This window comes from Hemitrygon akajei, chromosome 32 (assembly GCF_048418815.1).
Source record: "Hemitrygon akajei chromosome 32, sHemAka1.3, whole genome shotgun sequence".
NCBI lineage: Eukaryota > Metazoa > Chordata > Chondrichthyes > Myliobatiformes > Dasyatidae > Hemitrygon > Hemitrygon akajei.
The window spans coordinates 12,222,040-12,510,397 of record NC_133155.1 but is presented as its reverse complement, the minus strand read 5'-3'; the positions used below and the strand labels follow the sequence as shown (position 1 = coordinate 12,510,397).

Here is a 288,358-nt window from a genome sequence, read left to right as displayed (position 1 = left end):
CGATTTAATCCTAGCCCAGTGACCAATTAACCTACCAACTGGTAGGCCTTTGGACTGTGGGAGGAAACCGGAGCACCCGGAGGAAACCCACGCGGTCACGGGGAGATCGTACTAACTCCTTACAGGGGGCTTCGGGGACTGAACCCAGGTTGTCTGTACCGCAAATCATTGTGCTAACCACTACGCTATCATGCTGCCTCTTTGAGCTTGTGCAGGGGAGAGAGAGAATGGGAAATCAGTCTGAAGTTATCGCCATATTGAGTAGCGTTACCACTGAATCAAACAGTATCAGATATTCGTTGAAGTACAACAACCCATAAGATTCAGTCTGATAAAATAAAGCCAGCAATGCTCAGTATGCCCACATGGGGTAATGTTTATTATACCAGTTCACAGGTATGCTCATTTTTCGTGGAAGAAACTAGTCACCAATTCAGCTAGTTGGATCTGAGACGAAGATAATGAATAACTTTTCACGCAGCATTTCAGATAATAGTGGGGCTGAATGAATGCTACATCGACTAATTGTATAGGAACAGTAATGGAATGCGGCATGAGAAAGTCTTTCGTAACACCCTGAACTCTCTCATTCACGATCAAGCAAACTCAAGTTTGACCTTTTCCATACCCTATGTTCTCCACCGTCAATCTGTCATTCCCCCATATATCTTGTTGCGTAAATCATTCCAAGGGTTAACACGCCTCAAGCAGTTGATTTGCTTGAGTGCTGAAACCATCGGTTTTTGCATTTTGCTGTACTTTAGAGGTTTCCAGCTCTTCTGCAGGTGTGTGGCGGGATCTGTGTATCTGACAACTCTTGATTATCTTTCACATTAACTCAAATCCTGCCTCAGGCACATTACAGCACTGGAATTTTTTTTTTGCTCTTTAAAAACATACATGAAATGAAACATTTTAAGCTATTCATGCATTAACCTTTGGAGTTTCTAGGAGGATTTATATCCCAGAGGGCTTTGTGGCAAACTTCACTCAGGAGAAAAATGATCGAAGTTCTGGCTCAGAGTGTTTCTGGGGATGCAGTTAATCCATTTATCCTTGAAAATATAGATCTAGATGCTGAGATGTGTTTTATTGTGATAGCTTTTATATAGCTTTAAGAATTTTCATTGCATACCAGAATCAGAATCAGGTTTGTTATCACAGCATGTACCGTGAAATTTGATCACGTAGCAACAGCAGTACAATGCAATACATGATATAGACAATATGTGAATTTCAGTTAGGTGTGTAGATATGTATATTCAGTAGGCAGCTGTCGATCCCAGGGGATTGTGGGTTTGTGCCTCTGGTGATCTGTGTTCTCTCCAAAGCGCAAGCCTGGGTAGGAAGATTTGAAGAACTGGCTGTTGCCCGTGCAGCGGGCTCCCCCCTCTCCACGTCACTGATGTAGTTCAAGGGAAGGGCAAGCACCGATACAGTTTGGCACCAGTGTCGTCACAAAGGTTGCCAGAGTGAAGTTGTAAACAACATCAAACTGCCTTGGGGACCCCGGCTCCAGATTTCTTTCTCGGGGTTTACTCCCGAAGCCTTTCCCACGGGTGGCTATGGCCACAAGGCAGTGAAAGGTTTAAAATCAGAGTTTGCCTTCTCCATATGTATATTAAATAGTTAAATTAAATAGGTAGTGCAAAAACAGAAATTTAAAAAAAATACTGAGGTAGTGTTCATGGGTTCAATGTCCGTTCAGAAATCAGATGGCAGAGGGGAAGAAGCTGTCCCTGAATCGCTGAGTGTGTGCCTTCAGGCTCCTGTACCTCCTACCTGATGGTAACAGTGAGAAAAGGGCATGTCCTGGGTGATGGGTGTCCTTAATAATGGGCACCACATTTCTGAGATATCACTCACTGAAGATGTCTTGGATGCTGCGGAGGCTAGTACTCATGAAGGAGCAGACTAATTTTACAAATCTCTGCAGTTTACTTTGATCCTGTGCAATAGCACCCCCATACCAGATGGTGATGCAGCTAATCAGAATGCTCTCCACGATACATCTGTAGAAATGCTCAAGTATTTTAGGTGTCATACTAAATCTCCTCAAACACCTAATGAAATATAGCTGCTGCCTTGCCTTCTTCATATCTGCATCGATTATGTTGGGACCGAGATATTGACACCCAGAAACTTGAAGTTGCTCACTCTTTCCGCTGCTGATCCCTCTGTGAGGATTGGTTTGTGTTCCCTCGTCTTGCCCTTTCCAAAGATCACAATCAGCTCTTTGATATTACTGACATTGAGTGCAAGATTGCTGCTGCAACACCACTCCACTGGCTGGTATATCTCCCTCCTGCACGCCCTCTCGCCACCACCTGAGATTCTGCCAACAATGGTCGTATCATCAGCAAATTTATAGATGGCATTTGAGCTGTGCCTAGCCCCACAGTCATGGGTGTAGGGAGAGTTCAGCAGTGGTCTAAGCCCATATGAGGAAAATTGATGGCAATGCTGGTGCAGAATACAAAGAATCTGGTCATTTGCAGCATTAAAACCACACGAAAGGAAAGAATATTGATAGAAGTATTGATCCGTATTTGATACAGCAATAGCTTTCATATATATAACACCTTTAATTAAAAAAACACCAGCAGGCCTATTTCACTAGCATTACCAAATAGAAGTTGAAGGTGAACCACTTAATCTTATATTAGATGTATGCTTAGAAGATTGGTCATCAAAGTATTAATAAAAAGAGAGAGGTTGTGAAACAGTTAAGTTCACGGAGAAAACTCCAGAGTATAAAGAATTGTTAGTAGGTGGCAGGGCCCTCATCAGAGGAGCAATTAAATCTGGAGATGATAAAGAGGCTAGAATATTAAAAATAAATTGGAATCCGGGGCTCTATACTGGGGGTGAGGTTTTAATGGGGGGGCACAAATGGCATTACTTTAATGTGTGTAAATGTTGGAAATCCAGTCAGGAATCGTTCTGTCTTGAAGTGCCAAATCCATGAATGAGAGTTTTAGAGGCCTGTGAGCTGACGCTTTGCAGAGGCAGAGACTGGAAATTAAAAACACAACCTGCGGATGACGAGAACCCAAATTTTAAAACGCTGCTCCGCCAGTTTCTGCGGAAAGAGAAACAGATTAATGGCTCTTCATCAGAACAAGGAAGGTGGGAAGGTCGATCAGAAGTCCAGAAGTTGAAACCCGATGGCTGAAGCCTGGAGACGGGAGGCCCAGAGGACTGCCCAAGTGGGGTGGGTGGGAGGGAGGAGAGGGGTTTGTTCTGCTGTTGTTGTTTTGTTGCTTCTTGTGCTCTGTGTTGTTCTGCTGAACATTATGGACATGCTATATTGGCGCCGGAATGTGTGGTGGCACTTGTAGGCTGTCCTCAACACGAGACCTCAAGGCCATAATACATAGGAATGGAATTAGGCCACTGGGACCATTGAGTCTACTCTGCCCCTCCAGCATGGCTGATTTATTATTCCTCTAAATTCCATTCTCCCTTACTAATCAAGAACCTATCAACCTCCACTTTAAATAAACCCAATGACTTGGCCTCCACAGCCATCTGAGGCAATGAATTCCATAGATTCGCCACCCTCTGGCTAAAGAAATTCCTTCTCTCTATTCTGAAATTGTTTTGATTGGTCCTAGACTCCCCCACTGTAGGGAACATCCTCTCCACATCGACTCTAAGTAGGCCTTTCAATCTTCGATAGGTTTCAATGAGATCCTTCCCCCCCCCCCATTCTTCTAAACTCCAGTGAGTACAGGCCCAGAGCCATCAAACACTCCTCATAAATTAACCCTTTCATTCGCAGAATCATTCTCATGAACCTCCTCTGGACCCTCTCTATTGCCAGCACACCTTTTCTTAGAAAAGGGGTCCAAACTTGCTCACAATAGTCCAAGTGTAGTCTGATCAATGCCTGATAAAGCCTCAGCAATACATCCTTGTTTTTATATTCTAGTCCCCTCGATATGAATGCTAACATTGCATTTGTCTTCCTTACTACGGACTAAACCTGAAAGTTAACATTTCAGGAACCCTGCACGAGGACTCCCAAGTCCCCTTGCAGCTCTGGTTTCTGAATGTTCTCCCCGTTTAGAAAATGGGGAATCCATTAAGTTGTGTTGGTTGTTAATGTTTCAATATACATGTGATAAATAAGTGAATCTGAACCTGAGAGTTTTAAGTTGTGGGAAAGGTGGTGGAAAAATGGAAGACAGACCAAGGTTACCATAGCGATCCATTGCAGTGGTCAACTGGCCAATGGGATCATTGATGCTGTTAGGGAGTGAATGAGTAATAGCTAAGAAATGAAGGCCATTAGACGGTGAGAATGCAATCTAGAAAACAAAGCAGGGCTGCAGGGCATGTCCAGTGGTCGGCCTGCACCAAAAAGAGAGGAAAAAATGGCTTCATGTCCCAAATGGGTGACCGACAAAAGAAATGATCCTACAGAGAAAATGATTAGAAATTCAGTCTGCACCCAGATAAGGTGCTGTTCCTCAGACTTATTTTGGGCCTTATTATAAAAGTCCAAGAGGCTGCAGACAGATAGGTGAGGGTGGGATGGGGAATTAAACAGAAGAGGAAGTGAGAAGCCAGCAATCTGGTTTAAGTAAGGATGTGGGAGCTTGAGATTGGGCCCAAGGAGATAATGCACTCTAACAATAAACCTCAAAACTTACATCAGACTGTTTCTGAAACTGGCGGGCCCTGCTGAGGGATCTTAGCTCAAAATGTCAACGTACTCTTTTCCATAGATGTTGCCCGGCCTGTTGAGTTCCTTCAGCATTTTCTGTGTGTCGTTTGGATCTGCAGATTTTCTCTTGTAGGTAATCATCCCTGTCAGTTCATTGTGAACATTAAGGTGAACATTTCTACCATTCTACTTGAAGGCAACAATTCTACTTTTAAAACTAAATTGCATTTTATCCTATAAACTGCAGGCAACAGTATGTTCTTCAGCCAAGTGCCTTTTTACCTATCTGAGCTCCGGTGGATATTGAAAATTCCATGGCCTACAAACCGAAGCAGATGTTTTACCAATCAGTTGCAATTCTTTTGTGAACATATATAAGGTCAGCAAAATAGTTTAGAAAATTGTTTCATAGAATAAAGTGGACATGATTTGACCTTTTGCACAATGATTTTGCCGGCTCAACTATGCACACTCTCTGTTGGCTATGGCTGTGTTGTAACACTTCAGCAGAAGTGACAGCTGGGAATTGGGTGTGGGCTGCTGAAACATACTTACGCGAGGCAAATCCTGTAGCTTTGCTTATGGTTGTTGATCCGCAGAGGTGCAGCAAAACTGGGCGTGAACAAGCCCCTCGCAGACCCCACCTAAAATTTTATCCATCAATGTTAGTGCCAGAAAATGTATCCTCCTTAGCAACTAATTGTACTGGGCACTGCTGAACAACAAATTGCAAGTTCATGTGCAGAACACTCACACTCACGACACACCGCAGAAAATTCCTAATACATCTAAATAACGTTGATACTAAAAACTACGTGATCCAGTCTGTCGATATGACAGAAGGTAGTTCAGCAGAGAAAGGAGTTAGTTCTTTTGGTCCATGCAGTTTGGCTGTGGACAGGGCATGGGCCATTAGACAGTTGAATAAATTCAAAGATCTAAGTACATTTATGTATGTATACATTACATAGCTTTGAGATTAATATATATATATATATATAGGCATCCGTTGGTCTCGTGAGACCATGGATTTGTGCCTTGGAAGGTTTCCAGGGCGCAGGCCTGGGCAGGGTTGTATGGGAGACCGGCAGTTGCCCAAGCTGCAAGTCTTCCCCTCTCCACACCACCGATGTTGTCCAAGGGAAGGGCACTAGGACCCAAGCAGCTTGGCACCGGTGCCATTGCAGAGCAATGTGTTGTTAAGTGCCTTGCTCAAGGACACAACACGCTGCCTCAGCTGATGCTCGAACTAGTGACCTTCAGATCACTAGACTGATGCCTTATCCACTAGGCCACGCGCCAACACAGCCTTGAGATTAATTTCCTTATAAGTAGCCACAAATCAAAGAAACCCAAAAGAACCCCTTTAAAAAAAAAGACCGCCAAGCACCTAATGTGCAGAGGGAAAAGAAACAAATCGTGCAAACAATAAAAGTAAGTAAATAACACTCAGAACGAAAGTGAGACTATGTACGCGAAGGGCCGGAGCAGCCGGAACAGGCCACAACCTCAGCCTCAGTTCAGCACAGAGCCGAGTAAATGTGAAGGACCCTCAGACACAGAGTCTGGAGCAGCCCGAGCAGGTCACAAAGCTGCAATTCAGCTGAATTCCTCCAATCGAATGCTGTTTAAGGTATGAAGCTAAACTAAATGAGGTATCAATTAATTGCAAGTTCAGACATTTTCTGCCATGCATTAGCCATAAAGTCCACTAACTGACCAGTGTCATCTATTAAATTTAGAACAACATCTAGTTGTAATTTTTACCTTTCTCGGCTAGTGATTTTAATTTCAGGTAATACTCCTATGATAGGAGTTCATTGGAAGTGGAATATTATGCAAGTCTGTTAATGCAGAGGTGGTGGGACAGACCTCGAGGTTAGTCAGGTTTGCAGGCAGATCAAAATGCTGGAGGAACTCAGTACGTTGTCAAGGTTGGTTTTTGTCAAGATTCTCGATCTGGACTGAAAAATTCGTCAGGCTGAGAGAAATAGTAGTGCGATCACTCCAGTTGAATGCAATGTTCTCCTGTGGGGATGTTTATTGGGGCGTCTTCAGGTGGCTGCAGAGGTTCACATACTCTGGTGCAGGGTGGACTTCCACTCCTCCTAATCCAGCCCCCTTCGCTGTTTGCTGAGCACTATGAGACGTAATCCGAGATGTTAGTGCGGAGAATGGAGAATGCTTGTGCGTGACTTTGTTTAATGTGGGGAAGCTGATGCACAGGTACCGCGTGGTCCTTGACAGATCGGGGTCAGGTCTAGTGGCATGGAGTGTAGGACAACTGGGGACCCTTCACTGCCTTTGTGACATGTCATCACCTTCTGCCAACTCCACCATTGGGGTCTTCGCTGGATCGCTCTTTGCCTGGAACCTCTGCCTTGACCTTACCACCAAGGTTGACCCTATCAGGAGCTGAGTGCCGGACAGCTAATCTCCAGACGACATCTCTCTCTGGGGATCTCAGGAACTCAGAATCATCTTCACCACGACAAGGTGATGATTCTCGGAGAAGATCCAGAATTATAAGGATGTGTGATATAGTCTTGATTAGCAATATGGTCACCAATTAGAGTTTTATGCATCCTGGATGTAGAGATTTTATTTAAAAATGGTATCATCAGGGACGTGCTCCCTTCTCGATGCTGCCACCAGAAAGAAGGTACAAGAGCCTCAGGGCTCACATCACCAGGTTCAGGAATTGTTACTACCCCTCAACCATCAGGCTCTTGGGAACCAAAAGGGAAAAGCACCAAAAGGGAAAACTTCACTCAACTGCACTTGCCCCATCTCTGAAATGCTCCCACAAACAATGGATTCACTTTCAAGGATTCTTCATCTCATGTTCTCGATATTAATTGCTTATTTTTTATTATTATTATTATTATTTTTTGTTCTGTATTCATGCAGCTTGTTGTCTGTTGCACATTGCCTAAATTGGTGCAGTCTTTCAATGATTCTGTTATGGTTATTATTCTATAGATTAATTGCATATGCCCACAAGGAAATCTATCTCAGGGTTGTATACAGTGACAGATGTACTTTGATGATAAAATTTACTTAGAGCTTTGAACTTATTTTGGTGTCCTCATTGCCCATTTAAGAACAGGTCTGATGAGTGCATGGCTGCGCATGAAGAAGGTAATGCAGTTATTAGGTGAGAAGCTGAGAGACCAGAAGCAGTGTTGAGACAGTGTTTTTTCCCAGACGTCCTTCAATAACCCTCCCATAAGACAGGAACAATCCCTTGCTCGTGAGAGAGTTGCACTTGTTCTGGATGGCTAATCATAGCTATTCTCTCACACCAAATAATCTATTTTGAGAGGAAAAAAAATTAACAAAATTCTTAAAAATAGGTTGAGGTACTTACAGGAATAACAAACAATCCATTGAGCTGACAACAAATGAAGGAAAATTCACAGCAAAATCCTTTAAGCCTTTCTGACAGGGCACTTCTAATAGTGTTGAAATAAAGGTTGACTTAGCAGCGCAACGATCCTCGCAAAAGACTGCAAACAAAATAAAGATGATGAAGTGACACATAGACTATGGGAACTGTTGAATGAGAAATCTCTATGATGACAGAGATGGCAAGGAGCTTTCTCTAATTAGAACAGCTGGCCGGAAAAAAAATGCATACATTGCAATTCGTAATTCCAGGGCAGGATTCCAGGTAATCCCAGACAATTTTATGATCGATGACATGCTTTTATTCTGCAATAAATGGAATGCAGAAATGCACAGTGCTCTGCAAGATCCCACAAACAACCGGGCGATGTGACCAACTGGCATGACTTAACGTTGCATATGGCGACCCGGAGTAACAGAAGCAAAATGCTGGAGGATCTCAGCAGATGAGGCAGCACCTATGGAGAGGAGTAAACAGTTGACGCTGCGGGCCGGGTGCCTTCATCAGGACTGGAAAGGAAGGGTGAGGAGGTGGGGGGGGGGGGAAGGGGTACACGCTGGAAGATGATAGGAGGAAGATTGGCGGGTGGGGGAGGAGGAGGAATTGAGGAGCTGGGAGGTGATCAGTGGAAAAGGTAAGGGTTGAAGAAGAAGGAATCTAATAGGAGAGAAGATTATACTTCCAGCCACCTTAACAAGGATAGAGTTCCTCTTATCCATTGAAGGATAGGGAGACCTGACCAGTTACCATCCCATTAGTCTAGTTCAAAGTGAAGGACGAAGTAATCGATAGTACCATCAAGCAGCATTTGCTTAACAACAATCTGGTCACTGACGCTTAGTTTGGGGTTTTACCAAAGTTGCTCAGTTCCCGACCTCATTACAGCTTTGGTCCAAACATGGACAAAACAGCTCCTTGGCGCTTTGGCAGCTTTTAATTGAGTATGGCGACAAAGCTAAACGGGAGTCAATGGGAATCAGGGGAAATCCCTCAAAGGTTGAAATCATACCAAGCACAAAGGAAGGTGGTTGTGATGGCTTGGGGGTCAATTATCTCAGCCATGGGACATCTCAGCTGGGGTCCCTCACAGTGGTGTCCTAGGCCCTTCCATCTTCAAGCTGCTTCATCAACAACCCTCTTCAAGCACAAGGTCAGTAAAATGACGTTGGCTGGTGACTGGATGGTATTTAGCACCTTTTGCAATTCCTCAGATCGTGGAACTGTCCATATTCAAACACAGCAAGGCCTCACTAATATCCAGGCTTAGTCTCAGAAGATCATTTGTGACACACAAGCACCAGACTCGGACATCTACAAGAGAAAATAAAGATTCAGGTTTTTGCTTGCGTTGCACGTACGTTGAAACCTGCAGTGTGATGCATCGTTTGTGTTAACAACAAACACACCGAGGGAATGTGCTAGGGGTAGCCCGCGAGTGTTGCCACACATTCTAGCGCCAACATAGCATCCCATAATATTCATCAGAACAACACAGAGCACAACAAGCAGCAAAACAAGCTCCTTTCCTTCTTCCCACACACGGACAGTCCTTCAAAACCAGAACAATCTTCTGGGCCTGCAGTCTCCAGGTTTCAGCTATTTATACTTTGACTTCTGGACTTCTGATTGACCTTTGGGCTTTGATCTTTGATATCGAACCGGGGACTAGCTGATGACAGGACCTCGGAACTCCAGGCATGCTGTCTGACTGACTTCTAGGCCTCCTTGAGCCTCCTGCTTCCACAGGCAACCAATTCCAGAACCCATTAACCTTAGACAGCCCAATATCTATGGATGTCTTTCATCTCCTGTCCACATCGTTGACCTTCGAGCATGGAGTGGAGGCTTAAATCCAGATGTCGTTCATCTCCATGTCCACATCGCAGGCTTGTGAGTGTGGAGCAGAGCTGTGATGGTCACATCGCTGGACTTTGGGTGGAAACAGAGCTGTGAAGGTTATATCTCTGAACTTTGAGCGTGGAACAGAGGTACGATGCCTACAATGCTGGACTTTGAGTGCAGAGTCAAGGCGTGGGCCCTGGGTGTCCTGCAACTATCACCATTCAATGGTATTTCCATCACTGAGTTGACTTAGCAGCAAAAACATTGCAGGAGTTGCCAGTCAGTGTTGAACCCAATGTATTACTGCCTTAGGGACTCCAGCTCCAGATATTTCCCTCGGGAGTTAATCACAAAGCCTTGCCCTTGGGTGGGTATAGCCACAAGGCAATGGAGGTTTGAGATCAGAGTTTTCCTTCTCTTAGGCGAGCTGCCAACAAAAGAATAACAAATTTCTTGACATATGCAGGTGGAAGCAGAGCTATGAAGGTCACATCTCTGGACTTTGAGCGTGGAGCAGAGCTGTGATGCCCAAAATGCTGGACTTTGAGTGCAGAGTCAAGGCGTGGATCCTGGGTGTCCTGCAACTATCACCACTCAGTGGCATTTCCATCACTGAATCGACTACGGTCAATATCCGGGGTATTGCCATTGACCAGAACTGAACCGGCGTAACCATAAACACAATGTAGTTACAATGGCAGATCCAAACTAGGAAACTTGTGGTAAGAATCTCACTTAAGCAAAGAACACTGGGTACCAGGGGTGGTAATGGAGGCAAACATAATGGAGGTTATTAAGAGGCTTTCAGATAGGCACATGAAAATATAGAGAATGGAGGGATATGGACATTATGGAGGCAGAGGTCAATATAGTGGGCTGAATGTTGCTTAATATTCCTTAAGGCTGTTATAGCCAGGGGTGGTAATGGGGACAAGCTCCCTCTACCTATTGAATGCTCCCAATGGCGTGTGCCTCAAATAGCCTCTGATAACTAAGTTTCAGCTCATGATCTTCATATGTGGCTTAGCTTCCAAGCCTGGGCAGAACTGTTTCTACTGACAGGAGAAGGGGGCAAAGGCAGGTTACTGGCACCTTAAAACCACTCGCTTCGAGCAGATGGGGCTTGTCAGCCATGGTTGGCAGCCGACCCAAAACCCTGATCTCAAACCTCCACTGCCTTGTGGCTATACCCACTCAAGGGCAAGGCTTTGGGATTAACCCCCGAGGGAGTAGTCTGGAGCTGGAATCTCTAAGGCAGTACTACATTGGGTTCAACATTGCTCCTGCAATGTTCCTGCTGCTAAGCTGTATCAGTCTCTGCTGTTCCTTAGTTTCATCGGATGCGTGGAGAGTGGGAGCCTGCTGCGCGGCTAACAGCTTGCTCTCCATGTTGTACTGCCCTGGCTTTGGTTAGCTAGACAGCTGGGATGCAACATGTATGTTCGACCCTGACCAGTGGAGGCCTCATCTGGGTGAAAAGCCTGTTCCTCTGCTGGGCTTTTCCTCCTGTATGTATAAGACAAACTGATTTGAACAAGCAAGCCTGTGTTGTTGTTGTGAACAGACAATCTGTATTTCAGTGGAGTTGATTCAGAGATAGATATTGTTCAGTACATTAGGGACATCTCGCCTACTTTGCAAAATAAATTACCTCTTCAGCTGCAAACACGAGAAAATCTGCTGGCAATCCAAGCAACACACACAAAACGCTGGAGGATCTCAGCAGGCCAGGCAGCATCTATGGAGAAGAGTAAACAGTCAATGTTTCGGGCTGAGACCCTTTGGCGTCCTGCTGAAGGGTCTCGGGCTGAAACGTCGACTGTTTATTCATTTCCATAGATGCTGCCTGGCCTGATGAATCCCTCCAGCATTTTGTGTATGCTATTTCCCCACCTGTACTGTACTGACAAGATGTTATTCTTAAATCTCTGTAGTGGGATTTGAACGCAGAATCTTCTGTCTCTGGGGGCAACTCTGCTACAAACTAGACAGCACCTGTTTCTCTGTGCATCACTTTTAAGTTTCAGCAGATTACCTTTGTCCAATATTATGAGCTTTGAAGTTAAATATTAAACTCTGACTAATTAAAACTCTGTCTATATCTGCCCCAAACCACAACAGCAATGAAAGCAAAGCATCATGACATCAGTGGGGTGTGAGAGGAGGGAGGAGAAGATGAGAGTGGGTGACCTAATAAGGCATAAGAGACTGATTCATATGAATTACTTTGGAATAATTTGCAGTTGCATGTTCATAGCACAGTAAAACACCACCACAACCTCTATATGATACCAGCATGGTATCACACTTCCCTGTCGTCCCACTGTATCGTTGGTATGAGAGGGAATGGTCAGTCACTCATGCCTCGAATTTTCCCAGTATGTGGAAACGGCTGTGAATCTCACTGAGAGAATGATTCACATCTTGCAAGCAGGAGCACGTGGGGTATAATGGGTTTCAAGAGGATGATAAAATATTAAGGGAGGGATGGTGACATGTATAAAACTTATTCTTCTAAAATAGGGAACTTGGACAAGAGCCAACCAAAACATTCAATGCAACAGAAAAGAAGTGTATAAGTGTATCTTTAGAGAGAGCGCAATGGAGATTTACCAGTTTGCTGCCTGGACAGGAGGGCCTGTCTTATGAAGGTAGGTTGAGTGAGGTAGTCTTTGCTCTTTGGAGTGAAGGAGGATGAGAGGTGACTTAACAGATTGGTACAAGATTAGAAGAGGCATAGATAATGTGGACAGAAATTTTTTCCCCCCTGTGTGGAAATGGCTAATACAAGGGGTTATCGTTTTATGGTGATCACTGTTTGGTATCAAACACAAGGAAATCTGCAGATGCTGGAAATTCAAGCAACATACACAAAATGCTGGTGGAACACAGCAGGCCAGGCAGTGTTAATTCCACGTCCCATTCCCATTCTGATATGCCTATCCATGGCCTCCTCTACTGTCAAGATGAATCCACACTCAGGTTGGAGGAACAATACCTTATATACCGGCTGGGTAGCCTCCAACCCGATGGCATGAACATTGACTTCTCAAACTTCCGTTAATGCCCCTCCTCCCCTTCTTACCCCATCCCTGACATATTTAGTTGTTTGTTTTTTTCTCTCTCTCTCTCTGCCCATCACTCTAACTGTTCTCCATCTCCCTCTGGTGCTCCCCTCCCCTTTTCTTTCTCCCTAGGCCTCCCGTCCCATGATCCTTTCCCTTCTCCAGCTCTGTATCCCTTTTGCCAATCACCTTTCCAGCTCTTAGCTTCATCCCATCCCCCTCCGGTCTTCTCCTATCATTTCGCATTTCCCCCTCCCCCTCCTACTTCAAATCTCTTACTATCTCTCCTTTCAGTTGGTCCTGTTGAAGGGTTTCGGCCTGAAACGTTGACAGTGCTTCTCCTATAGATGCTGCCTGGCCTGCTGTGTTCCACCAGCATTTTGTGTGTGTTGCACTGTTTGGTATGGTGGGTTGAGGATGAAGGTGCTACAGCATAGGATCAAAATAAACAGCAAAGAGTTGTAAAATTAGTCAACTCTATCATGGGCACTAGCCTCTACAGCATCCTGGACATCTTCAAAGAACTGTTCCTCAAAAGAGGTCCACCATTAAGGACTCACATCACCCTGGACTTGCCTTCTCCTCATGGCTGTGATCAGGTAGGAGGTTCAGGAGCCTGAAGGCACAAACTCAATGAATCAGGAGCAGCTACTTCCCCTCTGCCACTTGATTTCTGAATGGACATTGAACCCATGAACACTACCTCGCAAGTTTTTAAAATTTCTATTTTTGGACTAATTATTTAATTTAAATATTTTATATATATTTATTGTAATTCACAGATTTTTTCTATTATTATTATTTATTGTTATTTATTTATATTTGTATTTGCACAGTTTGTTGTTCATCCTGTTATTAGTTACTGTTCTATAGATTTGCTAAGTATGCCCGCAGGAAAATGAATCTCAGGATTTTATGTGGTGACATATACGTACTTTGATATTAAATTTTACTTTGAACTTTATTGCATTGTACTGCTGCCACAAAGGCAACAAATTTCAGGACACATGCTAGTGATATTAAACCTGATTCAGATTCTGATTCTGATTGGAGGAAAGTGTAAGGGGATTTCAGAGGTATGCTCCTTACACAGAGAGTGGTGGGTCGTGGAACGCCCTGCCAAGGGTGGCAGTTGGTTGGCATCCGTCTGTCTCGAAGGGCAATGGGTGATGATCATCATCGCAAGCCTGGGTGGAAGGTATGGAGATCCTGAGATGCCCAGTTGTCAAGATCCCCATCTCGGCCTCACCAGCGTAGTCCAGTGGAAAGCTTATGAAGTAATACGTTTGGCACCAGCTTGGCTGCCGGAAGGATGTTCGATGACGTCCAGCCGCCTTAGGGGCTCACTCCAGATTTGCTGGCTGGGTTCACTCCCGTAGCATTTGTCCCTCCCGAGGCTGCCCACAAAGCAGTGGGGGTATTTACCCATAGCTGGGGATCTGGTTCATGAACACTAGGACCTGCATGCCACGTGTTCAGAAGCCAGACCTCCTCCCCGCCCTCTGTAGTTCAGCCTGAGTCCGAAAGGAGTTTATTTTCCGTGTATCGCCAGCAAGGAGGCACTACACGAAGCCTGCTGTTGGAGAGGCCGTGTACTGGCAGGGGGAGACTTACACATTCAGCTCTCCTTTTTGCAAGACTGTTAGCCAGTGGTGGAAACTGAAAACGAGAACGACAAGCACTACCCACTATCCTGGAAACATCACAACAACCATTTTGACACAAGGGGGTGGTAGTAGATGCAGATATATTAAGGGCATTTAAGACATTCTTAGACAAGCACATGGTTGATAGAAAAATAGAATTTTATGAAGGAGGGAAGGGTTACATTGATCTTAGCGTAGAATAAAACATTGTGGGACAAAGAGCCTGTACTGTGATGTGCTAGGCTCTATGTTTTATTAAGTAAATCCAGTCATGAAAAAGTGTTTTGTAAATGCAAACACGAGGAAATCTGCAGATGCTGGAAATTCAAACAACACTGGGACAAACGGGGAATTTTTCAGGAGATATAGAAAGCAGTGTCATTTGATTTGGACTTGGAAACAAGGAGCCCACAAGAAAGTAAAATTAATTATACACCAAAGTTAAAATGAAATTGAGGACAAGTTTACTGAATGTAACTAAACATCAAACAAAATGAAAATGAGATTCTCATGCTCCAACAGGTAATAATTATGAGGTCATTTTGAAATGCACTTTGATACCTATTTCTTTCCAAACTCCTGCTGTGTTAATAATACTGTGGGAAATGGAATTGCCACATCACTGATAAATCTGAAAAAAAAATACTCCTTATCCTAATAGTTAACAGTATGATGATTCAATTGATTCTTCATGGTTAGTGCATGAAAACTCACGGTCACATCAGTTTTTGAAATAGGATCTTTGTGATTTATGGATATATTTCTTTTGGAGCAGTGGCACCCCTTAGCACCACGTACAGACCGATAACTTACCGATGCACATTGATCTGTTGTCTGTACATGCGCATTACTCTCTTTCTCTCTCTCTCTCTCTCGTTGCAAAGTGAACACACCAGTTTAAAAATCTCATCCCCCACGTGCGTGCTTTTACTTTAATTTATATATATATTGGTAGAGACACAAAAGATTTAGTGAAGGTTTATTAGCATAATAGTCTCCTTGGAAGTATATGTGCTTACATTAATCAAACATGAGAAACAGCAGAACGATTATGTCGGCACACAAGTTCAGTTTGCATGGAGCTGTGCTAGAAGCAAGATACCGGTGACAGAGTCAGTTCCATGTGACTTTCATTCTCCCACATCGACACTGAGAGGATTGGAGGATTCAGAATCAGAAGCAATTTCTATGTCAAGAAATTTGTTATTCTTTTGTTAAGTTGGTGTCTTTATCTCAATTAGTATAACTGTAAATAAGTATAACTTTTTATTTTTTTAAATTTAGAGATATGGAACCGCAATGGCCAATAGCTACCAATTTAACCGTGACTAATCACGGGAAAGTATATGATGAACAATTAACCTACTAACCAATGCATCTCTGGACCATGGGAGGAAACCAGAGCAAGCCGAGAAAATCACAGAGTCATGGAGAGAGCGTGCAAACTCCTTACAGATGGCGCCAGAATGGAACTCCGAAACTCTGACACCTCGAGCCGTAATCACGTTGCGCTAACAGTGCTCTGTAATATCAAGCAACAACAGATGCCAGAAATAATGTTGCTTTCCTGCAAGGAAAGACCTTTATGTTCTCTAAATTTTCTGGAAGGAGCTGTGTGTACTGAACATGGCTCTTCCCTAACTAAATGTCAAAACGGAACAGCATCTCCTCTGCATTTCAGAGTTTATGGATTTGCTTCGTGTTGACTTTTATAAGCCTGTCTGCTCAGTGCTTGAACAAATTAAATTTGACATTTATATGGCCACATAGTTTACTAATTGAGAGCAGTTTTTTTTATCATTATTGCAGATTATCACGGATGATTGAATATTTTTCATTCCTGTTAATGGAACAACATTCTTAGGAAGCACAGGTCTCATAATTTCCTTGTCAGGTCTAAAATAACAGGAACTCATAACACTTTCTATAAGCAACAAAAATATAATCCATTATGCCTAGATTGGAAAATAAAAGCCTATATTAATGAAGTCTTCTTCAAATAATAAACATTATTGAAGTAACTAAATAATCTGGGTCCAAAGTGAATCACTGTGCAACGCATTCTAGACCCGGAGCGATTTGCCACAGCAGAGTCCGGGTCCTAATGTGAGGCACAATCCGCTATTTGGACAATATCAGAGCTGGCCCCGATAGACTGGAAAGGCAAGGTGTCGAGTGCCGGGCGAGGTTCGATCTGAGGGCTGAGCCGATTTGGAGAGGTCGAGAACAGCTTCTTCAGCAGCAAGATCTAGGCCCAAAGCGAATGGCAGGGCGGCATGTTCTAGGCCCGGAGCGATTCACCGTGGAGGAGCCCAGGTCCTAACATGAGGTACGATCTGCTCTTCGGACAATTTAAGCGCTGGCCCAGATAGTCTGGGGCCTCCTCTCTGCAACACTAAGGCTGTGAGACCGTCCCGGACTACTGTGCTTCGTGTCTGCGAACTTTGTGGTGATTTGCCCCACTGATTTGATTAACTGAATAACGAGACTTGGGCCCTACTCCAAGCTGCTCCGGGAATTTGGATCTAAGGAGTCAGTTTGGTTCGGAATGCTGCTACTGTTGCTTGCTTTTATTGTTTTCATGATCCGTGTTTTTTTCTCTTTCTCTGTGCAGGTTGAGGGTTGGTCTTCATTTTTTTAAAAATTGTTTCTTTCGGGTTTCTTGCTTTGTGGCTGCCTGTAGGCAAACAAATCTCAAGGTTGTATAACTTATAGATGTGTTGGCATGTGGCCAAGTGGTTAAGGCGTTGGCCTAGAGATCTGAAGGTCACTGGTTCGAGCCTCAGCTGAGGCAGCGTGTTTGTGTCCTTGAGCCAGGCACTTAACAACACGTTGCTCTGCGACGACACCGGTGCCAAGCTGCTTGGGTCCTAGTGCCCTTCTCTGGGACAACATCGGTGGCATGGAGAGGGGACGGCTTGCAGCTTGCAGCTGGTCTCCTATACAACCCTGCCCGGGGTTCCAAGGCGCAAATCCATGGTCTCACGAGACTAACAGATGCCTAAACCAAGTCAAGTCAGGTCTATTGTCATATGCACAAATACGCTGAGGTACGGATATAATGAAAACCTTGCGTGCTGTAGCATCAGAGTTCCATTGGTTTAAACTAGATACAGAATATAAGTTATAGTTAAATTATACAGACCAGTGAAGAGAGTATAAAAAAAAGAGGCAGTGCAAAGCAAGACATTATTACCAAAATAAAAACACCATAAGTTGATGGTACTGTAGTCTGTATTGCTCTGTTGCGGAGGCAAGATTAGGTGGTAACTTGGAGATTTGATGGCAGAATGGAGGAAGTTTTAACTATACACTTGCTGTTGTCCCAGTTGCTGGCACAGTTATTTATTCCACAATGCCAAGGATTGCAATTACGTGAAAGTTCTGATGAGCTGCCTTCTGATCTGAAGAGGTAACCCCACTTCTCTCTCCACTGATGCTGCCTGACCTGCCGGCTTTTTCTACTTTAATTTCAGAATTCCAGCTTCTGCTAATATTTCCTTTTTGTTCACTCTATTGTTTTGTTGACAACGAGTTGATGGGAAAAAGTGATAAATATGGTGGTTGTCCATCGCGTCTGACACTGACGGGGAGCCTGTGGGAGAGCTTTTAAAATGGAAACGCTGTTGCACTGGGGCAGTTTCACTCTCTCGACATCAGAAGTCCGGATCCAGTTGTACGAACACAACCTGGGGTCTTCCTTGTTTGCAGTGGATGACCGTGACTTCTCCTGTGCCCTGTCATGCCCTTGGCTCACCACGGAGCGTTGCAGGACCACCTTCCCGGCCGAGGATCTCACTGTAGATCTCATCCGCCCAGTCCGCCGGAGCTGACTTCTCGTGTTAGGACAGGCGTGCCTCCATCTCACTGGGGTATGAGGCCGCCGGCAACTCTCACCTGGTTTAGCCCGCTTGCCGAAACAGTGTACCAGGGTGTGGCCACTGTCGCATGCAAAGAGCTACTTGGAGCCTGTTACAACCTTGGCTCTCGGGAACAAGATAAAATCCTATGACGTTACAGGAGAGATACTGGCATGGATAGAGGAATGGCTGACAGGCAGGAGGCAGCGAATGGTAATAAAAGGGCCCCTTACTGGTTGACTGCCTGTAGTGGTATTTCTCAGGGGTCAGTATTGGGACTGATGCTTTTCACATTGTTTGTCAATGATTTGGATAACGGAATTGATGGCTTTGTGGCAAAGTTTGCGGATTATACGAAGATAGTTGGAGGGGTAGGTAGTGCTGAGGAAGCAATGCAATTGCAACAGGACTTAGACAAATAGGAAGAATGGGCAAAAAAGTGGCAGATGGAATACAATGCCAGGAAATGTGTGATAATACATTTTGGCAAAAGGAACTGGAGCATGGACTATTAACTAAATGGGAGAAAATTCAAACATCAGAGGTGCAGAGGGACTTACGAGTCTTCGTGCCAGATTCCCAGAAGGTAAATTTACAGATTGAGTCTGTGGTAAAGAAGGCAAATGCAATGTTGCTATTTTATTTCAAGGGGGATAGGATATAAAAGCAAGAAGATAATGCTGAGCCTTTATAAGACACTACTGAGGACGCTCTTGGAGTATTGTCAACGGTTTTGGACTCTATATCTCAGAAAGGATGTGTTATCATTGGAGAAAGTCGAGAGGAGATTCACGAGGATGACTCTGGGAATGAAGGGGTTAATATATGAGGAACATTTGGTAGCTTTGGGCATGTATTCACTGGAATATAGAAGAATGTGGGGGATCTCATTGAAACCCTCTGAATGTTGAAAGGACTAGAGAGGGTGGATGCGGAAAGGATACTTCCAATGGTGGGGGGGGGGGGGTATCCAGGACCAGAGGGCACAGCCTCGAAATTGAGGGGCAACCTTATAGAACAAAGGTAAGAAAGGTTTTTTTTTAACCAGAGAGTAGTAAATCTGTAGGATGCTCTGCCACAAACTGCGGTGGAGTCCAAGTCCATGTGTATATTTAAGGCAGAATTTGATTGTTCTTGATTGGTCAGGGCATCAAAGTATATGGTGAAAGGCAGGTGTATGGGGTTGAGTGGAATCCGGGATCAGCCATGATGGAATGGTGGGGCAGACTCGATGGACTGAATGGCCGAATTCTTCTCCTATGCCTAATGGACTTATGGAAGTAACATGAAGGAGACAGGTCACAACAGGAATGACAAACAAAGGGTATTTATTAAATTAACGTTAGGGGAAAGGGGGAGAAGGTGACGTGTGGTGTGGTAGTGCTGGCTGCAGAGTAGGAGAGAGAGAGAGTGGGAGTGGGAGCGGCCGGAGGTGCCGGCAATGGAAGGGTCATTGCAGGTGTCCCGGGGAACTGCAACACAGGTTAAAGGGAAACACAGGTCAGGGGATGTACAGGAGATAAGAGAGCCACCGGTGAGAGCTGAGTGTCCGGTGGGGCAAAGGTGAGTCAGCTGTCCTGGAATGGACACGACAAGCCCCTTCCCCGGAGGTTCTGCCCCTCCCTGGACACCCCACCCCCCTCAGTGATAAAACAATACATTACACAGAAATGCCAAAGAATTGTATATTAATGCTACCAGAAACTAAAACAAAGTAATTATAAACAGCTATGCAAAAATCTAAGATATCTGAATAGTTCAAAAGAAAATTTTAATACAATTTTTGAAAATCTCACTGTGTTTACATCACACAGATAGTTTTCCACTAACTTTAACCTCCTTAGCCTGCAATTCTCATATCTCTGCATTCTTCCATTTTTGGTCTCCAGTACAACCCTGATTTTCTTAGCCTTATTTATATTAATGTCTGTGTTACACATTATCAACGAGTGTTTCCCTTATTGAGTAAGCCAATTCATCAACTTTCTGGCGCGGTAGAGGAAGGAGGAGAAAAGAACCCTGGAGACAGGGGTTGCTGGGCAGGCAATCCTAGGCATAGTACTCGACCAAAAAGCAAGGGAAGGGAGGGAGAGAGGGCCCACATTAAAATACGATCAAAGGGGCACATGAGGGGAAACTTCTTCACTCAGAGTGTAGAACGAGCTGCCAGTGTACGTGGTGCATGCAAACTCGATTTCAACGTTGAAGAGAAGTTTGGATAGGTACATAGAGGGCAAGGGTCTTAGTGTAGGTCGATGGGAGTAGGCAGTTTAAATGGCTCAGCATGGACTAGATGGACCAAAGGGCCTGTTTCTGTGCTGTACCTTTCCATGATTCTATGACTCGATGACCTTTGGGAGTCCGTGAGAGAGAAAGAAAGAGAGAGGAGGAGGACAGGCAGAAATGGAGAGATTGAGTAAAGTTGAGGGAGAGAGAGAGAGAGGAGGGCAAATATTTGAGAGGGGGGGGCGAACAGTTGTGAGTGTGTGTGAGAGAGAGGGCAAACACTTGTGAAAGAGGGAGAAAGGGGCAAATAGAGAGAGAGAGAGAAACAGAGAGAGAGATAGATAGAGAGAGAGATAGGGAGAGAGAGAGAGAGAAAAGGACAAACTCTTGAATGAGAGAGAGAGACAGACAGACAGGCAGACAGATAGACAGTCAGAATAGAGCCAGGGAGAAACAGACTGTGAGACAGAGAGACAAAATCAGCAAATAGGAAGAGACCCTTCGGTCCATCGTTTTCATGCTGACCATCAAACGGATTAACTCTATTACTGCCACTTATCAGTATCTGGTCCACAGCTTTCAATACCTTATCATTTGAAGGCACAGAAGAGAAAGTATTGTTTATGTTGATCATCCATTACGTGACTGATTACATCTCGCAAGCTATTAATCAAATTATTTGCATTGCAGGCTCACTTTCCAGGCATTACTTTTATGTACAAAATTTGCTGTATTTCAGATAAATTCCATACTGAGGTAATGACAACTATACTGTTGCAAGATCTGGCAAAAAATCTAACCAATACTGTACGATGCTGGGGAATGATAGATGCTTTGCAAAGGTTTTAGGTTTCCTTGTCTCTATCTTTACTCTGGCTGGCTGCAATTCATTTTTATCTGTAGCCAAGACAAATTTCCACTTCCCGTGCAAATACATATCTGCTTCTTTCGAGCTTTAGCTTGCTTTTGTGTAGTCACCTGAACCCCTTTTAAAATTCACAATCTATTCTTTAGCGGTATCTTGTCCATTGTAGCTTGAAAAAAAATCGTTAATCATGGTTGCTGCAGCTACAGGATACTAGGATATCTTCAAAATGTTACTGTGCAGGTTTTAATCAAACTACAGTCCATAAAGCTACACTCAGGTCTCAGAAGATTTGATAGTGCAGTTATAGAGATGCTCCTGCTCTCAGAACATTAGGCTGCTGAGCTAACCTGAATATATAATGTTTGCCGTAATTTGCCATGATAAAGGGGCAGAATGACTGAAACATGGGGTTTCCAGAACAAGGGGTCACAGTTTAAGGATAAAGGGGAAGCTTTTTAGGACCGAGATGAGGAAAAACTTCTTCACACAGAGAGTGGTGAATCTGTGGAATTCTCTGCCACAGGAAAGAGTTGAGGCCGGTTCATTGGCTATACTTACGAGGAAGTTAGATATGGCCCTTGTGGCTAAAGGGATCGGGGGTATGGAGAGAAAGCAGGTACAGGGTTCTGAGTTGGATGATCAGCCATGATCATACTGAATGGCAGTGCAGGTTCAAAGGGCCGAATGGCCTACTCCTGCACCTATTTTCTATGTTTCTATGTTTCTATGTTTCTATTTGAGATTATAGTTCTTATCTATATTGATTGTCAAATATTGCAGACTCCACGTGCACGTCAATATAAACGCATCTGGTGTGGATAAAGCTTTGGCTCTCTCTACTGCTGCATACAAATCAACTCGAGTAAGTTAGTCGTAAATTGCCTGTTTCGGTTCTGACTTGTATTTAGTGACAGACAGAATAATCCTGTGTACATTATGCACCACTAGATCTGTGTAGCTCAGTGATTCATTAGAAAGTCACCATTTTAGATATCAAACTTTACTGTAATTTGGTTTTGGGGCAGGTTGAGACTGGCAGTATATTACTTTTACACTTGATACAGATGTGAACATTACGCGCTGTATTAGTCGGAAACGTAGCCATGACTGTCTCCATTTCTCACCGATCTCGCCGATTAAAGCACCGAGGGAGATTGAGATCACCGAGACGAGTCCGGAAAGCAGGCGAGCGTTCAGCACCGACTACCGACTCTCACTCACTGCTCCTGGAGGAAGGCTCCCTGTGTTCGAATAGTCTCTCTCTCCCTTGATGCTGTCGGAGGATGGTGCCGGAGTTCTGGGGCAAAGTTTAATCAGCGGTGTTTGTAGAATGGATTCTGGAAATAATTCTGAAAATATGCAGCTTGGGAGGTCATTCTCTGATCTTGGCCTCGGTACTTATGATGTGTTTCTGGTCACTCCTTCTTTTGTTCCTCTTTTTGGGTGATTTTGAATCGGGGCAGCCCGCAGATAACGAACACTGAGCTGAGCTGAAATATGCATGGACTATTTTGATTTTGTGTTTTCTATTTAGTGTTTCTTGCTCATTTTTTTGTTGTTATTTGCACATTTTTTTGCACGCAGGCAAGGGGGTTGGTTTTTCTTTGCTTTGTGGCTGTTTGTGAGGAAGTCGGATCTCACGGTTGTATACTGCGTACGTACTTAGAAAATAAATGTACTTTGAATCTTTGAGCATTTTTTCCTGCGTATTTTTCCAATAGCATATCTAAATTTGATTTTGAAGGATCGACACTGAAGCCCACTTTACAACCCAGCTTCAAATTTTTTGAGCTAACCTTTGCCCTTCACTGTCAGTGGAGTAGCATAGTTACTGAGCATTTTGGCGCACTAGATCTTTCATCTTATTTAAAGTCTCCAGCATCTTACCTGACCACATTTCCAACTCCTCTACACTGTTCATAAGTAGTATATGGTTGAACTTATTTCAATACACATCTTTGTGGATAGTTATATTGATACACTGGGAATTTAACATATTTTCTCTTGAAATTAGGAAGATTAAAATATCTTACATAGGCTCATGGATGATAGAACGTTGGAAGGCTGGAAGGCTACAATATGTAGGAGGGAAGGGATGTTAGAGAAGATTAAAAGTCTGTGGACCAGAGGGCCTGTAATGTTCTAGGACTTGAGAACTGACTGCTACAGATGGCTTAAATCAAGGGTTCCCAACCTCTTTTATGCCATGGACCCCTATCATTAACCAAGGGGTCAGTTGGGAACCCCTGGCTTAAATATTATACCAGCCCAATACTTCTTTGTTCACAAAGATTATAAAACTCTGTTGAACTCCTGCCTGTTTCTTCTTGGTGTGAAGACCTTCTTCTCTGAAGAAAGATCAAGTTTAACTGTCATTCAACCATGCATGAATACCCGTGAATATAGCAAAGTGAAACTTTGGGGCTAAGGTTCAAAACACAGTACCACAGTCATACACAGCACAAGACACGTATAGCATATATAAGATAGACAGCACATTTCGGATACCAGTAAAATTCAGTTGCACAAAAAAATATATAGTCCAAGGCCCTGAGTCCATGAGAGATGAGGCAGTCTGTAGAAAATCACAATATGGCTTCTTCTGAGCGAACACTGGAGGGCAGCACCAGTTCCAGTTTGGACACTATGCCACACCACCCTGGCACCCCAGTGGAGTGCACAGACTCTTCCTCCTGGGCAGCAGTAAACAAGCGACACCATGCCTGTCAATTATACTTGACTCATTACTTGACTCAGGCAATCAAAGTTCAAAGTAAATTCATTATCAAAGAACATACATGTCACCACATACAATGCTGAGATTCATTTTCTTCCTAGCATACTCAATAAATCTATAACAAAATGATAACCGTAATAGAATCAATGTAAAGTAAAGCTGTACCAACTTGAGAATTCAACCAGTGTGTAAAAGCCAACAAACTGTGGAAGTACAAAAAGAAAGAAAAATAATAAATAAATAAGCAATAAATATCAAAAACATGAGATGAAGGGTCCTTGAAAGTGAGTCAATGGGTTGTGGGAACATTTCAATGATGGGGCAAGTAAAGGGTAAGTGAAGTGAAGTTTTGTTCAAAAGCCCGACGGTTGAGGGGTAATAACTTTTCCTAGAGCTGGTGGTATGAGTGCTGAGGCTATGGCACCTTCTTCCTGGTGGCAGCTGGTAGAAGAGAGCAAGGAGTCAAAACACCATTCTGTTTTAAATTGAAGTATGTGTGTTGGATGGCTTCCAATACATCACCAGTTCACAATTCACAGAACAACAATTCACACCAGTGCATTCTTTAGATTCAGCTTTGGTTCACCCTCGCCTTCATAATTGCTCCACAGTGCCATCAGTTCTGTGCTTAATATTGGCAAAATTCCTTAGCCCTCATTGCGGCCAGCTTCACCGATCTTGCAATCTTGCATGCAAATGCATATGTGGGATTCGGCCTTCAGTTGTTGACCCAGTCACAAACAAACCTTTCATTCTATCAAGACTCTGCCCATCTAGATGGCATAGTTGTGCTGCAAGATGAACTGTCATATGAGAACAGTCTTATGTGACTTTAAGTACCAAGTTTCAATTTGTACTTCTCCATACAGTATTTTCGACAGCACTGCATGACCGAACAAAGCATTTTCACTTCCCGTGATTTGCTAACTCAGTGAATATTTTAGAGCTCATTTCAGCTATAAGGATATATTCTCACCACGACCATCAATTTTTACTACATTTTTCTTTGAAACAGAAAGGAGCTATTTGCATGCATTCTGTGAATTGAAAGGCGGACAGTCCTAGTCACATGCACCAGCTCTTCCAACATAGTCAACTTGAACTCGGCAGCCATTTTGCTCAATTTAATTGGGCAATTTGTACCTTTCCCATTCTAATTGTGATGCCTTTTCCGCTCAAATATGATTTTGCACTATGTGCCTATTGTTCCTATGTTATATACCTTAATACTATTGTTCCTTGTGATGCGGCACTCACTGTGGAATTACCCTGATTTCTTCACTGAGGTGTTGTTAAAACAGAAGGTTACCTGACTGTCCATCCTCAGACTGGCTGACGGGCTCAGAGACATTGATTTTGTGTTCATTGTGTTTCTTTGTCACCGAGTTGTAATGTCTCACACATAACTTGCATTCCAACTGAAATAGAGCTTATAATGAACACGCAGGGGAAATAAAACAGAGAAAAATAAATAAAAGAGTTTATTTATTTACTGAGGCCTTTCCAGCCCTTCGAGGCATGCTGCCCAGTAATCCCTGATTTAATCCTAACCTAATCACAGGATAATTTACAATGACCAATTAACCTACTGACCGGTACATCTTTGGACTGTGGGAGGAAACCAGAGCACCTGGAGGAAACCCATGCAGTCACTGGGAGAACGTACAAACTCCTTACAGGCAGCGCTGGGTATTGAACCTGGGTTTCCTGTACTGTAAAGTGTTGTGCTCACCACTACAATGCCGTGCCGCTATACAGAAGAACAGAAACAGAGAGCTGCTAAAATATCTACAACTCGTTTACTTAGCTCTCCACTCATACTGCTTAAGTGCATGCATCATACAAATATTTCAAGCACTCTAACACTACAAAGAGAGAAAAAGACACACAGAAATATACAGAAGCAGACAGACAGTTTCCCTTTAGAACCCCTGAATTCATCTCTTTCTTTCTCTCTCTCATTCCATCTACCTGTGTCTCTCTCCTCCTTTCCTTTGCCTCTCATTTTCTCGTCCTCCTTCTCTGTCCCTGTACGTGTCTCTCTTTCTTTCTGTCAGTTTCTATTTCTGTTCCTCACCCTCACAGGGACTCCTGCTTTCCAGTGGGGCACATGACATTTGTTTCCGAATGGATTTGAACGCAGGAATGAGGATAGTTCACGACAAACAGGTGGAGCTCTGACCACGCCCGGAACATTGTGTACAATTTCAGTCTGTGGTTTTGAAAGCAGAGATGTATCTCCCTGGCTTCAGATATGGCAGGTCTGGCACATGAGGTAAAATTGGAAAAACTAGGCCTCTGTTCTCTCAACTTAGATGAAAACCTGGTGACCTCATTGAAACATATAATCTACGTGGAGGTAAATTGTATTATATCTTACGTTAGATGCAGGGAGGATGTTTCCCTGGCTGAGGAGTCTAGGATTGAAGGTCGCAATCTCAAATTAAGGGGCAGGATAAAAAGGACCGAGATGAGGAGAAAATTCTTCACTTCGGTGTTGGTGAATCTTTGGGATTTCTTACGCTAGAAGATCCCGACTCTCTGTCAGTGACTGCATTCATGACAGAGATTAATAGGTTTATAGCTATTTGAGGAATCAAGAGACAGAGATAGGTTATACTTAGTCAATTGCAGATAGTATGGCTGCATCACTGTCTGAAGCTACTACAAATAAGCTGCAGAGAACTGCAAACTTAGCCAGCTCCATCATGGGCACTAGCCTCCATAGAATCCAGCATGTCTTCAAGCAGTGATGCCTCAAAAAGGTGTCGTCCATCATTAAGAACCCCACTTAAGAACACCAGGACAATATTGCCCAACATTTTATATGCTAAAGATCAAATGACTATTCTATATTTATAATGTATCTACAATGCTTCCTTTGAACTACATCTAACTTTCACACCCATACTCCAGACATCCAAAAGGAATGTTAATCAACATAGCCTATTTGTTCAATTTACTGCTGTTTTCACAGCTCTAGGAACCCATTGTCCAGAGCAGAATTTTAAATTTATTCTACAGTCCATATTCAGATCTGAAGATTGGTGGCTGGAGTTAATGTTTTGCTATACACCTTAAACCCAGAATATGCTCTAACACTCCTTATTGTCAGCAAGGGGAATTAAGCCCAGGTCACTGGTCCTGAAATAGCTAATGATGCCGTCCCATCTTCTTAGTCCACAGCTGAGGAAAGGCTGAGAAGTAGCTCTGGAGCACAGCAGTTGTGTGAGCAAACAGCACTTGGGAATGTTCAGTTTATTCTGTGATTACTTGTTAACGAGGAGACGCTTTCTTCTGACAGGTACTCGAAGATGGGCAAGTGGCGTTAGGGAGGTGCTGTGCATTCATCATGTTCCACAGTGGGTATTCTGTCTGGGCATTTTGTAATCCTTCTACATTATCCAGTATGTGTGAAATGCAGCAGGCAATTGGTGTATAGAAAGACTGCACAAATAGAATTATATTACTGAGCAGATAATCTGGATTTATTTTAAATAATGATGGAATATGATACACAATTCAACATTGTTAAGATCCACGGGTTTCTGTTTACTAACAATACTACCATTCTCAACCAACTCATTTTTAAATATTATTAACCACTTAATTTCAAACGCGTTGAACTGTTGCCATAGACTCGTACTGCCTGTGGCAAGAGTTTCATAGCTGATCTCGGGTGCCTAAAATGTTGCTGAAATCCAGTTAGTGATTGAATTTAAAAGCAGACAACGGTCTGGTTAAATGAAGAGCACATTTTTGGTTATCAGCCGGAGGCTCTTATCAGGGTAAGTGACAGAATAACTACCTGTTGTATGATCCATCAATCTTGCATTTTCCTTCAAGGCTTTTAACTTTTTTTTTGGCATCGCCCTCAAAACCCAAACTTGTATTTAATATAACTGTGAACACAAACGTCTCTCCCTATTAACAATAATCCCTGACAAGTGAGATTTCTATAGTGGTTTGGTTGCCAGAAATTTGTAACAAAATAGCACAATTTTTAGAAATATCTTCTGGATTTTATGGAAGCTAATTATATAGTGAAGAGAATATGTAATCCTGCGTTTATATAGTTTATTAACTATGTATTTTTCAGCCAATATTTTTAATGCAAATAGCCCCATTGAATCATGGAACACAGAATGAGGCCATTCAGGCAGTTTTGTTGATGTTAGCTATTTGAAATCGCCTGTCTTTTCCCCCTATCATTAAAGTTCAAAGTTCAAAGTAAATTTTTATTATCAAAGTACATGCAGGTCACCATATACACTGAGATTCATTTTCTTGTGGACATACTCAATAAATCTATAGAATAATTGGGTGGCACAGCAGCGCAGTGGTTAGCACAGTGCTTTACAGTACAGGCGGCCCAGGTTCAATTCCCGTTTTGCCTGCAAAGAGTTTGTACGTTCTCCCTGTGACCGCGTGAATTTCCTCCAGGTCTCCTCCCACAGTCCAAAGACGTACCGGTTAATCGGTCATTATAAATTGCCCTGTGGCTAGGCTAGGATTAAATCAGGGGATTGCTGGGCATGGTTCAAAGGGTCAGAAAAGCCTGTTCCATGTTGTATCTCAGTACAATAAATAAATAAATAAAATAATAACCAAAGCAAAATCCACGGAAGACCGCCAAACCAGGGCATTCAGCCAGACGGTAGAAGATAATAAAATCTGAAAATGCAAAAAAGAAGTCATAATAAGTAAATAAGCAATAAATGTCAAGAAAATGAGAACATTAATACATATTTTCAAGTTATTAATTATCTGCCTCCACCTAGGTTCCAGGTGATAACAATTTGATGCATTGAAGCAGATTTCCTCACTTTTTCTTTGGAACTTTTAACAAAAGCATGAATAATTATTTGAAATAATAGTCATAGGAAAGTACAGCACAGAAACTGGCTCTTTGGTCCATCTAGTCCATGCCAACCCAGTTAAACTGCCTGCTCCCACCGACTTACACTGGACCCATAGCCCTCAATACCCCTACCATCCACTTACTGTACTTATCCAAACTTCTCTTAAATGTTGAAGTCGAGCTTGCATGCACCACCTGAGCTGCCAGTTCGTTCCACACTCCCACGACCCTCTAAGTGAAGAGGTTTCCCCTCATGTTCTCTTTAACTTTTCACCTCTCACCCTTAACCCATGACCCCTGGTTGTAGTCCCATCTAACCTCAATGGAAAAAGCCTGCCTGCATTTAGCCTATCTATATTCCTCATAATTTTACATACCTCAATGTATTCTCCTCTCAGTCTTCTATGTTCCCCAAGGAATAAAATCCTATCCTAAACAATCTTTCCATATAATTCAGGTCCTCCAGACCCAGCAACAGCCCAGAAACATTTTCTTTTTGGGCCCTCTGCTATGACTGGGTGAACACCTGCTGTAGGTTGAGGGCAAAGGACAGCATTGTCTGCAGCCATCCATTCTGCAAATTGCATTGGACACTCAGATGAAGCTGGCATCACCATGGCAACAAGCAGTTCCCATGCAGGGTGAAGTCTGAGAGTGATGGCAGACTGCAGCACCATGAGTTCACCTTGACGCGGCCTCCAGCTTCAAAGCTTGAAGACACCTCAAAACATCACCATTACTCAAAATTAGTGAGCTGCAGAGAGAGGCAGGCAACACCAAGCAGCAGCCACCACAGCTGGCCACAGGACCTACTGATCTCAACGGGGTCAGAGCCAGAAATTTGGGCCTTCCTCCCTCTTGCATGATCAACTCACATATCAACCTAGGAGTTGCCGGGTAATTGAGGGCTGACGTCATAGCAGATACTTATGTTATAAAACATAACCTGTGAAAGGGTAAGATGAGGGAACGCACACAGTTTCGTGTAGAGGGATCAGAAGTGGAGGGAGTGAGCAATTTCAAGTTCCTGAGTGTTAATATCTCTGAGGACCTAACCTGATCCCAACATATCGATGCAGCTATAAAAAAGAGCAAGGCAGTGGCTATATTTCATTAGGAGTATGAAGAGATTTAGTGTGGCACCTAAAACACTGGCAAATTTCCACAGATGTACAGTGGAGAGCATTCTAACTGGCTACATCACCCCCCGGTATGCAGGAGATTGGGGGGGAGGGGGGGGGTGGTGCGGGACTACCGCGCGGGATCGAAGTCAGCTGCAGAGAGTTATAAAATTAGTCAGCTCCATCAGGGGCATGAGCCTCCATAGTATCCAAGACATCTTCAAGGAGTGGTGCCTCAAGACCACTGTGTCCACTATTAAGGACCCCTATCACCCAGGACATGACCTCTTCTCATTGCTACCATCAGGAAGGAGGTACAAAAGCCTGAAGGCACACACTCAGCGATTCAGGAACAGCTTCTTCCCCTCTGCCATCCAGTTTCAAAATGGACATTGAACCCATGAACACTACCTCACTACTTTTTTATTTCTATTTTTGCACTACTTATTTAATTTATCAATGTAATATATATACATTTACTGCAATTTGCAGTTTTTTCCTATATTATCACGTATTGCATTGTACGGTTGCCGCAAAGTTACCAAATTTCATTACCTATGCAGGTTATATGAAACCCGATTCTGATTCTGAAAATAGAAATAACATAAGGATGGAAATGTCTCACCGGTACTGCCTTTGCCAATAACCTCAAAAAAAAATCAATTTCTCAGCAAAGTGAGAATTCTTTTGCCATGAGTGAACTCTGCTGGTTCAGAATTTACATAATAACAGGGAAATGGAAGTGGGCACAACCATTTTCAGTAACTATTGTTGGTTTTGCAAGAGTTCCGATGTAATGATTGTAATTATATGTTTTTTTAAAAAGGGTAGGTGACTCCCAATAATGGTATGCATCAATCTAATCTGCAGGGCAGAGAGCTGCCACCATTATGGAGCATTGTTCATACTATCTGTAGATCTAAGGTTCTTACCTAACATGAGTGAAGAGTGTCGTCCATTTGAAAAGTCTTAAATCTTCTAATCCGCCCCCTTGCTATCTTTATCTGCAATAAATCCATGTTTACATTGGAAGCTGGTGTTGAAGTTTCACCTGCATTCCGATCCCGAGCGATATTTTACACCAACTGCAAGTTCAAGTTTGTTGAGAGTTATTGACAGAAACCACTTGAGCTCAAGACAAGGATTGGTTGTTTATTCTACAAATAAACACTGATTATTTGTCACCTCCAGGTGCCAGTCTGGCATGTTTCCTAGATTATTGAAAATAACTCAAAGGGTTACACCAAAACACGGTTAATTCATGTTTTTATTCTTAGATTTTATAAGCCTTCCAGTGAATGTGCGGGTTTTTAAAGGAGCTTTGGAAATGGGCCTGGTGAGTTTATGGGGAATGTTGGAAAATGGGGCCCTTATGCGTTAGGTGCACTGGGAATGAAGCCCCGTTGAGCTTACTGAGGGGGTAGGAAATAAAGCCTCAGTAACACAGGAGTTTCTGCAGATGCTGGCAATCCAGAGTAACACGCACAAAATGCTGGAGGAACTCAGCAGTCCCCGATGAAGAGTCTCAGCCTGAAATGGTGACCCCCTTGTTGCTCTCCATGGATACTGCCTGACCGCATGAGTTTATCAGGAACACAGTGAAAAGGGGCTTCAGAGAGTTTACAGGGAGTGTGGGAAATAAGGCCCCAGTGAGTTTATCTGGATCACAGTGAAAGGAGCTTTAGAAAGTTTCCAGGGAATGCAGAAAACAGGTCCCTAGTGAGTTTATAGGGAGGGTAAATTTAAAAGACTGAGAAATATCCCCATATACTGAACCATCATGATTTTTGAGCAATGGGATAATGGATTCTAAGACCTTTATTTGATATTAGATTACTCAACATAAACTCAGTGTCCACTTTATTAAATACACGTGTATAGCTGCTTGTTAATAGGAATATTTAATCAGCCAATCATGCGGCAGGAACACAATGCACTAAAGCTTGCAGACATGGTCAAGAAGTGCAGTTGTTCAGACCAAACATCAGAATGGGGAAGGATTGTCATCTAGGTGACCTTGATCGTGGAATGATTGTTGGTGCCAGACGTGGGGTGGGGCGGGGGGGGGGGAGCGGTTGAGCGTATAGAAACTGCTGATCTCCTGGGATTTTCGCACACAAAAACATTTGGAATTTATGGAGAATGGTGCAAAACCAGGAAGAAACACCCAAGTGAGTGGCAGTTCTGTAGGTGAAAGTACCTTGTTAATGAGGAGGATGATTCAGCTGACGAGAAAGCAACAGTAACTCAAGCAAGCAAGCATTACACCAGTGGCCTGCAAATGAGCTTCTCTGAATACACAACCCATCAAACCTTGAAGTGGATAGGCTACAGCAGCACAAACACACACTCAGTGACCACTTGATTAGATACAGGAGGTTCCTAATAAAGTGGCTGCTGAGTGTAGGTGAATTGCTGAACTTGGTGAGATCGAACAGAGGCTTTGGCAGAAGAAACGGATGCATTGAGGGTCAATTGTAAACTTTTGCCAGCTAATTTAACCATAACCAGTTAATAACCATATAACCATATAACAATCACAGCACGGAAACAGGTCATTCCGGCCCTCCTAGTCCGTGCCGAACTCTTAATCTCACCTAGTCCCACCTACCCGCACTCAGCCCATAACCCTCCACTCCTTTCCTGTCCATATACCTATCCAATTTTACCTTAAATGACACAACTGAACTGGCCTCTACTACTTCTACAGGAAGCTCATTCCACACAGCTATCACTCTCTGAGTAAAGAAATACCCCCTCATGTTTCCCTTAAACTTTTGCCCCCTAACTCTCAAATCATGTCCTCTCGTTTGAATCTCCCCTACTCTCAATGGAAACAGCCTATTCACGTCAACTCTATCTATCCCTCTCAAAATTTTAAATACCTCGATCAAATCCCCCCTCAACCTTCTACGCTCCAATGAATAGAGACCTAACTTGTTCAACCTTTCTCTGTAACTTAAGTGCTGAAACCCAGGTAACATCCTAGTAAATCGTCTCTGCACTCTCTTTAATTTATTGATATCTTTCCTATAATTCAGTGACCAGAACTGTACACAATATTCCAAATTTGGCCTTACCAATGCCTTGTACAATTTTAACATTACATCCCAACTTCTGTACTCAATGCTCTGATTTATAAAAGCCAGCGTTCCAAAAGCCTTCTTCACCACCCTATCTACATGAGACTCCACCTTCAGGGAACTATGCACTGTTATTCCTAGATCTCTCTGTTCCACTGCATTCCTCAATGCCCTACCATTTACCCTGTATGTTCTATTTGGATTATTCCTGCCAAAATGTAGAACCTCACACTTCTCAGCATTAAACTCCATCTGCCAACGTTCAGCCCATTCTTCTAACTGGCATAAATCTCCCTGCAAGCTTTGAAAACCCACCTCATTATCCACAACACCTCCTACCTTAATATCATCAGCATACTTACTAATCCAATTTACCACCCCATCATCCAGATCATTTATGTATATTACAAACAACATTGGGCCCAAAACAGATCCCTGAGGCACCCCGCTAGTCACCGGCCTCCATCCCGATAAACAATTATCCACCACTACTCTCTGGCATCTCCCAACTAGCCACTGTTGAATCCATTTTATTACTCCAGCATTAATACCTAATGACTGAACCTTCTTAACTAACCTTCTATGTGGAACTTTGTCAAAGGCCTTGCTGAAGTCCATATAGACTACATCCACTGCCTTATCCTCATTAACATTCCTCGTAACGTCTTCAAAAAATTCAATAAGGTTTGTCAAACATGATCTTCCACGCACAAATCCATGCTGGCTACTCCTAATCAGATCCTGTCTATCCAGATAATTATAAATACTATCTCTAAGAATATTTTCCATTAATTTACCCACCACTGATGTCAAACTGACAGGTCTATAATTGCCAGGCTTACTTCTAGAACCCTTTTTAAACAATGGAACCACATGAGCAATATGCCAATCCTCCGGCACAATCCCCGTTTCTAATGACATCTGAAAGATCTCCGTCAGAGCTCCTGCTATCTCTACACAAACTTCCCTCAAGGTCCTGGGGAATATCCTGTTAGGATCCGGAGACTTATCCACTTTTAAATTTCTTAAAAGCGCCAGTACTTCCACCTCTTTAATTGTCATAGGTTCCTTAACTTCCTTACTTGTTTCCCACACCTTACACAATTCAATATCCTTCTCCTTAGTGAATACCGAAGAGAAGAAATCATTCAAAATCTCTCCCATCTCCCTCGGCTCCACACATAGCTGACCACCCTGATTCTCTAAGGGACCAATTTTATCCCTCACTATCCTCTTGCTTTTAATATAACTGTAGAAACCTTTCGGATTTACTTCCACCTTATTTGCCAAACCAAACTCGTATCTTCTTTTAGCTTTTCTAATCTCTTTCTTAAGATTCCTTTTACATTCTTTATATTCCTTGAGCAATTCCTTTACTCCATGCTGCCTATATCTATTGTAGACATCCCTCTTTTTCCGAACCAAGTTTCTAATATCCCTTGAAAACCATGGCGCTTTCAAACCTTTAACCTTTCCTTTCAACCTAACAGGAACATAAAGATTCTGTACCCTCATAATTTCACCCTTAAATGACCTCCATTTCTCTATTACATCCTTCCCATAAAACAACTTGACCCAATCCACTCTCTCTAAATCCCTGCGCATCTCCTCAAAGTTAGCCTTTCTCCAATCAAAAATCTCAACTCTAGGTCCAGTCCTGTCCTTCTCCATAATTATATTGAAGCTAATGCTATTGTGATCACTGGACCCGAAGTGCTCCCCAACACATACATCTGTCAGCTGACCTATCGCATTCCCTTACAGGAGATCCAACACTGCCCCATCTCTAGTCGGTACTTCTATGTATTGTTGCAAAAAACTATCCTGCACACATTTCACAAACTCTAAACCATCCAGCCCTTTTACAGAATGAGCTTCCCAATCTATGTGTGGAAAATTAAAATTTCCCACAATCACCACCTTGTGTTTACTACAAATATCTGCTATCTCCTTACACATTTGCCCTTCCAACTCACGCTCCATAATGGTAAACAAGTCTAACGTAAACGATTCAGCAGCATTGTGTATTCAAAGGGACTGGCCAAGAAATTCCAAGAATCAGCCTTCTTTGTAATCTGTGCAGACACCAAGCGTAGTGATTTACCAGTGCTCCTTGCCTCGCTAAATAAATTAAACATTAATCTGCTAATTTAGAATGGTGTACTGTCTACATAATGTCATAAAAATATAATGGCTAACTCTACTGTCTCTGACACTATACTTTGGGTTTGTATGCGAGGAAGCGATTTTTTAGTGGATGCAGATGTCTTGAACGTGCCCTTTGGACGCTCATTTTGAAATGAAAGAACGATGACTGGGAAAGGAATTACATCTTCCAGTTTTGTTGAATAAATGGGAGATGATGTTAAGGCTGGTACATATGTTAGCACCTGAGCTTTTATAACATGATGTGTGATAATTATTACCAAAGCAGCACACACACAAAATGCTGGAGGAACTCAGCAGGCCAGGCAGCATCTGTGGAAATGAATGAACTGTTGATGTTTTGGGCTGAGACCCTTCTTCAGGACTGAAATTGAAGGGGGAAGATGCCAGAATAAAAAGGTGGAGGGGGGGGGGGGGAGGAAAGGAGGCTCACTAGAAGGTGATAAGTGAAGCCAGGTGGGTAGGAAAGATAGGACTGGAAAGGAAGGGATCTGATAGGAGAAAGAGGAGGAGGGGGAATGTGATAAGCAGGTGAGAAGAGGAAGAGGACAAAGAGGAGAGGGCTGGGAAATTCTTTTACCAAAAGGAGAAATCGATATCTATGCTGTCAGGTTGGAGGTTTCCCACATGTTGATGTTGGTCCTCTTCCCTGAAGCTGGCCTCATCTTGGCACAGGCGGAGGCCATGGACCGACATGTCAGGACAGGAATGAGAATCAGAATTAAAATGCTTGGCACCAGGAAGTTCTGCTTTCAGTGGAATAAATTATTTTTACAACTGTGGTGCCCTCAGGATATCATTGTATCGGAGACTGTAAAAGAGGCGGTTGTTTTTAATCACAGGAGATTCTGCAGATTCTGGAAGTCCAAATCAACAACTACAAAGTGCTGGAGAAGCTCGGCAAGTCAGGCAGCATCTATGGAATGGAATGAAGAGTCAACACTTCAGAACCGATGAAGGGTCTCGGCCCAAAATGTCGACAGTTTATTCCATCCATAGATGCTGCCTGACGGGCTGAGGTCCACCAGTTTTTCATGTGTGTTCCTCTTAGTATTTGAATTTCCTTTTCTGTTTGCCTTATATTGCTCTCCAGATTATATCTGCACTTTTCAATCTTTATTTTTATGCATGATTCATAAATAACACATTTTTATTGCTTTATACTTCCTTATTTAAATATTGCCCAAACAACACACACAAAATGCTGGAGGAACTCAGCAGCCCAGGCAGCATCTATGGAAAAAAGTACAGTCGACGTTTTGGGCCTCTGTATGGATTATTTAATATGGCTCAGGACAGATTCACAGTTTCTTGACCTGGTTATCATGCATAAGATTGTTTGAACTCAGCACCACTTTCTTGCAGTAAGAACGTATCACTGACTTTCTTTAATATCTAAAAGACTATCAGCCTGTGTTTTGAATACCTTCAGTTGAGCAGAGACTTGCAAAAACTTGTTCCCCTGTAGCTGAAGGATATTGAAACAATAGCTTTTGGTTCTAGATACACCTGACTAGAAATACTATCTTTACATCTATCCTGACGTAAGACCTTTACATTTTTTAATGAGATCATCTCTCTTGCTATTTGGAAGTATAAGTAGATTTGGCATGTAATAAAAGACTCTGACAAAGTTCGACAGGGGTGTACAGTGCAAAGGAATGCAAAAAGCTACAGAGAGTAATGGACTCAATCAGGTTCATCATGGGCAGAGTTCTCCCTCCTATCAAGCACATCTAAAGAAGAGATGTTCCAGAAGGCAACAACATCAACAGTTGTTCCCCTCCATAGATGCTGCCTGACTTGCTGAGCTCCTCCAGCGTTTTGTACGTGTTACTCTATCATCGAGGACATTAATCCATCATTAGGGATCCTTCTCATCCAGGCCATACCTATTTATCAATGTTGCCATCAGGCAGGAGATACAGGAGCCTGGAAACCCACATCTGAAGGTTCAACAACATCTTTACACCACTGTCATCATGCTCTTGAACCAGTCTGAAGTACTCTAACAATGTACAAGACTACACTCACTCCCTCCCTCCCTCCTTGCTATTGTGTTGTTATATTTACTTTGTTGTGTTCATTTGTTATGTGCCATGCCGTGTGATGTATGGTCTTTCCATGACCATACATCTTTGGCAAATTTTTCTACAGAAGTGGTTTGCCATTGCCTTACAATGGTTTACAAGGATGTTGCTGGGACTTGAGAATCTGAATTACAGAGAAAGGTTGAATAGGTTAGGACTTTATTCCCTGGAGCGTAGCAGAATGAGGGGAGACTTGATAGAGGTATATAAAAATTATGATGGGTATAGATAGAGTGAATGCAAGCAGGCTTTTTCCACTGAGGCTAGGGGAGAAAAAACCCAGAGGACATGGGTTAAGGGTGAAGGGAGAAAAGTTTAAAGGAAACATTGGGGGGGGGGGGCTTCTTCACACAGAGAGTGGAGGGAGTGTGGAATGAGCTGCCAGATGAAGTGGTGAATGCGGGCTCACTTTTGACATTTAAGAAAAACTTGGACAGGTACATGGATGAGAGGGGTATGGAGGGATATGGGCTAGATGCAAGTCAGTGGGACTAGGCAGAAAAACACTCTTCAGAGTTTGTCTGCCTGGCGTCAGTGTCCAGGACTTGTGATGTGCACAAGCTGCTCATAAGACCATCCACCACCTGCTCCCATGGATTAATGTGACCCTGATCAGGTGGGGGAGGAGGGTGGGCTAAGCAGGTGCTACGCCTTGCCCAAGGGTGACCTGCAGGCCAGCAGAGGGAAGGAGTGTCTTACACCTCCTTTGGTAGAGATGCATCTCCACCCTGCCACCCCATATACGCTGAGTAAAATCTATGTTAATTTAAGTTTACATTGACTTATGTTTGTCAAGCTTGTAATGTATTCTGCTGCACAACCCCAAATGTTCATAGCATTTATGCTGTACTTAATCTCTTACAGAACAATTCTTTTTCTGTGTACCATCTATGATAGGGACCAGATCTGTTCTCAGTAGATAGATAGATACTTTATTCATCCCCATGGGGAAATTCAGGTAAGATCTCACTGCTGCTTATATAATTGGAGCAGGATGTCTTTACTCTTGTATTGAAACCTTTTTGCAATAAAGATCAACATATCATTTGCTTCCTGGTTACTTACTAGCTGAACCTTCATCGAATCATGCATAAGAACAGCCATGTTGTGACAACCTTCAATCTTCAAAGTCAAAATAAAGTTTATTATCACCATATAGTACTTTAATTTCCTTGCAGACGTTTACAGGAAAATAAAGAAATGCAATAGAATTTATGAAGTGGAATACTTATGCAGAGACTGACGATGTGCAAAAGAAGAGAAGTGGTGCAAGTAAAAAATGTGAGTTATAGCGTCCTTGAAATTGAGTCTGTATCTTGTGGAGTAAGTTTAGAGATGTGATGAGAGACATTATCCACACTGGTTCAGAGGGCTGACGGTTGTAGGGTAATGACTGTTCCTAAACCTGGTGGTAGGGCACCTGAGGCTCCCATACCCCCTGCCTGGTCGTAGTAGTGAGAATAGAGCACGGCCTGGATGGTGGATGCTTTTTAGCAGCAGCGTTCCGTGTAAGCGTGCTCAGTAATGGGGAGGGCTTTGTCTGTGATGTATCCACTATTCCTTGTTCCTTTCACTATTTAAAAATGATTCTCTTTTATATTTTGGCTTTATATTTTTGATAGATTATCAACGTATAATCAACGTCCATTGAATACTAACTGACTTATCCTTGTCCTTTCACTTAGCCTTACGTAACCCACTGTGGCCCCACTACATACTCCTCACAGCCTGCTTTGATATCCAGTTCTGTACCAACAGAAAATGTAGATATTTTATACAGATTTCCCCCGCTATCCGAAAGTAGAGCGCTCCTATGAAACCTTTCGTAAGCCAAAATGGTGTAAAGCGAAGAAGCAATTACCATTAATTTATATGGGAAAAATTTTTGAGCATTCCCAGACCCAAAAATTAACCTACTAAATCATACCAAATAACACATAAAACCTAAAATAACACTAACATATAGTAAAAGCAGGAATGATATGATAAATACACAGCCTGTATAAAGTAGAAATAATATATCTATAGTGTAGTTTCACTTAACAGAATCGGGAAGATTTAGCCAAAACTGATTTGTGGAAAAAAATTGGCACGTGCATGCATGCGCACACACCTGCCCACGCAAGGCTTCACGGTCATGGTTGTCTTTCTCGGGGTAAACACAAGTTTAAAGCGGGCGCCTTTTATCGTAAAAGCAAAAATCCTCTTTGGATTTCTTTCGGTTAGCGAAAACAGGTACTGATGTAAGTTTTTCGTAAAAGCAAAGTGGCGTAAAGTGAACTTTCCTAAAGTGGAGGGCGCCTGTACTTGCTTCCATCATTGAAACCATTGATAGAGATTATGAACAAGATGGCCCCAGCCCTGATCCCAGTATTATCCGCTACTCGCAATCTCCTGACAGGAAAATAACACATTTATTCCTACCCCCTGTTTTCTATCCATACACCCACACTCAATTCCCTACCAGCATATCAACCTAAATCTCCAGTGTTCCATATTGTTTAGTAATTCGTGGTATGATAGCTTATCAAAACCCTCATGAATGTTCAACCACACCAGATCTGCTGGTTCCTCCTTATCAGTTCAGTCAATTACAATATTTGAAATGCTAACAGATTTGTTAAAAGGAATTTCTCTTCCATCGCTCAAAGTTGACTGGCTGAAATATGAAATAATTAAGCATATACAGTAAACAGCAGATCAGGCAGCATCTGTGGAGAGAGAGGAGAGTTAACATTATAGCTTTAAAATAATCATTGACCTGTTTTCTGTCTGCCTACTGTCTTAACAGTGGGGTCACATTCACTGACAGTTAATCTCTGGAAACCTACAGACTGACCAGGGTGAAATCTGCACAGGCTTAGTCACACCGTTCCAAAGCTTACACAAAGATAGGGACTTCAGGTGGGGGAAACCAAAGGTCCATAAGCCAGTCCTCACAGGAAGATCAGAGGTGGAGAGGATCAGCAGCTTGGATGTCCTCTGTGTTATTGTTTCGGAGGACCTGTCCTGGGCCCAGGATGCAAGTGCAATTGTGAAGCAAGCACGGAAGTGGCTCTACTTCCTTAGGAGACGCTGAAGATTTGGCGTGACATCTAAAATTTTGACGAGCTCCTATAGATGTGTAGTGGAGAGTATATTGACTGGTTGCGTCACTGCCCGGTATGGAAACACCAATGCCCTTAAATGAAAAGTCTCAGAAAGTAGTGGGTATAGCCCATTCCATCATGAGTAAAGCCATCCTCACCACTGAGCACATCTACACGAAGCATTGTCGCAGGAATCCTACCACCATGATGCCCACCACCCTGGGCATGTTCTCTTCTCCCTGCTGCCATCTGGAAGAAGGTACAGGAGCCTCAGGACCCACACCACCAGATTCAGTGCAGTTATTAACCCTCAACCATCAGGCTCTGGAACCAAAGGGGATAACTTCACCCAACTTCACTTACCCCATCATTGAAATGTTCCCACAGCCTTTGGGCTCACTTTCAAGGACTCTTCATCTCATATTCTCAACACTTATTGGTTATCTATTCATAATTCTTAGTTATTCATTATTATTATTTCTTTCTTTTTGTATTTACCCAATTTGTCATCTTTTGCACGTTGGTTTGGTGTGTTTGGTGCTGTCTTTCATTGATTCTATTATGGTTATTAGTTCCATTCTGGATTGATTGAGTATGCCCAGAAGGAAATGAATCTTAGGGTTGTATATGGTGATGTATTTGTACTTTGATAATAAATTTGAACTTTGAACTTTGATGTTCTGGCACCATCTGTCAGCACAGCAAACAGTGAGTGCATCCTTCACATTAACCATAAAACCTAGGCATTATCTGGGCCATTAAGAAAAAGACAGAAAACAAGTCACAGAAAGTATAGGGCGAGATGAACATAGAATATAGAATAATTCATTGGCACACTCAATGGCCCCTTTATTAGACACACCTGCGCACCTGCCCAGTAATGCAAGTATCCAATCATCCAATCGAGTGACAACAACTCAGAGTATAAAAGCATGCAGACATGTTCAAGAGGTTCAGTTGCTGTTCAGAGGAAACATCAGAACGGGGGAGAAATATGATCTAAGTGACTTTGATCACGGAACGATTGTTGTTGCCGAATGAGGTGGTTTGAGTATCCCTGAAACTGCTGACCTCACACACAAGAGGGTCTGGAATGACGTGAACGGCGTGAAAAATAAAAGATCTCTACTGAGCGGCAAAAATGAGAGAGGTCGGACTGGTTCAAGCTGACAGGAAAGCATCGGTAACTCAGGTAACCACGCACCTCCAGTGTGTGCAGGAAAGCACATCGAATCTTGAAGTGGATGGGCTACAGCAGCAGAAGACCTTGAACAGACTTTCCATGGTTACCTTTTTAGATACCTAATAAAGTGTAGAACACAGAACCATATACAACCTGGTAGAGGCCCTTCGGCCCATGTTGCTGTGCCAACTTTTTAACCTCCTCTAAGATTAGTGTACTCTTCCCTCGTACGTAACCCACCGTTTTTCCTCCATCCTCCATCATGCACAAACAAAATCACGAATTGTGTAAATGGCAGCAACAAAGAAAGAGTAAGCGCACACAGACTATGAAACACAAAATTGAAAGAACCCATATTCAGTTCAGCTCGGTTTTCATTATCTGCAGGACGCCTTGATTCAAAGTCGCCCAAAATAGCCGCAGAGAAAGGTGCAACCAGAAACTGCAATCTAATCCGCAGACCACAGACCCAGAACTTCAATACTATCCTCCGACAGCATCGAGGGAAGGAGAGACGTTTCGATCTCAGGTCATGTTTGAGTTTGTCACTGCCTCACGTAAAGACCTCTTGTGTACTCTCCAGCAATATCCACCACTTTCCGTGCCAGTATAATAGAGCTGTGAAATGCTAGTCGGAGCTAACATGAACCAAAAAGAGATTATTGAAAATACCCGTGGATCAGACAGTGTCAGTGGAGAGAGAAAACCTGAAATAATCACATTGAAGAATAACACTGGACAGGAAATTATTTTTGAATGTGTTGCTTCCTCACATTGGGATTGTGATAGCCCATTTGAGGCTGAACACAAATATAATTTCAGACTACTTGTATCACGTAGGAATTTGGAGAAACAAGAAATTAACTTCTATTGAATATGTGTTTAATTGCATAATGGTGTTGACGCTTTGCAATAGTTCAACAGAACTAAAAATGTTTCGGAATGATTTTCATTCGTACACAGTGTCTGAGGCTTCTTGCTTAAACGTCCAACAATAATCAGCCAGTATTGATGGATTCCAGTTGCCGATACCGTTTCTCCACGACCACAATGTCCTGGTGAAACCTTTCACCGTGCTCAGCACTGACACCACCAAGATTTTCAGGGAAGAAATCTAAATGGAAATGCAGAAATGCCTTCCTTAATCTTGACATCACTTATTCTGAATTGAGTTATGAATTGAAATAACAAATATAAGCACATTTTTTAAAAAATGGTGTGTGTTAGGGAAATCCCATGGTGATTTTCATGACCAGTAACCCAAAATCCATTAAGATACACCCAAAGGTATTCAGAAAGCAACATCTTTGTTGTCCAGTGTAATCTTATAGCTGGATAGGCCAGATCTGATATAGACTGGAAAGTCATATCGGAACTGGCCTATCCAGCTGTAAAATTATTCTTCTGTTTGATTACCTCAGTTTTTCTGAAATTGTTAATCCCTGAACACTGCGAGGAATGGAGGTGAAAAATAAATTGCTATTCCATTAAGCATATACATATATGTCTCTGTTGGAACAAATTTGAAGGCCAAAGACAGAGAGGTCAGAGTAAAAGTAGGGTGAATAATTAAAGACACAAGCCATTGGAGGCTAAGAGTCAGTCTTTTGGACTGAATAGAAGAGTTCTGCAAAGCCAATTGGCTGTTGTTTTCTCCGGTGTAGAACAGACCATGACCTAAGTACTGAATACAGGATGCAGGATTGGAAGTGTAAATGCTTCACCTGGAAGAACATTCTGGAACTCTGAATGGTGGAAAGAGATTTGGCAAATAAAAGCAGGCTTTGCATCTCCTGTAGTTGTATGGGAAACTGTTGTGAGAAGGGAGTTTGAAATGGCCGACACCATCAGGGCTATGTTCTATCCACCCCTCCTTGACCTTTCCACCACTTAAAACTAATTCTAGATCTAATCACATTGAAGGATTGGTGATATAGAAGGGTAGTGGCAGTGAGATGCCAATACAACTTTAGGCATTGGAGTTCAGAATTCAATTCCAAAGTCAGCTGTAAAGAGGCCATACGTCATCCCCATGAATTTCCGGGGTTTTATTCAAGGGGGTCCTTTGGATTCCTCCCACAGCCTAAAGGTGAAACGGTTAGTAGGTTAATTGGTCATTGTAAATTGCCCTGTGATTAGGCTAGGGGTTAAATTGGGGGTTGCTGGGCGATGCGGTTCAAAGGCCTATTCTGCTCTCTATCTCTAAATAAAACTAAATTTTAAAAAAAGGATAGAATTTCAAAAGAGGATGAAGTGCATTTTGGAGAGGAATCTGCAGGTGATGGTATTCCTGTGAACCAAAGAGCCCTTTTCCTTCTTGAAAGCAGAGGTGTGTGTTGAGAAGATGTTCTAGGTGCAGATGTTACACGGTGCTGTTTGCTATACGTTAGTGGGGGAGAGAATGACTGTTTAGGATGGGGGCGGTGGGGTACCATTCAGACAAGCTGCTTTGCTCTGAGTGATGTGGAGTGTAGCTGACGCTGCGCTCAGGCAGGCAGGTGGAGAGTAATCCATTATACTCGTGGTGGAGAGGCTTTGACATAACGGAAAGTGAGTAACTTTGACCGGGTATTATATGGCTGATCAGTTTAGCTCCCGATCAATGGTGACTCCCAGGATGTCTGGTGATCGCAATGCCCTTAAACGTCAAGTGTAAGAGTTGAGAATCTGGCAGTCACGTTGGGCACTTTTGTGGTGAGACGTAACTCGCCACTTTTCAGCCTGTGCTTGGACATTGTCCAGGTCCCGCTGCATGCAAGCATGGGATGCTCCACGCCCCAAGGGAGTTGCCAGTTGGGATGAACATGGTGTCATAGCTGGGGTGGGGGGGGGGGGTGAAAATGGGGACAAGCTCCTACTACCTATTGAATGGTCCCAATAGCGTGCATCCCAAGTAGCCACTGACAAGCAAATCCAGTTCTGGGCCTTCACTTAGCTACTAAGCCTATTAGTATCATTTCTACGAACAGGAGAATTAGCAAAGGTGGGCTACTGATGCCTTAAGACCATTTGCTTCCAGTAGGTGGGGCTCACCAGCTGTGGTTAGCAGCTCACCTTGGAGACGGAAAACTCTGATCTCAAACCTCCATTGCCATGAGGCTATACCCACTCATGGGGAAGGCTTTAGGAGTAATCCCCAGGGGAAAATCCAGAGCTGGGGTCCCTAAGGTAGTCCTATGTTGAGTTCAAAGTTGACTGACAACTCCTGCGATGCTGCTGGTGCTGAACTGCAATGGCCTCTGCCGTTCCTTTGGGTTCATCAGATGCGTGGAGAGGGTAAGCACGCTGCATAGGTGCAACTACCCTGGCTTGCTTATCACGTAGCCAGCTAGGACACACCATCCACGGTCAACTCCAACCAACAGAAGGCATCTCTCCGAGTAATTATTAGCAAACAGCTCTTATAATGAGGTCGTTGATGAAGCACTTGAAGATAGATGGGCCTAGAACACTGCGCTGAGGCATTTCTACGGTGACACCCCAGGTTCTCCAACAAGAACATCATGTTCTTTTGTGTAGGATATGATTCCACATGTTGGAATATTTTCTCTTTAATGTTCATCAACTTCAACTTTAGCAACCCTTGATTGCATGTGATGGCAGTCAGATCTGGAATTCAACTCTTCAATGCATTAATTGTGTGATTCTGTCAAAACCTAAATTGAGCTTTCATTAATTGATGTTCATAAGTGTCCAGGTCCTTTTGTAGAGCAATATTTCCCAATCTATCACTAATTAAGTGATAATCTGCCCTACTGTTCTTTTCCCTGATGGCAGAACTGAATCTGCCAGGTACTTTCCAACTCATTCAACTTGGCCAACTTGCCTTGAAGCTTATTTCCTCCCAATATAACATGGCGAATGTTTACTTGTGCACACACATGTGAGAACAAATGTTTTCAACAGAGAATTACAGATTTATGGTCATGATAAAGCTCTTTAGGCGGCAAGTCCAAGTCAGTGTTAGCAAAACTAAAGCATTCCAGATCATATCAAATCTTTATAGAATTGTCTCTCATGCCAGTAAAATACAAGCAGCAATTAACTTGCAAGTTACTTCCCTTTAACTTTGCTGATGTTAGGGAGAACTTCCTGTTTCCAAAAGAGTGATCAACTACTGAATTGTATCTGGAAAACTTAACAAGTAATAAACCCCAGTTTCAAGTATAATCTATCACCTACCACCCCTCCCCACACCTCTTCCTCCCCTCCCTCCACCTTTTTACTCTGACCTCATCTTTTTCTCCAATCCTGATGAAGGGTCTCGGCCCAAAACGTCGACTGTTTACTCTTTTCCATAGATGCCGACATCCCACAGCATCATGTGGGTGTTGTCTGGAAGATTTAACTCCCATTTAGCAACACAGACATCAAACCAGCCTGTGTACCAATTGTTACAGCATACTAATTTCACAGTAAGTGACCCTATAGAGGTCCAGCTTTTAAGTTCTATCCATTATAATTATTTTTGTAGATTTGAAGTAGATTTGGAATAAAGCAACTCTGAAGGACATAACAATCTTGTTGATTGAAAAGGAAGACATAATGTGGAAAAATGCCAATTAGTTAGTTTAGCCACTGTAGTATATCAGTTAACACAACGCTGTTACAGCTCAGGGTGTCAGAGTTTGTAGTTTAATCCTGGCGTCCCCTGTATGTTCTCCGCGTGGAATTCATCTGTTTCCTCTGGGTGCTCCAGTTGCCTCCCACATACCAAAGATGGCCTGGTCAGTAGGTTAATGGGTCATTTAAATTGTTCCATGATCAGGCTAGGGTTAAATCGAGGGTTGCTGGCGATCTGGCTTGAAGGGATGGAAGGGTCTAATCTGCACTGTGTCTCCAAATAAGCAAATTTACAAAAGAGTCTGATCTATGACAGATATTAAAAGGAACCAGATTTATTTATTTATTGAAATACAGCTTGGAATAAGTCCTTTCGGCCCTTCAAGCTGTGCTGCCCAGCAATCCCCCCCCCCCCGTGCCATTTGTTGTTGTTGTTGAGTTGATCTTAGCCTAATTATGGGGAAAATTACATTAACCAATTAACCTACCAACTAGTATGTCTTTGGACTGTGGGAGGAAACCCACACAGTCATGGGGAGAACGTACAAACTCCTTACAGGCAGCAGCGGGAATTGAACCTGGGTCACGTGTACTGTAAAGCATCGTGCTAACCATGCCCACACCCCCCCCCCATTGATTACAGGGGATCCTAATCAGAGCTTTCAGACAAACTACTAGACCTACATTCAATGGAGAACCAGTGTGAAATTAAGAATGAAAGATTAGTCCTAATGACAGACATTACGAGTTAGGTCACCAGTTTCATTCTTAGAGTTGGCTTATTGCTGAAGTTCAGTTGGGCAAATCATTTGCTATTGAACTAGCTCTTGTGTTAATGCATAATTATATACTGACACAAAGTGTAGCATTTCACGAGTGAGATCTGTACCCAAGTAGTTCATCTTTCTCACTGTTTGTCAGCCATTGAGTTCCAATGATTAAAACAATAGAAAGATCCAGTGCCAACTAATTTGACATATTTCTCTAATTTAAAAAAAAAGAAATTGGATCGTGACCAGCCCTGGTAGAGAAAGGACTTAACAAAGGTGAAGGAATGAATAACATGGGTAATCTTTTGAGGTTTCATTGTAAAGACGCATCTCTACAAACCCGATTCTGTTCTTTTACCCTGTACGATTAGAACGTTGCAAGCTACATTGATATACACATTGCCACAAAGTGATCCTAGGGGATGTATTTAGCAGGCTGAGGTGAGGTCTTATGATAGTTAGATTACACAGAGAACAAATAAAGCACAATGCGACATCAGTCAATGAATACCTTTTTGTTGGCTGCATCGTGTCTAGTACGGTGACACTGTATGCTCTTGCCATGTCCTTTCAGTCAATGACAGGTAATTGGCAGAGGCAAAAGACCCAAAATGAGTGCATGGAACAACTTGAATGGTTCAGTTTCATTCCCCAGGCTTCATCTTTTATATTCACGTTCTCAAATCTCAGGGCAGAGACCAGTTTCTTGTCACTAGTTTGGCTTGGCATATTGCAATTACTGATGAATCAGGAGGATGACTGGAACAGCCCTTCCAAACTTTAGTACAGGCTCTGCACTCGGAGAATGTCACGTAATGGAAGTACTGACTGCCATCGAATGTTGAAAGGCCTCGATAGAGTGGATGCAGAGAGGATGTTTCCTATGCTGGGGGAGTCTAGGACCAGAGGACACAGCCTTAGAATAGGGGGCATCTATTTAGAATGGAGATAAGGGAGGAATTTCTTTAGCTAGAGGGTGGTGAATCTGTGGAATTCATTACCATGGACGGCTGTGGAGGCCAAGTCATGGGGTATGCCTGAGGCAGAGATTGATAGGTTCTTGATCAGCCAGGGCATGAAGGATTATGGGGGGATGGCAGGAGATTGGGACTGAGAGGGAAGTTGATCAGCCATGATGAAATGGCAGAGCAGACTTGAAAAGGCCTAATTCTGCTCCTATATCTTATGGTCTTATGGAACTTTAGATGAGCGTTTAAATTGAAGGAATGTCAGCGGAACGCACACAAAGTGCTGGAGGAACTCAACAGGCCAGACAGCATCTATGGAAAAGAGTACAGTCAATGATTTGGGCTGAGGCCCTTCATCAGGACTGGAGGAAAAGGATGAGGAGTCAGATTTAGGGAGGAAGAAAGGAAGAAACACAAGGTGATAGGTGAAATGGGGGGGGGGAGGGTGTAGCAAAGAGCAGGGAAGTTGATTGGTGAAAGAGATATAGGGCTGCAGAAGGGGGAATCTGATAGGAGAGGACAGAAGGCCACGGACAAAAGAAAAGAAGGAGAAGCACCAGTGGGAGGTGTTGGGGTGATGGGCAGGTAAGGAGATAAGGTGAGAGAGGGAAATGGTAGGGTTATTGTTCTCATATTTTCATAAGACATAGAAGAAGGCCACTGTGCACTGAGTGTATGCTAGCCCCTAAAGCAAGTCTGTTTCCCATGAATCTTTCCGTACCACCTATTCTCTCTATGTTTCTTATCAGTTTCCTGTCCAGATTCTGGCATCAACTTTATAACTGACATTCCCAAGCTATACTGTATATCTTTGCAAGGTGGAGGAACACCAGGGCTTTCAGGGAGACCCATGTAGCCACATGGAGAACATGCAACCCATGCAGATGAGATTTGGACCCTGGTCGCTGGTGATGTGAGGCAGCAACTCCAACAGCTGCACTGTTGTCTGTGATATAAGACCATAAAACATAGGAGCAGAAATAGGCCATTTGGCCCATCGAGTCTGCTCCACCATTCTATCATGGCTGACCCTTTTTTCCTCTCCTCAGCTCAACTCCCTGGCTTTCTCCCCGTAACCTTTGATACCGTGTCCAATCAAGAACCTATCAAGCTCTTCCTTAAGTACACCGAACGACCTAACCTCCACAGCTGTCTGTGGTAACACATTCCACAAATTCACCACCCTCTCGCTAAAGAAATTTCTCCGCATCTCTGTATTAAATGGACACCCCTCTGTCCTGAGGCTGTGTCCTCTTGTCCTAGACTACCCTATCATGGAAAACATCCTTTCCACATCTACTCTGTCTAGGCCTTTCAATATTCAAAATGTTTCTTCTAAATTCCGGTGAGTACAGACCCACGGCTATCAAATGTTCCTCGTATGATAATCCTCTTAGTCCTGGAATCATCTTCGAGAACCTCCACTGAACCCTTTCCAATACATCTTTTCTTAGATGTATAATACTCAAGGTGAGACCTCACAGTGCTTTATAAAGCCTCAGCATCACATCCCTGCTCTTATATTCTAAACCTCTTGAAATGAATGCTAACATTACATTTGCCTTCCTCACCACCGACTCAACCTGCAAGGTAATCTTTAGGGTGTTCTGCACAAGGACTCCCAAGTCGCTTTGCATCTCAGATTTTTGGATTTTCTTTCCACTTAGAAAATAGCCTGCACATTTATTTCTACTACCAAAGTGCATGACAGTGCATTTTTCAACATTGAATTTCATTTTCCACTTTCTTGCCCATTCTCCTAATCTGTCTAAGTCCTTCTGCATACTACTTGTTTCCTCAACACTATCCACCAAGCTTTTTATTCTCTGCAAACTTGGCAACAAAGACATCTCTATTCCATTACCTAAATCATTGACATATAGCATATAAAGAAGCGGTCCTAACACCGGCCCCTGCGGAACACCACTAGTCACAGGCAGCCAAACAGAAAAGGTCCTTTTACTTCCACGCTGCCTCCTACCAGTCAGCCAATGCTCTAACCTTGCTAGTAACTTTTCTGTAATATCATGAGCTCTTAATTTGGTAAGCAGCCCCATTCGTGGCACCTTGTCATGGGCCTACTGAACATCTAAATATATAACATCCACCGCATCTCTTTTGTCTCCTCAAAGAATTCCAACAGGTTTATCTGCCAAGATTTTCCCTTAAGGAAACCATGTTGACTTTGCCCTACCTTATCCTGTGTCACCAAGTACTCCATAACCTCATCTTTAACAATTGACTCCAACACCTTCCCAGTCGCTGAGGGCAGGCTAACTGGTCTATAATTTCCTTTCTGCTGCCTTCCTCCTTTCTTAAAGAGTGGAATGATACTTGCAATTTTCCAGTCCTCTGGCACCATGCCAGAGTCTAATGATTCTTGAAAGATCATTACTACTGCCTCCACAATCTCTAACACTACCTTTTTCAGAACCAAAGGGTGAAGGTGTCTGGTCCAGCACCTTCTCCCTTGAAATAGTAATGGCACTCACTTCTCTTCCTTCACACCCGTCAACACCTGGCACATTGCTAGTGTCTTTCACAGTGAAGACTGTTGCAAAATAATCACTTAGTTCATCTGCCATCTCCTTGTGCACCATCATTATTTCTCTGGCTTCATTTTCTAGTGATCCTAAATTCACGCTCATCGCACTTTTATTTTTTGCATACTTGAAAAATCTTTGATATTAATTGCTAGCTTACTTTCATATTTCATCTTTTCCCTCCTAATAATTCTTTTAGTTGTTCCTGTAGGCTTGTAAAGGCTTCCCAGTCCTCTGTCTTACCACTAATTTTTGTGTTGTTGAATGCCCTCTCTTTTGCTTTTACATTAGCTTTGGCTTCCTTTGCCAGCCATGGTTGTACTATTTTGCCATTTGAGTATTTCTTTAATTTTGGAATACATCTATCCTGCACCTTCCTCATTTTTTCCTAGAAACTCACTCCATTGCTGGTCTACTATAATCTCTGCCAGCATCTCCTTCCAATTTACTTTGGCCAACTCCCTTCTCATACCACTGTAATTTCCTTTACTCCACTCAAGTACTGCTACTTCAGGCTTTACTTTCTCCCTATCAAATTTCAAGCTGAAATCAATCATATTGTAAGTTATGATACTATACTGAAATTATTTGGATGAAACTGTAGGTAGGCTGATTCATTAGTTTGCAGACAATACAAATATTGTTGAGAGCGAGGGAAATTGTCAAAATTCATAGAGCATAGAAATCTATCAGCCAAGATTTTCCCTTAAGGAAACCATGTTGACTTTGTCCTATCTTATCCTGTGTCACCAAGTACTCCATAACCTCATCTTTAACAATTGACTCCACAATGTTGTGCCGACCATGTAACCTACTCTAGAAGCTGCCTAGAATTTCCCTACTGCATGGCCCTTTATTTTTCTAAGCTCCACGCACCTTCTTAATAGTCTCTTAAAAAACCCTATTGTATCCTCCTCCACCACCATTGCTGGCAGTGCATTCCATGCACCCACATTCTCTGTGTGAAAAATTTACCCCTGACATCCCCCCTTCCCCCCCCCGTACCTACTTCCAAGCACCTTAAACTATGCCCCCTCGTGTTTGCCATTTCAGCCCTGGGAACAAACCTCACTATCCACACGATCAATGCCTCTCATCATCTTATACACCTCTATTAGGTCACTTCTCGGCCTCTGTAGCTCTAAGGAGAAAAGGCCAAGTTCACTCAACCTATTCTCATAAGGCATGCTCCCCAATCCAGGCAACATCCTTGTAAATCTTCTCTGCACTCTCTCTATAGCGTCCACATCTTTCCTGTAGTGAGGATATACAGTAGACCTCTTTGAAATGTGGGTAGAAAAGATAGAGTTTATTCCATGCAAGTGTGAAGTCTTGCACTTCAACCTGACTCTGAATGTGACTAAAACAAAAGAGATGGTTGTTGACTTCAGGAGGGTACGGAGCGACCACTCTCCGCTGAACATCGACGGCTCCTCAGTAGAGATTATTGAGAGCACCAAATATCTTGGTGTTCACCTGGCGGAGAATTTCACCTGGTCCCTCAACACCAGCTCCATAGCAAAGAAAGCCCAGCAGCATCTCTACTTTCTGCAAAGGCTGAGGAAAGTCCAGAAACGGCAGAGACCTTAGGAACATGTATAGAGGAATCTTAGGATGCAAGTTCATCGCTCCCTGAGCAAGCAGATAAGGTGTTAAAGAAGATGCATGACGTGCATGCTTTTAATGGGTCGGGATGGGTTGAGGGGCCATTTGAGTATAAATGTCAAAGAGTCACATTGCAGTTGTGTAAAACCTCTCTGGTCAGGTCACATTTGGAGTGTTGTGTACACTTCCGGTCACCACATTACAAGGATAAAGGTGCAGTAGAGGTTCACTAGATGTTGCTTGGATTGGAGAGTATTGGAATAAAATTATGAGAGACTGATAGAGTAGATAGTCAGAAACATTTTTTTTCCCAGGGTGGAAATTTCAAAACCTGGAGAACGTAGATTTAAAGTGAGAGGAGGAAAGATTAAAGGGGGTTTGTGAGGCAAGGTGTTTTTTTTTACAACGAGAGTGGCATTGAAATAGCATTTGGACAGGTACATGAACAGGTGCTGGAGGAGAGTGGAGGACTACGGACCATGTGCATTTCAAGTTGGCATCATGATCAGCACAAAGATTGTGGGCTGAAGAGCTTATTCCTGAGCTGTACTCTCTGATTTTCTATGCTCTGTCTTCAAATCTCAGGATATTAGATGCCTCAGATATACAAACCAAGACCTTGCTGCTTGTTGGAAGACTCATGATCTCTATTCATCATCAGATCTTTAACAATCAATCTTACTTGGCTTAAAGGAAGTGGCACAGTTTGCTCCCCCCCAAAAAAAACAGAGAATATTCAAGAATTTTTAATGGAATAGAGTAGATTATGTTTCCAATTTGCTGTAAGGTTAAAGGATGGAAGGATAGATGTAAGATAATTGCCATATTACTAGATGAGAGATGAGGAGATTTTTTTTTGGAAGTCTATACTGTGCAAAAGTCTGAGGTACATATGTGCAGCTAGTGTCCCTAAGACTTTTGCACAGTACTGTATTTGTCAATGTGGGGCGGAATATGGGTTTGAAAATCTGCCAGGAGCGAAGGATGTTGGGAATGGTGAGGGATGGAGTGCCATAGGAGGGGTTTGGGACTGGAGGCAGAGAGGGAGTGCCTGGGGCGGGGGGTGGCACGGGTGCAGACACACCCAGCCTTGAGACACCAGGCAAGGTTATTTGATACCAAACAATTGGTTTATTGATCGTTAGAGAATGCCTCTCTGGCGCTTTCCACGCCCACCCGCCCCCTTCTCACTCTCAGCCCACAGTAGAGACCCATATCAGAACCAGGCTTATCATCACTCACATATGTATAAAAAATGTTTTTTTTTACAGTAGCAGTACAATGCAATAAATAAAATTACTACTTTACTGTGCAAGTGTCTTTGGCACCCTAACTAATTGTATGTGACTAAAACTATCACACAGTACTCTAAAGCTGTCAATGGAGGGGATTGCTTTTAAAGCCTTGGGGCAGTGGATATGAAAATTTTCATAACTATTTTGCCAATATCTCTCCCAGTGATTGATATTCTTTAAAATGAATATAACTATGTTTCAATGATGGCTGTAAATTACACTGAAATCCTCTGTGAATATTGATTACGTACCAACACGTACATCTCTAAAACAAGATTAATTCCTCTCCCGGAATCTCTGCATTTTTGTGGAGAAGTGCACAAAGGCACAAAGCATTTACGTGAACACCCAGCGTGGTGTGGCATCAAGAGTATTGTTGACTATGTCAGGAAATGCTAACAGAATTACCTTTTCTATTGTACATGGCGTTTGACATTTTCTATTCATCCCTGCATGGGCTCATATTCAGGTTATTGGACCACAGAGTCACATGGCATGCCTCCTTCTTGAGCAATGCAGCAGAATGGTACTCAGTCTGGAACATTTGTTTTGCATAAGGTCTTAAAGTGTGCCCACTGTCTTATCAAGTGAAGTCAAAGTACATCTATTACCAAAAAAAATTATAAATTATACAGCCTTGAGATTTGTTTGCTTACAGGCAGCCACAAAGCGAGAAACCCAAAAGAAACCAATTAAAAAATAATAATAATAGCTTACACCCGATGCACAGAGAAAATGGGGGAGGGGATGCACCATTTATGCAGACAAATAGAGCAACATAAACAAAATGCTGGAAGAACTCAGCAGGCCAGGCAGCATCTGTGGAAAAAGGTATAGTCGATGTTTCAGGCTGAAACCCTTCGGCAGGATTGGAGAAAACAGCTGAGGGGTAGATTTTAAAGGGAGGAGGATGGGAGAGAGAAACACAAGGTGATAGGTGAAACTTGAAGGGGGAGGGGTGAAGTAATGAGCTTGGGAAGTTGATTGGTGAGAGAGGGAAGAGGGGATGGGACATGGAGAAGGAGGGGGTGGGGTTGGAAGGCATTACTGGATGTTTGAGAGATTGATGTTCATGCCATCAGGTTGGAGGCTAACCAAATGGAATATAAGATGCTGTTCCTCCAGACTAAGTGTGGCCTCATCAGGTCATGAATGGACATATGGGTGGGAATGGGAAGTGGAATTAAAATTGGTGGCCACTGGGAGATCTCACTTGTTCTGATGGATCGACCGTAGATGCTCGGTGAAGCAGTCTCCCAATCTATGTTGGGTCTCACCGATGTACAGGAGGTCACACCAAGAGCACCGAACACAGATGAAGTGTTGTCTCACCTGGAAGGACTGTTTGGGACCCTGAATGGTAGTGAGGGAGGAGACATAAGGGCAGGTGAAGCACTTATTCCGCTTGCAAGGATAAGTGCCAGGAGGGAGTTCAGTGGGGAGGGTGGATAGACGAGGGAGTTGCATAGGGAGCGGTCCCTGAGGAAAGCAGAAAGTGGGGGGAGGGAAAGATGGGCTTGGTGGTGGGATCTGTTGGAGGTGGCAGATTTTCTTATATTTATGCAAAGAATAGAAGCGAGCAACAGCATTCTGAACCAAAATGAGTCCTTAGAACCTAATCCCGGAGCAGCCCAGAGTAGGCCCAAGCCTTGGTATCAGCCCATCAAATTAGCAGGCTCAGAGCACAGCAGCCAGGTGCAGTCTTCATAGCTTCAGCACCATGGAGACAGAAGGGTGAATGTCATGGGAGAGCAAACGAAATTGGCTCTCACCTCCGATCCCAATGCCCTGTCCTTCCAGTATATTGTTTAAATTGTCCAAACAGCATATGCTACCTCACACTAGGCCCTGGGCATCACTGCAACGAAAGGCTGCGGGCCTAGAATGTGCAGTCCAGTGACTTGCTCCAGGCCCAGATTTCACTGCCCAACCCAAGGCTGCTCTCAATTTCTCCAAAGTATTGATTTTCTTGGATGCACATTAACTGTGTTTCAAGAGTCTAAGGACATTAGAAGTTTGGATTATGTCACAAGTTCACCACAACACCGACATGGGACAAGGGCATCATTTCCCCATGCACATGCACCATGCACCTGAAATGGAGGAAAAAGCTGACAATAATTAGGGAAGGTGTTTCCACAAATTGTGATGGTGATGATTGGGAAATTAGAATAAGTGGCATTCTCAACACAATGGCAGTATTGATATTAGCGTCGTACAGGTTTTGTGATTTACAATTTGGCAAAAGTCCAATCTTTCAGAATCACAATAGAAAGCATCTAAATGCATAACTTTTGCAGTCGTAAAGTCTGTAGGCAATTCTGTTGAAGAGGGTGTGGAGATATATTTATGGATACACCTAAGAATATGCATAGTTGTAGAGTGAAAACAAATGAGGCCCAAATCTGATTTCCAAATAGTTACATTTTGTCCAAGTTCAAGTTCCTTTCATGAAATAACAGTGGAGACTGAGAGATGGTGGTGAATCCGGAAGCCTCCATTTTAAGTCCAACGTGGCCAGCGATAGAATTATTAACATCTTAATGCTACCTTGGTGACTGAGTAAGCAAGGTGAAAGGTCAAAGTATAGACCAACGGCAAAGTTTGCAAACTTAAATTACTGAGAATTTTGTGGATCATTTAAAATACATATTTTAACAAGCTGGAAAAGGTAGGAGGAAGATGGTCTGAAGGAAGTAAGCTATGTGTAATATCTGAATCCACACAGGAACCTTGACAATCTTCCTTTTCCATCTACCAGTATCACCACTAGTACTCCCAGATCCTCTTCCATCCTCATTGATATCTAAGTGCTTCCTATGGTATCACAGGAAGTAGATGACAACTTGTCTATTATTCTTCCCAATGCCTTATTGAAACTCTACTATTCGACCCCTGGTTTTGAATAAGCTGACTACTCAGCTAAACGGTACAAACTCAAATCATTGTTCCACAAACTTTTGGTCGCTGAATCCATTCCTTTTCTGGCCATGGCCCCAGGCTAAAGGAGGGTGACACATTGCCTTCATCGTATTGGCTCCAGGTTTCCTTTTTGGAACGTGTGTCATATTGTCAGCCTGCCAAATGAATTTAACCACGAGATCCACACACGTCCTACAGAAAAAAAGTCACATAACGTCTCCCAGAGTTGTCCAATGTGATCCACCCAATCTCTTTCAAAGCTTTAACCTTTGACATTTCGTAAGTTAGCTTTGCTTCAGTTGTAGCTTCACAGTGGATGAAGATTGACAAGACTGACCCTTCTAGTTACTTTTAATATCTGACATATTATGTATGAATGCTTGCTATCTACCTTCACATGATTCATCTTGAGCTGCTGAATCTTTGCTGGGTACAATTGTTCTGGCCGATGCAATGTGTAACAAATTTGTATTCTCTTTTTTGGAACCCATTAAAATGGATGGATTTTGCCAAGTGACATGGGAATAAAGTTAATTCATTAAAACTTTTAAATCTCTTTCACTCTTCATTATTAAAAGAGGAGCAGGAATTTGCAACATTAACATGAGAGATTCTTCAGATGCTGGAAATTCAAAGCAACACACACAGGGGCTTAGCAGGTCAGGCAGCAGCTATGCAGGGAATACACAGTTGATGTTTTATCTATCGATCTATTCTTATTTATTTATTCACTCCATTCTATTTACTTATTTATTGAGATAGGTTTTATTGAAATAGGTCCTTCCAGCCCTTCGAGCGACGCCATCCAGCAATTCCCCGCCCCCCCCATTTAATCCTAGCCCAATCATGGGACAATTTACAATGACCATTCAGCCTCCCAACCTTTACACCTTTGGTCTGTGGGAGGAAACCGGAGCACTCGGAGGAAACCCACGCGGTCACAGGGAGAGCGAACAAACTCCTTACAGGCAGCAGCGGGAATTGAGCCCAAGCCGCTGGTACTGTATAGCGTTGTTCTAACCACTACACTACCGCGCTGCCAACTATTTTGGATCAAGACCCTTCATCAGTTTATATTAGTTACCTTTTAAGACATCTCAATTCACATCTTAAGCACTTCTGAAGTCAGAGAGTCATACAGTATAAAAATAAGACAATGATGTCCTTGAAGACCATAATGTCCCCATGTTGTGAATAAATGTTATTAAAAAGTTGCCCGTTTTCTGCGTTCAACAGAGAATGAAGAAGGACATTCAGTTTGGCATCAGGTCCAAAAGATGACACCTATGGAAATGGAGCACTCATTCTGAAATACAATGATGTAATAACCTAGAAGATACAATCAAAAGTCTTCAACAACGCAAACACGAGGAAATCTGCAGATGCTGGAAATTCAAGCAACACAGCTTTTTGCCAACGTATTTTACTAAGCCGTGAATGAAACTCTTTATTTATTCTTTCACTCTTTGCATTATATTTTTCATGAACATATGAGGTCAAAATGATCAATTATATAAGAATTTACCATTTTGAGGGCTGAATTCCAGAATTAATTTCTGAAGCAAGTTTCATTTATAAAAGATTGAGATATCTGTAATGTCAATTCCTTTTGTTAGGGCATTGTACTTATCACTCCTCTGGGAATTTAGATGTAGTTATTCGTTTGGTTGGGTGGCAAGGAGGAGATACATCTCCACCAAAGGATGTGTAGGATGCTCCTTCCCTCCGCTAGCCTGCAATTCACCCTTGGGTAAGGTGTAGCACCTGCTTAGCCCCCGATCAAGATCACTTGAAGTCATGGGAGCAGGTGGTGGATGGTCGTATGAGCAGCTGGTGCACATCACAAGTCCTGGTTATGTGACCACTGATGCCCAACAGACAATCTCTGAAGAGTATTGGTAATGGCTGGGGTCACACAACTTGCAAAGACGCTGTCCAGAAGAAGACAATGGCAAACCACTTCTGCAAAATCTGCCAGGAACAATCATGGTCATAGATCAGGGTAGCCTACATCATATGAGACTTTGGCTCTTAATGATGATGATTTACTTGGTGGCAACGGTCATGGACATCCCAGTGAGAAATCACAAGGTCACATCCATATGCAAGGTCCCAGTATGAAACACTGACAATTTATTCATTTCCATAGATGATGCCTGGCCTGTCAAGTTCCTCTAGCATTTCGTGCGTGTTACTACATACTTCTTTCTTTGCAACTTTATAATTTTACATGGATTGCATCTCAGTGTTTTCAAAATGCTCAAACTGTGAATCTGATACAGCTGAAAGGCGTGTTGTGAAATCACCAGTGATTTCATGAAGTCATTGTTAATGAATGATACGTGATTGACCTAAAAATCCCCAACAAATCTACAATGCCATTGTGTGCAAAGTCAATACATTACTTTTGAAAGGATTTACTTGATATGTTAAGTAAGTGCACAATTGCTAACATGCTGACTGTAGGTAGCCGTGGTGACTGAGTAATGATTGTACAGAATGTGCAGTTCAATTCTTTTTGTTAAAGGGGATTTATTTTTGTTAGTTTTCTGTCTGGTTTAAGCATTGCTTCTTTCACTCATATGTTTGTACATCAGTGTATTTGTACTTCAGGATGTAATATTGAAAGAAATTATTATGGAATTGTCTAGAGGCTTTAAGCTATGTTTAACAAAGCTAGTTAAGGCTGTGACTAGGCCATTACTCTCTGACTTTAAGGACCACCTAGAGTTATCCATAATAGCACCAATAAAACCTAATCACAGGCACACAAATGGGACATTAAAATGCCCTCAGGTTTTGATGTGCTTAATAATATGCCTGTATTATCTAAGTCTGTTTAGCAGACTTCAATATTGAAACTAATGTACAAACGTAGCTCAAACTGTGCCCACTGCTGGAATCTTAACAAGAAATGGAATATCCTTAGAACAGGTAAGAATTAGTGACCTATCAGATAAGGTATAGCCTCTTTGTTATAGGAGTTTATTGTTACCAATTAACGGACTCTTATTTTTACATAGAAAGACCAACTTGCATGATATCTGTATTTTTGCACTGTCAATGTTGTACGTGCACACTCTGTGTCTGCTTTATTACTTACCCCCTGTACCTAATAAAATGGCCACTGCCTGGACGTTCATGATTTTCTGCTACTATAGCCTATCCACTTCAAGGTTCGAGGTGCTATACATGGACAGATGTTCATATGCACACCACTGTTATAACGCATGGTTATTCGAATTACTGATCAGCTTGAACCAGTCTAGCTATTCTTCTCTGACCTCTCTCATTAACAAGGCATTTTTGCCTACAGAATTATCGCTCACAGGATGTTTTTTTAAAAAAAATTTTGTACCATTCTCTGTAAACTCTAGAGACCATTGTGTGTGATAATACCAGCACCTTATCGGTTTCTGAGATACTCAAACCACCCCATCTGACACCAACAATCATTCCATGGTGAAAGTTATTTAGATCACATTTCTTCTCCACTCTGATATTTGGTTTGAACAACAAGTAAACCTCTTGACCATGTCTTCATGCTTTTATGCATTGAGTTGCTGCCACATGACTAGCTGATTAGATATTTGCATTAATAAGCAGGTGTACCTAATAAAGTGGCCACTGAGTGCATGTATAAATTTGTATAAATGGGTGCATTTGGGAACTTCAAGCAAATATTTCAGATGTAATGTACATCACCCATGATTTTGTGCAATCCTTCTATGTTGGAAAGGTATGAGTCCACTAGCTTTAGTAATGCAGTGTTTGCTATTCTTAATATCAAGTAGTCACCGTTCATAAACAACACTTGAAATTAAGTAAGTAATATTCATCAGTTATCTAAATATAAAGAAAAATAGTCATTTCTTGAACAATCGTCCTGCCTGTACGATCACTATTATGCACCAGCTGGAAATTTAGTTCTCATCTAATTTATTTATTTATTTCTCATTTGCAACTTATTTACTTCTCATCTAGTTATTTGTATCAATCTATGAAGTCATTTTCAGCTAACCTGTTGTTATGTACCTGAGTTTTAATGGGCTGTTTTCTGTTGCACATGACTGTATTGTCGAGCTCCGCTGAAAATAATGTTTCACGTTGCACCACTTAAAATCTGAAATCATATTTGTTTTCTTTTTGAGGACCAGCAAAATATTTGTCATTTTGTTTCAGTAATTGTTCCGCTTGAAATGAATTTTACAACTGAAGCTATCTGTTTGAGGTTAGCTATTTGCTATCAGAGACTCAGCATGACATCAAAAACTTTGACTAACTCCTATAGATGTGTAATGGAAACTGTATTGACTGGCTGCATTCCAGCCAGGCATGGGAACACTAATGCCCTTGAACGGAAAACTCTACAAACAGTAATGGATTCGGCCCAGTACATCATGGGTAAAGCCCTCCCAACCATTGATTACATCTACATGAAACGGTGTCATTTCACAGAGCAGCATTCATCATCAACAATTCCCTCCACCCAGGCCATGCTCTTATCTCGCTGCTGCCTTCAAGTAGAAGGTACAAATACCTCAGGACTCGCACCACCAGGTTCAAGAACAGCTTTTACCCCCAACCATGAGGCTCTTGAACAAAGAAGATAACTCATCTATTGAGATGTTCCCGCAACAAATGAGCTCGCTTTAAGCTCCCTGCTAGCAGAACAAGTGCTACACCTCCTCCCGCACTACTATTCAGGGCCCCACACAGTCCTTCCAGGTGAGGTGACACTCCACCTGTGAGTCTGTTGGGGTCATATACTGTGTCCAGTGCTCCCGGTGTGGCCTCCTGTATATCAGTGAGACCTGACGTAGATGGGAGACCGCTTTGCCGAGCACCTACGCGCTGTCCGCCAGAAGAAGCGGGATCTCCCAGTAGCCACCTGTTTTAATTCCACTTCCCATTTGAATTCTGGCATGAATAACAATGGTCTCCTTCACTGTTGTGACGAGGCCACACTTAAGTTGGAGGAACAACACCTTATATTCTGTCTGGGTAACCTCCATCCTGATGGTATGAACATTGATTTCTCGAACTTCCGGTAATGATCCTTGCCACTCTCCTTCACCGTTCCCCATCCCCTTTTCCCTCGCTCACCTTATCTCCTTGCCCGTCCATTGCCTCCCTCTGATGCTCACCGCTCCCTTTTCTTTCTTCCATGGCCTTCTGTCCTCTTCTATCAGACCCTCCCCCCCCCACTTCTCCAGCCCTGTATCTCTTTCACCAAGCAACTTCCCAGCTCTTTACTTCCTCCCTCCCTCCTCAAGTTTCACCTATCACCTCATGTTCTCTCTTCCCCTCCCCATACTTCTTAAATCTACCCCTCAGCATTTTTTTCTCCAGTCTTGCCGAAGGGTCTCGTCCCGAAACGTCGACTGTGCTCTTTTCCATAGATGCTGCCTGGCCTGCTGAGTTCCTCCAGCATTTTGTGCACGTTGCCTGGGTTTCCAGCATCTGCAGATTTTCTCTTGTTTGTGAGTGGATCACTTTGAGGATTCTTTATCTTGTTATTTCATCCTCTCAATATTTATTGCCGTTTATTTATATTTGCATTTGCACAGTTTGTTGTCTTCTATGCTCGACTTGAGCTTTTATTGGTCCTGTTATTGTTACTTTTCTATTGATTTGCTGAATATGCCCACAGGAAAAAGCATCTCAGGGTTGTATGTGGTGACATATATGCACTCTGATAATAATATTTACTTTGAACTTTGAAACTGTTGAAATACTAACTTAGTCAGCAGTATAGACAAGACAGTATTATTTATAGAACAGAATTATCTTTACTATTGATTTTTCCTTTCTTCTGTAAAAGCTTGCTTATTTCCATCAATTTTTAATATAGGTTGATCCAGTCTGAAACACCAACCATTCCCCAGTTGCTAGGCAGGCAAGATAACATTTTAGAGTCCTCTGTAAAAGCCTTTCTTACACAATCAAATGAGAGAATGCATGGGTAACCTGGGACCACTTAGTCTCATATCTTCCTTCTCCAGTTCTTCAACTGTTGGGAATGTTCTGGTTTATTTTTGTTCATTTGACAAAAAGTGAAAGTGAGGAAATATGTGAATTAGAAAGCCCTGTCCAATGATGAAAACTTGGGACATTATTAGCCTTTTCCAGAGATGGTGAAATGACTTTATTTAATGAGATGCATATCTTAAAGGAAGTATGCTGCGTTTAAGGAGTCTGTATTAGAGAAAAGCATATTTCTCTAAAAGAGAAATTTCATTAAAATATTTCATATTTCATATTTCATTAAAAGAGAAAGTTTCCAGGGCGCAAGCCTGGGCAAGGATTTTTTTATGGAAGACCAGCGGTTGCCCAAGATGCAAGTCTCCCCTCTCCATGCCACCGATGTTGTCCAAGGGAAGGGCATTAGATATGGCGTACTGTATATAAAACATACATACAGACAGGAAGAAGATATTAAATATGGAAAGCGAAAGGAGGTCCAGAAGTTCTTTTGGCCTTTTAGAATGTCACTAAGGGATTGTTGTGTGGCATGCTGGTGGTTTCAGTTCTGCATCCATTGTTACTGAGTGCAGAGGAGAGTAAAAGCAAATTTGAGACTGCGTTTCGACTTTGGTCATTTGGAGCCACAGAGAGACTACTGGTAGTTGAGAGCCAGACTGGTGAATTGGTGAGTGACTTGTGGGAAGCCCTCTTGAGGAGGTGCTGAGGTGAAGACAGAGCCCAGGTTGGGAACTGGGAAGTGGATACAGTGGTATGGGAGCTTCTCCGTATCTAAAGATTGGGTGCTAGGGAGAGGGGAGGGGTTCGCAGGTTTGGCTTCGAGATCATAGCTAGAGGGACTGTCCAGATATGGTGAGTGGATATGACTGTGAAGGATGGTGATAAGCCTATTTAGGAAGCTGAAGGATGGTTCAGAGATTGGGGCTGAGGGGTCTGGGTTGACAACAAAATGGTCATAGGGATGGATGGGTGTTGGCAGCCGAGACATCCGAGTGGATAAATCAAAATATTAAATGGGACCCGTGGGTCAGATTCCTTCCCCGGTGAGTCTTGTCTCATTAATAGAATGGGCCAACCAGATGTAATGGCACAGTGATATGCAGGCTGCAGGAAGTAGCCTTTGATCTTCAACATTGTCTGCAAACGCTATGAAGTTTCATCCCATCAAGTTGAACCTGGACGAGGGAACCTCTTGTCCTTAACTACATATCATCTTCCCTAATTCAGTGAGTTGGTGCTCCTTCGTGTTGAGCAACACCTGGAAGAAGCAATGAAATTAGAGAGATATACTCTGGACTTGGGATTTCAACCTCTACTGCCAGGACTGGTTTGGTCAGATCACCACAGACTAACTTCACCATGTCCTGAAGGACGTAGTTGTCAGACTAGGTTGGTGGCAGGAAATATATACATTATCTTAAGATATAAATGACTTGACATTGCCCTCCCCAATCTAACTGGGCAGATGCCTCTATCCATGTTGACATTGGTACAAGGGGTGATTGATAAGTTTGTGGCCTAAAGTAGAAGGAGTCAATTTTAGAAAACCTAGCACATTTATTTTTCCACATAGTCCCCTCCTACACTTACACACTTAGTCCAGCAGTCGTACAGCATACGGATCCCTTCTTTGTAGAAGTCGGAGTCTTGGACCTCCAGAAGTGGTCGACTGTGTGGAGTGATTGATAAGTACATGGCCTAAGGTAGAAGGAGATGAATTATTAACGTCAAATTTTCTGCATAATCACTCAAAGAGTTGAACTGCACGTGCATGTAACGAGAGCTGTGTAACTCATCTCCTTCTACCACAGGCTACGAACTTATCAATCACCCTCGTAGAAATGAGCAACGGATCATTGACAAGAAAATGTAGTGTGTCATTTACAAATAGACCCAAATATAGAAAACTAAGAGCAGATCTGGAAGCTCAGAGCTAGGTACTCATGACATACTGTGGGCCATCGGCAGCAGAGAAGTAGACAACCTGGACCTCATGCACTGACATATACCTCATTCTCACATTACATCCATACCAGGGAACCCAACCCAGAAACAACGAGAACTGAAGAGAGCATGCCACGAGCAGCACAAAGCATATGCAAAATGATGAGTAGCACGCTAGAGTACATGATTACAAGTTCAGCTTTATTGTCATCTGACTATACAACCAGATGAATCAATGTTCCACCGTATCATGGTGCACCCTCACAACATCTATCATGCACAGTGCATAAACCAAAATATTATACCATAAATAAGCTAATAAAATATAATTCTAAATGCAAGTAGTGAAGTACAACAGAGATAAACAATAAACAGCTCAGTGTCTTAGTGATGAGACCTTGGTGGTGGCAGGTATTCACAGCCCGAGGGAAGAAACTGTTACCCAGTCTGGCAGTCCTAGTCCTGATGCTTCTATTCCTCCTCCCTGATGGTAGTGAGTCAAAGAGGCTGACTATTTATGCTAAAATGCAAAAACAGCATTTAACATGCAGCCAAACAACCTCACAAACACTGGCTGAGATCAAAGCTATGTAGTGTTGCCGAGTCTGGTTGTGAATGGTGGTGGACAACTAAATGACCAAAAGGAGGAGGAGGCTGATTAGAACATCCCCGCTCTCAACAATGGCGGAGGACAGCACGTGAACACTAAAGAAATTTCTCAAGCATTTTCCAACGTGTTCACCCAAATGTGCTGAACCGATAATACATTTCAACTCCCAATGAGACCTCCAGAAATGCAGAAACTAGTCATTGGTCAATATGATTAACTAGGTACAGCAAAGGTCAAGAAACATCTCAGTTGGAGAGCTGAAGACTAACCTAAACTACCTGAAATAGTGCATCTCTAGAGAAACCATTCCAGTGGAGTTAACCATGTAGAAAAAGTACCGGATATATCCTGTTTGGAAAAAGCAGTTCAAATCCAATCCAGCTAATTACTGGTAGCCTCCAACCTGATGGTACAAGCATCAATTTCTCTAACTTCCAGTAATTACTCCTACTCCTTCCTTTACTGTTTTCCCATTCCCCATTCTGGTTTCCCTCTCATTCCTCTTCCTCCTCTGCCCATTAGCTCCCTCTGGTTCCCCTCCTCCTTCCCCTTCTTCTGTGATCCACTGTTCTCTCCTATTAGATTCTGTCTTTGTCAGCCCTTTACATCTTTTCCCCTTTCATGACCCCAACTTCTTACTTCATGCCCCCAGCACCTGTCCACCTTCCTTCTCATCTGGTTTCGCCTATCACCAGCCAGCGTGTTGTCACGGTCCCAATTGTTAATTCCCTAATTTTTCCTAATTTCCTTTGATTGTGCTATGGTTCTGACTGTTAATTTCCCATTTGCTCCTAATTCCCTTTGATGACGGCGCACCTGGTTTCCATCAGGACCTGCAGCATAAGAATCCCGGCGTTACAACCACTAGTTGCCAGATCATTGTTTTTGCCTGTGGGGTAGTTAACGTTTCCCGGCCACTTAGGACCGTATGTTCTAAGTTTTGCCCCTTTATCGAGAATTACCATTTTTCTAAGTTCAACTCCAGTTCAGAGGCTTACCTGTGAAACCAAGCCTCTCTGCGCCAAGATAAGTCTTCTAAAGTTTTACTTCAGTGTAACTCCGTCTCTCTGTACTAAGAAGAGTTTTGTCCGCCGTTTCTTTCTCTATGGTCCGAGTCAAGATAAATTCTGTCCGTCTCCTGCCTACCTGCTCTCCCTCCTGTTTGCCGTTCGCGTCTGCATCCAAACCAAATCTCCGTGCCTCTGTCCTGCACTTGGGTTCGCCTCATTCGCTCATTGCAACACATGTACTACTTCTCCTCCCCTTACCTTCTTATTCTGGCTTTTCCCTCCTTCCTTTACAGTCCTTAAGAAGTGTCTTGGCCAAAATGTTGACTGTTTATTCCTCTCTATAGATGCTGCCTGTTTGTTGAGTTCTTCGAACATTTCATGTGTGTTGCCCAAGATATCCAGCATCTATTAGATACATCAATGGTGATCTAACCATTGTGCAATCCACACTAAAACAACAGCAAAGTGATAGAGAATCTTGTTGATGCTGCTATTAAGCATCACTTACTCACTAATGACCAGCACACTGAGATTCCAATGGCATAAGTCTCAAATAGCCTCTGATAACCAAGTCCAGCTCCTAGCATTTACGTGTGTCTTAGCTACTAAGTCTAATGGAATGGAACTGCTTCCACTAACAGGAGAAGGGGCAAATACGGATATGGGGGCCTTTAAAACCAGTCACTTTGGGCAGATGGGGCTTGTCAGCCATGGTTGGCTGGTCACCTTGGAGAAAGAAAACTCTGATCTCAGACCTCCACCCCTCGTGGGGTAGGCTTTGCAAGTGAACCCCAAAGAAAAATCCGGAGCTGGAGTCCCTAAGGCAACCCTACGTTGCGTTCAACACTGACTGGCGACTCCTGCAACGCCGCTGGTGCCAAACTGTATCGGCTTCCGCCATTCCCCTGGATTCATCAGCTGCGTGGAGAGGGGGGGCTTGATGCATTGGCAACAGCTTGCTCTCCATATCTAACATGCGTATCACGTGGACAGCCACAATTTGGATTTCTGAGCAGATCAGTCAGCATTTTGCCAAGGGCATATTTCTCTAAAACTCATTCCAGCATTGAGTCAGACTTGACTAGAGTAGAGTTCCAGAGCTGCAGAAAAATAACTGCTCCAACATCAGGGCAGAATTTAACACTCAGTTAGATCAAGGCAAGAATCATGACGTTTTCAGACAGCTCACAAAACTTCTAGATACTATCAGTGCACTAGGGATGCAGAATCAAACAGGATACAAATACAGCACTCAGAGTGCTATATCTCAATGCACGGAGAATAAGAAATAAGGTGGATGATCTTGTTGCACTTTTACAGTTTGTCAGGTATGATGTTGTGGCCATCACTGAATCATGGCTGAAGGATGGTTGTAGTTGGGAGCAGAATGTCCAAGATTACACATTGCATAAGTGTCATGGTCCCTTTTGGCAATCGCCCACTTGGCTATTTACCTCAGGAATTGGGCCTCAATCACCTTGTTTAGTTTCCAATCATTTCCAGGTTCCACTAACTACACCCACCTGCTTTCCTTCAGCAAATGCAGTATAAAAACCCTGTGATCACGAGGAGCTGCTGGCTTGTTGGCTGACTCTGGTGTGAGTCATCTTGTTTCATGGCTCGTAGGACTGCCAGTTCTAAGTCTAGTATCGTTCCTGGATATGGATTCCACACTTGCTATGTCAAGAACACCTCCTGACTCTGCCTCCGTGCCCGTGTTCTGCGCTCAGGTTCGTCCACAGCCTTGCTTGTGTAACAAGAGGGATAGGAAGGTAGGCAGAGGGGGTGGTGTGGTTCTCCAGGTAAAGAATGACATCAAATCATTAGAAAGATGTGACATAGGATCAGAAGATGTTGAATTCTTGTGGGGAGGGATAAGAAACTGCCAGGGTAAAAGGACCCTGATGCCTTCCAACAGTGGCTGGGATATGGACTACAGATTACTACAGGACATAGAAAAGGCATGTTATGATAGTCATGGGAGATTTTAACATGGAGGTAGATTGGGAAAATCAGATTGGTAAAGGATCTCAAGAGAATGATGTTGTTGAATACCTATGAGGTGGCTTTTTAGAGCAGTTTGTCATTGAGCCTACTAGGGAATCAGCTATACTGGATTGGGTGTCATGTAATGAACCAGTGACGATTAGGGAGCTTAAAGTAAAGGAATCCTGAGGAGGCAGTGATCACAATATAATTAAATATTACTTGATAGGGAGAAAGTAAAGTCTGTATTTAAGTGGAGTAAAAAAATTAGTGGATTGAGGAGTTGGCCAAAGTAAATTGGAAGGAACACACACAACACCCTGGAGGAACTCAGCAGGTCGGGCAGCATCTGTGGAAACGAACAGTCAATGTTTTGGGCTGAGACCCTTGGCCCGAAATGTTGACTGTTTGTTTCCATGGATGCTGTCTGACCTGCTGAGTTCCTCCAGTGTGTTGCTTTGATCCCAGAACCTGCAGAGTATTTTGTGTTAAATTGGAAGGAGCTGCTGGCAGGGATGACAGCAGAGCAGCAATGGTGTGAGTTTCTGGGGAAAAATGAGGAAGGCGCAGGATAGATGTATTCCAAAAACAAATGAATATTCAAATAGCAAAATAGTACTATTGTGGCTGACAAGGGAAGTCAAAGCTAATATAAAATCAAAAGAGGGCATACAACAAAGCAAAAATTGGCAGGAAGATTTTAAAAACCTACAGAAAGCAACTAAAAGAATCATTAAGAGGGAAAAGATGAAATATGAAAGCAAGCTAGCAAACAATATCAAGATGGATAGAAAAAGCTTTTTCAAGTATATAAAAATAAAAAGATAGACAAGAGTGGATGTAGGACCACTAGAAAATGAGGCCAGAGAAATAATTTAAGGGGTACAAGGCGAGAGCAGATGAATGAAATGATATGTTGCATCAGTCATCACTGTGGAAGATGCTAGCAATGTGCTAGGTGTTGAGGGGTGTGAAGGAAGAGAAGTGGGTGCAGTTACTATTACAAAGGAGAAGGTGCTCAAAAAGCTGAAAGACGTAAGACACCCGGACCAGACACCTGCACCCAGGGGTTCTGAAGGATGTAGTGGTAGAGATTGTGGAGGAAGTAGTAATGATCTTTCAAGAATCATTGGACCCTGACATGGTAACAGAGAACTGTAAAGTTGGAAATGTCACTTCAGCAGAAAGGAAATTATAGACCATTTACCCTGACCTCAGTGGTTGGGAAGATGTTAGAGTCAATTGTTAAGGATGAGGTGATGGAGAACTTGGTGACACAGGACAAGATAGACAAAGTCAGCATGGTTTCCTTAAGAGAAAAACTTGCCTGATGAACCTGTTGGAATTCTTTGAGGAGATTACAAGTAGGATAGATAAAAGGGATGCAGTGGATATCGTATGTTTGGATTTTCAGAAGGCCTTTGACCAGGTGTCACACATGAGGCTGCTTACCAAGTTAAGGGGTCATGATATCACAGGAATGTTATTAACATGGTTAGAGCATTGGCTGATTTGTAGGAAGCAGCAGATAGGAATAAAATGATCCTTTTCTTGTTGGCTGCTGGTGACTTGTGGCATTCTGCAGGGGTTGTTGTTGGGACTGCTTCCTTTTTTTTGCTGCAAATCAATGATTTAGATGATGGAATAGATGGCTTTGTTGCTAAGTTTGCAGATGATAAAAAAAGATTGGTGGAGAGGCAGGTACTGTTGCAGGAACAGGTAGGCTGCAGAGGGATTTAGATTAGGAGACTGGGCAAGAAAGGGGAAAATGAAATTCAATGTTGGAAAATGCACAGTCATGCTGTTTGCTTGAATAAATAAATGTGCAGACTATTTTCTAAATGGGGAGAAAATCCAAAAATCTGAGATGCAAAGGGACTTGGGTGGGAATCTTGTGCAGAACACCCTAAAGGTTGAATCGGTGGAGAGGAAGGCAAATGCCATGCTAGCATTCATTTCAAGAGGTCTAGAATACAAGAGCAGGGATGTGATGCTGAGGCTTTATAAGGCACTGGTGAGACTTGCCTTGAGTATTGTGAACAGTTTTGGGCTCCTCATCTTAGAAATGATATACTGGCTTTGGAGAAGGTTCAGAGGAAGTTCACAAGGATGATTCTGGGAATGGAAGTGTTATCATATGAGGAACGTTTGATGGGTCTGTACCCACTGGAATTTAAAAAGATGGGTGGGGGGGGAGAGTCTCATTGAATCTTTTGAATATTGAAAGCCCTATACAGAGTGGATGTGGAAAGGATGTTTCCCATGATGGGGGAGTCTCAAGAGTGTACAGCCTCAGAACAGAGAGGCATCCAGATGCAGAGAAATTTCTTTAGCCAGAGGGTGGTGAATTTATGGAATTTGTTACCACAAGTGGCTGTGGGTGTATTTAAGGTGGAGATTGACAGGCTCTTGATTAGCCACAGCCTCAAAGATTATGGGGAGAAGGCTGGGGAATGGGGCTGAGGAGGTAGAAAAGAAGGATCAGCCATGATTGAATGGCAGAGTAGACTTGATGAGCCAAATGGTCTAATTCTGCTCCTATGTCTTGTGGTCTTATGGTACTTCTGAACTGCAATTGCTGTAGTCTGCAGCCTGTAATTTCCTTTTTAAGGATGTACTTTTGAATAGACTAAATGATTTGGCGCTTTTACACTCTCCAGAGGCATTCAGTGAACTAGTGTCTTGAGAGGGCAGGTATGGCTGGGCAGCCATCGCTGTGAGGTGGATTTGCACCAGGGACTGATAGTGGAAGACAAACCTGTAGTGGGCTCCATAACTTCACGACAAGATTAAAATCATCGAGGATGAGTGCAAAATACAATGTTCAGCATTGTGTGTCTGTGTTTAACCTGTTTCCCTTTCTTCTCGCGCTACCATCTGGCGGGAGGCACAGGAGTCTTGGGTCCCACGCCGCCAAGTCAGGAGTAGTTTCCCAGCAGCCATCAGGCTCCTGGACGGGATCCACTCGCCTCGGCGCTGAACAGGCTCCACAGCTCTGGGCTCGGTTTTGGGGACTCTCGGGTTCACATTCCATGCGTTTTTGTTTCCCTTTTTTCCACTATTTGGACTTGTTCGCTTTTGCAAATTGGATATGTGCTGGCCTTGTTCGTGTCTTATCGCGAATTCTATTGTGTTTCTTTGTTTTGTGAATGCCGGCAAAAAGATGAATCTGGGGCCGAATACTTTAAGAACAAACTTGAACTTTGAAGGTTCAATAAAAGGGCAAAGAGGGATGTGATTGGAGTCGTGCTTCGCACAAAGGATGATGGTTGTAGTTGGTTGAGGTTTATCACGCCATCAGTGCAGGAGTCTCTTCAGGCACTGTCCAAGGTCCAGCCATCTTCAGGTATTCCATCCATGAACTCTACAAAGCCAGAATTGAGTATGCCCCCTGAAGATTATTTTTTTCCATTAACATCTCTCCCTGTGTGCAGCAAGATCAAAACCACATTCAGCCATGGTCAGATCTGTGGTATTTTAACACTTTCGCCAGAATAGTGTCAGACAATGACCATGTCGAAGAAGAGAGAATCTAACATGCATAAAAAGCTGGAGGAACTCAGCAGGTCAAGCAGCATTTAAGGAGGGAAATGAGCCGTCAAAGTTTCAGGACTCTCCATAGATGCCGCCTGACCTGCTGAGTTTTGTGGGTGTTGTTGATCTCCAGCATGAGCAGAATCTCTTGTGACTCAAGAGAGAACCTAACCACAATTCCTTGACATTGCCATCAGTGTGTCTTCCAGCATCAACATCCTGATGATTATCCTTGAGATTATCGGCAGGACACGTCACATAAATACTGTGGTTACAATCACAGGCTGCACATCGTGCACTGAATGGCACACCAAGACCTTTCCACTAGCTAAACTTGACCAGTCATATGATTCCTGGGCATTGTGATACACTTCCTGAAACCCAAAACAATACACAGGGTAGGTGTGGTGAAAATTTAGATTCAGATTCATTTACTTATCACATGTCACAATCAAGGTTGTTTAATGTAATTTCCGGTACACAAGTGTAAAGGAGAAAAAAACAATTGTTACTCTGGCTCCAATGCAGCACAAAAAAAACACACACACAATTAATAAACACGAGGAAATCTGCAGATGCTGGAAATTCAAACAACAACACACAAAATGCTGGTGGAACACAGCAGGTCAGGCAGCATCTATAAGGAGAAGCACTGTCAACGTTTCAGGCCAAGACCCTTCGTCAGGTCAATTAATATAAATACATAAGACGGCTTATAGAAATAGATTGATTGCATGTCCATACAGTGACTCTAGGCCCAGGAATGTCTGTACATAAGGTGACTGACAGGAAATGATAAAGTTGTGGTGGTTATGGGTGTGGAGGGGTGGGTTAGTGGGTAGGGGTGTTGGGCAGCCTTACTGCTTGGGGAAAGTAACTGATTTTAAGTCTGGTGGTCCTGGTGTGGATGCTATGTTGCCTGCCCAATGGGAGTGGGACAAACCGTCCATGAGCTTGGGGGGGGGGGGGGGTAGGATCCTTCATGATGTTACTAGCCCTTTTCCCAGCACCCTCCTGTATATACAGCATGTCCCTGGTGCCGGTGATGGGGTGGGCAGTTTTGATAACCTGTTGTAGAGCCTTCCTGTCTCCCGCAGTGCGGGGTCAAACCAAACAGTGATGCTGCTTGTTAGGACGCTCCTCACTGCGCAGCTGTAGAATGATATGTATACGTATGGATGTGCACACACCAACCCTCTTCATCCTCATCAGCAAGCAGAGGCAATGGTGAGCTTTCCCGATTGTGCAGAATGTGGTTCGCTTGAGTCGTTCGCCCATGTTGCCAAGTTACTCGCAGACGATTCCTCACTATGCGAGGAGGTGTCGTCAGTGCTCTGTTGATTGTGGTGAATGCTCTTCAATCAGCTGATTGGACATCATTTTGGAAACTCAGTTGGGACTTGGGGAGGACATCTTGGCACTCCTTGGCTGTGCAGCAAACTTCCTGCATTGTGGTGTGGAATTTTACCCTCATCAGCACATAAATAGGATCGAGGTCCATGTGCTTGCTTACAGAATTATTTGCAGATAATGATACTTCTGGGAATTGCACTGTGACTTTCATAGATGCCCAGTTAAATTTGTGCTCCTCTCGATCTTCATGGGTAGAGACTAGGGAGAGTTGGTCATGGTGCTTTACACTGCTATCGGTAAATCCTCCTCTTTATCACACAACACCCCAAAGTGGAAATGTGTGGTAGAAAGTTCATTATCATCAGGTCCAAACCTGGAGCTCCCTGCCTATCAGCACCACAGGAGGACCTTCGCCAGAAAGTTGGCAGTGCTTTAAATGCGTGGCCAAACGTCTAATTTCTCCAGGCCATCTGGGTACAGACAATAATTGCAGGCCTGAGTTTTTCAGATTCTGAAAATGAACTGGCAAACAAGAGGCTTCCTTTGCATAAAGTTGCCGCCGTAAAATGAAACAATGGCTGCTCCTCAGAAAAGGGAGTGAGATATGTTCCCAGGTAATAATCCATAGGTGCTCTCAACAGTGACATCATTCCATGTACACCTGGAGCGGAATTGTCATTGTTGCAAAGGTGACTTGCATCAGAAGTGTCTCGTCAGAATCCTACAAACATGGGCATTCATCTGGAAGTAGATATAAATATGATCCACTACAAAAGCAAGCAATTTTCATACCAAGAGAGCACAGTTTTCTAGACTGTTACCTTAGACAGGTAATTCCAGAATGTCACATCCTATGGGTGTTATGGCTGGGGGTGGTAACGGGGATAAGCTCTCACTACCTATTAAATGCTCTCATTGGAGTTCACCTCAAATAGACTCTGACCACCAAGTCTAGCTCCTGGCCTTCACGTGTGTCTTAGCTACTAAGTCTGATGGAACCATTTCTACTGACAGGAGAAGGGGCAAATGTTACCTTACAACTAGTCGCTTCGGGCAGATGGGGCTCATCAGCCGTGGTTGGCAGCTCACCTAGGAGAAGGAAGACTCGGAGCTCAAACTTCCTCTGCCTTGCGGCTAAACCCACTCATGGGGGAGGGTTTGGGAGTGAACCCCGAGGGGGAAGAATCCGGAGCTGGGTCCCTAAGGCCAGTCCTACGTTGAGTTTAATGCCGACCGGTGACTCAAGCGATGCTGCAGGTGCCAAACTGTATTGGTCTCTGCTGTTCCTTCGGGGTCATCAGTGGACAGCAGGAGCTCACTCTCAGTATCGTATTGCCCAGGCTTGTGTATCTAGACAGCTAGGATGCAACATTCACGGTCAGCTGTGACCAACGGAGGCCTCAGAGAGATATCAGAAAAGAGCAGTATATACAACTGAATTTCTAGTCTATTTTAGACTGTGAATTCTAGACTATTATATTAGGAAAAGGTCACTATATATGTGTAACTGAACTTCTAGACTTTTTTTGTGATGATGTAAGGAATATTGGAGAAGTGTTGTTTGTGCATGTTAAACATCCTTGGTCTCTTCCTGATTTTGAAATGATTGATAAGACTAACAAAATGCAGGTAATTAGTAGATACGCAATGAATTCATCATGAAGTGATTTGATTGGAAAGCGGCGCATTCTGAGGTAAGCAGTGAGCATTCTGTGCAAGACGTCTGTAACAGTTGTAGTTGCCTCTAAAATGTTAACGAGCTTTGGGTAGAAGGTCCTTCGCAACCAGCTAATCGAAAATTGCAGTAATCTGCAGGGAATCTCCAGTTTCTGGAGGAAGAGGTAAAGTAACCCTTTCCCTGCTGAATCTAAATCAGAATGAAAGTCAAAAGCAATCTCAAATCGTTTGCAGAAATAAAAAATAATAGAACAATGACAGGATAATAAATAATAGGAATGCAGAGAAAAATCTCACAGGCTCTTCAGCTTGCTGTGGAGCATGTAGACAACCACATAATTCATGTCAGGCTGCTGCTTATCGATTTCAGCCCTGTGGTCAACACCTTGATCCCCTCAGTATGAAGGTTCAAAACCTGGGTCTCTGGACCTCTCTCTGCCAATCAATCTACACCTTCCTTATTGGGAGACCACAGTTTCGAATTTTATTTTTGAATGAAGAGCATTTTATAATAAAATTAGTACATTTAAAAGCTGTTTCCCTTGGCAAACTAATTGTGGAGCTTTCCAAGATGCAGGGCATTGAAAAACAGAAGTATAACCCTTGGGTTCTGTTGGCTCAATAAGTCTAGGGAAGACTATCTCTGACCCCGCCAAACAGGTGAGACTGAGATGCAAGTCTGCCGTGAACCCCCCCCCCCCCCGTTTGTGTTGATGCTGCATGATTTGTTACCATGTTACAAATAAGTACCGCAAACAATTAAATGACTTAGCTTTATAATTCTTAATTAAACTACAGGGCTAGTGGTGGGGGGGGGGGGGGGGGAAGCAAAAACAGAAAAGGGCCCATTTTAATGAAACAATCTAATGTGCACAAGTTGGAGCTCACGGTTCCCCCTTTGCCGATCCTCCTTCGATCTCACCACCTCTGTCGGATCGTGGCTCCGCTCCGAGTCAAGTCCTACAACCTCTTCCCTCCGGTATCTTCTCGCTTCACCTTCCACCGAACAAAAGAGCCAGATCACACTGGTGTCAGGCACACGGCGTGAAAACACTCTCCCATTGTTGGACATTCCAAAGCACCCATTATCTCTAACCATAACCCAAACACTGCTTCTACAGAAAGACCATTACACCAGCAGTGAAACCTTCCCAGGGTGTCACAGAAGCTTTCCAATTTACCCAATTAATTCCACATGAGCTCATTGGAAAATGCTTTCCACTTGCCAGATAAGTAATGGGCAACATTATTGGTTTCATTGCCTACAGCATTAGAAATCTCTGGTATCTTCATTATTGGTGTCACTCATTTTCCTACAAATCCTGGACCTGCCTCTTCAATGGTAAAGGAGAGAAATTCTTAGTGTTGATTGTGATTTGTCTTATGACTCAGCTTGTCAGCCAGCCAACCATAAAATAAAGCAATTAAGTTTCTGTGAGTAATAGGGATGATCAAATTCTCAACACAACATTGGGTAAGGCTATAAGTATCAGTAGTCATAATGTAATCACATTTGATGTTAATAAGTTTGCTGTATGAATCACTGTTCCCTCTAACATTTTTTACAGTTGCATGGTCCAGTCTTTGCTCTGAGTGGGAAATTTTTACACGGCCTGAAAACTGCATGGAAAGTTGCATGTTTTTTTTCTAATATGCATACTCTGAATATTAGAATGAAAATTGAATAATCACGTACTTTTTTATTTATTAATTGAGAGGTAGAATGAAAATCTTCCCCATTTCGTAAACTATTTATTTATTGATTGGATTGGCTGATTGAGATACAGCGCAGAATAGGCCCTTCTGGCCTTTTGAGCCATACTGACCTGCAAGCCCCTGATTTAATCCTAGCCCAATCGCGGGACAATTTACAATGACCAATTAACCGGTATATCTTTGGACAGTGGGAGAAAACCCACACAGTCACGGGGAGAACGTATGAACTCCTTATAGGCAGTGACAGGAATTGAACCCCTTTTGCCTTTACTGTAAAGTGTTGCATAACCACAACACTACCATTCTTATCTTTCTTACGTGGCGACAAAAGTTATGTGCCCGGAAGCATTTCAATTACTGCACGGCCGTGCACCGGCGCAGCTCAGGGAACAGTTGTGTGAATAGAACCAAAATATTAAAAATTCTCTTAAGTACTCAAGGACTGTTGTCAAGCTCAGCTTTACAGTTTTGAAATGTAAATAGGCAAATGAAGGAATTCTGAAGTTTGTTCAAGGAAATGGTTTTGAAATAAGAGAACCAATTATACACCATGTGAATAGCAGAGATGGTGCATGTGCTGGTTAACCATACAAACTATAAAGGGGGGAAAAGGGGAATTTAAAGGAATGATGGAAAATGGTAGAGTATCAGGATGCTCAATGTGTCGGATGTTCAAAAGTCAGCACTGAAAAGACAAAGTATTGAATAAGGCAAAATGAAAAGGATTGTCGATGGAAAGAAGGAAGTGTTAAGCCCAGATGAATGGACGACACAAATGCTGGGAGCAGATGTGTGACTCTTGCTGGTAACTCAGTTGATGTGGAAATGGTTTTGTAGATTTAAGCTTTGATACTATTCATAGTGCTACCATCATGCTAGCTAAACTGGTATAAAAATATAATGCAAACAAAATCTCAATGCCTGTATGAGGTAGATTCAATGATCCTTGGGAAGCTACAAAAGCTTTGGCACAAATCTCTTCGGAACGATTTGAGGCTTGGGAGATGCCTGGGAAGTGGGAAAGAGCAGAAATTAATCCTATTTGTCAGAAAGGTGACAGAACTGACCCAGGAAACAAGAAGCATGTCTTTTTGAAGCTCATTGTCAAAGTTAAAAGTTAAAATTGAGCATATTGTCACACTTACTTGCAGCTGTGTCATGGGCACATTCCATCATAAACAACACTTACAAGAAAAGCATAAACCAAGCTCAATTCCGGTAAAGTTACACACAACTTTATTAATGATGAGACTATTGAGGAACTGGGAAATAACTAAAAGACGTGTAAGAATTTGAATATATATTCACAAAACCAATCTGAAATCACTTTTCTTTGAGGATGTGACAAAGGTGTTTTGATCTTGAAGCACAAGATTTTACATTTAGAAGTTATAATTTGTTTTGCTTACAATGCATTATTACGCAGTTCATCTGGAAGGCTGGTACAAATACAAATGAAATGAGGAATTATTTGAAAGAAATACCACCTCAGTGCCAAGTAGTGTAATAGTTAGCGCAATGTTGTTAAAACGGAGTTTGGAGTTCAGTTTCAGTGTTATCTGAAAGGAGTCTGTACATCCTTCCCGTGGAAAATGTGGGCTTTCACCTGTTGCTCTGGTTTCCTCCCACAGTCCAAAAACATGCTGACTGGTAGGCTAATTGGTCATTGTAAAATGTCCCGTGATTAGGCTAGGGTTAAATCGGGGGTTGCTAGGCAGCGCAGCTCAAAGGGCCAGAAGGGCCTATTCTGCACTGTATCACAATAAATAAAAATTATTTAACTAAAGTCAATACTCATAATATTAGCTTACAGGTTCCATGCAGTGAAAATGATCAGCTTGGAGATTTCATCAATGTTGATCCCATGAAAGCCTCCAGGAGGAGCTTTTAAAATGTTCCTATATGATCTGGTTCTAAGATCCCAAAGGGCAACAGATAAATTTGTAAAGGGCACAGGATAAGCCGCAAAGATTTATACTGATCGCTTGCTACTAGTTTCTTAGAGAAATGCCAGTGGCCAAGTGATAAATGTAAAGAAATGGCTTGAAGACCCCTCTGGTCTGTTTGAAGAAGATCAGCAATTTCTCCTGGTGTCCTGGGAAACACTTATTCTGCAGCCAGCGTATACAGTGGATGAAGTGATAACTTATTTCATTGCTTTATGTAAGTCTTATTCTTGCACATCTGGGTGCCACCTTTCTAAATTCCAATCATTCAAAAACAGTTGGTTGACCATGAGTATCTTAGGCTGATATGAGATGTCCAATATAAAGTTTCTTCTTTCTGTATACACACATAGGTTCAAAATTTAGGAAATTTCATTTTCCAAGAATCTGGTAGGTAAAGGGTTAAGATATTGCACCTGTTATTGTACACCTGTCTGACTCACCTGCAGGCGTACCTGTATCTGGGGAACCCAATCAGAATCAGGCAGGAGAACCTACCTGTCAGCAAAATTCCTGCAGTGAACCTTAAGGGAAATAAATACAGATCTATCATTGATGTGGTTTGCTTTTACCTTGAAATATCACACAAAACCACCTGGATGTTTTTGACCTGAGAGAGAAAGAGCAGCTGTTGTAAAAAAATATATATCACTTGTGAAGGTTAGTGTGAAGAGGCAGACTATGTCCAAAGAGCTTGGGTAAGTGAATAGTCGCTATGGTTGTTATAACTTTATTTTAATCTATAACTCCTAACTTGGAATAGGCAAATCACGGACTAGATTAAACCATGTTGCTATGTTGTTGTGCTTACTGACCGGACCGATGTGGCTTCTGAGGCAGGTGGCCGTTTTTCTTTTATTTTTGCTGTGTGCCTTTGGTTATTCAGTGAGGCAGAATTGAACGTTAGTGGAGGTTTCCACTGTTCGTTTGCTCTCCGGGGGATCAGCGTCTTCCCTTGCCCGAGTTGTATAATTAATGCTTAAGTCTGGCCACGTGATGGCATCAGAGCATCCTGTAACCATGGTTTCAGCAATTGTTGAGTTTTATCTTGGCAATGATTAGTAATTAGAATTGAAACCTCAAAAAGGAAATATGATGGGCGAGTTAGTTAAGTTCTGACTTAATTTTTAATTGCACTATGTGATCCAGTGACAGATTCACTCACAAACCGAATTTGATAATCATATGCTTAAATTCACTTTGAAAATGGAAGAAGACTGTTTTTACTTACTGGCCACCTCTCCTTTTTCGCTCTCAATCCTGATGCATGGTTTGACTCATTTACTTACTCCCTGTTACGCCACTGGCAGTAATAAATGTCCTCCATCTCTGCTGGTGTTCACGGCTTCCTTTGTCATGTCAGTACCTCGGCTCTCGTGCAAGTCCCAGATGGAGACTCAGGACTAGCAATGCATTCAAATGTACAAGGATTCTTCATTGCTGTTTCTGAAACTCTTTTATTTCGCCAGTCAGAGTTACTAGTCCTGAGCTGAACCCTCAAACCTGGGGGACCGGTGGACCACTCCTAGTCTGGCCTCTGCCCTTTGACTTGTTTGGCGTGGGTGACCCTGCTAAAAGCCAAAGCATAAAGCCCTGACTCCAACCAGCGTAGCTCTCCGGGTCATTGAGGCACACAAGCCTCCACGCGCTACGACAAGGTTGTGGTCGTCTCGAAGACCTTTGACTCGAAATATTCCTGTTTCTGCCCCCCTCCCAAACACAGATGCTGTCTGACCCCTCAGTTCTGCAAGCAGACTGTGAATGCTCCTCGTTCCAGCATCTGCAGTCTCCAGCATCGCCATCATTTTGATTGTTCCCTTGTGGGTTCAGTAGCACTTATGAATGTCCATTCTTTACATTCATCGAACTAAGTATTTCCAGAATCAAGTCTCTTCTCCCTGGATCTTTAGTCAGGTTCACAGCCCTATAAGGACAACAGCCTGGGTACAATGCAGGGAAGTCGCCCCATTCTAATTACTACTTCAAATCTCAAGCTGCTATTCAGCGACTGCTGGACAAGATACGGATGGAATGGCTATAATATTGAGCAGCTGGCAAACATAACAAACATTTATCTCTCCTGCTGCTCAGCCAATACAAAACCTACATATAATTACAATGGATCCCATTGAGTCATAGTGTAATGTAGCACTGAAGTAGGCCCTTCGGTCCGACCTGTCTATGCTAGCCAGGATGCCTATGGAAGCTACTCCCATTTGCGAATTTAAACAGAGGCCTACGTGTTACGGAAATGTAATGTGATATGATGCAAGTAGTTTAGAAATGGTATTATTTATTGACACATACTCTAGGCAGGTCTGAAGTCTCCTCCCTAATCTGGATGATTTTGTTTTATTACCTAGTACCATGTAGACAAGTAAAAACTAGCAAGCTCAGCTGAGCCTAATAACTTAAAAAAAAATACACCCACTTAAATATATAGCACATATTGACGAACGGACAGAAGCCACTGAAGTGAAAGATGAACTGTCAAATTCCATAACCTTTCTAAATGTGATTCCTGATTTAAAATGGAGTAACCAACATCTGGTGAATGCTTATTAAAGATCAATTTAAGAATTCCAGAGCAATTATGAATCTGCTCTTTTTTTTTGTATTTCCACTGGTTTGGGGTTGGTATTTGGTGATGGGAAAATAGCAGGGACACAGACCAAAGCTGTCATTGAGACACCGTTGATCAAAGCAAGTGTCCGTTGCTGACAGTCTAGTGTGTCTTAAAGGCGTTTGTTTTAGTTGCCACTGAATGTTCGAACAGCAATGTTTTGCCAAAAGACACAAAACATTACTTTTAATGTATTAGACCTCCTCCATCATTCTGCCCGGGAGTGACACTAAAAAGAACGAAGGTATGTGCTAAATAACCAGAGTCCATCGGAGACGTTGCCTCTGGCTTCTTTATTGGAGAATATTGCGAGCAAGTATGCCCAATCATTTTGAAAGATGGGGTTTTGTGAACTTTGTCACTTTCTCTCATCACCAGTCTGCTTTTTCATACCAATGTGGAGATTTTAAAAAAAGTTTTAAAAAGTAATTAATGTATATTACAGGACATTGCAGCAATATGTATTTTTGACACCATATTGTTCGGTTTCCGTTTCTTCATCTCTTGCGTGAATTATGTTGACCTTTGTTATCAGTGTCCACCAAATCACAACTATCTTCAAACTTCAACAGGGAAGAATTCTGAATCTTAGCGCTGGTACGCTTTTTATTTATCAATTTGATTTGTGAGGAACTTAACCGAAGGTGTAGAATGTTTGACTTTGCAGTGAGGGAGGTGAATTTACGGCCAACAGCGCAATGCCAAGGTTCATTAGTAATGGCAAACGGTGAGAGGTACAAAATTCTGTTCATTCCACCCCTCGGTTGACATGAGCTTTAGCGGATTCCAGACAGGAACATTCTCATCTGGAGAGGCACGATAAAGGAATAGGTCACGCAATGCCTTAGGATTGATCCGCCGTTCACTAGCAGCAGAGCCGGCCTGATTCCCATGCTCGTAAACCTTGATCACCGCCCTCCTGTCCACTTCTCATGCTTGTTCAGATAAACGAGGACTATATAATGCATCGATATCATTAACGTGATCAGCCAAATGCCGAGTGCCTCCGCGATTCAAAGCGAAGAGTTAAAAGCTAACACACAGAGGGACAGAGTTGAATGCTCAATAAACAAAGAGTAAAAAGAGAACAGCAACTAACTTTAAATGTAGGATTTAGTTAAAGGGATTCAAACTGTGATTCTTTATCTATAATTTGGTCTATTGTCTTCCTCTGTAATGCTTTCTGAAGACAGCAGAGTTCTTTGAAAGAGCATTTAATATATTTTTTTACTTTAAGTATATATTCTGGATAGAGCGCTCTGAATTCCAGAAGTTTGCCTATTTATTTAAGTGCAACTTTGCATAAAAGCCAAAGCTATCTTTCCACTTCTTACTAATCTGTGCTGCCGAAGGTACAGGATTGTCAATTTTCTCTTGGGGGTTGTATTGTGCCCTCTGTGGCATGGTAATAATGGAAATGCTGATCACTTAATTGCCTCACTGTGAACAGAATATAACCATTCTGCTCTTTAAATTAGTCCCAGACTCATTATTGTAAGTGCAAAGGAGCAAGTAAAATTGTGTCTAATAATAAACTGGGGGATGTAGGGCAAATATTCTACAGGTGCAACTTACAGAGCAAAAAACATACGTCACTACTGTAATATTAGATATACAATGCTGAGAACATTTGTGATCCATTTCTCAGAAATGCGCCTTGTCACTAAGGAGAAACGATGGTGTATGATTCTCAGAAAAGGCATAATATTGTAGACTTTAAATTAGTTTGAGAATCAGTGTTAAGCTTATTCTGCTTAAGTACCAGTGCACTTCAAAACTGACTCTTAACTTTTTCTTTAAATGCCCAATATTTAACTGACGATTTCTTTGTCGTGCAAAGTGAATATTTTTGATGAAACTAGACGTCCACAAGGATAAAAGGGTAGGTGATGAGATTTTGGACATCCACCAATGATGTTATTAAGCAATTATGGAGTTATAGAGACATAGAACACTTCAGCACAGAGTCAGGCTCTTTGACCTATGCAGTCTGTGCACAACTGTTATTTTGCTTTATCCCATCAACCTGCTCCTGCAGAATAGCCCTCCATAACCATCCCATCCATGCACTTATCCAAACTTCTCTCAAATATTATAATCTTTTCCAAGGACTTAGGTAGGAGAAACCCAGAGAAGATTATGCTTGAACTTGGACTTTGTGGCTCAAACTAGCTGAGGGCACCATGGTAATGGAGTGGTTAGTGTGATGCGATTACAGCCAGGGCATTCTGGAGCTCAGAGTTCAATTCTGGCACTGTTCTGTAAAGAGTCTCTGTATGCCCTCCCCTTGGGTGCTTACATTTTCCCCGGGTGCTGTGGTTTGCTCCCACAGTCCAAAGACATTCTGGGCAGGTTAATTAGTCATTAGGTTAGGGTTAATTGGGGTTGTAGAGTGGCTGGGCGGTGTGGCTTGAAGGGATGGATGGGCCTAATTTGTGCTGTTTTGCTAAATAAATAAATACCTGTAGTTACAAACAGGATCCCACTGCCACGTGTGTACAAGTGGCTGGACATCGTCAGTCACATAATTACAGTACCACTTGATCCTTACGGTTTCCAGTAGTGTTTTTTTAACCTGTGACTCCTCCCAAATTTGACGATTAGGGCCTTTTATCTTGAGGAAGGAGATGTTTGCACCATTTCCAGATTAATCTGAACACCCACCTTGAGAACCTGCTGGTGGAAGTTTGATGGCACACTGGGACTGGAAGTCAACAGCTGAGCCTGCTCAGAGAACATTAAAGAATGTCACATGAAAGCTTTCATTAGCAATTTTCAGCTTTTGGAAGGACTCAGATTCTACAAAAATTCATCTGGTATATATCTATATTTTAAATTTTTATTGAATCAAGATTTTATTTTTACCGAGCCGCACTGCCTAGCCTAGCCTAATCACGGGACAATTTACAATGACAAGTTAACCTACCAATTAGTACATCTTTGGACTGTGGGAGGAAACTGGATCACCTGGAGGAAACCCACACAGTCACGGGGAGATCGTACAAACTCCTTGCAGGCAGCGGCGGGAATTGAACCCAGGTCGCTGGCACTGTAAATCGTTGTGCTAACCATGCTGCCCTGTTACTGGGAATAATGAAGATGGTGGGACATATTAATGCCAATGTAATGCTGGTGCCATCTTTTCTGGTCTCACAGATTCAGGATGAATAGTTAGTGAAACTTCACAATGAAGAAAAATGAGCAGACACTAGGAGGAACTTTTCCACATCACCTTACTCTATCTATGCTCTCTGCTAAGGCACTCTGCTTAGCCCAGGGAACTTTGAAGCCTAACAGATTCTGCCGCAGTGCTTGATGAAAGGACTTGACCCTATAACCGTGGACCCGCGTGATAATAAGATTGAATGGGAAATGAGGAACACCAACTAATGGCCAAAAGATTAATAAGCAAGGAGAAACTGAAGCATGAAATGAAGCCAGTCAGAAATACAAAAGTGAACAGTGAGAATTTATTTAGATACTTAAAAATGAATAGAATTGGTCTTACAAAAAAACATGAGACTGGGGAATTAAATTGGAAAAGAAGATAGCAGATTAATTAAACTGGTATTTCCCCCACCCAACCCTGTTTTAACTCAGGCTTTAAATATGAACTGGATTAGAAGGAAGAACTCAAGAAAATAACAATCACCAGCACAGTGATCCTGTGCAGGTTGTTCAAACGAATTTCTGGCTGAAAAGTCTTCTGGTATCACCCTAGGCTCTTAACACATGGAACTGGTGAGGTGGGTGATGCATTGTTTTTAATTTTCCAAAATCTTGATTTAGTACTGTCCCATAAGAATGGAAAATGTAACTTCCTTATTCAAAAGCCGAGAGAGACAGAAAGCAGGAAACTGCAGACTAGCTGCCTTGACGTCTGTCATAGGGAAAGTGTTATTAAAGATCTTTAATAAGAGCTGTGTACTCGGGGAAAAATACGGGTAAACAAATTCACCATGGTTTCATGAATGGGAAGATAGGTCTGAACAATTTACTGGAATTCTTTGAAGGGTTAACATAGACTGTCTGAAGGGAAGTTGTTAGTTGACCATTAGTTAGATTTCCAGAAGGAACTTGATAAGGTACTGCATCAAGTGTTATTTCTGGTATAAAAGCTCATGGTGTGCAGGATTACACATTGGTATAGACAAAATGTCTGGCTGATTAACAAGAAATCGAGAGTTAGCATAAATGTGCCTTTTTTTCTGGTTGGCAAGATATAATGAGTGATATGCCACAGGGATCGGTCCTGTGGCATCAAATTTATTAAATTTATTTGATTGATTTTACCGAAGGTAAAGTTCATAAGTTTACTGGTGGCATAAAGATAGGTGAGAATGTAAATTATGACAAGGATATAAGAAGGCTGCATTGTAATAAAGTTCAAAGTAAAATTTATTATCAGAGTACATACATGTCACCACATACAACCCTGAGATTTGTTTTCTTTTTTAACAACCATTCTTAGCAAATCCATAGAACAGTAACTGTAAACAGTAAGCATCAGGAACTATAAACTGTAAACAAACTGTATAAGTGCAGATATGAATAACGAGCAGGAAATAACGTAAGAGTCCTTAAATGAGTATAGCTACCCTCTTTTGTTCAAGAGCCTGATGGTTGAGAGGTAGTAACTGTTCTTGAACCTAGTGCTGTGAGTCCTGAGACCTTCCTCCTTCCACAGCAGTGAGAAAAGAGCAAGGCCTGGTTGGTGAGGATCTTTGATGATGGATGCTGCTTTTCTACAACAGCGTTTTGTGTAGATGTACTCAATGGTTGGGAGGATTTTACCCATGATGTACTGGGCTGAATCCACTACCTTTTGTAGGATTTTTCACTCCAAGGCATTGGTGTTTCCATACTAGGCTGTAAGGCAGCCGGTCAACACACTTTCCATGACACAGCTCTAGAAGTTCGTCGAGGTTTTCAATGACGTGCCGAATCTCCGCAGATGCCTGAGGAAGTAGAGACGCCGTTGTGCTTTCTTCGCAATAATATTTATATGATGGTTAAATGATTGAGCAAAGCTCTGGCAATCACACATGGGAATGATGTGGGAAGATGTGGAGCTATCTGCTTTGGCAGGTAACATAGACAATGTGCGAAAGTCTTGGGCACATGTAAAAAAAAAAGTTCTTTGAAATAAAGATGCTTTCAAAAATAATGAAATATAAAGTTTCTTAATATCAAAAAATACTATAGAGCAATTAACAGTAAAAAAAACTAAATTAATTCAATATTTGGTGTGATCACCCTTTGCCTTTAAAACTGTATCAATTCGCTTAAATACACTGTCTTGCAGTTTTATATATTTTTTAAAAAAATCAGCTGGTTGGTTGTTTCAAGCATCTTGGAGAACTTGCCGCAGTCCTTCTGCAGACCTTGGTTGTCTTGCTTGCTTCTCTCTCTCAGACAGAATCCCAGACAGCCTTGATGATGTTGAGATCAGGGCTCTGTGGAGGCCAGATCAACTGAAACAGCATATATAAAAGAAGTCCTGACGAAGGGTCTCGGCCCGAAACGTCGACAGTGTTTCTCCTTATAGATGCTGCTTGGCCTGCTGTGTTCCACCAGCATTTTGTGTGTGTTGTTCAAATTTCCAGCATCTGCAGATTTCCTCGTGTTTGCTCTTTAAAAAATAAAAAAAAAAAAAATAAAATAAATCTAGGGTGCTTAAGACTTTGGCACAGTACTGTAAGCAAGAAGCATCTGATCTAAATGATGAGATATTGTGGATGTTTAGGATGCAGAGGGATATCTGGGTGCCCAATTGCATGAATTGCATAAGGGAAGAGTGCAAATACAGCAAGTAATTAGGAAAGCTGACAGAATGTAATTGTCTATTGCTGGGGAATTGAACACAAAAGTAGGGAGATTATGTTTCACTTAGATGGCACATAAAGGAGAATACCTGAATAATTATGTACAGTATTAGACTCTCTACTGAGAAAAACATAAATGTGTAGGAAATGTTTCAGAGGAAATTCATTAGGTTAATACATGGATTGGGTAGCTTGTTTATGAGGAAAGGTGGGAGCTTGCTGGTGGACAGGAGAGTTGATTCAAACATATAAGATCTAGTGGGGTCTCAGCATGGTGGATGAGGACAGAATACATGTGAGGGCATGTGATGTGAAAATTCTACAACTAGAGATTGTTCGTTAAAAACAAGGGCTCAACTATTTAACATTGAAGTACGATAAAGCCTCTTCTCAGAAGGTCATGTCTTTTTTCAAACTCTTTTCCTCAAAAGGCTGTGGGAGCAAGGTCTTTGAATATTTCTGAGATCCTTGCTAAAGGGTGAGAGGTTACTGTAGGGCAACAGGAATGCAGGTTTGAAGTTACAATTGGATCAGCATTTATCTTATTCAATGATGAAGCAAGTTTGAAGGACTGACTGGGCTATTCCTTCTTATTTGTATGTTCATACATTAATATTGGACAGCAACTTCGGGGTATGGAAGTAGAAATGAAGAAGGAGGTTACTCTAATAAAGTGTCTTCAGCTCAAAATGTTCCAAAGAGCCTGAATGATGTTTGAAGTATAATGGCTGTTGTTAAAGTGAAGCAGAGGGAGAGTATGTCTTATACAGTAAAGGACAGACATAATTAATGTTATAGCTTACTGCCCATTATGCTGCTGGCATTTAGGGCAGCCATGAAGGTCCTCCGTCTCTGATGGTGTTCGTCGTGTCAGTAGCTTCCTCTTGGTCTTCACTACTGCCAGTCATACAAGTCCCGGGTGGAGTCTCAGGAATATCATCACACTGAGCTGTAGAAGGGTTTGCATTGCTGCTCCTTGTTTTGCTTTACCAGTCATTGTTGTTAGCCCTGAGCTGAACCCCTGAACCTGCACGGTCAGTGGACCAATGGCCTCTACCCATTGACCCGTTTGGCATGGGCGACCCTACCAAGAGTCAAAGCGTAAAGCCCTGACTCCAGCCAACATAGCTCTCTGGGTCACTGAGGCAGGCAAGCCTCCAAACCCCACAACAAGGTCATGGTCCTCTTGGAGGTAATGTTATAGCAGTAGGTTTTTATTTCCAAAACTGATATACTTCACACAAAGCTTTTCTTACTCCTTCCTTTCAGAAACTAATGAGCAGAAAAAGAACAGTATCATGTGAATATTGCTGCAGTATTTGCCCAGTTTAAAAATTGCGACAATGAAAATGGCATAAAAATGTCTTTCTTTTAAAGCAACTCCCTTGTGTTGTAATGCACTTAAACTTGATTGCGTGAGTTGAAGGGAGCAGATTAGGAAAGGCTTTCTATTGTCAATAAAACTCTTAGTTTCTGTTATGATATCGTAAGTCAAAGTGATCACAGATAACTTGTCACGTTGTCAGACCAAGCCCACCATTAGAATTAAACAAACTTAAAGTACTCTGCTGTCATTTGGTGGTTTCGACAGCAGAACACAGTGTTGCCAGAGGCAAATTTTTATGCGTGCAATTTTCTTCCTTATAAAATGGGTGTTGGGAAAGAGAAGACTCTGATTTGGAAAAAGTAACACTGCCCATATCTGCAAAGCAGGGCTCTCACTTCAGACATTAACTGCTGTAAAGTGAAGACCCTTTTACACAAAACATCACAAATAGGTTATCCTGAGTAACATGAATGAGAGGGCACCTGTTTGCTCCTGGTTTTTGAGCTCAGAGTTTACTTTGCCTTGAGGCAACTGTAAGTTCTGAGACAGATACAGATGTGTTAAAAACAATAATTAAAGATTATGATTGTACATTTGGAACATTATCAGTTATTACAATCACTGCTTTATTGCCAACCTTCTTGCTGGTTACAGCTGTTGTATTTTATAGTATTTTTGCCTGAAGATATTGCTCTGTATCAAGTCTATCCTTGGAAACATTCTTACTTCCTTGTTAATACAACAGTGTAGTAGAATCGCGTTACCAAGTGTTCTGCCAGCTTTCTTAATGAACGAGTCCACCAACACTCGGCTTTTGTTTTGCTGGGCATCGGGACAGGCTCACAATCTGATACACAGGTTGGGGGTGTGCGAGGAATTCATAATATCTGGTCCTTTACCTCTTTCAAAGCTGAACAATGAGGCTTCAAGAAAACAGACTTTCCACAACAAGTCAAGTTTGAGCAAGCTATATATGGTCCGGCAAATTAAAGGTGGCATTCACACATTATTACGGACTCTCAGTGAGAGCCACATTTGAAGTATAGCACTGTTAAAACAGAGAGACTGGATTCACATTCAAAGCTATTTGACTGTAGCAGATAAATTGGAGACTGACGATCCCTCCAACTGGGCTAACAAAAAGTACATGCAATAAATATGGCAAATGAAAGACCTGAATATAGCTGGTTGTGTTGAAGAAAGGAAAGCGTCTGGATCCACGAAATAATGAATAAGCAGCTGTCACTCTACCTGCCTGTAGAACAATATTTGGATCCAATATGCAATAATGACTTTCCATTATGAACTGTACTTAAAATTTACAATCATATATTGATAAGTCTTAATACATTTTCTACACAGAGCTCCTTTCCAAATTATAGTTGTGTAAGCGAATCAGAAAGGAAAGCAAACTTGTGTGACAATTTGGTACCAACTGTTCAGTGAAGCATCTATAATTTGTAGTTTAAATCTGAAAAATAAACAAGATTAGTGCATGTTTAGGGTCATAGAACACTACAGTACAGACACAGACCCTTCAAATCACCTAGGCAATGCTGAACTCTTATTCTGACTAGTCCAATTGACCTGCTCCTGGGTCACAAGCCATCACTACCCTCCGACCCATGTACTTATCCAAACATCTCTCAAATGTTAAAACCTTTTGCCATTCTTTCCAAGTTTCATATTTTTTTAAAAGAACACAAGTATTGAACGTTATGGGAATAAAGAGATTGCCGTGATTCTGGAAAAAAATGAGCTCTCTACTCTGGAGAAGAAGGACTTGATAAAGCTTGTCAAAAGTAAAGAAAGGATTTGAAACAATGGATGTGAAGAACCTGTTTCCACTTGTGAAACTGGACCATGGGGGTATAAATAAAAGGTTGCAGCCAACAGATTAAATAAACGGGAACACACACACACAGTGCTGGAGGAACTCAGCACGTCAGGCAATATCTATGGAGAGGAATGAGCAGTCAACATTTAGGGCTTAATCAGGAATCGGCTGGAAAAGATAACCATTTACTCCTCTCCATAGGCTCTGCCTGACCTGCTGAGTTCCTCAAGATTTCCAGCTTCTGCAGTATACTTATGTGTTCATGGTATAAAACATGGCATTTAAGAGGAATTTCTTGACTTAGTAAGAATGAGCAGACGAGTGGTAAGAATTTTTACTCCTCATGTATGTGAACGATGTAAGAAATAATGTCAATTCAATTCTAGTGGAGATCAATACATTTAAAGAAAACTTTGAAGTAAACACGAGACAGAAGGGAGTGGAGAAAGAGTGACACAGGATGGGATGTGGTAATTACAGAGGAATAGAACATAGAATTGAGCTGAACAGATAAATACTGTGTCTTGAATTTTGCACACTCTGAGTAGATGTTATTTTAGAATTGATTATATTTATTGCATTCAGCTAAGCATCACCTTAATATTTTTTACTTTACCATTATTAATTGGATGTTAGAGTTGATTCTGAAAGTATAGGAATTATATATTATTTAAATTATATGTATTTATAATATATAATATAATTATATTATATATTATATAATACAATAATATAGATAATTATATATTATAATATAATTATTATATATTATTTAAAAGTTACAAATTGAACATTGGCAATTGTTAATCCTGACGAAGGGTCTCGTCCCAAAACGTCAACAGCGCTTCTCTTTGTAGATGCTGCCTGGCCTGCTGTGTTCCACCAGCACTTTGTGTGTGTTGATTGACAATTTTTGTTTCTAAAGTACAATACAGCTAATGTTAAAAACCTGAAATAAAACCAGAAAGGGCAGGAAATATTCAACAGGTCTAGCAGCATGTGTGAAGAATGCAGAGCTAAGGTTTCACGTCATTGGCCTCTCATCGGTAAGTCTCGACTTCAGGGTCTGTCTCAGTGGTGGATGGTGAGAAGGTGTGAGTAAACAGAAAGGTGTTGTTTCTTCCTGGTGGGTGGGAAGGTGCAGTGAGAAGGAGAGTATAGGTTCTGGTGGGGATGAGTGAGTGAACCAGGGGGTAACAGATGGAACAGTCCTTTCAAAACATGAAAATGGAGGTGTTTGGTGGGATGATGAGAATGGTTGGTGGCACCTTGTAGGATGTGTCAAAAATTATGGAGGACAATCTGCTAATGTGGAAATGGTGATGTGGAGGATGAGGATAAAGGGAAACTGAGCTTAAAACCTGGGTTTTTGCAAGAAAAATTGCCTTTTACAAGCTGTAACTTTTTATCATGTGTAAGCTGATTGGAGGCGAGGACATGAAAGCATCAGCTGGAAGTGAAACCATTATGTTTGAAAGCTGGGTCAACTTTGGGGGAAGGGCATCTTTTACACGTTCCAGTTCTGACGAAAGTTTATCAGCTTTGGGTCTGATCTTCCAAAGTCACTCTCGTCGTTGTTGTGCAATGCATTAGGAAAAGCTAAAATATCTCAGATGTATCAGAGTGGAGGGCGGTGTAATCAGAGTAGATGTGATGAAGATGGGAGAATAGAGAATGCACTGGAGTCCTCAGGATGAGTCAGGTGACAGAGAGCCTTACTACATTTGTTAAATATTTGTGTCAGCTGATTGAAAGTTGCAAACATTTCCTCTGGGGTTGAGACATTTCACCTAAGTGACTCTCTAACTCTTCCCATTCATGGATATTAGTTCAGAATTCATTCTAGTAATGTCATAAATTTGCAAATATACCAGCAGGGGTGATGGTAGAGGCAGATACATTTGGGGCATTTAAAATTCTGTAGACAGGCACATGGATGAAAGCGAAATGGAGGGCTTTGTGAGGGGGAAGGGTTAGATTGATCATGGAGTAGGTTTAAAAAATCAGCAAAATATCATAGGCTGAAGGACTTGTACCATGTTGAACTGTTCTCTATTCATTTTATATATATATTCTCTCAACATTTGTATCACTAGAGCTCAGTCAAATATAAAGGAGGAAATGAGAAAGGTCAACATATCGGAACTTCTGTCTTCCAGTTTTTTTCTGTCGCACTCTGAGGCAAATTAAATGTTGAGCTACTGCTGGATATCTCAGACCTTTACGTTTCACGTTACAGATTCTTCTATTGTACAATATGAGCAGGCTGAACACCAAATAACAATCAGAAAACATTCTAAAAAGAAAGAATATTTTTATAGGGCAGCTTTCATAAACTAAGAATGTCCTTAATGTTTTTGAAACATAATAAAACATAGAATGCTGCAACACTGAAATGGCCATTCAACCTACAATGTCTGCGCCCATCGTGATGCCAATTGAAACTGCACATCTGCCTGTATCTCTCTATTCCCTGTATCTGTCTAAACGCCTCTTTAGCATTATTGTTGTCATCATATCACTAAACATTGCTGGAATATGGGTAGTTCACTGTAAGGTGGATTTTCCCCCGCAATTCACATGAGAATTCAAAGTTTCTTACACAACCCACAATATGTAAAGAGGTCTTTCAATAACTTTTCAAGATAGTTAGATACTCAGTGTTATTAGAGTAAAGCTCCTTCTAAAACGGTATTCCAGATCCTGATTTTATTGACACTGTTGTTAGTTTAGAGCAGAGTATCACATACAAGAATTAAAATCTATCATTTGAATTATCATCTCAATATTGATTACACTCTGCACATTTTAATTTATACCAATGATTAGTTTATCATAATATCCATATTTCACTGCATTGAATGAAATGTAATTTATTTTACGATGTTTTAAGACCACAGTCCACCCTTGACACTAAGTGTGATATCTCCATTTTTTTGAAATAACTTCAGAATTGCATGAATTTTGCCGACTTTGACGATTCACTTTCTCTTTGCTTAATACTACGGTTTTATAGTTGGTTTGCAATCTGCAGGTAAATGAAAAATGTAGCCTTAAGCAACATTGCTGAGAACAACAGTGAGGTTAACGTGTTTATTAGCAAACAAAGCGAATACCTATCAAAGGAAACTGGAAGTTTAAAAACTGTATTTGCTGAAATAAAGATGGGAGATGTTGTAAATAGTTCAGTACATTCTGTGAAGAAAAAGAACCAGAGTTAAGACTTAGTTTGAAGACTTTCTGTCGAAAATTGGCAAGTAAGGTATAAAGTGACTGCTTCTAGTTCTGACCAGGGTCTCAGACCAGAAGCACCCTGACCTGCAGAGTAAATATTCTCTGTTAAATTTAAACAACATCTTAAGAAATTGTTTTAATTGCAAAAGCTTCATCAGATTCTTCATGCTATGACAGAAATCATTACCAATAAAAATTATCATCAACACCAGGAATCTAAAGTCACAAGAGAAGAATACAAATGATTTCTCTGATAATAATTTGGCGATGAGCAAAATCATATTTTAAACATTATCGAAGAGAAGGACTAAACAAATGAAAGCAATCATTTATTGCCTCAAGAGATCTAAATATCTGAAGATACAAATTCAGAAGTTAAAAGTGACAAGTGTGGAATTATTTTTCACAAAAGGTAAATGGCTTCTGCTTTAATTTACGAGGTGATGTCTTTTAAAAATGAAGCAATTGTATAATAAATAGATGAGTTCAGGGCACAACTACATATCTCAGGAGAGAGAGGAGACTGAAGGATAAGATGAAAACACGGGGTTGGCTGGAAATCAATCAAAAAAGACAGGCTTGTAGAAGCTAAGAATCTTTTTTCTATTCCTCAAACTTTTTTCACATGCATAAAGTTAGACTTGCACTTTCTCATAGCCCATTTTATAAATAAATTAAAGCATTTTGCTTATAAATATTCTTTCAATAATTAGATTTTGATTGCATACTCACTCAAGCAATCAGAGTGTACATTGGAAGAAGAAAAACGCATACATCATATTTAACCAGTTAACATAAAATAGGTCAGACATTTCACTCAATGTTAGCAACAAGTTGTACTTGGTTATTACTTCAATTATTGAACCTGTGATGTTTTAGGAAATTAGCTGGCTATTACGGCACGTTGTAATTCAAGAGCTCTGTGAACTATATGATGAGTAACACCAACTTTGAGATAATTATTTGCCACGTTACATTACTTAATGGTCTGTAGAGGTTTCAGTGTCTGTGCCGGAGCTGTAGTGGTATCCACACCTGAACTTTGCAACAGGACGTCCTGGCTCCTTGCATGCTTTCCATCCGTGCTGGGATGTGCGTCGAGCTAGCAACTCGGCCTCGTAAAACATGCAAACGGTAAAGAAATGGCCCAATGCACTGAACAAGGCATGGGGAATAAAACTTTACCTTTTACGGTTTTCAGTAGTGCTTATTTTTAAATTCTGATACACCCAGGAGCAGCTTTTGCGGAATCTTTACATGGCCAGCATTTTCATGTATAGATACTCTTCTGTATCAGATCGGTTGTAGGAAACAATTACCATCGGAATGTGGTTTGGCACCAGAGGTTCATTAGAATCCAATAACATTGTCAGGACAGACAAAATAACTTTAGCTATGCAGTCAAAATAGCATTTGTCGGACAATCAGGATATTTAACTCACCCATCTTTTTTCCCTCGTGGGGATCGACTCTTAATATTTCCTGGGGTTAGTGAATGCACAATTCCCATTACCCATTGCTATGAGGAGGAAGTGGGTGTTCTGTTCAGATTTTTGGCTATGGGTCACACTCCGACATTATAAACAGTTGTGATTTTTTTTAAACTGTCAAACAATGAGTGGATATCAGGATGTAGAACAAAATTCCTGTTCCTGATGGACTTGGTAGACTACTAGGACCATAAATCCATAACCCATAGGAGCATAATTAGGCCATTCGGCCCATTGAGTCTACTCGACCAATCCATCATGGCTGATTTGTTATTCCTCAAAACCCACATTCTCCTGCTTTCTCCCCATAACCTTTGATGGCATTACTAATCAAGAACCTATCAAATTCAGTTTTAAGTATACCCAATGACTTGGCCTTCACAGCCATTCGTGGCACCATCCTCTGGCTAAAGAAATTTCTCATTTCTGTTCTAAAGGGACGTGTTTGTATTCTGAGGCCGGGATAAGAATAGAATGGTAATGTTCAAGCTAGAAGTACTATAAATATATTGTCAAAGTATGTATGTTACTCTATACGACCTTGGCATTTGTGTACCTGCAGGCATTTATAGGTGAAATGAAATAAAATAGAATTTACGAAAAACAGAACAAGACTGACAAACAGCCAATGTGCAAAGGAAGACAAACTGTGCTAATAAAAAAGTAATAACGAGAACATGAGTTGTAAAGAGCTTTTGAAAGTGAGTCAGTAGGTCGCGGTATTGTTTCAGAGTAGCGGAGAATGAAATTATCCACAGTGGTTCAGGAGCCTGATGGTTGTAGGGTGCCTGAACCTGGTGGGGTGGGACTTAAGGATTCTGTGCCCCTTGCTCAATGGAGATATTACAGATGATTGGATTTAATTAATTTCTGCACCTGCTAGTGAAGGACATAACATCACAATCTCTAGCTAATAATCGAACTGACTCGAAATCAAATCTCTGGATTAACATCACTGGCTCAGTGGCATTCTTCGAGCATGCTATGGAACGCCATGCTTTTCAGATCCTCCATGGTGAAGATGTAACATTTTACAGAGATGTATCCTTCAGACAGAGGAATCATTCGCCTCTTTGTACTCGCCTTACCTCACTCTTCTCTCGAAATCCCACTGGAATTAAATATCTGACCGGGAATACCAAGTCTAATGCGCTTTCACCGATATTCTTAAATCAAACCGTTCTCATATATGCAGTACTGTGCAAAAGTCTTGTGCAGGCATATATATGAGTCTCTATTGTGGACTGAGAGTGGGAAGGGGGCAGGGAGAGGGAAATTATATGTGGGGAAAGGGGAAGGGACCGGGAAGCACCAGAGGGCCATTCTGTAATGATCAGCAAGCCTATTGTTAGGAATCATATGAGCTTGCCTGGCGTCTCAGGGCTGGGTGTGTTAGCACCCGCACCACCACACCCCCCTTTCCCTGCCCACCTGTCCCACACCCTCCCTCACCATTCCAACATCCATTCCTCCCACCAGATTTACAAACTCGCTCTCCACTCCACAATGACAAACACAGTAGTCTGCAAGAGCCTTCGGCACCCTGGCTTTATATTTATGTGCCTAAGATTTTTGCACAGTACTGTATATCAGTTTGTAACTCAGAAAGGTACCATAGCAAAATAAGTTATGATATAACAAAGGACCACAGCATATATATAGGAAATTTGGTCAATATAATATCTAATTTATATACTGAATAATGTTACTGTCATTCCCAGGGAAAAATTATAATAGCAGCCCTGGAGACCTTAGCAGCTACATGGCAGGCTACCCAGCATCAAGTAGGATTTATACAGTATGTTCCCAATGCTTTAATGCATGACAGGAGTGGTGTGATTGCCTTTCAAGTTATAATTGATATGATCTGGAATTCAAATGGAGTGACAGAACACAAATACCCTTATGTTTACTGAATTAATAGTTCTTAATGTTTCTCTTCTTCCCCCAATGAAAAACTGAACAAATTTCTGCAAATAGAGCTAGAATTAAAAGACTAATAATTATTCTTGCGTAATGATACAATATGAGACAAGTACAAATAAAAACCTTTTTTGAAAAGTACATTCAGTCTTCTTTCTCACCTACCTGGCTTCATCTATCACCTCCTAGCTATCCTCCTTCCCTTACTCCAACTTCCCCCCCCCCCCACCCCACCTTTGTATTCTGCCGTCTTCCCCCTTCCTCCTCAGTCCTGAAGAAGGGTCTTGGCCAAAAACGCTCCTCTCCGTAGATGCTGCCTGACCTGTCGAGTTCCTCCAGCACTTCGTGGGTGTTGCTTTGGATTTTCAGCATCCGCAGACTTTCTCCTGTTTATTGTTCCTCATTCAACCACTTTCTTCCAAATGTGTGGATGGTTGTGAATGATCAATTGCATAGTTATCCTGATTTCTTTCTCCTTCCGAGGTGTCAAGGCGTTGACAAACAGCTTTAGGTATATTGCAGCCACCTTCTGAACTGGAGTGTGAATCAGGATCCTACATTCTATATATTTATATTTGTATCACATTCTATAAAAATTATTTGTATTCTTAACTCTTAATGTTTTCTTTCTCCTCAAAACTTCTTGTAATCACTTTCCATTAACAAACTTCACAGGCCGCATGATCAAACAAATTCATAGGATGTCTTGTAGTATTAAACAATCTCTGCAGGCATGGGATATATTTATCCACAGTAGACTGGCTGGTTATTAGCCAGGGCTATTGAAATGACTGTACGATCCGGTGCAACACACAGAGAATGTTGGCAGGACCAGCATCTGCCGATTTTCTCTTGTTTACGATCCAGTGCATTGATTTTCTTATTGTAGCAGACTGGATAATGTGATATTTGGATCATAAAGCATATTCAGTGATATCCCTTTACTGGTGTATGAGTTGCATTGGCTGCTCACAGCATAGTCTTCAGCTCTCAATGAGATCAATATCATTTCAAGGTCTTTTCTAGAATTTACACAGTAGTTTATGTAATAAATACACTCAAATACCAAATTTCCGTTCCAAGTTGTTACAAGTCAATTTACATATCTAGGTGTAACAATTACTAAAAACTTCAAGAATTTATTTAAAGAAAACTTAAACCCCTTATTGAATTATGTGAAAAAGACGCTTTCTAAATGGTCTCCTCTTTCTTTATCCCTAATTGGCCGAATTAATTTGATTAAAATGAAGATTCTTCCTAAATTTTTATATTTTCTTCAGGCCTTACCTATTTTTATTCCTAAGACCTACTTTGATTCTTTAGATTCAATTTTAACATCTTATATTTGGAATAATAAGCAAACTCGTTTAAGTAAAGTTTACCTACAAAGAAATAAAGAGATGGGTGGATTAGCCCTACCTTTAGGTTTTACAATTGGGCTGCCAATATAATGAATATTACTTTCTGGTCTTATTATATTTATCGTAAAGATTGCCCAACATGGGTCTCCTTCGAAGTTAATTCTGTAAAAAATTCCTCTATTGTCTCTCTTCTTGGATCATATTCTTCTTCTTCAGCAAATAAAATAACAGATAACATAATTGTTAAGCAAACTTTAAGGATTTGGTCTCAATTTAGGAAATGTTTTGGTTTAGTGAATTTTTCATTATCATCTCCCATTCTCCTTAATTATTTTTTTATCCCTTCCATGACTGACAAAGTCTTTAAGGATTGGGATGAACTAGGTATTAAGTGTTTTTGGGACCTGTTTATCTCAGGATCTCTTGCTTCATTTGACCAATTGTCAACTAAATTTGCACTCCCAAAAACACATTTTTAAAGATACCTTCAAATTAGAGATTTCTTACATTTCCAATTAACTACTTTTCCTATAGGTCCTGATAAAAATTTACTGGATGATCTTTTAAATTTAAAATCTTTTGTTAATGGTTCTATTATTGGTATCTATAACTTGTTGATTGAATCTAGACAAGACTTTTTAGATAAAATAAAAAAAGCTTGGGAGGATGACCTAAATTGTCAGATTTCTGATGATAGATGGAATAAAATTCTTAAACGGGTTAATAAATCATCTTTCTGTGCTTGTCATTGTCTTCTACAATTTAAAGTGGTTCATAGAGCTTACATTTCTAAACAGAAGCTGTCCAGTTTTTATCCGAATGTTTCTCCACTTTGTAATAAATGTAACTCTGCTGATGCCTCTTTAATTCATATGTTTTGGTTTTGCCCTAAAATTGAAAAGTTTTGGCGGGAAGTATTCCATACCTTCTCACAACTTTTTAGGGTCCAATTTGATCCAAATCCCCTTACTGCCTTGTTTGGTATTATTGCAGATGAAGATATAACTTTAAATTCTTCTAACCTACAGGTTTTAGTTTTTACCTCTCTTTTAGCAAGAAGAGCAATCTTGCTTAAATGGAAGGAGTCTACCCCTCCTACACATCTTCAATGGCTACATGATATTATGTCTTATTTAAATTTAGAAAAGATCCGCTGCTCAGTCTTAAATTCGAAACAATCTTCTTATGATATCTGGGGACCTTTCCTAAATTACTTTTCCAATTTATAAAGTTTAACAGTGCACAGACTTTTATGTATATTTTTATCTTCTCTTCTTAAGCGAATATGGTTTTTTTTCTAATTATCCATTATCATCGATCAGCTTTTTTCTTTGGTAGTTGGTAGGGGGTTGACTTTTTATATAAATTTTTTTTATGATGTATGACCTATTTTTAAATTTTTGATTACAGAGTGGTATACCTTTATGTGTTATGCTATAACATTTTGATCAATTTTATTACAATATTTGAATGTACACAAGTTATGTTGAGATGTATCTATGTGTTGCACTCTGTAAATCTTGTTTTTTTTTTCTTCTGACTAAAAATATTGTAAAAAGAAATAAATACACTCAGTACCTTTTGTACCTAATAAACTGGCCGCTGAGGGTATGTTCATGGTCTTCTACTGCTGTAGCCCATCCACTTCAAGGTTCGATGTGTTGTGCGTTCAGAGATGCTCTTCTGCACACCGCCATTGTAACCACTGCATGTTTATTTGAGTTACGGTCACTTTCCTGTCAGCTTGAACCAGTTTGGCCATTCTCCTCTGATCTCTCTCATTAACAAGACACTTTCATCCAGAGAACTGCTGCTCATGGATTTTTTTCTTCTGTAGACTACTGTGCACGAAAATCCCAGGAGGTCAGCAGTTTCTGAGATACTCAAACCACCCTGTGTGGCACCAAAGCCACTTAGATCACACATTTCTTCCCCATTCTGACATTTGGGCTGAACAACAGCTGAACCTCTTGACCACATTTGCATGGTTCTATGCAACGAATTGCTGCCATATGATTGGCTGATTGGATACAAGCCAGTGTACAGGTGCACCTAATTAAGTGGCTTCTGAATGCACAAACCACATGGGATACGGAAGGTCAGGCAGAATCTGTGGACAGGGAAGCAGAATTAATATTTGAGGACAAAGGGCCCTTTTCAGATTTCCAGCAAAAATGCAGATTTTGATTTTCACTTTGGCTTATGTTTTGCATGCACACATCAGAATTTTCATACTGCTCTTTTCAAGTACTCTGAGTTAGGAAAATGCAGCATTTCATGAGGTAGTCCACCAGGAATATTTTACTCAGAGAATGATGGATCTTACTATCATGAATAGTTGAGACAAATAACTGATACGTATTTCACGGTGAAACTAATTATACAGAAAGGTGAAACAGTAGAAAATTGTGTTAGTAGCTGGGAGAAAGGCTGAATGAAGAATAAACAGAGACTAAGATCTTTTAGATTGTATGTATAATTGTGCGCTTAACACTTTCTGTCACCCTTTGTAAAGGGATTCTCCAAGAACAGAAGCATATGGGTGTGCTGCCCACTATAACATATAACAGTTCAGGGATAGAAAGAGTTTGTAGTTTCGAACCGCCCATAGCAACAACATGTCTGGATTTGTCAGGTTTCGCTCATGACTAACGCTTTAGGAAATTGATGAGCCTTCCCTCCAAACAGTTCCAGAAGGTAAAAATTGTGCAATGGTTTCAGGACTAATTAGGCAATGTTGGCACTTCATTAAAATGTTAAATTCCTATGGGAGTACCCTGCCGAACATTTAAAGAGACATTGGATGTTCTCTGCTCCTGGAAAATAAGGAACACGTAGCTATAAGAACAAATAGCTATCAGAGGTGCAAAGTTAGACCGACTTTGTAAGTGAACGTGGGGACTGTGATGCCCAATTAGCCCAGGACTGGTGCTTTCAAATCAGGTAGCATGCAAACTTGTGGTCCCTGCTCAGATGTAACTACAGAAGGTGCCCAGTAGGAGGCAGAGCTGAGTGGCTACATGCCTCATTTTCAATCGCCAACAGTGACTGCATTTCTTAAAGGGGATGTATACTTTGGCTGTTACAGTTGCTGGAATTCACTTTGGTGGTCATTTTGATTTGAGGGAAATTGACCTGGACACAACACCGGGGGGAGGGGAACTCTCTATAGGATTTTCTGCTGTTTTATTGGAGATCTTGTTAGGAAACTGTTCCATGAACGTGAGATGATGAGGCTAAATTAACAAGGTCTGTAGGTAGAAGCATTTGATAGTCATGAAATGTCAATAGATCCGGGGATGTGAATACAATGTCATAAAATTTCCACTGACCTCACTCGGGTTGTGAAGTTCATTGAATGCATTTTCAGATGCCATATCTGACCATTTCATCACCATCCTCAGATATTGCCTAAATTTCATCATCCCCAGCATCTGATTATCAGCAGTCCCTTCATTGCCTCAGTCCCCAGAATTCAAATTTCAAAGTTCAAAGTAAATTTATTATAGAAGTACACACATGTCACCACATGCAACCTGGAGTTTCACTCTCTTGTGGACAATCACGGTAAATACAGGAATCACAATAGAATCAATGAAAGACTGCACAACAGGATGGGTGGCAACTAATCTGCAAATACAAAAAGAAAGAGAAATAAAGAAAAAAATAAATAATAATAACAATTAATAAATAAGCAATAAATATCAAGAGTATGAGATGGACTCCTAGAAGGTGAGTCCATAGGTTGTGGGAACAGTTCAGTGACGGGGTAAGTGAAATTAAGTGAAGTTATCCTTTCTGGGTCAAGAGCCTGAGGGTTGAGGGGAAATAACTCTTCCTGAACCTGGTGGTGTGAGTCGTAATGCTTCTGTACCTTCTTTCTGGTGGCAGCAGTGAGAAGAGAGCATAGCCTAGATGGTGGGGGACCTTAATGAAGGGTGCTGCTTTCCTGCGACAATGTTTCATGTAGATGTGCTCAATGGTGGGGAGGCCTTTACCTGTGAAGGACTGGGCTGTTTACTACTTTTTGTAGGCTTTCCATACAAGGACATTGGTGTTTCCATGCCAGACTGTGATGCAACCAGTCAAAACACTCTTCATCGCACATCAATAGTAATTTGTTAAAAATTTTAGATGGCACACCAAATCTTTGCAAACTTCTAAGAAAGTAGATAAGCTGCCGTGCTTCCTTTGCAATGGCATTTCATGCTGGACCCAAGAGTGATCCTCTGAAACGATAACACAGAAGAATTTATTAAGTTGTTGAGCCTCTCCACCTCGGATCCCCTGATGAGAGCTGGTTCATGGACCTCTGGTTTCCTCCTCCCGAAGTCAATAATCATCACCTTGGTCTTGCTGACATTGAGTGAGAGGTTGTTGCTGTGGCACCACAGTATTCAAGGTTTTCCCTCACTCAAAGCACAATAGCTTACTGTTATTGGTCAATTGACCATATTAGTCAGCCATCTTGGGTGAATGAGTCTTCTGATTAACTCACTGTCTGATTTTGTTGTGTCCATTTTTATAAGCAAATAGCAAGAAATATACAAATAAATAACTGATATTTCTTCGTTGCTACATTACCTATGTGCAGTAACAGTACTCAAGAGTAAAATGGCATTAATATTTGGTATTGCTACACTTTGGTGACTGTATATCAACAATGCCTCATTGTGGTGTGCTTTGGGATGAACTGAGGTTATGAAAGTTGCTTTACAACTGTCTTTTACTTATTTATACTACGTGGCATTATTATGTGAGGAGATGTATTCAAATAATGTATTTGAAGTGCATTGAAGATGAAAACTGGATGAATACCAAATTTCAGTGATATCATCATCATGTGTCATGTCATATGACATGGCGATCATGGTCCCATTGTTCTTGGAAAGTTTTCCTGCAGAAGTGGTTTGCCACTGCCTTCTTCTGGGCAGTGTCTTTACAAGTTGGGTGACACCAGCCATTACCAATACTCTTCTGGGATTGTCTGCCTGGCATCAGTGGTCGCATAACCAGGACTTGTGATATGTACCAGCTGATCATACGACCATCCACCACCTTCTCCCATGGCTTCATGTGACCCTGATCATGGGGCTAAACAGGTACTACACCTTGCTCAAGGGTGACCTGCAGGCTAGCAGAGGGAAGGAGCACCTTACACCTCCTTTTGTAGAGATGTATCTCCACCCCAACACCCGGTGGTAACAACTGACAATAAAATTCAGAGAAAAAAATGACCATAGGAAGTGAGGCTTGCGGACAGGAAGTTTGCATTCTTTGCAGAAGATTATTGATAATTATACAAAATTTTCAGGAAAGAACATTAATGGCTTATCAGTTGTAACTTTTTTCACAGACCTGCCAAACTCTTCAAAGGCTTCTGTAGTGTAAACAGAAAGTTAAAATTAATGTGCTCTCTCTTCACTGAGGCCAGTTTTGGGCTGATTTTCACTGTAGTACAAGCAGGTGCCAGGTTCTCCAATCTGCGCATCCAGGCAGCTGGCATCACTGGTTGAAAGAACAGAACCGTTTCATGGGAAAAACATAATTAACAAGTGCTTTGATTGTAGTCCTTCGTGGCCAAGATCACCAAATCCTTACTGAGTTTGATTCTGCATGAGATCCAGATGTTGATTCTATGGTGGTAGCTACTTCCAGATGTGGATCGCTCTATATGTGCAATATCCCCCATGATTTCTGCCTGCTTTTAACTGATTACTGGTAATATTGCTGCAATTTATAATGTCTTCATCCACCCATTATTTAGTGAAATAATGACAGGAAAAGCCCTCACCACCACTGAGCAAAGCAGCATTGATCATCAAGGACCCCACCACATCCAGGCCATGCTGTCTTCTCACTGCTGCCACTAGGAAGGAGGTACAGGAGTCCTAGGCCCCACCCCACCAGGTTCAGGAACAGTTATTACCCTTAAACATCAGGCTCCTGAACCAGCCTGGACAACCTCACTCACCTCAACACCGAACTGATTCCACGAACTATAGGCTCACTTTCAAGGATTCATGGCTTTCACTATTAACTATTTATTTACTGGATTTGCACAGCTTGTCTTCTTTTGCACATTGGTTGTTTGAAAGTCTTTATGTATAGTTTCTCATTGATTCTATTATACTTGTGAATGCCTGCAAGAAAGCAAAATTCAAAGTAATATATGATGACGTATTATGATGACCATCCAGAGACAGAGAAGCAGTTTCAGCGACAGGTTACTATCGATGCAATGCTCCTCAGACAGGATGAAGAGGTCAATACTCCCCAATGCCATTAGGCTTTACAATTCTACCGCCAGGACTTAAGAACTTTTTAAAAGATATTATTAATGCTTTTTGAGATAGTGATTTAGATGCATATCATATTTTTTACTGAGTTAAGTATTGTATGTAATTAGTTTTGCTACAACAAGTGTATGGGACATTGGAAAAAAAAAGTTGAATTTCCCCATGGGGATGAATAAAGTATCTATCTATCTATCTATCTATCTACTTTGGGAATGTATATGTAATTTGATAATAAGTTTAGTTTGTGTGGAAAATTCTGTAGAACATAAAAGAGAGGGTTCAACTGCTTAAAATATCCCAGCTCTGGAATCAGATCTCCTTCAACCAGTCACTATGTATTTAAATATCGTCCTACTAACATCATGGGTGGCTTGGTTTGCGTAATGGTTAGCACAATGCTTTACGGTACAGGTGACCGGGGTTCAATCCCCACTGCTGCCTGTAAGAAGTTTGTACGTTCTCCCTGTGACTGCGGGTGAGTCCTCCCACAGTCCCAAGAAGTATCGATTGGTGGGTTAATTGTTCGTTGTAAATAGTCCCGTGACTGGGCTAGAATTCAATAGGGGGATTCTGGGTGACATGGCTCAAGGGACCAGAATGACCCGTTTCCCAATAGATAAATACAAAAGTTTGTAAATGAAAATAACAATGTTAAAATATGATAAAAATTTTAAGCTTTCAATATCATAATACTGATACATTTACAAAAGTTGACTCCAAGATTTTCAACTCAGGGCCTTAGTTTCACCTCCCTGTATTGGCTAACAATAAGGTGGGGATGTGTGGCCACCTGTACTGAAGCAACTTTCTATCATGTCACTCAACAAGGATATAAGGAACCATTGACTGATTCTATGTGGCTGTTTATATTTGGCTTGCACACCAGGAATTTAGGTGCACACTCCCTCCAGTTTTCTGCTGACTGCAAAAGAAAAGAATAACAGATCACACGATTAATAAAATGCCACTCTACATTATTTAGTCCGTGAGTGTGCATAATATCTGAATGGATTCTCTGCAACAATCATTAGTGCCTTTCTGTAGGGCAACATGCAAGGCCATCTCGCAGAGATGGAAGCAGATAAGAATGCCAAAGTGAAGGCAGATGGAGATGGAAAGATGGGGAGGGTGTTTAGGAAATGAAGTCCAAAGCTTAGGATATTGTCGGAAGAAAGAATGATTAGTGCTAGCAGACGAAGAGGTGATACACAAGTTATCTGTAGATAGAAAACAGTGTTTAGGTGGGCCAGGTGGCCTACTCCTGCTCCTATTTCTTATATTCTAGAAACATAGAAAAGCTGCAGCACAATACAGGTCCTTCAGCCCACAATGCTGTGCCAAACATGTACTTACTTTATATATTACCTATGGTTACCCATAGCCCTCTATTTTTCTAAACTTCATGTACCTATCCAGGAGTCTCTTAAAAGACCCTATCACATCCGCCTCCACCACCAGAGCCGACAGCCCGTTCCACGCGCTCACCATTCCCTGTGTAAAAAGCTTATCCCTGACATCTCCTCTGAACCTTCTTCCAAGCACCTTAAAACTGTACCCTCTCATGTTAGCTATTTCAGCCCTGGGAAAAAGCCTCTGACTATCCACACGATCAACGTCTCAATTCTGATACTCAGGTTTTCTGTGTTTTGCCTATGGACTTGGACTACAGACTTCTTTTTCAGTCTTATGGTTTTTTATATTGTGTTTTTCACCCGATCTTTCTCATTTTTTTGTGTGCAGGGTTAGGGGATTTGGGGGCCAATGTGCCTGTTCCATTTTTGTCCATTTTTTTGTGTGGGATTTAGGGGTTGGTGGTGGTGCTGCCGTTCTTTTTCTTTCCTGGTTTCGTGGCTATCTGGAGAAGAAGACTTTCAGAGTTGTACACTTTGGTAATAAATGAGCCTTTGAACCTTTGCAGCAGAGATTGAAAAAGAATAGTATTCAGTCTTTTCCCCATGTGTCTAAAGGAGGTTCTGGATCACTGAAAGCTGGGAGGTATGGAGCGATTGTGTAGAAAAGGGCAAGTGGAGAGCCCATGTTTCCTGTAGCATTGAGGGAGGAGAAACAGAGGGCATATTGAGTCAGCAGTAGGGGAAAATATCCAGGAAGGCTGTCCACGCATATAACCTTGGAGTGTTGCAAATCGAGCAAGATGCCAGTTAGTAAATTAGCTAACTGTCTCCATTTCAGGACAGATTGAAATTGGTGGCAGGGGCTACAGAAATGGATCAGCTAAGGGCTGCCATCATTATTTTCAGAGTGGCACTGTCCTGCTCCCACTTGCTGATGTATGGTTAAGGAAGTATCAATGGTCGATGGCTGGTGGTCTGCTAATCTAACTGGTAAACAGTAGCTTCTAAAATGCATGGAAGGTAATGACATTGCCTTTAGGATCAGTGTTGGGAGTAACCAAGTATTATCTTTGTCTCGAGCAATGTATGGGCTGAAAGTTTTAACCCATATTGCTGTCCTTGTTTCTTTAAGTTTGATGGGGACCATTACACAAACACGGAACCTTTTCCATTCATTTTATTCTTGAGCTCCATCATGATGGTATGACCAGCTTTAGCAATCCTGAACTTGATCTCTGAGACATCTCTAGTAATGTTCTATTTTTGAGTTATTGAAATAATATGGCCTAACGTTAGAAGCATATCATCCTGGAGAATAGAAGAAGACTCTTTAGCCCATTGTGTCTGAGCTGACCATCAAACACCTGTTTACACTAATCCTAGCAGCCAACATTATCAAGGACCATAAAGATCATAGTCCCACCCTGGTCATTCCCCCTTTGCCACTCTCACGTTGGGCCAAAGATAAAAAATCTTAAAGCACATACCGCTGGACTCAAGATAACTCCAATCATGTTATTATCAAGCTCACAAAATTCAAAGCAAATTCATTATCAAAGTATATATATGTCACCATATACAAACCTGAGATTAATTTTCTTGGAGGTATTCACAATAAATCTATAGAATAATAACCATAACAGAATCAATGAAAGACCACCCAACTTGGGTTTTCAACCAGAGTGCAGAAGATAACAAACAGTTTAAATTTTAAAAAAGGAATAGTATTTATAAACAAATAAGCAATAAGCCAATGGCCAAATGGTTACGGCATTGGTCTAGTGATCTGAGGGTCACTAGTTCGAGTCTCAGTTATGTTGTGTCCTTGAGCAAGGCACTTAACCACACATTGCTCTGTGACGACACCGGTGCCAAGCTGTATCGGCCCTTGCCCTTTCCTTGGACAACATTGGTGGCATGGAGAGGGGAGACCCACTGCTTGGGCAACTGCTGGTCTTCCATACAACCTTGCCCAGGCCTGTACCCTGAAACTTAGCAAGGCGCAAATTCATGGTCTCTCGAGACTAACGAATGCCTATTAAGCAATAAATGTCGAGAACATGAGATGAAGTCTCCTTGAAAGTGAGTCCATAGGTTGTGGGAACATTTCAATGATGGGACAAGTGAAGTTGAGTGAAATTAGCCACTTTGGTTCAAGGGCCAACCTAATGGCAAGAGTCCTGAGGCTCCTGTACCTCCTGCCTGATGGTGGCAGCAGTGAGACGAGAGCATGGCCTGGGTGGTGGGGACCCTAGATGATGGATGCTGCTTTCGTGCGATAACGCTTTGTGTAGATGCGCTCAATGGTGGGGAGGGCTTTAGCCTGATGGACTCAGCTGTATCCATGACTTTTTGTCGGATTTCCCATTCAAGGGAATGGGTTTTTAATTTGCTGAAGGTGAATTGTTGACCTTCAAAGGACATAGTAGTGGTACTGTATGTGCACTCCACTTGTTGACCTGTGCAGCTCTTTATCTGTAGATGCTACACCATGTTTTGTATTCTGTTTTTTGTTTGCCACCTCAATACATCTATCTGCCTGGACGACATGCAAGCAAACTTTTTCATTCTATCGTTGTACATATGACAATAATGAATTAAAAAGCAATACACAAAATGCTGGAGGAACTCAGCAAGTTAGGCAGCATCAATAGAGGGGAATAAACAGTCAACATTTTGGTCCAGCTCTGGTGGTCAACCGTGTCCCTGGAACAGTGAGGCATCACCTGTACTAGTTGTACCAATTTGCTACTGCTGCAGCAAATTCACCTGCATCATTGTAGTTGTAAAAAGGAAGTGGCTGAAAACATTTAAAAATTTGGCCCAGTTTTCAAACCTCCCCCCCTTACTTTTCCGGGAGATGAACTTGCACAGTGAACCTACTTAATTAAACTCAGCTTTTGTTCTGATTTACCTGAATGCATCAGGATACTTTTTGTGACACAAACTTCTATACCATGAGAAGAAATTGCTTAAAATTTATTTCACCCTGTGAATTGAAAATATTCTACATATTACCATTTACTGTTTTGAATTTTGAATCATCCTGAAATTCACATGGTATTTATGCCAGTAATTCACAAATAAATTTGAAGAGTATTCAGTCAATAACACCTCTAAAGGCCACTTAAATCATCATGACACAAATATGTTCATTTTCTTGCTGTTGCGATTATTACAGAGGAGATAAGGCCTGGTTCTCTGATTCTGTGGAGATGAGAGAGGCTACAGATGCTGGAATTAGGAGACACACGCAACCTACTGGAGGAACTCAGTGGATTGAGCAGTGACTGCTAAGGGAAAGAATGTCCTTTTCTTGGGTTGTGATCTTGCATCAGGACGTCTGGAACAGATGCTGCTCAACCCGATGAGATCCTCCAGTAGGCTGTTTGCTTCTCTGATCCTGCGCGTGAGGGAATGTGTGCAAATGCACAGGCAGGTTGCGACGGTCTGCAACTACCTGAAATTTGCCTCCAAGGGGGCTACAACCTTGTCGTGAATTGGAGGCCTGCGTGCCTCAATGACCCAGAGAGCTAAGCAAAAAATAGGTCAAGGGGCTAGGTCTGGTCCTCTGGTCCTCCAGGTTCAGGGGTTCAGCTCAGGGCTAACAACCCTGACAGGTAAAACAAAACTGCTATGGAAACAGCAATGAAGAATCCTTCTACATCTGAGTGCGACGGTATTCCTGAGTCTCCACCTGGGACTTGCATGACTGACAGTAGTGAAAACTGAGAGAAAAGTACTGACGTGATATTTGAAGCCCTGAACACTGCCAGAGATGGAGGACTTTCATTGGTACCCTAAACACCAGCGGCGTAGCGGGCTGTCAAAAAGACCTGCGAGCCGCATGCATGTGAAAGCCACATCTGCAGGGTTATGTATTCTCTCTGGGAAGGCAAAAGTGTTATCTTCAGATTCAATAACCATGTGCCTTACTTCTTTGATTGATAGCTTATGTGAGGCTTGTTGGTGCTCTTGAATTACTGAGAAAGAAAAGTATCTATTCCTGTATGAAAATTGCCAAAATGTCACTTTTGCACATATTTCTCATATTTATACGTATATAGAATTGTCAATTTTAAATGCATATTTACTACCACTGAGCAGATCTACAGCAAAAAAGGTTGATCTGAATCTCAGTATTACCATTTTAAAAAGTGCAAATTACAATAAAATTCAGATTCTTGATTGTTAATACAACTCCCATTCGGTTCCAAGCTGGCAATTCAGCATAGTACTTGAAAACAATTCTCAACAGTGACCTTTCACACGCTGTACAAAACTAAAAAAAATGACTGTCCTCTCAGCTAGACAACACGTCAATAATACTTGGTTACACTTTTTGAATGTTCTGAAGAAGATGCATAGAAGGTATTGTTTAAAAGAAACTTGTATTGTTTTCACTTCATTGTCTGCCCAAATATATCGAGAGTATATTCCTGATGTGGAATGAGCTTCCTGTAGAAGTAGTAGAGGCCAGTTCAGTTGTATCATTTAAGGTAAAATTGGATAGGTATATGGACAGGAAAGGAGTGGAGGGTTATGGGCTGAGTGCAGGTACTTGGGACTAGGTGAGATTAAGAGTTCGGCACGGACTAAGAGGGCCGGAATGGCCTGTTTCCGTGCTGTGATTGTTATATGGTTATATGGAGTATTTCTTGATGTTATAAAGATGTTACAAATAGAACTTCAGGTGAACAGGCAAGGAGAACTATGATATATAACTTTAAGAGAAGACAAGGCAGATGTGCAAGCAAGATGAATAGCTGAAGATTACCTGTGTTCGATATATCTTGGTAATGATTCATTAAAAATAATGCAAAAATTAAAGTTCCTTTTTGGCATCTTGTTCCATTCTCAAAGAATTGGGACAGCACAATGCTTTACAGTACCAGCAACCCAGGTTTACTTCCCACCACTGCCTGTAAGGAATTTGTACGTTCTCCCTGTAACCACGTGGGTTTCCTCCAGGTGCTCCAGCTCCTCCCACAATCCAAAGACGTACCGGTTGATAGGTTAATTGGTCATTGTAAATTGTTCCATGATTAGGCTAGGGTTAAATCGGGGGATTGTTGGATAGCGCTGCTTGAAGCACATTACACCGGACAGTGAGTTAATTCTTTCAGCAATGGGAAATGGATTTAAACTAAGTTATTTTCTCTAATATAAACAGACAATGCCTGGGAAACCTCAGCAAACCAGGCAGCGTTTCTCGAAAGAGTAACAGAGTTAACATCTCAGAACTTCAGAACATAGAACATATTTCTGATTTCAAGCCTGGGATTTTTATTTCAGTTCAGAGGGCATGTGCTGTCACGAGAGGCGGGACAAACTTGGGTTGCTTTCTCTGGAGCGCCAGAGGCTGAGGGGAGATCTGATAGAGGTCTATACGATCATGAGATGCATAGATAGAGTAGACAGGGAGGACCTTTCTCACAGGGTAGAAATGCCTAACAGCAGAGGGCATGAATTGAAGGCGAGAGGGGGTAGGTTCAAAGGGGATGTGAGGAGTAATTTTTTACTCAGACATGGATGCCTGGAATGCTCTGCCCAGTATGGTGGTAGAGCCAACTACATCAGAGGCTTTTAAGAGACCTTTAGATAGGCACATGAATAAGGAGAAGATGGAGGGATATGGAAAGTGTCTAGGTAGGAGGGAATATTGGTTCTTTTACTTACTTTTTAACTAGTTCAGCAGAACATTGTGTGCGAAAGGGGCGGTTCCTGTGTTGTACTGCTCCATGATCTATGTTCCATGTTCTATGTATCTAGCATCTGCTGTTATTTTCTCTTAACTTTTACTCTCTGGCTATGAGACTTCCAAATGAATTCAAGAGTTTAATTGACTTCCTTTAGTACGTTCAATTGAAATTCAATCCTGAGGTACTTCTGAAGTTCTAATGAGGAAATGTTTGACAGTTCTTTCTGGTAGTATTTTTAATATTTATAAGTATGAACACTGCAATGATGGCTTATTGTTGAACTAAAGAAGCAAAGTTTGATCTGTCATTTATTGAAATTTATTCTGTTCCTTATTCTGGTGAAAGAGAATGGACACCCACTTTTCCTTAATGCCCGGAATGACCAATGAAAGGTTATTTGTTGAACATGAATGTGCACAATCTGCTCCCCAGGTCTTGGTCTCTGAAGTCCTTTGGCCGAAAAGGGAAAGGGTTTCCTTGCGTTTTGTTGCGGGAATATTGGCGTTAGAAATGGGGCACTCACAAGAGTAGTACAATATAAGCACCCTTTCATTTCTCTCGGAAAATCAAACTGAGAATTTGTAAAGAGCTACTAATTATTTAAAGACTTTTTTTTTCTCTGAAGTACATCATCTTGTAAAACCCATAGTTAAATCATTTTTATGAGATTTTGACTTTCCCCAAATTTAGACAGATGATAAATGACTTAACAAGGTCCGTAACCAACCTGAATTCAGTGGAGCTGATCATGTTACTTATTGGATAATATTAATCACTTTAAAAATGAAAATCAAAGTGTATTTTTTTCAACAGACTTAGAATCATCCTGTCCTACAACATAACATATACTTTTGTCAGGAATGTGTCACTTTGAAACCATCTTATTTCTGCGATGTCTATTCAAACTCATTACAATCTAAAGCAGTACACTGGTGTTAACACTGGATGGAACACAAAAATGCAACCTATATCTCTTTTGTGTAGCAAATTCATGTTTTGTTTTGAAAAAGTAGATTGCTAAATGAAACTGTCCATAGAAGGTTGAGAAAAACAAAGCTTTGGAGTGACGTAGAAAGCACGATGGTTAAAACATTGCCTGTGGTATGATAAGCTTTCAAACCATATTTCAAAAATAGACAAAAAAACAAGCAATACTAAGACTAATCAGATCATTATCACTGGAGCCATTAAGGACTTTCAAGCAGGTACTTACGAGTGCTTATGCTCAGATAGTACTTTTCTGTATGGGCAATGTTATTTTACAACATAACTCTGGTGTTCTGGTAATTATTCTTTTATTCAGATAACAATTAATTCACAGATATTTCTATTTTGTTTTAAGTGAACCTTTAAGAGTCAGATAGATTGCTCACTGATGTAATTCTGGTGTGAATAACAAGCTGAACTCTGCTCTAGCACCCAGTTCTATATTTGTCCCCCCAGACCAATGTCTTTGTGAAGGAACAAAATGCTTACCATAATGTGAAGACTTCAAAGGAATCATTTGGATTGCTTAGAATCCCAGCTGCACTGTTAGAGGCAGAAGCCAATCCACAATTCTATGTCACCTTCTTGCTCTCCATTTCTCTGATCTCATCTGAACTGACTATTGAGAAATTATATCAATGAGTGTACAGAATTCTCTGTGTGGTTAAAAACAAGTCTGTAACTGGGCCGATTAAGTCAGTGGCATCCTAAGTTGAAGGGCAATTAAATAGAAGTTCTTTTTATGCTTACCACTGTATTTTTTGCCAAGAATAACCATGGTTATGGAATGGAAGACCATGATTGCCCATGGTATATGATACGACACATAATGATAATGATGACCACCACAATTACCAACGGCCTTATTTTGGTTTTATGCAATGTGCTCCGATTATTTGGTTTTCATTAGAAATTCTGATGAATTTGTTTCAGGATGAGGCCTGTGATGGTTCTGCACAATGAGAGCGTTAACTTCCAATTGCATTCCGTCAGCAATGAGGACGAAGCCTGGAAAAACTACCTGGAAAACCCATTAACGGCAGCAACAAAAGCCATGATGAGCATTAATGGTGATGATGAAAGTGTGGCTGCTTTAAGTCTCCTCTATGACTATTATAAGGTATTTGTTTTGAATGAAAGGCGTGCTGTCAAAGGGACACACTAATGTGGTATAAACCAAGTGTTAAGAACAAAATCTCATTCCAAGCTTCCTCCTGTTCTCTGTACCTGCTCGATTTAAACATGACATCAGAATAACAGTTGTGAGAATTTCTTCCAGATTTTGATTCCCTCCCCTTTTCTGCGATTCTATACTTCCCTGTTTCTTTACTGCCTCATCACTCTCCTTTACTGGGTGGGTAGAGTTGTCCAAACTTGTTTTAGAGATGGCATGAAATTATTCCTGGAATTTTGGTGAGATGTACATATTCCTCTCTTCACTTGGACTTTCTGAAAGTTAAAATCAGTCTAATTTGACATCTATTTTTAAAGATTGTTTTTTATATTTTAGAAGACTTAAGCAATAAAAATTTAATAGGTAATGTGAATATTTAATCACCAAATTTACTGCATATATACAAAATCTAAAGAATCATTTTTGAGTTAGATTTACTAACATCAGATTAATGCTGTTTCCTGCAAATTTAACAACATAATATTTCTGCACGTAATAATCAAAAAAGAAAGTGAAATTTTCCTTTCGTTGCTGTACTTCACAAACAAACTCAGTGATCACCTTATTAGCTCCTTAGTAAAGTAGCACTGAGTGTATGTTCATGGCCTTCTGCCGCTGTAGCCCATCCACTTCTGGGTTTGACATGTCGTGCATTCAGAGATGCTCTTCTGCACACCACTGTTGTAATGTGCAGTTATTTGTCACCTTACTCTCAGCTTTACCCAGTCCGACCATTCTTCTCTGACTTCTCTCATTAACAAGCTATTTTCACTCTCAGAACTGCCATTTGTTTCTCGCGCCATTCCCTGCAAACTCTAGAGCCGGGTCCCCAAACTGGGGTCCACAGGCCCCTCAGTTAATGGTATTAGTCCATTGGTCCATGGCATAAAAAAGGTTGGGAACCCCTACTTGAGAGACTATTGTGTATAGAAATCCCAGGAGATCAGCTGTTTTTTGACATATGCAAACCACCCCATCTGGCACCAGCAAATCATTCCATGGTCAAAGTCATTTAGATCACATTTCTTCCCCATTCTGATGCTTGGTCTGAACAACAACTGAACCTCCTGACCATGTCTGCATGCTTTTATGCATTCAGGTGCTACCACAGTATTGTCTCATTAGATATTTCCATTAACTTTCAGATGTACAGGTGTAGGTAGTAAAGTGGTCACAGAGAGTACATATTACCTCCTTGTTTTTGGTCCGCAAGAATGTACGCCTTCTAAAAACTAAGCAAGGAACTGAGAAATTAATAGAAGAGATCATGTTGCTAACACAAAGGCATACCAGGAAATTATTTTCTCTTTAAATTGGAAAGGAGAAATGAGTGTATAGGGATTTGAAACAAAACTTTGATGTGTCTCTACTGGGGCGCACTGTCGCTAAGAAATTATGAACAGAGTTCTGATAAGTAAAAAGGAACCAATATTAATATTGCACTCTCTATATGCAAAGATCCACTTGGTCCAAAGTTCCTTGTGGTAAGGTAGAGTTTCGTGGGATCTGAACAGTGAATCAAATTGATACTTCACTGCGGCACTGGGAGACAGTGACACTTGAACAAGTTCAGCTTCTCAAACCAAAACTCTGCCACTTACTTGTGAATGTAAAATCTAGCAGATCTAATCATTCAACTTTGAAGAAGGGATGTTGATTCATCTCTGATTTGCTGTTGTTAGTTCTCTCCGCGCCTTGTGGTATAGCGGGCGACAACCTTGCTGTTTCTTTAGCATTTTGTCTGCTTTTATATGAGGTTGAGTCGCTAGCTCAATGATCAACCCAGCACGGATGGAAAGCGTGCAAGGGGCTGGCTGGATTCGAACCCAGGACCACTTGCCTCAAAGTCCAGTGCTGATGCCACTACACCACCAGCTGGCATTCATTTCTCGTACCTTGGGCCAATATTTATCCCCCATTTACATCATCTTCTTTCTGGGATTGTGCTGTGTATAGTTTAACATTACTGCAGTGAGTACATTTCAAAAGAATGTAATTGGACATAAACACTAAAGTATTTGATCTGGTTATAATAACTGAAGTGATTGTTACTGGTGGATGAACCTTCTTAAACATGTATTCAACAATTGCTACCATTAGTTCAACCAGTCTCAATAACATGTGGCTTTCTATGTTCACGTTGGTTAATCCATTGCTATTTCTCTTGAAGGTTCCAAAACAGGAAAGACTGATACTGCCCGGAAAAGTAAATCGTCCCTGTGAAGCAAATGCTGTAAGGAGGTATGAGAAATCTGATCCTGATGTATTCTTTTCCACATTATATTGTATTCATTTGAGGTAGAGATAAACAGTATTTGATTGAATTATTCTAAAGGCCGTCTGTGTTTCCTATTCCAAATGGCCTTTCTCTGAAATAATCAGAATCAGGTTTAATATCACCGGCATATGTCGTGAAATTTGTTGTCTTTGCGACAGCAGTACAATGCAATGCATAATAATAAAAAAAACTGTGAATTACCATGAGAATGCTATATAGATATAAGATAGCTTAACTAAAATTGTAGCGGAAAAAGAGAAAAAAAACAAGTAGTGAGGTAGTGTTCTTGGGTTCAATGTCCAATCAGAAATCCGATGGCAGAGGGGAAGAAGTTGTTCCTGAATCATTGAGTGTGTGCCTTCAGGCTTCTGTACCTCCTTCTTGATGGTAGCAATGAGAAGAGGTCATGTCTTGGGTGATGGGGGTCCTTAATGATGGATATCAACTTTTTTGAGGTATCGTTCCTTGAAGATGTCCTGGATACCATGGAGGCTGGTGCCCATGATGGAGCTGACAGAGTTCACAACCTTCTGCAGCTTCTTTTGCTCCTAAGCATTGGCTTCTCCCCCACCCCATACCAGATGGTTATGCGGCCAGTTGTAATGCATTCCACAGAGGAATTTGCTTCATTTTCAGCATAGGCAGAATGAATTCTTGGCCTGTGCCTGGTATCGGGCAAAAGCTCTCCACCAAAACTCCATACCACAGGAAGTGGCATGGGGTTTCAAATGGGGCAGAGGGTATCTAGTGGCTCCCTTGTTTTCATAGCAGTATATCCACATCTGGCTGGTGGGCCAATGGCTGTTCCAACAATGTACAGAACGTGGGGTCATCCCTTATCCCAATTGTGACCAAGTCGAATTTTGTGGAGCCAGGAGAGTTATTCCTATCTCAAACCCATTAAATGATAATTATTTCAATAGGCCCACCATTTTCTTCTCTCTTTCTGTCCTGAAAAGCTAGGCATCTCAAGGAAAGAAAACAGCCTAATATAACCGTCTGCTTCAGGGTCCTGACTTAACAAATTAAGGTGAAGAGAACACAGCTGATATGGTGCTCTCAGAAAGACATTTGGAAAAGTGATGCATATTAAGCTTTTTATCAAGATTAAGGCCTGTGGAATTAGAAGCAACCTGGCAGCATGGATGGAAAGTAGATTAGGTGGAAGGAAACAGAGCATAACGTATAGCGATTTGTCAAACCAGAGTGCAGAGTTCCTCCGATATCTGTAAGTCCGAAATAAAAACAGATAATGCTGCTGGTACTCCAGCGAGATTTTCAAGCTGAAATATTAATCTCATTTGAGTGCCTTTTTAACTGATTCCTCTTTTCCACAGGCATAACACTGGGACTGAATTTGATTTTGACCACATTACATTCCTGGAAAATTCAATTCCAACGATGAAACCTTTGCCTGAAGATACCATTATGTCCACGGAGTTTTCTGATCCAAGCAGAAGATCTCAACGATTCCATTCAGACTCGAGCTTTCCCGTCTCCAAGTCTCAGCCATTGATGGATAACTGCATCACAGATTTATATGACTGCAACCTCACTGAATCATTTGATAACATTTTAATGGCACAGCCACAGCAGAGGTGGACGGCGGAGAACATGCCAGATGAGGTTTGTAATCTTCTTTAAGCAATGCAAGTATCTCCAAGTCAAAGTCAAGTTTTTCACCATCTGCACAAGTGCAGTGAAAAACTTACTTTCAGCAGCGTCACAGGCATGCGGCATCAGAGACAGAAAATTCACAAGAAAAATGCAAGGAACACAAAATTATACAGGGACGAACATAATTAGAATAACCATGTCCCCATCTTATCGTGTTCTTGAGGGTAACATATGCCGGGCTTGCCAACTATGCCAACTATCGTGTTAGGGGTAACAGGAGGGGGAATTTCTTTACTCAGAGAGTGGAAGCTGCGTGGAACGGGCTTCCAGCAGAAGTGGTAGAGGCAGGTTCGATATTGTCATTTAAAGTAAAATTGGATAGGTGTATGGACAAGAAAGGAATGGAGGGTTATGGGCTGAGTGCAGATTGGTGGGACTAGGTGAGAATAAGCATTTGGCATGGACTAGAAGGGCCGAGATGGCCTGTTTCTGTGCTGTAATTGTTATATGGTTATACCCACATCTGTAAAACTTCAGTGTGATTGTGATATATCTGACTTACACTAGTTAAAGTATCTACAACGCTAATTGTTGTTATTGGATTCGTAGTAAAGGCATTTATACAAAGCAGGTTAGAACTTGCATTTCTTCTCTTGGCAGAGTCTTGATCTTAATTTGGTTGTCAGTCGTTGTTGGGGGTTGGATGAAATGTGGTTTTCCTTGCCTGCTGTTATGTCCCTCATGATGGTTAAAGGGTGAAAGGTGAAAGGTTTAAGGGGAACATGAGGGGGAACTTTTTCACTCAGAGGATGGTCCCTCATGATGGTTAAAGGGTGAAAAATGAAATGTTTAGGGGGAATATGAGGGGGAAATTTTTCCACTCAGTGTATGGTAAGAATGTGGAATGAGCTGCCAGTGGAAGTGGTGAATGCAGGTTTGACAACATTCGGATAGGTTCACAGATTGGAAGGGTATTGAAGGCTGTGGACCGGGTGCAGGTCGATGGGAGTAGGCAGGTTAATAGTTTGGCATGGACTAGATGCATTGAAAGCCCTGTTTCTGTGCTGTAGTGTTCTATAACTCTATGGCTGTCTGTAGAACACTTCTGTACAAGTCTCGAATTAGGTCAGCAGACTCTACTTTCTGTTAAGTGATAGTAAACATGAAGCAGAGACTTCGATATCCCTTTCTGGGAGTGGAAGAGGACACTGATAACGTTTGGGGCTCCTTGAGGCATTTCTTCAGAGTTAACACATAGCTAAATCCGTCAAGTGGAATTACAGCCAATGGTAATGAATTACACCCGGTATTAACAGAAACCGAAGGGAAAAAAAAGTTGTTTAATAATTGTCAAAAATGATTGATTCAAGAATGGGCAGGAAGTATGAAAGAATCTCCACTCCGGAGATACCTTAAGATGAAGGATTACTATACTATTCAGTTTTTGAGCAAGATAGAAAGAACTTCTAGTTCAAGTTCACTTTATTATGGGCATACAAACATAGAGTATAAATACCATGAAGTAACAGTTGAGGACAAATAGAAGTTCCCATATACTTAAGTTAACTTATACATGTACTTACTAGTATATGATGTGATGAATAACTTTAACATTACAAAGTTTAGTTTCCAAACAAAACAAAAATCACAATGTTTAGTGGTCCCAGCAGCTTCCACTGAGTATATACGTAATTTTCAACGTCTTGAAATGATCCATATTGTAATCTAAAATACCTCAGGGCCCTGACGAGCAAAGAAAAAACTCACCCTTGCTCCCAGCGCTGAGCACTGCCCCGCCGATTGGGATTGAAAGCTAGGTGGACAATTATGCAGAACAAAACTGATTTAACATTAAGCAATGTCACTCAAAGCTCCCTGTAAAGGGCAATAATGTTTGAGCATTCAAGTCCTTAAACTTAACTATAAAAATCCAAGCAGGAACCCTGAGGCAGTTCAAGGAGCCCACAGAGCAAAAAACAAGAAAAAAATTTGCTGGTTCTCACGGGCAGGCATTCCAAAATGATTTGCAAACGTCTTGCTTTTGGCTCTAAAAAGTTCACTTTGGTATTGGTGTTCTGTTCCACAGGTTCTGGGTAATATTCATATATTTCCATTGACAGTGTGTATTAGCCAAGTAATAGGTCTAATATGAATCTCTAGATACAAATCAGGTGATAGAATCTGAGTTAATTTCCTTTTCCTTGACCATTAGGGCTAGCGATGTGGCAGCTGTGGTTATATTTAATTGGTTGCTGTGAGACTGTTAAACTTAGAACATTATTGATCATTGAGTCCATGACCTTCCTTATCTGAATAGTTCAGTTTCCCTCTATTTTAGCTACCGGTAGTTTAATAATAAAGGACACTTGCAAATGTTTATGGTATGCTGAATATTTAAATAGGGAGGCAATTCTGTAGCTACGACACTATAAAATTGAACACATTTAAGAGAGACATATTTAAAACCACTGATTTTACTTATATTGACACTAAGATTCAGGATTTTTAAATGTCATTTCCAGTACACGAGTTTAAAGGAGAATTAAATAATTATTACTCCGGATCTGATGCAGCACAATAAAATGACGTTCAGATAAAGAACACAATAATTAGAAAAACACAATAAATATAAATACATATGTTAGGTTATATGCATGGATTGATTAAGGCTACAATAAAAAGATGCAGAAACACACAGCAGGCCAGGCAGCATCAGTGGAATAGTTCCTTTAGTAGTTTTTGATTTTGTTTCAGATTTCCGGCATCTGCAGTTCTTTGACAATCAGGGCTTTTTCAAAGGATATATTCACTTGACAAAGGATTTAAGAGAAAAATATATAGAAACTCAAGGAGAGGAAATCCTTCTTGTTAATCATATTAGGAAGACTATTGAACAGCATTTATGTCCCCATATCACAATGGACAAATGCAGGCTAGAATATGTATTTGAGGAATAACAAGATGGGTGTAATAAAAAGAAATTAAATAAAAGTAATTTAAATCTGAGGCCTCTGTTGGTCAGAGCCTTCTATGGCTGTTGTGTCCCAGCTGCGTAAATACGTTAACCCTGGGCAGTACGATATGGAGATTAAGCTATTGCCCATGTAGTAAGCTCCCACTCTTTGCCCAGCTGATGAACCAAATTTGGTACCAGCAGCGTCACAGGAGTTGCCAATCAGCGTTGAACTCAATATAGGACTTATTGCCCTGAGATCAGAATTTTCCTTCTCCTAGGTGAGCTGCCAACCATGGCTGACCAGCCCCATCTACCCGAAGCCACTGGCTTTAAGACGTCAGTAGCCTGCCTTTGCCCCTTCTCCTGTCAGTAGAAACAGTTGCGCCGGGCTTAGAGGCTAAGGGCATGTGAAGGCCAGGAGCTGGTCTTGGTTGTCAGAGGGAGCCTTTGGGAACATTTAATAGGTAGTGGGAGCTTATCCCCATTCCCACCCCTGGCTATTATAACTTTAAGTACCATAAGTAATTTAAATATCTCTTGCTTTTTTACATTGTAGGCCTTTTTTAATGATTTGATAAGACCACCTTGTGTTGAAGACAATGTTACGAACAATAAACCAAGGTAGGTGAACTTCACGCTATTCAAATGGGTTCAAATCTGGGTCCGGCTCTTTGCACGCTTTCCATCCGTGCTGGGTCGAGCATCGAGCTAGCAACTCAACCTCGTTAAAAAACAGGCAAAAACGCTATAGAAACGGCAAGGTTGCCACCTGATATGCCACAAGGTGCAAAGAGGAATAACAACTTAGAAATATGATTGTATAGTAGTGTCTACTTTGTAACTGTAGAACATTATTTTCCTGGACTGAAATGCAGTAACAGGCATTTCCAAGGTGTTTTATATAACTACAGAAATTCTCCCAGCTGTTTCTGGACATGAGTCACCTCCATGTCTCTAACATGATTTCTTTATCAGCCATGCATAAGGTGATACCATTCCCTGTGTAACTGTCCTTTAGTAGCATTGCAGGAGAATTTAGGCACAGCTCTCTGAGCTTACTCCCAGGATAGCCATGTTGTTTTTTGTTATAAAGCCTTGGATTGGGATTCTTGTCACATCGATTTCTTCCTTGCATTGTGCGTTTTCCCACCTCTCAATATGATCAACCAATCTCACTCTGGATCCCAGCAGTCCGGTGCCGATGTTTCAAACTCTTATTTTCTCTCAAGTTTCTGGGCAGGAAGCTGCAAAGCAGTTTGCTTATTATAATTAGTTGTAAAATTCAGTTACATTGACAGAAAGGACAATATATTTAAGAAGTTCTAGTTAAGTGAATAATTCATAAATCTTAACTAATAATACCGAGTATTATTGTTTTGTTTATTTGATCTGTCCTATGGAAAAGTATTTCCAAAATACTAATTTGCACTCAGGATATGGCTAGGATTTTTAATGATTTCCAAAAGTTTCTTTACAGAGTACATAAAACTGATATTTTATTAAATGTATCTTTTATTTATGGGCGCCATGGTAGCACAGCAGTATTACAGCTTGGGGCTTGGAGTTTGGAGTTCAGTTCCGATGTCTTCTGTAAGGAGTCTGTACGTCATCCCCGTGGGATGTGTGGGTTTCCTCTGGAGGATCCGGTCTGCTCCCACATCCATAGACGTACCGGTTGGTTAGGCTAATTGGTGTGCAGCGTGACTTGAAGATTCAGAAGGGCCTATTCCACGCTGTATCCCAATAAATAATTAAATAAATAAATAAACAGATTTTGTGACGTAAATTACAACAAGGTGATAATAAAAATATCATTGCGCAGCTGGAACATGGAAGAGCAACAAAATCTAAATAATTCACTTGGCGATTCTTCCATTGTTGAGTTCACAAAGGATTATTTACTTGCTGTCTGCCTAGATCGAAACTTTATTGGATTTAGAAAAGATGACAGCATTGAAAGAGCCAATTTGTTCCATCAATTTATTACACCGGTACCTGTGTTCAAATAATCAGAAAATCATAGCCTAATAAGTGAGATTGGCTATGGAAAGCCAAGCTGCCTTAAAGGCACAGTCAAATTGAAAAATGAACTCTTATTCATTTAAGAAAGTGGCATCAATGCTTTCACATTCACGCATTGTCATCTTTTAAGGGTCGACTTTGAGTACATGCTGGAGGCACCTAAATCTGTCAACCAGAAGCTTGGGGAAGAATCGCTGGGTTACCTCAACAAAGGACAGTTTTATCCCGTCACACTGAGAGCTGTGGAGAGTGACAAGTGCTTGCAATCACAACCAACCAAAGTTCGAGTAAGATATCTTGGATTCTTTGCATTGCTTTCCGTTTACACTGAAGTTGTGCATCTCCTACCTTTCTATCTCTACTCTTAGAAAAGTGCTTGTACCGGGAAGAATCATTTCAAAACCGTTCAGAATCAGAATCAGGTTCAGTATCAACAGCATGTCATGAAATTTATTGTCTTTGTGGCAACAGTACAATGCAATACATAATAATAGAAAAAATGTGAATTTTAGTAATTATATTATTTATATAAAATAGTTAAGTAAGTTGTGCAGAAACAGAAACAAAAAGTAGGGAGGTAATGCTCATGGGTTCAATGTCCATTCAGAGATTGGATGGCAGAGGGGACGAAGCTGTTCCTGAATCATTGTGCGTCCCTTCAGGCTTCTGTACCTCCTCCCTGACGGTAGCAATGAGAACAAGGCACAACTTGGGTGATGGGGGTCCTTAATGATGGGTGCCACCTTTTTGAAGCATCGCTCCTTGAAGCTGCCTTGGACACTACAGAGGCTGGTGCCCATGATGGAGCTGACTGAGTTTACAAATCTCTGCAGCTTATTTTGATCCTGTGCAGTAGCCCCCCCCACCCCCACCTCCCAGACCAGACGGTGATGCAGCCAGTTAGAATGCTCTCCACAGTACAACTGTAGAAATTTGCAAGTGTCTTTGGTGACATACTAAATCTTATAGACAATCGACAACAGGTGCAAGCGTAGGCCATTCAGGCCTTCGAGCCAGCACCGCCATTCAGTGTGGTCATGGCTGATCATCCACAATCAGTACCCCGTTCCTGCCTTCTCCCCATATCCCTTGACTCCGCTATCTTTAAGAGCTCTAACTTTTTCGTGAAAGCATCCAGAGAATTGGCCTCCACTGTCTTCTGAGGCAGAGCATTCCATAGATCCACAACTCTCTGGGTGAAGAAGTTTTCCTCAACTAAATGGCCTACCTGAATCTCCTCAATCTCTTAATGAAATATAGGTGTGGTCGTGCCTTCTTTGTAGCTGCATCGGTATATTGGGTCCAGGTTAGAAACACAAACACCTTGATTTCTCTATATGACCATTGTCAACACGAACACCAAATGTACTTTCCCACATTCACTGAGGTTGCATGAGGGAGATTATCACAGCTATTTTTCAGCCATTTTTTTTTGGAAGCAAGCATTGAAAAAGTTGTGTTGAAACTCGAGCTTCAATTATACCCTCTCTTACATGAGCCAAGAAATACAAAGCTGCTTTCATTCAACATGCTCGTCCAAAACAGTTTATTATGTTGGCAGTTGTTTTGGATTTGCTACATGTGCATATTTTTATACTTTCAGTGCCTTAGGCTGCCCTAGACTTCTGCTGCAAACACATACCTTCATTATCTGGCATTTGGCTGGGACTTTTACTGGAGCAGTAGTTATATTTTCTGTTCTTCAAGAAACAAAAACATCCAAATATGTAAATTCAAAGCAATGAGAAAATGTGGCCAAAGGATCATCAAAGCATTTAGAATCAGTAGAAAGAACAAATGACCCCTTTCGATTTGATTCATTCTTGAAGAAATTTCCAAAGACATTAACTAAGATGAAACCCCTGTGAACTTTGTACGTGGATTGGTTTTGGCAAGCACGTGAAACTGTTAAGTTTGAATTCTTTGTCCCACACATACAAGCTGCTGGAGGAACTGAGCAGGTCAGGCAACATCTATGGAAGTGAACAGTTAGGCCCTTCTTCAGGACTGGAAAGGAAGGGCGGGGGGGGTGGGGGATGCCAAATAAAAAGGTGGGGGGGGAGGGGAAGGAGGCTAGCTGGAAGGTGATAGATAAAGTCAGGGGGGTTGGAAAGATAAAGGACTGCAGAGGAAGGAATCTGATAGGAGAGGAGCATGGACCATAGGAGAAATGGAAGGAGGAGGGGACCCAGGGGGAAGTGATAGGCAGGCAAAAAGAAGTAAGAGGCACAACTGGGGAATAGAAGGAAAGGGGAGGGGGGGCTTTTTTTTTTACCAGAAGGAGAAGTCGATATTCATGCCTTCATGTTGGAGGCTACCCAGAGGGAATACAAGGTACAAGAGGAGGCCGTGGACCAATTTATTGGAAGGGGAATATTTGGCCACTAGGAAGTTCCACTGATGGCGGATGAAGTAGAGGTGCAGGACAACGTGGTCTCCTAGTTTATGACCGGTCTCAGCAATGTAGAGGAGGCCGCATTAGGAGCACTGGACACAATAGACAACCCCAGCAGTTTCACAGGTGAAGCAGTGTTTTTTGTGCAGTGTTCAACTGAACTAGACTGCACTCAATCATAAAAATAATCTCCATTAGTTTACCCAAAGCCAACAGCAAATGTTTAAGGGCAATCAACCTGCTCCTTTCTAGCATTCCAACTAATTTGCATCTGATGGAGAATTACAAAAATGATAGGTTTCCATGCTTATTAAGGTTTAAGGTGTTTTAAATGAACCATTTTCTCAGCATTGTTTCTGAACATCAACACCATTACAATTCAGTCCAGATGGTGGCATTGAAATTATTGGAGTGATTGCCTTTGATCTCAGTGTGGACTTCCTGTTACATTTGGTAAGGGGTAAATGAGGCAACATAAAGTTATGATGTAACTTATGTTAAATAGTACACATCTTTTACTCCGTTTTTTGTGTTCTTGTGCCATTCGAGGGTCTCTTTGATCTGGATGCGGCAATACTCTGAGAACAAGGTGGCACATGGATGATAGAAAAGTGGAGGTTATGTAGGTGGGAAGGGATAGTTTGAACTTAAAAGGTCAGCACAGTATGATGGGCCAAAGGGCCTGTACCTGGCAGTAATGTTCCATTTTCTAAGTTCCCAGGAAGTTCTGGACCACCCAAATATATTTTTCAACACTGTTAATATGTCAAAGGGGTGTTGGCTTATCTTTAAACTTAATAAACTTTTTTTTCTCTGTTATGGTGATGTGGTTCTCAACTAGTTCACATCAGGCATATGAATACAAAGTGTTGGGAAAATACAGCTATTGCAACAGTGCCTGAAGCAGCCAAATCCATGTGAAAATCTGAGGATGGAAATGTTCAGGTTATGTGGATCCCAAGCCCCCCTGCATCACTTTCCCACGTGAAATGAAACAACAGGCTGACTGATGTTCCAGCTGAGATAATGCGCGGAGCTCCAGGGAGAATACCTGAGTTTTCTTTTCTATCAGTACTTTATTCTTCCAACATCGTCACTTCCTTTCTGAAATGCATTCAAATAAATATTGGCAAGTATGTACTTGCAACGCAGTCATCGCCTCCGAACAAAATCTATACAGGGTTGTAATTCACTTGACAACCAAAATGAACATATTGACAATTTTCAGCTGAAGTTTTGCATTGACTAAGAAGCCGCCGAGAATTATCTCATAAATCGAGTGTTTCTTCTCACTTTTGAGAAAAAGTATATTGAAGGATCAATTTAATTTCTTCCTTCAACAGTTTACATCTCAAATTTCAATCATTTACAATTTTGTTTTATTACAATCAGTTCCATAAAGTCTTCCTGCAATTTTATTTGAACTGTAGGTATTAGGTAGTCTAAATTTGTGTTTGGCTACAGTTTAGGAGCCAAAAACTTCTGGTCAGATTTGTTTTAGTTTCTTTTTTTTTTGGAAGTTATTGAGATTCAGGACAGAATAGGCCGTTCCAGCCCTTTGAGCCACACCGCCCAACTCCTGATTTAATCCCAGCCTAATCACGGGGCAATTTACAATGATCAATCAACCTACCAACCAGTGCGTCTTTTGACTGTGGGAGGAAATTGAAGCAACCAGGGGGGATCCCACGTGGTCACGGAGAGAACATACAAACTCTATGCAGGCAACAGCAGGAATTGAACCCGGGTCGCTGGTACTGTAAAACATAGTACTCCCCATTATGCTACCATGCCGTCTCTCTGGTGAAATGGAACAGCAGTTCAAATTCACAATATTTAGCAAATAAAGGAATAAATCTTCCAGGCTCAGGGGTGGCGTAGTCTTACTGTGGCTTTCTCCACAGAGACAGGCACACTTCTGAAACCCTGAGGTCTGCATCAGTCAGGGTCGACCATGGATGTTGCTGTCCAAGCTGACTAGATGTGCAAACCAAGGCAACCTTGTTCAAATCAAGTCGGCTGCTGATTTTAAATTAATAACTCTTTGAAATTAATCAAAATCCAACTAAAATACAATAATGCTCTGGCCCAAATTTATTTTTTCATAACTAATTACCATCAGGTAGAATAACAGGGACAGTCTTTTCATAGGACACCAAATCAATATCCCCTTACTGAAAATATTTCCCTAATAATAACTTAGATCAGGGGTTCCCAACTTTTTTTATGTCAATGACCCCTACCATTATACGTGGACCCCAAGTTGGAAACCCCTGGCTTAGATTAATTTTGTAAATGAAACTTAGGCAAACAATTTAGTGCAGATTAATAAGTCTATAAGCATAAGATATGTTGTAAAGGTGGACACTGAGAAGGGAATTGGAAATTTAAAGATCTGCTCCAAATCACAATTACTACCCCAAAACCATCAAGCTCTTGAAAAAGAAGGGGTAACTAACTCACCTGCCCATCTATTGAGATGTTCCCCCAACCAATGATCTCACTTTAAGGACTCTTTGTTTCATGTTTTTGTTATTTATTGCTATTTATTTATATTTGTATTTGCACAGTTTGTTGTCTTCCGCTCTCTGGTTGATCTTTGATTGATCCCGTTACAGTTCCTATTCTATAGATTTGCTGAGTATACCCACAAGCTTCCAAACACCAGAGTTGTATGTAGTGATATATATGTGTACTTAGATCATAAATTTACTTTGAACTTTATGTAAAAACAATTATATTTTGATCATTTATTGTTTTTTTCTTTGTGTAGAGTATGGTAATGGCTGTATTTGACAATGGAAAGAGCCAAGAAGACCAACTGAAGTATTGGAAACACTGGCATTCCCGACAGCACACTGCAAAGCAACGAATCATTGATTTTGGTAAGAAAATTAATAATATATAGACCTGAGCTTACTTGAAAAAGGGGTTTTATTGATTTTCCTTTATTCTGTTTCATCTATTTGTGTCATAAGCTGTAGTTATTGCTGAGACAGCATGGGTACTCAGTTATATTAATTTTGATTATTATGGAAAATAAAATTCAATATCAAGATTTATCAATATTCATTGAATGCTCAACATTAAATGTGAACTCCAAGAATGATCAATTGATGAAGTGAACTACATGAAAAATAATATAAAATAGTTATTTCCAGACTCTTAAATTAAAAACATATTTGGGTTTTAAGTCCTGAAGAAAGTATCGCATGAGAACTGTGTATCGCTATACTGGTGCAGCAACATCATATATGACACAAGATAGTACTTAATTACTGTCCACAATGCCACTGGTGTTTAGAGCAGCAAGGCAGGCTCCTCATCTCCGTCTTTCCTTGGCTATCTCCTCTGTCTTCTCAACTGTGGTTCAGAGTCGTCTTTTCTGCACTGGGAAGAGAATGATGATGGTGGCCTGAGGTGTCTGCGTTGTCCAGACTCTGGCTAATTTAGATCCATTTGCTTTAACAGCAGATTACAAAGAAAGCAACAGCACCATCAGCTGTGTTGAAGAAGTGGCATTCAACGCTCTCTCATTCGTCTGGAACACCAGCAAGGAAGCAAAGGTAAGTGTGAAGTCAGCGTTCTTTTCAAGAGGACTAGAATATAAAAGTAAGGATGTAATGTTGAGACTTTATGGTGGGGCCTCACTTGGAGTATTGTGAGCATTTGGGCCCCTTATGTTTGAAAGAACGTGCTGAAACTGGAGGAGGTTCAAAGAAAGTTCATGAAAACTATGCCAGGATTAAACAGCTTGTCATGTGAAGATCATTTGATGGCTCTGGGCCTGTATTCGCTGGAATTCAGAAGAATGAGGGGTGACCTCATTGAAACCTATCAAATGGTGAAAGGCCTTGATAGAGTGGATGTGGAGAGGGTGTTTTCTACGGTGGGAGAGTCTAAAACCAGAGGACACAGCTTCAGAATAGAGGGGCATCCTGTTAGAATGAAGATGAGGAGGATTTTTTTTCAGCCAGAGAATGGTGAATCTGTGGACTTCTTTGCCACAGGCAGGTGTGGAGGCCAAGTCTTTATGTATATTTAAGGCAGAGGTTGATAGATTCTTGATTGGTCAGGGCATGAAGGGATATGAAGGGTGGGGAGAAGGCAGGAGATTGGGGCTGAGAGGAAAAATGGATCAGCCATGATGAAATGGTGGAGCAGACTCAATGGGCCAAATGGCCTAATTCTGCTCCTATATCTTATGGTCTTATAGAATAATATGGGATATTATAGGAAAGCTAAGTGTCAGATTCAACTTCAGTGAATTTTACAGATTGAGTAGAAAAATAATACAGTGTAAACAGAAATGATGAAAGCTGTTGCTATCTTTCTTTTAGTTGCTATCTAAATCTATCTGTTTATCTCTATATACCTGACAGTTTGTCTACAGATCAGTGTGATATATAAATGTGAGAACAGTTTACTGAACTTGCAAATATCTCATGTCCAATCACATCTCCTGTCCTTTAACAGAGGTGTTAAGGTGTTAATGAAGAAATTACATTTAATTTCTGTACATGGTTGCCTCAAGTTATAACTCCAGAAGAGAAGTCATCTGAAGTTTGGATATAAAAGCTGAATAATTCTTTGATGAACAGAAATCAAATATATTCTTAAAATAAATCTTACAAAATAATCTATCAATTCAGTACCAAAAGACACTTCAATAATTTGTTCAAATTGCTTTCCAGTAATCTTGTGCCTACTATTGTCAATTATGAGTTGAAAATAAAATCAAGAACTAATTTGAATCAAGGCTTCACTAAGGCTACAAAATACATATAGGCATCTTTCTTTATATCCAAATACTGATATTATATAGCTTTTTATGTTTTCTTATAGCACTGTGCAAAAGTCTTAGGCACGCATGTACAGCTAGGGTACCTAAGACTTCTGTACAATGCTGTAGTAATTTTATGTATTGCACAGTACAATACTGCTGCTGCAAAAACAAATAGATGTCATGACATTTGTGAGTGGTGGTAAACCTGATTCTGATATGGGTCTCTATTGCAGACTGAGAATGGGAAGGGAACAGGGAGAGGCAAATCATGGTTGGGAAAAGGGAAGGGAGTGGGAAGCACCAGGGAGACATTCTGTTATGATCAATTAACCAATTGTGTCACGGTGTACACTGGCCAAAGACTGAACCCAGGTATGAAGGAACAACAGACTCCCATGTAGAGATGGGGACACGAGTTTATACTTAGGAATTCAAACAGAATATCAGTGGCTGGACTGAGCGATGCCACGAGACGAATCATTCTCAAAACAAGGACCCCACAATAAGTGCCAGTTGGGAGTCCACTTTAAATAATCACAGTAGTGGAAAACCCATGCCAGTTAAAATAAATTTGAGAAGATTAAGCAGAAAACACAAGAGGTTAATAAGTCTAGTTAAGACAGCAATTAACAAATACAGGTGTGCTAGAAACCTAGGAGCCCACGCACTGCAGCTCACTTCACAGGCCCAAAGGGCTCATGACACAATTATTTGGATTCAAATGACCTTGCCTAGTCTCAGGGCTGGGTGTGTCTGCACCTGGCTCTCAATCTCTGCCATCTGTCCCTCAACCCTTCCAATTTATTCCCAACATCCTTTGCTCCTGCCAAATTTACTAACTTGATCGCCACTCCATATTGAAAAATATAGTACTGTGTAAAAGTCGAGACCTAGGCCCCCTAACTATATATATATCTTGCACAGTACTATAAATAATGGATTAAGAAGAGAAGCTGTTCAGGGAGACCAGTATCCTGGTGGGGAGGTTTGCTAAGGCTACTGGGGAGAGTTTAAACTAGAATTGTTGCGGGGTGGGAACCGAACTGAAGAGACTGGGGAAGAGGCGGTTGTCTCACAAATAGAGAAAGCTTGGAGACAGTGTGTGAGGGAGGATAGGCAGGTGACATGCTCAGATTGACGGTTTGAGATGTGCCTATTTTAATGCAAGGAGTATTGTGAATAAAGTGGATAAGCTTAGAGCGTGGATCAGTACTTGCAGCTATGATGTGGTGGCCATTACAGAGACTTGGATGGCTCAGAGATAAGAATGGTTACTTCAAGTGCCGGGATTTAGATGTTTCAGAAAGGACAGGGAGGGAGGCAAAAGAGGTGGGGGCATGGCACTGTTGATCAGAGATAGTGTCACGGCTGCAGAAAAGGTGGACGTTATGGAGGGATTGTCTACAGAGTGTCTGTGGGTGGAGGTTAGGAACAGAAAGGGGTCAATAACTCTACTGGGTGTTTTTTATAGGCCACCCAATAGTAACAGGGATATCGAGGAGCAGATAGGGAAACAGATCCTGGAAGGGTGTAATAATAGCAGATTTGTCATGGTGGGAGATTTCAAGTTCTCAAGTATCGATTGGCATCTCCCTAGAGCAAGGGGTTTAGATGGGATGGAAGTTTGTTAGGTGTGTTCAGGAAGGTTTCTTAACACAATATGTAGATAAGCCTACGAGAGGAGAGATTGTACTTGATTTAGTATTGGGAAATGAACATGGTCAGGTGTCATATCTCTCAGTGAGAGAGCATTTTGGAGATAGTGATCATAATTCTATCTCCTTTACAATAGCATTGCAGAGAGATAGGAACAGACAAGTTAGAAAAGTGTTTAATTGGAGTAAGGGGAATTATGAGGCTCTCAGGCAGGAACTTGGAAGCTTAAACTGGGAACAGATGTTCTCAGAGAAAGGCATGGAGGAAATGTGGCAAATGTTCAGGGAATATCTGTGTGGCGTTCTGCATAGGTATGTTCCAATGAGACAGGGAAGTTATGGTAGGGTGCAGGAACCGTGGTGTACAAAGGCTGTAGTAAATCTAGTCAAGAAGAAAAGAAAAGCTTACAAAAGGTTCAGAGAGCTAGGTAATATTAGAGATCTAAAAGATTATAAGGCTAACAGGAAAGAGTTTAAGAAGGAAATTAGGAAATCCAGAAGGAGCCATGAGAAGGCCTTGGCGGGCAAGATTAAGGAAAACCGCAAGGCATTCTACAGGTATGTGAAGAGCAGGAGGATAAGACATGAAAGAATAGGACCTATCAAGTGTGACAGTGGGGAAGTGTGTATGGAATCAGCGGAAATAGCAGAGGTACTTAATGAATACTTTACTTCAGTATTCACTATGGAAAAGGATCTTGGTGATTGTAGTGATGACTTGCAGTGGACTAAAAAGCTTGAGCATGTAGATATTAAGAAAAAGGATGTGCTGGAGCTTTTGGAAGGTATCAATTTGGATAAGTCACCGGGACCAGATGAGACTTACCCCAGGCTACTGTGAGAGGTGAGGGAGGAGATTGCTGAGCCTCTGGCGATGATTTTTGCATCACCAATGGCAATGGGAGAGGTTCCGGAGGACTGGAGGGTTGCGGATGTTGTTCCATTATTCAAGAAAGGGAGTAGAGATAGCCCAGACAGTTATAGACCAGTGAGTCTTACTTCAGTGGTTGGTAAGCTGATGGAGAAGATCCTGAGAGGCAGGACTTATGAACATTTGGAGAGGTATAATATGATTAGGAATAGTCAGCATGACTTTGTCAAAGGCAGGTTGTGCCTTACAAGCCTGATTGAATTTTTTGAGGATGTGACTAAACACATTGATGAAGGAAGAGCAGCAGATGTAGTGTATATGGATTTTAGTAAGGCATTTGATATGGTACCCCATGCAAGACCTGGGATCCAAGGGGACATTGCTTTGTGGATCCAGAACTGGCCTGTCCCCAGAAGGCAAGGAGTGGTTGTAGACGGGTCATATTTTGCATGGAGGTCGGTGACCAGTGGTGTGCCTCAGGAATCTGTTCTGGGACCCTTACTCTTCGTGATTTTTATAAATGACCTGGATGAGGAAGTGGAGGAATGGGTTAGTAAGTTTGCTGATGACACAAAGGTTGGGGGTGTTGTGGATAGTGTGGAGGGCTGTCAGAGGTTACAGCGGGACATCGATAGATGCAGAACTGGGCTGAGAAGTGGCAGATGGAGTTCAACCCAGGCAAGTATGAAGTCACTCATTTTGGTAGGTCAAATATGATGGCAGAATATAGTATTAATGGTAAGACTCTTGGCAGTGTGGAGGTTCAGAGGGATCTTGGGGTCTGAGTCCATAGGACACTTAAAGCAGCTGCACAGATTGACTCTGTGGTTAAGAAAGGCATATGGTGTATTGGCCTTCATCAACCGTGGAATTGAATTTAGGAGCTATACAAGACCCTGGTCAGACCCCACTTGGAGTACTGTGCTCAGTTCTGGTCACCTCAATACAGGAAGGATGTGGAAGCCATAGAAAGGGTACAGAGGAGATTTACAAGGATGTTGCCTGGATTGGGGAGCATGCCTTATGAGAACAGGTTGAGTGAACTCGGCCTTTTCTCCTTGGAGCGACGAGGATGAGAGGTGACCTGATAGAGGTGTATAAGATGATGAGAGGCATTGATCATGTCAGAGGCTTTTTCCCTGGGCTGAAATGGTTGCCACAAGAGGACACAGGTTTAAGGTGCTGGGGAGCAGGTACAGAGGAGATATCAGGTTTAAGTTTTTTACGCAGAGAGTGGTGAGTGCGTGGAATGGGCTCCCAGCAATGGTGGTGGAGGCGGATACAATACGGTCTTTTAACAGACTTTTGGATAGATACATGGAGCTTAGAAAAATAGAGGGCTATGGGTAACCCTAGTAATTTCTAAGGTAGGAACATGTTCGGCACAACTTTGTGGGCCAAAGGGCCTGTATTGCATTGTAGGTTTTCTATATTTCTATGTTTCTAAAACTCTATAAATTCATTAATATTTAACACAGCGATAGAAGTATTGAATGAAGATACATGTATGCTGACTTTGGGTGTGTGTATTGCTGGTAAGGTTAGAATTTATGACTAATACCAATGTGTCCTAACCAATTCAGTGGCTGTCTTGCTAATCCAATTCAAAAGGCAGTTAAGATAAGATTGTTCTATTTAGCTCAAGTAAGGATTGTTGGATACTGATGCTTTTGTGATCCAAAGGTTCTTCTGAAATTAAGAATGAGACATAAAACTTTAGGCACATGTAAAAACTTCTGTAAAGTGGAGATGCTTTCAAAAATAATGAAATGAAAAGTTTATGAATATCAAAAAAATTACTATAAAGAGCAGTTAACAGTAAAAAAAACCTAAATCAAATTAATATTTGGCGTGACTACCCTTTGCTTTTACACCTGCACCAATTCTCTTAAGTACAATGCTGTGCAGTTTTGGAAGGCAATCGTAAGACAATAAGACATAGGGGCAGAATTAGGCCATTCAGCCCATCGAGTCTGCGCCACCATTCCGTCATGTTTGATCCCGGATCCCACTCAACCCCATACACCTGCCTTCTCACCATATCCTTTGATGCCCTGACCAATCAGGAAATGCTCAACTTCTGCCTTAAATATATGTGGCAGAGTATTCCACACGATTTACTACTCTCTGGCTAAAAGAATTCCTCCTTACTTCTGTTCTAAAGGGAAACTGGCTGATAGGTTGTTCCAAGCATCTTGGAGAACTTGCCACAAACTTTGGCAGTCTTGCTTTTTTCTTTCTTTCCAGGTAATCTCAGACAGCCTTGAGGATGTTGTGATCAGGGCTCTGTGGAGGCCATAACATCTGAAACCATATAAATAATCTAGGGTGCCTAAGACTTTTGCACAGGGCTGTATATAGGTGATTATATAAAAATACAAAGAAGCATACTGTAAAAAAAAGTTAAACTGGAAGAAAGTTAACAATTTTACAGCCCAGTCCAACAGGATGTTGCCTAAACCCGGCTAAATGTGAAGAGTTGCAAATTGACACAAATTTGCACACATGGAGAGAAGATCTTGGAAAAATAAATCTGCTGATAAAAGTTGAGCAAGAACTCTCTCCTGGGAAAGTGCAGGAGCAATATCATGGGACTGAGAAGAGCTCTTACAGCCGTATCTAGGTTAATGCTACAACGAGGGCAGAAAGCAACCTGTTTTTGTAGATTTCCAGTCTTAGACATGTCTTTTGAGTTGGCCATATTTACATTATCCAGTAGAAATAACATCAGAGTGCAGTGAAGGAGCAGTGTCCCTGTTCGTGAACCTCTAACCTCTGGCACCATACAAGAGTGCATGTAGAGTTCTAGTACCTCTCCTGTACTAAACCATTCCTGACTGGGCACTGGCATCTTGAGTGTGGTACACTGGGAAGAGGTTGTGTAAGAACTCCCACTTTTGGTCACCCATGTGCAAAAATACTTCAATTTTATCTCCTGAATTCATCTGCACCTTTCTATCATGGCTGTGAAAGGCAATATTTATGGAGTTTACTAATCCAATACTTCTGGCAATATTTAACTCAATCTATCACCTGTTGTTTTTAGCATGTCTCTTGGAGGTAGCCTTCTATTGTACCTTCATTAAGTTAGAACCTTATTCTAAGGCAGGGGTTTCCAACCCATTTTTTAGGTCATGGACCAATACTATTATGCAAAGGGTCCGTGGATCTCAGTTTGGGAACTCCTGTTCTAAGGGAAAAATAATTTCATACACAGTTATTAGTTAGCTTAATGAGTTAGTATCCAGAGGTGTCACTTTGAATTCCATTTTGGCAAGGGGAGAAATTCTGTCTAGTAAGTGACCTCTCCTCCTGGTCTCCAGGAGAACTCTTCATTGCCAGATTGCACTGAGAGTTGATTTTCCTTCTATGCCTAACACAACGTCATTAAGAAAAAATGGCTTAAGTACGATAATTCAGACTGGAAAAGCCAGGAACCCCATGTCTGGCCCAGGATTTAAAGAACCAACAATTGTTCGCATGATCAGTGATAAAGCCAATGCCATTATTTAGTTGACAGATACAATAGATTATTTTACTGAGTTATAAAATTGAAGATTAAGCCAAGAGCAATAATAGTTTGTGGCACATTCCTTCTTCCCAACAAGTTTGTCCATTTGCAACAGTTGCCTTGCCTGCTTTGAATACGAAGCAGTCTTAAACTCATGTTTGTAACCACAATAATATTTTCTTTGGAGGCAAATGCTGAGGGCCACACCTATTTTATTGTTCAAATGTGGAGGTGGTAACCTGTGATTTATTGTCACATGGGACTCCAGGAGACGGGAATTTGCATGCCTCGGTCATAATACCAAACTGTGACCAAAAGGAATACAACTAATAAAAGTTAATTTCCTCATGAGGGGAAGTGATAATTTTAGAATAATAATTAGAGGTGATAAACTGGATTTAAGGCAAACGTAGACAGCTCACTAATATTAAAACAATAGTGTTTTACATTGGGGGTTTACAAGGACAAACGATTTGTGGTTACATTTCAGACAGGATTGGGCTGGTCTACTGACAGCCACTCAGCAATACTCAAGTCACAGTAACAGGCCACCCAAAGTCACTCCTGATGTGGTGGCCTAGAAATTCATCTAAAGAGAGTCATCAGTATGCATTATGCAAAACTTGGTGTATGAAAGTTGAATGATTTATAATCATTTGCATATTTTCACGTTAGCCAGTCATGTTAACAATGTATGAATCTGTGCTATTTGTTTTAATGGCTAGTGATCTTAAAGCAAAACTATTCAATTATAACCATTGTGGGAAGCTGCGGGATGGCTTGTTATGGAGAGGTTAGAAGAATTCACAGACAGGAATGTATGCACACTTCTCCGATGTTAATTTTGTGGTAGAGGTGGTCATTCAGAAAGAGGACTGTAAAAATCAGTGCCTCGCCAAACCTATATAATATATACTCTGAATAACAATTAGAAATGGGCTAATCTTACTAAGGTCTGCAGGAACAAGTGAGACAGTCAGGGTCATCTCCTGTATCCAGCGATCCCAGTGGAATGTCCTCTATATTGGTGAGACCCGACACCAACTGGACTTTCACTCTGTTCGCCACAGAAGTCCCAGCGGCTACCCACTTCATTTCGACCTCCCATTCCCATTCAAACACATCTCTCCATGGCCTCTCAGGTTGGAGGAGCAACAGCAACTTGGAAGGTCGCCAATGAAGCAATTGAAGATGGTTGGGTCTTGTGCACTTTGGGTAGCGAAGTCCTGGAATTGGATGATTGGTTTCCTTCAATCTACAAAATCCTCCTTAGTGCAAAATGCGACTCCAACCATTGGAGTTTGTGTTTTTAATCCTTGTTGCGTACTGACTTCATGTATTCTTTGAGGTCAAGCTCACTTCCCCTCTGAAAGTCAACTCTTTGTCAACTCAGTGATGAGGTTTGGAGCCATCAGAATCAGGTTTAATATCACCAGCATATGTAGTGAAATTTTTTAACTTTGCGGCAGCAGTATAATACATGATAATAGAAAAAAAATGGTGAATTACAGTAAGTATACTGTGTGTGTGTATGTATATATGTGTGTGTATATATATAATCTACTTAAATATCTATATCTATCTATCTATATATATATATATATATATATATATATATATATATATATAAAATGTGTGTGTGTGTGTGTTTGTGTGTGTGTGTTCATGGGTTTGACGTCCATTCAGAAATCTGATGGCAGAGGGGAAGAAGCTGTTCCTGAATCGCTGAGTGTGTGCCTTCAGGCTTCTGTACCCACTTCTTGATGGTAACAATGAGAAAAGGGCATGCCCTGGGTGCTGGGGTCCTTAACCCTTACATACTGTTCAAGTCAAATTTGACTTGTTTTGACATCTGACAGCAGTAAAAAAACACCCTAAGTGCCATTTTTTAGCCGAGATTTGATGACTTTTCCTGAAGTAACCCAAAATGCGCAAAAGTGAAATTATTTTAAAAATTTATACTTTTGTATAGGTGCTACAAATTTTTGTACATTAAGGGTGTTCTGGGTCAAATTTGACCTGTATCTATTGAAATGGATTTTAGATCTCTGAAACATTAATTAAGGATTAATGTACATTGAGGCTGTGGTTCTGTGGCTTAAAATTTGGTATAGACACTTGTTATGAGGGGATTCTTGGCTGGGTCAAAACTGACCCAGACCATACTGTGAAGGTATAGAATATGAACAGATTGCCTGGGCTGATGATGGTCACCAGCTTTCTAAGGCACCGCTCCTTGAAGATGTATTAGATACTATGGAGGCTAGTGCCCATGATTTGGTCCAAAATGGAGAAACTGTGAACAGGTCACTGTTGATTAAGAATTACTTGTTATCACCATTGATAATGATACGCGTCACTTCACTGCCAGTTGAGAAGTGTGATTAGGCCTGTTTTTTGTGGACATGACAAACAAAATGGCGGTGTTGTCAAATAGAAAAATAGAGGGCTGTGGGTAACCCTAGGTAATTTCTAAAGGAAGTACGTGTTCAGCACGGCATTGTGGACCGAAGGGGCTGTATTGTGCTGTAGGTTTTCTGTTTCTATGTACTCGAACAGCTGAGGTTAGTAACCTCAGCACATTACATCACATGACACAGCACATCACATGTACTGGTGGAAGCTTCATGGTAGGCAATTACAAGTCTCTAGCACTGTGAATATTTATTAGAATTAGGTGGTACACTGATTATCACAAGCCTGGCGAAGGTTCCATGCATATTAGTTGTATCTGAATACTTAATGAATTCATGAAAAAATTCTGGAGCATGACTTGCTTGAGTAGATGCTCCAGAGCAGGGGTTCCCAAACTTTTTAATGTCATGGACACCTACCATTAACCAAAGGGTCTTCGCACCCCAGGTTGGGAGCCCTCAGTTTTAGAGGAAAGTTAATGATTTGTCTGTAACTTGAGTTAATATCATTTCAGAGCAACTAAAAGGGAGTTCAAAACTAACATTCAAAAGTAGAGTTTTATGCAGGGAGAAGAGGTGTGGGCCAATTTGAATAATGCTTTCCGATGGTTGCTATGGATATAATATGTTGAATGGCTTCATTCTTCAACGATGTGCTATTGATCTGGTGACTTTTGTGTTATTTTCCTGCCAGATTAATATCATTTTATTTACAGTTGCTGCTGTTACTTAAACACCTGTTTAAGGTTAGATCATGAGTGATTCTTGTAAGGACTAGCTCTGAATGTGCCTGAGCATGGAAGATTAAAGTGTAAATAAATTGAGCTGAAAAAATAAGTTGAAGTGGCCTTTGGGGAGAAAAGGAATGCTACCCTAATATTAATAAATCAAAGAAAAACAAGCAGAATAGAGAATCAGTGGACATTGTGTACTTGGATTTTCAGAAGGCCTTTGACAAAGAGGTACACTTGAGGCTGCTTGGTAACTTAAGGGCCCATGGTATTACAGGAAAGATACTAGCATTGAGAGAGCATTGGCAGGAGGCAAAGAGTAAGAATAAAGGGGGCCTTTTCTGATTGGCAGCTGGTAACTAAAGATGTTCCACTGGGATCTGTACTGGGACCGCTTCTTTTCAAGTTGTATTTCAATTATTTTGATGGTGGAATTGATGCTTGTAGCTAGACTTGGGGACGATATGAAGCTAGGTGGAGGGGCAGGTGGTGTTGAGAAAGCAGGGAGGCTGTAGAAGGACTTGGACAGAGGAGAAAAATGGGCAAAGGGGTGGCAGATGGAATACCGTGTACGGTCATGCACTTTAAGAGAAGGAATAGAAGCGGAAACTATTTTCTAAACAGGGAAAAAAATTCAGAAATCTGAGGGGTGAAGGGACTTGAGAGTCCTCGTGCAGAGGTACCTAAAGGTTGACTTGCAGGTAGAGTTGGTGGTGAGAAAGGCAAATGCAGTGTTAGCATTCATTTCAAGAGGACTAGAGTACAAGAGCAAGGATGTAATGTTGAGGCATTGGTAAAGCCTCACTTGGAGTATTGTGAGCAGTTCTGGGCCTCTTAGAAAAATGTGCTCACCTTGAAGAGGGTTTAGAGGAAATATATGAGAATGATTCCAGGATGAGAAGCTTATCGTATGTGGAGCGGTTGATGGCTCTGGGCCTTTACTTAATGGAAGTTAGAAGAATGTGGGGGTATCTCATTGAAACCTATCGAAAGTTGAAAGGCCTAGAGAGAGTAGATGTGAAGAAGATACTTCCTGTGTGGGGGAGTTTAGAATAAGAGAGCACAACCTCAGAATAAATGGCCATCCATTTTGAATGGAGACGAGGATGAATTTTGTTAGCCAGAGGGTGGTGAATCTGTGGAACTCATTGCCACAGGTGGCTGTGGGGTCTAGTCATTGGGTGTATTTAAGGCAGAGGGTGATAAATTCTTGATAAATCATGGCGTGAAAGGGGAATGGCATTGAGAGGGAAATGGATCAGCCACGGAGTAAACTCAATGGTCTGAATGGCCTAATTCCGCTCCTATGTTTCACGGTTTGCCAGCCAGGCATTTGCACCGGACTTCGAGATGAGTGGTCCCGGGTTCCAATCTGGCTGGCTCATTGTACACTTCCGATCCCCGCTGGGTTGAGCATCGAGCTAGCAACTCAGACAGAAAAACAGACAAAAGCACTGACGAAGTGGCAAGGTTGCCACCCGATGTGCCACAAGGCGTGGAAAGGAGCAAAAATCAATGAATAAATAGTGAAAAAATGTATTGCTTCAGATTCTGGTTATTTTCAAACTACAGATAGTCATACTGGTGAGTTCCATGGCATTGTCAGATTACTAAATAAACATGATTTTATTTAATCAGTAATCTAAATCTATTGCTTTAATGAGTCCATTGTTCATGTGGTTTCCCCATAACCTGTGCAGAAAGGTTTGCAAAGTATGTTCCAATACTGCTTTAAAATTCAACACATACCAAATATGTGTAACATAAACACTGCTAGAGAGTTAGTTGAATGTTATTTTAAGAGGCGGGGATCAGACATCATCCCATTAAAAACACGAGGTATTTAACATTCCAGAAGGGTTTTTTCTTATATTGTACACCTTGAAAAGGTATCTGAACATTATAAACCTTTCTCCTTAAAGGCTGTGAGGCATGAAATTACAAACTTTATTCAAGTTAATTACAGTCAAGGAATTAATTTTTGAAAATGAGCAAATTAACCTAATAAAGTCTTACAAGAATAGTATGGAGTAGATTCAATTGACTTCATTGGAACCAAGACTGAGGAAGGTGAATACAATCAGCGAGTGACACTCCCACACACCTAGCATTTGCACCCATAGATTGATTTCTCCCCCAGTATTAGTGTTTTTCAGCTATTTTAGTTTTATGTGCAAAGCCCCATTTTTGTGAGTGTGCATCTATGTGTTTGGTTTATTTTAAAGATTAATTTATTAAATCAGCAAAACAAATTGTGCCCAGACCTCTGCAGTGCCCACTAGTCACTGACGGCCTCATTAGCATGGCAAGTCCACTGTATTTTATCCTCTCTCTGACACCCTTGTTCTTTCTGGAGTTAGCAATCTGGAATTACATCCTCAATATCTTCTTGGCAATACTAAGATTTCTTCCTGCCATGCAGGCAACCTTCAGTGCTCATGATATATTTATATCCATCGCTGTCAAACAGAACAAGGAAATAAATTAGAAAAAAAAAAATCCAGCTGTGACAGATGATTCAAAACTCTTCTGACAGCACAGACTATAGATGTACTTGAAACGAAACTCCTTCAGGGTCTGATTGTAATCATTGTGCAGCTGTCCCAAGTTGAAGGGAACCTGAGAAAGGCAAAGAAAAGAAATCCAATAAGATCACATCACTGGAACGGGATTAAGCTTGGAACTAAATATTCTATTTGGCTTTCTTTATTTGTGTGAAAAAAAAAACAATTTTCATATTTGCAGTGTAGGATTGACATGATAGTTTGTGATCTATCAAATGATTAGCTTGCATTTGTACACCAGTATCATAATGTCTTCTTCTGGGACCCTGAAAAGGAGCCAAATGTTAATCAGATTTGTGCTACAGGGCAGGAATTTCATCCTGAAAGGTATTTCTGTTATTTTCTTTTATTTGATTCAATTTATAGAAATTTAAAGCATTAACAATTCCTTAATGAGGACTGATTTACATTGAGACTATTCAGCAATATCACAATTTGGTATTGTAATATTTTCTATTATTAGGTAATAAAAGTGAATATTAAAAACCTGTTTTTTGTTCATTTTCCTGTGACTCAGTTGCGATGGTGCAAATTGCTGGCCAAGTTCACTATCCAGAGAGCTCAGAAATATCTTATTGAAATAGCACATTAGTGTAGTGGTTAGCACATGACTTTGTCGTTGCATGCAACCCGGCACTCAATTCCCACCACTGCTTGTAAGGAATGTGTATGTTCTCCCTGTGACGGCTTGGGTTTCCTCCAGGTGCTCCAGTTTCCTCCCACAATCCAAAGACGTATTAGTTGGTAGGTTAATTGGTCATTGTAAATTGTCCCGTGATTAGGCAGGGGTTAAATTGGGGTTTACTGGATGGCATGGCTTGAAGGGTGAAGGGCTTATTCCATATTATATCTCAATATGACTGGTCTCCAACACTCTCTCTTGGGCCATTTCAGTCCTCCTTCACATACCCACACTGATCTGGTCTGTCTCAGCTTCCTCCACTGCCTCGGTGAGGTTAAATACAAACCGGAAAAGCAGAACATCATTTGTGCAATACAGAATTCAGAACCGTTTACTAGTATTGTCATGAAATTTGTTGTTCTGTGGCAGCACACAATGCAAGACATAAAAATATATGTTATAACCCAAACATTGAACGTGAAAACAACACACTCAAGATGTTGGAGGAACTCAGCAGGTCAGGTAGCATCTATGGAAATGAATAAACAGTCAACTTTTCTGGCCAAGACCCTTCTTCAGGACTGGAAAGGAAGGGGGAAAATGCTAGAGTAAAAGGTGGGGGAAGAGGAAGGAGGATAGCTGGAAGGTGCTAAGTGAAGCTAGGTCATTAGGAAAGATAAAGGGTAGGCGAGGGAGGAATCTGATAGGAGAGGAGAGTGGACCATTGGAGAAAGGGAAGGAGGAGGGGACCCAGGGGGAGGTAATAGGCAGGTGAGAAGAGGAATAAGGCATAAGTGGGGAATAAAAAAGAGGGGAGGGAGGGAATTTTTTTCTCTACTGGAAGGAGAAATTGATATTCATGCCATTAGGTTGGAGGCTACTCATACAGAAAATGTTTTGCTTCTCCACACTGAGGGTGGCCACTTCCTGGCACAAAAGGTGGCCATGGACCAGCATGTCAGAACAGGAATGGGAATAGGAATTAAAATGTTTGGCCATAGGGATGTTCCGCTTTCGGTGGACAGAGCGGAGGTACCTGACGAAGCGGTCCCCAATTTAAATCATATTTATAATGAACCTTATACTTTTAAACATCAGATTAGCCTGTGTCTGCTTGTGAAATTATAATGTTGTTGATTGGTGTGTCATTTCTATTCAAAGCAACAGCAACCAGCAAACAAAACCTTCCATACTCGAACACTGAGAGAAAAAGATCCATTATAAGAAGGATCTTTTCTCATCAAGTACAAAACTTTGTTTGCGCTAGCTGGGCCCTGGGAATATTCTGACTCTCGGTTCTTTAACAGCTTGTTGTCGCATTCAATCTGGAATGTAGGATCAGACAGCGCAGAGATTTAATTTTGTTTTCTTTCCATTAGGTTCACATTGGAATTAACTGCCTGAGTACAGACTTCTCCACACAGAAGGGAGTCAAAGGTCTACCCTTGAATCTCCAGATAGACACATATGACTGTGAAAGCAAATCGGACAAGCCTATTCACCGGGCCGTCTGCCAGATTAAGATATTTGTGGACAAGGTAGAGTTTCAACTGCATTCTCATGTCTTAAAATCAGCCGTTTTTGATTATTGACTATTGAATACATTGTATATTTTTAAAATATAAATCAAAGTACAGAAACTTAGTGGGTAAATGATCTCACAAAGTAAAATCAGAACTAAACTGATATACAGTAATTGCTTGGTCTCACTCCCACTGAACCAAAACCCACAAGTGTGCACAGAGCTTTGATTATCACAGAATTGGATTTCTAAGGATCATGCAGAAAATGGAAATGACACATTGACACAGTGAAATGTCGTCTTTATCACATCTGAGGTTCAAGTTCACATTCTTTTAAAATTGGATCAGATTTTTTTTAGTGAAACGGAGCAGCTTACAATGTACTGCAGACACTGTGTGACAGTGATACTATGGATTCTGTGGGTTTGTTCGCTGAGCAAACAGCCCAAGCCATCCGACAGAGTCCTTCATCACTAGATTTGACCAAGAAGCATCGAGACCTCACTTGATTAAAAGTTGGTTAAATATTTTTGAGCATAGGAACTGGTCAACTAATTTCCAAACTTTTGACAAACTATCATGAGTTTTCTGTTTAGTTCTACTTAGAATTTATATTCTACAGATTATGTGTAAGGGGCTTATATCCAAAACAAAAAAAAAATGTTTAATGATGGGTATGTGTCTCATTAGTATATTGGGAGAACACGAGATCTCCCACCTCACCCTCCCCTTTTTAAAGCCCTTATTGATGCCATAGATAACATTTTTTCATTGTTGAAAAGAGGCACCAGAAATAAGTGCAAATAATGTGCCTACAGTGAAAACAGTCTTAGTGATAGGATAGGTGTTGCACAATTAAAATGCCAAAATTTCCAGAATTGTTTCCTGAGCAGCTCGGATGAGAGCAATTGCGGAATGCACCCTGACTTGAGTATTTACAGTTGAGTAACTGGATTGTGTCAATTCTTTGAGACTTTTTAATGCATCAGAAGTGATAAAAATGTTCAGGAGAAAATGGTGGAATAGAATCTGCAGGTGTCTCTCCGTTTCTGTTTGATTTATCTGTGGCAAGTCCAGAATTATAGCATGGACTTCGGTTTAGTATTCAAAGTAAATTTCCAGCTATTGAGCCTTTCAGGTCATGCAGAGAAGATAACCCTGTAGACAATTTATAAATGTGAAGCATTTGATTTATAAGAGATTGAAATATATCCATTCCCAATGGATATTAACCATAGGCAATTGATGCCCAGGGAGTGGCAATTTGGCATCTGCAGATTTTCTCATATTCTAATCCTGACACAAACAAGGGAAACTGTGCAGATGCTGGAAACGCAAGCAACACACACAAAATTCGCTGGAGGAACTCAGCAGGCCAGGCAGCATCTATAGAAGAATATACAGTCGACATTTTGGGCCGAGACCCTTCGGCAAGACTGGATAAAAAACGATGAGGAGTAGATTTAAAATGTGGGGGAGGGGAGAGAAAAACACAAGGTGATAGGCGAAATTGGGAGGGAGAGGGATGAAGTAAAGAGCTGGGAGGTTGATTGGTGAAAGAGATACAGGGCTGGAGAAGCGGAGTCTGATAGGAGCGAACAGAAGGCCATGGAAGAAAGAAAAGGGGGTAGGAGCAACAGAGGGAGGCAATGGGAGGGCAAGGAGATAAGGTGAGAGAGGAAAAAAGGGATGGGGATTGGCGAAGGAGAGTCATTACCGGAAGTTGAAGAAATCCATGTTCATGCCATCAGGTTGGAGGCTACCTAGGTGGAATATAAGGTGTTGTTCCTCCAACCTGAGTGTGGCTTCTTCACAACAGTAATCTTGATGGTTGGCTTTAACGAAGCTGATAAAAGTGAATATTAGGATGGATTGGACACACATGAAACAATTACAGCCAATGGTTAAAAAAAAAAGCTAACCTTTGTTACTCCCAGATTAACTAAAGGTCATAAACGCAAGAAAGTTTGCAGCTGTTGGAAAGCCAAAGCAATACACAACAAATGTTGGAGGAACTCAGCAGGTTGGGAAGCATCTATGGAAATGAGTTGACAGCTGATGTTTCAGGCTGAGACCCTTCTTCAGGACTAAGAAGGAAGGGACAGGATGCCAGAATGAAAAGGTGGGGGAAGGGAAGGAGGCTAGGGAAAGTCAGGTGGGTGGGAAAGGTCAAGGGTTGGAGAAGAAGGAACTCAATAGGAGAGGAGAGTGGACCATAGGAAAAAGGGAAGGTGGAGGGGATCTGGGGGAAGTAATAGGCAAATGAGAAGAGGTCAAAGTTCAGAGAGGGGGAATAGAGGAAGGCGGGTGGGAAATTTGTTTTCTGGAAGGAGAAGCTGATATTTATGGCATTAGGTTGGAGACTACCCAGATGGAATATAAGGTGTTGCTTCTCCACTCTGAACGTGGTCTCATCTTGGCACAAGAGGAGGTCATGGACCGACATGTCAGAATGGGAATAGAATTCGGATTCAAAAGGTTTGGCCGCCAGGAAGTGCCACTTCTGACGGAATTTGTGGAGGTGCTCAACATAAACTATGTCTGCAGCTATTGACAACACCTGCAATTTTTATGCTCCAAGGACAAAACAAAACATAAAAATGTCTGATTAGGTTAACATGCAGACAGTTCACCTGACCTGAGCATCGGTCCATGTTCAACCAGGGTATTATGCTGACTCAATTGCAAATTCATTTCAATTAAAAGCTTGTAGTATTTTACAACCCTGGGAGGAAAATACCGGTGGTTGACCACATTTACTGTAGAAAATTTCCACTGTTTGAATAATTACTGTAAGAGAAACCTTGAGTATTTATTAAGATCTCTGGTGTGAGCTGAGTTTTGTTTGTTCATTTTGAATAATGATAGGAAAGGAAAAGAGATAGGATCTCTTTTAAAAACCGAGCTGTAATTAATGAAAGACATGTAATAAACACCTGAGAGTTCGAGCAACACAAAATAACTGATGAAGCTGAAATGGAATGTGCCTATGAAAGGGAGTATGGGTGAGAAAGAACTCACTGCAGTTTAACTGATACCCAAATACGGCAAAGTGAAGTTTTGTTGATGTTGTGGTATGATATCTGATCCTATTCTCCACCCTTATATTTTTATAAGCCATGAAAATACATAGTTTCGTATCTAACAAATGTTGTGATGGCTTGTTTCCCAGCTAAACGTTCTGCACAGATGCAGAAGAAGGATGCAACTGGATTAAACAGCTTATAGCACCGCTTTACTTTTTTAGTCAGATTGAAGTCGTCAATAAGCAAATGTCTGAAATAAAGCATGTACAGGGATCAAGTGGGCTAACACAAAATCATCAAAAAGTTATCACTTAGAATTAGTAGGAAGAATTTGAGGTAGCAATGTGAACTCAACACACAAAATGCTGGAGGAATACAGCAGGCCAGGCAGCGTCTATGGAGATGAATAAACTGTTGACATTTTGGGCCGAGACCCTTCAACAGGACTGAGAAGAAAGGGGCAAAAGCCACTGGAATAAAAAGGTGGGGTGAGGTGAAGGAGGCAAGCTGGGAGGTGAAGCCAGTTGGGTGGAAAAGGTCAGGAGCTGGGGAAGAAGGAATCTGATAAGAGAGGAGAGTGGACCTTTGGAGAAAGGGAAGGAGGACAAGATCTAGGGGGAAGTGACAGGCTGATGAGAAGGAGTAAAAGGCCAGAGTAGGGAATAGAGGAAGGGAGAGTTATTTTAACCTGAAGGAAAAATCGATATTCAAGTGCACTCAGGTTGAAGTTCACCCAGATGGAATATAAGGTGTTACTTATGTTGGCACAAGAGGTGGCTTCAGACTGATATGTCTGAATGGAATTGGGGATCAGAATGAAAAGGTTTGGCCACCAGGAAGTTTTGCCAGTGGCGGATGGAACTTGATGAGCTGGTCCCCCAACTTACAATGGGGATGTCACCAGTGGCCATTCATTTTCATAGATGCTTCTTGACCTGTGGATCTCCTCCAGCATTTGGTGTGCATTTCTCTGGATTTCCAGCATCTGCAGACTTTTTTGTGCAAAGGACATTACGTAGTTTATAGCAGAGGTTCCGAACTTGTGGTCTACAGACCTCTTGCTTAATGGCATTGGTCCATGACATAGAAAAGGTTGGGAGCCCCCGATTTAAATGATTTGAAGGAACAGTGAAGTCTGGGGATGCACAAGTTCTTTGAAGATGGAATTAAAGTTGAGACTATTGATGTAAAGTGTATGGGATTTTTAACTTTGCTGGTAGTGGAACAGAGAGCGGAGGTAAATTATTTCTTTAACTTCTAAAACATGAGTTATCTGGGATAAAGTATAGTGTTCAGTTTTGGGCCCTTCACTTGAATGATGATAAAACATTGGAAGAAATTTTCCATGGATTTATTAGAATCCAACTCAGAATGAGGGTCCACGGAGGGAATCAAGAACCAGAGATTGTTCCTCTTAGAGCAGAAAGATTCAACTGGATCACAATTACAAAAGATTTTGATAGAACAGATACGAAAAGAGCCATTGTCATTGTTGTGTGCCGTCACTAAAAGAGTGTTTCCAGTGATAAACGAGACTGAATGATTTCAGCTCTGATGCCATGCTCTTTAGCCCGTATACAGCTAGGAGGAGGACAGCCAGATGATCAGATTCCCTGAAATATGGTCTAGAGATGGAACAGTAGGCATTCTTGATTGTAGTGTAACAATGCTTGAGTGGGTTGGTCCCCCAGGTGATTTGCTGATGATAATTGGGCAGAGACTTATACCCAGAGAATACCCAGAGCCTGGACTGACACCTTACTGCCCTATTGTCCTGTTTATTATTTATTGTAATGCCTGCACTGTTTTGTGCACTTTATGCAGTCCTGGGTAGGTCTGTAGTCTAGTGTAGTTTTTTTTTTCTGTGTTGTTTTTTACGTAGTTCAGTCTAGTTTTTCTACTGTGTCATGTAACACCATGGTCCTGAAAAAACATTGTCTCATTTTTACTATGTACTGTACCAGCAGTTATGGTCGAAATGACAATAAAAGTGACTTGACTTGACATCTACAAGCTAGCGTGAGTGATGTATCTGACAAGCATGTGAAAGCTATCAGGATAGTCTCTCGTGTACTACTGTGAATGCCTGCAAGAAAATGAATCTCAGGGTAGTGTGTGTGTGTGTGTGTGTGTGTGTGTGTGTGTACTTTAATAACTGATTTAGTTTGAACTTTGACCTTTGATAATCACTAGGTTAGATTATTAGCAAATGAACTATGGACAACAATTGGCTTTTTGTTTCACATGACACGTTATAGTGATCCAGATTGCACTCTCTGAGGGGTACTGGATGCAGATGTACTGTTAATGTTCAAAAGAAAACTGGCTAAATACTTGAAGGGAGAGAAATAACAAATCACAATGCTACAGGGACAGAACAAGAGATGGGGGAATCATTAAATGTTACCAAAGGTCTGGCACAGACAGGATAAGTCAATTGAACTACAATGATATACCAATCTATGATGTGTAATCAGTGGTAAATAACCTGCACCCTTAGAGCATAATAAAGTCAGAACTGATCTGTAATGAATATTTTGGAATTTTGTACAAGGAAAGAGTATGTCATTTTGTTGTACTCATTCATCTGGAATTCTCATTATGGATAATCATTCTAAACTGTTTTTGCATCCTTTGTGACAGGGCGCTGAGAGAAAAATGAGAGATGAAGAACGCAAACAATCTAAAAGAAAAAGCAAGTACCCAGACTCCACCACGGACGGTGAGCAAGATAATGATTGGGATTTGAGCGTTTGCTTTCAGCCTTCTCAGATCCATCAGGGTGCAGTGTCTGGCTAAGCAAATGTGTGGCTGTAATGCTGGGTTAACACGTGCAGCTCTGGAATCGGAAGGGACGAGGAGGGGGGTGGTGCATTTACAAAGTTACAATCTTATAGAGAAGGGTGTATCTTTTGACATGAGGGGTTTAGACAGGGTAAATGCAAGCAGGCCCCACTGGGGTTGGGTGGGACTACAACTAGAGGTCATGGATTAAGGATGAATGGTGAAAAGTTTAAGGGGAACAAGAGAGGAAACTTCTTCAGTCAGAGGGCTGTGACAGTGTGAAATGAGCTGCCAGCACAAGTGGTACATAAGAGTTTGATTTCAACATTTAAGAGAAGTTTGGACAGATTCATGGATGGTAGGGGTATGGTGGCCTATGGTCCCGGTACAAGTTGATGGGAATGGGCAGTTTAAATGGTTTGGCATAGACTTCGTGGACCAAATGGCTTGTTTCTGTGCTGTACTTTTCTATGCTTCTAGCATGGTTCTTCTCCAGGGTCATAAATGTGCGTCTGATATTGCAGGTATTGAAACAAAACCGAGTGAAGTGAAGCTTTAACTCCCACAAGCCAAAGCTAACATCTGGTGGACCTTTAATCAAGTCACTGCATAGCCATTTGGTGTTCAGCAGTTCACTACCCTCTCTCGTTTCAGATTTTACTTCTCTTCTTCACCACCCTTCTGCTGCACCCAAAATTTTTCACATTTTTGTTTCTTAGTGTTTATTTAGTTTGCAAGTGTACATTTGCTCTGGGGCTCTCCTTTGTCATTTCATCCCTCTCTTCATTATTTGCACATTCTTTTGTCCTTTATGTGTGTTTGTATTATCTCATTGATGACATTTAATTATTTTCAATTGCTTTGCGCTTACCAAAATTCAGTCGACTTAATTCATTAACCAGCCTTGGATAACTTGCTTTCCTTCTTCCAGCCTGCCAACTTTTTTTTGTCTTCCCATACAAAATTAACTCTAATGTTCTGCCTGATAAAGATTACACACCCAAAATATCACTACATCTCTTCTCTCAAAACAATGCCGAATGGACAGCCTTTACCTTCCAGTATCTTCTGTCCTGTTTAAATGGTTGGTGTCTCACTCAGTGCAAGCACAAAGACACTGCTATCTAAAGTAAAATTCACAGACACTTGGGATTCTTCAGAGGGTTGAATCGGCTTGGGAAAGGATGACATTATAAATTGAGTTAGCAAAAGAGGCTAGAATGGAAAGAACTTAAAAGAAAGTACTCACAAATATTCGCAGAGCGGTGGGGGAGAAGCTGAAAGAAGTTGAAGAGCCAACAGGGAGCCTTTAATCCAAGAATCGTCCTATGATGCTTGAATGAGTTTTTCACTTGCCATCCGGGCAAATTAGTGAACTGGCTGGAGTGCAGAGATCCAGTGATAGAAGAATGTTCGGGAATGGTCTTCAACAAACTTGGGCTGCGAGATCTGGGGAGATGGTACCTGACAAGAGATAAGGCCAGCAACTGTGCCTTGGAAGGAAAAAGTGGTTATATCCTCTGAGGCCATTTTTATTAGTTTTATAAATAGACTTTATTGAAGATAGAAAATATACACAGAGGAAGAAATAGCACAAAAAACTCTGCATTTGTGTTCAGTACATTCAATAGTGTAAAGTTTAAAGAGAAAACACAAACAATATTCGCACCATTGCCATTCACATGGTTCTTTGATGAAAACATTGTTCAAATGTTTTCTCCTACCCAACTATCCCTCTGTGGTAGCCTATACTGTGACCCTTCCCCACAGAGTCTTAGCTTTGGTTACAGTGAGGATCAGTACGTCCATCCACGCGTACTCCTGCAGCCTGGAGTCCGCCAGGCCGCAGTATTCTCCTTCTGGACTTCGGGCATAAGTTTTGGGCACACCAAGGTGCGTCTTTCACTGAGCTGATAACCATCCAACAATGCCTGACGTCTGTCTCAGTGTGCACCCCCGCAAAGTGCCCGTAGATCGGAGATTCCTCTGCTACGCGGCTGCTGGTGATAAATCAGGACGCAGACCCTCACATCTATCTCCGTCTCCACACTCTCTTAGCAATTCTTCAAAGAGTCGGGTGACCATTTCTTTCCACAGCCATCCCAGTGACAACGGACGTTGGTGGTGACATGTCGTCTGTAGAGGAAGGCTTTATCCAGGAGGGCGTCTCTCACTGCCAATGTGAGGTCGTGATGCTTCTTGGTCAGATATAGTGATGAAGAGTCTTGTAAGATGGCTTGGGCCGTTTGCTCAGAGAACAAATCACAGAATCCATAGTATCACTGTCACACAGTGTCTGCTGTACATTATACACTGATCACTATCTACTGGACCTGTGGGCGAAGCCTAATGGACTTGTGAATGAACTCTTCCACAAAGGACAGCTAGTGTGGCAATACAGGAGTGTTGCAAGGTAAAAGGGCTAGACCTTTCCTCTGTAATGCCAGGGACAGGTAGAACCTCAGTGTCCATGTACTTTGGGTCACACCAACTAGTGCAGCCAAACTTGAAGGTGGTCATCAGGATGAGGGCAGAATTGGGCACGTTTTCTCCCCATTCTCAGGGGACTTGTGAACCGTGACTCACTTCATGTCTAAATGCCATTGGGGGTTAGAGTTCAGCAGGTGCCAAGAGAGACTGCTGTTGCTAGAGAGAATGCCGAAGTCCCCGTTTTATGCTTGAGGAGCACTTCAACATCTCTGGCCCACAGCCAGTCCTGGATAAGGGAAGTCCATCTTTCTTTCATTGCCTGCTTACACCCCTTTGGAACTTACACAATGGCCCCAAACTTTAAATCGCAGGCAAAGCCTATTAATGAAGTGACCCGTCTCTCCATGGGAATGAGCTCAGGGAGTTGTCCTTTACAGAGTCATAAATTCCTCTCTATAAAAATTGAACCAGATCTTTGGGAGGTGTTTTGAAGTTGTGTGCCATGCAATTCAAAGATTAACAACAAGCCCTTTTCCTCCTCCTAGAGTGCTCCAGCAAACCTGTGCTACCTGTTACTGAGTGCTAAATCAAGTGCCTGTGTGGTTTGCTCATTCTGAATTCTTCACCTCTGCACTTCTTAAGATGATTAAACACTATTAACTGACCTTATCTCTGCTAGGTGGAATTTAAGCCAAGATGATTGCTCTTGGGATATGAACAGAATTTATTCTCGAGTGATAAACCATTGAGTGATTATATTCCTTCTCTTTTCCATTTCACAGCTGTGTCTAACAGAAGGATTCCACAGCCAGACCACAAAGCAAATGATATCACATATTTTAAAACCGTGACAGATGTAATTTCTTCTCCTGTATTATTCACCCCAGAAGTCCATTTCCTTTATTCACAGCGAACTGGATTGGTAAGTAAATGATAATGTGACCTATTGTTTAGATGTGACACCCATTGTAATTTTCCTTTCTTCCCACTTTTCCTTACTTTCGCTCTTTGCTTGTCTAACGTCCCATTGTTCTCATGAGGGAGCTGAAATAGTGGGGGCAAGTGAGCTAGTTCAGAATGGAATAGCCTCATTCTTCTCTCACTGAAGCTTTCTGGTCTGATACTGCACAGTTCTACAGCCCGTTACACCGCTGGCGTTTAGGGCAGCGATGACGGTCCTCCATCGCTGATGGTGTTCAGGGTTTCCTTCATCCTGTCAGTAGCTCCATTTAGAAGAATGAGGGCGGATCTCATTGTAACCTGTCGAATATTAAAAGGCCAAGATAGAGTGGATGTGGAGAAGATGGTTCCTGTGGTGGGGGAGTCTGGGTAGGACTAGAGGGCACAAGCTCAGAATGGAGGGACATCCATTTAGAACAGAAATGAGGAGGCATTTCTTCAGCCAGAGGGTGGTGAATATGTGGAATTCATTGCCACAGACACCAAGTCATTGGGAATATTTAAAGTGGAGGTTGATAAGTTCGTGATAAGTCAGGATGTCAAAGGTTATGGGGAGATGGGCTGAAAAGGATAATAAATCAGCCATAATTGAATTTCTGAGCAGACTCGATGAGCTGAATGGCCTAATTATGGTCTTGTAATCTAAAAGTCATTCCCTCTCTCTAGGCTCTATAGTAATCAAAGATTTAGAGTATAATCTCTTTATAAAAGATTAAAATATGTAGCTATATGCCAGAATGTCACAATGCACAGCATTGCTTCTAGTGAGGCATAAAAGACTGCAAATGCTGGAATTATGGAACAAAATGGCAGCTGCTGGAGGAACTCAGTGGATCAGGCAGCATCTGCTCAGTTCCACCAGCAGTTTGCTTTTAGTGAGCTCCATGGATGACAGGGTGGAGATACATCTCTACCAAAGGAATTTACAGCATGGAGAGGCATCTCTCCTTCCCTCCACTAGCCTGCAGGCCATCCTTGGGCAAGGTGTAGCACCAGCTTAGGCCCCCGATCAGGGTCATGTGAAGCCATGGGAGCAGGTGGTGGATGGTCGTATGAGCAGCTGGTGCATATCACAAGTCCTGGTTATGCGACCACTGACGCCAGGCAGACAATCTCTGAAGAGTATGGATAATGGCTGGGATCACCCATCTTTTAAAGACACAGCCCAGAAGAACACAATGGCAAATCACTTCTGTGGAATTTGCCAAGAGCAATCACGGTCATGGAAAGATCACAATCACCCACATCATATGAGATGGCACATAATGATGATGAGTGTGCTCCAATCTCAAACCCAGTTGTAATCACTGCAGTACTTCAACATCATTGCATCTCTAAAGCAGAAACCTAAGTTGCCATAACAGCGTATTACACAGGAATATTACCATTAGTATCCACAGATCTCTGTAGTTACAATTCAGATGACATAAACAAAATTTACCATGGCCGCATCCAGTATTCCCCGTTTGAAACCTATCACATTGATAGCTGAGTTTAAAAATCTTCTTTCAATTTTAGCCCCAATTTCTTTATTATTCATTAAGTTATATTAAAACCATGGGCTTGTTTGCTTTTAGGGGCATTCGATGGGTTGTGACGTCCCACATCCTGAGAGGTAAGAAATGAATTCTGTTACTCTACCACATTAGTTATTCTGTTGTTAGGTGGCTTGGGATATTTCACAATGCTTACAGTATTATGGGCATATATAATCTGATTTTCATCATAAGATCCTTTGCATATATTTTTTAGGAATCAAATCTTTTCACTTCAGTGTGCCCCTATACAGTAATTTAATAATCCAGGTCAACATGCAGGAGATTCTGGAAAATGCTTATGGATTTGTGCACAGACAACACCTACAGGGATTGTTGGAATTTAACATTACAGTGCCTCTTCAAGAGTAACAGTACATCAAATTGGCTTTAGAGGAGGGATTCCCAAAATGGGGAACCCCTCACTTAACGGTATTGGTCTATGGTTGGGAACCTCTGGTTTAAAGTCCATAGAAATATGCAGATGATGATGTGCAAAACATATGTATGCTGATGTTTGAGGTTTAGTCAGTAGTGCTTATTTGGACTTGCAGGCTCAACACCATGTTCATCATTTTCAAATTTAAATCATTGCCTAATTCTCTAAGTCAGGATCTTTTAATATTGATTCTGCTGTGCAGTTATACTGCCAACGTCCAACTCCCAATCCCATCCATCACCAGTTATTTAATGTCTGCTGCCATCCGTAACATTTAAAAACTTCTCTTCACTCTTACTTTATTGGCCATCATCTCCTGCTTCGCTACTGGCTTAGTATGTTTCTTTTAAAAATTCTGATGGAAGGTTATTATGGTGAAACATAAGCTCGTTTTTTTTGTCCACAAATATATATGTTTAGTAGAAAACATATGTATAAAAGATTACGTAAGAGAAATTCCTTTTATAGAGGAGACATTTACACTGGTGGTTTGTTTCAGTCTGAAGTAATAATTCAGTGCAAATCTAACAGTGTAAGCTGGGATTCAGGTAGACCTGATAGCAGTCCAGAGTGGGAATGGACAAGTTCTCCCATTAGAACCATAGAACATTACAGTGCAGAAACAGGCCTTTTGGCCCTTCTTGGTTGTGTTGAACCATTGTTTCTGCCTAGTCCCACTGACCTGCACCTGGCCCATATCCCTCCTTACCCCTCTCATCCATGTACCTGTCCAAGTTTTTCTTAAATGTTAAAAGTGAGCCCGCATTTACCACTTCATCTCATCTGCTATAACTCAGCATAGTCTGAAGTCCCAGCAGTGCCACATCTATAATTTTGAATTATTCTGAAAAGGAGAGCCTATGCCAACATTTATTACCAGCCATTAAATGCTTTTTGAGAAGACCATGAACCACTTTTTTCTTGACTCTGTGCAGTTTGTATAATGGAGCTGTTCTCTAAGGATTATAACCCTGCAATTTTGGAAGAAATTTTCAAGTAGTGATATATGTATATTGGCTGGGAGAGGGAAGATGGAGATATGTCTCTACCAAAGGAGGTGTAAGGTGCTCCTTCCCTCCTGCAGGTCACCTTTGGGCAAAGTGCAGCTCCTGCTCAGGGTCACAGGAAACCATGGGAGCAGGTGGTGGATGGTCCTATGAGCAGCTGGTGCACATCACAAGTCCTGGTTATGCGACCACTGACGACACCAGGAAGACAATCTCTGAAGAGTATAGCTAATGGCTGGGGTCACCTGTCTTTTAAATTTACTTTGAGCTTTATCACAAGTCCTGTTTGTGTGACCACTGATGCCAGGCAATCTCTAATGAGTTTTGGTCATGGCTGGGGTCACTGTCTAGAAGAAGGTGATGGCAAACCACTTCTGTGGAAAGAGTTGCCCTGAACCATCATGGAAAGACCATGATTGCCCACGTCATATGACACAGCATGTAATGATGATTAGAACATGATTTGTATGTCTTCCTGGAGGTGGTAACATCTTACCAACCTCTTACCTTTCTGTGGGGAGGACGTACTTTTGGAAGATATTGTTGAAGAGGAACAGATTGTCCAGAAGACACTGTTCCCACAACACATTTCCAGTATAGGGAGGGACTTTTATAACTGGTTGCAAGGTGTATAATTTAAATGTTTTGAAGAACAGATGCCCCCCCTAGGCATTTCTAGTTGAGCCTGATGACAAAGCCTAAACTACCTGCCAACTTTACCATTGAGCAAAGGGATTCAAGAGACAAGCTAGAATGGAACTATTAAAAAAAATAATGTGGGTATTCTATTAAGGAATCTCAATGTACATTAAGGCACGTTTAGGGTTTAAAACAAACATTTTTAGTTGTTTGAATTTATGATTCTATTTGTAAAGTAATCTTATTCATAATCCTATGCTTTAAACGCACAGGTTCCCGTTAAAAAGAGGAAGCAAGACACTGTACAATGGTGAAGTGGATTTGCCAATCAAACTTCCCAAGCTTTATGGACCAGAGAGAGGTACAATAACAGCAGACATTAAAACTCTGTATTTTTGTGACGGGTAGGGCATGGGACAGGAGGAAACCTTCTGCAGAGAATTGTATCTGGACCGTTTTAACTCCTGAACATCACTTGAATAGAGCAGCATTCTCTCCTGCGTGGATCACAACAAACATTGTGCTGGTGGTAAAAATAGGAGGGTGGGGTATGAAGGCATGGGATTTGAGAAGAAGTAGCAAGGGAGTGGCTAAGTATCCTCATTGACCTAAAGATATAGATCACCCAGAGATATCTCAGTAAAGATTGAAAATATTTACTTGGACTTTTCCTGAAGTGGACAATGTTCATCCCCAGTCATCAGATCATAGTTTGTGAATACTATCTGTCTGGGACTAGGATCATGATGCATCTGTTTTCATATGAAAGGGGGCAGGACCACATGTGTTTGAAGTCTTTTTTTTATTCATTGAGATACAGCATTGAATAGCCTTTTCTCACCCTTCAAGCTATGCCTAGCAACCCTAGCCTGATCGCAGAACAATTTACAATGACCAACTGGACTTGTGGGAAAAAACCCAATGCGGTCACAGGGAGAACGTACAAACTCCTTACAGGCAGTGGCAGGATTTGAACCTGGGTCACTAGTACTGTAAACCATTGTGCTAACCGCTACGCTACCATGCTGTTCCCTTTGTGTTCACCCTACTATTCAGACCTTCCTCGGTCATCAGGTTAGATAAATTGATTACCACATCTACCTCTAATCACCTGGAAAAATACAAGTTACTGATTAGTGGAAAGGTATCTGCTGATTGTATTTGATTCAGCCTTTTAATAATAAATAAATTTACTTATAGAAAATCTAAGTCCCCATCACAATCTGTTATAGGATCTGTTATATGACCCCTTTCATACACATGGATCTTATTGCTTGTGTTATTACCAATTAATCTTCATTAAAGAACAATTAATTTTTTTCTAAATATTTATCTTTTATGAAAATGAAGCTGAGACCATGTTAAGATATCTAAGCATTCTAAAATACGTGAAGTATATGGTTTTATGCAGACATCCACAAGAGTTTTTTTTTTACATATCCTTTCTGTAGGTTATTTACTATTGCATTTGACAATTGTTCAAAAATTTAAAATATAGGGAAATGTTTTTCAGCTTTTCAAGATTATAAGATAAAGAGACGGGTGGTTTATTTTAGTTTTAAACAACAAAATTACTTGCTCAATGTGATCACCTTTATTGGTCAAAGATCGGCAGTAGGTTCCCTCATGGTGGTACTGATATAAAAGTATTTGAAAGTGTTGAATGGGCCCGCTTTTGTTTTATCTCTGGAATGAAGTAAATGTATTGTTGTAATAACAGTGCAAGTCTTTACTGAATATCTGGCATCAGGGTTAATAGGACTTTACAAAGCAAGGACCTATTTCAGTTCAGAATTTCTTGTAAAATATAGAAAAGTGCCTTAAAATTTTATTGAGACCTTGTGTGTTATTAGCTCTTCTGTTCTGGGCATGGTTTCTAGAGCACCTGAATTGGTTAATTGTTTAATGAGAGCCATTATTGTTTGGAGTTCATTGTGTTTCACTTGAATGACTCACTCTTTCCAAAGTCTATTACATTCTGCTTAAGTTTGTTATGTCTACTTTGACTGACCCAGGGATTTTGTGTTCCTTGTATTATTTAAGTGGAGGCCTGATTAGCACTAATTGTGGGGTCCTAGTTTTGAGAAAGCTACATTTTGTGGGGTTGCTCAGCCCAGCCACTGATGTTGTTTTGGAATTATTATGAATAAACACTGGTCGCTGTCTCTACATCAGTCTTTCTTCTCTACTTGGGTTTCCGATATTGACAGCACACTTTGTGATGGAGTGAAAATGCAATTCAAAATGCAGACTCCTTGAATTTAAATTTTTGAACAACTCTATTGGATTTCCTAAAAATATGTGATTGATAATACAATGTGTTTTGTCTTACATTAATATTGATATTTTACTGGACATGACGTGCCCAGAAAATTTAAGGAATAATGAGCAAGTTTAAAAGATAATATAAATAAAAATGCTTCTCTGTTCCTTTCCCAGTGCTGTTATATGTACGTAGGGAGTGTGAAGAGGTTTTCGATGCCTTAATGTTGAAAACTCCTAATCTTAATGGATTGAAGAGTGCTGTAAGTATTAAATTATACTGCTCTCTTAAATGTAGATCTGGTAGTTTATTGTGATTGGACAAATTGGAACAAAAATCTCAGTGTAAGTTAGTAGATATTGAAAAATTTAACTGAAAGTGTTCATCAAAATGAAGAATGCGTGACTGTCTCAGCCTGACTTTGTAGAAACTCAGTGGAGAAGCCTGTTTTGCATCTCTTCCACTACCCCTTAAGGAAGTAAAAATCAAAGTGTCAAATGGGCTGTCAGATCATTATCACTTGTTTACATCAGTACACAAAGTGGATAACTTCAGCTGTTTGCTTTTAACTTGGTCCTGTGCCCAAAAGGGACCAATTGTTGAGAATGCAACACATGCAAAATCCAGGAGAAACTCAGTAGGTCAGGCAGTACCTGTGGAAATGAATAAACAGTTGAAGTTTCGGGCCGAGACCCTTCATCAGGACTAAAAAAGGTTGAGAATGTTTGCGAAGACGTGCTGCTCAACCACCATATCACTTTTAATGCTTTTTCGATGAACCTATATGTGAGATGTATCATTATTAAAGTACTACCACCTTTGGAATTGAGAAGTAACAATAAATCGCAGAACAGTGATTGTCATTTACTGCCATTAGAGAAGTAAGTGGCTTCAAGTACATTGAAACCAACTGTTGTGTTGTCTAGGTAGATACAGACTTCAACTAAATTATGCTTTTAAAATTCTGCTAAGTGTTTAAGAACTTTTTAAAGTGAGTGGAAAAACCATATCAATATGGAAATCACAGCCTGCATGATTCTGTGAGTGGTACAACTGTTTTTTCTTTCTGACTTAGAGAGGAGTAAATTATCTAGAACTGCAGCTCCTGATAGTTATCAAGTGATCTACTGGATATGTATGAGAGTGGGTGGAAGTGAGGATAAGATCTTGACTGATTTAGTGAAATATCAGAGGACTGATGTATAGTTACTGTAGAGGTAACGTCACTGGGCCGATGATTCAGAAAGGTGGATTAATGATCTGGAGACAAAAGCTCAACATTTTGCAATTTTAATGCAGTTATTTAATGCAGTGAACCTCAAAATAAATGGCATAACAATTATAACTATAAAACTACCCGATGCATGATTAAGAGTTCAGCTGATTCACTCAGATCAATCAAGGAAGTACATTTGCTTTCTTTACCTTGTCTTGAGCGCAGCCCAATTTGGATTCTATTCGGGACTTTTAGTTGTCTTGTGAAATAACATCACTGACTATTCAGTGCATAGGAAGTTAGGGTTGAGTAAGGAATGCAGGTCTTCCCCAAATTGCATTAATTCCCATTGTGGCTGGCAGCTGTGAAGCTCCCCCTGACAGGAATGTCAATAAAGCAGCAGCGGAAACACAGATGAAAATGTATATGGAAAAATACGATGCGGCATGTATGTTCAGAAAGAGGAATTAGATTTATTATGCAGTAATAAATATGATTTCTCCTTCTGAATCTGCAGTAACAAGTAATTGTACTATGCTGTTGAACCATATGAGATTTTTAGCACCTTTCTCTGACTGATATATTAAAGAGGACATTAAAATTTCAAATGAGAACATTAAAATTTTCACCATGTGCTTCACACCAATTAGCTAATGGTTTTCAGTCTTTCTTGCAATATGTTTAAAGCACAAATAGAAACTCTGATACTTTGATTATTCATTTTGCAAGTTTTATTCCTGGTGGTAATTTGCACTCCTGTAACAACTTTTTCACCGTGAACTTTATTTCTTAATATTGCCACTGGACTCCTTAACACCATCTTTGCTTTTTCAAAGTGGAGTAGATGCAGAGACTTAGAATATTTTTATGATGAAGATAGATAGATAATTGACAAGTAAGGGGTGAAAGTTTGATGCAGATAGTTAGAAATTTATTTATTTATTGAGATGTAGTGTGCAATAGGCCCTTCTGCTCCTTCAAGCTGTGCCACCAATCAGTCCCCCAGTTTAATCCTAGCCAAAACATAGATCAATTTACAATGAACAATTAACCTACCAACTGGTACATCTTTGGACTGTGGCAGGAAACCAGAGCACCCAGAGGAAACCCATGCGGTCACGGGGAGAATGTACAAACCCCTTACAGATCAGCGGTGGGAATTGAACCTGGGTTTCCTGTATTGTAAAGTGTTGTGCTAACCACTACACTACTGTGTCGCCCCAGAGTTGAGGTCAGAGTCAGATCTGCCAGGATCTTCTTAAATGTTGCAAACATCTCAAGGGATTGAGTGATCTACTCCTGCTCTCAATATGTACCTTGATTCATATAAAATTCACAGCAGAAAAAAGGCATGGAGAAACAAGGCTGAGACCTCTGATACTGAACTTCACAAATTTCGGATTCAAGAGTGTTTCTTGTTATACTTCAGTGTAAGAGCGTAATGAGAACGTAGTGATTGTTACTCCGGATCTGATGCAGCATAAAAAAAACCCACAATAAGCATAAAGAACACAATAAAAAAGAAACACTATATATAATAATGAAAAAGAAATCCTATAAAACACAACATAGAAGTAACTGTTTGAGTGTGGCTGTACATACATAAGTAAATGAGTCAAGTTTGAAAACCTTATAGGCTGAGATGTGCTATTAGGGAGTCTAAACTAGTGAATATCCAGTAAATCTATATGCTCACTACTGGTTAATATTGAGAGTGTTTTTGTATTCTTATATTTAAGAAAGATTGTTTTAAAATCCATTAGGACTGCAATGGTCAGTTAAGCTTTCAGTAGATTGTGTGAGATTCTTCTTTCTCATGGGTTCAGCTCTCCTTAAGACTTGCTAACATGAAGCCCTGAGAAGAGCTGACCCCCTGAAGCAATTTTACGTGAACCTTTTGACAATTGTATTTTGACATTCTCCACCTAGATCTCAGAAAAGTATGGGCTGGTTGAGGAGAGAATCTGCAAAATTTACAAGAAGTGCATGAAAGGGTGAGTAAATGGGCAGATTTTTATCTCTGGTGGGAGTGCTTTGTTCACACTGCCTCAATAGTGGCCACCTTCATTGGGTTGGTGAGTACACAAATCGGTGTCATGACTAGTACAAGAACAGTAGATATCATGCCAAATTCAACACTGAAATCAAAATAACATCAGGTATTCCTTATCTTAATGGAATAACTTCATCTCTTGACAGTAATAGAGTGATCTCGCTCCTCACTTGACAAGGGAACATGCATGATTTAAAATGATGCAGAACCTTATTATTTTTGAAAAGATATTCCTCTTTCAGTTGGCATTAATAAGTAAATCTGATATTGAAATCTATCAGTAGTTTGAGAAATTAATTTGGTGGTTTGCATTTTATTTTCGGTGAAGTATAACAGTGTCTGAAATCATGCATTTGTATGCCTTTGACACATATATGCATTTCAAGGTTCAAAATACAAAGTAAATTTTATTATCAAAGTACATATATGTCACCATATACAAACCTGAGATTGATTTTCTTGTAGGTATACTTATGAGCTCTGTAAAATAGTAACTATAACAGGATCAATGAAAGATCAACCAGATTGCAGAAGGCAACAAACTGTGCAAAAGTAAATATAAATAAACAGCAATAAATAATGAGATGAAGAGTCCTAGAAAGTGAGTCCATTGGCTGTGAGAATGTTTCAATGATGGAGCAAAGTGAAATTGAGTGTAGTTATCCCCTTTTGTTCAAGAGCCTGATGGTTGAGGGGTAGTAACTGTTCTTGAACCTGGTGGTGAGAGTCCTCAGGCTCCTGCACCTTCTCCTGACGGCAGCAGCGATAAAAGAAGATGAGCTGGGTGGAGGGGATTATTAATATGGTGGCTGAGCACTGAATGTGAGTATGCACCAGAACCAAATCTTCTTTCAATTCAGTTCCTGAACTTGGACCAATATTTAACAATTACAAACAGCTGATCCTAAAAAGAATAACCTACACAATTTTTATAACTCACTTCTTAGATCTGGGTAAGGCCAGCATATACTCCTTATTCCTAATCACATTTGAGAAGGCAGTGGTGAGCCACCATCTTGAACCCATGTAGTTGTTCTGCTGGGGGAATTCTCTATTGGGAGGGACTTCCATGATTTAGATCCAGAGACGGTGATACATTTTCGAGTTGGGATGGTGTGTGACTTGGAGAGAAATCCTCAGGGAGTTTGGGAATTGCGTCAGGGTAGCCTGAGCAAGTAAGAACAGAACATTTTGTGCAACTAGTCTGCACTGTGGTCACAGTGTATGTCTCTGGAGAGGATAATAATTGGTCTCACATAATAAATATTTTGCTGGTCGATGGCACACCGGACCTTGAGACAAATGATCCTGTCTTAAAATCTGAATGGCTCCTTGCAGGCTTTTCATCCGTGCTGGGTTGAGTGTCGAGCTAGCGACTCAGTGTTGTATAAAACAGGAAAACGCTAAGGAAAAGGCAAAAAAGAATGGCACCCAATGTGCCACAAAGCACAAAAAGGAACAACAACGAAAGATATGAAGAAACTAATCACAAACAACAGAAAATCTGCCGATGCTGGAAATCCAAGCAACACACTCAAAATGCTGGAGGAAATCAGCAGGCCAGGCAGCATCTACGGAAACGAATGGATGTTTCCGGCCGAGACCCTTCACCAAGACTGATCAGGAGCGCTGATGAAGGGTCTCGGCCTGAAATAGCAACTATTTACTTTTTGCCAGAGATGCTGTCTAGCCTCTTGAGTTCCTCCAGCATTTTGTGTGGGCTGAATAAATATGAAGAGTCACGTCAGGGGAGATAGACAGTCGATTTCCAGTGATTTAATGATTTAAATTGAGGAGGCAGAACTGCTTGATTAAATCCCTTACCTTATGAACTCAGCGCCATAGAAACAGCTGAAAGCAGAATTTAGAGCCAAAGTAATGAAGGCCTGGAAATCATAATTGAATATTTAGGAATATTTTGTATAATTAAAGGAAAGGATGGAAAAAAAGATGAGGGAATGAGATAAGAATATGATGAGAATTTTAATTCAATGGAACATAAACAACAACACAATGTATGAGTCAAAGGGCCTGTTATTGTTTATTTCTATAATTTCCAGTCAGACTTTTTTTTTAGAAGTTCACTTTTCATTATTTATTGTTGTACTCTAAGAATGCTGCTAAGCCAATTACATTCTTAACCTCCCTGCTCAAGAGAATCCAATTTACTTGATTTTATTCCTGGATTCCTCGAAGAGGTCCACAACCTTATCGGAGGGTTTGGAGGCTCGTGTGCTGCAATGACCCAGAGAGCTATGTTGGCTGGAGTCAAGGGCTTGTGCTTTGGCTTTTGGTAGGGTCACCCATGCCAAACAGGTCAAAGGGTAGAGGCCAGACTAAGAGTGGTCCACTGGTCCACCAGGTTCAGGGTTCAGCTCAAGGTTAACAACCCTTACTGCTCAAAAGAGAAATTGTGTCAGAAACAGCGATGAAGAATCCTTCATTGTATCAGAGCCAGAGGTCCTTCATTGCTGTCCTAAACGCCGACGGCGTAACAGGCAGTAAGTGAGTAAGTATTCCTTGATCATTATACAGTGCGCAAAGGAAGGGCCAAAGTCAAACTTCATTCAGAATCTGAATCAGAATCAGGTTTAATAGCACTAGTATATGTCATAAAAATTTATTAACTTTGCGGCAGCAGTACAATGCAATACCTAATAATAGAGGAAAAAGAACTGAATTACATTAAATGTGTGTGTGTATATGTATACAAAATAGTTAAATTAATTAAGTAGTGCACTGTAAAGATTCAGAGCAATCATTGCTTAGGAAATGGTTATGATTCCATGACTATGAAATGATTTTCATGTTGATTATTGGGGAAGTGTTGCATTTTGATTGCAATGCCAGAAGTTTGATTTCAAAGATTGTTTTTGAACTTGGAATTTACACTTTCATAAAAATATCCTCATTAATTTTTTACATTTGCATATTTTGATATGTTCTGCATTCACGTAATGCCAAAGATGAAGCATTCTAAACATTGAGGAATAGGTACACCAGGAAGTTAGAATTTAATTTAAATGTTCCTTAAGGTGTTTTATTCAATCCACAAAAACCTGAGTCAAAGTTTTAATTAAATATGATATATGGCTTTTATTATTTTAATATTAAAGCAATGCAAAACAAAAGGAATGGGAGCTGAATAAGAGGAAGTGAATGTTTTCAAATCATTAAAGACCTTGGAATGTTTGTTCGTGACTGGATTGGAATGTGACCATTGCTGATTTGAGTACTGATTTTTGCTCTTTCTTCAATGACTCATCCAAAGATCACAAAACAGGTGTTCCCAGTTCATTGGAATGAATTTTCTATTTAATTTTAGATACAATGAATATTGTAAGCCAGTCAGGTTATTGTAACTTTATTTTTCAAGCAGGCGAGCAATTGGTGTGGCAGCTTTTGCCACAGTGACAGGCGAGGTTGAATGCTAAGCCAGAGGGATTGCTCGCTCAAGGTATAATTCCACAGAAGTTCAGAACTGCCTATTGTTTGAGCTACCTTTTTGGAAGCAGCCTCCTTCCTGGCTCCCTCACTAAGTGGTGTTAACACTTGTCAGGCAGAAAGCTCTGACATCAGAAACTTTGCCATTTCTTTGCCCATTCTCCTAATCTGTCTAAGTCCTTCTATAGCCTCTCTGCTTCCCCAAAACTACCTGCCCTTCCACCTATCTTCATATCATCTGCAAACTTTACAGCAAAACTATGAATTCCACCATTAAAATCATTTACATATAATGTAAAAAGAGAGGGATTCATAGGGAGTTAGTGGTTGTTCAAAAATAATAATATTACTGCCCATTACACCACGCATAGTCAGGGCAGCAATGAAGATCCTCCACCTCTGGCAGTGTTCAGGGCTTCCTTCATCATGTTAGCAGCTTCCTCTCAGTTTTCACTACTGTCAGTCTCAGGAATACTGTCCACTCGGATGTCAAAGGATCCCTCATTGCTGCTTCCATAACAGTTTTGTTTGACCAGTCAGGGTTGTTAGCCCTGAGCCGAACCCCCGAACCTGGAGGACCGGTGGACCACTCTTAGTCTTGCCTCTACCCTTTGACCTGTTTAGCATGGATGACCCTGCCAAGAGCCAAAGCATAAAGCCCTGACTCCAGCCAACATGCACAAACGTGAGAAAATCTGCAGATACTGCAAATCCCCAAGCAACACACACAGAGTGCTGAAGGAGTTCAGTAGGCCCCACGAAGGGTCTCGGCCAAAATGTCAACTGCTTACTCTTTTCCATAAATGCTGCCTGGCCTGCTGAGTTCCTCCAGCACTTTGTGTGCTCGGCCAACATACCATAACTCTCCGAGTCATTGAGGTACACAAGCCTCTTAACTCAATGGCAAGGTTATGGTCCTCCTGGAAATGTTCAAAAAGAGAATCATGAAAATTTATGGCACAGGGAGAGGGCATTAGTGAATGAAAGTTACCTTTAAATTAATTCCACCTCCAATCTTCTGGTGCCTAGTCATTGTAATTATATATGATCTCTCTTATGGTAGATGGAGTTCTTACGGTGCAATTATTTTCTTACACTGGTAATTTGGACCACAATGAATTATCTCTATTTAACAATCATTTTTCTGTCTGCTTCTTACAGAATTTTGGTGAACATGGATGATAACATTGTGCAGCATTACTGTAACCATGCCGCATTTTTGGTGGAAGTGAAAGACATATATGGAAGCTATCAAATAACACTTAAAGAGGTTTAAGGAGACTCAACATTCCTAGAAGTACAGAATATAGAAAAGACCAGGAATTACTCTACCTCTGTCCCTCTGTCCATGAACATATACTATTGGCTGCTTTGGACCAAAGAATTTTGTGCCGCTCTTCTCTTCTGAACTAACAACAAAACAGGTTTGCTTAAGCCAAGCGTGAAGAGTTCAATGTTGCCTTAACTTTATTCTACACTTGTCTGGGTGATAGCTGAAGCAATTGTTTTTCTTCTACACCTACACCGCTCACGATGTTCCTTTCGGGATCTGAAAGTCATATATATTTTCACTCCATCTAACCAAACTCTGTGGACTGTTGGACTGTCTACCAGGCTGCCAACCTGTCATGTATATTTCAGTATGTCACAGCATGTGATATTTTGGAACTATTTGTTCATTTCTGTAATTTACTTGTTTTATAAAACCACAATTCAATATTTTCAGATTTCCAGCCGGTTTCTCAATATATAGTATTTACACAAATGGATTACTATTTATGGTGCTCATGAAGTATTTGGAAGAATTCATTGCTCATAAAGAAACATTATTTTCTTCTATGGAGGGAGGCCCTGCCTCCAATACTTAAAAAAGACATTTATTTCCCCTTTAAATATTACTGTGTAATTCCACTGAAACACACTTCCCTAAAACACATCAAGAGTCTGCCCCATCTTTCTTTAATGTTTCAGTGGAAGAAGTATTTGTGTGTATTCACTTTTAATGCTGCAGATGGTCCAAACTCATCCTGATGTGATCAAGAATTTCCATAGATTATCAGCATGTACAGAACTTAAGTCATGGTGTTTTGTAATCATATCATGATTTGAGACCTTTAAAGCGTTGTACTCTGCTTGCTTGTAAAATACTGTATCATAGGATAATTAACTCCACTACCAAAGTACTACTCGGGTTACTAGGTTTAAAATTTTTGTAGCCCTAATAACTGCCCAATTCAATGAAAGAAGATTTTGTTTATGCCCTTTCGAAGCAAGTACTTTCCTTGATTGGGCAAATGAAATTACGGTAATCAAGGAAGGAGTGTTTTTCTTTGCAAAAGCATTGTTTCCTATTAAATTCAATAGCATTTTTATTAAGTTTGCAAATTTGATGATCACTCGCCTGACTAATTATTTGCAGAAATGTGACATTTCCATGCCTGAAGATATGGTAATAAGAATGATTAGAGAATTCTGTCTTCATCTGACTGATTTACGAAATGTTGATTTCAAATTGTTTGCTAATACTTTTGAGAACACTTACTTGGGTATGAAGTCAAAGATGTGCAACATACTCAAAGAGTTTCCTAACATTATTAGAAGAAAACAAGAACATTTCTTGCAATGAATTGTCTTTTGTCATTACTATATTTGTGCATCTAATATGGTCAATTTTATTTTTCTTTAATTTCTTTAATATTGTACTCAGGATCTCCACGATGTGAAAGCATATATATTGTAAATACAAAGAGTTAGCTTCAAGTATAGACATTGTGGTGATGGACATTTCACATTTATGATATGTTTTTCAAACTGAAGATGAGATCTCACAATTGTGGGATATATTTTGGTTATTCCATTATAATGAGTTAGTATGTCTGGTGAAACACTCTGATATTGTAACTTTCTGGTTGTCATTATTGAGTTTAAATGTCAAGGAGTTACATAAGCTTCACTGCCAAATTCCTGTAAAAATTTCAATTGATGAAAATATAACTTTTTTTAAAAATAGATCTCCAAATTGCTCCAACTGTGTCCATGTGCCATTACCTATTTGCTGTCTTTTGAGTGTTCACAATGATTTTTTAAAAAATTTAATCATTCTGAACAAATTACATTGAAACTTAAAATGCATAACATTTCTATCAGTTGCAGACACTCTACAATTGAGGACTCCCTTCCCCTTAATACACTCCACCACTTCCTACTCCCTTTTAGTAGGCACCATTTTTCAATATACACCGGAGTATTGCACAAGCCTTTAAGGTGTTGCTGAGCAGAGAGATCTTGGGATCCAAGTTTACAGCTCCTTGAAAGTGGCTACACAGGTCGATAAGGTGGTTGAGAAGGCTTATGGAACGCTTGCTTTTATTAGTCGAGGCATTGAGTTCAAAAGTCAAGAGGTCATGTTGCAACTTTATAAAACTCTGGTTAGGCCACATCTGGAGTATTGTATACAGTTCTGGTTGCCCCAATAGAGGAAGGATGTTGAGGCTTTGGAGAGGGTGCAGAAGAGTTTTAACAGGATGCTGCCTGGATTAGAGAGCATGTGCTATCATGAGAGGGTGGATAAACTTGGGTTGTTTTCTCTGGAGCGCCAGAGGATGAGAGAAAATCTGGTAGAGGTTTACAAGATTATGAGAGGCGTAGATAGAATCTCTCTTGGGTTGAAGTGTCTAGTACCAGAGGGTATGCGTTGAAGGTGAGCGGGGGGGAGGTTGGTTCAAGGGGGATGTGAGGGGTATGTGTATTAAAGGCTTTTAGAAGAGATGTTTGGGTAGGCATTTAGGTGTAAGGAAGATGGAGGGATATGGACATGGTGTAGATAGGAGTGATTAGTGTTTAGGTGTTTTCACTTGCTTTTTAGCTGGTTTGGCATCACATTGTGGGCCGGATTGCCAGCTCCCGTGCTGTACTCTTCTATGTTCACACCCTTCCTGGGAACCATTAGATAGTACAGTTCATGATAAAGTCCGTGCGTTTCTTGCTAGAGATAAATTGATTCTAGCCTTGTAACAACAAAACAGAACGCACAGTGTAGAGGTCCACTGCCATACCTTTATTCTACATGTCTCATGTGGTAACGTATTAGATATTTGCCCATTACTCAGCATTGTCCTCACTAGTCATCACAGTGTCTGTTCCTTGTAAAGTGACCGATGGTACCCACTGTGTTGAGTCGTGAATTATAAAGATGGTGGAGTGGGGAAGCTGTCCGAAAATGTCAAAGATCTGTTAATCTTTCACTTCCATAAGCACTGCTTCAGCAGGGAACGCCATTCAGTGTCAACCAATTAATGGCAATGGCAGTCAAGTCCAGGAAGCATTGAGAGGTGTAAAGACCAAGCTCACCATGGAACGCCTTGTTAAACTCGTGCTGCTTATGGTTTCGTGAGTTAGCCTTTCTTTATGAGGTAAATTGCAAATGCTTGTTCATCTTTACCTTGTCCTTTTGAGTCAGATACTGTGACAATTGATTGTAGATCATGTAGGAAAATGGTGATTGAACATGCGACACATTTTATTAACTGGGAAACCTTGTCAAATGATAAAGATTTGTTTTATATTTGAATTTAAATGAAAAGTAAATAAAATAATTTTCTAGCTTGCTTTGTGCTTTCTTTTCTTTGTACCCTTGAATTTCGATCTGCAATGATTTTAGAACCCTCAGCGGGTTGATGCACCCAATATGCAGAGTGGTGGGTCAGCGTTGCTTATTTTGGTCATGTGACTTGCCCCATCAATTTTTTCCCATGCGCTTTAGTGAGGATAAAACAGATGCAACAAGGCTTACTTCCTTCCTGATGTGTGTCTGTTCCCCTTGGCTCTTTGATCCCAGTATCATCAGTGATTGAAATTATCCCAATTGGGTAGAGCAAATGTAACTCACCGTCAATTTTGCCGTTTCTAATTTCATTCTATTAGTAGAAGGAGCAAGCCTTTTCCTAAACCATAGCATAGTTTTATTATTTACTTATTGAGATGTAATGTGGAATAGCCACTTCTAGCCCTTCAAACCACGCCGCCCTGATTCAACCCTAGCCTAATGACTAACTAACTTAGCAACCGGTACATGTGGACTGTGGGAGGAAACCAGAGCACCTGGAGAAAACCCCCATGCATTCCACAAGGACGTACAGGCTCCTTACAGACAGTGACGGGAATTGAACCCAGGTCGCTGGTACTGTAAAGCATTGTGCTAACCACTACGTTACTGTGCCACCTCAAGTATTTTCAAGGTCGTAAATAGTCACGACACTATTCCCACCTCAAGTGAAGAGGCTCAATCAATCCCTTGAATATCAGTGACTGCAGTGTTGTACAAATATTGACTTTATGGAGGAAGTTTGTTATAATTGTCCCTCTTTTACTAGGAAAAGTTGCCATGATTTCAGTTGTATTCTATTTTCTCTGCTCTTGAGAAAACTGCTTCAGTTTAAGTAAATTGACTTTATAATGCCATAGATTATTTGCAATTAACTCAATTACATTCACACCCTTTCCCCAATGATCTGCAACTCACTGGCTGAAGCCAATTTCTCAATACACTTTCCGAGTTAAAATCTGGAAAATGCCTGAAAAGGCATAATATATTGTAACTGCGGTGGAGGAGAAGAGCTCGTTTTGTGTGCCAGTGAGACTTCATCTAATTTATGAGAATTGTCATTGAGTAGCTGACTGAAACAGGGAATAGCTTAGGTTGACAGATTGATTAGATCATGGGGTTTGATATTCAAAAATATCGGTCAGGTATAGTTAGTTGGGGGAGCTGTTGTTTAGGGGTGCTGATTAAGTAGATGATTGGGGAGAAGATTGGGTGGTTAGTCTGTACGCAGAAAACATGAGAGCAGAGTTGGGATCTGTGTGGAAAGGCTATTCGATGTGGAATTGAAGAGGAAGTTCCTCACTCTGAGATGCTATTCTTTGGAGTTCTCTGCATGAGAGAGCTGAGGATGTAGATTTATTCAAAGTTGAGATGAAGGTTCGCTCAGAAGGAGAGTTAAAAAGTTCAGGTAAGGGAGAGGCGCTTAGGCCATGACCTTACTGAATGGACAGCAAGCTTGAGAGGCTGTGATCTATTCTGATCTTATGTACTTTATTTCCCAGATCTTCTAGAGCATTCTAGTAAAAAGTGATAATGTAGTTACCTTGTGTCCAATCTGACCTGATCCTAGTCACAATTTTGCTTTCTTGCTGATTCTCTGTGAAGGGTTGTCTCTGCCATAATCCAAAATCTGTTTGACTTGGCCTCATATGTATGCATTGACTGAGTCTCCACAACCCTATGGTGCTAAGAATTCCAAATACTCATGGCCACATGAGAAAGTGAATTCCTCCTCATCTCTCTTTAAAGGAGCAACCACTTATACTGAAATTATGCCCCTAGTTCTGGACTCTCCTCTGAAGGAGAGTTCTTTTGAGTCCTTTATAATCTTGTGTCTCCATCTATTTCTTTGACTCCAGATTAGGGACCATGAAGGCCAGGGTCATGTAAACCCATGGCTAATTAGTTTGACTATGTGCCTTTCTGATAGTAGCATATCTACTATTTACCCTTAATCCCAATACCAAGCATATGGTCTACCTGATAGATGATCCTTGTCCTCTAAAATACTTCAGAATTGTGGAATACCTACAGGAGGTACCTTTAAGACTACTACTGCATCTGCAAAATCTTCTAACACATCCTCTTCCAGCGCAACACCCTGAATATCACTTAAATAAGGCCTATGTTCACCAGAGGTGACCACATTGAAACTTATTCTAATGGAACTCAGCAGGTTAGATGCAGTGAGAAGGGTATTCCCCATGGCTGAGAGGTCGCGAAGCATAACAACACTGAAGGTAAAAGAGTATCAGAAGGCTGAGAAATTGCTTCAAGGGTGTTCTTAAAAACTCATCGGAGAATGGTACCATTCTTGCTACTTCACGGCCTATAGCCAATCAAAATGGAGAAGGAACAGGTGAGAAAGCAGTGGAAACCTTGTGTCTCTTTGAGGGGACCACAAAAATTACAGTGCAATGAGGGAAATAATGTACTGTTCATCGATCTGGCATAGTCTATGGATTCATGGAGAAGGTGAAACCCATCCTCAAGCAGAAGGGACAGCTTAAAACAGGGGTTCCCAACCTGGGGTCCACTGACCCTTGCTTAATGGTATTGGACCACGTCATAAAAAAGGATTGGAAACACCTGGCCTAAATGAACACTGATGTTCTTACTCTCTTCTACCATGAAGGGAGATATTGGTTGGGTTGAGTTGTTCTCCGATCTTGGCAGTCCATTTGCAAGCAACTTGTCACCATAAGAGAAGACATCATTGGTGTGCTCTTCTTTTATGGTGTGTCCTCTGAATTCTTGGCTTTTATGCACTTATTAATCAGGGAAATATTTGTTTGAATTTGTTAATTGTTAATACTTTCATTAGTATATTTTTCAAAGAGGGCAGAAGTGATGTGAACAAAAATTGCAACATCATTCTAATATTTATTGATTTTAATATTATACATCTCTCTCTGGTATTGGTATAGCTTGTTTTATTTCTTAATTTATTATTGTGGTAATATTAGGAGGGAGGGGGAGTGTGGGTGGGGTTGTACTAAAATATATCTACAAAGGCCATAACCGAACTCATTTTTAGCAGATGTCAAACAGACTGCACATTTTCTTAATGTACTCTATATATAGACCTGCAAATGTAACACTGATTAGGGTTGGGATTGCTCCTGCCTCTACTGGAAGAATGCTCAAAGAACTTGAAAGCTCAGTGCTTCCCTTATGATTTAACAAAGCCAGACTTCTAAGGTTTAACAAAGATGTTAAAAGTAAAAGTTTAGAAGAAAATTGAGATACTATCAAACTTGACAAAATAACTGATTACTGCAGAACAACCAGGAAGGATGCTTTACAGTTCATAAGGTAACATATGCTTTACGTGATTCAACCATTCTGGATAACAATCCTAACCAGTCTCAGTCATTGCACTGTAAACACTTTAAACTGCTTTTTATAATGCTTTTAACATTGGAAGTACATGTTGATATTTATGTATTTATGCACATTTTATTCCAAATCCGCACTTCTAGTATTATTTGTATATAATTCTTTATTTTTTATAACTGTTGAATGTTGTTTTTCTTTCATTGCATGCCGTGCGAAGAGGTCACAGCAAATTCCTAATACATGTAAACGTATATGGTGAATAAAGTTAATCCTTGATACAGGTGAAGCAGCTTCCAACCCAAAAATCATAAATAATCTTCAACATTTGATTATGATCCGTTTTTTTTGTTCTACGAAGCTACGTAGTTTATCAAACACAGTGTGCAAGGTAAATTCACTGAACACAATTCCCATCTGGGCACAGGCTCCAGGCTTGTTCTTCCATCAACGTCTACGATGGCACCCACTTCCGATTAAGATTGTACAGGAATGACCGTTTTTCTTTTTGCTTTGGCAGATACGAGGCTGTGGGATGCAGAAGAGATAAGTAGTACATGAATACATGTTGTTTTAGTACTTATTTGTTAAAGTTGATTGACTCTTTCAAGGTTGGCAAGTATGAAATAATAGCTGCAATTAAAGATTTTCCCATGGTTTCGGGGAACTTGAGTCCTATCTAAGAGTGAAGAGTTTCGATCTCAGCCAAGAAAAACTTTTCTACTTACATTTTGAATGGACTCCAATAAATGACTAATCATTGCACCACTTTGCAGACCTCTATACTCCTCAGAAGTCCCTTGATACTTCAGAATACATCATTTCTTTAGCTGGACTCACTTCAGATAACCAACCTTTCAAGTTTCTGTCGGGTCTGACCAGCAGCTGCTGATTTTTTTTTCTGATGTTCACAGTTAGTTCTAAAGAGAGGTGACGAACCTTTCATGAATATTCATCTGGTTGTCGCACTCCCATCAGCGAGGAGGCTGCATAGGACCACCAGACTGAAAAACAGTTACTTTCCCCAAGCAGTAAAGCTGATCAACTACTCTACCCACTAACCCACCCCTCACACTCCTACTTCCTGTCAGAGTCACCCTCAGTTACAGACACTCCTGCGCCTATGGACATACAATCAGGCTATGTATATAAGCTATCTTATGTATGTATGTTTATTGCATTTTTTATTATGTGCTTTTATCTCTTTTTGTGCTGCATTGAATTTAGAGTAACAATTATTTCCTTCTTTACATTTCATTTTTCAATCTTTTTATTGATTTTCAAATAAAGAATATACAAATCAGAGGAGGAGTTTAGCAAACAGATAATATAAAAGACATATAAACAGCAATAATAAAAACAAAGTATATAATGTCAAAATCAAATAGGTAAAATGTTACACTGTTATATATACAATGGTCACAAAAAACTACAACTCCTCATAGCAATCATAAAAAAAAGATTGGAAATTTTATTTGATAAAGAAAAAGAAAATCCCACTAACTAAACTGAAATAAAAAAAAGAGAAAGAGAAAAAAAAGAAAAAGAAAGATTGGGCTGTCTAATTGAGGATAAAATTTAAAAAAAGAGAGAGAAAAAACATCCTTCCAGTCATCTCCGAACCTTCACGGATAAGGATTTTCCCCAAAAGAGAATATATATATATACACACACACACACACACACACACACACACACACACACACACACACACACACACACACACACACACACACACATATATATATAAATAAATATATAAATATATAAATAAATAAATAAATAAGAAAGAAAGAAAGAAAGAAAGAAAGAAAGATCATATGAAAATATTGAATAAAGGATCGCCAGACTTGTTCAAAATTAAAGGATGTATCAAATGTCTGGCTTCTAATTTTCTCCAAGCTTAGACATGACCTAATGGAGGAGAGCCAATAAAAAACAGTAGGTGGGTTAGATTCTTTCCAGCGTAGCAAAATAGCTCTCCTAGCCAGTAAAGCTGAAAAAGTTATCACATGTTGAGCGGAAACAGACACTGCTTGATTCCTCTGGAATAATCCCAAAAATTGCTGTAAGTGAATTAGGTTGAACATCCACATCTATAACTTTAGATAATATTTCAAACACATCCCTGCAAAAATTTTTTAAACTTACACACGACCAAAACATATGAGTTAGAGTAGCCACTTCTGCATTACATCTGTCACAAATAGGGCTTATATTAGGGAAAAATATGCGCCAATTTATCTTTGGACATATGGACCCTGTGTACTATCTTAAACTGAATTAAGATATGGCGTGCGCAGATAGATGAATTATTGATTAAATAATAAATTTTACTCCATTGATTGTCTGAAAGTGAATGTTGTTCTACTTCCCAGAGGTGTTGAACCCTATCATTAGGCGACATGCGACCATTCATTAACTGTTTATAAATGATAGCTATTAATCGTTTTTGAAAAGGTTTAAAACTGAAAAATAGCATAAGCCAAATTTAAAGAGCAGGCCGAGGGGCAATTCGGTAAAAAATCACGTAGAAAATTCCTAACCTGTAAATATCTGAAAAAATGTGTATTAGAGATATCATATTTATCCATTAACTGTGAAAAGGACATTAAACAGTCTTGCAAAAACAAATCTAAAAAAGTTTTTTATTCCCTTAATTTTCCATGTTAAAAGAGCCTTATCCAAAGTTGATGGTTTAAAAAAGAAATTAGAATAAATATTACTAGAAAGTAGAAAATCATTTAATTCAAAAAATCTACGAAACTGAAACCAAATTTTTAAAGTATGTTTAACAATAGAGTTGAGAGCTTGTCTACCTATTCTGGAGAGCAAAAACGGAAGGGGAGCTCCTAATAAAGAAGCTAACGAAAACCTCATTACTGAATTTTCCTCCAACTGTAACCATGAAGGGCGATCTTGGTCGTCTATATCATAAATCCAAAAAGTAATATAACAAATATTAATTGCCCAATAATAAAATCTAAAGTTTGGTAAAGCCAGTCCTCCATCTTTTTTTGATTTTTGCAATAAAAGTTTATTCACTCTAGAGCTTTTATTTTTCCAAACATAAGACAAAATCAGAGAATCTATTTTATCAAAAAATGTTTTTGGAACAAAAGAGGGAACTGCTTGAAATATATATAAAAATTTCAGTAGAATAACTATTCTTATAACATTTATCCGACCTATCAATGACATCGACATAGGTGACCATTTAGAAAGCGCCTGTTGAGTATATTCAACTAAAGGGGAGAAATTATACCTATATAGATCTTTAAAATTTTTAGTAATTTTGATACCAAAGTAAGTAAAATGGTTTTTGGCAATATTAAAAGGTATTTGATCATAATAATCAGAATAATTATGTATAGGAAAAATTCACTTTTATGTAAATTAAGTTTATATCCAGAAAAAATACCAAATTCCATAAATATAGATAACATAAAAGGAATAGATTTCCTAGGATTTGAAATGTAAACTAATAAATCATCCGCTTATAATGAAACCTTATGTAATTTATCCCCTCTCTTAATACCCTGCACAGAATTTGAATCCCTAAGAGCAATAGCAAGTGGTTCTAAAGCCAAATTAAATAATAAAGGACTAAGGGGACAACCCTGACGGGTACCTCCATATAATCTAAAATAAGGAGACTTTTGATTATTAGTTAGAACTGCAGCTATCTGCAGCAAGATAAATCAATTTAATCCAGGAAATAAATCCTGGACCAAAATTAAACCTCTTCAAAACCTGAAATAGATAAGGTCACTCCACCCTATCAAAGGCTTTCTCTGCATCCAAAGATACAATACATTCCGATTCTTTGGCTGAGGGGGAATAAATGATATTTAACAATCTTCGAAAGTTAAAATGTGAGTACTTATTTTTTATAAATCCTGTTTGATCATTTGAGATAACATTAGGCAAGATATTCTCAAGCCTATTTGCTAGAATCTTAGAGAGAATTTAAAAATCTACATTCAGAAAAGAAATAGGTCTATAGGATACACATTCCAGTGGGTCTTTTCCTTTTTTTGGAATCAATGAAATTAATGCCTCATAAAAAGTTTTAGGAAAGTTCCCAGAGGATGTAGAATCGATAAACATTTGATGAAGATGTGGTATAAGCATTTCATGAAAAGTCTTGTAAAATTCTACTGTATAACCATCAGGTCCCGGAGCTTTACCTGATTGCATAGAGGATATAGCCTTGGCTATCGCCTCTTGTTTAATAGGTGCATCTAACATATCAACATCTTGAATCGAAATTTGAGGTATGTTTAACCTTTGCAAAAATCTATTCATAATAATAGTGCTATCAGAGAATTCAGATTTATAAAGGTTAGAATAGAAGTCCATAAATATCTTATTAATTCCATAAGGATCTAAAGTTTCTGTTCTATCTGGTCGAAGAATTTTTTAAATCTGTCTTCTGACCATCCCAGCCTTTAACTGACCCACTAAAAGCTTAGCAGCTTTTACCCCATGTATATAAAATAAACCTTTAGATTTAAAAATTTGCTGTTCAATGGGAAAGGTCAGAAGCAAATCATACTGTGTCCTTCTTTACATTTGTGTACTGGAAATGACATTAAACAATTTTGAATCTTAACTTAGTTTTCTCTTTCTACTAGGCATCCGTTAGTCTCGTGAGACCATGGATTTGTGCCTTGGAAGGTTTCCAGGGCGCAGGCCTGGGCAGGGTTGCATGGGAGACTGGCAGTTGCCCATGCTGCAAGTCTCCCCTCTCCACGCCACCGATGTTGTCCAAGGGAAGGGCACTAGGACCCAAGCAGCTTGGCACCGGTGACGTTGCAGAGCAATATGTTGTTAAGTGCCTTGCTCAAGGACACAACACGATGCCTCAGCTAAGGATCGAACCAGTGACCTTCAGATCACTAGATCGATGCCTCATCCACTAGGACACGTGCCAACACTTTCTCTCTTTATAGATGTTTTATTTGCAGGGTATTTCCACCATTTTCTTGTACTTCAGATCTCCTGCAATTGCTATGTTCTCTATTTCATAGTTCCTGCTCTGTTCTTCTCCATGCTTCTATTCATCTCCTCATTACACATGGTCTGGGCAGATCCATTAGCAAGCAAGTCTCCATCACTTCTTCTCAGGCAGCTCAGCTTCGCTTGGCCACCATCCTATCACAGGCATTCCTTTTGTTCTGTCAACTCCACACATTTTCACATATTGAGTGCTTGATGACCTTTGTCGTGTTTGTGTGTGTGTGTGCGTACGTGCGTGCGTGCGCGCGCATGTACTTTTTTAATGGGTTCTATTGTGCTTCTTTCTTTCATGGCTACCTGAAAGATGACAAATCTCAGGGTTGTATGTAGTATATATACATTGATAATAAATGCACTTTGAACATTGTACACCCTTCTCTGTTAATTCCTCCACAGACACTGCCTGCCTAACTGAGTATTACCATCTTTTTTTTGTTTTTACTTCATATTTTGAACATCTGTAGATTTCTGCTTTTTGGCTATAATAACTGTTATGTAATGTTCACTAGGTTAATTATTATAATTCTGTGGAACATTACATAACAATTACTGTAAAAGGACTAGATTGGATAGAGTTTATCAAATGCGTTCCAAGAAAGTTTACTTAATCCGTGCATAGAAGTCCCAATAAGAGAGTTTGCGGTACTGGATCTGCTTTTAGGGAATGTGACAGGGCAGAAGACAGAAGTTTGTGTAGAGAAACATTTTGCATCTCGTGACCACAATGCCATTAGTTTTAAAGTAAATATGCAAAAAGATCCGTCTAGTCCATGCGTTGAGATTCTAGATTGGAGAAAGGCCAATTTTGATGGTATCAGAAAGGATCTGGCAAGTGTAAGAAATTCTCTAACCATAAACCAGGAAATTATAGGCTGCTGAGTCTGACATCCGTAGTGGGAAACTTATTACAAGGTATTCTAAGTGACCAGATATTTAAGGTAGACATGGATGGATTAAGGATAATCAGTATGGCTTCATGTGTGATAGGTTATGTCTTACCAATCTTATAGAGTATTTGGTGGAAGTTAGCAGGAAAGTTCACAAAGGCAATGCAGTGGATGTTGTCTACATGGACTTTAACAAGGCAGTTGACAAGGTCCAGCATGGGTGGTTGGTCAAACAGGTTCAGTCGCTTGGCATTCAAGATGACTTTGTGGGAGAAACCAGAGAATGGTAATAGATGGTTGCCTCTATCAGTGGACTCCTGTGATTAGTGTTATGCCACAGGGATTAGTGATGGGTCCATTGTTGTTTGTCATCTATATCAATGATCTGGATGACAATGTGGTTAACAGGATCAGCAAAGTTGTGGATGACACCAAGACTGGGGGGTGTAGTGGACAGCGAGGAAGGTTATCATGGCTTGCAGAGGGACCTGCATCAGCAAAAATGGGCTGAAAAATGGCAGATGGAATTTAATGCAGACAAGTGTGAGGTGGTGCACTTTGGTAGGACCAACCAGGGTAGGTCTTACGCAGTGAATGGTAGGGCACTCAGGAGTGCAGTAGAACAAAGGGATCTGGGAATACAAGCCCATAATTCATTGAAAGTGGTGTCATAGGCAGAAAGGTTAAAAAAAAGCTTTTGGCACATAGGCCTTGATAAATCAATTATTGAGTACAGAAGATGGGAAGTTATGTTGAAATTGTATAAGACATTGGTGAGGCCTAATTTGGAGTATTGTGTCCAGTTTTAGTCACCTATATACGGGAAAGATGTAAATAAGGTTAAAAGAGTACCGTACAGAGAAAATTTACAAGGATGTTGTCAGGCACAGTATGGAGGACCTGAGTTATAGAGAAAGACTGAACAGGTTAGGACTTTATTCCTTGGAACACAGAAAACTGAGGGGATAGTTGATAGAGGTATATAAAACTATGAGGAGTATAGACAGGGTAAATGTAAGCAGGCTATTTCCACTGAGTTTCGGTGGGAATACAATGGTGAAAAGCGGAAAATTTAAGGGGAACATGAGGGAAAACTTCTTCACTCAGGAGTCGTGGGAGTGTGGAATGAGATGCCAGCACAAGTGGAGCAAACGAACTTGATTTCAACACTTAAGAGAAGTTTTAGACAGGTACATGGAGGGGTATGGAGGGCTATGGTCTAGGTGCAGTTTGATAGGAGTAGGTATTCTAAATGGTTTTGGCATGGACTAGATGGGCCAAAGGGCCTGGTCTGCACAGTACTTTTCTATGACTCTGTGACTTCATCAATCTATGACTAGAGACCAAAGATTTGTCTCAGTGAAGCACTGGACATTTATTTGGACCCTGATTTTCTTTTGTGTAGAAAAAAAAGAATTTGCTAAAATAATTAACCTCATGACTTCAGTGTTCAGCATCTGCACTTCTCAGAATGAAAAGAAAAATGTTGCAATGCTAAAGTCATATCGACGAAAATCGGAATCGGCCTACAGTTGAGAAAGGAGACCAGTGGTTCTGGTTTAACAACATTACAAAATCCAGTAAAAGATTGGAGACATTAACTCCTCTGAACCATAACAGATCTTGAGGCTGATTTCCTCAATAACACTGCAAACTGCAAGAAACTAACTCGAAAAAATCCTCGATTTGGTGCTAAAATGCTCAAATGGCATTTGCTCTCTCTCCTCCTTTGCCATTTTATTCTTATCCTGTTTTTTTTTCACGGACAGTGCAGAAACACGTAGCTCTGCATCAGAGTTCAGAATTCACAGCTTCTTAATATGATCAGGCAGAGCGAACAGGTTCAATGGAAAATAGAGATTTCATTCTTATGAAGGGTTTCGGCCCGAAGCGTCGTTATCACCTCCTCCCATAGATGCTGTCTGGCCTGCTGAATTCTGCCAGCATTTCGTGTTTTTTATTTCATTTTTATTTTTGTTAAGGGTTCAGCACAGGGGTTCCCAACATTTTTTCATGCCATGGATCCTCATCATTAACTGAGGGGTTTGTGGACCCCAGGTGGGGAAACCCTGGGGTAGCAAGATAGATGTAGAGAAATCGGTAGATGTATTATTTTTAGACTTCAGACAAAATTCACCAAGCTGCACACATAAGATAAATTTAAAGGAGAACTGTGGTGATAGGATTGGGGAGATGATAACATAATGTAACAACTGGTTAACAGAAAAGTGAACAAACAGCAGCAATAAATGGATTGATTTTCAAGCTGGGTGCCATCGTTAGTGAGTGGAACAAATGCCAGACCATGGGCATTATCCACCTACAATTTGTCACATTGACCTTGTTGAGGTGACAATCTGTTATACTCTATATATGGACTTGTTCATAATCCAAAGCCAGGTGGAGAAAGAACTCTCAACTATTACGCTGTTTAATTTCTCAGTGCCAGTTCCATCAACAGAGCCAAAATTCCACTTTAAAATATTTGAATCAGCAGTTTTAGGGAGTAATTTTTAAATTTACTGGAGCAGAGAAGTTAAACGTCAAGGAGGAAGAGAAAGAAGAGACACAAGGATAAAGAACGTTTCAATCTGAGTAGAACAAGCACAAAAACACCACTGCTAGCTGCTCATCCATTGTTAGTAGTGAACTCACCTCCACTTTCCACCCCTTTGCCCTCACCACAATCTCCAAAACAGCTCCTAACCCAGCCTATTCTCAACAAGGAGCATAACCCAAAATCCTTCCAAGGTGCAAACTACTTTCAATGTGGTTTTAAAATAGAACAAACTTTTTCCTCAACATAGTTCCAAAAACCAATAGTTACTTATCAGCTGGCAACATCCAAAGGAAGTACCTTCATGCATCAATGATGGAAAACAAAAAAAGGATGATAAATATTTAGTGGTTGCATTTTGTTTGCAAAACAGAGCTGGTGTAGAGTTTACAGATGCATCGCATTGTGAAATGGCTGAGAGATTATGCAAGTTGCTGGAACTTGGAGCAGCATTATCTCTCTTTTGATTAGCTCTTGGTGATTGCTCATCATGTGGCATTTCTTTAGTAGCTCCTTTTTTTTTTATGAGGTTGAGTTGCCAGCTCGGTGCTCAACCCAGCACGGATGGAAAGCGTGCAAGGGAGCCGGCTGGATTCGAACTCGGGACCTGCCACCCCGAAGTCCAGTGCTGATGCCACTACGCCACCAGCCAGCCATCAGCTCTTGGTGTCTCTATTTTGCAGTCCTTCGGATGGTGACAGTTCAATAAGCAAAGGAATGGAGTGGTGGGGGTGGGGGGGGGGGGCGGATGAGGGAGCTGCTGGGTTGGTAGTGGAGGAGTTGAGACACCTCTCATCCTCTTCCCGCCAACTCTGCTAATGAAAGTAGTCCTTTTCTTAGGGTCCAACACAACCAGTAAAAGCATTTTGCAAGGCTGACAGCCAGTAAGATATGCTACTTTATGCCTATTTGAAAGGAGGGAGTGACAAATGTTTGTGCAAGTATCTAAGGTTTTACTGCAAGCAGTTCATTTATGACATCCCAGGGATCTAATGAGAGTTTGACCAGAAGAGATTTAGCACAGAAATGCCTGGTGATTAGCATCCTTAAATGGCTGGTGCTAGTTGCAATGGAAGGACCACAAAATAAACAGGGAATTAGGGAAAACCACTTTGCAAAGGATGTGAAATGTCTTCAAAAGTAATCATACTAACTGAAAGGAAGATGGAAACTGACGTGAAATCAACCACCAGGGTGAAAAAATTGAGTAATTTTAAATGGTTAGGTTCTGAAAGATGTTCAAAGGTTAGTTTTAATATCAGAGAATGTAAATAGTATACAACCTGAAATTCTTACTCTTCACAGACATCCAGGAAACAAGAAACCTCATAGAATGAAAGATAAAACCATCAATGCCCAGAAGCACCATTCCCCCTCACATCACACAAACAGCAGCAGAAGCATCGACCCTCCCCTCTCCCCCTCCACTTGTGCTGGAATCGGGTTTAATATCAACTGCATATATCACGAAATTTGTTGTTTTGCGGTAGTAGTATATTGTAATACACAACAATAAAAATATCTATAAATTACAGTAAGATATATACAGTATATAAATTAAATAAATAGAGCAAAAAGTAGTGAGGTAGTGTTCATGGATTCATTGTCCATTCAGAAATCTGATGGCAGAGTGGAAGAAGCTGTTCTTGAAACATTGAGTGTGTGTCTTCAGGTTCCTGGATTCCCTTTCTTGATGGGAGCAATGAGAAGAGGGCATACCCTGGGTGATGGGGATACTGAATGATGGGTGCCACCTTTTTGAGGCATCATCTTTTTGAAGGTGTCCTAGAAGCTAAGGAGGATAGTGCCCATGATGGAGCTGGCTTAATTTACAACTTTCTGCAGCTATTTCTGAACTTGTGCAGTGGCCCCTCCATACCAGACACTGATGCAAGCAGTTAGAATGCTTTCCGTGGTACATCTGTAGAAATTTGCATGCCTTTGGTGACATACCAACTCTTTTCAAAATCCTAATGAATTATAGTCTCTATCATGCCTCCTTTGCAATTGTGTCAATATGTTGGGCCTAGGATAGACCTTCCGAGATGTTGACACCCAGGAATGTGAAACTACTCACCCTTTTCACTGCTGATCCCTTGATGAGGATTGGTGTGTGTTTTCCCAACTTCCCCTTCCTGAAGTCCACAATCAATTCCTTGGTCCCACTGACGTTGAGTGCAAGACTATTGTTGTGATACCACTCAACCAGCTGATCTATCTCACTCCTGTATCTCTCATCACTATCATCTGAAATTCAGCAAACAATAGTTGTGTAATGGGCAAATTTTGAGCTATTGGGCTGCAGTGCTGTGCCCAGATTGACAGGAATGGGCCATGTTTCCATGAAGCCATGTACACTGCACTCCCTGATGTCTCTCTGGTATCGCAATCTAGCTCTAGCTCTGAGGTCTTCAATTTTCCAGAGACGGTACATTTGCCAGCAGGATAGTCAAGAGTTGTGTCTAAGGCCTCTGTGTTTCAATTGTATCTGTAGATGGGCTCGCCTTCCACATCTCCTTTTTCTTAAAGGGGATCTGCACTTATCACCCGAGTCTACAGTCTGGGGTCTGCTGATTTTGAGGATCGATAGATCTTTCAAACATCTTAAAACAATGTTGCTTACAGAAGTACCTATAGGCAGTGACTGCGGATTTCAGCTGTAGCAGTCCTAAACGAGAATACTTGATGATTTCTAACAGAGTGGCATAGAAAACTTCCTTTCCATACAAAGAGGAAATTCTATCACCAGGGGGATTGTGAATCAGAATCAGGTTTAATATCCGTGGCACATGTCGCGAAATTTGTTGTCTTTATGGCAGCAGTCCATTGCATACATAATAATAAAAATTGTAAGTTACGGTGAGTATATGTACGTATAAAAATGACAGTAAAAAAATAGAAATAAAAGAGTAGTGAGGTAGTGTTTATGGATTCAATGTCCATTCAGAAATCAGATGGTAGACGGGAAGAAGCTCTTCCTGAATCATTGAGTGTGTGCCTTCAGGCTCCTGTACCTCTTTCCTGATGGTAGCAATGAGAAGAGGGCATTGGGGGCATTGAGGGTGGTGGGGGTTCTTAATGATGGATGCCACATTTCTGAGGCAAAGCTCCTTTAAGCTGACCTGCATACTCTGGAGGCTAGTGCCCATGATAGATCACATCCCAATTATTGTTCAATTAATTTATCTTGGGGGCATCATTTAACTCTGCAATTAGACCTGGAAAGCATGGGTTCAATGTCCATTCAGAAATCGGATGGCTGTGGTGAAGAAGCTATTGCTGAATCATTGAGTGTGTGCCTTCAGGCTTCTGAACCTCTTCCCTAGTGGTAGCAATGAGAACAGAGCATGTCCTGGGTGGTGAGGTGGATGCTGCCTTTTTAAGGTACTGCTACTTGAAGATGGCCTGGATGCTGGTGAGGTTGGTTCTTTCAGCCTTTTAAGGTAGTAACCTTTTAAACGTTCTCCAGGAGGGTTCTGGAGGTTCAATTGCTGAGTACATTCAGGATAGAAGCTGATAGTATTTTAAATTTCAAGTTAATAAAAATGTCCAGGGTAAGTGTTGGAAAATGACATTGAAATAAATGATTAGCCATCATTTTATTGAATGGCAAAACAGACACAACAATCTAAAAGTTTCCTCCTGCTAAATAATGGTTAAAGAAATGTTAGTGTGGTGTTGGCCCTGATCTAGGAATAGAAAAATGATTCCTGATGGTAGATGTTTGTAGAGCTCAGTGTGGCATGACCCTGCCACAATAAAGCATGTGAAGTCACGTATACACTCGGTGGCCATTTTATTAGGTACACCTCGACAGATGCTTGTAAATGTAAATATTTAATCAGCCCATCATTTGACAGCAACTCAATGCATAAAATCATGATGCCTTGAGCATCATGAGGCATCAAGCAACACAGATGCCTTGTGCAGGAAGGCACAGAGTCGACTGTACTTCCTTAGAAGGTTGGCGTCATTCAATGTCTGTAGTGAGATGCTGAAGATGTTCTATAGGTCAGTTGTGGAGAGCGCCCTCTTCTTCGTGGTGGCGTGTTGGGGAGGAAGCATTAAGAAGAGGGATGCCTCACGTCTTAATAAGCTGGTAAGGAAGGCGGGCTCTGTCATGGGCAAAGTACTGGAGAGTTTAACATCGGTAGCTGAGCGAAGGGCGCTGAGTAGGCTACGGTCAATTATGGAAAACTCTGAACATCCTCTACATAGCACCATCCAGAGACAGAGAAGCAGTTTCAGCGACAGGTTACTATCGATGCAATGCTCCTCAGACAGGATGAAGAGGTCAATACTCCCCAATGCCATTAGGCTTTACAATTCAACCGCCAGGACTTAAGAACTTTTTAAAAGCTATTATTAATGCTTTTTGAGATAGTGATTTAGATGCATATCATATTTTTTACTGAGTTAAGTGTTGTATGTAATTAGTTTTGCTACAACAAGTGTATGGGACATTGGAAAAAAAGTTGAATTTCCCCATGGGGATGAATAAAGTATCTATCTATCTATCTATGCAGACCTAGTCAAGAGGTTCAGCTGTTGCTCAAACCAAACATAAGAATGGGGAAGAAATTAGATCTAAGTGGCTTTGACCGTGAAATGATTGTTGGTGCCAGAAAGGGTGGTTTGAGTATCTCAGAAATTGCTGATCTCCTACGATTTCATGCATAACGTTCTCTGGAGTTTACAGAGAAAGGTGCGAAAATGTTTTTTTAAAAATTCAGTGAGAAGCAGTTCTGTAGATTAAAGTACCTTGTTAAAGTAAGTGAGGTCAGAGGAGAATGGCCAGACTGGTTCATGCTGACAGGAACATGACAGAATCCAAATAAGCACACAATGCAATAGTGGTGTGCAAACAAGCATCTCTGAACACACAGCTTGTTGAACCTTGAAGTGAATAGCCTACAGCAGCAGAAGATCATGAACATACACTCAATGGCCATGATATTAGATACAGGAGGTACCTAAGAATGTGGACACTGAGTGCATACTGTAGGTGTCCTTGAAACAACAACAAACACCAATTATTTTCATAGTACTACATTACTCTTTTTTCTCATATCTACAACAGCTAGAGCATCCTACCTGGTCCTGGACCATCTTTGACATGGACATTTCCAGTCCAACGACTAGTGTTGGACACAAACACTGCACTGGTCATATAGCGCTTCGGTGGATCATGAAAATTGACCACATCATAATAGCCGGGTCCTGGAGGTGTTGGGTTTCTGCGGACTGGGAATGGAGGAGCTGAAATGCACATGTAATGCTTCTTCCTAGAGGAAACAAAATTGTAAGGCAACAAAACAACATGAGAAATAACAAATATTTTATCAAATTACGAGGGGTGATTGATAAGTTTGTGGCCCAAGGTAAAAGGCGTCAATTTCAGAAAACCTAGCACATTTATTTTTCCTACATTTACACACCTAGTAAAGTGATCATGGAGCATACGGATCCCTTCTTTGTAGAAGTCGGCATCTTGGACCTCCAGAAGTGGTCCACAGCAGGGGTGATTGATGGTCGTGGCCTAAGGTAGAAGGAGATGAGTTATACAGCTCTTGTTACAAGCACATGCAGTTCAACTCTTTGAGTGATTATGCAGAAAGTTTGAAGTTAGAAGGAGATGAGTTATTAACTTTAAACTTGCTGTATTTTCATTCAAAGAGTTGAACCACACATGCATGTGGCGAGAGCTGTATAACTCATCTCCTACCTTAGGCCATGAACTTATCAATAACCCCTGCTGTAGACCACCTGAAGGTCCAAGACACTCTCGTTACATGCACATGCAGTTCAACTCTTTGACTGATAATGCAGAAAGTTTGAAGTTAATAACTCATCTCCTTCTACCTTAGGCCATGAACTTATCAATCACCCCTACCATGGACCACTTCTGCAAAGAAGGGATCCATATGCTCCACGACCGCTGGACTAAGTGTGTACACATAGAAGGGGACTATGTTGAAAAATAAATGTGCTAAGTTTTCTAAAAATGACTCCTTCTACCTTAGGCCACGAAATTATCAATCACCCCTTGTATAATAAGCCCATATTACAGTAATTGTAAATTAAACTCGCAGACTCATGACGGTGACCACAACTCATTTTAATTGGTTATCGGTCTTGCACTCAATCTGAACTATTTTGTTTTTTAGCTCTGTCATTCTCCTGGCTAGGGTGACTAAAACAGGCTTTGCCATTTCCTGGAGTTTCAGAGGTGAGGCAAAAAGGTTTATTTCATTCTGATTGTTTGTTATCATTATGGTTCATAAAGGTTTATTTCATTCTGATTGTTTATCATTCTGGTTCATTTCCCATCAAGTTTCAAGCTGTATCCTGTATCAAAAGAATCTGTGAGTAAGTATCCTGATGCTTATCTCCTAACTCCAGCATTCCTACTGCTTCTGAGGTACAGAACATCTGCCTGCAACAGGACTTACACTGTCTTTGGGGTCGTCTGGTTTTAGCATCTTTCAGGGTGCCAGGTATGCGACGCTAATGTTCATTGCCATGTTGAAGGAAAGCAGAAGACACCACCAGTGGAATCCCAGACAAAATGGCACCTCCTTAACAAACACTTTGGTGCTTTTCCCTCGTCCAACCGTTCCCCTTCCACCCCCACTCCATCTGTTCCTCCCCTGGCTGCCTTCAGGTTTCTAGCAATTCTTCGCGGCTACAAGTGACATTTATAAAAACGATCAAGGGCTTAACACGTTTTTAAAGATATTACTTTAAAGCAGACAGATGGTTGCATTTTATTTTTAAAATATAGCTGACTCACGGTAGCTGGTCTCGGAATGTCAAGCAATAGTGAATGGCTGAGAGTTAACAATGCCAAATATATTTATCCACTGAACTGTGAATATTTTTGATGGCTGTTTACTCATGTTCTGCAACGCTCAATTGGTTTAGGTTCTCACACATTGCACTGTCTGTTTAGTGACATGGTAGTGTAGTGGTTAGTGTAAAGCTATTAAAAGATCAGGGTGAAATTCCTGCTGCTGTCTGTAGGGAGTTTGTACACTCTCCTTGTGAGTGTGTGGTTTTCCTCTGGGTGTTCTGGTTTCCTTCCACATTCCGAAGACGCATGGTTAGGGTTAGTAAGTTGTGGGCATGCTATGTTTGTGCTCGAAGCCTGATGAAATTTGTAGGGTTTCCCAGCACAATCCTCACTGATTTGATTTGGTGCAAATGACACATTTCCTTAATTTTAATGTTTTGCTTTGCACATCATGTACCATCCATTTTCTGCATGACTACATGAACTAGATTTTGGCTTCAACAGGATTCACATTGCATTGTCCATACTTAGAGAAAACAGACGTGAAGACTGGAGACATGAAAGGGTGAATAGGTTAGAACTTTGCCCACTGGAACATAGGAAAATGTGGAGAGATTTGACAGAGGGATGCACAATCATGAGGGGTATAGATAGGGTAAGTTCAAGCAAGCTGGTTCTTCTGAGGTTGAACGAGAGATCATAGGTTTAGGGTGAAAGATGAAATATTTAGGGAGAACCTGACAGGGACTTTTGCACTCAGAGGGTGGTGCAAGTTTGGAATGAACTGCCAGTGGAAATTGTGGACACGGGTTCAATTTCAACATTTAAGAGATGTTTGCTAAGTACTTGCATGGGAGGGATATGGAGGGCTTTGATCCAGGTGTGGGTCGATGGGACTGGGCAGGAAAATAATTCAGCACAGATTAGATGGGCCGAAGGGCCTGTTTCTGTGCTGTAGTGCTCTATGACTCTGTGACTGTAAAGTAGGAACATAACCCACATGTCACAATCAAGACAAAGATCATTAGTTTCTTTTGTCAATTTGGGAATCTAAGTATATAGAACAATGGTCAGTAAATGAAGTTGAAGTTCAGTTCAACCAGAATAAACTTGAGGGAATGCATGCTTTTACTTTCTCTGTCATGCATATTCCATTGTGAATATGACTTTGGTTCTCAAAATCTGCACTGTGTCTTTTTTCTTGCTACATCTTTCTGACTTACTTACTGCCCGTTATGCCATTCACGCTTAGGGCAGTATTGAAGGTCCTCCATCTCTGTCTTACAATACCTTGCACATAAGTTTATAAGGGTCCTTCCTTGCTGTTTCTATAACAATTGTTTTTGACCAGTCAGGGTTATTAGCCCTGAGCTGAACCCCTGGACCTGGATGACCAGTGGACCACTCTTAGTCTGGCCTCTACCCTTTGACCTGTTTGGCATGGGTGAGCCAAAGAACAAGGCCCTGACTCCAGCCAACAGAGCTCCCTGGGTCATTGAGGAATGCAGACCTCTAAACCCTGCGACAAGGTTGTGGTCCTCCTGGAGGTCTTGCTACATCTAGTTCACTAACTCCTAACCCTAAAATATCTAACGTGGACAAAGGATAAAATCTTCACCCTCTTCTGCAAAACTCTGAATCTGCATACAATTGCTTCCCCCCCCCCCCCCCACAGGCAAGTCTGCCTTTCGATATTAATTTCAAGAGCAGCTACTGAAACGGACTCAGCCACCCAATACCAAGGATGCAAACGTGTGGATTGAATCCTGTCTTCTGCCATTGAATTGTAAGGTTGATAGGTTGCTGGTCCTGGGCTTGTTGAGTCAGTTGGATACTTCAGGCGCGCAGTCGTGGATTTGAAAGCAGAAACCATTGCCTTTGGCGACTCTTTGGTCAAGGAGTGGCTGATCCTGTAATGGCCTGGAAAAAAAAACTTAAAAGTTGAAGCAAAACATTGGTGGTGCTGCATGCAAAGACAGATATGCTTTGCTAATTATTTCCCAATGACAACTGCAATAACAGTATCTTGTTATACAGAAAACTATGTTAAAATTAGAAAATTTATATTGTCTACTATCTTTGAAACTTGTGCAAACAGTGACAAGATTTCCCTGATTCTGTCTTACCTACACCTTTGGGAATGTCATCAACATTCCAAAAAATAAAACAAAATAATTGCTATGAACCTAAAGGCCTCATCACCCTGCCATAGAGCGTTTGGCTTCTCGAGTACCCGTATTAACTAAATGTTGTCCCAACAAGAGTTGTAAAACCCTTTGCTTTCTGGGTAACCTGGTCAGTTAACTGTGACTGGCATGGGTTTCCTGCGATCTATGATTATTTGAAGAGGACTCTCGTTAAGTGCCTCAGTGGAGTCGTTGTTTTGGAGAGAATGGATTGTCCCACAGCGTCGCTCAGTTGTCCCTCCAAGGCTCTATCGGTGTTCCTGTGTCTAACCTCTTATTCCAGTCTCTTCATGGGGAACGTGCCATCCACCGCTCCTGGGTTGAGTCGGTGTCAGGTACCCTCGTGACGGAGAAAGCCTTCCGTCCTTCCGCACTTGGGTCCAATCAAGCGAGTGCACACTGAGATGATAACGCTGGCAAATGTTCACTAATCTCCCTGGACTTTTCTTCTATTCAATCTTGCAATGACTGTGATCAATGCACAAACAACCCAGCAGCAGAGATGACATAGTCATTAATAAATTGACAGTTCTGCATGCTAGATTAAATTAATGGCAAGTTTGGGCATGTGTTTATTAAAAAAAATCATAAATGGCAGGAAAAGAAAGAGAAACTGCTTATATGCCACTACTGAAGATTCAGACTTTACTCAGGCAGTCAGGAGAGATTAATCACAAACACATGAAAGTCTGCAACACACACAAAATGCTGGAGCAACTCAGCAATTCAGGCAATACCTGCCGAAAAGCAGAAAGAGTCGACGTTTCAGGACTGAAGGATATCGGCCCAAAACTTCGACTCTTTATTCTTCTCCATAGATGTTGCCTGACCTGTTGAGTTCCTCCAGTGTTTCAGGACAAATGAACTTTGATTATCTGACTTCACAAAACTATTTTAAGAGTTAGAAGTTCAAAGCGCTTCAGTAAACAGGTTGATTTAGTGGAAAAGAGATAAAAATCTCTTGTTAGTTGGTCATTTTCTTTCCACTGCTTCACAACTCAATGGAAAATGATCGACAAATTTAAAAATGGAGTTATGTGAAATCATTATTGCTTTGTGACAGAAGATATGTTTAGATCCCAATAAAGATCGGGATCTAAAGTGAAATAAAACAAGATGTGCAAATCAGATTATAAATATCTATTATTTAAGCTTGTTTATATTTCAGCTTCTTTTGCAGCTCAGCTGGTTCCTTCAGTGAGGAATGTAGTCTTGTTCTATTATTGCACAAACCCACTAACTTTTGATTATTCCTCCTGAAGCTACAAAAAGTGCATACTTACATGGGGAGGGTCCATGCAGAGACTCTTGCGGAAATGCCCCCCTCTTGGTTCTCGATAAAAATGCTGATTCAGCCGAGACATTGTTTGCTTTCCCAAGAAATACCTCGGAAATCTGGAGAAAGAGATACACACATGGATTCCTGCAACACAAACACTACATGGAATGTTGTCTCACTTTTCTGGCTTCTCCACCTTCTGTTGAGCTGAATCTGAAGCAGGCTGATTATCATTGGCATGTCTATTATGTATACATAATATAGAAAATAAAAAATAAATAAGTAAATTAATTATAGTAAACATGCATTGAATAGATTAAAAATTGTGCAAAAGCAGAAATAACATGTATCAAAAAAGTGATGTACTGTTCATGGGTTCAATGTCCATTCAGAAATTGGATGGCAGAGGGGAAGAAGCTGTTCCTGAATCGCTGAGTGTGTGCCTTCAGGCTTCTGTACCTCCTACCTGATGGTAACAGTGAGAAAAGGGCATGTCCTGGGTGCTGGAGGTCCTTAATAATGGACGCTCTGCCTTTCTGAGACACCGCTCCCTGAAGATGTCCTGAGTACTTCGTAGGCTAGTACCCAAGATGGAGCCAACTAAATTTATGACCCTCTGCAGCTTCTTTCAGTCCTGTGTAGTAGCCCCCCATCTCCCTCCACCCAGCCCCATGATGCAACCTGTCAGAATGCTCTGCATGGTACATCTATAGACATAACTTGAAACAAAAGGGTTGTTTGAGCAAGTAATACATTCAAGTGAACTCCACTGAAAACTATATGATTAAAATAATATTCAAGTTTTCATCTAATGTAAGGTACATGATGCACCATCAATAACTCTCGGAGACGTGAGTTAAGGTAGGCTTTTATTGACTGGAAGAAAGAACAAGCAGCAATTGACCACCATGCTACATCCTGGAGACTGAGGCCAGGGCTCAGGCTCCAATCGCCTTTATACCGGGGTCCGTGGGAGGAGGCGCAGGAGCAGTCAGCGGGGGGGGGCGTGTCCAGACAGGTATATGTATTTCACCACAGTACAATTTGCTGTTCAGACAGTTTAAACGCCTGTCCAGATCAGAGGTGAGAGCCAATTTTGCCCTGTTGCTCACTGCTCTCTCCAGGTCACTGGAGCATTTTGTTGCAGTGGCTCCTGGGTCCTAGTGCTAAGTACAATTGGTTGTTTGGACAACTTAAATGCCAGCCCAGATAGATTGAAAAGACTGAGTGTCAGGAGCGGAGACGAGAGCCGATTTTGCTCGCTCTCCACGTTGGTGACACCTCTCTTCACGGGACTGAGGCTATGAAGACTGCCCTGGCTGCTGTGGTCCGTGCCCACTAAAATAATGCACTGATACCGAGGCTTTGGGCCTACTCTGGGATGCTCCAGGGTTTGCATCTGACGACTCAATTTGGATTGGAATGCTGTTTGCACGATTTGTGTTCTTTCTCCCCTTTCTCTTGCGCATCGTGTGTTGTTTTATTTATTTATTTGTTTTTCTTTAATTGGGTTCTTTTAGGTTTCTTGCTTTGTGGCTACCTGGGAGCAAGCAAATCTCAAGGTTGTATAACTTATACATACTTTGATAATAAATGCACTTTGAAACTTGATCTTTCTCTTCTATATCAATTCACACAAGCAAAGCAAGGAATTTCCCTCAATTATAATGCACTAAATAGATTATTTTCCAGATTAGACTAGTGTGATGATGTGTTATTATGATACGTTATGGAACAAAATATTGATAGTGTGACATTCTGGGTGGGAGCATAGTCGACAGCCTGCCCCTGCATTTCTAATGAACAGTGCTATTTATTGTTGTGTTAAAATGCTTTTGTGGGATTATGATGGGAAGTTCCAGTTCATTTATTGTTACCTTTTAGCTCGGGTTATACAGTTATTTGCTTGTGTAATGGTGGGTCACCCTGACTGTAACCAAGGTGTGTGATGGTCACCTCCCCCGTCGGTGTGAGACTGATGGGTTCACTCTCTGGGTCAGGGTGCCCGGTCTGTTTTGTGTCTATCACAATAAAACAGTCGTTGAGTTAACGAGCTTCCTCGTCTGTCATTACGGACTCAATGCTCGCCACAATATTTTCCTGCAGTGAGCATGGCTGCTTATAATTGTTGAAGTTTCAAGTACATTTGCATACTTATATAGATTCATTATGTTAATAAGCCACAGTGATATAAAGCTGCAAAAGTGAAAGATTACATCAAGTTGAAATCCATGCATAAGAAGTTCCTAGGCTGTTAGGAGCCATATAAAGCAGGCTTTGCAGACTGGACCAAAGAATTCTTCTTCCCCCAAGGGCCCAACAATGCAAACACTTTAGCAATGAGGCCTAAAGTGTTGCAAAATGTTCTTACACTGATGGGCTGAAAAGCTTTTCCTCCAAGTACTGTGCACTGGTAGACTATTGTAGAGTCAAAGAATTCAATAGTATAGAAACAGGACCTTCCTTCAGTTTACCGCTGGAATTTGTATACCCATCTGTATTAATCCCATTTGGTCACATTAGCCTCATGTTCACGAGTTTGATTCAAAGTTTTCTTAAGTGTAGTGATTTTACCTGAATCCACTACCTCTCCTGGCAGGCAGTTCCAGATTTCGATCACTCTGTGTAAAAAGCTCTCCCCTGAGATCTTAATTTTTTTTTAAACTCATTCCTCTTATCATAAAGCCTTACTGCTTCTGATTTCTCCATGATGAACTCAGATTTCAAACATCAATTCTATTACCACAACCAATAGACTCACTTTCAAGAACTCTTCATTTCTTGTTCTCAATATCTGTTGCTTACTTACTTATTAATATTGTTTCTTCTTTTGCATTTCCACAGTTTGTTGTCTTCTGGACTCTGGCTGAATGCCTTAGGTTGAGCGTTCTTTCATTGATCCTTTCATAGTTATAATTCTGCAGACTTGTTGAGTATGCCCACAAGAAAATGAATCTCAGGGTTGTATATGGTGACATATATGTACTTTGATAATAAATTTACTGTGAACTTTATCGCAAGCCCTGTTTGTGTGACCTCTGATGCCAGCAATCTCTGAAGAGTATTGATAATGGCTGGGGTCACCCGTCTTGAAAAGACACTGCACAGAAGAAGACAATGGCAAACCACTTCTGTGGAAAATTTTGCCAAGAACAATCACGGTCAAGGCCATGATCACCCACATAACCCGGCACATAATTAATGGATGAACTATTAATGCCTCTTTAAATTTTATATAGTTCTATAACGTTACACTTCATCCTCCTTCGCTGTAGGGAAAACAAGCCTAACTTATCCAATCTTGCCTCTTACTAAAGTCTTCCAATGCAGTCTTCCATCCTGTTGAATCACCTCTGCGTTCTCTCCAAAGCAACACCAGCCTTCCTACAGTGTGACAAACCAGAACTACACACAATAGTCCAGGTGAGGTAGAACTAGTGTTTTGATACAGTAAGGTGCAACATAATGTTCTTATTTTTTATATTTTTTCCCCTGATGTTTGAAGGTAAGCATGTCATATACATGAGAAAATTTGCAGATACTGGAGATCCAGAGCAACACACACAAAATGCTGGAGGAACTCAGCAGGTCAGGCAGCAGCTATGGAAAAGAGTAAACAGTTAGGGGCTGAGACCTTTCATCTGGACTCGTGAAGTGTCCTGAAGAAGGGTCTCTGCCCAAAACATCAACTACTTACTCTTTTCCATAGATGCTGACTGACTGCTGAGTTCCTCAAGCAAGTCATATACCTTCTTCAGCATTCTATCTATTGGTGTGGTCACTTACAAGGAACTACAGAGCTCCTAACTCCTGGGTTTGATCCTGACCCTGAATGCTGTCAGTGCGGATTTTGCATGTTCTTCATGACTACATGGAGTTCCCACAAATGCTCTGAGGTGCAGCAAAAGATATTAAAATAAATGTCAATAACAAACAAGGAACTACTTTACATCTTCGTTAGGTCTGTATTGTTTGTCAGACTGCTTTACCTAATCTGAAAAATAACTCCGGATCTTATCTGAACTTAGGACAACAAAGTACTACCCAAGTATTAATCTTTTTTGAACTTCACAACTCACATTGTATTCATTAGGAGCTGGTGTCCTGTCTTTGTCATTGTCCAACTTCATAGCAATAGGCGGCTGGAACATGCTGCTGTTTCCAAAGTGATAGTCTGCCTTTGTCAGGATTGTGGAAGGAATGTTGTATGCATTTGCTGCTGGGGTATGAATAATTCTCTTCCGTTGCTCACGGGGTACCTAAGAGAACAACAGACAGGTGTGTTATAGACCCTACGTCACAACCCCTTCCTTTCACTAAGTTAGCTCGTGTCCCACTTCATCTGTGCAGCTCCATAACAACCTCCCATTCCTGCTGAATCTGGAGGGGTCCTGATGGAATCCAATAGCTTATGGCAACAGAGCCCCTTTCCACTGTTTCTGATGATCACCGAGATTTAGAAACCATGGAAACAATGACATAAATTTAAAGAAATAAAAATGATTAATTAAAAGACCTCTCAAAATCACGTTCAAATTTGCAAAATTAACTTAGAAACAATCTGTTAAATAAAATATACAAACTATTTACTTTCTCATCTCTTTACTGAAGTTCAGCAACGCAGTACATCATGACAGAAGTGCCAGCTAAGATGGGCATAAATTTGAGGGGGTAAATTTTAATGGTTCTTGTTTAGTCAGGGCACCAAATTTTACTGGGAGAAGGCAGGAGAACGGGGTTGAGAGAGATAGTAAATCAGCCATGATGAAATGGTGGAGCAGACTCGATGGGCTGAATGGCCTGATTCTGCTTCGACAGTGTTGTGGAAAATTTTTAGGTACATAGAACCATAGAGCATTCCAGCACAGAAACAGGCCTTTTGGCTCTACTTGGCTGTGCCAAACCATTTTTCTGCCTAGTCCCACTGACCTGCACCTGGGCCATATCCCTCCAAACCCCTCTCATCCAAATACCTGTCCAAGTTTTTCTTAAATGTCAAGTGAGCCCGCATTCACCACTTCATCTTGCAGCTCATTCCACACTCCCACCACTCTCTGTGTGAAGAAGCCCCCCCCCCCCCCACCAATGTTCCCTTTAAATTTTTCCCCCTTCACCCTTAACCCATGTCCTCTGGTTTTTTTCTCCCCTGGCCTCAGTGGAAAAAGCCTGCTTGCATTCACTCCATCTATACCCATCATAATTTTATATACCTCTATCAAATCACCCCTCATTCTTCTACGCTCCAGGGAATAAAGTCCTAACCTATTCAACCTTTCTCTGTAACTCAGTTTCTCAAGTCCAGGCAATATCCTTGTAAACCTTCTCTGCACTCTTTCAACCTTATTAATATCCTTCCTGTAATTAGGTGACCAAAACTGCACACAATCCTCCAAATTTGGTCTCACCAATGTCTTATACAACCTCACCATTACATTCCAACTCTTATACTCAATACTTTGATTTATAAAGGCCAATGTACCAAAAGCTTTCTTTACAACCCTATCTACTTGTGAAGCCACTTTTAGGGAATTATGTACCTGTACTCCCAGATCCCTCTGTTCTTCTGCACTCCTCAGTGTCCTACCATTTACCTTGTACGTTCTACCTTGGTTTGACCTTCCGAAGAGCAATACCTCACACTTGTCCGCATTAAACTCCATCTACCATTTTTCAGCCCATTCCTCCAACTGGTCCAAATCCCTCTGCAAGCTTTGAAAACCTTCCTCACTGTCCACTACACCTCCAATCTTTGTATCATCAGCAAATTTGCTGATCCAATTTGCCACATTATCATCCAGATTATTGATATAGATGACAAATAACAATGAACCCAGCACTGATCCCTGTGGCACACCACTAGTCACAGGCCTCCACTCAGAGTAGCAATCCTCCACTACCACTCTCTGGCTTCTTCCATTGAGCCAATGTCTAATCCATTGCTCGAGTGTCTAACATTTTTACACAGTACTGTTGGTCTTATAGGCTTAAGGACAGACGTATATACAATCACTGCTTCACTTAGTTCTCAAATACTCCAGGACTTAGTGGTGACACGGGCAGAGCAAGAGCTCAGATGCAGGGACATCAGATCATTAGCATGTTCTGCAGTTCTGCACTATGTAGTCATCAGCTGGACTTTGGCCATTATGGAAAAATAAAACAGATTTCAAACACTGTAAGGTGGAGATATAAAACTTACTTTGGATGCAAGCCCACCCGTTCCTCTTTTGGAGAAGGAGGTGCTGAAGGTTTCAAGCGGCGCATGCATGCAATCGTATGTGCCTGGCCCCGGGTTTTCACTCTAAAAGAAAAATAACATTGCAACTGATTGGAACTGATTCAAACCATCAGCAGGGAATTAAGAAATATTTATTATTACAAACGAGCCCGAGCTCAGCCCTCTCTATGTACCTGCCATATCAGTATTGATGTTGGTTCATTAATGTCACCTGTACCAATATACAGTGAAAGTTTGTCTTGCATACTGTTCATACAGATCAAATCATTACACTGTGCGTTGAGGTGAAGTAAGGTTCAACAATAACAAGCGGTAGAATGTGTAAAAGCCAGCAAAACTGTGCAGTGCAGGTAAATGACTGTAATGTTCAATCAGCTTCGTGGGTCTGGCAAGTGACACAGGAAAGCACCCTCTGCGAATGGCTATATTAATCACTTATTTACAAACAGTAAACATTTGACCAAACGTTCGTGTTCCCCGAGTTACAGACACTGCAAAGCTGAATATTCGACAAACACACATACATTCAGCAAAAGTACAAGTGGGCACAGAGCGTACCTTCTCAATGGTCTTGTCTTAAACAAAGCGAGAAGAGAGGAAGTCCCTTCCACGTGCAATTGTATATACCCAGGATGTTTGAAACTGGACACCGGGCATCCATCCAATGGGAAAAGCAGCTGCAGCTTCTAAACTAACTAATCACAACAGAAGCAACCTCCGACGATCAGAATAAGGCACGCCTCCCACAGGACAATGATAAAGTGGAAGATCGTAACGCAGTAGATTGTGAGGTCAAGGTTCCTTCTCATCACCCAAGAAGTCGACTCAAGAGTCTGATAACAGTGGGACAGAAGCTGGTGGCCCGTGCTTTTACATCTTCTGCCTGGTGGGCAGGGGGGAGAAGACAGAATGTCTGGCGTGGGTGTAATCTTTGATTATTCTGGCTGCTTTACTGAGTCCTTATATTGTTTCTCTTTTGTTATGCTCCTTCCCTTTATGTTACATGACTTAAAACTCTACCTATGGATTCTTCACTGTCGTAAACACAACGACGTTGGTGATTGATTAATACTCCAAGTGCCAATGTACTTGGTGTGACTGTCCCCCACCCTCGTTGAATGCAAACATTGAAAGCCACTAATGGATTTATTTATATTCAAGACAAGAGGCCTTTCAGCAGTTCTTCCTCATCTGCTTTGAATTCTCTGGAACATGCTGTAATCCTGATACCTCACTTCTTTTAGAGAAGTCCAATCCTAATCACAACACGAATCACGTTGAGTTCTCTTCCCTTCCTGGCTTTCGTGCTCGGACACCATTGTTATGGCACGCACTCATCCGCATCAACTGCCGAGGTTCAGATGCTCTACCTCCCTGGGGTATGGGTAGCTGACACGGCCCCTTTTAAAGATTCATGACAGTCCCGCTAATTGGTAATCATGTCTTGAGCGCCAAGTCCTGTTTAAAGGGAAGGATCCAGGACGGAGATCCCTGGATCCTAGTCCCACCAGGAGCACAAGGACTATTTGTCACACCTCACTGCCAATGTCTGAGGAGACGGATGAAGATTTGGCTTCTGTTTTCACTAAAGCCTCTTGTGGGCCTATGGGGGAGACTCTGGGCTCTGCTGAAGCACCCCCACCACCGACGGTGTCACAAAAGTCATCCTAGGAGGAAGGTTCGGGGGTAATTACAGTACCCAAACTGGTAGAAATCCCTTCCATCTACAAGGATTTGGAAGAGGTCTTCAAAAAGGGAGAGGCTTCGACTCTTCCACCCTACCGACCCTACCACAGTACAATAGATCTACTGCCAGGTTCATGCCCTTCTAGGGGTTGATTATACATGCTCTCAGTCCCGGAGAGAAGAGATATGTAGGGGTATATTAAGGAGGCTCTTGTCCTGGGATTCATTTGGCCATCCACTTCTCCAGCCGGCGCTGTCTTCTTCATATGGAAGGATGGGAGTCTGCATTGATTATAAAGGGCTGAATCGCCTAATAGTCAAGAATTGCTACCCTCATCCACCCATGATGACTGCTTTCAAGATTCTCCAAGGGGCAAGAGTAGCCTTGCAGCTGGACTTGCAGAGTTCATGCACCAGCAGTTCTCCAGGCTTTTATAAACAACGTGTTCTGGGATGCACTCCATAAGTTCGTCTTTGTAAACTTGGATGACATTCTAATTTTCTCGAAGTCCATGAAGGAGCACGTTGCTCATGTCAGAGACACCCTGAAGAGGCTTCTGGATCATGGAGTTCATGGCAAGCTGGAGAAGTCCGAATTTCACCTAACCACTGTTTAATTTTTTGGGCTTCATCATCTCAAATGTCATTCTCATGATGGACCCTAGTAAGATGCAGTAGGAGATTGGTCACAACCATCCAGTGTGAATTCCAGGGATCTGGCAACTTTCATTGAAAGTTTGTCAGAAACTTTAGCTCAGTGGGGGTTCATGCTGATAGCACTAACCAGGAGATCCACAGGCCCTTTTGTCTGGACTACTGAGGCGGAGGCTGATTTTTGTAGAACTCAAACAGTGGTTCACAACAGCTCCCATTTTGGTTGCACCTAACCCAGACCTTCCACACCTTTTGGAAGTGGATGCCTCAGAGGTCAGAGTGGGTGTAGTGCTGTCTCAATGGACACCTTCAGACAATTAACTGCACCTGCATAATTCTTTTCCGGATGACCATCCCTGGCAGGGATGAATTACTACATTGGGAATAGAGAGGTGGCCCGTTGTCAATTTGGCTCTGGAGGAATGGCATCACTGGCTTGAGGGGGCCAAGAGCCCTTTTATCATATGGATGGACTACAAGAACCTGGGCTTATATTCAGGAAGCCAAGAGACTGAATTCCAGGCAATCCAGGTAGCCTCTTTTTTTTTGACTGTTTTAATTCTATCCTGACCTACCAACCAGGATTTAAGGACCAGAAGCCAGATGCCCTGTCCTGTCAGTTAGACCAATCCGCAAGAGAAAAGCAGTCCACCACCATTTTGCCCCAAGCCAAGGTGATAGCGCCAGTTCATTGGGGGATCGACACACTTGTTCGCACACAAGGGGAGATTCCTCAGAACGTCCCTCTGGGTCGTCTGTTCATTCCTAGTCCCATCCAGTCTCAGGTTCTTCGATGGGGATGTGCATTGAGATTGGCATCTCACCCAGAGATTGCCAGGATCCTCAAGGTCATTAGGAAAAGATATCGATGGCCTGAAATGGCAAGGGAGGTCTGTCAATATATGCAGGCATGCGAGGTGCTTATCCGGGACAAGGAGCCCTGTACCCAACCTCAAGGGTTCCTTCAGCCTGTGCCTGTTCTGGAAAGACCATGGGCTCACATCTCCATGGATTTTGTCACTGGTCTTCCTCCTTCCAAGGGAAAGACTGCTGTCATGGTAATTGTGGATCTTATTTGGAAGGTCTGCCAATTCATCGCCTAGGTTAAACTTCCCTCTGGAGCGGAGACGGCTCAGACTGTCCTGCAGCAGGTCTTTGGGATCCATGGTTTTCTGGTGGACACTGTGTTCCATCGTGGTCCGCAATTTACATCACTTTTCTGGAGGGTGTTTTGGGTTTCACCCACAGTCCAACAGCCAGATGGAGCTCCCCAAGACCCTCAAGATCAATCCCACTTTCCACAGTGCCAACTTAAAGCCTATGAACACCAGGCTGTTAGCCCCACCACCGTCAACCCCCATCGCTACCTAGGTTTGTTGATGGGGACAGGTTTTCTCTGTGAGAAGAATTTTGGACTCGCGTCCTGTTTGAGATGTTCGGCTCGGGAACAATTCGGAGTGGAGGAGAGGTGCCGGGTGCCTGATCCGGCTCTCATCCCTGACTACAATCATCGTCTCTAAGCAGCCAGGACCATCAGGAGTTGGCCATTGGGGAGGGAGTCCTGATGCAACATGCACTGATCCACGACAGGTGCCAAGGTTAAGATGCTCTAACTCACCAAAGTATGGATAGCTGGCACCGCCCCTTTAAAGATTCAGGACTGTCCCGCTAATAGGCGATCATGTTTTGGGCGCCAAGGATTGAGAATTTAAGGAGCTCCTGAACTGAGATTCAGTGTTCAATCATAAGCTTGTATGTAATTTTGCGTAGTGTTTGTTTTGTGCTCAGGGTCTCCATCCAGTTTGAAATGTGTCTCAATCCCAGCCATGGATACTCCAGCACTTGGGTCCAAACCATTCTCATCAAGGACTTTCATCACGACTATACTGAAAAATGAGATGATTCTCCACACAACTACAGAACATGGCTTGTAAACAGATCCGGAAAGATCAAATATGACTCTGGGCACAGCCAAAGAAATGATCCTGTGGATAAGATAAACATTTTGTTCATCGCCTTCCAATTCCTGTTGAAAATCATTCTCTGTCTTAACCTTTTTTTGACTATAAGAGAGATTGACATGTTCTTATCTCCTGTAAGACAATTGTCACCATAGAAAAACACTGCCTACAATTATGAACTCAAGCCGTCTATCTTCCACGTCACCACTACAAAAATTCTAGTGTAGATTATTTACATTCTGTGTATTAAGACATCTAACTAATACAGAAGTTTTATTCTGCAGACAAATACCTTTTTCAACTTGCCCATAAAATGGACAAAAGAACAAAGCATTTTACCAAATGCAATTTCTTAAAAATACTATCTTGTTCGTCATCTCTTAAATGCAAACAGAAAAATTGCACAGTTGATGGTTCCAGTGATTGAGACATAATTCATGTAATAGTTTTATAAAGTTAACATATCACAGCCTAAACCAGATTTCCAGGACAGTGGCAGCTGACAAAAGCAACAGGCTGTGCTGAGGGACAAGGTAACAGCCAAAGTGAGCTGCAAGTTGCCAAAATGGCCAATTATAGAGTTTTACAATACACAAATGGGCCCTTCAGCCCATCTTCTTCATGCAGACCAAGGTGCTTGCATGAAGAAGATGGGCTGTTCTCATTTGTCTCTGACTGCCTTTGTTTTGCTCTGATGTCTTTTTATTTAATTCCTTTTCATTACTTTGTATAACTTATGGGCTATTGATACTCCGTGTGTTGTCTGTACCTACAGGTGATGCAGTTGCAAGCATCTGCAAGTACAAGGACTAGAAAATAAAAGCAAGGATGTAGTGTTGTGGCTTTATAAAGCATTGGTGATTGCTTGCTTGGAGTAATGTGAGTCGTTCTGGGCACCTTATCTAATAAAGCATGTGCTGACATTGGAGAGGGTTGAAAGGAGCTTCACAAAAAAGATTCCAGGATTAAATGGCGTGTCATATGAGGAACGTTTGATGGCTCTGAGTTGTACTCACTGGAATTCAGAAGAATGAGGGGTAACCTCATTGAAACCTATCAAATGGTGAAAGGCCTCGACAGAGTGGACCTGGAGAGGATGATAGGGGAGTCTAAGACCAGAGGACACAGCCTCAGAATAGAGGAGTGAACTTTTAGAACGGAGGTGAAGAAGAATTTTTTTTTAGAGAATGGTGAATCTGTGGAAATTGTTGCGACAGGCGTCATGGGGGCCAAGTTGTTGGGTATCTTTAAGGCAGAGGGTGATTGTTCTTGATTAGTCAGGGGATGAAGGGATACAGGGAAGATGCAGGAGATTGGGGCTGAGAGGGAAAATGGGTCAGATATGATGAAATGGTGGAGCAGACTCGATGGAGCAAATACCTATATCTTCTGGTCTTATCACTACACATGCACATATGACAATAAACTCAACTTGACTTGCATCAATTGTCTGTCTGAGCTAGACTCACTTACTCCACGCAAGCTATGATAATCCAGGAGGAAGGAAAGCTCTGTGACACGAAGGATATATACCTCAGTTTCTCTATTACATAGAAGCAAGGCCACTAAGCCCATCGAGTCTATGAAGCGCATTCCCATCAATCAGATTTCCCCACTCTTACCCTGTTACGGTTTTCTCTCTCACGTCGCCATCAACTCCCCTCAATTTTCCGGCTACCCACCAACACCGGGGATAAATTAGGGATAATTAGCCAGCCAGCAGCTCTTTCGGAAGTGGGAGCAGACTGGGACACCCAAGGGGAGATCCACACGCTCATACGTAAGAAGAATGCGCAAATCAGACTCAAATCCCAGTCACCAGGGCCGTTCGGCAGCAGCGCCAACTGCTGTGGCACTGCGCTGCCTAATTTTGCCGACGGTTTCCATCCGTGGTCGGTCGGTAAATGCTAATTGGAATACACGCACTGTAGTTCGAGCCATATCTGTGCCTATTTCGCAGCCACTCTCTACCCGAATGCAGACGTGGCTTTCTCCTCACCTGCATCAAACGTGGCCTGTTCAAAACCCTTCAGCGTGGTATGTGTCGCCACCTGGTGGCCCTTTCCTGTAACTCACTACACTCCACACATTGAGAATACGAATATCCAGAGCGCAGGGAAACTGTCAAACTCCCCACAGAGAGTTTCCCAGGGGTGGGCACTAAACCCACATCTCTTTAACTACCTGGTCTTCTTGTAAATAGTGAATAAGGTATTAGGCAGAAAATAAATACATTATCAAGATTTCTTTTTCTCTTTCTTTTTTTTTCTTTCTTCTTTTTTTCTATAGGGATGTTAGGGGGAGGGGGGATGGGTAATATATATTTTTTTCATATACTTTTATTTCTGTAATTACTTGAAAACGCAATAAAAAAAAGTTTTAAAAGAAAGATTACCTCTCCTATTGAGGATGACTACCTTGGATCTCTACACTGTCACTTCCAGTACAGTACAGAATGGATTCGAACCCTTTGGCCTGCTGAGTACATACTGGCCATCAACCGCCCACCTACGTTTACCCCATTTATTTATTTTCTTTTCAGACTACATTCTCATTGAATCCCTCTTGGATATGACCATTCACGTTCAAAGCGGCCAGTCAGCTTCCCAACCTGCACATGCCCGGGACGGAAGGGGAGATCAGTGCACAGAGAGGAACCCGAGTGGTCACGGGGAGAATGAGGAGAGTATCTGAGGTCAGAGTTAAACCCAAGTGCCATGAGGCAACTCTGTTGGCTGTGCCACACTGCCACCCTGGAGCCCATCTTTGGCCTCCTTCAATTCATTAACCAAATGCTATCCCTGCAGAGATGGAATCTACATAATCGTACCTTCTTATTATGCAGTCACAGCAGAATCCTCCAAATTCACCTCAAAGGCAAGTGAGTAAATGTTAGGGCCAACGTTCCCAGCACCAGTAGGCCAGGTTGGAGAGGTTCCTGGGATTAAGAATGACTCACTTCTAATCTTCTCTGCTTCTGAGGCCAAGGTGGGGCTGCAGACTCTTCCACAGAGGAAGCAAGTGACAGCTGTCAGGACTGCCACTGATTTGTGAATTGTTGTGTCCTTTTGGCCCTTCACACAGGGCCTCTATGTGGCTTCTTGGATAGCACAGCGATTCACAATACCTCCCCAAAAATGCTCCTTCTCTGTTTTTATTGTCTGAGGTTTAGGAGGATTCAGAAAAACCCTTGAATCCTTTCCTCTGTCCCCTGGATCCACCCAAGACCCAGACGGTGAAGATCTTTAATGAATGATGGGTTCTGCTTTCTTGAGGCTTCACCTCTTGAAGACGTCCTTGATGGTAGGGAGGTTTGTGCCTGTGATACATCTAGCCGAATCTACAGCCCTCTGCCATCTCTTGCGAGCCTGTGCATTGGAGGTTCCGTTCTAGGCAGTGATGTGATCAGTTAGGCTGCTCTCCACTGTATATCTGTAGAAATTTGCAGGAATTGTTGGTGACTCATCGAATCTTCTCAAGTTCCTCATGAAGCAGAGCCACTGACATGCTTTCTTCATGTTTGCATTAATGTGTTAGGGCAAGGATAGATCCCTGGAGATATTGATGTCCACCAACTTGAAGCTGCTCATCCTTTCTAGCAGTGACCCCTCAATGAATCCATGATTTCCCCTTCCTGAAGTCCACAACCAATTCCTTAGTCTTGTGGATGTTGAGTGTGAGGTTGCTTTTATGACTCCATTCAACTAGCTGATCTATCTCACTCTTGTAAACCTCCTTGCCTCCATCTGAGATTCCTGCAACAACGGTGGTGTTATCAGAAAATTTACGGATGACATCAAGAGTTGTGCCCAGCCACACAGTCATTGTCTGCATACTGCAGCTTAATTGATGAAATTGGGTGAACTTGATTCAGAAATGGTGCCTCTGCATGTCGAACTACTTCAACAGTTGGAACGCATGACCGATAATCAATCTCTTCCTCGGGCTTATATTCCAGTGCATAACTTTTATCCTTCAGATTAACTTCCTCATCTCGCTGCCTGTTTACTTCTAGCTCAAGCCATCTCTTCTAGCCATTCTGCGCCTGCCTTAGAACATTGATGTGAAACAGCTTCAGCACTGAACTCAAAATGTAAGACATAACAAGCAACATAATCATGATATATGATACTGACGATATTGAGGTTACCTTGAAGAGTGGCGGCTGATGCACTGACTCCCTGTGCTCTTTTGGGATCATCAGATAGGGAAGATCCTAACTAATTTGAAGCTTTGAGCGTACAAACAACAGGATAGAAAGACAACACTTCTCCTATTCTTTCATATTCTTTATCTTCCTAAACTTAATGGAAGAGGTTGAAAATTCCCCTACCAGTCCTGCCATGCTTCAAGATTTGTTTGTCCATTGTAATGGACTTCATTCGTTCGTTATGTGCTGTGCCGTATGGCGTAGGTGATCATGGTCTTTCCGTGACCATGATTGTTCTTGGCAAGTGTTTCTACAGAAGAGATTTACCATTGCCTTCTTCAGGGCTATGCCTTTACAAGATGGGCGACCCCAGCCATTATCAATACTCTTCAGAGATTTGACAGCCTGGCGTCAGTGGTCACATAATCGGGACTTGTGATATGCACCAGCTACTTATACAACCATCCACTTGCACTGGGGGTGGTATTATATTTAAGTGCAAGCAAACTATGTATTTAGTTTTATTCAAAGGATCAAAGCAATAAAATAAATAATTAAATAAAATTAATGATGAAAAACAGACCAGTAATTGAAGGCCACCTCATTTTGGAAGTGGAAGTTTATGGATATTCAGAAATTATTTGGCACGGCTCCTTTTCTTTGATTATTTTGAAAACAGGGACAGGTGTCCACAGTACGAGAAAATTCTGGGAATATTCAGCAAGTCAGACTCGCCTGTGGACGGTGGAAGAGAGTTAATGTTTCAAATCAAAGACCTTTCATCTATTTCTTTCCACAGATGCTGCCTTGACGTGCTGTTTCCAGAATTTTCTATTCCAGCTTTCCTGCATTCACAGTATTTTGCTCAATTCTCAGACAATGAGGTAAACATGCAGTCACATTTCTAACTGGAAAGATGTTAGGACTGGTAATCCTCCTGACATGGAGGATTATTATGCTAGAATTATGTGTCTTGACAAGACATAGTATCAGTTGAATCTAGTGATCAAAACAAAAGCTTATTCAATTTCTTGGGAATAAAGAAAGTCAATGTTTCACACATTGGACAAATGATTAAACTGTCCACCTGCGCAAAATCTAGTGAAAGGAATAACATGATTTTTTTGATAAGAAGTCAAGTTATTACATAACTTAGGGTACTGCATTATTTTACTTCATTATTTAATGTGAGATGGAAAGGCTGTGGTATTCATTTGCAGCTGTACCTGACACCCTAAATCCACCTAAAACAACCTTGAACTTAGAATATCTTCTGTAACCTAGGCATTAAGAGCCTTTCAGATATGAATGAATCTTGGACAGAGTTGAAATTGCACATGCCAGTGTTAGAGAGAAGGGTAAACTTATGTAACAACCACAGACTCTGCCGCATTGTCTACGTGCCCGCGCTGGCGAGCTGCGGAACAGGTTGGGCAACCACGCTTGGGAGTACGCATGTTCCAGCTAAGTACTGTATCATTATGGTGGTATTTAACTCCCTGCTTTCATTCTAATCTTGTCAACACTTGACCAAAAGCACAGCGACATTTACACTCCCTGCCTACCCCAGTCCTTGTCCAGGAAAAGACTACCCTTTCGATTGACGCTGCAAAGGAGCGGTATTCATTTAGTATGTAGTCACTGCTTCCAGCCGCAGTATTGGCATTAACTTCCAGTTTGAGAGCTTTAGCTAATGGCCATATTGACCTAGAGTTTATTGTTTTTCTTTTCCTTTAAATTCTGTTGACCCGCTTCAGTGTGTCTCTCTGTCCGCACTTAGGCCATATCCAAATGATTTGACAGTTTAAGGTCTTGTGTCAGCCATGAGTCAGAGCAGTGAATACGTTGTCTTCTCCTAGGCCAAGTCTACTTTGGACCTGACTTAAGGTACAATAGCCGTCTCCCAATATAAGTAGTTCAATTACTTGATTTCACCAAGCCAGATTTATTCAAGTAAAGTTATCATATAAAATATAACACTGTTGTTTTATGGAGTCTATCATTCCTTAGGTTTAGCATAGCCAATGGTTCATTGGAAATCAATACTCCCTGGGATTGAGTCAATTAAAAGAGTGGGCAGAAAATAGGAAGTCATGGAGCCCATTGTTTTGATACCGTGGTGCTATGTGGATGAAACTGGTGCCCAACACATGGGTGCATATTTGTAATGGAAATCACTCAACGGTAACATTAACTACTTGCAGGTTAATTGCTGGTTGAGTTCTTCTGGTTATTGTTATGGCTCAACAAGACCATGTTGATCCCTTAAGAGCCCCTGTGTAGGTTATAACCCATTGATAATAAGGCAATAAACCAACCTGTCCTTACACAAGTCCAGATCAAAGCTCCTTTCAGCAATTATCCATTGTCTGTGCTGCATTGCTTGCATGTGGACCTGCGCTCACGTGTTGCCTCTTACCAGGGTCCACAAATATGTAACAGTGGTTGACCACCATCTGCATGCTAGACTGGACAGTCTTCAAATTCTTTACAAAATTATTTCCCAAGTTGGTGCTGGATTTCTCCAATCTCCTTGGGATTAATTGCTAACTTTCAGGCAGATTCCCCACATTATAACATTATGGCCCGGGTGTGAGGTTGGATTGCTCTGGGTGCCAAGATGATCTGAATAGCTTGAGGGCAGCTTCCTGCTGGACGATGGAATCTGGGCCCGGAGTAGGTCACTGGGTGGCATGGTTTAGGCCCGAAGCCTTTCTCAGCAGCAGAACAATTTAAACACCTGATCAGAGGTGAGAGCTGATTTTGCACACTCTTGACAATCTTCGCCCCTCTGCCCAGGGTGTCAGAGCTTTCTGATGTTCCGTCATTGAGCAAATTTATGCGCAGGCTCAGATAATCTGAAAAGACAGGGTGCCAGTGGGGAGGAGAGCGGATTTCACTTGTTCTCCATGACGGTCATCTCCATGGTGTAGAGTCTATAAAGACTGCCCCGGCTGCTCTGCTCTGTGCCCACTAATATGATGAACTGATAAATGAGGCTATGGGCCTACTTCGGCCTGCTCCAGAGTTCGGATCTGAGGAGTCAGCTTGGTTCGGAATGGTGTTGTTCATTTCAATTGTCTGCATGTTTTCTTTCTCTTGCACATCAAGTGTTGATCTTTTATTTTTATTTTTGTTCTTTTTTTAATTGGGCTCTTTTGGGTTTTTTGCTTTGTGGCTACTTTTGAGCAAGCAGATGTCAAGGTTGTATAATTTATATACTCTTTGATAATAAATGAATCTTGAATCTTCACTCAGCCTTCTTTAGAGCACAACGCCAATGAACCTCGTAGTAATCTCACTTTTTGGCCTACTGGGACCAGAGAAACCCTTGGCCATATCTCACCAAAGGCCATATTTGCTCAATATTCCCTTCAGGCAGATCTTATCTCTGTGAATTCTTGAACTTGCATGTCAATGTTTGGTGATTGTGTCTGTAATGGTTACTTGAGAAACAAGCCACTGTAAGAAATGTTCCACAATTACAAATTTCTGTTGAAGAAAGTACATTTAATCCTTTATTAAAAAAACAAGGATGAACAATCATGTAGTGATAAAAAACTAATGAAACTAAAGCTAGTGATACAACGAAGTGAGCAGTCTAAGTGTATTAAAACATACTTAAGTGTTAGCAATCTTCACATATTTAAATGTTACCAGTCTTCAAAAAATATCATTCCCCTCGCCTACCACCTGCTCTAACCAAAATAAACTGAACTAAAGGCAAAGCATGAATACTTCTTGCTTCTACCGAGCCCAAACCAAATAACAAGCCACCCATTATAAACTCGTAACACAAAATACAACACAGACAGGCAGGAAAGAAATACACATCTCCTACATTGAGGTTGAAATTCGGAGACGGGATGTTTAAATCAATCATTTTTGTTCATTGCCCAATTAAGTAGATTCTCGATCACCTGAAAGGCAAAGCCTAAAAGCTGTGATGAGGAAGAAGGAACACTATTGGTGTCTGCTTACATGATTTGCAGCTTATGAATCATACCAGACTGTGGAATGGGGAAGGAGCAAGACGTGGATTAACTAGGAGGTAGCTCATCTTTGAAAATTTAATCCCAGGCCCCAAGCGATTGTTATTCCAGTCACTGTTAGCATCCCCTCAGTCAGGGATTCGTGCATGCACATTGCTGCCTCTCATTGAGAGGGAGGTAGGTGCATCAGAGAGCATCACGCATGTCGAATGGGTCCCAGTCTGCGCTGACTGCAAGAGAAATGCGTGAGGCTTGAAGCAGCGCTAGTCAAGTAGAGCCGCGGTAAAATATTTGAATGTTAGGTGCGACTCCTAATTGACAGAGGTTGGCGGCAGGTGAGTTGAACACTGGCATATACCAGACGTCTTCAGCACCGTTTGTCCAGTTCCCATCCTCCTGAACAACGCAAGCCAACCTGCCCCCGAGGTTATTAGACCCCCTTGGGTTCAGGTGTAACCCGTCCCTTTGGTACGGGTCATCCCTTCCCCAGAAGAGATCCCAATGATCCATAAAACAGAACCCCTGCCCCCTTCACCAGATTCTCAGCCAAGCATTCACCTTCCAAGTCATCCTATTCTTACCCTCACTGGCAACTTCATGCAGTCCGGCGTAGGTCTGTAGTCTAGTGTAGCTTTCTCTGTGTTTTTTTATTACATGGTTCAGTCTAGTTTTTTTGAACTGTGTCATGTAACACCATGGTCCTGAAAAACGTTGTCTCATTTTTACTATGCATTGTACCAGCAGTTATGGTCAAAATGACAATAAAAGTTGACTTGACTTGAAGTGGCACATGCCCACTGGAGCTCCTGTTTCTCAGCTTTCTATCTAGCTCCCTAAAAAGCACTCTTCAGGGCCTCATCATCTTCTCTACCTATGTAATTGGTGCCAAACTGCACCAAGACTTCTGGCTGTGTACCCTCACCCTTGAGAACGCCATGGATGTGATCCAAGACATCCCTGATCCTGGCACCAGGGAGACAATGCTCCTAACACTCCAACAGAACCTCGTCTCTGTTCCTCTGAGGAAAAGAACTCCTATCAACACTGGAGTTCTCTTCACCTCTCTGCTCTTCTGAGCAACAGCACCAGACTCAGTGCCCGAGACCTGGTCACCGTGGCTCCCTTGGTAGATTTCCCCCTCAACAGTAGCTAAAGTTATAAACTTATTATTGAGGGGAATGGCCACAGGTGTGCATTTCCCCTCCTTCCCCTGACAGTCACCCAGTTACCTCTCTTCTACAGCCTAGGGGTGGCTCCCTCCCTGTAGCTCCTCATTCTTTTGTTTGAGTGGAAGGTCATCGAGTTGCAGCTCCAGCTCCTTAACATGTTTTCTCAGGATCTAAAGCTCAGTATGCCTGATGCAGATTGTGTTTACCCCACATCCCACGTGCAGTGCAAAATACTGCCCCTGGATCAATTCTCATGATACTGTGCAATAATAGGTGAGAAATGAACCAATAAGAACTCAAAGAGTAACTTGCAAGACAATCAACCTCACCCAAGCCTAATCTCACCAAAGCCACTCTACAGACTGGCACACTCAAAAAGATGGCTGCTCCACTGCCTTACTTGTATTCCCCCTTTCTAATGAATCCCTCTTGCTTAATGGTCACTCTACAAATCAGAAAAACTGCCGTGAAGTTCTGCCTTTCAAATCTCAATCTCTCCCCTGATTAAAAAGTAGCTCTTTTCACACACCCCGGTATGGACAACTCACCCCCAAACCAAGATGAAATTGTCTACTGAGTTACCTCTGTGAAAAGATATTGGTTTAATTTATTTTTGAGAAGTTTTTTTTTGTCATTGTAGTCATTTAGTGAAAACTTGAAGAATCGGTTACCTGATTTAAATTGTCATCAAACCTTCTTGCCCGAGAACCAAACCCTTTTTTCTCAGGGATTTCATACATCACAGTTTGATACTTGGATGGTATCGTTGAGGTCACCATGGATGGTTGGAACCCTACAGTGCCACAAGTACAGAGTAACAATGATATTAGATGCAGGGATTAGAACGCCTGTTTCATTCATCAACTAGTAAAATATATCCTGCCAAGAAATAATGAATAACAATTACATTTAATATGGTAAATTGGAACAGGCCCCTCCAGTCTGCGTTATTTATTGATTGATTGATTGAGATACAAAATAACTCTAGCTGAATTGTTTGCACTGTTACTTTGGTGTATTTGCATGTCATCAGTTCCAAAACGTTTGCCAGCAGAGGTTCCCAAGCTGCGGTCCACAGACCCCTCGGTTAATGGCACTGGTCCTTAGCATAAAAAAGGTTGGGAATCCCGGTTTGCCAGGATCAAGTGTGGCATCTATAATTGAAAACTGGTTGATAGTAGTAATGGAATCTTAACGTAAACAGCTTAAAATATGCTAATTTATTGCTGCTAAAGATAACATAAAGTTATTGTGTTATAAAGTTATTCCATTGAATCCAGGACACCTTCGAGGAGTGATGCCTCAAAAAGTGGGGTCCATCATAAAGGACCCCCGTCACCCTGGTCATGTCTTGTTCTCCCTGTTACCATCAGGAAAGGGGTACAGGAGCCTGGAGGCACACACTCAGTGATTCAGGAACAGCTTCTTTCCCTCTGCCATCCAATTTCTGAATGGACATTGAACTCATGAAACTACCTCACTACTCTTTTTTCTCTTTTTGCTCTATTTACTTAGCTTTTTAAATACATAAATACTTAGGGTAATTCACAGGGTTTTTTTTCTATTATTGTTGGTTGCTGCCGCAAAGACAACAAAGTTCATGACATATGACAGTGATATTAAACCTGATTCTGATTAATCTTCACTAAATCTTTACTGACTGGTTTCCCTCTCTAAGTAACTAGTACCAAAACAAAGTAATTTACAAATATGTTAGAAAATATATATGTACTAATCTTAGAATGTTATGAAATTAGGCATGCAATTTTTGTACAAAGTTACATGGAGAGCATCTTTCCGGATTTTCAAAGGAAGGGACAGTGCGGCCTATCATTTCCTTCCTGCTAATATAATTTCCCTGCTTACCATACTTCCAGCCTTCCCTGCTCTCCTCCCTACCCACAGGAGGAAAAGGCCAACTTGGGCCTGAAACTATGTACTTTTAAGGTTTTTCATAATGATCTTTGATTAAGTAAAAACAACCCTGTTATGATGCAACTCCTCATCACCAACCCCAGATATAGTACCTGTTCCACCTGAACAGCTTTGCAAGAAGGGTCAGGTAGCCCTGCAGTGTAGGCAACTTCCCATCTTGTTGACAGATCAAAGAACTATTTGGCATTCAGCAGATTATGATATCCTTGCTTTACACTTTGAACACTTCATGTGAGTTTGAGCCGTGATAAAATCTCACATTTGTTCCACTTTAGAAGCACGCTGATGCAGCTAGAGTGAAAATTGCTAAAAAAAGAAATTGCAACTAGTCTGATTTTATTATATTTTGCCTGAGTATCCTTTCAGATTCTGTCTGGCTGTTTAATTGCCCAAATCCTTTGTGCCATTTATTGCTGTATTTCCTGATTTAACCCCATCAATAAAGAGCATAAATCCTGCTGAAATAGATTCTGCATCAATAACAGCCAGTGCTAAACTCCCAGTGACATGGAAAGAATGTCTTATCTTAGGCAGAAAATCTCCTGATTTGTTTCCTTGTCGTTTGCACCGATTGGGGAGATAGTGTGGACTTTAAATGTCACTTTATCTGTAAGATCTCTTTGACATTAACTGCATTCTTCTGGGTTCAGTTTGAAAAACCTGTACTAATTCTGCAATTTTTTAAAAGTAATTGTTTTGATGTTTCTTGGTTTCTGACTTCTATTTTATAGTTACCAACAGGCTCAAAGGTCACATTTTTAGTTCTGTGAGATGGAAGATTTCATCCATAGCCAGAAAGTAAATTCAATTGCTGCAAAGAAGAATTTAATTTCTGAGCATTTCCTTGAGCTTACATCTGTTGAAAGCTGGAGCGAAAACCACAGACCATGAACAATGATTTCATCATCTTAAAGGTTGACTCTCTGATGCAACACACTTAAAATGCTGGAGCAACTCCTAAGTTGCATGAGGCAGGTACCTGGGTGACTGTCAGGAGAGGGAGAGGAAGTGGGCAGCCAGTACAGAGTACCCCTGTGGCCGGCCATTCCTTTAGTAATCAGAATCAGTTTTAATATCACTAGTATATGTAATGAAATGTCTTAACTTTGCAGCAGCAGTACAACGCAATACATAACAATATAAAAACTGTGAATTACAGTAAATATATATATATATATATAAATAAATAGTTAAACAGTGTTGGCGCATGGCCAAGTGGTTAAGGCGTTGGTCTAGTGATCTGAAGGTCGCTAGTTCGAGCCTCAGCTATGGAGAGGAGAGACTTGCAGCTTGGGCAACTGCCAGTCTCCCGTACAGCCCTGCCCAGGCCTGCGCCTTGGAAAGTTTCCAAGGTGCAAATCCATGGTCTCGCGAGACTAACAGATGCCTATATTAGAAAATAGTTACACTAAATAAGTAGTGCAAAAATAGAAATTTAAAAAAAGTAGTGAGGTAGTGTTACTGGGTACAGCATTCATTCGGAAATTGGGTGGCAGAGGGGAAGAGGCTGTCCCTGAATCGCTGAGAGTGTGCCTTCAAGCTACTGTGCCTCTTTCCTGATGGTAGTGATGAGAACAAGGTATAATCTGGGTGATGGACGTCCTTAATGATGGGTGCCACTTTTCTAAGGGATTGTTCCGTGAAGGTGTCCTGGATATAACAGAGGCTAGTGCTCATGATGTAGCTCACTAACTTTACAACGCTCTGCAGCATACTTCAATCCTGTGCAGTAGCCCCCCCCCCCCCCACTCCCATACCAAACGGTGATGCAGCCAGTTAGAATGTTCTCCACAGTACATCCCTGGAAAGTCATGGATGTGTTTGGTGATCTCCTCAAACTCCAAATGAAATATAGCTAAGGTCGTCTCTTCTTTGTAGCTGCATCGATATGTTGGGTCCAGGTTAGATCCTCAGAAATGTTAACACCCAGGAACTTGATATTGCTCACTCTCTTCACTTCTGATCCCTCTATGAGGATTGGTGTGTGTTCTCTTATCTTACCCTTTCTAAAATCGACAATCAGTTCTTTGGCCTTACTGACAATGAATGCACGGTTGTTGCTGTGACACCACTCAACTAGCTGGTATATCTCGCTCCTGCACGCCCTCTTGTCACAATCTGAGACTCTGCTAACAATGGTAATATACGTGTTGTGTATGGGAATAAGTATACAACTTTTGATACTGTTGAGGTGGATGACTCACCAGAGCAACTGAGTCTCTGGCACAGCGTCGGGCGTTGTGGCTCAGAAGGAAAGCAGAAGAAGGTGACTGGAGCAGGGATGGGGGATTCGATAGTCAGAGGAGCAGACATGAGATTCTGTGGATGCAATAGAGAAACCCGTATGGTATGTTGTCTCCCAGGTGACAGGGTCAGAGATGTTTCAGATCGGGTCCGCAGCATTCCAATGTGGGAGAGTGAGCAGTCAGCAGCCTTGGTCTGTTTTTGCACCAATGAAATAGGCAGGAAAAGGAAGTAAGTCCTGGATATGGAATTTAGGGAGCTTCGTAGAAAGCTGAAAAGCAGGACCCTCCAGGGTAGTAATCTCCGGATTGCTGGCTGTGCTATCCACCAGTGAGGGTAAGAATAGGATGATTTGGCAGGTGAATGCATGGCTGAGGAACTGGTGCAGGGGGCAGTGCTTCAGCTTTCTGGATGACTGGAATCTCTTTTGAGGAAGGTATGGCCCGAACAAAAGGGACGGTTTACACCTGAACACGAAGGAAGCCACTATCCTTGTGGGCAGGTTTGTTAGAACTGTTGTGGAGGTTTTAAACTAATTTGGCAGGGGGGTGGGAACCAGAGTGATAGGGCTGAGGATGGGGTAGTTGGATTACAAGCAGAGGCAGTGTGTAGTGAGACTGAAAGGAAGGACAGCCAGATGATAGGGCAAAATTGCAGTCAGTGGGATGAGTTGCAGCGTAACAGGGGGACAAAAGTGAGAAGGGTGGTGAACACAGGACTGAAGATGTTATATTTTAATGCACACAGTATACAGAATAAGGTAGATGATCTTGTAGTGCATTTAGAAATTGGCAGGAATGACATTGTGGGCATTACTGAGTCGTAGCTGAAAGAAGATTACATTTGGGAGCTTAAAATCAAAGATTACACATTGTATCAAAAGGACAGGGAGGCAGGTAGAGGGTGTGGCGTAGCTCTGTTGGCAAAAAATGAAATCAAATCCTTAGAAAGAGATGACATAGGATCCGAAGATGGAGAACCACTGCGAATCTAGTTAAGAAACTACAAGGGTAAAAAGACTCTGAAGGGAGTTATATAAAGAACTGCAAACAGTAGCCAGGATGTGGGATACAGGTTACAATGCGAGATAAAAATGCATGTCAAAAGGACAATGTTATGCTGGTCATGGGGGATTTCAATATTCAGGTGGATAGGGAAAATCAGGTTGGTGCTGATCGTGAGAGAATTCGTAGAACGCCTATGAGATGGCTTTTTAGAGCAGCTCGTGGTTGAGCCCACTAGGTCATCGATTCTGGACTGGATGATGTGTAATGAATCATATTTAATAGGGAGCTTAAGGTAAATGAACCCTTGGGAAACAATGATCACAATGGCATAGAACTCACCCTGCCAGTTGAGAGGGAAAAGGTAAAACCAGTTGTATCAGTATCAGTGGAGTAAGTGGAATTACAGAGGCATGAGAGAGGAGTTGGCCAGTACTGATTGGAAAAGAACACTGGCAGGGAAGATGGCACAGCAACAATGGCTGGAGCTTCTGGGAGCAATTTGGAAGGTACAGGATTATTGCATCCCAAAGAAGAGAAGTACTCTAAAGGCAGGATGACAAAACCTTGTCTGACAAGGGAAGTCAAAGACAACATAAAAACAAAAGTGAGAGCATATAATAGAGTAAAAATTAGTGGGAAGATAGAGGATTGGGGTTCTTTTAAACAACAACATGAGGCAACCAAAGAGCCATAAAAAAGGAAAAGATGAAACATGAAGGTAAGCTAGTCAATAATATCAAAGAGGACATCAAAGGTATTTTTCCAGATATATAAAGTAAAAGAGAGGTGAGAATAGATACCAGACTGCTGCAAATAATGCTGGAGAGGTAGTATTAGGGGATAAGGAAATGGCGGATGAACTGAATAAATATTTTGCATCAGTCTTCACTGTGGAAGACACTAGCAATATGCAAAAATGTTCAAACGTGTCAGGGGACACAAGTGAGCACAGCTGCCATTACTAGGGAGAAGGTACTTGTGAAGCTGAAAGGTCTGAAGATAGATAAATCATCTGGACCAGATAGAATACACCCCAGGGTTCAAAAAGAGGTAACTGTAGAGATTACGGAGGCATTTATAATGATCTTTCAAGAATCAAAAGTTTCTGGCATGGTTGCAGAGCACTGGAAAATTGTGAATGTCACTCCACTCTTCATGAAAAGAGGGAAGCAGAAGGAAGGACATTATAGGCCAGTTAGTCTGACATCGGTGGTTGGGAAGATGTTGAAGTTGATTATTAAGGATGGCGTTGTGGGGTACTTGGAGGCACATGATAAAATAGGCCAAAGACAGCATGGGTTCCTTAAAGGGAAATCTTGCCTGCCAAATCTGTTGAGGAAATAACAAGCAGGATAGACAAAGGAGGATCAATGGATGTTGTGTACTTGGATTTTCTGAAGGCCTTTGATAAGGTGCCACACACGAGGCTGCTTAGCAAGATAAGAGCCTATGGTATTACAGGAAAGATAGAGTATTGGCTGTTTGGCAAAAGGAAAAGAGCGGGAATAAAGAGGATTTTATTTTATCAGCTGCCGGTGATAACGGTGTTCCACAGGGGTCAGTGCTAGGATTGCTTCTTTTTACGTTGTATGTCAATGATTTGGATGATGGAATTGATGGCCTTGTGGCTAAATTTGCAGGTGATATGAAAACAGGAGGAAAATAGCCTGAGGAAGCAGCAAGGCCACAGAAGGACTTAAACAGATTAGGAGGATGGGCAAAGAAGTGGCAGATGGAATGCAGTGTCAGAAAGTGTATGGTCATGCACTTTGGTAGAAGAAGAAAAAAGCAAAGACTCTTCTGAACTGGAAAAAAAATTCAACAATATGAGGTGGAAAGGGACTTGGAAGTCCTTGTGCAAGATTCTCTAAAGGTTAACTTGCAGGTTAAGTCGGTGGTGAGGAAGGCACATGCAAAGTTAGCATTCATTTTGCGAGGACTAGAACATAAAAGCAAGGATGTAATACTGAGGCTTTACAAAGCTCTGCTGAGGCCTCATTTGGAGCATTATGAAGAGTTTTGGGCCTCTTTTCTAAGAAAGGATGTGCTGACATTGGAGAGGGATCAGAGCAGGTTTACGAGAATGGTTCCGGGAATGACACGATGGGCAGCTGAGGAGAAAAGAAGGGGTAAGAGGGGAGCGAGAATTGGGAATGTTACAGAGAGAGGGGGAGGGGGTAGAAATTACTGGTAGTTAAAGAAATTAGTATTCATGCCATCAGGCTGGAGGCTACCCAGACAGTATATGGGGTGTTGCTCCTGCAAGCTGGGAATGGCCTCATCATGGGCAGTAGAGGAGGCCATGAACTGACAACCCAGAATGGGAATGGGAAATGGAATTACAAAGGGTGTCCACCTGGACATCTCACCTGTGGTGGCAGCTGGGATGAAGGTATCCTTCCTTTGAACACCTCCGCAATTTGTAAAATTTAATTGGACCAGGAATTCAGATGCTAGTCGTACATCAACATTTGTCCAAATGCTATATGATTTCCATGTCAAAATACAAAACTCTAGAAGTTACATCAGGCAGCTCTGGTTGTGAATCTCACTGGCATGGATGATGCTTTTACCATTGGATCATTACATTGTTCCTCCTGCAATGCTCCTTAACTCATTGATGGGAAAATTAGTTTACATTGCACCGAGGATGCATCTTGTTGACAGTCTGAGGATATCCAATTTTTAATAGCACTTTTATCTCTGATTTAGAGGGTAATATTCTGAGCAGATCCTATCCCAGCCAGGGGAACCTAAATTGCTCACTCCTCCGCTACACTTCACTGCCCTGATCTAAACACCAGCTCATGACCCTAAACCAGCCCACATTCTGTTAATTGTATTTTACTTCCTCAAAGATTTGGTCATTTTTAATTTCTTTTTGAAATTACACTATTAAAGAGTTGTGGAAGTGCGGAGGGAAATACTTGAAGTTAAGGTGAAAGAAAATCAACATTTTGAAAGTACCGGCAAATTCGTTCTGACAGACTAAAACAAGGTTGGGTTGAGAATTTCTAATAAAAGGGCACAACGATCACAACAATAAATATGGCCGACATGTTTAGTATTACCTTTACTGAAATATCCTTTTGGTAAGTACTGAAGCTTTTTGTAATCAGGCTTGTCAACCTGTTTACACTCAGGCACTGGGGGCTGGGTATAATCTACCATAACGTTCCTGATGATAGTCAAATTCTTCCAGTCTTAGGCTGTGAACATCTAATCAGATAAAAGAGGAACTTGTTAGGCATCTTTGGAATCAATAATCAGACAAAAGAGGAACTGGTCATGCATTTTTGGAACCAATAATCTTGTAGTGATTTCTCAATGCTAGCCACCAAATCTTGTCTAGAGATTTAGGAAGGGAAACAAATGATTCATGATATTAGCATTCATGTCCTCTCTTTACATTTGTTTCCAGGAGAACAGCATTGGCAGAGGTCAGGGAGAAAATCTTTAAAGAAGTTTAAACAAGCACGTATTTGATCCAGTTAGCTCTGGTGGTAAAGAATTAGCAAAGAATATAACTATAGAGGAGAGGCCCTTTGTTCGGCTCGACCACGTGCATCCCAGCTGTCTGCATAATGCACAAGCTAGGGGAGTACAATGTGGAGAACAAGCTGTTGCCCATGTGGCACACTCCTCTTCTCCATGCAGCCGATGAATGCAAAGCCACGGCAGAGACCAATACCTTTTGGCACCAGTGGCATTGCAGAAGTTGCCAGTCGGCACAGAACCCAATGTGGGGCTGCTTCAGGGAGCCCAGCTCTCTTTCCCTCGAGGTTTACTCCGAAGCTTTCTGCATGAGTGGGTATAACCGCAAGGCAGTGGAGGTTTCCTTCTCCTAGACGAGCTGCCAACCACTGCTGACCAGCCCCATCCGCTAGTTTTAAGGCACCGGTAACCTGCCTTTGCCCCTTCTTCCATCAGTAGAAACAGTTCTGCTAGGCTTAGTAGCGTGAATGCCAGGAGCTGGAGTTGGTAGTCAGAGATTATTTGAGATGCATGCTATTAGGAGCACTTAGTAGGTAATGCGCTATTACAGCCTTAAGGGACCATAACTCTAGAATGTTATCACACAATCTATCCGCACAGACAGGATGGTTCAAGAATGCACATAGATAGCCAACTAAATTTACTGAAAGAAGAAAATAAGGGCTTGACCTCACCCTGTCAGTTCATTAACAGCGACGGCATAGAAGAGCCTGAATCATACTTGTGCACCTCCTACTGGCCAGTTAGAAAACTACACACAAAATTATACCAGGCACTTGTATAGAAATCAATACTGAATAAATCGCTGTGGTAGGTTTATATTAAAAGTGCTGCCTAGTTCCAGCTCATGTGTTCCCAAAGTATCTCCACCATAACCCTCTCCACACTTCATTGAATTGGCCTACTACTCTTGTTGAACGCCAATTCATAACCCGAAGGCGACCCTTCACTGATCTCCCAAGGCTAGCCTTCCATCTCCTCACATTCACGCGGACTTGTTCTCTACCCTCAAGCCCCAATCCACCGGTTTTTCCCACCGTCTGGCTGGATCCGATTACACCACACTGGCTGTCAGATCCCAGCCGCCGCTCATTCTAGCCTTCAATCTCAGAATCAGAATCAGGTTCAACATCATGAGCATACTGCAGGTCATAGAATTTGTTGATTTGTGGGAGCAGTACAGTGCAATACATAAAAAAACTATAAATTACAGTAAAAAACCTTATATCCAGTAGTGCTCAGTGATAAACACTGAGGTAGTGTTCATGGGTTCATTGTCTGTTCAAAGATCTGATGGCAGAGGGGAAGAAGCTTTTTCTAAAACTCTGAGTGTGTGACTTCAGGTTCCTGTACCTTTTCTTAATGGTGGGTCATATCCTGAGTGACAGAGGTCCTTAAGATCCAGAGGTCGGGATCAATAAAGTATGTCTGTCTGTAATGAAGGATGCCGCCTTTTTAAGCTGTCCTGGATGCTGGGGAGGCTAGTGCCCATGATGGAATTGGCTGTGTTTGCAACTTCTGCAGCTTTTTGCGATCCTGTGCAGAGGCCCCTCCATACCAGAGAGCGATTCAGCCAGCTAGAATGCTCTCCTTGGCACATCTTTTTTAGTGACATTCGAAATCTCCTCAGACTCCGAGTGAACTTTTGCCATTCTCATTCCATCTTTGAGACTGCATCAGCATGTTAGACCGAGGATAGGTCTGCAGAGACGTTGACACCCAAGACCTGAAACTGCTCTCACCCTTTCCCCTGCTGATCCCTCGATGAGGATTGGCATGTATTCAAACAACACACACAAAATGCTGGAGGAATTCAGCAGGCGAGGCAGCTGCTATGGAACGTTTCAGACCAACACCCTTCATCAGCAATATATCTTCCTTGCTGATCAGCTCCTGCACCCTATGCCCTCTAAGATGTGCCGTCACGGAAATGCTCCCGCGTACATAGCCTTTGTTGCCACTCAGCTGGAATTTTCTTCTGTATAATGTTTTATTTAAGTGCCACACAGTTTTTCAAGCTAAAAAAAAAACCAGGGGGAGTGCTGCCTCCCCCATTTAAAATTGTAGGATAAATTTCCCAACCCAAACCCAACATCAGCCTGCTGTAAAGTTCATATCATTGCATAGTTCACGTGAGCAGCAGGCTGGTCCAAACCTCTCAAAATCAGTCCTTACTTCAACCCCGGGCTTGCAGGACCTAAACTTGTGGTGAAACTTCGATCACATGGATTTGTTACCTTATAACTACTTCTGATGAGAGTTGTAAGGTAAAAAGGACCTAGATGTCATCACTAATTGTACCTTAAACAGACATGCCCTGATTATAAGACATAGGGAGCAGAATTAGGCCATTCAGCCAATCGAGTGTGTCCCCTTACATCCTCAGCCATATTCTCCATTGATGGAGCCAACATTCATATTCCTCACTCTGTGAAAAATTGTTAATTGCCTCTGAAAGCACCCTCCATTTGGATGTGATCACCCCACAGCCCACTTCATTGGGCAGGTTTTGGGAAAGGCAAGCTAAGTGATTGGGTGGCAGTGTGGAGGTACGTCTCTACCAAAGGAGGTGTAAGGTGCTCCTTCCCTCCGCTAGCCCGCAGGTGTAGCACCCGCTCAGCCCCGATCAGGGTCACGTGAAGCCGTGGGAGCTGGTGGTGGATGGCCGTATGAGCAGCCGGTGCATATCACAAGTCCTGGTTATGTCTGAAGAATATTGATAATGGCTGGGGTCACCCGTCTTGTAAAGACACTGCCCAGAAGAAGGCAATGGCAAACCAGTTCTGTAGGAAAATTTGCTTGGCACAATCATGGTCATGGAAAGACCATAATCGCCCATGTCACCCAGTGATCAGGAAACAGAGTTGCCAACAACACCTGGATACACAAAGTTTAATCTCTTGATCACTCGCAGGTGCAACTCTTAAAAAAAACCATGGAGCTAGTCCAAAATTTGTTTATCCATTTTATTTAAAATCTTTTGAGATAGTGCTCCCAATCTGTTGCCCATTTCAGTCATTCAGCTTCTCTCAAGCGGAGATATTTAGATTTCATTCAACAAACAGCAGGAACTCTTAAGCACTATAGAAATTCATCAGCCATAAATACAGCAGAGTCTTCTCACCGTGGGTCTCTCCCCTTATTGTTTTCATCTGTACGCACAGGAAACGTCTGCTCAGCGGATTAAGCAGAGAAAAACATCTTCAGTTCATAAGCACTTCTAAAATTACAGCACAGTGTGTTATCTGTGATGAATATTATTATCATTCCTGTAAACACTTTGCATATTGTTTTGCATCCCTGAAATGTGGTAAGAGATGAAAACTTTAAATTGCTTAGCAATTGATCGTCTTGTAACAGCAATTACACACTTTGATTAAATTTACGATACTGTGTAGAAGTCTTAGGCACATATATACTGCATATAGCTGGAGAGCCTAAGATATTTACATAGTACTATAGTAATTTTATGCATTGCACTGTACTGCGACTGCTGCTGCAAAAAACACATTTTATAATACGTATGACTGATGATAAACCTGATTCTGATAAGAGTCTCTTTTGTGGCGTGTGGCCTAGTGGATAAGGCATCGGTCTGGTGATCTGAAGGTCACTGGTTCGAGCCTCAGCTGAGGCATTGTGTTGTGTCCTTGAACAAGGCACTTAACAACACATTGCTCTGCGACGACACCAGTGCCAAGCTGCTTGGGTCCTAGTGCCCTTCCCTTGGACAACATCGGTGGCGTGGAGAGGGGAAGGCTTGCAGCTTGGGCAACTGCTGGTCTCCCATACAACCTTGCCCAGGCCTGCCCCCTGGAAACCTGCCAAGGCACAAATCCATGGTCTCACAGGACTAACGGATGCCTATTGATTGTGTTTTGAAAATGGGAAGGGGTCCAGAGAGATGGGAATCATTTTGGGCAAAAGGGGAAGGGAGAGGGGAGGGAGCAGGAAGCACCAGAGGGACATCTGTAATGATCAATAATCCAATTGTTTGGAATCAAATTACCTTGCCTGGTATCTTGAGACTGGGTGTGGCTGTACCCACACCAGCATTCCCTCCTCCCCGCCCCAGCACTCCTTTTCTGCCACCTGTCAAACACACCCCTCCCGGGGCACTACACCCTCACCATTCCCAGCATCCTGTGCTCCCACAAGATTTACAAGCTCAAACTGCTCCACATTGACAAATACAGTGCTGTGCAAAGACCTTCGGCACCCCAGCTATCCATGTTCCCTCTAACTTCTATTGATCAGTGTGCACAAAAATGTTGTGCTGTGCAATTTTTTGCCCAGAGACAACAACATAAATTTTTAAGTGGAAATAAACCTGAAGCTATTCTAACGAAAATAAGCTACCAAGTCCAGTTTTTTGTTCATTGTTTAAAAAGAAGTAAAATAACTGTCAATAAGAACTTTGATCTCCTCTGCATTTGATCATTTTCACTCTCGTTCATCTGCACTTTCTATAGAGGGTAATGAATAATTTTCCCACCAGAGCTTTTGAACACCATCCATATGTGATTTGCTTGCTAAAAGATGCTTTAAGAACTCAAGTTTCCAAATATCTCTCCATTTCTTCCGCTTGCAATTTCTCTGGCAACTTTTGCATCACGACTATCATGCAGGTAACTCCAGTATTGTACATAGACATTTCTCATAGCTGCACGTTCCTGGCCTCATGAGCTTATGGTGTATCTGTTTCTACTGATTTATTAAGTCATTCACTTTGGTTGCAAGAACAGGAAAACAGATTATTATCTGAACGCTGGCTGATTAGGAAAAGGGGAGATGCAACGAGACCTGGGTGTCATTGTACACCAATCATTGAAGGTGGGCATGCAGGTACAGCAGGCGGTGAAAAAGGCAAATGGTATGTTGGCATTCAAAGCAAAAGGATTTGAGTACAGGAGCAGGGAGGTTCTACTGCAGTTGTACAAGGCCTTGGTGAGACCGCACCTAGAATGTTGTGTGCAGTTTTGGTCCCCTAATCTGAGGAAAGACATTCTTGCCATAGAGAGAGTACAGAGAAGGTTCACCAGATTGATTCCTGGGATGGCAGGACTTTCATATGAAGAAAGACTGGATCGACTAGGCTTATACTCACTGGAATTTAGAATATTGAGGGGGGATCTTATTGAAACGTATAAAATTCTAAAGGGATTGGACAGGCTAGATGCAGGACGATTGTTTCCGATGTTGGGGAAGTCCAGAATGAGGGGTCACAGTTTAAAGATAAAGGGGAAGCCTTTTAGGACCGAGATGAGGAAAAACTTCTTCACACAGAGAGTGGTGAATCTGTGGAATTCTCTGCCACAGGAAACAGTTGGGGCCAATTCATTGGCTATATTTAAGAGGAAGTTAGATATGGCCCTTGTGGCTAAAGGGATCGGGGGTATGGAGAGAAAACAGGTACAGGGTTCTGAGTTGGTTGATCAGCAATGATCATACTGAATGGCGGTGCAGGCTCGAAGGGCCGAATGGCCTACTCCTGCACCTATTTTCTATGTTTCTATGTTTCGTTCCGCTTTAAATGAACTAGCAGTTCTTTTCTGCTTCACGCCCTTTGCTTCTTTGGAACTCGACATAGTGAATCAATAATTTCTTCAAGAAAAACAGTATAAATCAGCCAGCTTTAAAATCTGCAGACAAACCATCGCAAGCTCCACGTGGTCAACACTGTCCACATCAGAAACCAGAAAAGGAGATGTGATTGTGTACAATTGTGGAATATATCTAACATGCCAATGAGGTAGCAGAAGATGTGTGCATGCTCACACCTCAGAGGCAACACTGATGAACAGCATCCTCCTCAGAGGAGCTGATGGGAACTCTACCCTGCGGTTATTGAGCTTATGCGTTACTTTGCAACTATATTTATTTTATTTAGAGATACAGTGTGGATTAAGATCCTCCTGCCATTCGATCTGCAGCAACCCACTGACTTAACCCTAGCCTCATCATACGCAATTTACAATTGCTTTGTGTGCTAGTAGCAAAAGATAAGTGCGTACGCACAAGTGCAAGTCTTAGAGGGAAATTTGCTAGCTATATATATATGCACCTGAGACTTTTGAACAGTACTGTACATTGTACTGAGCCAATTTTGGATTTTCCTAGATCCCATGTGCTTTCATATTCATGATCAGACTGTTGTATAGGACTTTGTCAAATATGCCTACATTGAATGTGCTGTCAATATTCATCTCCCTTAATATTAAATTTTTTAAAAAATTTGTTTATGGTGTTATTTATAAACTCATGATGTTTGGTGATTGGCCAGTACTACTTACAAGTAACTTGTTTTACCGGTTTCTCAGTTGACAAAGGTTCTTCAACCTGAAATGTCATCTCCTTCCACAGATGCTGCCTGTCCTGCTATGTTTCCAATGTGTTTTGCTTTTATTATTAATTAAATGACTGATTTTAGTTTAAATATTGCTTCTTAAGAGACAGCTGTATTTCCATATTAAAATGTTCTAAACACAAAATGTTACCAGAGCATCATTGGTTAGAATACTCAGACAATTGTTCTTCTATTATTTCCTGCACAAAATATATTGATTTCCTTGGGAATGGAGCTAATTGATATGATAAATGGGAAACTGTTCTACCTTAAAAATCAAGTTCAGTCCAAAATCTTTGACAAACTTCTATAGATGCGTAGTGGAAAGTATATTGACTGGCTGTATCATTACCTGGGATGGAAACACCAATGTCCTTGAATGCAAAATCCTGCAAAGAGTACTGGATACAGCCCAGGCAAAACCCTTCCCACCACTGGGTACATCTACATAACATTCTGTCATAAGAAAGCCCTGCTACCCAGCTCATGCTCTCTTCTCGCTGCTGCCATCAGGAAGAAGGTACAGGAGTCTCAGGGTTCACACCATCAAGTGCTGGAACTGTTACTACCCCTCAACCATCAGGCTCTTGAACCAAAGGGGATAACTTCACTCAGCTTCACTTGACCCATCATTGAAATGTTCCCATAACCAATGGACTCACTTTCAAAGACTCCTCATCTCATGGTCTCAATATTTATTGCTCTTTTATTATTTTTATTTCTTTTATTTTGTATTTGCACAGCTTGTTGTTTTTTGCACACTGGTTGAACACCCAAGTTGGTTTGGTCTTGAAATTAATTCTGTTACGGTTATTATTCTATTATGAGTTTGTTGAGGGTGCCCAAAGGAAAATGAATCTCAGGATGTATATGGTGACATATAAAGTATGCACTTTAATAATAAACTTACTTTGAACTTTGAATTATTTTGAACCCAGTCACCAAGTTGAAGTCCAACTCATCATTATCTCATTCACTGAAGTGTACAAGAAAATCTAAATCAGAATCAGAATCAGGTTTAATAACATTGGCATACGTTGTGAAATTTATCATTTTGCAGTTCCCTCAGAACCGGAGTGAAACCATTCTCAATCCTGAGGACAGCTGAAGAAGTAAAAGGAAGAATCTTCTACATCAAAAGAAATTTGAAAGAGCTATATTATAAATTACTTCGGCTGGCTAATTAAAAATAATTTTATCACATCATACGTACTGAAACATTTTTTCGCTGAAGCAGCACATACAGGGAATTGGCCTACCACCAGAGGGAGCAAGATACCCAACCCACAAAGTGTTCAGGGCTTTGATTAGCTTATAAAGGAAGGACATTCCGGACATAAATCTACAAGTAACAGCAAGTTCTTACATACTTTTAGGTGCTCTTTCAGGCAATTAAATCCAATTTGGAAATGCCATTGCACTTTGTAGAGTCAGCTCAATATAATCAAGAAGGGAAACAAGGGAAAATCTGCAGATGCTGGAAATCCAAGCAACACACACAAAATGCTGGAGAAACTCAGCAGGCCAGGCGGCATCTATGGAAAAGAGTACAGTCGGTGTTTCGGGCCAAGACCCTTTATCCGCCCTGATGGGAGCTCATTATGAACTGGAGAACTAATGGCATAAACTACTATGTACAGTATTTTTACTTCGATAAGTTACTAACTTCAGTAGCGTGGTGAAGGAGTCAGTGTCAGTGAGGAACTAGGCCTCTGATCTAATAAATTAGAGAGGTTGAGATACCGAAGTCAGAACATTAAAGTAACCGAAGAGGAGTTAGTTCACCAGCAACTGGCATCATTAGTGGACACAACAGCAGTAGACGGCTCTGAAGTTTAAACCCAGCGGAGTATTGTGAATGTTTCCAGTTAAATTGCTGTACCACCGCTCGCAAAAATCAAAATACTGCAAATACTGGAAATAAAACAGAAAAAAATGAAAACTTTTACGGTGTAGAAAGAAGCAAAGTTATTACTTCAGGCTAATGCCTTTGATTTTAGAAAGGAAAATAGGATGAATCTGATTTTGTATTTAATTTCAGTTTTTTTAAAATTAACCAAAAAGGCCAATGAGAACAGGCCAGTAGACATACTGTAGTCTATATGGCCTTCAGTGAGGGTTTTAATATTCTGCATGGGTACCCAGTATGGAAAATTAGATCCCATGGGATCCAGGGAAAGCTAACTAATTAGATACACAATTGGCAAGATGGTAGGAAGAAGTGAGATATAGCGGAAGGTTATTTTTCAGACTTGAGACCCTTAACTGGTTAGTATTGGCACGTGGCCAAGTGGTTAAGGTGTTCGTCTGGTGATCTGAAGGTCGCTAGTTCAAGCCTTGGCTGAGGCTGCATGTGTGTCCTTGAGCAAGGCACTTAAACACACATTGCTCTGTGATGACACCAGTGCCAAGATGTATGGGTCCTAATGTCTTTCCCTTGGACACCATCAGTGGCGTGGAGAGGGGAGACTTGCAGCATGGGCAACTGTTGGTCTTCCATAAAAAAAACATTGCCAAAACATTGGAAACTTTCCAAGGCACAAATCCATGGTCTATTGAGACTAATGGAGGCCTACATCTACAATTGGTACTTGCTGGAGTCAGTGTTGGATCCATTCCTCTTTCAAAAGTTCATTTATTATCAGCAGTAAACAACGCTGAGATTTGTCTTCCCGCATACAGCCACGCAAACACCATGTAACCCATTCAAAGAGAAACATCAAACCCCCAACATGCAAAAAGAAAGCAGATCACACAAATGGGAAAAAAATGAGCAAAAGAACCAGAATAAAAAGCACTAAACCACAAAGTAATCAAAAGAGTCCGGGCATATTTGTCAATGATATCATTGATTTGGATAAGTATACACAAGGTATACAGATGGTTCGTAATTTTGCAGATAACACTAAAATATGTGGATTCATTGACAGTGAAGATAGTTATCAGGGATCTTGATCATCTGGGTGAGTGGCCATGAGAAGCTTAATTCGGATAAATGCAATGTGTTCCATTTTGGGAAAGTGCATCAATGTATTACATTGGTAAGGCTCTATAGAGTCTTCTTTGTCATCATGTCCACCTGTAACACCACTTTCAGGGTTCTACGTGTAGGGCTCGCAGTACCATTAACTGTGGTGTTAACTGTTCAGGCTAACAAAATGGCTTCTCTGTAATGTTATTTTATGCTGTAATGGGTTTCTGTACCTTGAATGTTTGGGTTATAACTGCAGATAAGGGGGGAACTAACCAATGGAGAATTGTTATGCTGTCTTGTATGTGTGAGCTGAGCGGGAGTTCGCGGTCTTTTTCGGGAGGAGAGCGAGGGGGATGGATGTGTGAGGAGCGGACAGCGGTTCCAGGGCGGCGGATACTGGACGTCGGCGGTTCGGACGGTGGCCGAAGGCTTGGAAGGTCGTTGCGGATGGAACCAGAGGTGCGAGCTCCAACGTATTAAAATATTATGTGCACAAACTGATAAACTTACTGATTTGGCGCCTTTAGGTCGTCTGGTTCTACTAACCCATCACTAAGAAGTAACTATAAAGTTGCAATTATTTACTCGCCTTCGGTGTATTGTCTGGTATTTGTGTTGTGAGCGTGTACTGGGGGGGCATTACTCCGTATTTACACCGAAGTATCGCACTATTGGTGGGGCGACGGCGGTTCACCCTAGGCGAATGGGGGTAAATTGGGGGCACGGATGCTACATACGTATGGGTACTTCTGAGTTCCTTCTGCTCTACACACTCTAAAGATTACTAGTGCATAGTTCCCTGGAAGTGGTGTTGCAGGTAGACAATGATGGTGAAGGCGGCTCTTGGCACGCTGGTCTTCATCAGTCAGGGCACTAAGTTTCAAAGACAGGGTGTCACATTGTAGTTTTACAAAATGCCAATGAGGCTGCACTTGGAAATATTATGTCCAGTTTTGTTCACCTTGCTCTAGGAAAGATGCCGTTAAGGTGGACGGAATGCCGAGGAGATTCACAAGGACATTGTCGGGACTCGAGGGTCTGAGTTATGGAGGGAGGATAAGCAGCTTGGGACTTTTCTCAGGTGAGCATAGGGGTGATCTTACTGAACTCTACAAAATTATGAGAAGCATAGACAGGATCGATGTTAATGTCTTCCCCCCAACCCCCCAGGACTGGGGAATCAAGAACTAGAGGGCATAGGCTTAAGGTGAGAGAGGACAGATTTAATAGGAACCTGAGGGGCAACTTTTTTTTCCATAGTGTGGCCAATATATGGAATGAGATACCAGAGGAAGTAGTTAAGCCAGGTATAATTACAACGTATAAAAGGATTTTGGACAAGTACATGGAAAGAAAAGGTTTATATGAATATGGGCCAAAAGCAGACAAATAGAGTGAACTTAGAAGGAAATTTTGGTTGTGTGGCCCAGTTGGTTCTAGTAAACCTAAACAAGAGATTAATTACAAACAGTAAACAAATACTATGATTTTAATGTATAAAATAGAAGTGGTATGGCCATCTTTAAGAAAGAACAGGATATTATTTTAACCAAGATATTGCTTAAGTGATTCTAACCATAGTTAAAAAGATATCATTTCTTCCTGGTTAATTCTAATCCCAGAATAAACAAAATTGGGGATGGATGGAATTGGGTTGGAATGGTCTCATTGAGCAACAGGACACAGGAAACAATCCCTCCGTAGGTATAACAACAGCCCGATCAAAACTTCCCCCAGGTCACAATCAAATGAAGCTGCCGCACCTCCTTGGACAACAGGCTAAGGAAATTCATTTAGCAAAAACCCTCAGTGAGACTCTAACAAGGGAGTGGTAGGATAAGTTAATTGTAGGAGAGTCAAAGTTGGCTGCTGATGGTACTGTAGAGCCAGGAGAAGACCACACTGTATTTATTCTCAATGCTTACATTCCCAATTTGCAGTCATTGGTGAGGCCAATTGCATCTTGGGGAGCCTGATTTAAGGAAGGAACCTTATAAAACCTTAGGTTCCTACTTTCTGTATTCAATTGGTCTGATACCTAGATGTGGAAACTGTCGATGTTATTAATAAAGTGAGCAGTCCACTTCTGAGGTACAATCCACTTGTATGTGCTAGTCACCAATCCAGATGCTCAGATTTTCTGGATGTTGTCACTTTGCTGTCATGTCATCTTGCCAAGAGCAGCTTTGCCACCGTAACAGAAAATTGTTACAATTATAGACCATAAGACACAGGAGAAGAATTAGGCTATTCAGCCCATCGAGTCTACTCCATCATTCCACCAGGGCTGATTTCTCTCAACCCCATTCTCTCACCTTCTCTTCATAACCTTTGATTCCCAGATTAACCAAGAACCTATCAACCTCTGTTTTAAAAATAAACAATGACTTGGCTTCCACAGCCTTTTATGACAATGAATTCCTCAGATTCACTACCCTCTGGCTAAAGAATTTCCTCCTCATTTCTGTTCTAAATGGATGTCCCTCTATTTGGAGGCTGTGTCCTCTGATCCTAGACACCCCCACTATAAGAAACATCCTTTCCACATCCACTCTAACTAGGCCTTTCAATATTCAATAGGTTTTAATGAGATTCCCCCTCATTCTCTCTAAACACCAGCGAATATAGGCCCAGAGCCATCAAATGCTCCACATACATTAACCCCTTAATTCCTGGAATCATTCTCACGAACCTCCTCTGCACAATCTCCAATGATAATACATCTTTTCGCAGATAAGAGGCCCAAAGCTGCTCTCAAGTCTGGCCTGACCAATGCCTTGTAAAGCCTTAGCATTATTACATTATCGTAGGCACCAAGGGAAGCTACACAACATCTTTAAAAAATAAACATTGAATGCAGTTAATGCTTTAATGATTAGAACAATGATTTCATTTTCAATTATCTACCACACACAAGCTAAGAGGACAGCTGCTCAGGAAACTGCTCAGTGACTGGAAGGGACAGTCTCCCTGGCTTTTCCTCACTTCCTGTGGGAAACACACAGTATCACAGCAACCCCCATCCCTTCACCCACCAGCAAATTGCTGAGTCTGCATCTGACTGTGCCATGAAACAGCATGAAGGCTGCCATTGTTACGCTACTCTGCTGGTATCCTACCTTCCGTTATTAATAAAGTGATTCATGTGGAAAATGTCGTTCTACAAATTCAGGGGTGTGTGTGTGTGTGTGTGTGTGTGTGTGTGTGTGTGTGTGTGTGTGTGTGTGTGTGTGTGTGTGTGTGTGTGTGTGTGTGTGTGTGTGTGTGTGTGTGTGTGTGTGTGTGTGTGTGTGTGTGTGTGTGTGTGTGTGTGTGTGTGTGTGAGAGAGAGAAAAGGAGGGAGAGAGATGGGAAGGGAGAGAGGGAAGGAGAATGATTCTACCATTTGGGGATGAGTGGGGAAAGGTATACTTCGAGCAGCGTGGCAGTGTAGTGGTGAGCACAATGCTTTAAAGTCCAGGCGACCTGGGTTCAATTCTCGCTGCTGCCTGTAAGGAGTTTGTATTTACTCCCCGGGACTGTGTGGGTTTCCTCTGGGTGCTCCGGTTTCCTCCCACAGTCCGAAGATGTACCGGTTGGTAGGTTAATTGTTCATTGTAAATTATCCCATGATTAGGCGAGGATTAAATCGGGCGGACTGCAGGGCAGCGTGGCTCAAAGGGTTGGAAGGGCCCATTCTGCGCTATTTCTCAATAAGTGAATAAGTACCTTCCTGTGCAAGCTCTGAAGCTTTGGAAGGTGAAGTTTGCAGCAGCAGATTCACACACAAAACATGCGTCAACCCACTGCGGTTTGACAATTTAACTTTTGCTGGCATGAAGACCATTATCTCTCTAAGACAATTATTGCATTTTTTGTTAGTTTCTAATTAAGTTTTTTTTTCTAACACAAATTGGAGCTCTACTGAAGGCAAGATTTGTACAATATGTCATCTGGTTTCGACAAAATTAAAGGCATGAACTAAAACTCCCCATGATTGTTGAGATTTTGTGCCTGATTTTTTTTCACTTCTCTGCTGTACAAAAGGGCAGAACTGAAAGGTATTGTTAGGTATTTCATGAAAAACTTGAATCAATGAAAGATGTCACTATAGTTGCTGCATTCTCTGAGGAATGGCAATAAAACAGTGTCATTGAACAGCCCTTGAGTATGGGTCAATACTGCAGACTATAGAATTTGGATGATAGTGTGAAAATAATGACAATGAGTGGAAGCAGCCAGCAGATGAAATGTACCATTGCAGTAAACATTCAAAAGGTGATATCTTTATTTCACATTTAAGATCTGCAGTTTTAATATTTAGCTGCTATATTCCAACAATAATACCACTGTTTTATCAGCACATTCTCCGTCAAATCACAAACACGAGAAGTTCTTGCAGATGCTGGAAATCCAAAGCAACACAAAATGCTGGAGGAGCTCAGCAGGTCAGGCAGCAGCCACGGAAATGAATAAAGTCAGTCGATGTTTCGAGCCTCGGCGCTTCTTTCTGTGCGCGTTGCTTCTTCATCAAAGGTTGGAACTGTGCTAGTCCTGGGGTAAGCTAATGAACTAATACTGAAGAGGGAGCTTCATATAAAAATACACTTCAGCTGTCAGGAGTAATTAGACTGATGCAAGGGGCAACCACAAGAAAGGGGAGATACCCAGAACCTTTCCATTGCTGTACTTTCTCCATAAAATTGGATTTTATACAAAGATAAAGATTAGCTTTATTTGCCATATGTATATCGAAACATACAGTGAAATGCATTCTTTTGCAGCAAATTAAATCAGTGCGGATTGTGCCGGGCAGCCCGTAAGAGTCACCATGCTTCTGGTGCCAATAATGCATGCTCATAACTCACTAATCCTATCCGTATTTCTCTGGGATCTGGGGGGAAACCAAAGCTCCCGGAGAAAACCCAGGAAGAACGTACTACCCCCTTACCAACAGTGGGGGAAAATTGAACCCTGATCTTACAACTGGGTTTGCAACAGCGTTACACTAACGACTACATTACTGTGTCGTCCCATTATCTTAAGATAAATCATCTATGATTTCAGAATTAATTGAAGTGAAAGATTACAGGCAACCCCAAGTCAAGATACTTGTGCATTTCAGTTACTTTTTAACCAATACAAAATGTGTAATAAAATTGGAAAATGCAGAAGGTAACTACCCCCAGTAATACTGCCGGACCAGAACAATTCCTGAATTTTCTGCTTTTATTTCAACATCTGGATTTATCTGTTTCCAGATTAAGAAGAGTTTCTAAGCAATCTTGGGTGGTGGGGTGAAGTTACATCTCTACCAAAGGAGGTGTAAGGTGGCTCCTTCCCTCCGCAAGCCTGCAGGTCACCCTTGGGCAAGGTGTAGCACCTGCTTAGCCCCCAATCAGGATCATGTAAAGCCATGGGACCAGGTGGTGGATGGTCGAATGAGCAGCTGGTGCACATCACAAGTCCTGGTTATGCGACTACTGACGCCAAGCAGACAATCTCTGAAGAGCATTGATAGTAGCTGAAGTCATCCATCTTGTAATGACACTGCCCAGAAGAAGGCAATGAGCTGGACCCTAAGCCATAAGGTATATTCAGTTTCTTTAATAGATACGTATTTTCAGTCAAATTCTGTCTGTGACTTATTTTTATAGTACTGTGCAAAAGTCTTGGGCACACGTAAAACATTCAGTAAAGGTGAAGATGCTTTCAAAATTAATGATAAGTTTCTAAAAATCAAAAAAATTACTATAAAGAGCAGTAAACAGTGAAGAAACTAAATCAAATAAATATCTGGTGTGACCACCCTTTACCTTTAAAACTGCATCAGTTCTCTTAGACTGTTTTAAGACAATCAGCTGGTAGGTTGTCCCATCATCTTGGAGAACTTGCCCCAGTTCTTCTGCAGACTTTGGCTATCTTGCTTGCTTCTGTCTCTCCAGGTAATCCCAGGCAGTCTCGATGGTGTTGAGATCAGGGCTCTGTGAAGGCTATACCATCCAAAACCATATAAAAGATCTGGGGTGCCTAAACATGAGAAAGTCTGCAGATGCAGAGAATCATTCTCATATAAAAAAAATTCCCTTCCCCTTCCTTTTTCTGCTATTCCCCACTCTGGCCCCTTACCTCACCTCCCCTGGGTCCCCTCCTCCTTCCCTTTCTCCCATGGTCCACTCTCCTCTCCTATCAGGTTCTTTCTTCTCCAGCCCTTGACTCTTCCCACCCAACTGGCTTCACTTTCCAGCTATCCTCCTTTCCCTCAACCCAACTTTTTATTCTGACATCCTCCTCCTTCCTCACCAGTCCCAAATAAGGGTCTTGGCCCAAAACGTTGACTGTTCATTTATTTCCATAGATGCTGCCTGACCTGCTGAGTCCTCCAGCATGTTGTATGTGTTGCTCAGGGTGCTTCAGATTTTTGCACAGTACTCTATCTCCTTTACAATGTAGTTTTAAATAGGATGAAATTGTATTTCAGTGAATACAACCTTCAAAAAAAATCAATCAAATGTACTTCGCTTTGCTGGTTGGTCAATAAAATGAAGTAACACCACACATTAGAACCAGGTTATTACAGGCCTTGAAACCACTGGAAGCACGCAAGTACAAATATCACAGGACTTGCTCCACTAAACGATAACCAACCCACCTATCCATCACACACAAAATGCTGGTGGAACGCAGCAGGCCAGGCAGCATCTATAGGAAGTACGGTCGACGTTTCGGGCCGAGACCCTTCGTCAGGACAACTGGTCTCGAAGGGTCTCGGCCCAAAACGTCGACTGTATTTCTTCCTATAGGTGCTGCCTGGCCTGCTGTGTTCCACCAGCGTTTTGTGTGTGTTGCTTTAATTTCCAGCATCTGCAGACTTCCTCGTGTTTGCCACCTATCCATCAGCTCTTCCGCATCTTCTAGCCATGTCCCCAAAACAACAAACTTCACGTCATCTAAGTCAATGATAATAAATCCGATCCAGCTTCCGAATCAAAACAGAAGGTCAGATTCAATGCTTAGCTTGATCAATAACATAGTCATGAGGAGGAATCAAAAGTGAGTGGAATGCAAAATTATTTAATCAAAATAGTGCAAAAACGTCAAAGGAATCACCTTCATTTCAGAGGGAAACTTTGACTGCCACCTATTCTTGGAGATGCCCAGAATATACCAACAGGCACTCTACTGATTATGAGCGCACCCTGGGGTTTTATGAATCACTGCTTTTCTTGTGCACCCCTGAGTTTCCTACTTAAAGCAGAGGTCAGGCCACTTGGAAACACAGGGTTCAGCAAGCAATGTCGCAGGAGCTGGAGGCATACAGGTTCCAAGCTAAAGATAACATGTCAGCCTGATGCTGGGCAGAGAGTGATCAGTATGTGTCAGAGAGGTAACAAGTTAAGGCAGCTTAAAAAACAGTCCCGAAGAAGAGTCCAAGCCCCAGACGTTGACTATCTATTCATTTCCATAGATGCTCTCTGACCTGAGTTCCTCCAGCATTTTGTGTTGCTTTGGATTTCCAGCATTTGCAGACTTTCTCGTGTTTAAGAAACAGCAGGAAGCACCAACTAATTAAAATAGTTCGGAATATTCACCATTTTTTTTAATCAATGCCTACAGAAGAGGTGGGCATCGAACAGGTAAGAGATAATTCTGAACTTTTATTTGTACTGCTTTCCAGAAGGGTTACCAAGTTGACATAAAATCACAGTGATGAATTCTTCATTAATTACTTTTGCACTCCCCGACTTTTTTTTTTAATCGCAAAGTGAAAGAAGTCGACCTTCTGTTCACTTGAGAGCCTGGGGCTCCTCCTGTTTACACGCTGCCAGCGGCCAGAGCCTGTCAACAATTACCCCGACCCCATTCGATCGCCCAGCGTTCCCCTTACCCGCTGCCCTTTCGCCTCCGCCAAGCTCTGCCTCCGTTGCCGACGCTGCCTCATTTCTGGGCATCGGGGACGTGTTTATACTCGTCACCATGGCAACGGGCCGGGCCGCCGCCCCCCCCCCCCCCCCACCCCGTTCCATTCCATTCAGCAATAACCTCTTACCTTCTTCCGCCAATGGGAGAAGCGCCTTAGCGCCTCTGCCAATCATATTTTGTGTGAACGTTAAGGTTCTCTGTGGCCAGGCCGTAGGGAGTGTGGAAGAGATCAGCTTCGACTACAATTGTACAGAATAACCATTTACTTACATCGTAATTATCTAATGATGAGGCAATGAGGCCATTCGTCCCACTGTGGAAATGCTTGCTTCTGTGCAGACCTATCTGATAATCCCACTCAGTATTTTAAATGCCTTCCTTTCAAGTATTTGTCCAGCTCTCCTTTGAAAATTCTACCTCACTTTCAGTAAGTGCATTACAGATAACATTAGTTTGCTCCATAATAAATAAGAGCAGTTTCTGTGAACTTTTGTTATTTATTTATTGAAACTGAGTACAGAATAGGCCTTTCAAGCCATAGCACCAAGCAATCCCCCGATATAACCCCAGCCTAATCATGTGACAATTTACAATGATCAATTAACCTACCAACCGGTACATCTTTTGGACTGTGGGAGGAAACCGGAGCACCCAGAGGAAACCCACACAGTCATGGGGAGAACGTACAAACTCCTTACAGGAGGTGGCGGGAATTGAACCTGCGTTGGCTGTACTGTAAGGTGTTGTGCTAACCCCTTTGCTGCCGTGTTTTGCATTGCAACAGCAATTAATGTGCCCTTTAGCACAAAACAGAATGAATTAATTGATTTTTCTGAAGGTTATATTTATTGAATTTACAGTAACCCTCATCCCATTTAGAACCACATTACAAAGAGCATAACAATCTATCACAAACAGAATTCGACTGCATATTATGCCTCCATCAAAAATGCACAAAATGCTCAATGCAAACACCTATGTCAGGATTCTGTTTATTGACTATAGCTCAGCATTTAACACCTTCATTCCTACAGTCCTGATCAAAAGCTCCAGGACGTGGGCCTCTGTACGCCCTCTGCAACTTTATCCTCGACTTCCTAACCAGAAGGCCACAATCTGTGCGGATTGGAAATAACATCTCCACCTCACTGACGATCAACAATGGCGCACATCAGGGATGTGTGCTTAGCCCACTGCTCTACCCTCTCTACAGCCACGACTGTGTGGCTAGGCATAGCTCAGACAGGATCTATAAACTTGCTGATGATACAAACATTGTAGGCAGAATTTCAGGTGGTGATAAAAGGGCATACAGGAGCGAGATATACCAGTTAGTTGGGTGGTGACACAACAACAATCTTGCACTCAATGTCAGCAAGACCAAAGAGCTGATTGGAGTCTTCAGAAAGGGCAAGACGAGGGAACACAAACCAATCCTCATAGAGGGATCAGAAGTCGAGAGAGTGAGCAATTTCAAATTCCTGGGTGTCAATATCTCTGAGGACCCAACCTGGATGCAACATACTGACGGAGCTAAACAAAAAAAGAATACAAGACAGCAGCTATACTTCACTCAGAGTTTGAAGAGATTTGGTTTGTCAACTAAAACACTCGAAAAATTCTGGAGAGCATCTTACAGACTGTATCACCATCTGGTGGGGTGAGGGCTACTGCACAAGATCGAAGTAAACTGCAGAAACATGTAAAACTTGTCAGCTCCATTAGCGGCACTGGCCTCAGTAATAATCATGATATCTACAAGGAGCAGTACCTTCAGGAGGTGGCGTCCACCAATAAGGACCCCCACCACCCAGGACATGCCCTCTTCTCATTGTTACTGTCAGGAAGGAGGTACAGAAGCCTGAAGACACACACTTAGTAACTCAAGAACGGCTATTTCCCCTCTGCCATCCAATCTCTGAATGGACATTGAACCCATGAACACTACCTCACTACTTTATTTCTTATATTTTGCACAACTTATTTTTAACTTAATGTAATTCAGTCATTTTTCCTCTGTATTTATTTATCATGTATTTCATTGTACTGCTGCTGTAAAGTAAACAAATTTCATGACATGTGCCGATGATATTAAACCTGAATCTAATTCTGATCATGACATAGGGTCCACCTCACAGAGTCTTTGAGTTGTATAACATAGAAATTCTTTAACCCACCATGAATCTATCGACCATTGTGTCTATTTATACTGATCCCATTTGTCTGCGTTCATTACATTTCGTTTATGTACTCTTCATTCAAGTGCCCTTCTAGATGTCACTTAAGTGTTGTTACTGCTCCGGCCTCCACCACCTCCTCTGAACAATTTATCTTTGTTTACCATTTCAAAGCCATTTATGACATCGGCACCTCCATTAAACCATTTCCTAAGCTTTCGATGCCCTAAGTGCCAGGGTAACACTGTTACAGCACCACTGAACTCCAATTGGGGTTCAATTATTTATGTTTTATTGAGATAAGGTGCGGAATAGGCAATTACAACCCTTCAAGCCCTGATTTTAACCCTAGCCTAATCATGGAGCAATTTACAATACCAGCTAACTTATCAACTGATACATCTTTGGACTGTAGGAGGAACCCGGATCACCCGGGGGAAACCCACGCAGTCACGGGGAGAACATGCAAACTCCTTACAGACAGCAGCAGGAATTGAACTCCGGTCACTGGTACTTGTGCTAACTTGTGCTAAGTGTTGTGCCAACCACTACACCCCTTCCTGCTGCTGCCTGTCAGGAGTTTGAACGTTCTCCCCGTGACCATGTTGGGTTTCCCTCTGGGTGCTCTGGTTTCCTCCCACAGTCCAGAGCTATACAGTTCTTTCTTCTCGAGCCCTCGGCTTCTGGTGGAGCAACAGCCATCGATGACCTCCCTCCGAGGTTCATCAATGTTTTTGTAATCTATTGTGTCCCCTGTACAGGGGATTGGCCTACAGAGCTTCAGCAGAGCCCTGTTGGCCAGCCTTACCCGTTACCACCTCCACAACGTGGACGTAGGGTTGGCCTTTGAGCGGTAAAGATATACGGTTCAAGTTAGAAAATTGTCGGTATGTCAAATGGCGCTGGAAGCATGGCGAGATTTGTGTGCTGCAATCTTCACTGATTTGATTTGACTGGAGAAAGATGCATTTCACTGTATGTTTTGATGTACTGTACATGTGACAAATACAGCTAATCTTTAAAATCCTGAAAGGAGAAAAAAATCTATTAGCTGGTCTCTCTGCTAAATTGAGGCCATACACTCTAGTAACCCTTATGCTCCCTGTAAGTGGCACTCTAAACTGATAGCAACACTCCACCTGAGGCTTAAATAAACTAATATTTTATTAAAGATTCAGCATGCCATCATGAAAAAAATACTGACCCAACTGCTGCTTTCACCATTATTTCAACTTGCCTTCCACCTACAATGATTTCATACCAGCTTTCACACTTCCTGCAACTTTTGTAATCTGATATTAGCCTTGACTTTTGTGGTGACGACTGAGCAACCACATCCAGTGTTGACCCTGGCGTAAGTTGTGATAGATCCAGTGATCTTTGTGGAGTTAATATCATTTTATTGTTTGCTATTGCCGGACTTCAATTGAACTAGATCCATGGCATCCAGCAATGTGTTGCTGAACAACCATTCTCATCGAAGACTTTTCATGGATAGCAAACCAGGAGGGAAAATTCTTTAAGTAATATTTTAAACACTTTACATACAAATGCATAATAGGTGATGCAAACAAGGTTGTGACCGAAACTTAGATTACCAATAAAATGCATAATATATTTATGATTAATTTTGAATTTCTCTAAGAAAATTTAAATTTTCATAAATGCAGTTCATTTTTTTTCAAAGCCAGTGTTTGCTTACTAGTATAAGTTTACTATACCAACAATATTTTACTTCAGGTCACAACATAATTGTCGGGTGGCAGGGTGTAGATTGCTCCTTCCCCCTGCAAGACTGCAGGTCGCCCCTGGGCAAGGTGATAGCACACGTTGATTAGCTTCCCCCCACCCCCACTCCCAGATAAGCCATGGGAGTAGGTGGTAGATGGCATATATCACAAGTCCTGGTAATGCAACCACTGACTCCAAGCAGACAGTCTTTGAAGAGCATTGATAATGGCTGGAGTCACCCATCTTGCAAAGTCACTGCCCAGAAGAAGGCAATGGCAAACCACTTCTGTAGAAAAATTCACCAAGTACATTCATGGTCATGAGACCTTGATCGCCTACGCCACATGACATAGCACATTATGATGACGATGATGAACGACAGAATATTTTCAAAGATTTTTCTATCAAGATTAGTTTGTAAATATCATCAGCTTCTTGGTAACTCACTGAAATCTGAAGACTACTGCACAAAACCTACCAACAGCCGGTCTCCCGAGGAGCACAAATCACTGAAAAGCATTTCTGCTTTGCAGCACGCAGTAGAGCATGTGCATACGGCAAAGTTGCTGACTGTTCGCAGTGAAATAATGGCATATCCAAACTTCTTCACGGTCTGTAAAGCTATAAAAACCCAACCATACTTCACTGATCCAACAAAATTTATCTCACCATTGTATTTGTGCTAAGTTCTATAATGTCGTGTGTCTGTTAATTTTATCTAAATGCCCATATGTTCAATATTCTGGTGTTGACTCCTTTATTCCTGTTGGCATTTTTAAAATTTTCTGCTGTTTCCAAAGATTTAGTCTGACCTGGGTATCCATATCCAGATCATCAATGCATATCAAGAAGAGTAATGTTTCTAATACTTACCTGTATCGAACACCACGCTAAACTTCTCTTTCATCAAAGTGAAAAAATACTCTCCACGTTCCATTCCACGGCCAATTTCATAGACCTGTTGCCAATGCTGCTTTAGCTTATGGCCTTTTATCTTGCTAACTAGATATTAATTTCTTGTATCCAGTATCCTTTAAAATCCATGAACTCAACATCAACTAAGCTATTTCATTACCCTCAATTACATCATCAGATTATTCAAACGGGATTCCCCCCCCCTCCCCATCAGAACAATATTTTATTCTAATCCTCTAAAATTTCAGTCTGCTTCCCTTCCCATTGTCAAATTATCAACATTATGGCTTCAGAAATTAAGAATAATTTCTGAATTCTGAAAGATAAGAAATAAGCAAAAGGTTTCTCCTAGTTTCTGTCACAAAGTTAGACAGCAACCATATTCCAACTACTGTATTTCCATTTGATGTACTGATTTGAATATTTAAAATATTCATTGTTTAATAAAATCATTTTACTTTCAAGTCAAGTCAAGTCTCTTTTTATTGTCATTTCGACCATAACTGCTGGTACAGTACACAGTAAAAATGAAACAACGTTTTTCAGGAGCATGGTGCTACATGAAACAACAGAAAAACTAGACTGAACTACGTAAAGACAACACAGAAAAAAAACTACACTAGACTACAGACCTACCCAGGATGGCATAAAGTGCACAAAACAGTGCAGGCATTACAATAAATAATAAACAAGACAATAGGCACTGTAGAGGGCAGTAAGTTGGTGTCAGTCCAGACTCTGGGTATCGAGGAGTCTGATGGCTTGGGGGAAGAAACTGCTACATAGTCTGGTTGTGAGAGCCCAAATGCTTCGGTGCCTTTCTTAATTGATTAAAAAATTATAGTGTTTCAATATTTTAATGATGCTGAATGCCATACATAATCAAAATTGTCTTATTGGCTTGACAGATGACTTCTCCACAAGCCAGACAGACTTTCATCGTCTTTTGAGCATGATCTTGCTTTCCATTAACTCAGAAATTAATTTACCGAGTAAGTGTCCATTCCATTTGTCGTGGTTACTTGAAAACAAGCAAAACTGCTCAGAGACTAAGAACAGGAGTTGACACTGTATGAAGCGCTACCCACAATAATGAAGTTCCAAAATCAAAGAATGTACATTCGATCCTTTATCAAGAAACTAGCAAAACAATTTTGAATTGATAAAAACTAATGAAAATAAAACCAGCAATATAACAAAGTCAACAATCATACTTAAGCCAAACATTCTTAAACATAATTGAGTATTTAGTGTATTCAAGCGTAGTTAGGGAGTCAACGAAAAGATATCTCCCCCTACCTCTACCCTAACTAAACTGAACTAACGATAAAGCAAAACTCTTAACACGCCCTAACCCACGTGACAAATAAGCATAAAAGACATGCATCACAAAATACAATACAGACAAAACAAAAGATACGTGTATGGCTCCTACACCATTTTCACACTCCATAGGAAGAAGCTCATCAACCAACCAAATGCATGACAGGCTCTCAGGGCAATCCCATTTGCCCTGCTATTACCCACAAACCTGTTCCCTCTTGCATATTTATTATTGCCCCACCACCTTCACTGATTTCTTCTACTGGCCCCGACGAAGCTCTAATTTAGAACTTATAACCAGTTAATCTACCAACCACTCAAGTACTCTTTAAATGTTCCTATCGAATTTCAATCCACTCCCCCTTCATTTTGTGGAAGTTGCGGTAAAGGCAAAGGTTAACATAATATCCAGGTAAGGATAGTCTGCAGATAAATTTCAGATAGCCCAAGCAAGAAAGGTTCTCTGAAGAGCATAGTTTCCCTTTGCATAGCAGTGTTCTGGAGGTGAGGTAAGCATTCCAAGGCACAAACAAGAGCCAAAGGAAAATTGCTTTACTAACTTCAAAGTATCTCTGATTTCCAGCTTGTAGTTTCTATTGAGTTTTAAGACCTGTATTGAGAATGGCGATTGTCCTTACCAGTGATAAATTCAAATGTATACAGTTTACCAAATGTCCATGTCCATAACTGCTAGTAAGTGCTGTATAAAAGCGGCATTAGACTTCAAAACAGTGTGGTGACAGTGGCCAAGTAAAATAAAGTATGTTTGAGTCGTTCCTGTGCATGGGTTCTGGATCCCGTTAGGTATTTTATTTTATTTTCAGTAATTGCATTTAATACACTCCTGATCTTAGCTGCCGACTGAATTCTCCTCCTCAATTCCTGGCTTGTTCCTTTTACAAATATTTTAATTCAATAACCCTGCGGCTAGTCTTCTGTTTTCTAAAGGACTCTATTTCTTCCTAGATGACCCATCAAAATGAATCACTAGTTTCATTTTGGTTTCCCCTTAGTCATTGTTGCTTTAAGAAAGAAATAACCCTAGCTTATACAATATCCCTGCACAGCTGACTTCTGTAAGGGAATATTTTAATCTCACTCAAAGAAGCGTTGGAGCAATGCAGTTGTACTCTTGATGTGAGCAAGTGGTAATAGAAATGTGAATATTGTAGCTGCATGGTTTAATACAAATTTTATCAGAAAATAATATGCACTGCCACATCAGGGATCAGGGTTTATCTTTATTCACCAAACACATTTACATGTATTAGGAACTTGCTGTGGTGTGTTGAAGTGGCACGCAACACAAATAGCAACATTCAACAATTATAAAGAATAGAGAATTATATTATGTAGAATTGCACCAGCATGTTCTTGGGAGATGAAATTTTACTAATGTGGTTGTTAATGATAATTAAATACTTGATCATGAAAAAAAATCAAATGAAGGGAGAAATGATTGATTAGCTCTGCTGTGAAGCCCCAAAAGAGCGTAACAAGCCATACATCTATTTCTTTGTTGACATTTTTATGACGTACAGGATGATTGCTAATTTGTGAAGCTGAAGTAATATTAAGAATAGACAGGGGAATGGGAAAATGGAGTGAGCAGTTGGGTTTATTGTGCAATTTATAATCCCAAAGCATAAAGCATTTGTGGGGGAAAAAATTGGAGGTTCTGCTCTATTTCTTTCAAATTAAATGCCAAGAATTGCGAATGGAACATCAACAGCCATGTCAATTGTTCCGTTGGATATCTCATGCTTCTATATTACACAATTCCAGTTGATTTATTAAATCTGAATCAACAGAAGAATACTTTGTTTGGATACTTGGGGTAGAACGGTAGTATAGCGGTTAGCACAACGCTTTACAGTACCGGGGACCCAGGTTCAATTCCCGCCACTGCCCGTAAGGAGTTTGTACATTCTCTCCGTGACTGTGTGGGTTTCCTCCGGGTGTTCCAGTTTCCTACAGGTGGTAGGTTAATTGGTCATTGTAAACTGGCTAGGATTAAATCGAGGGACTGCTGGGTGGCATGGCTCGAAGGACCGGGAGGGCCTGTTCTACGCTGTGTCTCAATAAAGAAATATACACTTAAGCATAGTTATGGCAAATTGAACCAAATGCAAACACTTGAAGTTACGCACAGTACAGCTCTCACCTCTCCTGGCTTTTAAGGCTGTCTACACTTTCAGCAGTAGGAGCTGATCTGGTTCCCAAAGAAAGAGTGGTACCTTCTGCAAGGTTAGATTCAAAGCTCAAAGTATATTTTTAAAGTACATCCTGTATATATCACCGTATGCAACCCTGAGGTTCATTTTCTTGCGGGCATACTCGGCAAATCCAATGTTGGTCAACATTATCAATTAGCAATCAGGCATGTGCTGCAGCTCTGGTGCAAAGTGAAACTGATTCATACTTTGGGCTACGCTGCTGATAGAATGGTAGTATTGATGTCTGCAAGGATGAGCACCTCAAAATGCTCATCATAGAAATTACCATCTTGTATATTTACTGCACTAAAGGCAAAAATCAGTTTTATTGACACTGGTGATAATAATACTAGATGAGTTTTGTTATAATCTGCCTACCTCCTCTCCTTGGGTTTCCTCCTCCTTCCCCTTCTCCTGTGCTCCACCCTCCCCTACTATCAGATTTTTTTCCTCCCCAGCCCTTTATCTTTCCAACCCACCTGGCCTCTCTTATCACCTTCTAGCTATCTTCCTTCCCCTCACCCCAGCTTTTCACTCTGGCATCCTCCCCCTTCCTTTCCAGTCCTGAAGAAGGACCTCGGCCTGAAGTGTCAACTGTTTATTCATTTCCACAGACGCGCTGCCTGACCTGCTGAGTTCCTCCAGCATTTTGGGTGCATTGATTTGTTGTAATTGCTCACGTACTCCCTCAATCAATGATTATGTTTTGTTTAGTGGCAAAGCTAATGAATTAAATTAACTTTAGGAAATCACAATCTTCTTGCCTGCATTCTTTTAACGCCAATTCTGGCTGAGACTATTTTAAACTGATGGAATTTAAATTATAATGGGTTCCCTTGTTGCATTTGGGGTAGCACAGTGGTGCAGCTTGTCGAGCCGCTTTCTCAGATTCCCAGTTCAATCCAGACCCTCTGACACTGTCAGAAAGGTTGAAGCCCAGTGTGTATTGTGCAGCGGGGCCCGGGTCCGAGTGCGTGGCATGGTCTGGCGTTTGGACGATTTAAACGCCGGCACAGATAGACTGAAAGGGCAGGGTGTCGACACCAGAGGTGAGGGTCGGGCCGACTCCACTCACTCTTCCATGATGTTTGCTCCACTCTCTGCGGCGCCGAGGCAGGGAGACTGCTCTGGCTGCTAGGCGCTTCACGTCTGCGAGTTTAGTGGCATTTTTCCCCGCTACATGTTGAACTGAGACCGTGCTTTTAAACATAGAAAATAAGAGCAGAGTTAGGCCATCCAACCGTTCCAGCTTGCTTCACCATTCAATATCATGGCTGATCATTTGAATTCAGTTTGGTGTTCCAGTTTTCCCCATATGTTCTTTGATCCCTATAAACATAATAAAGATATCTAACTTCTTCCTGGCTACATTTAGTGGTGTGGCTCCAGCAGTTTCTGTGGTGAACGATTCCAGCCTTCAAAGGGTCATAGAATGGGACCAGTGAACAACGATTCCTCAGGCAATATCTTCCAGATAGCAAATCTATCCGATTATTTCACTTTTTCTATGCTTTCTGCTTGTTCTTTTTTGTCTTGTTTCTCTTGCAGCTTGTGGTGTACAGATTGGAGGTTGATTGAAGGAAACAGCGCCACGTTGCGGCTGGAGAGCTGCATCGTGGAGATCAGAGACGGGGAGCTGAGAAGGTGGGAGAACACAAGCTGGCTCACGGAAAAGACCAGAGGCGAGGCGCGGGGTCATGAAAGACTCCATCTTGAGACGGCAAGGAAGATGAAGCATCGTGGTGAACGTGGATGGGTTCAGTGATGGCTCCCAACAGAGACAGTCAGCAGCCAGATCGATGCGTTCGGACCCACATCAGCCGTGATAGAACCCGGGTCAGCAGTCACTCTTTACAGAAGGACTGAGCTTGTGTGGCTGCTCTCCTTCTATTCAGTTGAAAAGACGATTCCCATGTTCTGAGATTTAAATTAGATTAGATTCAACTTTATTGTCATTGTGCCAAGTACAGATACAAAGCCAGTGAAATGCAGTCAGCATCTAACCAGAAATGCAAAGAATAGTGTTATTTACAAAATAACTGTGAATAAAAAGTAAGTGCTACAGCACACAAATAGAAAAGTACCGAGACAGTCCAATATGGGTGCAATACTGCTTAGCGCTGTGATGTGAGGTTCAGCAGGGTCACAGCCTCAGGGAAGAAGTTCTTCCTCAGGGAAGAAGTCCATGGTTAGGGTGAGATGCATCCTTGATAATGCTTTTCGCCCTCCCCAGGCAGCGTTTATGGTAGATGTTCTCAATGGTGGGCAATTGGGTGCTGATAATCCGCTGGGCAGTTTTCGCCACACGCTGGAGTGCTTTGCGGTCCGATATGGGACAATTGCTATGCCACACTGAGATGCAGTTGGTGAGTATGCTCTCAATGGTACAGCGGTAAAAGTCCGTCAGTATCCTGGGACAGAGGTGAGCTTTCTTGATGCTCTGCAGGAAATAAAGGCGCTGTTGTGCCTTTTTGATTGGGATGGAAGAGTTCAGAGACCAGGTAAGATCCTCGGAAATGTGGACACCAAAGAATTTGAAGCTTGATAAGCAATTATTGGACTGTACTTTATATTGGTTTCTTTAAGTTTTTCCAGTGTTTTCTTCCTTGTGGACAATTGGCCGATGGTTGATCTGTTAATTCTTGTGTGGGGCGGGGAGACTGGGGGTTTGGTACTACAATCGCTGTTCTTTTCTGCATGTGAGGGGTTTGTGGATTGTTATGTGTAGGGCATTGGTGATTATTATTGTGGCTGTTTTTGCTGTGGAGGAAAGGGAGACTTTGTGGTCTGCAAGTTTTGTTTCTTTTCTTTTACGTGCAGGGGTAGTTGATATCTTTTGTTACATCAACACCCATGGTCTTTCTGTACTTCATAGCTAACTGGAGAAGACAAATATCAGTGTCGTACTGTACACGTGTACTTTGACAATAAAATGAACCTTTGAACCTTGTGAGTTGAAAAGCACAGAAGTGGGGCTTTGCTCCACCACTTCTCTGCAGATTCTTTTGATGACCTTTATCACCCCATTTGGCCACATTAGGTCCATATCCTTCTGTCCTTTGCTTAATGAAGCACCTGTGCAACTGCCTTTTGAAAATAATGATTGTATCTGACTCCACCTCCTTTTCTGGTAACAAGTTACAGATATCAACCATTCCATGTATAATAAAAATAAAATCCCTTCCAGTGCAATCTGGGTGGTGGAGTGGAGATATGTCTCTACCAAAGGAGGTGTAAGGTGCTTCTTCCCTTCACTAGCCTGCAGGCCACCCTTGGGCAAGGTGTAGCACCTGCTCAGCCCCCAATCAGGGTCACGTGAAGCCTTGGGAGCAGGTGGTGGATGGTTGTATGAGCAGCTGGTGCATATCACAAGTCCTGGTTATGCAACCATTGACACCAGGCAGACAATCTCTGAAGAGTATTGATAATGGCTGGGGTCACCCATCTTGTAAAGACACTGCCCAGAAAAGGCAATGGTAAACCACTTCTACAGAAAAACTTGCCAAAACACTCATGGTCTTACAACATGGCACGCAATATTGATGACCCTCTAAAATCCCATTCCCTCACCTTAAACCTATACATCCACATTTATGATACCTCTACTTTGGAAAAACAGTTCTGACTATCTATCCAAGTCATGTCTCTTATAATTTTATATTCCTCAGACAGGTATCCCTTCAGCCTGCTTTGCTCTAGGAAAAATAAGCCTTGCCAATCCAATCTCTCCCTAAAGCTATGCAATCCAGGTAACATCCCAGTGATTCTCTTCTGCACACTCCCCAGCACAACCGTGTCCATCCTATGTTTCGGCAACTGAACGCAGATTCACAACTCTCTAGGACTGTCTCTTCACCTTACTCTTTATCCGTAGTCTGCAGGTCCTGATTCTACACTCAGCAGCCGTTCTGTAATGTAGTGGTGCATTGGATACTCGAAAGCTTCACAAACATCCTTGGTGAAGTCATTGTAGGGTTAGCAAAGAGGGCAGGACACCTAAAATAACTTCCCAACTCCTCTGTAAAGTGGGGCTGTGAGATTGTTTTTTCCACTTGGGAGCCAGTCCTAATCAGCAGAAATGTCATGGTAGATGTCATCAACAGTGCTGCTGTCACTTAGCAATCAACAGCTTACTGATATTTAATTTAAGTTGCAGTAGTAGCACATGGATCCATTGTGGTGGTATCCCCCATACTTTGCTGCAAGACAGTATCTTGGCTACTTCATCCTTGGCCCTTTCTCCCCCCCCCCCCCCCCATCATATTGTAAGACGGGCAATTAGCAATGATTCTGCAATGTTACGTTCAATCCCATTCTCCAATCCTCAGATAAAAGAAGACACTAAAAAGTTCTTTCAGGTATATAAAAAATAAAAGACAGGCAAGAGTCAGACTGCTGGAGGGGTAGCATTGGGAGATAAATGGCAGACAAACTCATGTATTTTGTGTCAGTCTTCGCTGTTGAAGACACTATCAGTATGCTAGGAATCTGAGAATGTCAAGGGGCGGAAGTGAGTGTTGTTGTTATTACTAAGGAGTAAGTGGATGGGAAGCTGAAAGCTCTTACGGTAGATAAGTCACCTGGACCAAATGGATTACAGTCCAGGGTTCCAAAAGAGGTGGCTGAAGAGATTATGGAGGCATCTTTCAAGAATCACTAGATTCTACAATGGCTCAAGAGGAATGGAAAATTGTAAATGTCACCCCACTCTTTATGAAGGGAAGGAGGCAAAAGACAGGAAATCAGTGGTTAGGAAGATGTTGGATCCATTAATAAGAAAAAGGTTACAGGGTACTTGGTAAAATACCAGCCCCAAGTCAGCATGTTTCCTTAAAAGGAAATCTTGCTTGACAAATCTGTTGGAATTCTTTGAGGAAGTAACAGTCAGGGTAGATAGAGGAGAGTCAGAGGGTTTGTTTACTTGGATTTTCTGAAGCGTTTTGACATGGTGCTGCACATGAGGCTGCTTAACAAGGTAAGAGTCCATGGTATTACAGGAAATGTACTAGTATGGTCAGAAGATTTGCTGATAGGCAGGAGGCAAAGAGTAGGAATAAAGGGGATCTGCAGAAGGACTTAGAAAGATTAGAAGAATGGACAAAATGGCAGATGGAATACAGTAAAAGGAAGTGTATGGTCATGTGGTTTGGTAGAAGGAATAAAGGCCTAGACTATTTTATAAATGGGGAGAAAATTCAAATATCAAATGTGGAAAGGGACTTGGGAGACTTTGTGCAGGATTCCCTGAAGCCCTTGTAAAGGTTCAGGACCGTCCTACTAATTGGCAATCATGCTTTGAGCGCCAAGATTTTGAGTATTTAAAGTGCACCTGTACAGAGCTCAGTTATAAGCCCCACAAGTGATTGCGTTCAGCAATTGTTTTGTGCTCAGTTCTTGATCCAGTGTCTCGATCCTTGCTTCGGAGACTGCAGCGTTTGGGTCCAAGCCTTCCTCCTCAAGGACTCTCGTCACAGTACGATTGAGCCAACACGGATCCAGTGGGGCATCAAAGTCTTTCGACTGCTGTGATCCGCTACAGCGAGTAAACTTCCTGACAGAGCCTGGAGATACGTGATCGCCAGGTGGCTGTGTGCCGACTGTTGCAGGGAGAAAGCAGCGTTGCTCAGGTGAGGCTGTTGGTCGCTCTGGGGCCAGTTCATCTTCCAACCCTGGAGAGATTTGATAGTGACCCGGGTTCTTGCTGCAGCTTCCTTGTCCAATGCTCATTAGTATTTGAACTCCAGCCAACCCAGTTCCCTTTGGACCGCGGAAAGGTGGCCTTCATTATCTCTCTTCTGACTGGCCTGGGCCACCACACATTGGGAATGTAGGTCAGAGACTTGCTTGGCTTTGGAGGAATTCATGGTGCCACGAGGGAACCACCCTGCAAAAGCCAAATGAGCCTCGGACCGCCTGATGTAGATTCGAGAGGAGGGATGATCAGTGTCCGACTATGTGATCGAATTTCAGACCGTGGCCCAGGAGTTGTTGGAACGGGGAGGCCTTGGTCATGCTATACCACCATTAACTCCCAGATAAACTGAAGTATGCCTTTGCCCTGCGAGAGCCAGAAGAACTTAGAGGTTCTGGTGAACCTGTCCATCTGTCTTCAGACTCGTCTGGCAGAGTCGAAATGGGACTACATCAGGAAGTCAAAGAGAGCCAAACCAAACCCAATTCCTATACATCACAGTCCCACTTCCCAACCTTGGACCATGAGCAGCCGGTCACCTGCTCAAGATCCAGTTGAACCCATGAAGGTTGGTTGCACTAGACTCTCCGCCAATGAGAGATGCCAGCGTCAGAGCCAAGGCTGCTGCTCTTTCTACAGGGAAGCAGGTCACCTGCAGGCCCAATGTTCAAAGCTGCAGCCACCTGGAGACCTGCTAAGACTGTCCCGTGTCGGGGGGACTGTGACGGTAGCAGCCACTAACCCCAGCCTCACAGATTTTGGTGTCACCCTGAGGGCGGAGCTCTCCTGAGCTATGAATCAATGAGAAGCGAATGCTTTTTTTGGACTCTGGAGCAGCGGGAAATTTCCTGGACTTGGGGACTGCCTGTCGGCTCAACATACCTCTGCAGGAAGTGAGTCACACCCTCAGCTGTCTTGGACAGCCCTCTGCTTGGTTCTGGGCAGATCCGACAGCAGACGTCGGTCTTGCAGATAAGGATAGAGGATCATGTGGGCGTTAGTTTCTATATCATTGAGTCTCCTCACATAGCCCTGACCCTCGGACACCCTTGGGCTGGGAGGAGGGGAGACTACTGCCTGGTACAGCCATTGAAGGAGGATTTGTTTTCAGCTTGATGTTCCGACCCCCGGACTCTCCCAGGACCAGCAGCCAAAGAGATGCAGACGTCTGCTCGGGGTAACTGGGATCCTTCAGGAAACACACTCCTACCTTCACGGGAAGAGAAGCCAGCTCCAGCCTATAGGCCCATGCAAATCTCAGCCCAGTCCAGTCAGATGTGTGCTGGAGCGAGATCTCTGGTTCAGAAACAAACCAAGGAGGTGCTTAAACAGTATGGAACTCTTGCAGCGAAGCCAAAGGGCTCCGGTTGCCAGAGTTACTTGGAGCCTAGTCCCGGGAGCACAAGGACCGTTTGTCATGCTTCGCTGATGATATCTGAGTTATTTATTCCCAAGGCCTTTCCACCATCTGCAAGGCACATGAGGGATACTCTTCACTTGCCTGGATGAGCATTGCTCCAACACTCCCAAGAAGCTCGATATCACAGTGAACAAAATGGAACAGCTTATCTGGAGCCCCTTTCACCTCCCTAAACCTTCATTGCTCATTTGCATCCATTGCTGTGTTAGGGCATATTCATGGTCTATAGCGAATGCTAATTCTAACTACAGCGAGTCCTCAGAGCTGAACGTGGATTATAGATTGAATTTAAAACACAGCTCTGAACAATGGCCTTCCATTTGACTGCAGGTACCTGCATATGCATGAATGCAGCCCAGAGTCAGTGGGAATTAACATTCATTTTGGGTGTCCAGAGTGTGGGTGCGAAGAAGGAGGTGTTTGAAAACTATATGTTATTCAAAGGAAGCATTGTAGATACATTGTAACTATAGAGTTGTCCTGCTGTTAACTTTGATCTTTAGCATATAAAAATATCATGTCATATTATGCTGAGCAGGTCTCGTCTTCCAAGAGTGTCTCAATATGATGCACGTTGCTCGTTTTTGCTGAATAAAACACTCCTATATCTATTAGTTTCAAAGGTTCTCCAATGACTTTGTACACATTACAACAGCAACAAGAGTCAGACGTTGTGGTACAATAATTACTGGCTTCATTTTCATTGAGCGTTAGGATTTCAGAATTCAATAGATCCAATTGACTGTTCTGCCAAAATGAGGGTGTGGTTATTGCACAAGAATGGTCACCCTACGTGGGAAGGATTAAAAATGTTGCCAAGGCAGCAGGCTTCGTCAAAGTTTGTTTTTGAAAATAATGTCTCATGTGTCTGAGATTGCAAATTCTATTTTCTTCTTCAAGCTGTGTTTGTAGCCTGTCATGTCCACTCAAGCACGCTTGCCTCATAAAATTTAATTACTCGATCGCCCTCCAAAGCCTCTTCATAAAGGCCATGAACACTCAGAAAGATTCTTTTTGGACGAGCAACTGCAGGTTTGTTGCAGAATGAATATGACTAGATTTGAGAAATGATAATGTTTCAAGGTTGGAAGCAATGAAATCTTCAATGTTTAACACAACAGTAGCAATCAAACTGAGTCGAAATCAGTGTGGAAATCTGGCTACGTTCAAGACACTGTAAGTTGTTACCTTTTATTGAACTTGGAAGCGAGGGCATTTTGGGCAGTATCTAAGACTTTAACGAGTAAATATGTATTAGTCAATGGAGTGTGGGATTCTCTTGAGTAACTGCATGCAATGACCAATGTATGGATGACAGTATAGGCAGGGGGAGGGGGTTGATGATGTTAGAAAGCAATTAACTGGAATAGAAGTTCCTAAAATATAGTTATTCTTAAACTCTAGTTTAACATAGAAGATAGTGGACTATGAATGATTCGATAGTCTTCTATTTTCTCTCTCTGAACCTCCCAATTGCCTTTCAGTTGGCAGAAATTAACAAACTGTAGCTGTCTGAAAATGTGAAGGCCAAGTCTAATTCTGTTTGTTTGGGAATTCTAAGTGTTTTCGAGAAGCATGAATGTAGCATGTAAGACATGGCTGAAGGAGTGTGGCCTGTAGAAAAAGAAGTTATTGAGAAAAACCAAGAAATTACAGGTCAGGGAGCCTGATATCAGTGGTGGGAAAATTATTGGAAGATATTCTAAGAGACTGGTTATGTGAATATTTAGGTGGACAGGGATTGATTAAGGATAGTCTGCATGGCTTTGTGTGTGGTAGGCCATGTCTAACCAATCTTGTAGAGTTTTTCCAGGATGTTATCAGGAAAGTTGACGAAGGAAAGACAAGGTAGTGGAGGTTGTCTCCATAGACTTGAGCAAAGCAGTTGACAAGGTCCTGCATGGGAGATTAGTCAAGAAGGTTCTGTCACTTGGCATTCAAGATGAGGGAGTAAACTGGATTAGACATTGGCTTTGTGGGAGAAGCCAGAGGGTGGCAGCAGATGACTGCCCCTCTGACTGGAGGCCTGTGATAATGGAGTGCCGCAGGGATTGGCGCTGGATCCATTTTCGTAAGTCATCTATATCGATGACAATGTGGTTAACTGGATCAGCAAATTTGCAGATGACACCAAGATTGGAGGTGTAGTGGACGGTGAAGAAGACTCTCAAATCTTACAGCAGGATTTGAATCAGCTGAAAAATGGGCTGAAAAAAAGCAACTGGAATTTAATGCAGTCAAGAGAGAGGTGTTGCACTTTGGGTATCAACCAGGGTAGATCACAGTGAGTGGTAGGGCATTGAGGAGTGTGGTAGATCAAAGGGATCTGGTAATACTGTTCCATTGTTCATTGAAAATGGCATCACAGGTAGCTGGGGTCGTTAAGAAAGCTTTTGGCTCATTGGCCTTCATAGATCAAGGTATTGGGTACAGGAGTTGGGATGTTATGTTGAAGTTGCATAAGACAACTGTGAGGCCTAATTTGGAGTATTGTGTGCAGTAATAGTCATCTACCTACAGGAAAGATGTAAATAAGACTGGAAGAATATAGAGAAAATTTACAAGGATGTTGATGAGGACCTGAGTTTTAAGGAAAGATTGAATAGGTTAGAACTTTATTCCCTAGAACATAGAAGCTTGAGGGGAGATTTGACAGAGGTATACAAGATTATGAGGCGTATAGATAGGATAAACACAAGTAGGTTTTTTCCACTGAGGTTGGGTGGGACTACAACGAGAGGTCATGGATTAGGGTGAACGGTGAAAAGTTTAAGAGGAACATGATGGGAAACTTCTTCACACAGAGTGGTGAGAGCGTGGAATGAGCTGCGAGCGCAAGTGGTGGATGTGACTTTGATTTCAAAGTTCAAGAGAAGTTTGGATAGGTACGTGGATAGGAGGGATCTAGAGGGCTATGGTCCAGGTGTAGGTCAACAGGACTAGGCAGTTTAAATGTTTCAGCGTGGACTGGATAGACCAAAGGACCTCTTTCTATGTTGTAATTTTCTACGATTCTAAATAAATTGCTGAGTTTGAATTGAGACCAGGAGAGACTAACTTTGTTTCTTTAGCTTGCTGACTATGTAACTTTGGGTAATGACTGGTGCCGGGGGCACAACTTTTTAGCTCCAATGTAACACCTAGAAAAGTTAATAGAAAATATTTGTAATTTTTAAGGCGAGCACTGAATGGAAGGTAGTTTCTAACCTCCGTGAGTTTTATTTAAAATGCCTAAATCCAATTTATTACCTATACTTATGCATTTTGATTTCCTTGCATCCTCTAGGTTCTATAATCAATGAAGTGAAATTGGAATTGGCTGCTGGCAGACGCAGCCCAAACAAACAAGCATTAACCTATTTATTGAAGAGTTGTCCCATTTTAAAGAAATATTGGATTCTTGATCTAATTCTAATTTGTTTCCATCTTATTGTTTTGGGAGCTCTTTTTTAATGCTATTGAAACACTGCCAAGTGTGAAGCAGAAAGCTATTGCGATGGATTGCTGATCAGGAATCCACTTTTGGTAACTGTCCTTATAAAATCAAAAAAATATGTTAAACATTGATGCATTCTGCTTATTAAATTAACATGGTACATTCATTGGAATGTGACAGACTTCATAGACTTGCAGTCTCATTTTTACTGATGATTCATCCTTGAAGCAATTCATGCATATTCATAAAATATTTTAAAAGCTTTGCCTCATTAGAAACAATGAAACTAAATCTTCTCATTTGCTCCAGATCTCACTGTCTCTCAATACCAAACAGCTATGCATGAAAGGAGCTGGAAGAAAAACATAGACCTCACGTGTCAGACCACATACTAGTCACAAACTTGACCACCTCTCCTTCTGTAATAACATCCCACTGATTCTCTTATTAACTTACTGCCCGTTATGTCGCTGGCATTTATCTCTGGCTGATTTATCCATCTGCATCTGTCCTTGCACAGGTATACAAGGATTCTTCATTGTTGTTTCCATAACAATTTTTTTTTGACCAGTCTGGGTTGTTAACGCAGAGCTGAACCAATAATGCTGGAGAACCAGTGGACCACTCTTAGTCTGGCCTCTACCCTGTTTGACATCAGTAACCCTACCAAGAGCCAAACTACAAAGCCCTAGCTCCAGCCAACATAGCTCTTTGAGTCATTGAGGCACGTAAGCCTCCAAACCCTGCGACAAGGCTGTAGAGCACGAGTTCCCAACCCGATGTCCATGGACCTCTTACTTAATGGTATCAGTCCATGGCAAAGAAAAGGATGGGAACAACTGCTGTAGAGGTAGTCTTATCTATAATCTACCATTCATTAATTTCAGGTGACCTAAATCTTTGTTATTGTGTCCTATCCCACAAAACAAGTCCCATCCTATATTACACTTGTGCGTTCTGACTACTGACGGTATCTGATTAAGCTGTGCCTTGTTCTTTATTTTTAAAAATTATTTTCACGCTCATTTCTCCAACTCCTGTAACCTTGGATCAAAACCAGAATCAGGTTTAATATCACCGGCATATGTCATGAAATTAGCTGTTGTGCGGCAGCAGTACATTGCAAAATAGAATATTATAAACTGTGAATAACAGTGAACATATATATAATAGTGCCCATGACGGAGCCGTGTTCACAACTTTCTGAAGCTTATTTCAATCCTGTGCAGTAGCCTCCCTTCCTCCTACAGTTCTGCCATCACTAACTTTAACTGATCCGTCATGGATGCTCTTGCTTGAGCTTCAAAGTGTGTCCCACATCTCATCCACTTTTAAAGGGTGTACTTTAAAACCTTCCTCTTTGACCATGCTCCCTCCACAAATCTCCTTGAATAGCCCATTATCAGTTTTTGCTGTGATAAACACAAAGGACTTTGCAGATGCTGGAAAGCTAGTGTAATACACACAAAATGCTAGAGGAACTCAGCAAGTCAGGTACCATCTATGGAAAGGAATAAACACTCGATGTTGTGAGCTGAGGCCCTTTTGCTGTGAAGCAGTTTGGGAAGTTTTCTTGTACTCCTAATGTTTGATAACTACAATGTTAAAATGATGAAGGACAAGCAAACTGAATATAGATTTGGTGTATACTTAATCTGCCTGTGTGCAATGACCCATGTTGGAGCTGGAAGGTATTTATCAGTTTATTTAAGATGTACTCTTGATTCAAATGTTTACAATAGTAGAAAGCTAGGACCTGAAAAGTGCAAGACTTTCCTGGCATTTTGAATTGTGAATAATCTAACCCAGAAGAATCTGATCAAACAAATTTCAACTATGGAAGGTTATTTGGTTTCCCTAGGCTTTAAGTAGTTTCTAAGGAACTTTTTGTAACGTTGAGGAGAACTTCTGAGTTCCCAACTGACAAGAAAGGAACTTTAAATCAGAGACTGGAATTGGAGGAATATAGACACCTTGTGGAGATAAAACTGGATTCAAGAGGACCTCTTAGAATTATGATTATTTTGGGATGTGCAATTCAACTGCCTTTATTCAAGCACAATTCTCCTTGTCTTTTATCCATTCTAGGAGAGCATGTGGTTGGCTTTGTTGCTGTTGAGGGAATCTTTTCTTTCCTTGGTTCCCTTTTTGATATTTTCTGGTTAAAGAATGGGTTGAATTGGATCAAGGGTAGGAAGAATAAGAGTTCTTGCTATTGAAGTCAGTAGGAATCTGCTCCGACTGTAGTTTGCAAACTTAGTAACTTTAGTGGCCAGAGGAATGGAGTTACTGTCTACAGTGTTTGTAAGTGGTTTCAGATCTTCTAAATATTTAGCTGGAGGGCAGTATCTGTAATTTCTAGAAGCAGTTAATAAACCTGGAAGCAAATTGTGTTTTCAACAACCTGTACATGCTGTGGAACTTGGGCGAGAGGAGGATCTGGCTTCAGCTGTAAAATGCCTTTATTCAAAGAGGAGGTGAGCTTCAAAATATTTTTAATTGGTATGCTGCAATAATAATTCATTCTCTCAATTTGTCCTGCATTAAAACTTTTCTGTAAATGGTCATTAAAATGTCCAATTCAGAGTGATGAAGTAAGGAAAATTTCAACCAGTGTTATGGGACAGTTTTGGTAGGTTTGAATTTAATTTTTCTAGATGTTTATCCATAATGTCCACTGACTTGTGTTCTGGCTGAGAGGCAATGGATGCACTTAAACCAAAGTTGATTACTCCCTCAAACAAGAGAAAATCTGCAGATGCTGGAAATCCGAGCAACACACACAAAGTGCTGGAGGAACTCAGCAGGCCAGGCAGCATCTATAGAAAAAAGTAAACAGTCGACATTTCAGGCCAAGACCCTTCATCAGGACTCAGTGTGCTGTTTTATTCTCCGAGGAAAAAGATATTTGTTATTACTCATTCTGTATAATATAGCAGAGGTAAAATCTTAAGAAACATGCAGTTAGTTGGAACTTGTACTTGTTATCCTGCTAAGGTGCCTAAAAATGTGCTCTGCACTAGCGAGCACGTGGGTTCTTGCCACGTCTTCCTCAACCAGTGCTAGTTAGTGTCTGAGCTCCAGCTGTTCCGGTTCGCTTCGGAGTGAAGAAAGCTGGCCTTCATTATCCCTCTTCTGACCGGGAGAGCCCTGGCCTGGGTCACCACGCATTGGGAACACAGGCTGGAGATTTGCTCGGACTTGGAGGAATTCATGTCTGCCATGAGGGAGCTGTTTCATTACCCTGCCGGAGTCAGCTGAGCCTCAAACTGCCTGATGAAGGTTTGACAGCGGGGATGGTCACCGATTTTCGGACCTTGGACCAGGAGAGCGGTTGAAACAGGAAGGTTCTGGCCACACTATACAACCACGGACTCTTGAGATAAACTGAGGGATGCCCTTGCCTTGGGAGAGCTGGCAGAGAACTTAGAAGTTCTCTTCGACCAGTTCATCCGTCTCGATAATCATCTGGCAGAGCATAAGTGGGACTGCATCCTGAGGTCAAAGAGCGCTAGCTCGAATCCAGACTCATCCTGTCGACCCACTCCCAAACCACGGACCGTGACCAGCTGGTCGCCTGCTCACAGTCCAGTTGAACCCATGTAGATCGCTTGCGCTAGACTCTCCGCAGATCAGAGGTCCCAGCGCCAGAGGCAAGGTTGCTTCTTTTACTGCGGGGAAGCAGGCTGAAAACAAACCCTCTAGCAATGGCTGCACCAAGTAGTGATTCTCCCCTCCCTCCAGTCCATAGATGGGTTAGGCTGAAACAGCCAAGGGTACCGGAGGATTAGGGGTATGAGTGGAGAGTCAATAATGTAGAAACTAATGTCTTCCACATGATCCCCTATACTCATCTGCAATTCCAGAGTCTATTGTAGGATCTGCCCGGAGCCTAGCAGGCGACTGTCCAAGATGGTTGCGGGTAAAGTCTGATTCAATTCTCACAGCGGTATATCCAACTGATAGGCAAGTCCCCTATCCAGAAAATTACCTGCTGACCCAAGCAGTATGGAACTCTAGCAGCCAAGCCAAAGGGCTCCAGTTGCCAGGTCCCATCCAAGGGGAAGGCTCCAAGATGGAGATCCTTGGAACCTGTTCCCAGGAGCACAAGGACTATTTGTCATACCCTGCTGCTGATGTCTGAGGAGACAGACAAGGATTTGGACAGTGATTTGGATTGTTTTCGCCAAAGATTCTTGTGGATCTATGGGGTAGACTGTGGTCTGCCGAAGCACCCTCGGTCCTGATGGAGTCTCAGATGTCATCCTCAGAAGATTCAGGGTTAATTACAGAACCCAAGTCAGTAGAAATCCCTTCCATCTACAAGGAATAGGAAGAGGCCTTCAGTAAGGGAAAGGCCTCGACTCTTCCACTGCACCGACCCTAAGAATGTGCAATAGATCTACTGCCAGATACGTTTCCTCTGTGAGGTTGATTATACGCGCTGTCAGGCCCAGAGGGAAGCACTATGGAAGAGTATATTAAGGGGGCTCTTGCCCTGGGATCCCTGGGATTCATTTGGCCATTCACCTCTCCAGCCAGTACTGGTTTCTTCTTCATATAGAAGAAGCAGGGGAGTCTGTGGCCTTGCATTGATTATAAAGGGCTGAATCGCCTAATAATCCAGAATTGTTACCCTCTTCCAGTCATGATCACTGCTTTTGAAATTCTCCAAGGGGCAAGAGTATTCTTGAAGCCGGACTTGTGGATTGCATACAACGTGGTTTGCATAAAGGAGGGTGATGAGTGGAAGATGGAATTCAGTGCACCAACAGGACACAATGAGTACCTTGTCATGCCCATAGGCCTTGTGAACACACCAACCTTTCTCCAGGCCTTTATAAATGACGTCCTCTGGGATGCTCTGCATAATTACACCTTCGTCTACTTGGATGACATCCTAATTTTCTCAGTCCATGGAAGAGCATGTCGTTCATGTCAAGAGATATCCTAAAGAGGCTTCTTGGTTATGGATTTTACGTCAAGCTGGAGAAGTCCGAATCTTACCTAACCACCATTTCTTTTCTAGGCTTCATCATTTCTAATGGCAATCTCATGATGGACCCTAGTAAGATGCAGGCAGTCGCAGACTGGCCCCAACCATCCAGTGTGAAGCAAGTCCGGCGATTCCTGGAATTTGCCAACCTTTATCAAAAGTTTATCGGAAACGTCAGCTCAGAGGTGGCTCCACTGATGATCCACAGGCCCTTTTGTTTGGACTACCGAGGCAGACGGTGCTTTTGCAGGGCTCAAACAGCAGCTCACGACAGCTCCCGTTTTGCAAACTGATTGGGGCAACAGCGAGTCTTTCTTCTGAGTTTCACCCATAGTTCAATGGCCAGACAGAGCAGGAGAACCAAGTTATGGAACATTACCTAAGATGCCTGGACTCTGAAAGACTGAACAAGTGGAGTGTCCATTTGATGTGGGCAGAGGTCACAAACAACACTTCACAGCATTCAGCGCATGGGCCGACTCCTTTCAAATGCCAATTTGGGCATTTTCCGCCAGTTTTCCCTGAGCAGGAGACAGAGGTTGGGGTTCCTGCGGCTGAAGATCTCATCCGACTCTGCAAGGAGAGATGGACTAGGGTAAGGGAGATTTTGTTAGCTTTTATGCAGAAGTCTGAAATAAAGGCTAACCACAAAAGAAGACAGGGATCAGTTTTGCCACCTGAGCAACAGATCTGGCTGTCAACTCAGGATTTGCCTCTCTGAATGGAGTCCAGGAATTTGGTGCCCAAGTTCAATGAACCCTTCAGGATCCTCAGGAAAGTAAATCTGGTTGTTTATACCTTGCAGCCCCCCACCCCAAGACTTTCAAGATCAGTCCCACTTCCCACCTTTCCAAGTTAAAACCAGCGAACAGCAGCCAGTTAGCCACACCACCGTCAGCCCGAACACCACCCAGGTTTGTTGATGGGGAACAGATTTTCACTGTGAGAAGAAATTTGGACTCAGGTACCGTTCGAAGTGTTCAGCAACATGTCATGGACTGGGAAGGGTTCGGACCTGAGGAGAGGTGCTGGGTGCCTGAAAGAGACATCTTGGATCCAGCTTTCAACCATTGCTACAATCATCGCCTCTCTGAGCAGCCAGGATTTTCAAGAGTCGGCCATAGTGGAGGGGGTCCTGTTATGAGATATACCCATCCATGCCAGCTTCCGAGGTTTAGACGCTCTAAGTCCCTGGAGTATGGATAGCTGGTGCAGCCCCCTTAAAGTTTCAGGACAGTCCTGCTAATTGGCAATCACGTTTTGGGCACCAAGTATTGAGAACTTAACCTGAATTGAGGTTTGGTGATCAATCGTAATCCTACTTGTGATTTCATGTAGTGTTTGTTTTGTGCTCAGATTCTCCATCCAGTTTGAAATGTGTCTCAGTCCTTGCCTCAGATACGCTAGCATTTGGGTCCAAATCATTCTCATCAAGGACTCTCATCTCAGAATTTGATTTGAGACGAATTTGATGTCTTACCCGTAATTTTGTTTCTTTCACATTCCCTTCATGTAGAACTTGATTGCTTTTAAAAATATGTATGCCTTACATCTACTGGTTTGTCTTCATTTCTTATGCTAGTTATAATCCTTAGTGCTCTATTTCACACGTCAAATAACTTCTCCTTGATTACCAGTTTCTATTACAATAGAATACTGATGGGCATCAATGGTTTCACATTGAACTTGATCTAGTAAATGACTACATACAAAAACTGATGAAAAGACAAATGAGTTATTCCCTTTAGCCCATCGAATTGCTGTTTTACTAAAATTAGTAATTTAACTTTGCTTCATTACTAACAACGTTTTACTATGGTCCACATGGACTGATTTGGTACTCACTGCCTGGAAAATGCATTTATACCAACATACTTCCATTTGGAAAATTGATCTAACTAAAATCCCAGTAGTAAACTTGTTTTATTGTTCTGTTTCATTTCTTCTCAGGGTCTGCATTGTGACTTTGCATATCTTATCTTCAATTACGTGGATCACAAGCCATCAAAAGAAAGAGCCATTAAATTATTGCTGAAGCAGTGAGGAATGAGAAGATAATGATTATTGGATTTAAAGTGAAGAAGTAACTCTGATCCTTGGACACTTTCATTTTGACTTGGTTTACAGATGCCACCTTTTGCAATACATTGAATTTAAAATTTTGGCCATGTCCACGGAATGAAAGATCTTGAATCATTCTTGAGGAGTTATGACACTTGATTGGTTGCCATCTTGATTCTTACTGCCTTAATCTCAATTGCTATTCGTTTGGCAGCAGTTTCTGCAGAGACTCTCCCTGTGAATTTGATCGACGTGAATCACATCCTGATGAAACATTACACTGAATTTCTCGCCATTAGAGTTGGCCTTTAGTAAGGATGGTATTTATTCCTATTCTTCCTGGCTCTGAAAGGTGACTGTGCAAAGTGAAATGTGTAATAATCATACTTGGAGCAATGAACATCTTGAGGCCAAAAAAATTTCTGCATCTGTGGAATAGCTGGAGGATGGAGAAAGAGAAAAAGTAAATAGGCTTGAATTACATGCTGGATAACCATGTGATCAAGCTGCAGCATATGTATGTTTTAAGTAACAATTAGTTTTCAATAGCTATGATCTCTGAAATTTGACCATCCCATTTTTCTTGTTGGTGATTACTGTGGAAATAATCAAGAGTATTTGAAGGACATACCACAGTCATAGTGTGAGGGTCACTAGTAAACTCAAGTGCAGGAATCACAGAGACTTCGGCAATTCAAAGGAAAGTAAAGGTTTATTTCAGACATTAACCAGCAAAACTAACAAGACCTCAGACAAACTACAGAAACTTGAAAAACTGAAGTCACTCATGATACGCAGAAAAACTTGGTCTGTGTCTCACCCGAGAAGGAACCACAGCGACTGAGCAAAGAGGGGTTGGCATGCCCCCCTGAAATGCACCCTGGAGCATATAGGAATTCAGGGCTAATCAGACAAGGTAGCTGTCTAGACGAAGCAATAATCCCAAAGCCTACAACTACAATCCAAGACACTGAAAAAGCCAGGATAATTAAATTATCCCAAATTGAATAAAAGTGATAAACATAAAGAGAGTTTAATAATCCCCATGATCCCAGATGAGACACCTGCAACACAAAGTGAAAAAACTGAGCTAGTCCAAAGGCAAACAATTAGAAATAAGAGCAGGAGTCGGCCATCTGGCCCGTCGAGCCTGCTCTGCCATTCAATAAGATCATGACTGATCTGGCCATGGATTCATCTCCACTTACCTGCCGTCTCCCTTAATTCCCTTACTATGCAAGACTCTATCCAAATTAGACATAAACTGTATACAGTCCAAGAAACACTGCAGACCCACAAGGTGACACTGAGAAAATACAGTCCACAAACTAACTGACAAGAAATCTCTCTTTATTTTAAAATGACGCCTGATTGTAATACAAACAGCGCAGGAACAGACCCTGGAGCCCATCTGGACCATGCTGAGCAAGAAATGCCTATCCAACCTAGTCCCATTTGCCAATACTAGCCATTAACATTTTAAATCTATTCTCTCCATGTACCTGTCGACCAGTCTTTTAAGTCACTTAGTTTTCAGGGTGGCCGGGTGGAGATACGTCTCTACCAAAGGAGGTGTTATGCTTTACTTCCCTCTGCTAGCCTGCAAGGTGTAGTATCTACATAGCCCGCCCCCACCCCACAATCAAGGCCATGTGGTGGATGGTTGTATGAGAAGCTAATGCATATCATAAGCCCTGGTTATGCGACCACTGACACCAGGCAGACAATCTCTGAAGAGTATTGATAATGGCTGGGGTCACCCATCTTGTGAAGACACTGCCCAGAAGAAGGCAATGGCAAACCACTTCTGTAGAAAACTTTGCCAAGAACAATCATGGTCTTGAGACCATGTTCGCCTATGTCATATGGCATGGGACCTAATGATGATGATGACGATCAAATTATTCTGAAAGATTTTTATATCAAGATTAATTTGTAAATATAATATGACATTGCACATAATGATGATGAGTTTTCAGTTGCAATTCACCTTGCGTTTTATTTAATGCTATTATTATTAGAAATTTGCAGCGCTGAAGCAGCAGATTTATTTTGGCCACATGTTGGGCGACTTGACATTCTTTCTATCTGTAGGTTTCCGCTGGGTGCTCTCGTTTACTCCCACATCCAAAAGTTAGGTTAATTGGTTGCTCCAAGTTTCCTTGAGTAGCAGTACGTGGGAATGAGAGCTTATCAGAATCAGAATCAGAATCAGACTTTAATCGCCAAGTACCTATGCACATACAAGGAATTTACTTCCGGCAAATGTTGTCTCTCTGCTCATAACAATAATAATGATAAATATAAATGAAAATATAGATCATACATACAGGTAGTGCAATCCAAGTAATAGTTAGCCGACAGTTAACCAGCAGTTAACTGTTCAGCAAAGTGACCGCAGTAGGGAAAAAACTTCTCCAGTGCCTATTAGTCTTAGTCTGGAGGGATCTGAAGCACCTACCAGACGGAAGCAGATCAAATAAGTGGCAGAATGGGTGTGCTCAGACATAGCAGAGACTCGAGGGGCAGGAAAACCTTCCTAGGTCAAATGAAATATAAAAGTTAAGCATGATTGCAAACATTAAGGGGTAAAATATTTATCCTTCTGAGGGTGCGTGCCAAGTGAATGCTTTAAATGCGGTTCGTTTGATTCTGTTCAACGTGTAGAATGGGAGATGAGTTTCTCCTCCCTAGTGCTGAAGAGGATGTGATGTTTAGCTCACATCCTTGTGGCCATTATTCCTCATTCTCCTTAAATGTTACTGAGAACAGATGTGTAGGAAGACTGAACTACAACCTACCTGACCCAATTCATTCACTTCAGATTGGTAAAGCAGGAAATGCTTTTGACTTCATGAAAAATATTTCACTGGTGGGAAGACAAATTCTGAAAAGCAGGTTGCTGAGTTTCAAAGGGTGGGTGTGATGTCAAGTGCAAAAGATAAGAACTTTGCACTGGATGCTGACTTTTTGGATATCATTTTAAAAATGTTTTCATTTTAATGTATTTGACCAGTACTTAACAGCTGGTTTGTGCTACTGACCTTGAATTGAATCTTGAATGCACTGCAAGGCTTGTGTTGTCCCTTGAGAATTTTTGGATAACAGACAGATTTGTTATGTTTAAAATAATGCTTTGGGAGATGTCTTAATGTTAACTATAGTTTCCTCGGGTGATCAATTAGTACAATTGTTTGTAGGCTTCTTTTTGTTTACTATTATTGGATTTCCTGGACCAATGATGCTATCTAAAGGTATTGTAGGTCAATTAAGTCTCTGATACAATTCACAAAGAGTTTTCCCAATCTTAACTGTGAAGTGAAGATTTCATTGTGAAGCAATTGATCACCATTGTCCACCAATGTGGTGGCAATAACTGGCTTGCTGCAGAAGGCGTAGTCTATTCATTGAACGTTTGATCAGTGCATGATAAAAAGAGATCACTTGATGTTAAGACATTAAATGGCTTGGAAGTTTTTCAGAATGCCTAACACTTTGTAAGGGTCATTATCGAACTCAAGTGCAGGAATTACAGAGAATTCGGCAATTCAAACAAAAACTAAAGAGTTATTACATAAATTCACTACAAAAGCTAGCAAGAGCTCAGACAAACAATGCAGAATCTTGAAGAGCAAAAATTACTCATGATACACAGAAGAACTCGGACAAGGAACCACAATGACTGAGCAAGGTGAGGTTGGCATGTCCCCCTGAAATGCACCCTGGAGCACTTAAGAATTCAGGACCATTCAGAAATCACAGGTGTCCAGATGAAGCAATAAATCCCCAAAGCCAACAAATACAATATGAAACCGTGAAAATACCATGCTAATTAAATTATTCCAAATTGAATAACAGTGATGAATACAAAATTAGCTGAACAATCCCCATGATCCCAAATGAGACACTTGCAGAACAAAATGAAAACCCAGAGCTAGTCCAAAGACAAACGATTAGACATAAAAGGTAAACAATCCAAGGGACAATGCGTACCCACGAGGTAACATTGAGAAAATACAGTCCACATACTAACTGGGGGACAAGAATTTAATTAAAAATGACCCCTGGTTGTGGCACACTTCCTTATTTGGCAGCTGGAATTTCTGGTCATGTATTGAGGAAAGAGAAGTGCAAACATCTTGCAGTGATGGGAAAAATTGATGGAAGAAAAAGTCTCAGCCGGCAGTACATGGCATTCATGAGTTATATCAAGTGATGGAGAGACAAAAGTTGTAAAGAATTTATTAGAACTTTTCAGGTTAAAGACAAGTGGAAGTCCACGATCGGCCATGTCATACAACATGGCACAGAATGATGTTGATGATGAACTTGCAGCAGACATCCAAGCAACCAGCTTCCTATTAAGCTCCTTTGGAATGCTGGTGTGTCAATTTGTAAGCTCGTGTTATCAGCAATCTCAAGTATAGTTATTGATTTTAAATCCTGACCTTCAGAGATGGCTACATGAAATGTGTTCTTGAGGTGGCTTAAACATCACTAAGCAGCAATGGCAGTGTCCTCTGTATTCAAACTGTTCTTCCATTAACTTAAACCAAATTTCTACAACACAGGATAATGCACAGCTGCAGTAATGAGTCAGGAGTAATTTCAGAGCGCGTATCAGGAGTTGTTTACTGACATTTGGTAAATTCTATAAACAATGCTTTTAAGTTCATTGTGGAATGAATAGCTTCCATGGCCGTCATGATGTGGAGCTCTTCAATTGACACGCCTGTCTCTAAACCTATTTACTTGGCAGGGATTCCCCAACATGCATCAATGATGTCTTCTCCTGCCTTCTGCCCCCCTCCTGTTCTTGGACACCCTGCTCTGGTCTTCTGCCTACTCTGGATCTTTTCATCTCTAACTGCTGACAAGTCTTCAACCACCTCAACTTCATCACTCCCCTCTTCTATTTGAACCTCACCCCATCCACTCTCTCTGCACCAACCCCAACCTCACTGCAGATAGATAGATAGATAGATAGATAGATAGATAGATAGATAGATAGATAGATAGATAGATACTTTATTCATCCCCATGGGGAAATTCAACTTTTTTTTTTCCAATGTCCCATACACTTGTAGCAAAACTAATTACATACAATACTTAACTCAGTAAAAAATATGATATGCATCTAAATCACTATCTCAAAAAGCATTAATAATAGCTTTTAAAAAGTTCTTAAGTCCTGGCGGTTGAATTGTAAAGCCTAATGGCATTGGGGAGTATTGACCTCTTCATCCTGTCTGAGGAGCATTGCATCGATAGTAACCTGTCGCTGAAACTGCTTCTCTGTCTCTGGATGGTGCTATGTAGAGGATGTTCAGAGTTTTCCATAATTGACCGTAGCCTACTCAGCGCCCTTCGCAAGGGAGTACTGTTGTAGTCTGGCGGTCTGCTCTCTCCATGCTGCTGATGTCAGGTGGCAATTCTCAGAAACCTCCTGCTATTTACCCCTTGAAGAGGACCCTACCATGGAGCATCGAGCCTTTATCTCATGCACCTCATCGCCTCTGGTGATCTCTCATACACTGTCAACCAACCTCATAGAAACCTTTACGTTCTGTAGCTTGTTTCTGTCCCTAAGATCCACAAACCTGACTGTCCTAGTAGGCCCGAGGAAATCTGCAGATGCTGGAAGTGCAAGCAACACACACAAAATGCTGGTGGAACGCAGCAGGCCAGGCAGCATCTATAAGGAGAAGCACTGTCGACGTTTCGGGTCGAGACCCTGGCCTCCTGTGTTCTACCAGCAATTTGTATGTGTCCTAGTAGGCCCATTGTTTCTGCCTACTCCTGCACCACTGAATTCGTGTCCAAATACTTCAACTCCATTTTGTCCCCATCTTTCTCCTCCAGTCTACATCCATGACACTTCACGTGCTCTCGATCACTTCAATCACTTCCTGCTCCCCGGCCCTGATCGCTTCATTTTCACAATCGACGTCTGGTCTCTTCACACTTCTGTCCCCTATCAGGAAGGCCTCAAAACTCTCCGCTTCTTTCTGAACAACAGATTTACCCATTTTCCTTCCACCACTACCTGTTGTATATTTAATATTTCAGAAATACTTGAGTTAATATTGTAAATATATTATTCGATTAAGCATCTTTGTTGTTTAAATCAGTTACATGTCAGCATATGGCATGACGCTACCCTATGAAACATAAACATCTCCCTTAAAGTAAACCTAAATTAGACTCACATTTCGGACTCCTGTCTTTTTCTTCAAAGTAATTTTATGTTTTAGAGTCATAAAACATAACACCATCCTCTTCTGTCTGGTGGAACTCGTTCTCATCCTCTACTTCTCTTTCAGCTCCCCCCATTTTCTCCAAATCCAAAGGTGGGATGTGGGCCCCAGCTTTGCCTGCCTTTTCATCAGCTACGTAGAACAGCCCATACTGCAAGCCTACATTGGTAATACTCTCAATTCTTTCTACACTACATCAACTGCATTCCACATTGCCCCTGAATTTACCCATCCATCCTAAACACTTCTCCCCCTTTTCTTGATCTGTTTTCATCTCTGGAGACAGACCATCTACTGATATATTTTACAAATTCACTGCCTCTAACTGCTATTTTGACTATACCTCTTCCCACCCTGCCACCTGTAAAATGCTATTCTCTTTTTTTCAATATCTGTCTTCACTGCATCTGTTCTCAGGATGAGAATTTGCATTCCAGAACATCTGAGATGTCCTCTTTCCTAAAAAAGAAAATAGAGGTTTCCTTCCACCACCATTAATGCTGCTCTAACCTGCATCTCTGCCCTCATAGCATTTCATTACCACCATAACAAGGATAGGGTTTCCCTTGTCCTTTATTACCATCCCACGAGCCTCCAATATCAAGTACATCATTCTCCCTAGCTTCTGCTATCTACAATGGGATCCCATCACTAGGCACATATTTCCCTCCAATTTCTTTAGGGATCAATCTCCACGTGACTCCCTTGTCCACTCATCCCTCCCCACTGATGTTCCTCCCAGCACTTACCCCTGCCAGTGTGCTATACCTGCCCTAACACTTCATCCCTTATCACCACTCAGGACCCCAAACAGATGAGGCGACACTTCGCCAGTGAGTTTGTCAAGGTCACCTATTGTATACAGTGCTCCCATTGCAACATCCTCTACATTGGTGAAATCCAGCACTTTTTTGGAGTACCTTCACTCTATCTGCAAAAAAAAAAGGCAAGATCTCAATTCAATTGAGATCTTATACCTTTCAATTCAACTTCCCATTCCTATTCTTATATGTTTGTCCATGGCTTCCTCTAACTTAAGGCCATACTCAAGTTGGAGGAGCAACACCTCATATTCTGTCTGGGTAGCTCCCAGTCTGATGGCACAAACATTGATTTCTTTAACTGCTGATAGTTTCTCACCCTTTCTTTTCACTCGTTTTCCATTCCCCATTCTGCTTTCCCTTTCATCCTTTCCCTTCTCTTCACCCGCCCATCTCCTCCCTCTGGTGCCACTCCCCCTTCCCTTTTTTCTGTGGCCTACTATCCTATCCGTTTAGATTCCTCCCTCAGCTCCTTACCTCTTCTACCTATCACCTCCCAGCTTCTTATTTCATTCCCCCTCCCTTAACCAATCACTTTCTCTTTCCCTTTATTTCACCTGTCACCTGCCAAGTTGTACTCTTTTCTCTCTCCCCCCAACCCCACCCAATCCTACTGTGGCTTCCACTGCCTTCATTTTCAGTCCTGAGGAAGGCCTTTGGTTGATGGGAGTAGGCAGTTTAAATAGTTTGGCAGGGGGCAGATGGGCTGAAAGGCCTGTTTCTCTGACTCTATATCAAACACAAGGAAGATTAAGCTTGGAAGACAATGGGAATTATTCTGCTTTCACTAACTAATCTGCTTGTGAATTTGAGACTTCACTTGTGTTTTTAATTTGCCTTATTGCTATTTAATAAAGTTAGCATTAAAATAATTTGATATTGTCTCCATATAACCGAATATTCATCTGATCAATCACTGTCTGTTGTATTTTCGAAACCATACGGTACACAAACTGTTAGAAGGCTTTAGTTCAATGTCATCATTATCATTATGTGACCGTGTTGTATGACGTATTCAATCGTGGTGACCATGATTGTTCTTGGCAAATTCTTCTATAGATATTGTTTTCCATTGCCTTCTTCTGGACAGTGTCCTTATAGAATGGGTGACTTCAACCATTATCGCTACTCTTCAGAAATTGGCTACCTGGCGTCAGTGGTCCCAAAAGCACCACCTGCTCCCATGGCTTCATGTGACCCTGATTGGGGAGGCTAAGCAGATGCTACAACTTGCCCAAGGGTGACCTGCAGGCTAGTGGAGGGAAGGGGCACCTTACTCCTCCTTTGGTAGGGATGTATCTCCACCCTGACACTCATAGTACAGTGGCTAAAATTATTGTAACAGATTAAGAATACTTCAATGAAAGAGTAAACTTATCATGGGGACATGTCACCAATAGCAGAATTCACCGTTTTATTGATTCCACATTGGATTTATTGTAAAATAAAAACAGCTGTTAAAAATGTCAAGTAAGGGTTCCCTGCCAGGAAATCTGGAGTTTGGAACCCAAGATCTACATTGCAGTTAGATGTATCAACAGCCAGCAAGCGGAGATGCTCCTAGCTTTGAAATTTGTGGTTCCCTCCGGGCATCTTCAGAACATGATTATGTAAAATGATTACTGTGATTTGTTTAATTAGTTGTAGCCTGAGTGCAAAAGATTAAATAATATGAAACCTGAGCGGCTGTGTTGAGCCCTGCCAGAAATCACAATCTCTCAGTGGATGAGGTACTTCGTCATGTGGTGGAAAGCAGCCTGCGTTTAGGCCATAGTTTCAGTGCATGGACCCAGGTCCCTTTGGGCCAGGAATTTCCAATCCTTTTTATGCCATGGATCCCTGCCATTAACCAAGCGGTACATGGACCCCTGCTTTAGATTTGCCAAGCCCCTACACCATCAGAAATCTATTTACACTGATCCTACACTACTTCCATTTTATTCTTGTCATATTCCATCATGCTGCCCCCATTCTACCTCTCCCCTGAACATTAGGAACAATATACAATGCCCAATTAACCTACCATCCCTTCCATCTCTGAGACGGGGGACAAAACCGTGTGGTTACAGGGAAAATGTGCAAACTCTCCAAATGGCACCAGAAATCAGGATAGAATCAGGGTCATTGGAACTATGACGTAGCATCACTATTAGCATATCTCCTTTAGGTGCAAAGCAGCACACACACAAAATGCTGAAGGAACTCAGCAGGGTCTGGCAGCATCCATGGAAATGAATAGACAGTCGGTGTTTCGAGCCGAGACCGTTCTCCAGGGCTGAAAAAGAAGGGGGAAGATGCCAGAATAAAAAGGGAGGGAGCAGGGGCAGGAGGATTGCTAGAAGGTGATAGGTGAAGCCAGGAGGTCGGGAAATTGAAAGGGCTGGAGAGAAAGGAATCTGATAGGAGAGAAGTAAACCGTAGAAAAAAGGGAAGGAGGAGGGGATTCAGGGGAGGTGATAAGCAGGTGGGAAGGGGGAGGGAAAATATTTTACCAGAAGGGGAAATTGATATTCATGGCATCAAGTTGGATGCTACCCAGACTGGAAGATAAGGTGTTGCTCCTCCACCTTGAGGATGACCTCATCATGGCACAAGAGGAGGCCATGGACTGGCTTGTCGGAACGTGACTGGGAATCGGAATTAAAACGTTTGGCCACCGGGAAGTTCTGCTTCTGGCAGATGGAGCGGAAGTTCGGATTGAGTAGGGAAGAAATTATTAGCAACTTCTCTTCTGTGAAAGTATTACAAAATAGTAGAAAATGGCCAAGCAGCTCCTACAGCAAAAGTAGCTTAATATTTAGTAGCCCTCATTGAAATATGTGGATTTGAAGGACCAACTTTATTCTCAAAATTCATCAATTTCCATTAATTGGAATATTTATGGTTTGTTTTGGCTATTCACCATTCAGAATTACAGCCACGTTCTCCATTAGCACTCTGCCACTGTTTTCATAATGCATTGAATCCAACAAATACACAGCAGTTTGAGAGAGAAAATGTGATGTAAGTTTCTCTCCAGTTTATAATTCTGGATGATTTGAGGTTATTCCTCATTGTGCAGCTGACGTTTGTTGGTTGAGATGCATTTTTTTTGTTTGCTTCAGTTCCGCTCGTTGAAACTTGCTTTCAATTTGTTCAGTGTTTTGACTTTCTTAGCTTTGATAAAATGGCAACAAATTCCTCGGTGAGCTCTAAACGCATTTGAGAAGTAAGATCCTGGCTCAAGGTGCTTGATAAATGTTGTAGGTCATGTTAAACTTAACAATGCCTGGGGCTGTGTGGGGTAGGAGAAACCTACTATTAATCATTATGCAGAACAACTCTATTTCCAGTCACTCTGAGGGCCCCTTGCAAGGTTTTCCTCAGCATGCATTTGTCCAATGCTTTTTTGATGGCTACAATAGAACTTGTCTTGTCCATATCAGCAGGCAGTCCATTTCAGATTCCAACAATACCATTGCTTTAATGCCACTAATTCTCTATATTTTATATCTGAGACCTCTAACTGTCAACCACTTCATCTTCAGGAAACTCCTCTGGCCATTGACCTTACCGTCAGCTGTTCAGTGGCATCATTGATTCCGGCAGCAGAGTGCATCAAATCATCCTATAGTCTCGTCCACAGCGACAGAATTACCTGTCCTTTCACCCTATCTTCTGAATCCACTGTTGCACTGTATGCTCTTTGTTATGGTCTGTAACTCCGAAAATTAATTGAAAGAAAAACATAGGAGCCTGGGGATAGTCATAAGTGCTTATTTTATTTTCTTTAGTGAGGCATTCACATATGACCTGGTGGCATAATAATGTATGCCATTCAGGAACTTCTTACCTATAAGAATGTATATAGTGATATATATATATATAAGGATGTGCTGATGTTGGAGAGAGTTCAGAGAAGATTCACTAGCATGATTCCTGGAATGCAGGGACTAACATATGAGGAGCGTTTGTCGGCTCTTGGATTGTATTCATTAAAGTATAGAAGAATGAGAGGGGATCTCATAGAAACATTTTGAATGTAGAAAGGGTTGGACAGAGTAGATGTGGAAAGGCTGTTTCCCTTGGTGGGCGAGTCCAGGACAAGAGGTCACAGTCTTAGAATTAGAGGGTACCCATTTAAAACAGAGATGAGGAGAAATTTTTCTAGCCAGAGGGTCATGGATTTATGGAATTCGTTGCCACATACAGCTGTGGAGGCCCAGTCATTGAGGGTGTTTAAGGAGGAGATTGATAGGTATCTAATTAGTCAGGGTATCAAGGGATATGGGGGAAAAAGCCGGAAATTGGAACTAGATGGGGGAATAGTTTAGCTCATGGTGGAGTGGCGGAGCAGACTCGATGGGCTGAATGGCCTACTTCTGCTCCTTTGTCTTGTGATCTTGTGATATAACCCCTAATGAATTATGTAGACAAAGAATGCTTAATCAAACAATACTATATATTTACAATATTACTCAAATATTCCTGAAATATTAAATGCACAACACTCCTCCATGCTTAGCTATAGCCTGCAACTCAATACAGTATAGAATGTATCTCAACTCAAATATGTAATGTATTGCTCTCTAGACATCTACTGTATACACACACAGAGTATGCCATATAATACAACTACGACATAGACATCCACAGCATAGCAAATTTTAAATTGTCCCATTCAGGCCTACTGATTGAATTGCTGTAGAAGATTTCTTATTCTTGTGAGATAACATCTTTCCTGACTGGGGGTGGGGGGTGGTGAGGGGATTCACTCTGCTTGGCAGGTGAGAATTCTGGCTGTGAAACATTCTCAGGTTTTCGGACCTTATCTGTTGTGGTTGCAGAAGTTGACCCTGGGACTGCAAGCAGTGGTTCTGACAGCTCTGAGCACCTTTCTTCTCTAACAACTGATTGATGTGTCATCTGGAGATGACACCAGATGCAATCTCCACTGTGTAAGAGAGTGGTCCAACCCTGTACTTAATCTTTCCAAGTGCCAACTTTTGGTCACCTATGTAGTCCCTTGCCAGGACTACTTTTCCAGGAGTGAAACATTGAACCTTCTGCTTTGAGGAGTCCTCAATTTGTGTCAAGTGTTTGCCCTGCGTACTCCTGAGATTGGGTTTCAGGAGATCCAAGCGTGAGCACAAGGATGACCAAGGAACAGGTTAGTTGGTGAATTGTTGGTTGTGGAGTGGGCTGCATTGCAATATGCAAGGAGGAAATTGATTAGCTTCTGATTCAGAGTTAGTGTAATGTGTTCTGCTGACATTGCTTGCAGGGACTCTGGACAAGCCTCAAGCCATTTGTGGCTGGGTGGCATTACTCTGCAATCAACAATGGTTTAGGTTTTAAAATTTTCTGCATTAGGCTCACAATGTCAGCAAATATTTCAGCTGGTTTGTTTGTAGCAGTCAAACTTCTAGGCTAACTGTATATATTTCCATCAATAGTATTATACTCAGCAAAATTGGCACTCATTTCTTATCTGCTATTCCACTTGGTTTAAAATATTGCTCAATTTGTTCAGTTTGCATCATCCAGTTATCTAGTGTACAATTAAACACATCTATCTTTCCAATGTAGCCATCCATTTTGCATTTATTTATTTATATTATAACCCAGTACTCACTGTTTATGAACTCATGAATTTTGCCTATTTTCTGACTTTTTTTCACTCAAACATCTCTTTTTTATTCTGAAGAAATACACGCTGTTTCTTTTAACACAGCCGTCTCTCTCTCGCTTTCTCCCTTTGCAAAGAAAAAAAAACATATGCTGTACTTCAATGGGTCAGTAGCCATTTTGTGTTTGTTTTAAATCTTACTTGTCACCACTGTTATGTTTTGTAACTCTGAAAACTAAATGAAAGCAAGACACGGGAGCTTGGAGATACTCGTGTCTACTTAGTTTCTTTATTCTTTTTATATCTAACCAGTAATGAATTATGTAAACAAAGAAAAGATGCTCAAACAATATATTTACAATAATACACAACTATTACTGAAATATTAAAGACACAATACTTGTGTTTCTTCCCTCCTTCAGCCTAGCCATATTGTGGAATATTCTAGAATGTTATGTGTGATCTGATACATGACCTCAATTCCATATATCATTGGTTCTATGTGTGAATTTTATTTATTTATTTATTTGTTTGTTTGTGTGTTTATTGTTCCTTTGTTTTTTTTTGTTTGTTCATTCATTCATCCATTTATTTATGTATTAGTTTGCCGGTTCGTTTACTGACTAATTTACTGATTATACAGTGTATAATAGGCCCTTTCTGCCCTTCCAGCCACAGCATCCAACAATCCCATAATTTAATTTTAGCCTATTCACTGGACAGTTTACAATGACCAATTAACCTACGAACTGGTAGGTCTTCGGACTATGGGAGGAAACTGAAGCACGCGGAGGAAATCTACAGGCAGTGGCAGGAATTGAACCCAGATCGCCTACACTGCAAAGCATTGTGCTAACCACTACGCTACCGTGCCTCCCTGTTTTGCACTGGACATAGCAGATTACATGAATTTCTTTCTGCGTTGCTACAAGGTGCAGAGTAGATCATTGCAGGGAGACCGGGGCTGCTGCATGCCCTTCATAGCTGTTCTATACGTCTTTCACCTTCAGCTCAGAGACAGCAGTCTCTTCTCTATCACAATCACAAGGTGATGATTCATGATCTATAAAATGACAGGAATACTCCCCTCTGGAGCCTCTTTTAGCAATTTGTGCAGAGAACTTCTAGTTGGTGATGGAGCCCTGCTGTGAGTTAATGCTGGAAGCTGTCAGCAAGCGTATTAAATTTAAATAGTAATTGTCAACCTGCAGGGATTGAGCTCTAACTGCACCTGGACATTTTCACAGCCAGCATCATCCAAACCCCTGTCTGAGCTGCACTAGGGTGGGTTGCCATGCTGTGAGTAACCCATTTTCTATGTATATACTGCTGAAAACTAATGTACTGAAAATATTGGTGCAGAATTGATCTGTTTGTTCTCCTTTTCTCACAGTTGGGGATGGATAAGTGGAATATCTGTTAAACTATTAATGAATTTGACTTATGTATCTTTAATAAGCATAAATTTCAATGAACCAACTAATAAATAGTCCAAATTCCACCTTTTAACTGTTCAGAAAAAATTAATAACTAAATTCTCAAAGTAGTGATGGAGACTTTATGTGTGCTTCTAATCTTTTAAACAACTATTAATTTATTTAAGTTTTTAAAAAAAAAATCTATCTTCACTGAAACAGGTTCTGACCAAAAAACTTTTTTTCTAATTCATTCAAATTTGTTTGGTAAGAGCTGCCCAAGAAGAAGGAGGAACACATCATTTTGGCATGAAGCATTTCATATTGGCTGTGGCTCACAGTGTAAACAAACTTTTCTGAACTTCACTTCTGAATGCTGTTTGCTTACTTTTTTTTGTTCTCTTTGTTATTTCTCTGCACGTTGGATGTTTGACCGTTTTCTTTTGTTTTAATGAGTTCTGTTGGGTTTCTTTGTTTTGTGGCTGCCCATAAGATGAATCTCAAGGTTGGATTAAGTATACATACTTTGATAATCAATGTACTTTGAGTTCATATTGGAAAATGATGCAAAATGCATGTGTCAAGAGAGCAAAATGATGATTGAGAGCTCTGGACACTCACTGATTGTCTAACCCAGGCTTTTGTGGGGGGGGGGGGAAAGGCCCACAATGCAAAAGTTACAAACTGTGAAGAATAATCATAACCGTGTTAAGGAAAGACGCCTATTTTTAATACTTGTTATAACCCGTTTTGAAAAATGCAGGTAAATGAGATTAACGAGGATGGGCTGATGAATGTGCCTCTGTGTTTTATCAATAGTGGCTAAAATCATTTGTACTTGGTGAACTCCAGCCTCAGTAGTTAGTTTGATAGTTTAGTCAATGGTACAGTGTGACAACATACCACATGTACTGGAAAGGTCTCCCCAGTCCTGCCATCCCTCCTGGTCAGAATCTTGCTCTCGCTTGGTGGCCCATTTGATTCTACCATCTCCTTGATCCTTCCCATGCCCCCACCCTCCTCATTCTCTTTCTAACTTCATTTCCACCCATAAATCCCATGCCTGGAAAGATCTCCTATGTTTTTGAACAATATATCAGATGGTCCCTGGAAACTGTTCACCAGTGAAATAAAACCAGAGATTGTCTGGGGTTTGGTCACAGTTCTTCATATTTGTCTGGTTCCCATGCCATTGATTTCCTATATAATCCAGAAATCCAGGTTCTGTAGCTGTCTGAGGCTCAGAATTCTAGTACTGAGGGATGCTGGTGTTAAACACTGAACTGTAATCAATAAAGAGCAGCCTGATGTATGTATTGGTGTTGTTCATGTGGTCCAAGGCCAAGTAGTGAGCCAATGAGATTGCATCTGCTGTAGACCTATTGTGGTGATAGGCAGATTGCAGAAGGTCCAGGTCCTTGCTTAGACAGTAGTTAAATCTAGCCATGATTAACTTCTCAAAGCACTTAACCACAGTGGATATGAGTACATCTGGGTCACCGCACATTCCAGTACGAACAAAGCAGGCCACAATGTTGAGCTGAACAACACACAGACAACATAGAATAAGTAACAACAGCCATAAAACCCTCCTCTCCACACACACAACATAATGTTGCCCCTTGAAACTTATTTCTTCCAATCATGACTCTGTCCTTTCTTCCCAGGTTCGGTTCCTTCCACTTAAGTATGTGAAATCTTTAACGCTCCTTGCCACTTTGACAGTTTCCTGTTTGCTGATTCCAACCAGCTCATATTCACCTACAATCCTTCTACACAATCGTTCCACACACTGCTGCGGTCTGAGTGTGTCACAATATGTGCTGACAATGTCTGAACCCAAGTGCCGAGGAAAGACAGAGTCCAGTGTAAAGACGATGATGAGAGTTTATTCATAACAATTCAAATGCAACACTGGTGGCACAGCTGAGCGACACTGTCAGGTAATATTCTCAAAACTCGGACCCCACAATTAATGCTAATCAGGGGTCCACTTAAAAAATACAAGTAACATGAGATTCCCAGACCTATCAAGAAAAACAAAAAAAAGTTTAAACCGAAATCACCGGGAGAGCCACATTACCAAGAGCGAATTGCTCAAGAAAAATCACAAAGAACTCTAAGTGATTAATTGCTCTTGTTGAACAATAATTAGCCAATTCACGTGCACTAAAAACCTTGGAGCCCAACACTCTTTGGCTCCCAATACAAGCTCGAAGAGCTTATTACAGAGTGCCCTCTATTTCTTCTTCGAAGACAGGCATAATAGGTACCTCTCCACCAGCAGCCTCATTTACCTGGTGCTTGTTGGGGATCTTTGTGGAATTTGCACAACTCAGTAATTTGCTTCCCTCCTTCATGTGCTTCTCCTGTATATTGGCAACTACATTGGGGGTTATTTTTGCGCCAAAATATAAATCAAAATCACATTCATTTTGTTGCCCATTTCAACCACATCTTCGTTTTCACATGGTCAAAGAAAGAATTATTTTTACTGACTTCCCCAGTTCTGAAAAGGACCTTTGATCTTTGTTTCTCAGTCCACAAATGCTACCTGACTTGCTAAGTGTTATCAGCATTTTCTGTGTTTATCTCCGTAAAAATTGGAGTCTGATGTTGAAATCCCTATTGGTAGCTAATCAAAGTGCGGAACCATCCCCTTCTCATCACTAATGCAATCAATTAAAATAGATGCCTCCAATAATAATATTTTAGTTTTAATGAAGAGTTCTTTCACTCCTCAATGCATCGTAATTATTAGTCTCATTCAGATGAGACTTTTCACAGATGAGATGCAAGGTTATAGGATACCACTGAGCACAAGAATGTAGAAAATAGAAACAGGAGTGGGTCTTCAGGACCATCAAGCCTAATCTATAATTTAATATGTTCATGGCTGATCTAACTGGCCTCAATTTGTCTTCCATGACAATTCTCCACACCCTTCCAGCAAATGCTTATCCAACTCCACTTTAGATACTTCAAAAGACCCAATTTCCAGTACCCACCAAGGAAGAGTATTCTAGAGTTCCATCACACTGAGGGAAGATGTTTCTACATTCCTAAGTTATGAATGACAATAATTAAAGGCAAAAATAAAGTTGATTAATATACAAAAAGGCTATATTGTTTGATGGTGTTCTTGGGCCAATTGAGTGATCTTGCATTTTGCTGCCTCCGATAAGGTTCTAGGAGGTGAGTGGCCTCAAGGCCAAGAAGCTTAGCGACAGGGCATGAGCCCCATGATCGGCTTCACTTCTCACCGATCTCGCCGTTCAAAGCCTCAAGGAAGATTGAAACATCGAGCAGAGTGCTGAAGGCGGGCGAGTGTTCAGTGTTGTCGACCAACCTCTCGCTCACTGCTGCCAGAGGGAGGTGTCTGAGTGTGATGGCCTCTCGCTCTCTCTCCCTCTCACTCGCTGCTCCTGAGGGAAGGTCCCTGCATTCAAATGGCCTCTCTCTTTCTCTTGATGCGGTCAGAGGATGGTACCGAAGTTCCAAGTCTGCGATTTATGGACTGGACTAATGAACACTGAGCTCCTGAATAAGGACTCTTGCAATTTTGTGTTTTATTTTCAGTGTTTTTGCTCGTTCTTTCTGGTTGCCATTTATGCAATTCGTGTTTTTGCGGGTTTGATGTTTTCTTTGAATGGGTTCTACTGTTTTCTTTCTTCTGTGGCTGTCTGTGGAGAAGACGAATGTCAGCTTTGTAAACTGAATAATACTTTGATAATAAATGTACTTTGAATCCTTTGAATTCTATTTGTATGATTGCTTAAGTCATCCCTTTCAAAAACAAAAGGAATTGTTGCAAACCTTTATTAATTTTTCTTGTTGGACTTCCATTTATCTAGACTCCAATAAATTCAGTTACAGCTTCTGATTTATTTATCACTTATACATCGAAAGATACAGTGAAAAGTGTCATTTGTGTTAACAACAATACACTCAAGAATGTGCCTACAAGTGTCACCACACATTCCAGCGCCAACCATTGAAGATCTTCCCTTCAAAGTAAGCCGATCCACCACTACACAAGGGTATGTCACAAGGTGACCACATGACATCAGTGCAGGTGAAATTCTGAGGTAGACGGTAGGGAACGGTAGGGTGTTAGCTGAGGACTGATGAAAGTGAATGGGGGTAGGTCTATATGAACGCAAGCACTCCCAGAGAGATAAACCAACAACTTCGCACTGAGGATATCACCTCGACTGGTGATGAAACGTCTGCAAACCAACTGCCAAGCTTGGCATACACCTTGAAATCAAATACCTCAACCCAAGCTATCACCCTAAACTTCAGCGCTCTTTGAATTTATCTATGGAACCTTGTGATCGAAGGCTGCTTTATGGTGCGTTGCTATTTTACCTCTATTGAAATACCTGCGTCTGCAGGCGATGAGGAATACATTTTGGGTCAGTAGAGTAATTTGATGAATGTCTTTGAGTCTGACACAAAAATTCATTTGCATCCAAGTTTCAAGTAGGTTACAGTCTCTTATCAGGTGCAGTTTTCATAGAAATATATAGAATTTTCAGCAGGGGAATGGGTCATTAACAAACTGAAAGCATGCATGTGTCTTACTCTATAGAAGCCTCTTCTCGTTGTAATTAAATACCTTCTCTCGCCCTGACACCAGATTATCTCATTTCCTTTCTCCTCATGACTGAGTCAAGCATCTTCTTAAATATGCTAATGTAAAATGCCTTAACTGTTCTCTTCCACAGAGAATGAAGCAAAAACAAAATGCAGGTGCTAGAATTCAGAACGGATCAAAAATACTCGGCAGGTCAGGGAGCAGCTGCAGGGAGTGAAACAGAGCTGACGTTTCACATCAATGACCCCTCATGAGAATCAGTGTGCCGGTGAGATCTACCTTCCTGCCACGCTTGTTAAATATGTGGGTTATGACCAAAGAAAATAATGACTGGAGCCACTTAGCACTTTAGCACATTAAGTGCGTCAAAAATCAAATTTTCAAAAATTAGCGAAAATTGCGAGAACTGTCAATACTTACAAAAAGATATCTACCAGAAAACACAATAAAGGCTCCATACTATTTTTGTCTAGTGTGAAACTCCTGGCAGCTCCAATCTCCTCTCTCCCTTACGGAGGGTGACGAGCTCCCTTTATTAGGCACCAGGACATACCATCATTAATTACCTACAACGTTAACTTCAGACTACACAGGAGTTAGAACATGATGCACCCCACAATGCAGTTACAATCATATTACAAAATAAACAGAAGTATTTACCTTAAATACAGTATACAAACAACATATACATATTTACATATCCCCATTACAAAAGAAATGGAATATTCTTGGTGGGAAAGGCACTAGAAAGCCAACCTGAGCACAGTTTAGGACCCCTTTATGAGAAAGTACACGGGAAAGACATTGAAGTGTGCACACTCAGATCAATGACAGCAGAATGACAAGGCAATGTTTGTGTGTGTTTGTGTAGCCTTCGTCCCTCCACAAAGGTCACCTGGTCACAAAGGTCACGCTCAGCTGGAGGGCTGAAGAAGCGCTATAAGGATCGGATGAAGAATGCTTTAAGGAAGTGCAAGATCAGACCCGAGGACCTGGAGGTTGTTGCTGCTCACCGTAACACTTGGCGACAGCTGTGTAGAGACGGGGTTCGTATTCTGGAGATGGAAAGAACAACCAGAAGACAGCAGAAGAGAGCCAGGAGAAATGCAGCCATGGTTGCTATCACGACCACATATACATGTCCCACCTGCAATAGAGCTTGTGGGTCCAGGATAGGACTGTATAGTCATCAAAGATCTCACCGTTAAAGGAGTGGACGTTGTCATCGGATTTCGATGGACAACCGAAGAAGTGTGTGTGTGAGCATGTGAGTGTGTGAGAGTGAGAGTGTGTGAGAGTGTGTGTGTGAGCTCGCCCCGCCACAATGCTATGAGTTTTTGTGGCTACTACAATCATGCAGCAAGTACAGACTGTTTAATGTAATCCTTAAACTAGGTATCTGTTTCCACCCCCCCCCCCCCCCCCGCTGGAGAATTTGCTTAATAGATTTAATCAAATGCCATCCCTTGTGGAAGTGCTAACAGAAAAAAAACACCAGATGCTCATTTGTTTATCTTAGCAGAATGAGATAATCAGTTTGAACCAAGCCTCATTCATGCCATTTTCTGGAATTAGTAACTACAGTGCTTATACTTTTGATAACTAGCTGTTAACCAATAACAATATCATTGGCTAATTGGCAGAATTTGGTTGGTTGGACACAGCAAAACTACCAGCCGGTGCAGGTATTGAGTGAAATCTAATTGGTGAAGCAACTTCCAATTTTTCTTCTTTCTCTCCCTTCAGCCAGATATTCCATCCCACCAGTGGTCCTGCTCAACCCTGGGGCTTGACCTCTGTTTAGGAGATGATGTCTTACATTAACAGGCTCTAAACTTCATGCAACATGCAAATGATTCTAAGTTGAATCACAGGTAAATTGAGATGTACTGCTTTAATAAATGGTCATATCTTTTGACTGACGAAGATAATTTATTCCAAAAATCAAGCTAGAAAATGTAGATGAGATTGCTACCTCCTGCCCCAGTATTCATCACAGTAGCAACTTCCATTGTATGGCCAGATGAAGATTTGTTTTTCTTTAAGTGGCCAAGACTATTCCTGGAAATCACTGTTAATCTTGTTTGGAGCTACAGAAGGTAGAAATTTCTAGAACCTGAAAAATAAATGCTGGAGGAACTCAGTGGGTCAGGTAACATCTGTAGAGGTGTGGAAAGTCAGCGTTTTGGGTCAAGACACTTCATGTATTTTGTTTGTTTTGACCTTGTAAAAAAAAAGCAGCACCTAATTAGGAATAAGGAAAGCACGCAAGCTAACCACAGGACAAAGTTCGCTAAATGGGTCAGCAGGAAATTTGAATATAATTTCTAATTAATGATACGAGATGTATTGACAGTACTTTTGGAAGGCAGTCTTTATAGAATTGTGAGGAAGAAAATGGAGCATTCAAGGATCAACAGTATGTAGTTGGTGAAGATTTTTTTTCTGGAGGTAGTTACATGGGAAAGATTGTTGTGGTTTGATATCAAAACATTGTGAATGGACTTAATAGTTACATTCTACAGAATGAATATGTTACAGTCTAATTGGAGGAATTGGAGTGGTGGAGTTAGTGCCTTCACCTCACAAGCTTCATGGTCCCAGGTTCAATCCTCACCTTGGATACTGTCTGTGCGGAGTTTGCATGTTGACTGCACGGCAGTGTGATTTCCTCCAGCTGCGCTGAAGGGTCTCAAGGACAGAACTTCAAATGACCACGGTAAATTGTCCTTTAATGTCAAAAGGACCAAAATTGAGGATGGTGGGCATGCACGAGAAAGAATAAATTACAGGTGGACAAGGAAATAAGGAAAAGGGAAATTGAACTAACGAGGTTGATCTCACTTGTTGAATGGTTTCCCATGTCATTATACATATGAAAACTGTTGCGTGGACTGACAACCTTGCTTGATGTTGGGCTGCAGAGATGGAAACCTGTCGGGCTACACTGCCTCGGCTATATGTGAAGCAAGACAAACATCAATATGGCTGGCTGTTGGCTACCTTCTGAAATAGCCACTTCAGGGCTAACTAGGGGCTTCCAGTGATGCTTCCATCCATCAAAAACTCGCCCTGAGACCTCTAGTTTCTCTTGTTACTTTTCAAGCCTGTTCTAGAATGAAACCTCTTTAGAATGCAGTTATGGAGATCCTATAGCTATTGATAATCTTCTCAGCTTGAGTGGATGATCATGAGAAACACTGTGACCTGTCCAAATGGCTTAACCCGGGAGGCACAAGAGATTCCGCAGATGCTGGAAATCCAGAGTAACGCACACAAGATGTTGGAGGAACTCAGCAGTTCAGGCAGCAGCTCTGGAGAGGAATAAACAGTCAACGTTTTGTCTCAAGACCCTTCATCAGGACAGGATGTCTAGGACTCTGCTGGAAGTAGTAACTGCTCCTGGGTTTTATATTATGGACTAGAACTGCAGGACATGTTCTTGGCATTGAAGAATAGCCTTGCTTGAAGCACATATTATCCGGTGACACGAAATAATGCAGGGTCAAGAAATTGTCCAAGATCCCACAGAAGAGCTTGTCTGTCTGTGATTTAGAAGTGGAAAAATTCAGATGTGTTGGGGTGGACCCATGTACATTTAATAGCAAGGACCTAATTGAAAGAGCAGTGCCTGTTTTAGAATAGGTGTTGAATATGTCAGACAATACTTTGAGCCCCTCATTTAAACAACCCTGAGAATTTAATGAGGCTTACACACAGAATGTACAGAGGCTGTAAGTATTGAACACTTCCTTGCTGCACTGTGACACATTGGACTCATCTGGACATAGAAAGCTCTGCGCTTTCACATAGTGATATGAGACAGCACCTGAATATTTACGGTTCTTCGGTATAACCTAATTGCCTAATTGATTAATACACACAATGGAACCGTCTTTTAAAGGGTTTAATGAGACTCAAAAGATTCGCAAACAGGAGTTTTAGCATATTAACATTTCCCAAAAGGATCCTTTTTAACCTCTTCAGTCCTTGCAGATGCAGTAAGTAACAGTGTAAGCCAGAAGTAGGCTTCGAAGCTTGGAGAGCAGTCACGAGAATAAGTAACTACAAAGATATCTACAGCAATAGAAGTGGTGAAGAATCTAGGATTAAAAAGCAGACAGGTGAAGGGTTCTCCAGATAAACAATTGGATTTCTTGTTGGTAATTAGAATCACCAGGACTAAGGAATAATTTGGTGTGGCAAGGCAGTGTGCCTGGAGATTGGTCAGTTCAAGGATTGTGAAGGCAAAAAACCAGTACACTCAATGAGGATCAGTACCTCTAGATTTGGGTTTTAACAAACCAATCACAGATTACATAATCGGTAACCAATAGAAATGGCGCATATACCCCCCCCCCCCAACACACACACACACACTAATCACAGGACAAATAAGAGACAAACAATGTAGATCACCAACATTTCACTCGAAGTTGCACTGACGATGTTGCTTGGCTGGATAAGGAAATGTCTGCAAACTAACAAGCCAGCTCAGAGAGCGACTCATCAACAAGACTTGGATCTGCCAGTATCCTGTTTGTAATATCCAATGGGTATAAAACAACCGACCCTAACCATCTACTCCATGAGAAGCAGAGTCATTAACTTCATTTGTACTACGATCTCATTAGAAACAGAATCACTTTATAATCAGTGTGTGAAACAAACAAGAATTAATTGTGGTTCAGTGCCAAGTGTAAAACACAGGACAATACCACAACCAAGTCCCAAACTCTGAGGTCCTCTCCTGCACTGGACTTCCCACAACGCTTTTAAGATAACACACACTTCGCTGGCTGGGCCACGTCCATCGTATGAAGGATGCTAGACTGCCAAAGGACATCCTCTACGGAGAGCTAGCAACAGGCAAGAGGAACGATGGTAGACCCCCAGCTTCGCTTCAAGGACCTCTGCAAACGTGACATGAAAGCCTTAAAAATGAACACAGAGTGCTGGGAGGATACTGCAGATGACTGCAACAAATGTCGAGGTACTCTTCAGCAACACCTAGAGCAAGGCGGAAGAGTGATCCTGAGTCAGTTTGAGGAGCGGACAGTGGACAACAGTTCCACAACGCCCTACACGTGCAGCAACTGTGGCAGAGCCTACCGTTCCAGGATCGGCCTCAATAGCCACAGTCGACGCTGCTCGGCAAACCAGTGACTACCAGAGGCACAGTACCCATGGTCGACCACAATCGACGGAGGCCACAACACCACAACAGAAAACACAATAACTACCATCGGTGAAAGACCACAGCATCATGGGCATTTAGCCAGTGTGCAAAAGACAAAAAAACCTGTGCAAATTCAAAAAGAAAGAAGTCATAATAAATAAATAAACAATAAGTATCACAAACATGAAATGAAGAGTCCTTGAAAATTAGTCCTTTGGTTGTGGGCACACTTCAATGATGGGGTGAATGAAGTTGAGTGAAGTTATCACTTTGGTTCAAGAGCCTGATGGTTGAGGGGTAATAATTGTTCCTGAGCCTGGTGGTGTGAGTCCTGAGGCTCCTGTACCTTCTTCCTGATGGCAGCAGTGAGAAGAAAGCATGACTTGGGTGGTGGGGTTTGGGGTTCCCTAATGATGGATGCTACTTTCCTGCAAATAGTTTCAGAGACTAAATTTGAAAACAGCCTTACTACACAGTCTTTAATCGTACTCGCTTCGAGAATGTCACACATGCTCATGGTAATGTCTAGTGAGCAGAGAGGTGACCTGCTGCTTACCCAGAATGATAATTAGGTGGGTTACCTCTAAAGTGAGTTGTGCCCTCTTAATCATCCTCCACCTCACAGTAGCCCCTCAGAGTGAAGAAAGGGACAGAGTCTGCTGTGGTAACTTTGGACTGGGAGAAGTTCCAGTTTTGTGATGCACTGCATACCTGCTTTTGAACAACAAGGATTCAAATCTTTCCCAGATTCAGTTGCTCTGCGCTGCGAGGTTGCTTACAAATGCACCAGCCACTGCAATGGCTGGCTTTGGCTACTCCAGTAAAGGGATGAGCACTATGTGGGAAAGACAATTGCTTTGGTAAGCGATTTCCAC

The 288,358-nt window shown here is 41.6% G+C and overlaps 2 protein-coding genes across 8 annotated transcripts; one reads left to right on the top strand and one right to left on the bottom strand.

Moving 5' to 3' along the window:
- The first annotated feature begins 78,890 nt into the window (after window positions 1–78,890).
- Window positions 78,891–169,824, top strand: LOC140719798 (grainyhead-like protein 3 homolog). Of its 3 annotated transcripts, none has more exons than XM_073034677.1 (16): window positions 78,891–79,043; window positions 113,239–113,425; window positions 115,650–115,720; window positions 117,095–117,383; window positions 120,887–120,951; window positions 122,483–122,639; window positions 127,521–127,632; window positions 128,219–128,313; window positions 143,281–143,439; window positions 149,094–149,172; window positions 152,447–152,586; window positions 154,202–154,239; window positions 156,517–156,605; window positions 158,684–158,769; window positions 161,653–161,717; window positions 166,382–169,824. In XM_073034677.1, exons 1-16 carry the CDS (start codon window positions 79,027–79,029, stop codon window positions 166,494–166,496), a joined length of 1,764 nt encoding a protein of 587 aa, XP_072890778.1. In that variant the 5' UTR covers window positions 78,891–79,026; the 3' UTR covers window positions 166,497–169,824. The 3 variants fall into 3 exon arrangements, with proteins under 3 accessions (XP_072890778.1, XP_072890780.1, XP_072890779.1); XM_073034679.1 differs by lacking the exon at window positions 78,891–79,043 and adding an exon at window positions 81,119–81,212; XM_073034678.1 differs by lacking the exon at window positions 78,891–79,043 and adding an exon at window positions 84,628–84,714.
- Window positions 169,825–173,321: 3,497 nt separating this feature from the next.
- stpg1 (sperm-tail PG-rich repeat containing 1) lies at window positions 173,322–237,668 on the bottom strand. Of its 5 annotated transcripts, none has more exons than XM_073034623.1 (11): window positions 237,602–237,660; window positions 227,671–227,755; window positions 223,539–223,585; window positions 219,991–220,138; window positions 212,405–212,526; window positions 198,083–198,184; window positions 195,963–196,142; window positions 191,888–191,999; window positions 190,158–190,338; window positions 186,720–186,910; window positions 173,322–173,687 (listed from the first exon to the last, which is right to left on the bottom strand). In XM_073034623.1, the coding sequence occupies exons 4-11, from the start codon at window positions 220,088–220,090 to the stop codon at window positions 173,614–173,616; spliced, it is 1,062 nt and encodes a 353-aa protein (XP_072890724.1). In that variant the 5' UTR covers window positions 220,091–220,138; window positions 223,539–223,585; window positions 227,671–227,755; window positions 237,602–237,660; the 3' UTR covers window positions 173,322–173,613. The 5 variants fall into 5 exon arrangements, with proteins under 5 accessions (XP_072890724.1, XP_072890722.1, XP_072890721.1 ...); XM_073034621.1 differs by having other exon boundaries at window positions 227,671–227,736; window positions 237,602–237,636; XM_073034620.1 differs by lacking the exon at window positions 227,671–227,755 and having other exon boundaries at window positions 237,602–237,661.
- Window positions 237,669–288,358: the final 50,690 nt, after the last annotated feature.

Excerpts from the sequence above, each read along its gene's own strand:
- LOC140719798 (XM_073034677.1), top strand. Across the intron at positions 122,640-127,520 it reads CACAACCAACCAAAGTTCGA|AGTATGGTAATGGCTGTATT; the intron begins GTAAGATATCTT and ends TTCTTTGTGTAG. Across the intron at positions 128,314-143,280 it reads ACACCAGCAAGGAAGCAAAG|GTTCACATTGGAATTAACTG; the intron begins GTAAGTGTGAAG and ends TCTTTCCATTAG.
- stpg1 (XM_073034624.1), bottom strand. The coding sequence starts at position 220,090 with ATGGTAGATTATACCCAGCCCCCAGTGCCTGAGTGTAAACAGGTTGAC. Across the intron at positions 212,527-219,990 it reads AAAAGGATATTTCAGTAAAG|GGTTCCAACCATCCATGGTG; the intron begins GTAATACTAAAC and ends GTGGCACTGTAG. Across the intron at positions 196,143-198,082 it reads CGGGTGGGCTTGCATCCAAA|GTACCCCGTGAGCAACGGAA; the intron begins GTAAGTTTTATA and ends TTGTTCTCTTAG.